Genomic DNA, 288,358 nt, shown 5'->3' on the forward strand with positions numbered 1-288,358 from the left:
GATAATAAAAATAAGTTGTTCAAAATTAAAGACAGTGGTTTTCTATTGGGAGCAGTATGGCTTTGGGTGGGGAAAAGAGATAGGAGATGTAACTCAAGAAGGGTGCCTAAAGGCTCCAAAGCTGTTAACAGCTGTTAGAACATCATTAATTTTTATATCTTACATATATATGCTATATATTGTCTTGTATATATGGAATGTAACAATATGAAAATGAAATTTTACAGGCAATATAAGAGCAATCCACTAAGTAATATGGGTGGCATGATTATTATTTTTTTAATAAAAACAAGCAAACAAAACCTTAAGGCTTCTTAAAACACACATATAGTTTCAGAAACTACATGTATCTCAGGTTTCTATTTAATGTGGATTCATGAATACAGAAAGGTTGTGGAACATGTTGTGAAAGGAAAATCAAAAACATGCAGTTGGTATTGCTAACAGAGCTCTCTAAAATGGAGCTGGGAGGCCAATGGGGAAGTAGGATTTAGCACGTCTCAGCCCAGTTGGAGTATTAATTTTTGACCACTTATTGCCTTAATGCAGGCAACCAAAATATCCACACAATATTGCAGAAAATCAAGATATTTATCACACTCCTACTGTAGATAACTAATGATAGCCTATCCCTTAAGAACAAATATTTCTTTCTTGCATCAAAGCCAATCATAATTTTTGAAAGACAACTTTAACAATTTTGTAGCATTTCCTTTTATAAGCCCCGGAATCTTTCTCTTCCCCAGACACTCTCAGTTTTACCCAAATCTGTGTCTCCCAAATTGCAATTCCTTAGACCTCAAATAATGCTCTTTGTTCTTTGCAGTCTAACAAGGATTTTAACCCTGAATGGAGTTTTAGGATGAGGTGGAGTGGAATTTAGTGATGGGAGATAAAGTTTGTTGCTGTTTTGCCTTTGTTTACATTTCGATTGTGTTATCTTCTTTGTGTAATAAATACTCCTCATACTACTGTTGCAATTTGGGGGGAAAAAACTTTAAGGGAGAAAATTACCCAAAAAGTGGGGGGAGGGGTACATTATGTAACTGGGAAAGTAAAAATGATACACATTTAGCTAAAGGTCTTTTGCACCCTTTAAATTCAGCTCAGAACTTTCCTCTTTCCACAGTCTTTATTGTATTTTCCCTCTTTTATCTTATATCAGTAAAGATTCTCACTTATCATTCATTGCATTTGACTGTGACAATCAATGTAAGTATTGGAATGATAGTAGTTTATTTGTTCCCTTCACTAGAGTTGGGATTCCAATGTTTTAAATCGTATTATTCCTAGTTTCTAGCATAGTCCCAGAGTCCCTGTAAGAATGCAATAAATGACGGAGGAACCTCTTATCATTCTCACTATTTTATTTTAATGAGGTACCAAAATAAACTATATGAACATAATAATTTTCATAAAAAGTCTAAAAACATGAAGAATCCTAAATCCAAGAATAATATCTCCTAAAAATGGACCATTGTGGACAAGGAAATATGAACTCAGTGCCCAGTTCAGAGGTAGTATTTTAATATGCACTGGAAGAAAGTTATCATCTTAGAAAAATAATTTAATACACGTTTGTTTTCAAAAGCTATGAACAAGGTATGGTAAGTTGCATCATTGTTTCAAGGATTTGTTGTGCACCTTATGAGAAGAATATACATCTTCATCCCATTGATGATAACTTGGACTCAAATACATTGCTGATGAAGTGTTAATTGGTACAACCATTTTGGAAGGTTGTTTAGCAGTATTTACTAAAGCTGAATATGTGTGTCAATAGAAATAGTCAATAACCAGTCTATAATAAGAATAGAAAATAGTTTTGTTTCAGCCAAACTGAAATCTATAGTCCAGTAAACAGAAGTAAATTGTACTCTGCCAGACTACAAAGTGATATTTACTTTCAAAGGCAAAGAACACAAAATTACACAAGTTGTTTGTGAAGAATTATGATTGGAGCTTGCGAGAAAAAAGGGCACTTGTTAAGCAAGGGTTGGATGGGGTCCAGAATGGTTACACAGTTATAAGGGGAGAACTTAAGATCATAAGGTGGCAACCGGCAGGCAGATGCTAGCAGATATTGTTTTGAGCATGGCTGGTGGTATCCTTGAGTCTGGCACAGTTCTGAAAATTTAAATTCTCAGTAATGTAGGAATGTGTCTGAAACTACACCCACAATGGCCACTCAGCCCGATTTTGGATGCCTGAGCCACAATTACTCCATTTTGATTTTTTAAATGTATTATTTTCTTTAACGGTTAAAGCAGATGTATGTTTGACAGGTCACAAACAAGCTGTTTAAGTTAGCATAAAGTTTAAGTCAAATTATGTATAAGCCAGAATGTCTTCCCCATACCTCAATTTGTGAAAATTTCTTCTATCATATACATATGCTATGACTTGGCATTTTATTACTAGGAATAGTGTCAACAGAAAATATATGCTCATTAAGAGTCAAGTATAAAAATAATTATAGGAAGATTATTGAAAATAGCCAAAACTGAAAACAACCTAAATTTCCTTCAACAGGAGAATGAATAAATAAATGTAGCAAAGTCATGCAAAGGAATACCTACAGATATTTGAATGAATTAAATATTTCAAGATGCAATGACATGAATGAATATAACTAATATGATATTGAGTAAAATCTAATCACGAGTTCATGCTGAATAGTTTCATCTTTATATTTATAAAATCCAAAAGCAGCCAGAAATAATTTACTTTCATAAAAATTAAAATATTTGCTACCTTTGGAGAGGTAGTGACTGGGAGGGATCATGGACCAAATTTTGGGAGCATTAAGACTATTTGATTTCTTTAACTGTTGCATGAGTGTTCACTTTGTGAAAATTCATCCTGTTGTTTGCTGATGACTTACAGTTATATTTTATTTCATTAAACTTTTTAGTATAAAATGTTTCTAAATACTGAAGTAAATAATCTGAGGATATATTTAACTATTTGGAACTTTTATAATAGCCCTGAGTAAAAATTATCAGTAACTTAGTGGACTTTCTATTTTCTGGACCACTCAACTATTCCACCCAGAAAGAACATCCTTAAATCTGACCAGTAATCAATGGAATACATTTGGACGTTAAAAAAGTTATACATGAAGAGAATACATTAATATGCATTATAAATTACATATATCAGCAATATTAAATATACTTCTCAGATATATTAATATCATTTCATTTAAAATGACAATTTCAGCCAACCTTTATGTGCTTACCACATGACAGATATTTTTCTAAAGTATTATCTCATTCAATTCAGAGTACAATTATTGATTTGTCAAAGTTATCTAACTTGTTAAAGATCACAAAGCTAGAACACACTGGAACTCAGAATTTAATTCAAGTGGTCTGAGTCTGTGCTAGGTTACTGTCAAACAGCAGAAAGGTTTTTTAACAGTTAAAAAACAAAGCTCATTTGTTTTCTTCCACATAAAAATAATAAACATAAATATACAGAATTATTTTACTTAAACATTTCTATAATGCAACATTTCAAAAGGTTTCAGAGTATAGTTGTGATTTGTGTTAACTGGAAAAAATTCTGTCCCTTTTGTAAGTTGAGGAAAGACAGAGAGTTTTTGAATGGGAAATGATCTTAAGTCCTCTTATACAAACTTTCACTCAAACTGGGATTTTATTCTATGACCTCCCTGATATTACTAGTTACTACTCAGGTTTCCAGTGCAAGGAACTGGACCTAGTCAGTTGTCCCCCACTACATATAATGTCTTCTTTGTATTCCAGTCATTTTTGGAAATTTTTAGATATTTTATAAAAAATTACTGGAAAAAAACAAATACTTTTTAAGATTTATTTATGAGCATTTTTTCTTATCTCTCCTACTTCTATGTATGTATTTGTCCTTACCTTATAAATGGGATACATGCCAATCTTTAAAGCACAGAAAAAGGTTAAAAACAAGACTCTGACAATAATCCATGTGTCAGGTTGTCCAGTCATTTGCCTTTGATCTTTGCTCATCTGTCCTATGCTCTTTGAGCCACTAATTAGCTGCCTCAGCTCCTAATATCTGCCTCATGCGTATCCTGGAAAGACAACTGGATACCTGGATTCCAATCCATAATTTCTACATGGCAGATCTTGAATAATTACACTGTGCTCATGCTCACTGTTTCTAGACAACATTTCCTCAGGTTGTATATTATAAAGGGTATGTTATGGTTTTTGTACACTTCATCATGAAGATTACGCTCTTTGGAAAGTGAACTTCAAATTCAGAGCACCTGAGGACAGTGTTCGATGCAGAGCCTGTCCAGTGCAGGGCAGTGTGGTTGGCTGCCTCCCTTCCTCACAGACAGAACTGACATTATGAGGAGTTCTGTTACACTGTTGCCTCACCAAATGTGCTGTCAGTGTTATATCCACATTTCCCTTGTTTATTTACCTCATTCTATTACCAGCTTTTAAGCCAGATCTATCCCAGCCCTTCCTAGATATTTGACTATTTATTAAGAACCAGAAGAAAATATGTTGTAATAAACTGTTTGAAATCTTTTCTTAAGTTATACTAGATAATAAATATTAAGATTTCTAATGGTTATTAATACTTCTTAGATATTCCTTCCACCTACACAGCATCTGTGAACTTGATAAGCTTGTTTTCTGGGCTTTCTCATGTCACTGATAATCAAGTTTACTGGGATGCAAATAAAACTCACTCACTGAGCATGAATGCTCAGCCTATCTACTGGTAATGTCACTTTTTTCTATTGTTAAACAAGAGACAAATGACCCAAATTGAATCATTTGTGCCAAGCCCACATCACCAAATCAAGGCTTAATATCTAACTCAATGACAGTTTCAACCTCTCCCTGAAATGGAATCTTAACCAAGTCAATCTGGAATTACCCGGTGAACACTAGTGAGGAAATCTGCCTGATAGACACTTGCTGTCCCCCAAAGGGGTTACTTTGCCACAAACTAGTCACTCTTTGCTAGTAGATCTTTGTCCCACCCTCTTCTGTCTATGAAAGTCTTTACTTTTGTACAGCTGTTAGGAAATCCTTTCTGTTTGATAGATGAGTTATGACCCAATTCATAAATTGTTTAATATAGCCAAAAAGATCTTTAAAATTGACTCAGTTAAATTTTTAACACCATTCATTCATTCATTCATTTAAGGTCAGTATACATTACTTGAAAGCCAATTATAATATCAGAGATTGTGTTGTGGGCTAGAAACAGAAAAGAAATAGAAGATAAATCTCATATCCCTAAGAAATCCATGAAAGAATGGGATACAAACAACTGAACAAAATATTACAATATTATAAATAAAGAGTAACTGAGAGAGTATCAGGAGGACATTCCTAGAGAACAGAGATTGCTCACAGTTTTCTCTTTCCAATGACGTAGTACTTAACACAGAGAAAGCACTAAATGCATATTTTATAAACAAACATGTGCTGTCCTTAATGATAAACAATGTCATTTGAATAGGATAGTTTCTTCTTCAACATCAACTTCAAATCCTTCACATTTTTTGAGCAATGACATGCAAATATTCCTACAAGCTCTGGTGAGGAGTATAGCAACCCTTTGCCAAAAACTGCTGTTAAAATATCATAAACTATGGTCCAGAAAACCAAATTCAGTTCTCAGCACCATCTGTGTGCTCAGGATATCTGCATTCGGTATTTTCCTATCTTTTCCAAACGCACAGTGTTTAATTGGAAAAAGACATAAAATACCACCTGTGCTCTGAGATCTTTACATTTCTATCTCATACTTCAAAATGATAATGTGTATATTCCAGGAAGTTCTTTTATTATTTTCATTCCTATGGAATGATTTCTTTATCCTTTGTATCAGTCAAGACTTTTAAAATAGAAGCAACATAAGCCAACTTTGGCTGATTTAACAATAAAATTAATTTATTAAAATGATAGTAGGTATGTTCCCAAATTGAAAGGACAGCTTCAGAACCATGCTTTGAAATGGACAGAGCAATGGAGGCCAGCCAGAACCACAGCCCAAATCATGCCACAAAAGCAGTAGATTCTAATGCTCGTACCAAGTTCCACTGAACGATTGACTCTGCTGTCATGTTCTGCCATTGCTGTCCCTCCAAGCTCAATATGTTGCTGCTTCCACCTACCACCAAAACACTCACTAGGTTGAACACTTTTGATTGGCCAAACCTAGGTCACGTGCCTAAATCCTTGTGGCAAGAGGCTGGGTAATATGCAGTATCTTCCACTCCCAAATGCTCATGACTAGAAGGATTCTTCAAACATGGAGAGAGATTCAGATGCTGTATGCTCCAAGGTGGGAGAAGTAAAAGAAAAATGTCTACTACCCACCTGTACTAAATAAAATATATAATAGAGCAAAAGGAGATTATAATTCTTGGCAAATAATCTCAGAACAAAACATGAAACACAACATTCTAGAACAAAAGCATTCTCCCTGTTTAGGCTAAGTATCAATAAAATTAGTGCTATGTGTAGCTGTGTCTCCAAAGGGCATTTCTACACATTATTAAAGGCATCTTTATGCATATAATGTATTTTCAAAACCATATAATTCTTTTTTAAAATTTTTTTCCTTTTAAAAAGATGAAAATTTATTAATTTTTTTTAAAATAAGTAATAAATTATTTCAAAGGACTATGTGACCTAAAGATCAAGAAATACTCCTCCCCACCTCCTTTCTCCCCCCCTTTTCTTTAAATTTTTTAATTGATACATAATCATTTTACATTGTTGTGTCAAATTCCAGTGTAGAGCACAATTTTTCAGCTATACATGAACATATATATATTCACTGTCACATTTTTTACTCTGTGAGCTACCATAAGATCTTGTATATATTTCCCTGTGCTATACAGTATAATCTTGTTTATCTATTCCACAATTTTGAAATCGCAGTCTATCCCTTCCAACCCCCCAGCACCCTTGGCAACTACAAGTTTGTATTCTATGTCTATGAGTCTGTTTCTGTTTTGTATTTATGTTTTGTTTTATTTTGTTTGTAGGTTTGTTATAGATTCCACAGATGAGCAATCTCATATGGTATTTTTCTTTCTCTTTCTGGCTTACTTCACTTAGAATGACATTCTCCAGGAGCATCCATGTTGTTGCAAATGGCGTTATGTTGTCAGTTTTTATGGCTGAATAGTATTCCATTGTATAAATATACCACCTCTTCTTTATCCAAACATCTGTTGATGGACATTGAGGCTGTTTCAATGCTTGGCTATTATAAATAGTGCTGTGATGAAAATTGGGGTGCAGGTGTCATTTTGGAGTAGGGTTCCTTCTGGATACAAGCCCAGGAGTGGGATTCCTGGGTCATATGGTTAAGTCTATTCCTAGCCTTTTGAGGAATCTTCATAAAGTTTTCCACAGTGGCTGCACCAAACTACATTCCCACCAGCAGTGTAGGAGGGTTCCCTTTTCTCCACAGTCTCTCCAGCATTTGTCATTTGTGGATTTTTGAATGATGGCCATTCTGACTGGTGTGAGGTGATACCTCATTGTAGTTTTGATTTGCATTTCTCTGATAATTAGTGACACTGAGCATTTTTTCATGTGCCTATTGATCATTTGTATGTCTTCCTTGGAGAATTGCTTGTTTAGATCTTCTGCCCATTTTTGGATTGGATTGTTTGTTTTTTTCTTATTAAGTCATATGAGCTTCTTATATATTCTGGAGATCAAGTCTTCATCGGTTTCATTTGCAAAAACTTTCTCCCATTCCACAGGTTGTCGTTTTGTTTTACTTATGGTTTCCTTTGCTGTGCAGAAGCTTGTAAGTTTCATTAGGTCCCATTTGTTTATTCTTGCTTTTATTTCTATTGCTTGGGTAGGAGAAAATTTTTGAGATGTATGTCAGATAATATTTTGCCTATATTCTCTTCTAGGAGGTTTATTGTATCTTGTCTTATGTTTAAGTCTTTGATCCATTTTGGGTTAATTTTTGTGTATGATGTAAGGGAGTGTTCTAGCTTCATTGCTTTACATGCTGCTGTCCAGTTTTCCCAACACCATTTGCTGAAGAGACTGTCTTTATTCCACTGTATATTCTCACTTCCTTTGTCAAAGTTTAGTTGACCAAAAATTTGTGGGTTCATTTCTGGGCTCTCTATTCTGTTCCATTGGTCTATGTGTCTGTTTTTGTACCAATACCATGCTGTCTTGATGACTGTAGCTCTATAGGATTTTCTGAAGTCTGGGAGGGTTATTCCTCCAGGCTCTTTCTTTCTCTTCAGTAATGCTTTAGCAATTCTAGGTCTGTGATGGTTCCATATAAATTTTATTATGATTTGTTGTAGTTCTTTGAAATATGTCCTGGGTAATTTGATAGGGTTTGCATTGAATCTGTAGATTGCCTTGGGCAGTGTGACCATTTTAACAATATTGATTCTTCCAATCCAAGAGCATGGAATATCTTTCCATTTTTTAAAGTCTTCTTTAATTTCCTTCATAAGTCTTTTATAGTTCTCCTTGTATAAGTTTTTCACCTCCTTGGTTAGATATATTCCTAGATATTTTATTTCTTTGGGTGCTATTTTAAAGAGGATTGTTTCTTTACTTTCTTTTTCTGTTGATTCATCATTAGTGTGAGAAATGCAACTGATTTTTGAATGTTAATCTTGTAACCTGCTACCTTGTTGAATTCTTTTATCTGCTCTAGTAGTATTTGTGTGGAACTTTTAGGATTATCTATATATAGTAACTGTCATCGGTGTATAGTAAAACTTTAACCACTCCTTTTCCAATTTGGATCCCTTTTATTCTCTCTCTTGCCTGATTGTTGTGGTTAGGGCTTCCAAGACTATGTTGAATAGGAGTGGTGATAGTGGGCAGCATTGTCTTATCCTAGATTTTAATGGGAAGCTTTTGAGTTTTCCACCATTGAGTACTATGCTGGCTGTAGGTTTGTCATATATAGCTTTTATGATGTTTTAGATATGTTCCCTCTATACGCACTTTGGTATCATAAATCAGTGTTGAATTTTATCAAATGCTTTTTCTGCATCTATTGAGATGATCATGTGGTTTTTGTCCTTTCTCTTGTTGATGTGATGTATTACATTGATTGATTTGCGTATGTTGAACCAGCCTTGTGTCCCTGGGATGAACCCCACTTGGTCATGATGTATAATCTTTTTTATGTGTTGTTGGATTCTATTTGCTAATATTTCGGTAAGGATTTTTGCATCCATGTTCATCAGTGATATTGGCCTATAATTTTCTTTCTCTGTAGTGTCTTTGCCTGGTTTTGGTATCAGGGTGATGATGGCTTCATAGAAAGAGTTTGGGAGTATCTCCTCCTTCTCAATCTTCTGAAAGCGTTTGAGAAGACTGGTATGAGTTCTTCTTTGTATGTTTGGTAGAATTCCCTGGTGAAGCTGTCCGGTCCTGGATTTTTATTTGCAGGGAGGTTTGTTATTGCTAATTCCATTTCATTTCTAGTGATCAATTTGTTCAAATTGTCAGTTTCTTCTTGCTTCAGTCTTGGTGGACTGTATGTTTCCAGAAACTTGTCCATCTCCTCTAGGTTATCCAGTTTGGTTCCATATAGTTTTTCATAATATTCTCTTATGATATTCTGTATTTCTATTTTATTTGTTGTAATTTCTCCATTTTCCTTTCTTATTTTGCTAATTTGTGCTCTCTCTATTTTCTTCTTTGTGAGTTTGGCCAGAGGTTTGTCGATTTTACTTACTTTTTCAAAAAAACAGCTTTTAGTTTGATTGATTTTTTCTATGTTTTTTTTTAATCTCTGTTTTATTTATTTCCTCCCAGGTCTTTATAATTTTCTTCCTTCTGCTGCCTTTTGGGGTTTTTTGCTCTTCTTTTTCTAATTCTTTTAGCTGGTGCATTAGATTGTTTACTTGAGAATGTTTTTCTTTTTTGAGGAAGGCCTGTATCACTATAAACTTCCCTTTTAGCATTATCTTTGCTGTGTCCCATAAATTTTGTGTGGCTATATTTTCATTTTCATTTGTCTTAAGGTATTTTTAAATTTCAGCTTTGATTTTATCTTGACCCATTAGTCTTTTAATAGCATGTTGTTTAATCTTGATGCATTCCTTTTTTTCTCTTTGTTTCCATGTAGTGGATTTCTAGTTTGATGGTATTGTGGTAAGTAAAGATGCTTGACATTATTTCTACCTTCTTAAAATTGTTGAGGTTTCTTTTGTGCCCAAGTACATGATCAATCCTAGAAAATGTTCCATATGCACTTGAAAAGAATGTATATCGTATTTTTGGGGGGTTTAATGTTTTGAAAATATCCACCAAGTCTAATTTTTCTATTGTATTATTTAATTTCTCTGTTACCTTATTTATTTTCTGTCTGGAAGATCTGTCTAGTGATGTTAATGTGATGTTAAGATCTCTGACTATGATTGTGTTCCCATCAATATCACCCTTTATCACTGTTAGTAATTGTTTTATGTACTTAGGTGCTCCTATTTTGATTGCATAAATTTTAACATGTGTGATATCCTCATCTTGTATTACTCCTTTAATCATTATAAAGTGTCCTTCTTTATCTTTCTTTATGGCCTTTGTTTTAAAGTGTATTTTGTCTGAAATCAGTACTGCTACACCTGCTTTTTTGGTTTTTCCATTTGCATGGAATATCCCTTTCCATCCTTTCACTCTCAATCTATGTGTCCTTCACCCTAAAGTGGGTCTCTTGTATACAGCATATGAAGGTTCTTGTGTTATTATCCAGTCTGCCACTCTATGTGTTTTGACTGGAGCATTTAATCCATTAACATTTACAGTAAATAATGATAGATGTGTGTTTATTACCATTTTGAACTTACCTTTGCAGTTGATTTGTTATTTCCTCCTTGTTCCTTTCTTCTTCCTTTTGTGATTTGTAATTGTTTTTGTATTATCATGGATTTTATTTGGTTTTTGTGACTCCCTTGTGTGTTTTTGGCTTCTGGCTACCCTGTTTTATAAGTCTATTAGCCCATTACTATAACTGTTTTTATTAAACTGATAGTAACATTATCTCAAACCAAACCTACTGAGAACAAAAAATTTTAAAAAGAAAGAGAAAAAATACTCTATATTTTCTTGCTTCCCTCTCCCACTCTTAATGAGTCAGATGTCTTCTTTTACAATATCATGCTTCTTTTATTTGTATTCATGAGTTATCTCCTTTCCAGTTATGAGTTTCTCATTTTTGTAGCATCCTGCTTCTTTCAGATTTAGAGTAGTCCTGTCAATATTTCCTTTAGCATGGGTTTAGTGTTGCTAAACTGTTTTAGTTTTTGCTTGTCTGTGAAGTTCTTTATCTCTCCTTCTATTCTAAAAGATAGCCTTGCTGGATAGAGTATCCTAGGCTGTGTGTTTTTTTTCAGTCAGGACTTTGATTATACCTTGCCACTCCCTTCTGGCCTGTAGTGTTTGTGTAGAGAAATCAGCTGAGAGCCTTATGGGGGCTCCCTTGTAACTCATTCTTTGTTTTTCCCTTGCTGCATTTAGGATCATTTCTTTATCTTTGACTCTGGCCATCTTAATTATGATATGTCTTGTTGTGGTTGTGTTTGGTTTCTTCCTGTTTGGAACCCTCTGAATTTCCTGTACTTGGATATCTGATTCCTTCTTTAAGTTTGGGAAGTTTTCAGTCATGATATCTTCCAATACCTTTTCAATCCCCTTTGTTCTTTCTTCTCCTTCTGGGACTCCTATTATGCATCGATTGGCATGCTTTATATTATCCCATAGGTCTTTTATTTTGTTTTCATTGGTTTTTATTTATTTTTCTCTCAGCTGTTCTGATTGGGTACTTTCTGTTGTCCTGTCTTCTAGGTCACTTATTACTTCCTCGACTCTATCTAGTCTGCTTTGCACAGCCTTTAGATCAGTTCTCATCTCAGCCAATGAGTTTACCAATTCCACTTGGCTCTTCTTTATAGCTCCAATTTCATTTTTGACATATTTTATATCTCTAAACACTATCTCTTTTAGTTCCTTCAGTACTTTGATCACACTTTTTTTGAAATCTTGATCTTGTAGGCTATCGATGTCTATTTCATTGATCATTCTTTCAGGGGATTTCTCTTGACCTTTTCATTGGGAATGGTTTCTCTGCTTCTTCCTCTTGCTCATATCTCTCTGGCACTGTGCCTTATGGAGTATCAGTTATCTATTGTGGTCCTTAAGGAGTTTATTTATCTATCTAATGCCTATGTAGAAATAAAACTTAAAAAAAGAGTGGGAGAGAGAGAGAGAAAGAGAATTTAAAAGAAGAGAGAAAAAAGGTTTGAAAACAGTGTATAAGCAACTATAGAAGGACAATTTGAATCAGACTATCAATTGAGTTGAGATATCTTTTAAAAAAGGAGAAAAGAGGGAAAAAATATTTGTAACCTGTGTATACTCAATAACAGGAGACCAAACCCAAGAGAAATAAAAATGAAATGATGTGGATTTTTAAAAATAATAATAATAAATATATTTTAAAAGAAAAATTTAACAGGGATTAAAACTGGGGACACATATAATTGTTTAAAAATTAAAAATTTTAAAGATAATGGAAAATAGAACAGGTAGAAACAGATTCAAAAACAAAGAGGGGGGATGTTCTCCTCAAGACTGTGTGCTCTTAATGAGAAGTCTTTCTATCTTTGCCCTGTTTTGGAAGCTCAGCTTGTTGTTTCCAGAGGCCTTCCCTTGGCACCCTCATCTGTGCTGCTCCCAGTGCCTGTCAGCAAGCAGATCTCGCTCCCTCCCAGCACATGGTCAGGTGCAGCTCTCCTTCACTGTGGGTGGGCAGGTCACTGCCCCTCCTAATGCCACAATCAGATGTTGCAGACTGGCCAGGTAAGAGGGCAGATCGCACCCCCTACCAACACTGCAGTCAGGTGCTGTATTCCCACCAGAAGGTGGGGGCCTACCCACCCTCTCCTGATGCAGGTTGCTCCACAGCTCTGTGCAGCTGCCCGCTCTGCCTCGGGTCAGTGCACCACAGGAGGGCTCGGAGAAGACTGCAGAGCAGCCCCTCCCCTGCTCTGGGCCCAAACTCAGCTCCTTGTTTGTCTTGGTGTGAATTCTCTGAGATGCTATGGCTGAAGGACCCTATCTGCCTTGGGCTGTAGACAAGTCTCCTTCTGGCCTTTGAGGCTGCTAAGCCCTTAGGTGCAGATTCAGGCTTTGCCCTTGCCCCCACCTGGGTGCTAAGTGCCAGAGGATATGGTAGCTGTGCCTGAGCCACGCATCTCTTCACCCAAAAACCTTCCACAGGTTTTCAGAGATGGGAGTATGCACCCTTCCCCCAGGGCACATTAGCCATGTGGTTTTATGGAGGGCCCAGGTTGTTCTGCCCTTTGAAACCACTCAACTATGGCATGCAGCCCCCTGCAGTCCCTTGGGGCTGCCTCAGTGCAGCCACTCCAGTCCTCGCCCACCTCGGGCAGCCTGTCCTGGCCCCTAGCTGCTGGCTTGCATCTCAGGCTGGGTGTTGCAGGGATCCTCTGTGCCCATTTAACTTAGTTCTGTTGTCAAGGGCTTCTCCGTACTGATCTGAGCCTCAGAGGTTCCCCCTCTGTCTGCTGGCCCAGCAAATTAGCGCTAGTCCTCCTTTACTGCTCCCTCCTCACGGGACCAGTCCTGCACTGTTTTGCCTTTTCTTCTTTCTTTTTTCCTTTTCTCTTACCAGATTTTTGGCGTCTTTGTCTTTTGAAGAGGACGATTTTTGTCGGAGTTCTGCAGGTTCTCTGAGTGGCTGAGTGGGTCTGTGGATGTGAGTCTTGGTGTATTTGTGGGAGAGCATCCTACTGCTCTGCTGTCTTGGCATCCTCCCAAAAAGGAACTTCTAAAACAAAAAACATAATAAATCTTAATAGATGGCTTTAGTAGTACAATAGACATAGTAGAAGAGCTGATTAATTATTCAAAGATAGTTCAGTGGGAAGTACCCTAACTGAAGAACAGAGGGAAAAAAAAAGACAGAAAAAGCAGAAAAGAATAAACAAAACAATTGGAACATGATGGAAAAATATATATTAAATATAAATATGTTTGTATGCATATGTATGTATATATGTGTGTGTGTATATATATATAAATATATATATATGCAGTGAGAGTCTTGAATTCAGAAGAGTGGTATTTAAAGAGATAAAGATCGATTTTTTTTAAGACTAATGAATGACATACAGTAATAGATTCAAAAAGTGCTACAAACCTCAAACAATGTAAATACCAAACTAAACCAAATCAAGTTAATCAAACAAACTAAAACTAGTCTAAAGAGCTACTGAGGGGAGGGGAAGAAGGTGCTGTACCTCAATTAAGCAACAATAAATCTAATATGTTCCCGCAATTAAGTGATACATTTAAAATGCTAAAAGTTTGCAATTATACATCATAAAAAACATTCTTTTCGAAAGTAAAGGTGACCTATAGTTTCCTCTAGATCAAGGAGCATTTATCCTTATCTCATTAAAGTTCATTTAAAGTCAATTTTTAACACCTTTACATTTCATGCTACATGGGATTTAAAAATACAGTTTTTAATGATACAATTTCTATAGCATTAAATAAAACAAACACCTAGAACTAGTGAAAATGCACGCTTATTGTATTTTAATGTGTACAAAACTGCTACACAGAATTCTACATAAGTTATTGAGAGGGGGTAAAAAGGGTTGCAAACAAAGTATGTTATAAACCATGTCTGCAGATTGGAAGAGTCAATATTGCAAAGCTTTTAATCCTCCCTGATTCTTTGTAAATTCATCAAAAACCCTTCAGGGTCCTAGAATTGTCAATTTGCAGTTACTGACAAGCTGATTCTAAAAATTTAACATGAAGGATTAAAAAGATCATCTTGAAAAAAAAAACAAAACTAAAGGGTTTTCATGAGTAGGTATATACATGTATTTACAAAGAAACCATTTAGACAGTGGTCTTGGGCCAAGAATACACAATAGACAACATTGTACCCAAGAATAAGGTGCAATAGAACAGAAGAGAGTCCAGAAACAAATGATATATGAAATCATTTGATTTGTAAAATGGTAGTACAGTGAGAAAGAATAGCCTTTTGAATAACTGGCTTTAAATATCAACCTATATTTTTCGTATCTATATACAATTAAATCACAGAGTAAGTAAAATTTCACATCTTATTCAAAAACCAATTCCTATTGTGCATTTAAACAAGAAGGGTAAAATAAACAAAGGTTTCAGAAAATAATAGTACATCTCCATAGTCTTAGAATAGTTTATGATATCTTTATTGGGACATAGTACAGAGCCATAAAACAAAATATGAAAGACAACTATATTTAATGAGGAATTCCTGTTTAAAATATAACATTTAAAGAATAGAAAGTCTAGGGAAAATATATGTAGAAACATTGTTAATAATTTCAACAGGCATACTTAAGAAAAGGATACAATTTTCAACCTCTGTCATGAAAAGATAAACAATACCTAAGTTTGGTATCCCACTATTGGCAGAAATGTAAATTTGCACAACCACTTTTGAAATCTTTTGAGCAATATTTACTAAAATAGAACATACATGAATAATCATAGCAATGCTATTTGCTTAAACCCAAAATCAAGAAAAACTCTTAATGTTCAACATTAAGAAGTTGGATAAATAACCTATGTTATATTTACCCAGTGACTTGCTAGAAACAATAAGAATTGAAAATTATGCTTAAACACAAAAGTGTAGGTGACTTTCTTAAGCATAATGTTGAATGGAATAAAGACAGTCTCTTCAGCAAATGGTGTTGGGAAAACTGGACAGCAGCATGTAAAACAATGAAGCTAGAACACTCCCTTACACCATATACAAAAATCAACTCAAAATGGATTAAAGACTTAAACATAAGACAAGATACAATAAACCTCCTAGAGGAAAACATAGGCAAAACATTATCTGACATACATTTCAAAAATTTTCTCCTAGAAGAAATAAAAGCAAGAATAAACAAATGGGACCTAATGAAACTTACAAGCTTCTGCACAGCAAAGGAAACCAGAAATAAAACAAGAAGAAAACCTATGGAATGGGAGAAAATTTTTGCAAGTGAAACCAACAAAGGCTTGATCTCCAGAATATGTAAGCAGCTCATACAACTCAATAAGAAAAAAATAAACAACCCAATACAAAAATGGGCAGAAGACCTAAACAAGCAATTCTCCAAGGAAGACATAAAATGATCAAAAAGCACATGAAAAAATGCTCAATATCACTAATTATCAGAGAAATGCAAATCAAAACTACAATGAGGTATCACCTCACACCAGTCAGAATGTCCGTCATTCAAAAATCCACAAATGACAAATGCTGGAGAGGCTGTGGAGAAAGGGGAACCCTCCTACACTGCTGGTGGGAATGCAGTTTGGTGCAGCCACTGTGGAAAACAGTATGGAGATTCCTCAAAAGACTAGGAATAGACTTACCATATGACCCAGGAATCCCACTCCTGGGCTTGTATCCAGAAGGAAATCTAATTCAGGATGACACCTGCACCCCAATGTTCATAGCAGCACTATTTACAATAGCCAAAACATGGAAACAGTCTAAATGTCCATCAACAGGTGACTGGATAAAGAAGAGGTGGTATATTTATACAATGGAATATTACTCAGCCATAAAAACCGACAACATAATGCCATTTGAAGCAACATGGATGCTCCTGGAGAATGTCATTCTAAGTGAAGTAAGCCAGAAAGAGAAAGAAAAATACCATATGAGATCGCTCATATGTGGAATCTAAAAAACAAAAACAAAAACAAACAAACAAACAAAAACAAAGTGTAAATACAGGACAGAAATAGACTCACGGACAGAGAATACAAACTTGTGGTTACCGGGGGGGGAGGGTGGGAAGGGATTGACTGGGATTTCAAAATTGTAGAATAGATAAAGAAGATTACACTGTATAGCACAGGGAAATATACACAAAATGTTATGATAACTCACAGAGAAAAAAATGTGACAATGAGTGAGTATATGTCCATGAATGACTGAAAAATTGTGCTGAACACTGGAATTTGACACAACATTGTAAAATGATTACAAATCAATAAAAAATGTTAAAAAAAAGCATAATGTTGAATGAAAATAAAATTCAATTATATAATTGCATACTATACAAACTGATGGTGATAGAAATCAGAAGGATAGATACTACCACAGAACTTCAAGGGTGTTACTAATGTTCTGTTTTTTTAATATTAGTGATTGCTACAGAGTGCACATTTTGGGAAAAATCATGAGTTCTTCACTTACGTGTATTTTCCTGTGTATATGTTGTGCTTCGATAACATTTATTTAAAACTGAATGGAATAATTCGTTAAATTACATTTATATTGTCAGTATAACAGCACAGATATTGGAACAAATTGAAAGCTCAATAAGTGGTCATTGTTATTATGATTATTTCTTTAAATTAGTATAAGGTAAAACACCTGTAGAATATACTATTAAATTATGTATTCAGTTTTCATAATTCTAAAATTTGAATAGAGATGTATTTTATTTTTATTTGTAAGACAAAGGCTTGGTCTTTGCTATGTGATCTCAATGTATGTTTTCCTCCTTTCCAAATTTGCCTTGTGTTGGATAATTTAGGGGCAATTGTTTATAGTTTATGGTTTATGGCTATGGTTATGGACCGTAAACAATTTAATCAGAGAGGAGTAGCTAATTAAATATGAGCACTCTGGGTTTGTTGTGATGAATCAAATTTGCAAAGCTCCTTTAGGTTTTCAAATGAAATGTTTCGTAACAGTTGGCTGCTAATATTAGTGAGATATTTTCTGCAGAGAAATATCAAAATTACATGATCACTTCAATTTTTAACAAGAAAATGCTCAATATAATCTCAAATAACTTGAAAATTGTGGAAAGTTCAAGCGAAGAGAAGCCTCAAGTGAAAAACAAATGTAATTTAAGTATTCCTTTGATTTGTCTATTTGGATGGAGTGTCTGTATATGTTTGGCATTCTGATGAATAAAAAGAGGGATATAGATTTTTAATTTGTTGGGAGATCATTTACTGACTCACTTTAATAAGTTATCTACCAATAAGGCAGCTGTTAGATACTCTCAAACCAATTACCTGCTAATTTGTTTCTAACTTAATGAAACTATGAAGTCTATCACAAGATCAAATAGTTTACTTTGTATATTTGTTAACAAAAGAGTTTAAGTAAAATTTAAATGAGAATAATCTTGGAGAGACTACAAAAGAGATTATTTGAACCCTCTAAGCTTTGATGCAGAATTGTCACATTTCTTGGATTCTTCTTCATTCTTCTTTTTAAATGAAGTATAGTTTATCTTTCAAAAGTGAAAGTCGTGCACATGTTAAAGATACTTTGAAAATTTGATAATAAAAATGAGGGAAAATGTCACATTTTATTACCCAATACAAGAGCAGTTAATAGTTCAGTATAATTTTTGCAATTGATTCTTGATATGCTTGTTAAGTCAAGATAATATGTCATATATAATTTTCAAACTGTTTCACTTAATATTATCATATTAATATTTTAATGTTGTATAACTTAGCTTAACATTTTAACGTATGAATAATATTCCATTATATGTTTGTAAAATAATATAATTCTCCAGTTGAAGTTGAGGTTATTTCTAATTCGGTGTACATTAAATACTATTGTGGATGCTAGTTATGTCTTTATTAAAGATTGTCAGAAATAAAGTAATCAGGTCAAAGTGTATTCAAAATTGAATATTTTATTTTTGATTAATCCCTTTAGAGGATTACTGAGCAAACTGATCATGAAAATATGACAGCATGTTGATTTTTGTATTTATATGTTTACCAAAGATTTTCAGATATTGTGTAAAAGGTATTCACTCCGATCCTTTATTCTACATATACACTTTGATCAAAAGCACATAATTTAAAAAATATTATTTATCCTAAACTATGATATGCATTCACTCTTAAAGTCAAGAACTAAATTTTTTGTAGTCACATTCAAGATACTTACTTATTTTGATAAAATAAGTAGGTAGATAGATAATAGAAATAGATAAGCATGAAGGAACAGATGAGTCAAATTGTATGCCATTTGGCATTTAGTTCAGTAGATCTATGGAAACACTGCCTGAGCATACCAGATGGAAAGACTTTATAAAGATTGGGTCATAAGATAGCTCACTGTTTGCACACAAACTGCAAATAACTATTACTGCTGTTTAGATGCGTATTAAAATTTTTATTAAGGTTGAGTTTATAATATTTGCATACAATATTTGTATGTGAAATCTTCTATATATAGGCTTTCTGTATGGAAAGGGGAAAAAGCAGAAGAGGCACTGGAGAATTTAAAACAAGAAACTGATTTGGTCAAATACACACAGCAGTGTGGGGGGAGTGAGAGAGTGAGGGTAGAATGTAAGCCATGGTTTATTATCATGGGATGATTTTTTGTTTCCAGCAGTGTATTTAAATTTTAACAAAATGTTCAAAGAGGAATAGAGAGATTCTTAAATGAACTGGGATATATACAACTGCTGCTCACTGCTGGGAGACCACTTATGCAGGAGAGGCTGACTTTTCACAATAACATTTGAGGTACTTATCAAATAAATACCTTGGTTTGGATTCAAGAAAAAATTATCTTAAAGTTTATTATACACAAGCAATGTTTAGTTCTATCCAAAATCTTAGGTGGGGTTTAACTACTGGCCAGAACCTGTTCCTCCTCAGACAGTGTTGGTGCTCCTTGCTGGCTTTGGGAGCAAATTAGGAAGCATGCCACACTGATTGGTACATTTCCATTCTTAATAATGGCTTGGCATCTGTGCTGCTACAATGTGACTGGGTAGAAAAAGCCTTCAATATTTTGTACAACTCCCCCATTAGGGTTTTAGGAGAGAGATTCAGCTAAATAATTATCAACTATCCAAATAAATCATCCCTCCATTTTTAACCTCTGCAGAGTTCTTCATTAGCAAGAAAGATGTGCCATCTTGCTTAATAATTATTTATAATGACAATGGTTAAGTTAAAAATTGAAGCAATGACATAATAGATCTGTGTCCTTATCTATAAATCTGAACTTGTTTTTAAAAAATTTTTTCCTGTATGGATACCACTAGGCTTTCATTCTATATTTTAATTTATTAAGTAAGAAATATATATGTGTTATGAAATAGCAGCATCTTTACAGTCAATAGCTTGTATTGACCATAATATTTATCAACATCAGACTTGCCATGTAGTAAGACTTAGCTTTGTGCATGCATACTGTCTTTCCTTGAAATAACAAATCAATTATAAAATTCTAGGAAAAGTTTTGCTTACCAAAGTAAAGCTATTGATAGACTGATGACTTTATTTATTTCTTTTTTTATTTCTTTATTTAGTCAAAAAAAGAGCAGTCCCATAATAAAGAGCGTAATGGTCTCTCTCTCTCTCTCTCTATATATATATATGTATATCTTTTTATACAGTGTATTAAGGCACCAATGAACAACAGTCAACAATTCAGAAATTCTTCTACCTGCTCATAAGGTTAACTCTCCTATAAAGAGTCTATTCAGATGGAAAAGATTTGACATATCCTAAATGATAAAACCTTTCATAAAGACAGCAAACATCAACTACTTTTGATCAATACTTGCTAGACCTATTATTTTTTTAAATAACTTCTAAATATTTATTTCAGAAGTTCTTTGAAATCCTGGGTAAAGAACACCAGATTCTTGTCCTTGAAAACATAATATTTCCACTATAAATTAAGAAATTAACATTGCTGTCTGACTCATGTAAATTTTTTTAACATGTTTGCCATCATAGAGTGTGGCCTTTGAAGGAATATTCATAAAGTTACATTTTTGAATCTGCAATTCTGAAAATCAGATTCATGTTTTTACTCACAACACTTCTGACACCAAATGGGAGGGTTTGTTTTTATATTTCCCCCACATCAACAAGTTCTCCAATTTTCCCAGCACCAACTGCATGTCTTACAATTCAATTCTATGCTACCTGGAGTTAACACAAACCCCACCGGTCAAGGACTCATGCCCCACCACCATTAGATGCCAATTACAAGTCCCAGGCCTCCCATATTTCTGATCTGTCAGTTATAAATTAGAGGTTCCCTTGGGTTTGATAATCTTCTATAACCACTCATGGAACTCAGTGAATTACTTTACTAGTAGTTATCAGTTTATTATAAAGGATAAAAATAAGTAGCCAGACAATGATACACATTGGGCACTCTCCAAAAAGGTCCTGGACATAGGAGCTTCTATCCCTCTGGATTTGGGGTGTAGCATCCTCTCAGCATGGTGATGCACCCATTAACCCAAAAGCTCTCCAAACCTCATAGTTCAGGGATTCTTACGGACATTTCATTATGTAGGTGAAACTGATTATACAATTGGCCACTAGTGATTGAACTCAATCTCCAGCTCCTCTCCTGCTTTGTAGGTTGTGGATGGAGCTGTAAATTCCAAACCTCTAATCATGCCTTGGTCTTTCTGGTGACCAGCTCCAATCCTGAAAATACCTGGGGGCCCTCAGCCACCAGTCACCTCATTAGCATGCAAGACACTCATCACTTTGAATATTCCAAGCACTTTAGAAAATGTATACCAGGAATCAGAGACAAAGACCAGATATGCATTTCTTATTATATCACATAAATTTTACCCGTGATGAGTTTAACAGCACAGAGTTACACTGTGAGGCTCTCTGAAAGGCAGTTTTTGGTCTTCTGTTTCCACACCTGCATTCTCTTCTTAACCATTTACCTTATAAATAATACACAGAGGAAAGACACTAAATGATGAATAAGGAGACCTAGATTTTAGTGCTGCCATCACTATCAAATAACTGAATGATTTTGGGTAACTCCCATTAAGCAGTGAAATTTCAGTCTCCTCATTTGGAACACACATTTAGAGAACTACATAATCTTCATGGTCCTTCAAAGTCCTAAGATTCTATTCTATATGATCCATCTGCTCCAGATGAGATATCTCCCAAGGGTGTCACAGGTTCCAAACAAAATATACTTAAAATAAAATTTGAGTCTTTTATGTCTATTATTAAAATAATACATGTTGTTCCTTTGTCCTATTATCACAAATATAGTAAAGATAACAAGCAAGTTTAATTTCAAAATAAATAGTAGCTTTTTCTTCTGTTCACTAGAATTTACTGCTTGTGTATTCAAGACCACATCGTGATTCAGGCAGGAGATTTCCCTCATAGAAAATTTAATATATAAATATTAAAAAGGAGTTAATAGCCAAAACAGTGAGTCTGATGGAGTCAGTTGGGTGTGAAAATAAACAGACCCAATTGCACTTTATGAACATGGAGGTGGAGACAGGGATGTAAGTCACAATGTTCAAAGATCATCAAAATTGTCAACCTAATTTAACAAAAGATGAACATTTAAAATGTGATGGGATCTTGTGAGATGAATAGAGTACAGATAAGGCATTATGGAACAAATGTAACCACAGAACCAGCCCCAAACTGTCCTTATCCTGATACTGAGTTACTTTTCAAAGACAACAGAACAAAATTGCAATTCCTGCAGCTGAAGCATTTGTAGGAAAAAATATTTTGACCTCAAACAACACTAGAATAAAAGTTTCCCCCTCCACAGAACCAAAGGGCTGGGACATGACTAGAACCTGAATACCAGAACCCTTCAGAAAGGTGTCTGAAAAGATCCAGTGCTGAATCCCCTTCACCACATCTTACCATAAATGGCCAAGATCCAAAGTCCTCTAATGAAGATCTGCCTTGCCAGCTCTTCCACATACTTCCTCTTCTAACTCATCTCCTTGCAGGTTGACTGTGCAAGCTTTTTCTTTTCTCAAAAGTGTATGCCATAGCACTGGCTTCTATGCATGGCAGGCAGAGATTCCTTTATTTGGTAACAATTTCTGGCAATAAGGAAGGGGCCAAATTTCTGAGACAGCCTCTGCAGCCCCCTGTGGGGTACAGGCTTTAGTCACTGACCCAAAGTGACTATCTGGTCTACTTCATTTTACTCTGATGCCTTTGCAAAAATGCTGCATCTTCGTGAAGAGTCATAGAAAGGACTTTTTGACAAGTGTAAGTTTCTGATAACTTTCAGATCATACCACTGAACTGTGTAAGAAAGTAAAGAATTCTAGTGGAAACCCTGATGGCTTCATAAAACTGTTAACAAAAGATCATGGTCAAGGATCAGATAGATAGGACTGAGTGGACTGATGAATATGGTTATAATTTTTATGTGTTTTATCTAAAATAGTCCTGGCTTTTAATCTGTGTTTTCCAGATATAAGAAAACCTTTACCTTAGCTAAATTAGGATTTACAGCAACTTAGTAAATTATATTTTTGTAAGCAGAATTGAAATGTTTATTTTTTCTTTTCACTTGATCCCTTCAGATTTCAGAAACTCTTAGTGAGTATTCTTAATACAGCAATGTAGTTATCTACATTAGTTCAATAAGGATCTGTTCTCCTTATAACAGGACATAATTGGAAACACTGGTTATTTACTATATCTATTACTGAAATATCCAATTTTAGAATATGCATAGAGTCAGATATGCCCAGATGGTTTCAAAATACTGAGGTGAACTTCATGGAGCCATAAAGCCCCTTTGAGAAAACAACCTGGTGCCTTGCTTGTAAGATTTCCATCAGCCTTATCGGGTGAATAATAAGAAAGGTCATTTCCAGAGAGGTGTAAGAATTTCAAGATATTTTTGGGACTTCAAAGAGAAAGGAATTCACCCAAATTTACAGATATTGTGAGCAGAATCAAATAGGAAACCTTCCGTGTGGCTTTCCTGGCTTTGAGACACATTTTAAAAGTTCAATCTGAGATCCCTTATGAAAAATTCCAGCAAAGCCAAGTTTAAAAGACTCTGTATGATCAATTACACACACACACACACACACACACACACACACACACACATATATATATAAAATCAGGCTGAAGTTATTGAAATCAGACTTATTTTGCAAACAAATTAGTTTTAATTTGGCTTCATTTGGTAGAAATGAAGATAATTTTAGAGAGGAAGATTTATATTTCTATAATATGCCTTTGTAGACATTAAATTCTAGCACTGTTAATTCTTTGAGGTTTTGTATTTACTGCCTAAGACTCACTTCCAGGATGACTCCTTGTTGCTATGTTGCAGTATTATAGAGTTTAATTGATTATTAAGAGAACATTCTAAGTTTGCTTCTGAAGCTTATCACAGTAATCTATCTGTGGATAAAAATCAGGTGCTCCATAACCTGTAATAAGAAGATCATGCACACTGGAAAAGGCATCATTCAAAGGACTTCCTCAGACCTAGATGGAAGGACCTTTCTCAGGTATTTTTAACTAGATCATGCACAGTGAACCCAAAGGAAATTGACTCTTGAATGTATAGTTCCCACTTAAGAAGGACCTCTATACTAGACTGTTCTGTAGTCCTCATTGTGGTCCTCAAGCTCACCTTAAAGCAATGCTCAAAGAGGAGAAGCAGTGCCCATGTCAGGATGAGAAGGGGACAACAGCAGTAGTAGACAGCTGACCCGAGAATCAATACCAGGCCTGTAAGACTCATCCTGCAAATTCAGTCATACTGTTTACTAAACATGTGTCTCCTTATCACAGTTGAAGCTTATTGTTTTACTTCTAGCTTAACTTTTGCTCTATTGTTCAGAATGGAAAGAAAATTCTCTAGTAAAGTTGTCACAGAGTATAACCACTCATGACATGTATCACTTCTTGTTTTAAGTCTACTGTTACAAGAACTTGTGCAATGTGTGTGCAACAATTTGATATAATTTATCAAATGTATAGCCTGTAAAATATTTCCCTGTCAGCATACCTATGTACTTGTTCTCTGTGTCTGATTAGTTTTCCCCAGCCTGGATAGCTAAGCAAATCTGTGTGTGTGTGTGTGTGTGTGTGTGTGTGTGTGTGTGTGTGTGTGTATAAATATAAAATATAAAAAATATATAAAATACATTTTCTTCTTAAAATGTATATTTTCAGAATTGTAATGCTTACATTTTAAAGTCTTAATACAATGGTTTTAGTTTAACAATACATTACAGAATAATGTGAAAAATGACTTTCATAGTAAACCATGAACATGGAATTAATACCTGCAGTATCAAAGTCACTGACTTGTCACATTTTCCAGCCACAGAATCCCAGCAAATGGTATTAACAATGCCTTTGGGTCTTAAAGCCTGACATGCAGGATGAATAAATTAAGAGAGAGGCACATTTTCATGAAAAATCAGATTTTAAAACCACATAGGATTTATTTTAAAGATCACAGTTGACAATAAAATATTTAGATCAGTCTAGTCTTTTCTTTTATAAAAAAAAAGTAGTGTAAGTTTTCATTTCATATACATACCTGGAGTGTTTAATTCCATTTTATAACTCAAACTTATTTTAAACACTAAAGAAAAACTGAGTAGAAGGGTGTGTGTGTCTCCTCCACCCTTTGTGGTATATCTAGCCTCATGAAATAAAACTAATACAGGAATCTGGCCCATTACATGCTGTATATATATATATACTCAGCGAGAGAGAGAGAGAGAGAGAGAGAAAGAGAGAGAGAAGACCTAGAATGAAGGGACATGATGCTAAACCCAAGGCAGACAGCAGCCAACCTGGCCTCCAGGGACAAATATTTTGATCAGTAGTGCTTTCTATTACAAAGTTTGCAATTAACAGGGAAAAAAGGGTAGAGGAAATTTTCACCTATGGAGGTATGGGGAAGTCATTGTGGCTAATATATAATTTAACCTAAATGTTATGCTAACCAAAACATCCTGTTTTGTGGCCTGTCAAATATACATTGTACATCTACTTTAATCATTAAGGAAAATAATGAACTTAATAATCATTATAGAGTAACTGTGGTTCAGGCATTTGAAAGAGTAGGGTGGCCATTTTTTATGTGGTTTCAGACATGTTCCTATGTTATTGAGAACTTTAATTTTCTGAACTGTGTGAGACTCAAAGTCACCACCAGCCATTCCCTAAACAGAATCTGCAAGCATTTGCCAGCTATAAAATTATGGTCTCGTGATCTCTTCTTAGAACACTGAAATCTTTCTCTTTAGGAATGGTAGCAAGAGAGCTCAAGCCATAGGTGCCTAGCAGAAGGAATTTCATTTCTAAGCAAGAATATGATGTTAGACAACAGTAGTCAACGCATCATGTTGTGATTTTATTAACCCCTCCTCAGAAGTAGAAAAAATTAGACAGCAGGCAACTTAGTTCTAACAAGTGTCCTCACAAGAACCTGGATTTGATCTTTTAGCAAATGTCTTCCCATGAAACCCATTGGGAATAAGGGAATATTAGAAAGATTGCTTAAACTGGGTATCATTGTTTTGTGCTTGCTAGGATTTCCATTCCTTCTTATCAAACTCTGTACTTACTGTTTGTCACATGTCCTCAGCCTTTGTTAGGTCGATGTCCCTTACCAATAGAAATTAGCCAGAACTGTTATCACCCCTTACCTCTCAAGATGGTGGAATTAACAACATAAAAAGGGCATTTGTAACTTCAGAACTAGTCCCAAACTGGTCTTATCCTCTTTCTACCAAGATACTGAGTTTTTTCAGAGACAGCAGAACAAAACCACAGTTAATGCATAGAAGAGAAGATTTTGACCTCAAACAACACCCAGACAGAAGTTTCCAGCACATGATCAGAACCTGAATATTGAAACCATTTCAGAAGTTAAGAGTCTGTTGTATAGGAAGATCTGTGCTGATGTCCCTTTATCATACCTTACTATAAATGGCTAAGTTTCAAAGCACTCCAATCAAAATCCACCCCACCAGTGATTCTGTATGCTCCCAGAGATCAGGGAGATAGATTTGAGCATCCCTCCTTTCTCTTTGCAAGTCAACATCACAACAAAGCTTTTCTGTTCTCAAAAGTCAGTGCCACGGTATTGGCTTCTATGCGTGTTGGGCAGCAAGCCCTTTGCTTGGTAACGCAAGTGGTAATTAAAAATCTAGGCTGGCAGGGGGTCTTCATTCAGGGGATCTTACAGGAGATCAGCTCACTCACGTAGTGCCCTAGGAGAGGTAATTCTGTGGCCAAAAATGGAAACCCTGCTGTTTGGTCCTATAATGGCAGATACAGGTCATTATATATTTGTCAAAACCCATATAGTTTATAACACCAAGGGTAAACTCTAATATACACTATGGACTGTGGGTGATAATAATGTGACAGCATGGGTCCATTGATTATAATATACCCCTCGGGGGCAGGATATTGATAGTGGAGCAGCTGAGCATATGCGGGCAAAGCAGGTACATAACTGTAACACAGGAGACCTAGCAACACAGTTGTTAAATTCCACAACCATGATCTTGGTCATGGATGTCTTGTCTGAATTAAGATTAAATTTAGAATATGAGTAGATCTTCAGATAAAGAGAGTATATTGAGAGGAAAAAGTTCACTGGGCTCTGCTGTCAGCAAGGAGAAAATAAGAGGCAATGTAAATGAGAAAATCTCACTAATCATTCACTCTTCTTGGGAAGAGAACTCAGAGGCATGAACTAATTATTGCCTGACAGCAATATATACCTTAGTGTGTAGCAAATAAAATTCAACATTTTAAATATAAAAATGATCGTTTAAAATATATCATATAATATGCTAGGATGTCAGTATACAAATAATTGGAAAATCACACATTTGTGCTTTTGTTTTGTTTTTGTTTTTCCATTGGGGTTGACTGAGAGACTTTTTAAAGTTCAGTTAGAAATGCATAACATTTATACTTTATTGGAAATGTGTTTCCCATTTTATGTTGCAAATTAGAACATGCATTTATTTCTCTAATTATTACTAAGTTATAAAAATCATTACTAAATTCATTGAAAGACATTATCTGGATTAGAGCCTATACTTATGTCTTTAAAACTCACTATAAAGTTTTAAAGTTTGAACCTCTCAAGGTTATGTATGTTTAACAGTGATAGTATATTTAGGGAAATCTTTAACTTTTAATCAGGCTAGCAATAAACCAAAAAAACTGTTTTAATATGTGTATTTATAGAGTAAGAATCCATCAAGCCACTAATGAAATAACTTTTTTAAGTGTTTGTGTTTTTGATTCCTTTTATGGAAAAGGAACCTGTGGCTCTTTTTACAAAAAAAGCAGGAGAAATGCATTATAATGATTTTTATATGGACACACTCTGCTTTCAGATGCTTGGATAGAACTCTCACTTTGACTGTACCACTCCTGGATAAGGATTTAAAAGCATCACTAGTCAATAAGGATTAAGGTTAAAGCCAAACAAAAAGACTATAACACCATGGTTCCATTGTAAAATGTAAAAAGCTGACAGTTTTTTGTACTCAGTTTGTACTGAGTCTCCCTAGACTTAACCTCTTTCAGTTAATTACATTATATCATAATTATTGTGTGCATAAATATACTTTATTAAAATTACTTTAGAGAATTTTATAAAAATTAAATATATACATTATTCTAAATGGTATAAGCTCAAAATTTATTACATAAAGCAAACATCCTTGACCCCTATTTAAAGAAGAAAACACTTTGACCTTTCAAATGTTTATTTCATTATTTACTTACACATTTTGAGACAACGTGTTCATCAGATGCTGATTTAGTTGAAAAATAATGAAGTTTCTGTTCTCCTTATTTGCTTGGGTTCCTTGAAAAGCCTCTTCTTTTTAAAATTCTAAGTAAATATCCCCTTTTGTATCTAAATTTTCACTCATATTCTGCTTTTTCTTTTTCTTAAAGAGAGCCTCTCAAATATTCTCTGATGATTAGTGATGTTGTGTATTTTTTCATGTGCATGTTGGCCATCTGTATGTCTTCTTTGGAAAAGTATTTGTTTGTTTCAGTCTTCTGCTTATTTTTACTCAGGCTGTTTTTCTGATGTTGAATTATAAGTGTTCCTTACATATTTTGGATATTAACCACTTACTAAATATACCACTTCCAAATATTTCTCTTATTCAGTAGGCTGCCTTCTCATTCTGTTGATTGTTGCCTTAACTATGTAAATGCTTTTTAGTTTGATGTAATCCAATTTATTTATTTTTTATTTTGTTCTCTTTACCTGAGAAGACCAATACAAAAATTTTTGCTGAGTCCAGTGTCAAAGAGCATACTACCTATGTTTTCTTCCAAGAGTTTTATGATTGCAGGTCTTACATTTTAGTCTTTAATCCATCTGGATTTTATTTTTGTATATTGGGGGAGAAAGTAATCCACTCTGATTATTATTTATGGAGCTGTCTAGTTTTCCCAATACTATTTATTGAAGAAAGTATTATATATTCTTGCCCGTTTCGTCATAAATTATTTGAGCATGTAAATGTGGGTCTATTTCTGAACTCTCTGTTCTCTTCTGTTGATCTGTGTCTGTTTTTGTGTCAATACCATACTGTTTTGATTACTGTAGCTTTAGAGTGTAGTTTGAAATTAGGGCGTGTGATACCTTCAGCTTTGTTTTTCTTTCTCATAATGTTGGCTATTTGGAGTCTTTTTGTTTGCATGTAAATTTTACAATTATTTGTTCTAATTCTTTGAAATATGTCTTTGGTATTTTGATAGAGATTTCATTGAATCTATAGATTCATGCCTTGAAGAGTATGGTCATCTTAACAATATTAATTTTCCTATTCATGAGTACAGTGTATCTTTCCATTTGTGCCATCTTTAATTTCTTTCATCAATGTCTTATAGTTTTTAAAGTACAAGACTTTTACCTCTTTGGTTAGATTTATTCCTTGGCATTTATTGTTTTTAATGCAATTGTAAATGAGAATGTTTTCTTAATTTTTCTTTCTGATAATTTGTTTTAAGTGTCTGTAAATGCACCATATTTCTGTCCAGTAATTTTGTAACTTGCAACTTTACTGAATTTATTTATTAGGTCTAATAAGTTTTGATGGTGTCATTAGGATTTTTCCATATATAGTATTATGTCATTTGCAAGCAGTAAAAGTTTACTTCTTTGTTTCCAATCTGGATTCCTTTTATTTATTTTTTATTTGTCTGATTGCTATGACCTCAGATATTACATTGAATAAAAGTAGTGAGAGTGGGAACCCTTGTGTTGTACTTGATCTTAAAGAAAAAGTTTTCAGCTTTTCAATATTAGTTATGATATTGGCTGTGGGTTTGTCATATATGACCTTTATTTTGTTGAGGTATGGTCCCTCTATACTCACTTTGTTGAGGATTTTTATCATTAAAGAATGTTGAATTTCGTCAAAAGTTTTACTGTGTCTATTGAGATGATCATAAAATTTTTATTCTTCAATGTGTTAATGTAGTATATCACATTGAGTGATTTGCAAATAGTGAACCATGTTTGTATATCTGGGAGAAATCAAACATGATTGTGGTGTAGGATTCTTTTAATGCATTGCTGAATTCAATTTCCTAATATTTAGTTGAGGATTTTTGCATCTATGTTCATCAGTGATATTAGTCTGTAATCTTTTTTTGTAGTTTCTTTGGTTGTGAGATCATGGTGATTCTGGACTCCTAGACTAAGTTTGGAAGCACTTTATCCCCTGCAACTTTTTTGAATAGTTTGAGAAGGATAGGTACTATCTCTTCTTCAAATGTTTAGTAGCATTTACCTTTTAAGCCATCTGGTCCTGCACTTTTGTTCACTGGGATTTAATTTTATTACTAATTTAATTTCATTACTAGTAACCAGTATAGTCATACTTGCTCTTTCTCTTTATTCAGTTTTGGGAGATTGTACCTTTCTAGGAATTTATTCATTTACTCTCAGAGAGAATTTTAAAATCCAGCAAGGAAAAAGTACTAGATACATATGAGGAAATTCCCATAAGATAATCAGCTGACCTTTCAGTGGAAGAGTCATAAGGCCACAAGGGAGTGGCACAACATATTCAAAGTTATGACAGAAAAATCTACTACCAAGAATAGTCTACCTGGTAAGTTTATTGTTTAGATTTGAATGAAAGATTAAGAGCTTTCTAGATAAGCAAAAGCTAAAAGAGTTCAACACCACTAAACCTGCTCAACAAGAAATGTTAAAGGGACTTTTCTAAGTGGAAAAGAAAACTTCACAACTAGAAATATGAAAGTTGTGAAAGGAAAAATCTCACTGGTAAAGGTACACATACAGTAAATGTAGTAGATCAGTCATTTTTAAAGCTAGTTAAGGTTAAAAGACAAAAGGAGTATGATCATTTATATTCAAGGAAAGTGGTTAAGGGATACACAAAACAGATGTAAAATATGACATTAAAAACATTAAATGTGGGAGGGGAGTAAAAATGTAAACTGGTTAGAATGTGTTGGAACTTTGAGATAATCAATTTAAAATTATGTATATATTTTTTCCCCATGGTGACCACAAACCAAAAACCTGTAATAGATACACATGAAAATGATATAAAATCACAAAGGAATGGAGCAAAAGAAGTGGCACTGAAGATAGTCATCAAATCACAAGGGAAGAGAGCAAAAAAGAAAGGAAAAAAAAAACTACAAAACAATCAGAACTGAATGAACAAAATGGTAATAAGTACATATCTATCAATAACTACTTTAAATGTAAATAGACTAAATGTTCCAATTAAATACATAGAATGGCTCAGTGGTTTAAAAAATTACTCATATCTATGCTGTTTATAAGAGACTTACTTCAGGTCTAAAGATACACTCACTATGCCTACCATTTCTTCTATGGCACGTGTATTAGACAGAATGGTCCTCCAAAAATTCATGCACAGCTGGAGCTCAGAAAATGACCTTATTTGGAAATAGGATCTTTGTAGGTGTAATTATTCAAGATGTGGTCATATAGGTCTTAATATGACTGGTGTCCAAAGAAGAAGAAGGACAGAGAGACACAGACACAAAGGAAGAAGACAGAGGAAGTCACAGGCCAAGAAAAACCTGGAGCTACCAGGAGAAGGAACAAACAAGGAAAAATCCTCCCCTAGAGTTTTCAGAGGAAGCTTGGTTTCACTAATATCTTGATTTTGGAATTCTAATCTCTGAAACTGTGAGTCAATACATTTCTGTATTTTAATCTTCTTTTAAATGTTATTTAGTTTTATATCCCCAGTGCCTCAAATACTGTTTTCCACATGGTCACACAATAAAATTTTAGGCAACTACAAATATATGTTGAATATATGTATTTATTTTCCTAAACACCAAAACATTTTATTTTACATGAAAATCAAGTGGAAATAATCTTAATAGTTTGTGTGCACACATCAAAGAGTAAATTTTTAAATTTTCTGTGTATTAAGCTTCTTAACATCTTTTTTTAGCCTTTCATGTTGTTACTTGTTAAATATAATTTTAACACAATGCACAACAAAATTTAAAATAATTATCCTTTTGCCATTTTTGTGCCTGTTCAATGGCGATGAGGAGTGCAGACGATCTGAGTGCCTCATTCATTTGCAGAAAATATTGTTCTCAATCTGTTTTGTATTTGCCAAACACCACTAACAAGCTGTAGTCCAGCTATAAGATTCTACAGCACTGACAATGTCATGACCAGTTTAACAACAGATAGCTAGATAAATGTGATTAACTAGTGGTCTCAATGTAACTATATTGTGGTGGGAAGTGTGGTGGCAAAGCAGATTATCATCATTACATAATGAGCTAGCCATCTTTATGTACATTGTTTCTACTTAAACAATATTCAACTTCAGTCAAATCTCTGCAATATTTAAAATACAGATCTGCAAAATCTTTTGCTTTATCGGGTTTCACTCACTCCTTCACCCAATAAATCCAAAAAGGTTTAAATAGGGAAGATTGAATATTGAGAGTGAACAATAAGAATCAACATATTCTTTATGCTAGTTAATGTTACTGATGCAATAGATTTGGAAATGGCAATGAATTGCACCTAATTAATTTTGGATCTTATGTTCTTTGAAAATAACCAGGAGTTTCTTCTCTAAGCAGACATTAGAAAAAAAGGTAAGTTGTAATTCATTTTATACTTACCTCTTTTGACGCTAGGACTCTGAAAGAAGACTAAATTATATTGATGTATTTACCTGTAAATGCCAAATGTAAGTAAAAATGCTCATACTAATTTTCATTATCCCTGGAAAATTTGGATATTCTTTGAATTTGAAATTCTTTGCTCATTTCAAATTCAATATATTTTGTTTAAAATTTGAATAAATCTTTAATTTCTCCAAATACAAAGTCAGATATATGCACGAAGACTATCTGCCTGAAGAAATAAGGAGGAATTAAGTCATATTCTGCAGTCTTTCTGTCATAACACTTTTGTTGCACATAGCTTACCTCCCCTTTGCAGTATTCCCTCCAATTCCTAACATCTAATTCTTCTGAAATAACTTTCAGTACTCCCAGGAAACTGTGCTTTCTCTCACTTTGTTCAAACTTTTCATTACATAGGACTTATTTTAACTTTCTGCAAAACCAGTGAAACCCTGACTTCTCCATGATATAAAAATATTTTAACTGTTTTTCTTTTTCCCTGGTGGACTGAAAGTTTCACGAAACCAGAGGCTATGTCTTACCCCTCCTTGTATGCTAAGCAAACTAGCTAAGTCCTGGTACAGAGTAAGCTCTTAAAGCACATTCATTGAATGTATGTATAAGCAAAGAACAATTAAAATACCCATCCCTTAGGCTAGCTGTGAACATTTAAACTTTTTTTTTCTCTAAGAGAATAGTTTCTGTGTTGAAAATTTATTTTATAAAGACGGGCAAGGCAAATCAGTAAATTTGGTCATAGTGGTTAGATGAACCGGTAATGCAGGTTAACTAGAGAACATTGCAAACATATCTAGACTTTTCAGTAGGAACTTGAGTCCATTTTCCCAATATCCCAACTGTAGACTTTGGAATAGGTCATATTTCTTCACATTCAGGTCAGCGTGAAGAAATGAGACACTCTCAGATTTGTGGTGTGCTATCCTTTTGCAAGAGCTCTTTCAAATAACATGGTATCCAGATCAAAGAACAAGAAAAGTCTTTTTGGGACTATGGCAAGATTAGCTCTCCTGTCAGCCATCACATTTTCATAACAATGAAAACTGTACTTTATGTATAGCCACAGATCACCCAGAAGCTGTGTAAGGACATAGAGGTAATAGGATAAAACAGTACTATAGTTTGAAAAAAAAATGTTGCAAGGTTAGTGTCACATGGCATTATTTGTTCCAGAGCTTTTCTACTCTCTTCAAGTCTTGATTACAGCCTTTCTCTCCTATACACAGGTGACGAATCTGCTTGTGGCTGACTGGATAATATTAGCACTATTTAATGTGCAGTCCCTCAATATGTCCTCTTTAGTTTAAAATGACTACTAGCTCCACTTTTAGCATTTATCCCATGGAACTATTTATAAAAGTAAGACATACTTATGAACATACTAATTGCAGTCTCCTAATAACTAAAATTAGAAATAACTTAAGTGTACATGAATTCTTAAGATAAAACTTATAGTATCTGTATATGGGGTCTTCTAGGTGGGCCTATTAAAAAGAGAAAGATGTATATACATGATTGACAAATCATGTTAAAGAAAGCAAATAAAGAACAGTATACACACACACACACACATATAAACTTATCTGTGTAAAATATAAATAAATTATGTAGGTTAAGTCATGCCCAGAAAAATGCAGAAGAACTGACACTTGCTTTTTATCAACAATAGTTCATATTTCATATGGAAGAAATTTATTTTCTCCTTTTCTAAATTTTGATTGTGTTCAACTGTCTAATATGTACTAAATTAAATTTGTAGTTACAAAAATAAGTAATTATAAAATAGTGTAGACTGATTCTTTCTTCTCTTTTCAGGCTTGACTCAGGGGAATTTTAAATTCATCATCCCTAACAAGGCGGGGCCTTCCACTGAGTCTTGTAATTTCATCCCATTTTAACTACTCCCAGAACCTCACTTCTTCAATTATTTCATCATGGAACTCCATTGGCAGAGTTCCACTGTGACTATCAACATCCTTAGGTTTCATGATAGGACTATTTGGCAAAATAAATCAAAGACACTACAAATGAATAAGTAAGTCACAAAATTTAAAAACATGTTTTTCTTTTTTTTTATGAGAACTTCCTCGATTTTTTTATTGACGTACCATCAGTTACAATGTGTCAATTTCTGTTGTACAGCACAATGTTTTAGTCATGCATATACATAAATATATTCAAAAACATGTTTTTTCTATTTTCTTCTCCAGCAAACTTCTAAAAGGAGTTATATCTACTTTATTAATCTGCTTTCTCATTTACCTGTTATTCCTTCCCTCATGACTTTATTCACCCCTTACAAATCATAATGCATTTTCTAATCATGTAATCCTGGGGTTGACAAACTATTCCTGCAAAGGACTACACAGTAAGTATGTTAGTTTTGGCCAGCCAAAATCTCTGCCACATCTAAACTCTGTCGTCATAGCACAAAAGCAGCCATAAACAATATATCAAAAATGAACAGGAGGTATTCCAATAAAACTTTATTCATAAATGCAGGCATCAGGCTGGATTTGCCCTGTGTAGGCTCCTCTTGTAACCTAATAACTAATTTTTCGTCATTGTTCATCTTTACTTTTCTGCAGCATTTGACATTTGCCTTCTCCCTTCTTGAAATTCTCTCTGGGTAGACACAATCTGGGGTCACCAAATATTCCATGGGCTCCTGTACATTTCCCAGGCATTCTGGCAGTTAAATTGAGAACACATGACTCCTTATATCCAGTTTGTTTGAGTGGAAGTGATCTGTATTCTTTCTTTCCTATTGTAATAGAAAAGAACAAATCTAACTCTGTATTAGCTCTGTTCCTTTGGCTTTGACCACTGTGCCCTGTTTTCTAGGCTTAATCTTGTCAGCTCTGAACTCATGTAAAGATAACAAGTTGCAGAATAGAGAATAACATTTGTTTTGTTGGAGGTTTCATAGAAGCACCATGAGCTGGCCCATGGATGGCTGCAAGAATAAAGAATTCCTACACCAAGAAGTTTGCAATAACAAACCACACTCCATCCCCCCCCCCTTTTTTTTTTTTGTATAAAAGGAGCCTATATTCTGACTGGAGGAGGATGTTTCTCCAAGACATTAGTCTGCCATCCTCTCGGTCTGATCGCTTTCTGAATAAAGTTGCTATTCCTTGACCCAACACCTCGTCTCCCGATTTATTGACCTGTTGTGCAGCGAGCAGAATGAGTTTGGTCTCAGTAACACTAACACAGTTAAGAGTTAGGATATGAATTTTCTATGATCTTCCTCTTGTTTGCCTGGAGAGAGGCATGGAAATCCAAGAGGCCAGAGCTGCAGAACACACACACCCAAGATTCCTGGGTGACAATAGAGGTAAGTTGCTAAGGCAAATGCTTACAACAGACTGCTACAAAGTGAAAAATAAACCTTCAGTTTGTTAAGAAACTGAGATATAAGAGTTTATAAGCCACACTGTGGGCAAACTTATCCCTGTTTATTGATTCTTTTTAACTTCCCTCAGATCATACTAATTCTTCCCTAAAAGGTGTCATAGATCTACTTCTTTTTATAAATTTGTTTCAATTGAACAATAAATGTTCAGAATATTTAGCTTGGAATTTAAAATCATGATGTCACTTTTTGTTTGTTTGTTTCTTTGTCTGTTTGGAGGTGGAGGAAATTAGGTTTAGTCTTATTTATTTATTAATTTTTTTAAATGGAGGTACTGGGGATTGAACCCAGGATCTTGTGCATGCTAGGCATGCACTCTACCACCGAGCTCTATCCACCCCCCTTAGTTTTTGATTACTGTGCAACAAATTACCACAGACTCAGCTACTGAAAACAACACATGTTTAATTATGTTGCAGTTTTCATGGGTCATGAGTCTAGGCATAAGGTAATGCAGTCTTCTCCTCAGGGTCACACAAGGCTGCAATCAAGATGTTGAACAGGGCTAGGTTCTCACAGGGAGCTTGGTTTGGGAAAAATTAGCTTCCAGATGCCCTCAGATTATTTGGGAAATTCAATTCTTTGTGAATATGGGACAAACATAAGGCCCTTATTTTCTTTCTGGTTGTCAGCAGTAGGTCATTCTCAGCTCCTGAGGGCCATCCTCATATCCTAGGCATGTGAACCTCTTACAACTTGACACCTTACTTCTTTGAAGCCAGAAAAAAACAAAACAAACAAACAAACAAAGAAAAACAACTCTCCCTTTTCAATAAGGGCTCATTTCCTCTTATAAGGACTTTTTCCTGATTAAGTCAGACCCACCCATGAGTTTCCCTTTGATTAACTTAAAGACAATTGATTTGAGACTTTGTTGCTATCTGTGAAATCCCTTAACTTTTGCCATACAAGGTAACCTAATCTAAGAAATATATCCATCATATTCACAATTTCTGCTCATACCCAAAGGGAGGGAACTATACAGGGTGTATACACCAGGAGAGGGGAGTTTGTGGGGACCATGTTAGAATTTTGGCTACCCCATTGTCCTAACCTACTTCCCAAGTATTATTTACTTTCACATCTTTCTCTTGGTTCCATGTAATCTAGCTAAAGTAAACTACTTGGGTTACTTGCAGTTTATTCTTTATTTTTCTCCCTGTTGTTGTTATACTAACAATTATTGATGGTTATGCTATATGTCAAATACTCATGCTCATCATGATTTTAATCCTTAAAATAACACAGAGATGTTACTTTTAACATTTCCATTTATATATAAAGAAACAAATTTCTATGCTTCAGTTCAAGATTAATTATAAGCCTCATAAATCTATTTACTAGTCCTCTATCTTTTTCTGTCTGCTAGGTTCTATCTGCTAGGTAGGTAATACCTACCTAACTTTAAAATAATTTTCCCCACCATTTAATTACGAGATTTTTCAAACATATGCCATAAGGAAAGTATTTTGTAGTAAAGACCAATAAATGTACCATCTCATATTTACCATTAACATTTTACTGCCCTTGCTTTATCATATATGTACCTATCCTCTATATGTACCCAATACTCTATCTACCCAACATTATATTGTTTTTGATGTTTTGAAGTAATTTATAGACATCAGTACACTTCCACCTAAATATTATAATGTGGACTCTATTAGCTCAATTTCAATATTTATTTTCAGATTTTTTTCTTTTGCTTACAGTGAAATACATAAATATTAAGTGTACATTTCCTGTGTTTTTAATGAATGCTTACATCTGTGAAACACAGATGCGTATCAAGATACAGGATATTACAATGACTCTGGAAACTTATGCATTTTCCCATTCAAACCCTATCCCCACCAGCAATCTTTAATTCTTCCCCACCATTAATCAATTTTGCCTAGTAAAGAACTTCATATCAGTGGAATCATATAGCATGTTCTCTTGTGTTTTGTCACATTATTGATGCTTTTGATACTGATTCTTTTTGTGTGTGAAACAGTAGTTTCCTCTTGCAGCTGAGTAGTATTGCATTAAACAAACATACTTCAATTTGTACATTCATTTTGTTATTGGTGGAAACTGTTTCCTTTCTGAAACAATCATGAATGAAATTATCAAGAATATTTGTGTAAAAGTCTTCATGTTAATATTTGTTTTCATTTTTCATGATTGAATACCTAGAAATGAAATTTCTGTGATGTATGCTGGGTGTATGTTCAATTTTATAAGAAACTAAGACATTGTCATAATGTTTCCAAAGTGGTTGCATTATCTTACATTTTCACCAACATATGGGAATTAAATTGCTCCACATCCTCAAGACAATTGTTATCATTAATCTTTTTTGTTTCAACCCTTTTGGTGGGTGGTAAATTTATTTTCCATTTCGCTGATGACTTATAATGTAGAAAATCTTTCGAAAAGTGTCTATTCAATTTTGCCTCTTTTTATTAAGTCATTTTTACTTTTGTTATTGATTTGTAAGAATATCTTAGATATTTTAGGTACCAGCCTTTGTGAATATATATACACATATATATACACACATTCTAGTATTTACTTAATTTGCTGTTGTAGTTATTGATTTCTGTGACTTATATAAGAAACACTTAGCTAACTGAAAGTCACAACTATACTATTCTGCATTTCTTCTACAGTGCTTTATAGTTTTAGTGTTTCTATATTGTCTTTATGAATATTTAATTATTCTGGCACCATTTCTTGAAAAACAATCATTTAACCCAATGGGATGCCTTGGTTCTTTTGTTCAAAAATAAATGACTATATTTATACCTTTGTGTCCTACTACATACACCTACTAGATTTGAAATTTTGTTATATTGATATCTCTATCTCTGTCTCTCTTTCTCTGTCTCTCTCAGAAACTTATTTTTTTTTATCATATAGTCTTGACTTTGGTACTTTTATTGTTAATTCTGAATTCAAGAAATGTAAGGCCTTTAAGCTTTTTTTCTTCTTTTAAGAGAGCCTTGTATATAGTTCCTTTGCAGTTCAATATATATCTTAGTCAACTCATCAAGTTTAATGAAAAGTCTTTTGGAGTTTTAGGATGACATTGAATTTATAGATCAAATTGGGCAGAAAAAAGACATTTTAATTATATTACATTTTCCAGTTAATAAAAATGGCACACCTCTTTCCTTATTTATATCTTGTTATGTTGGGGCCAATGATTGGGTTAATACATTGTAACAGACCCCAGCTGCTTGTGACTTTTAGGAAGAACAAATGTGCTTTGCTAACAGACACCTGTGTATCCACACTCCTATCTCCTTGCTGTAAAAAGCAGAGACAATGCCTTGCTTACATAGTTGAGGTTTTAGCTTAGGGCTGCTTCCACAATGGCAAAGCCATTGTGTGTCCCTTGCTATAAATGCAGGGCATGGCTTGTTTTAAGCATAGGTCCATAGTTCAAGGTTTACTCTGCTTGTTGCAGAGAGAAGACCCATTCCCTCAGCTATAAATGCTGGGCATACTTTCTGCTGTTTAGATACTCTATAACCCCCAAGACAAGGAACTGGCTGGTCTGGTGATCTGTTTTGTAATCAGCATCTTATATTCGAAGGATGTACCTTGGTTCCCTCTCCCCATGACTGCCCTAAGGGTAAATTAAGCCTTTGTACTCATTGTAGATTTTATGATCTCTACCCAATTCTGTTTTTCCTTAAACTCCTGCATTCCATGACACAATTGTTTGTCATCTTTTCTTTGATTGTACACAATAAATATGAAAGTGTTTGAGAGGCTCGGGGAGTTGATCTCTGACTTCCCCTCGCTCTCTCAACTTTCCACAGGGTCTTGAGTCTCGATGGGACTTCTGCTGGACAGATCCCACACTGTTAAACTCATCTCAGCTATTTATAGCTTTCGTTTTAGAGGTTTTCCCCAAATTTATTCCTAAATACTTTTGATGCTATTATGAATAAAATTGGTTTTTACATTTTATTTTCTATCGTTTGCTACTAGTACATAGAAATGTAACTGATTTTTTCTTACATTCTTACTGGCAATATGTGAGCATTCCGATTTCTCTGTATCCTTGCCAATATTTGTCATTTTGTCTTTTCTCATAGTCATCTAGTGAGTGTGAGGTGGTATCTAATTGTAGTTTTGACTTGCATTTTCCTGGTGATTAATGATATTCAGCATTGTTTCATATGCTTATTGACTGACCTCTTACACACTTTCTTTGAAGAAACACGTACTCAATATCCTTTGCCTGTTTTGGGACTTGATTACATATATTTTTTATTATTAAATAATAAAAGTTCTTTATTTTCTGGATACAGGTACTGTATGAGATTCATGATTTGCAAATATTTCTCTCATTCTTTCTTGGATTATCTTTCACTTTCTTAATTGTATAAATTGTAGTGCAGTAATTTTAATTTTGGTGAAGTCTAATTTTCCAATTTCTCTATTTTAAAATTCTGCTTATGGTATTAATGTTGTAGCTAAGAAACACTGCCAAGATTATGAAGATAGCCCATTGATATTTAACGTAATTATTTATATAGTTAGATTTAGATCTACCATTTTACTATTTTTTTGCCAGTCCCTTTTAGTTTCTCTTTTTTTGCTTTCCTTTTGGTTATTTAAATATTTTATTTTAAATTACCTACATTACCTATATTGAATTACTTATTGCTTCTTTAGCTCATGTGTTTTTTATCTCATGTATATTTTAAATGATTGCTTTCGAGATTACAATAAGTGTGCTTAAATTTTCAAACTACAGTTAATATTATAACACTTTGTTTAAAATGCTGACATCTCACCAACATATAGGTCTAATAAGCCACTAACTTCCCTCCCCATCACATATTTCATTGCATGATATTTCACTGCATGGCATCTAAGACACTTACTGTGTCCTATAATCCAGCTCTTAAAATCATGTAGTGGATTATTTTGTTGACCAGTTAAATGTTGAAATCCCCTGAGATCTGAACTGCATTTAAGACTTTGGTCTGTCACATGTGTTTGCAAAGTTTGTGTACTGCACAAAGGCACCTATCTAAGGGAGTGAGGGTAACTGAAATCCAGTCTACACTCTGCTCACTCAGCTCTGTGCTCTGGCATTGGGCTGCATTTGCCTAAAGGAAGGCACCAAAAAGTACTCCTTTTATCAAATTTGCCCCTCTTCTTTCAGGGAGCAGTCTTTTCAAATTGGGAAACTATGTTAGTAGAAAAATATTGCTAGATATTTATTTCCTTTTAATTTTTAAACGTTTTGCTATAGAATCTTCTCTCTCTGTCTTTTTTTTTGTTGTTGTTGTTCTCTCCTTTATTTAATCCCAAGATTAATCCCAAGATTGGTCATTTGTGCCGTCTGCCTGTCATGCGTGCTCTCTCTGTCTCTCTGTCCCTGTCTCTCTTGGTCTCCCCCTCTGTCACTTGCACTCACTCTCATTCTTTCTCTTAAGTCCATCAGTCTTGCTTGGCATTTATGAATTTATTAACATTTTGGAGAAAAACAAATTTGACCTCATTTTTCCTATCTACATTTTTTTTTTTTACTTCTTTTATTAACTTCATAGCCTCTCAGTGAGATCCTTCCACAGTAAAATTAGCTCGGCCTATTTTTCAGATGATCATATAAATAATTCAAACAGGAACTCTTTTTTTTTTTTGAGTGAAAGGGATCACTAATAAAGTATATTTATACTTACATACACATAAAATGGTTGTATTTAAAACTTAGTTTCTCTGTTTGGCTGGTAATATTGATTTTATCATATATTTCTTGGTCTTTATTTGTATGTATGTGTGTGCTTGTGCATGTCAAAATGCATATGTGTGTTAATGGCCTGTAAGTTTGTATTTCCTCCAGGTTTTCTCAAATCCTTGGAAAGACAGAGCAAGGATTAGATGGATATATAGATAGGTAAGTAGCAATGACCTATTAGTCATTTTATTTTATTTTCCAACTTTATAGATGAAAAGGACATTTCTTTGCTAGAATCATTTGCATTTTGTTGACTCCTTATGAGTTTGAACATTTTAATAAGTTTAGTGGCCATTTGCATTTCATCCTTTCATCATGTCTTTTTATAGGGAGAGGTACCAAATTTGGCTCTCATCCATTCTGTTTAACCATGATTTATTGACATAAAGATAAATATCTACTATTCAGTTCTTATAAAACAATACATTTTAAACCTAAATGATTATTTTTCCTACTAAGAAGAAAGATAACCAGCAAACATAGCAAGAAGTGTTTGCTCATCTCTTAACTGATTTTTTAATCAGAATTTTCTGTATCAAATAGAAAATGAAGAAGATGACCATGAGTTTAACATGAGGTTTCATCATTTAGTTTAAATGTTATTATCTTTTAAGCTCAGTATGCACACTTTCTGAAATATCAAAGTACCTTTTTTTTTCACCATTAATTTGAATTTTTAAGAGCTGATTAGCTCACTCTTGGTTTTATATTGATAGAAAATACCTTAAGTTCAATGTTATGGGAAGTAAAATTAGAAAGAAAAAATTTTTGGTTGAGATTTGTGTGTTATGCTTCTTAATGACTTGTTCATTCCAACAAATAATGACCCTATTCTCTTTGACAGAAATCCCTTAGAATGTTTCTCATATTGCATGAATAAATAGTGTTCATTCTTCATGTAGCATAGAATTACACTATGGTATAAATGAACTTATTGCAAATCATTTGTAACTGCTGCAAATTCCTGTCAGAACACTGTCAAGATGCATTTGGCAAATCTTCCCAGATAATTGGTAAACAGGAAAAGCTAATTACATTTGGGGCAATCAGAATGTGAATTCATGCAAATCTAATCAGAGAGTAAAATGCTCTCAGAGGCTTTATGAATCTTCAGGTGGTTTCTACTGAATTCCATGTTATACATGAAAAGACAAACACGGTGGACTTCAGACTACAACATATAACTTCAGAAAGAAAAAAAAAATGCTGATGAAACCAAAGGGCAGCAGTTGAAGTCAACTACAGGAAGCAGTTCTTGGCTGAAACACTGTATTTTCAAAAAGATGGATAACTTGCGAAGAAACTGCTCCTTATGTTTCAGAAGACAGTGAAGTTAACTGTGTGTGTGACTTTTTTTTTTAAGTACCCAAGAAATGACAGCATGCAAAAGGAGCATGGTATCCATGAAAATGCCAGTCAATTTGGAGACTGAAAAATTCTGAATAAAGTTGTGATCCCACAATAAAACTTTGTATTTGAACACTGACCTTTGAATAAGAGCATTTGAAGCCAAGTTCAATGTGAGAAATATATGAACCCAGGATGAATCACTTGCTTATCATCTACATTACACTTACCATCATCCATATTGTTTATCACCCATGTCCACTGCCCTACAAGTTTTATGCAGTTGAAACATTTTAGAACAAGAGTTCTTATTTGGAGTCATTGGGTGACTGTACAACTTTAGGTGATCCATAAACACCCTGGATGATTACATGAATTATATGTGTGTGTGTGTGTGTGTGTGTGTGTGTGTAAATGTGAATTTGTCTGTGTTCAAATACCCAGAGGGAGGACTAGTGGCTCGCAGCTTTTTCCAATGTTGTCATGATCACTAAAATGTTTAAGAAGTATATCTTGATTTAAAACTATTAATTTCTATTAATCTTGAAGGAAAACTGATAACTATAACAGCATTTTCCAAAGATTTCCACATACAATAGCTCTAGTAATTTCCCCACTTTTCCTGTAGAGATAGTCCCATTTGTATCAAATATCTCTAAGGTGATGTTAATAAATGGCAAACTCATTTTGTATTAAAGTATTCTGTTGCTCTAGGGAGGGGAGAGCTTATACAGAATCTCTTTCTGTATATGCATGTCTATTGGTCTGTGTGTGTGTGTGTGTGTGTGCGTGCATCTATTAGGAGTAGCCCCAGCTTGATCATTATGAGAGAGGAGAGGTTGTACTAACTATGAACATGGAAATTGAGTCTCTCAACAACAGTTAAGATCTGCTCTCTTCTCCCTTGTATCCACTGCCAGTCACTGCTGTCTCATTATCCGTCTCTCATTTTCTATATCATATATCAAGTGGAAATTTAAATATATACATATCAAAAATGATATTTGATACAGTTACCTGATTCTACATTATTGGAGTTTATTTTGTCAGGATAAAAGCCCTTCCTATGATATGTTTGTTTATGTTAGCTGTCGTATGCATGCTAGTCTTTCTAAGGTAGGTAATTAAGAGATATAAGAAAAATTACTTACTTTTAAATTTGAAAAATGTATTCATTTGAGATACTGTTTCTAAGATTTTTAGGAAATGCAAAAGTAACTTATTGTGATTAAATTAAAATAACCTTCTCTCTATACTTAAAAACAAACACTTCTGTACACTTCTGATTCTTAATATTTCACAAATATTGTTTGTACTTATGAATTTCTTAGACCCTGAGAACAGAAATCTAAGTAGGTTTTAGGTATTCTGATATAAATAAGTAATCATGTGTCTGAAGTAAAAAATGCCATACCCATGTTTCATATATTCAAGTTTATAGGGTTCCTCAGCTAATTAACATTTTGCCCTACAACTGCTTTTCCTTTGTGTTAAAGACATTTGTCAAATTTCCAGCAATATATTTTTTAAGTAATAGAAATTTGCCTAGTTTATATGATGGCTTCTATCATTCTCCAGTCATTGGTACCCAAAGAATTATCTACTATAATCTTTCAGGTTTGTTGCAGTTAGGAATAAACTTTACAGATGGATTTGGAGTTTCTGATTCCTTAAACTTATTTTGCAAAGTTATGTCACACTTTCACAAAGAGCAATGAATTGGCTGCATTTTACTCCATGGCATTTATTAAACTTGAATAGAAAAGCAACTGCTGTCTAATAGGCCCCTGCTATGGCTAGGTGACAGCGACACAGATTTAAACAACAACAACAGTATGATAAATGACTGTTAATAATAATAATATAAATTTTCTATGCAATTCACTTCATATACCAAGACTTTTCTGAACTTTTATACATATTAACTCATTTATTCCCCAGAATATCATTTTAGGTAGGTGCTATTATTAGACCCACTTTATAGATAAGAAACCTGAAATAGAAACAAGTTACATTATGCCCAAATTCATGCAACTGGAAACGGAGTAGCTAACAATTTAAACCCAGGTCCTCTTGATGGAGTATCTATTTTCTAATCACTGTGTTATGCTGACTCCAGGAAATTCACAGTGTCACAGAATCTCACATTATCCCAGAGACAGAAAAAATATTACCCTAAATTCAATGTGGTCTTGTAAGCTGAATGTCCTAATAAATGCAGAAGAAGAAAGGACAGCATCTTTGTGTGAGGTGAGTGTGAAAGCCTTTAAAAATTTTTGTTAGTCCCTGAAAAATAAGCTGGATTTCAAAAGACAACAGTAACAGTGAAAAGGAATAAGGATAACAAAAGCAAAAGTGGGAGGTTCAGACACTGATGAAATGTTAAATACTATTATAATCTTGAGGATGTTTCAATTATTCAAAGTAAAAAATAATACGTACATCCATATAATGAGCTAACACTCTTTCACAGATAGGTTTTAGGTTTCGTACATTTTTTTTGACTGTGTTGTTAATCTACATTTTTAAAATAAACTTTTAAAAGTTTTAGAACATTAAAAAAAAAAACTTGTGAAGATAGTACAGAGTTCCCATATAACCCACATCCAGTTTCCACTATTATCAGTATCTTATATTAGTATGTGCATTTGTTCCAATTAATGAAAACAATATTGATACATTATCATTAAAGTTCATCCTTTATTCATATCTTCTTAGTATTTATCTAATGTACTTTTTCAGTTCCAGGATCTGATCCAGGATATCACATTAAATTTTGTCATCATAAATTTTTTGGCTCCTCTTAGCTATGACAATTTCTCAGACTTTCCTTGATTTTGATTATCTTGACAGCTGGGAAAAGTATTGGTCAGGCATTTTGCAGAATGTCCTTCAACTGAGGTCTTCCAAAGTCTCTGCCATGATAAGCCTAGGCTTATGTGTCTGGGGGTGGAAAACTACAGAGGTAAAGTGCCATTTTCATCACATCATATCAAAGATACACTCTATCAATATGACTCTTAACTGTTGAAGTTAATCTTAATCACCTGGCTGAGGTAATGTTTGTCAGAGCTCTCCGCTATCAAGTTACTCTTTTTCCTATGCTGTACTTTTTGGAAGAGCACACTGCACTTTGGAAGGAAGTCACTGTGCGCCACCCACACCAAAGGTGAAGATTCATGCCTTATCCCCTTGACAGGGAAGGGTTTAAATAAAGTTGACATTCTTCTGCATGGGAGACTCATCTATTTTCTCTCATATATTAATTTATTCAATCATTTATTTATATCTGTGTTGACTCTCACTGGATATTTATTTTACACTTTGGGTTATAATCCAATACAACATTATGTATTTTATTATTCACACAGCCTCAGATTTGGCCATTGGGAGCTCTTGCAGTTGAATGCTGGTCGCTTTTGACATAGTCCCGTCATTGTGTTTTGTTTTTTTTTTCCCCTGGTTGTTGGTTTTGTTATTTTGTTTTGCTTTTGTTTGTTTGCTTGTTTGTTTATCACTTCCTTACTTTTGGATACTACAAGTTGCTCCAGATTCATCTTGTATATTTTCTGCCCTGGTCCTTGAATTGGCCACTTATTCTAATGAGCTTTGGTTAATTTTATTAGAGAATAGACTTAGAAATCAAGATCTGGGTACTAGATTAGGGTACAAGATCTGATCATTCCTACTGGGATGTCATGGCTTCTGTGTCCTCTCAGCTGACACAATAAGGAAATGTATGTGTATATAACAACTAATATATATAGTCATATCTATAAATATTTCTGTATACAACCATCTGTACTTATACTAAGCTAACATGACTTCCAATTGATACCTGCAATTCTGATCTATCATCACCTGATTTAGTTGAATCTCCTCCACTTGCTCATTTATAATGTCCTACTCCAAAAGTGAAAAACCCAGCTCCCACAATTCATAATTTATTTACATAATTATTTAACTCTACAGTACATGTATAGTGCTGTAAGAATTGTTAACTCTTAACTTCATGTGGAAAAACTTTATCAGCTAAAGTGCAGTGCTATGGACAGTTTCCTGTCTTGTTAGTTTTATACAGACTTTGCTCATTTCCGAAATCATCTAGGCTAACATTATTTTCCCCACTCCCTTTAAAAAAATTATTTCCTGAATTTGTAATACAATTCAACTGAGTCATCACAATTTCTATTCCATCCAGAAATTCTCTGGCCTCCAAAATGAGTTTTTAATTTGCATATATGGAGGTTCACTCTTTGTGGTATAAAGTTCTATGGATTTTCAACAAATACATAATGTCTTGTATCCACCTCTTCGGTGTCATACAGTCATTTTACAACCCTAAAAAAATCACCTGTGTTTTAGCTTTTCAACCCTCCCTCTCTCCCTAAGCCACTAGCAACATTACTATCTGCAGTGGGTTGAATGTTGCCATATTTGCAAAAAACAGTCTTTGCAAATGTAATTAATTTAAAAATGTAAAGGTTAGGTGAATACTTTAAAGATTAGGCTTGAATGACCTAAGTGGACACTAAATCCAATGAAAAATGCCTTGTAAGAAGCAAATAGCAGGAAGACACACAGTGAAGCAGAGAAAGCTATGTGACCACTGAGGCAGAGATTGGAGTGATATGTCCACCAGCCAGGGAGTATCTGGAGCCAGATGCATCCAGGTGTTAGAAGAGGCAAAGAACCGATTGTCACCTAGTGCCTTTGGAGGGAGTGGAGCCCTGACAAAACCTTTATCTCAGACTTAGGGTCTCTAGAACTCTGAAAGAATAAGTGCTCTATTGTATTAAGCTACCGAGTTTGTGATAATTTGTTATGGCATCCATAAGAAGCTAATACATACACCATTGCTGTAATTTTGCCTTTCCCAGAATGTCATATAGTTGGATTCAGGTATATAGTATGCAGCTTTTATAGACTGACTTCTTTCTTTAGAAATATGCATTTAAGATTCTTCATTGTCTTTTCATGGCTTGATAGTATCTTAAAGTTTTGCTGAATATAATTTTATTATATGGACATTCCACAGTTTGTTTATTCATTCACCTGTTCAGGTTAGTACTTTTTTTTCCAATTTTGAATAAAGCTGCCATAAACATTCACTTGCAGATTTTTGTGTGGACATAGGTTTTCAGATTAGCTGTGCAAATACCTGGGAATCTGCTGGATCATGTGGCAAGACTATAAAACTTCAAAAGTGAAAGTGGCATTTTGAATTCTCACTAGCAGTGAATGAGGGTCCCTGTTGTTCTGTATCTTTATGTATATTTGCTGTCATTAAATTTTTGGATTTTCACTGTTCTAACTTGTGTATGGTATTGTTGTTCTAATTTGAAAGTCCTTAGTAACAGATAATGTTAATCATCTTTTCTATGCTTATTTAAAAGCAGTATATCTTCTTGGTAAGATGTTTGTTCATATTTTTTGCAAGTTTAAGCTTTTTTCCTTATTGTGAGATTTTAGTAGTTCTTTGTATATTTTGGACAGAAGCCCTTTATTAAATCTGTTCTCACACATTTTCCTTTAGTATGTGGCTTGTCTTTTCACTCTCTTAACTGTGTTTTACAGAAGAAAATTTTTTAATTTTAATGTATTCCAGCTTATCAATTTTTTTCATCATTCATGACACTGGTGTTTTACATGTAAAAACCTATCACAAATTCCAAAGTCACATAATTTTTGTCCATGTTACCTTTTAGCTGTTTCATAGTTGTGGTCTATATTTAAATTTATTATCCATTTTAGTTAGTTTTTGTGAAAAGTGGAAGGTTTATATCTATGTTTGTTATCTATTTATCTATGTATTTTGCATATTGACATCCATTTATTCTAGGATGGAATTGATTTTCCATTTTCCACTGAAATGACTTTGTTCTCTTGTCAAATTTGACCATATTTCTGTGTCTATTTAGAGTTTCTCTTTTTTTGTTGTTCCTTTAATCTGTGTGCCTATTCTTTAACCAACTCCATGCTGTTTTAATTATACAGCTCTATCTCGAAACTTGAAATTGGGTAGTATGAGCCTTCTCACGTTGGTCTTCATCTTCTTCTTCAATACTGTGTTGTTTACTGAAGATCTTCTGCTTTTTCATATAAACTTTAGAATAAGTTTGTCAGTATCTACAAAATAGCTTATGATTTTGGCATTTTGTTATCTATAGATAGTCGAGACAAATTGTCATCTTAAAGATATTAAATGTTATATATTATTTATAAATAAAATACGGTCTCAGAGAAGCATATGGTATTTAGTGAGATCTCATTTTTAATAAATATCCGCACTTAGATTTGTGTCTTTTAACAGTCCAGCTCCCAAACAGAACTTTTAAAAAGTATCTTTTTACAAGCCTTTAATTATACCAGTTATCACACTATATTTTATTTTATTTTATTTATTTTATTTTAGATAGCTTACAGACTTTTCAAGTATATGGCTGTCTGTTTCATTTTTGTGTCTCCAACATTTATTCAAGTATGTCACACATATTGCAAATGTAAACTATATATTTTATTTTCCACTGCTATTCACCCTGCTCTGGATAACACATCCCCTGAATAACAAGTCTCAGGGAGGCACTCATTTCCCGCTACTGTCATTGATCACCATGCCACCCAAATCTGAGTGACAGTTGTGTTTCCTCAGAGGCACTGATCCACAGTGGGTGATCAATGTGTTAAAATAAATATAATAAAAAGGTCAATCAAATCTTTCTGCTTCTCTGCTTAAACCCTTCCCAAAGTCTCTTGTTGAAATTAAATTAAATCCAAATATGTACCATGGTTTATGAGGTCTTGTACAAACTGACTCTTTGATACCTCTCTGATTTCACAGGGATATCCTATTCCTCATCTTAATTGGGCTAGAGTCCTAGAAGCCCTCTTTCTGGTCTTTGAAATTGCTAAGCTCTACTCCAGTAGAGCTTTACATTATCTATTCCTTCCACCTGGTATTTTTCCCCTAACTGTGTGCAAAGGAGGTGCCTTGTTGTGCAGATCTCAGTCCAAATATCATTTCCTTAGCAAGCCCTACCTAACCACACTACCCGAAGCAACTGACCACCTTTTGGGTTCCCCACACCAGACATTCTGCTCTAGTGAATTTTAAAGTTATTTTGTCTTCATAGTACCTGTGATTATCTGAAATTTGCTTATTTCATTCTGTATTGTCCATAAAATCAACTTTAATTTAAGGTTCATAAGGCAAACATCTTGCCTGACATGTTCACCACTCAATAAATGTGTTTCAAGCAAACAAATTGGAAAATGACTAGTAAATACTAATTGTTTGTTGAATTTGAACACATTAGTTATTAATCTAATATTTTGAGGAATGTTAAATTGTATACTTATTTAATGATTAATGCATATTATGCTAAATTTATTAAGTATTTTATGCTTCAAGCTTTGTGTTAAGGCTGTTAGTAGATGCAACATAAATCCTTCTTTTTTTTTTTTTTTTTTTTTTTGTAATGGGCTTGTCTGGCTCTGCCTACTCTCTCAGATATTGGTACTATCTAATTTGGTCCATCACTCTCTTCCTTTCCACCCCAGCTTTAGGTGACCACATTGACAATTCCAACTACCCTTCTTCACCTGAACAAACCCTTATCTATGCTTTCACTTTATACTTTTCTCTCAAGCTTCAAGCTATAATATTCCTCTGCTTGCCAGATAGATTGTCCTGGGTATTTTATAGATATTTATAATTCAAAAATGTTGCCTTCAAACTGGCCCAACTTCTTTTCTACATTATTTTAAGTGAAAAGCCAGTATGTGTTTTGAAAGAGCAAACATACACACATAGTTTTTTTTTTTAATTTACATATTTTGCCTTTTTATTAAGGGAACAGAGCCTTCTTGAAATTTGAAGAGATGGTTCATTCACATCTCTAAATACTCAGCGTTCAGACTGCAAATTTTAATGACACTTGTGCTCAAACAGTTTTGGAATACTTTGTCATAACATGCTAACTGATTTTCAATTCAGCATGATGAAGTGCAATTTCACTTCACAATTTTCAGTGTGAAACCAATTTAAGGATAAATCTACACATGATGAAAATTTTACTGAAGGATTATGATTAGGTTCACTGCAAAAAGCGAGCAAACAAATGCCACTCCTTATGTTTATTTGGGATCTGTGGGAAGTTGTATCTTAAAATATATAGAGTTTGTTTCTGTTTTGTATTTATGTTTTGTTTGTTTGTTTGTTTTTAGATTCCACATATGAGTGATCTCATATGGTATTTTTCTTTCTCTTTCTGGCTTACTTTGCTTAGAATGACATTCTCCAGGAGCATCCATGTTGCTGCAAATGGTGTTATGTTGTCAGTTTTTATGGCTGAATAGTATTCCATTGTATAAATATACCACATCTTCTTTATCCAGTCATCTGTTGATGGACATTTAGGCTGTTTCTATGTCTTGGCTATTCTAAATACAGAACAGAAATAGATTCATAGACATAGAATACAAACTTGTTGTTGCCAAGGGGGCAGGGGGGTGGGAAGGGATAGACTGGGATTTCAAAATGTAGAATAGATAAACGAGATTATACTGTATAGCACAGGAAATATATACAAGATCTTATGGTAGCTCACATAGAAAAAAATGTGATAATGAATATACATATGTTCATATATAACTGAAAAATTGCACTCTACACCAGAATTTGACATAATATTGTAAAATGATTATAAATCAATAAAAATGTTTATATATATATATACATTTATATATATATATAAATCTAGAAAGTGAGATGTGACTCAACTTTCCTGGCCTCTTTCATGGTATTTAAAAATAACCTACCAGGATACTAGGCAATTTCATTGTGGTTAAAATGTGTAGCAAACCTAGATGATATGTTTTGGGGTTTTTTGGTCTGTTTTCATTTTTTGTATGCTTAAAAAGGAGCAATTCATAATAGAGTTCCCTCTATATAAATCTCAACTCATTTGGAAATAATCAAAAGAAAAGAGCAATTGGTTCTTTTGGACAAGTTCCTGAGCATCCATATATACCTGCATTAGTTCAACTAACAGTTTCAGAGCGTCTGCCAAGTGTCACAGCCTGGGAAACTTTTAATAATCTAGATTAATTCTCTTTATTCATCTAGATTGAAATCTGGAAATGATGTGAGTCTCTAAAGAGCCACTACAGTATGATATGGCATTTATTAAAATGACAATAACTATACTACACAGGGGATTTAAATTTCTTTGGAGAAAATATGAAAGCTTATCAAAAGTGATAATTGATCTGAGAGTGAAAGAATGAGTTAGCGTATTTTGGTGAAAACATGAAGAAAAATCACTTGAAGCAAAATGTTTAACAAGTGAAAAGGAATAGAGGCACTGGCTTGTCTTGGTGTAAATGGAATTTTCAGTAGTTTAGTGTTGTTGAGTTGCAAAGAATAAATGGATGGTGAAAATAAAGGAAACTAAGTGGCACTAAATCGTGGAACCCTTTGGTCATATGGAATATTTTGTATTTGCCTTTCAGGAAATGAGTAGCAACTATCTGAACAGAGATTGACACAGTTGGATTAAGTGTTGAAATATCAAACCGATAAAACTATAGGATGTTACTGGTAAAGATACAGAATGTTGTGAGAGTTTAAAAAAGAGTTGGAATCTGTAAGAGTTTACCACATTATTCAAAGTTAAAATATTACAAATTCAAATGTAAACTGTGTGAAAATAAATGAAGAACACTCAAATGAAAAGAGAAGCTATTTATTCAGAGCTTGCTATAGCAAGGGGGCCAGTCATTATCACATGCATTTGGCAGAAATTCAAAGATAAATAACAAATGGGAAAACTTCATAGTGAAAACATGAAAGGCTTCAGGTTTGCTCTTAATTAGAAGTTTTTGACATGGGGAAACTGTAGGCACGTTAACAAGAAATGAGGGATCCTATGTGATTGTATTGAAGACAACTGGCTTTCTCTGGTTGGTCCTGAATTGGATAAAAGGACAACATTAGGAAAGTTGACAAGTCTTGACCATCTTTGGCTGGTTGCTAGAAGCTTTAGTTTGGCTTCCTGAGCTGGCTGCCGTTGAAGGTGTCGTTTAGCTTTCTGGATTGGTTAATGCAGAGAAGTTGGTCAGAATTCTGTTGTTATGTATGGCCTGTCTACTGTTCTTTTTGTATATTCATCCTTTCAAGTGTGTAAATACAAATGTATACTGAATAATTGCTTGGCTTGACCACTGAATTTGAGGAAGGGCATCCAGAAGAGCAGGGGAACCAGTTAAAGAGTAAGGACAGATATTCATTCAATAATGCTTCTTGTCAAGCACTTGCCTGATATATGTTATATGCCCAACTTTTAATCCTTATCTTAAGTCTAAAGACTATTCCCAGCATCAGGGAAGTCATGGAAGTGATCCAGACGTCATTAGCTTCTGATCATACATGTAGATTCAGCATTTTAAAAAACATCTTATTTTTGAAAATAGAGTTCAACCATAATTTTTAGGCACTGTCTTCTGGAAATTAGTACTTAAAAATTAGGTTAAAGGTAACTTTAAAAAAAAAGTTTGAGGAGAGTTAAAAAGAAGCAAGGAAAATGATAAAATTCCTTTCTGTTTCTTTTCTTTCACTTTAAAAAAAAATCTTTGGACTTTTCAATAGCAGAGTTTGGGGAATATATAGTGCTCCATTCTTTGTAAAAGACCATTCCTCATTCCCTGAGCTCAAAGTGGAATTAGACTAGGCAAGAAAGAAAAATGAGCTAGATGCCCTTTGAAGAACAGATAGTCCTGTCTTCACTGTATGAATAATTGTTCACATTGCCAAAGGGACTTGCACATTATATAGGCTACAAGGGATATTGCCTAGATATGCTTACTAAATGATCTTAAAAATGAATTAACCTAGCCAGCTTTTGGAGAAAACTGTAAAAGTAGTGGGAGTTTGTTGTTGTTTTGTTTGTTTTGGGGGGTATTTAATACTCAAGGAGAGGTTTGGTCATCAATTTCTGAATGTATAACTGAGTTCCTTCCCACAGCTTAGTCAGTAAGTCAGCATATTTTGGAAAACCTACAATATACAGTGTATTAAGGCCAAGATCCAAAGAAGTAGAATGTAGAGTTCTTACCCTTGAGAAGCACAGAGCATGAAATAGGAGGTAGAGGCAGCCAACTGGGTAGAGAACATATTTATAAGAAACCATCAATCATAATACAAGAAAGAATAAGTATACTAATTAACCAGTACAGAAAATAGTTCTTGGATTTCATAGGCTATAGAGATAACATTAGACTTTGTGTTCAGCAAAATTATGGGAAAAGAAATAAAAATCATTTCTACATGTTTGGAAATCTAGACAGAAAATATTGGATTTCCTTTTCAAATACTTAATGGCATTACTTTGTTTTGTCCAGAATAGTTTGTTTTGGAAGTGAAAAAACATATTGAATGTTTTTTGAAGAAAGATATCTATTGAGTAATACTTCTGACAGAGCATTGTACTTGGCACATTATATATTCATTTTTAAAATCCTTACCACCATCCTGAAGAGTAGGTAAAAACAGGCATTTGTTCAAATGAGAAAACTGAATCTTGAGAACACGCCTCTCAGGTCCCTAAAATAGTGCTGATTTCTCTAAGTGTCTGCATAAGATCTCTTTTCCTTTATTGGAGAGAGATACATTTAGAGTATGTTTGACATTAGAAAAAGGTGAGTTCTTTTAGGGACCCAGTTTCACAATAAGTATGACAGGAGGGACGAGGCTGAAAGGGGGACCCTCCCACTCCACCCTGGAAAACTCACTTTATCTTTTTCTAACTCTCTGTCTCTCTTTATTGGGGGAGCTGGTTCTGGAGTAGAAACAAAGTTGGAAGCACACACACAAAAACCTACTAGTTGTGAACTTGCTGATTAAAAAAAATTGAAATGTGCAAAATCAGCTCTAAAGTATTCATTTATTGAAACAAAAATACACAGGAGCACCTCCTGGGTGCCATGTCCCACTCTACACACCAGGAATATCATAATGAAGAAGAAGTGATCCTGAGCAGCTTGCATTTTAGTAGGGAAAATGACCAATAAACATAAATAAATAAAATATAATTTGAGAATATAAAGTAAGATACATCAAGAGGTGAGGAAGGATACTTCCACATAGCAGTTGTCACAATATACTTTGTTTTTTCAATTCAGGCTTACTGACATGTAACTTGCATCAGTATTGTCTTCTGTTGTGGTACAGCTCCATGAAATTTAAGAAATGCAATCAGTTGTATAATGACAAACATGATTAAAATATACCAAATGTTACCCACCAAAATTATCCCATCCTCCTTTGTAGTCAGCCCTGTTCCGTACGCCAAGTCTCTGGCAACTGATGATCTTACACCTGTTTTTATACCTTGCATTTTCCAAGATATCATGTAAATGGAAACACTGTAGCTTTTTGAGTTAGGCCTCATTCCTTTGCATTTTTGGCATTTATTCATGTTGTGGCATTCATCAGTAGTTAGTTCCTTTTTTATTGTTGAAGACATTTTGCATTTTCCTAGCAGGGTATGGGATTTCCAGTTGTGTCACATCCTTCCCCAAATTTTGTACAACCTGTCTTTAAGTCATATTTTGATTTTAGCCTTTCTAGTAAATGAGTAGTAAAATCTCATTTGATTGCATTCCCTTAATGACTACTGATGCTGAACATTTTTCCATGTGCTTATTTTCTATCTCTGGCTATTCTTGGTGAAGAGTTTGTTCACATTTTTTTAATCAAATTGTTATTAGATATGAATACATTTGCCTTTATTTCTTTTGCTTTAGGAAACAGATCCAAAAAATATTGCTACAGATTATGTCAAAGAATGTTCAGTGTTCTCGTCTATGAGTTTAATGTTTCCAAGTGTTAACTTTAGGTCTCTATTCCATTTTGAGTTTATTTTTGTATATTATATGAGAAAACATTTTAATCTCACTCTCTGGCATATGGCTATCAGTTCCCCCAAATCATTTATTAAACAGACTGTCTTTTCTCCATTGTATATCCTTGTCTCCTTTGACATAGTTTAATTGATCAATGTGTGGGTTAATTTCTGGACTCTGTGTTCTGTTCCATAATATATATGCTTTTGTGCCAGTAACACAGTGTTTTGACTACTTTATAGAATATTTGAAGGTTTATAGAATATTCTGAAGTCCAGGAGTATGATACTTCCATCTTGTTTTTTTTCTCCAAGATTGGTTTGGCAATTCAGAGTCTTATGTGGTCCCATATAAAATTTAGGATTATTTGTTCTAGTTCTCTGAAAAATATTATGAGTATTTTAAATTTGTAGACAACTTTAGGTAATATGGACATTTTAACATTATTAATTATTTCAGTTCAAGAACATGGGATACCTTTTCAATTCTTTGTATCATTTTCAAATTCCTTCATCAATGTTTTGTAGTTCTCAGAGCATAGGTCTTTTACCCCCTTGGTTAAGTTTATTCCTGGATATTTGTTAGTATATAGAAAAGAGACATTTCTTACATTAATCTTGCATCCTGAAACTTTACTGAATTCATGTATAGTTTGTGTGTGTGTGTGTGTGTGTGTGTGTGTGTGTGTGTGTGTGTGAAGACTCGGGTTTTCTATATATAATATCACGTCATCTGTAAATAGTAACAGTATTATTTCTTCCCAATTTGGATGCCTTTTGTCATTGTTGTTGTTGTTGTCTGATTGATGGGGCTAGGACTTCCAATACTATATTAAACAGAAGTGGCTAGAGTGGGCATCCTTGTCTTTTTCCTGATTTTAGAGGAAAGGCTTTCAGCTTTTCACTGTTGAGTATGACTGGCCTTTATTATGTTGAGATATGTTCCTTCTACACCAAATTTTTTGAGAGTTTTTATCATGAATGCATGTTGAAATTTTTCTCCATCTATTGAAATAATAATGTGGTTTTTATCCTTCTTTTTATTAATGTGTTGTATCAAGTTGATTGATTTGCAAATACTGAGCCGTCCTTGCATCTCTGGAAGTATTGCACTTGATTATGGTGTACAACCTTTTTTAATATTGCTGAATTCAGTTTGCTAATATTTTTTGTTTGGGATCCCCTCTTTGCTTCCTGTACCTGGGTATCTGTTTCCTTCTTCAGATTTAGAAAGTTTTCAGCCATAATTTTGTCAAATACATTTTTGATTCCCTACCCTCTCTCTTCTCCTTCTGGGATCCCCTACAAAGCAACTATTAGTACATTTGAACTTGCCCCAGAGATTCCTTAAGCTGCTCTCATTTAGTAAAATTTGTTTTTCTTTTTGCTCTTCTGACCGAGTAGTTTCTATTAGTCTACCTTTAAGATCATTCATGCATTCTTCAGTATCACTTATTAATTCCTTGTAGTGTTTTTCATTTAAGCTGTTGCACTCTCCAGTTCTGATTGGTTCTTTTTTATATTTTCTAGTTCCTAATTAAAATTCTCACTGTACTCATCTATTCTTTTCCCTAATTCAGTTACGTTTTTAACTACTAATATATTGAATTCTTTATCTGATAAATTGTTTATATCGGTTTCTTTTTATTTCCCCTGGCATTTTCTCTTGCTCTTTCAATTGAGACAATTTTTCCTGTCTTCTCATTTTGCTTAACTTTCTCTATCTCTATGAAATTAGGTACCAGTTACCGGTTGCAGTCTTGAAGGGGTGCCTTGTGTGGGAGCATTCTTAAAGAGTCTGTGAGTGCCCGGTGGCTTTAATGGAAAAGCTCGGTTTGATATGAACACAAGTCACATCTTTCTTCACGGTATGCTGGCAACTATTAACAAGGTAGGAGATGTGACTGGAGATGAAGGGGTTATGGCCAGAGCCAGGAGTGAGCCAGGGCTCCCCTTATGCTCAGTGGCCATCACCATACCATTAGGGGCATAATAGTGTCCCAGATTACTGGAGCACAAGCCCTGAGGATTGGGTCTGTGCTTGCTCTATTCCCTTTAAGTTTGTGCTCTCTCCACTCCTAGCACCAGCACCCTCATCCCAGAGTGGAGCAGTTGTGGACCATGAAAGGGTGTTATGAACACTTGACATGGTTCTAGGAACATGGTTTGGTGGTCAAGCCAGGGTCCAAGACCCAGACTGGTTCTGATGCATTGCCTATATAAGCACCAGTAATGGCTGCCTCCACCTTGCTCAGATGCCACTTCAGGTCTCACTTGCCTCTCTTTCTCACAGCCAAGCTTTTAACTTAATGTAGAGTTGCATTGTGAAGCAAGTAAGGCTGGAGCCTTTGCTTAGCTCAGGCTGGGGTTTGCACAGGGGTGATGGTGTGAGATCAGCCAGCCACTGGAGCAGTTTTTAATCTGTTCTGTCCAGCCTGCTTTAGAAACACACAAGCATGCATGTACTGCTCATGAACTAAGTCCAGGCTTCTTGCAGTCCCACTGGCTCTCCAAACACCCCAAATGCCTCATCTTTCCTGTGTTGAATTTCAGCTCTGGGGCTCTCCCAATATGTGGACTGAACTACTTATTCCCCAGGGGGGATCTCCACCCATGTAATCTCTCTTTTCCTCTGAGTGCCCCATAAGGGGCACAGATCCAGACTTGATCATTTCTCTTCTCTTCTACCCGATTCTGTATGGATCTTTCTTAGAGCCATGGTTGTATAGGAGTCTTCCTGCCAGTCTCCAGTTAGTTTTCAGTGAGAATTTCTCTACATATAAATGTTTTTTGATGTTTTTGATGTGTTCATGGAGGAATGTGAGTTCCACATCCTCCTACAATACCATCTTCATCTTTCTGCCTATCTTTTATTTTCTTAACAGACTCTTTTGAAGATCTGCTTTTTAAAATTCTGATAAAGCTCAACAACATTTTTAAACTTTATATTTATTTCCTGTTAAATTTTCTAAAAAATGCCTGATTCAAAATTATAGAGATTCACTACATATTTTCTTCTAAATGTTTGTATTTTTAGATTTTACATCTTGGTCTGTAATCCAGTATGAATACTTTTATGTGTGGTGAGCAAAGCTAGATAGATTGAGGTTCTGTCTTTTTACCTATTTGGGTGTTTTTTTTTTTTTCATTTAAAATATTTTTATTGTCTTACTGCCCAACAATATGTGGTAAGACATTATTGTCCACTAAATCATCTTGGCACTTTCATTGAAATCAGTAATTCTATAACTTTGGGTCTCCTTCTGAACTCTTATTCTGTTTCATTGATCTATATATGCCTATATCACAGGTCAAAAAATAAGTTTTGATCAAATGCTCTGAGATTAATTATGAAAAGTGAATCTCTTGGCCAAATTAGTTCTCATGGATGCCCGTCACACTTTATTTTTTAGCAAGTGGTAAAACTGGATGGGTATGCCATAGTTTCTTAAAAAATGCATAAAGATGAAATTGATTAAACCTATTAAGTTGAGGTAACCTTGTTAAAAATAAAAAAAAACAAAACAAAAAACATAAAAATTGAATTTGAGAATCTACTCTAGATGAAATATAATTCTCGGAAATATAATGAACATACTCTTCTATACTCTCAACAAAATGACAACACTGAATGAAATAGTATTTATCTCAGGAAGGAATCATAAGAAAAATATAAAGATATCAAAAAAAGAGAAAGAGAATAAAATAAATTTGGAACTGGTAGGGATAAATAAATGATAAAGATATTTGCAAAACTGATAAAAGACTCTTATAAGACTATTTAAAGAATACCCAATTATCAATGATAAGAAGTCACATAATTCAGTAAAGGCGGGTAAACATTTAAAAAAAATAACTTGACCAGAGAAGATATACAGGTTGCAAATAAGCACATGAATAGATACTCAACATGATTACTCATTAGGAAAATGTAAATTTACAATATGAGGTATATACCAATTAGAAAGGCTAAATTTTAAAAGGCTTATCATACAAAATTTTGGGGTATAGGCAGAGATACTAAGTTTTATATACTGATGGTGAAACCATAAAATGGTACCAACACTTTGGAAAACATTTTAGCAAGTTTCTTAAGAAATTAGACATGCACTTACAACATGACAGAGCCATTCCACTCTAAGGTATTTATCCAAGATACATGAAAGTGTATCCCGGAAATGCTTAGAGCAGCTTTATTTGAGATAGCAAAATTTGGTAACAACCCAAATGTCAATTAACGAGTGAATGGAAAAACAGGCTCTGGTATATAGAAATAAGTGAGATGCCACTTGAAAATAAGGCATGAACAACTGGTAGACACTATACCATGGTTAAATCTTTAAATAATTATGCTGAGAGAATGAATCCAACCAAATAAATTACATGTTGTATTGTTTATTAATATAAAGACAAGAACATGTAAATTAATCTATCATGATAGAAAGCTGGATAATTGATCACTATAAAAGGTGAAAGACTGCAGGGAAAAGTGGGAAAAAAGGTTACAAAGAGACAAGGAACTTTTTATGAGAGTTGCATATGTTTATCATATTGATTATGGTGATAGTTTCCTAGGTGTAAACATATGTGAATGGTTGTCAAATTATACATTTTAAGTATGTGCACCATATTGTGTGCCAATTACACCTTAATAAATCTGTTACAAATAGTAAGCACAAATGACACACACACACATATTTGAAAGACTAACTTTGAAAGGAGAAATTGAAATTTCAAATTAAAAAATTAAAATAATACAAACTTTAGTAGAAAACAAATGATAAAAGGTATGAATAAGTAACTCACAGAAAAGGTATTGAAAGTGGCTAGTAGTATATTTATGAATAGATTCTCAGCTTCACTAATAATCAGCGAGATGAAATTTGATATGTCACTCATCAGACTGGCAAAAATTGGGAAAGGAAATAAAGACAAATAATAATAAAGATGTAGCCAAAGAGAGCTCTCTGCACTGCTGGTGGTAGTTTCAACGGATATGGCAATTTGGGAAAGCTGCTTGTAGTATTTATGGAAATTACAAACCATTAATTATTTGTATAATTAGTTATACATCCAGAATCTCAAATAGCCTAGAAAAGCTCTTTCACTAGTTCACTGGAAGAAACTAACTAGAATATTTAAAGTGACATATTTTGTGGTAGCAAAGACCAAAAACAGCTTAGGGATACATGAAAAGGGGAATGAAAAGTTATGTCTGATATATTCCTATGGTAGAATAGTCCGTATTGCTCAGAAAAAAAATAAAATAAAAAGAGATAAATCTCTTCCCAAAACATAATGTTAAGCAGAAAAATAAAAGTGTTTCTAAATAATCTACAGTAAAATATCATTTATATAATGAAATTAAAGTGCTCATAATGAAATATAATGTTTTTCAAGGATCTCTCTCTCACGCTCTCTTTCTCTTCAGTCTCTCTTTCTCACTCTCACTAATACTCCAAGAAGCAGAATCTGAGAAGGGATTGAAGGTGTATGGTATTTATTGGTGAAATATCTGTGAAAATTAAGAGAAGGGTATGCAGGAGTCTTCAGGGACAGCTGTCAGACTGTGACACAAATCTGTTCCTGTGAAAGGTGAGAGAGATGAAAAATGGTGCAAGACGTTTCTCCAAACATAGGCAGATGGGGAGTCACCACGCCAAAGGTGCTGCCATTAGAGAAATTCCACATCAAGTGGGAATGGTTCAGGTTTAATAGCCTTCTGTGTTCTGCCACTAGAAGGAAGAACCCTGGGGGAATCTGGCTTAGTGTGAGGACTATGATGGACTTAAAAGGGTGGCAGCAGGATGGAGGCAGCCTTGCTTCCTTCAACAGATTTTCCTGAAAGGACATCTTGGTGATGCTCTTGTATGCCACCACTCTGGTCAGTAATCTGAAAGACATAATTTAAGTACATAGATACCTATGCCTATTGGAAACTAAGAAAAGGAATAATAAAGAATTTGAAAAGTTTTGTGTTTATTAAAAAAAAATAGAATTCCGTGAACTGAAGAGCATGACCTACTCCATTTTGTAAACCTGAGCTTCATTCAAACCAAATCCCAGAACTTAGTTAAAAATAATGGTCTGTTACATCACTCTGTAGCAATGAAAATAATGAAATTATATTATATACAAAAATAAGTATAATCAAAACTTACAGGCTAGAACTAGGGAGGTTGTTAGTATCAACATCCTGTAAGAAAGTATAAGTATCCTCTCAATTCCTTCCAGTACCATCTCAATACTTTCAAATATTCCTTCTCAATCCTGAGAAGAGGATGTGAATATAAATATACATATATAATATATAAATATATATAGGTGTGTGTGTGTGTATATATATATATATATATATATATATATATATATATAAAGACTTAAGACTGAATTGTAGTGTTTGAGCTTCAATTACACAAAGAGGTTGAAACATTCATTTTTCCAAAGTAAAAAGTCCCTTATGTCACAAATACCATCAATATTTCTTTTACTGGCCTGTTAGAGATTTACACTTCTTTACAAACCTGGTATGATGAAAATGGTCAGGTTTTTTCACATATGGATACATGCTTAGGAGGGTAATTAAGAACTGAGATGGAGGCCAGAGGAAGGGGCAAAACAGATTCATTAGGGTTGCCTGTAGTCTAATAAAAAGTACCCAACTTGGTGAAACAAGCAGGAAACTGGTTAAGAATCCACAGACAAAATTTTATAATCAGTTGGCATATAACCCTTTGATTTCTAGGGACAGTCCCTGTTTATGCTTATGGCCCCACTGTAATTATGGGTAGTGTAGCCAGTCTGTCTAAATGTGTTTCAGTTTGAAGAGCAAGTTATATGTCATCTATCCTTCATTTTACAGGAGGAACTTGTTGGTGTTTATTAGAAATGGGGAGCTCTCTCTCACATGCATCTTTTGTGTCACGCATCAGTCTAGGGGTCCTAAGTATAACTGTTCTTTCTCTCTGCTTCTAGCCATATTATGAGTCAATACTAACTTTTATACCTGTCAGATTTCTTAAATAAGTCACAATAAGTGCTGGACTTGCTGAGGGAAAAGATTACTTCTCAAGGAAATCTGAAATCAAGCTGAATTTATTACATTGCAGACAAGCAGGAACTGTCTTTGTGGAACAAATCAAAAAGCTAATCTTTTGTAGACTTTCTGGGGAAGCACAACATTCAAGGACAGGCTGACTTTACAAACAAAAGTAACAGAGCAGAGAAAGCATGGCCTTCAGGGACTATCTAACATTCAGAAGTAATTATTTGAAGCAGAATTGTTAATAACTGATTGGTGCCGGTTAAATGAGCTCTGTGTTTATTTGCATAGGGCTTGGATGTAGGGCCAAATAATAGTATTTTTTCCACTTTATGTCTTAAATTTGAGAATACAATTTTTGTTTTTTTACCATAAGAAAAACTTAAAAATTTGGACTATGTTTAAGTTAAAAACACTTGTTCATTAGACTACATATTAGCACAAAGGCCACCCACAGAATAGTAAAGCATGTGTTCTAACACATATATGACACAGTTTTCATATGCAGCACCTACATATAAAACATACTAATCACTAAACAGACAATATGGATACGTTGATCCATTTCCTTGTGGTGACTTTGTGTTGTCAGACTTTTTAAAATTTTAAGAAGACATTCTGTTGAGTTTGTATTGGTATCATTGTTATTTTAATGAATATTTGTCAAATAATTCATGAGATTGAACAACTTTTCATAGCCTTATGATGCATTTGGATCTCATTTTGTTTTTCAAAGTGCCTGTCTAAATTGTAGTATAATCATAAAATTGAATATTACACAATACTGAATATAAATGGACTACAGCATAGGCAATGCCATGGATGAATATCACAAATGTAATATTTAATAGAGGAAACAAAAACATAATAACATGTACTTCAGGAAAGCATTTCTATAAAGTTAAAAAAACAGGCAGACATAACATTATTATGATTAGAAATTAGAGGCCTTGTAGTGAGTAATGATCTGTCAGAGGCAGAAGGGAGGTTTCTTGAGTGCTGGAAATGTTTTATTTCTTGACTTGGGTGGGTGGTAGTAAAAAAAATACTCACTTTTTGATCATTTATTTCACTTCACACTTAAAATAAATGCATGCTACTTTTCTCTGTCATGTGCATCAATAGAAAATAATAAAAGAAAAATAAGATAGTACAACACAGTTAAATCAATCTTTGACATAGTTTAGATCAATCTTGATTCTTAAATATTGGCTCTGGAAAGTGACTCCCAGTCTTGTTTACACTCCCCACCTTCCTCGCTTTGGAATACAAACATTTCATATGTGCTGAGGTGTTTGCCCTCCCTTTAACAGTCTCCTTCCCCTATGCCAGAAACTAGATCTCAGTCTGTGATATTCTGATGGGTAAGCTTATGAGAACTGCTGAGAGATTCTTTTCTATTTTCTTACCCCTATTTAATAAAATGTTGTCCATCTTCAATATTATCACCCTTCCTAGGCTTTGATCACTTGTTATCTATAATGCATATATATTTTCCCAAATGTCAACCTTCTATCTGGATTACCATGCATGGAATACCATGCCTACTGAATTCTCTTCTACTGACAAGACTTTTTCCAATTTCTGGGTTTATTCTCTCATTATGTGACATTACAGTGACTAGTTGTGACTGTTGGGTATATGCCCTTATCTGACTGACCTGAATGCATAACTATAAATCATAATAAATATTATTAATTAAGCACTTGTATTTGAAGAATGTGTTTGGTTGGAAAAAGACATGGCCTTTCAAGTCCTTTCAGACAGTTACTGGAAATTGGAAAGCATATTTGTCCACACAGTTAAAAATTATTTACCTGTAAATTTTGATAGTGTAATATGAAAGTAGATACACAATTCAAACTATATTAAAATAGATTATTAGAAATATAATTTGTCCCAGATACCTTAAATTAAGAGAATTTAAAGGGACGACTTCATGTGCGTAGTGCTGTGAATATTGATGTTCAGTGAAACCAACAATTGTGATAAACTGGTTTCACCTGTAGGGCAAGAGATACAATAAAATAAATTGTGTCAAGGAACCAGCAGGAGCTTAGGCTGTGGAAGAGGTGCTAGTCTTGATGGGGCCACTGCTTGCCAAAGACAATGCTAAGGAGAAAAAGGAGTAGAGGAGGAAATTCCCAACCTCTCTCTCTGGCCCTTTTCTGATCCACTGTTAGCGACTTTGACCAAACACCAGTAGAAGCCAGCTTGTGAGGGAATGCTGGTGATTTGTTTCACAGTGTTCAATATCCTTTTGCATAATGCAATGTAGAGAAGGATGAAAAATGTTGCTGAGAGACAAAGGTGGAAATGAAAAACAATGATGCATTCATTGTGTAACTCCTGCATTTTGTAATTATTAAGTCACTAGAAGATATATTTCCTTTGGTCAAAAATGTCAAGTTAGGTTTGAAATAATACAGATTGGAAATGAAAAAGAAATTATTCTGGAAGTTTAAGCTGATAAAAACAATTTTATGTTAACTCCATGCAATAAAGATTAAGTATCTGCTTACTGCATAGTTGACACTGTCCTAAGTGCTCTGCATATCATAATCCAGTTGTATATTATTCCTCATAAAATAACTATGGGATTAATACACAATTCTTAATCGTTCTATCAGAGGAGGAAAGTGAGTCACAGATAAGTTACAAAGCTTAAACTCTGCAGCCTGGCTTCAGAGTTGTGCACAGTATGATTAGACTAACTAAAATGGGGGTAAATAGCTTTGATCAAGCAATAATTTATTTTAACACTGTGAAGGGTGCCATATATTTCCAATAAAATAATATTTTAAAATGTACCTTCTTACACATTTTGTTTTTCTATAATCCTTTTTTTCCTTTTGTAATGTCCTTTCATCCTTTGAGATTAAGATATGAGTTTTCTCACTCACAGTGATGGGTATATTAGCCAAAGAACATGGTTCATAGTGTAGGGCAGAAGGGTACATTATTAGAGACATTAATTTAACAGAAAAGGGAAATACATATAAGTTCTGCAATGGGATATTGGGAAGGTTGGTTGTGCAGGAGTGGAATCTAAGAGCAAAAGAAAAGAACAAAGATGATACCTACTTGGAACACTCAAGACTACCAGGGAACAAATGTGCAGTTTAACTTCCATATTACTTTCAAAATAGTTGCTTGTTGTATTGCTCCACTCCACTCGCCCCCAAGGTAAATATTTACAGATTTGTACAGATCAATATTCTATGCCTTATTTCTACATTCAGGAAACCCAAATTAAACCTCAAAGTCTCTATTTATGATGCAAGGCAATAATTAATCATTTAGTATTTATGCTTTAAAAAAAGTTATTTGGCTTCATGTAGACAGAACAAAGAGCCATAATTGAATTAATGAAGACATTTTAACCACCTCCTACAGATAATTCAGTATTAATACCATGGCGGCGGGTGGGGAAGGAAAATAAGAAGCTCTTTAAAAATCCAAGCTGGTGGTTGCATAATCTAAAGCCTTATTGTATCTGGCAAATTATAGGTGAGGTTAAGGATAAAATTGTCTTAATCAGCAGAAAAGAAAGAAAAGTGACTTTTTAGTAACAGGTTCTCAATATTTTGAGGTATAGTAAAATAGGAAACGTTAAGCACCCCCTAGGTGTTACTAGGAAACTCACCGCAGACTGTCTGTCAATGTAATTGACATACAGAGAAAATAAAATCCGTTCTAATACAATGCTCTGAGTCAATGTTAATAAAACACGGCAGAGAAGTCCAGAGAGTTTTTAAAGTGTTCCTAATGCAAGCCCATTGAGAACTGAATGGTTCTTACAGTTCTTAATGCATAAGTCAGGGTATGAAAGAGGCTTTCCTGCAGGACTTTTAGACGGAATTAAGAATGCTGATTCCACTAAGAAGAAAGCATTATATGGACTGACATGGAAAAATGATCATGTTATATTGTTAAGGGAACAAAAAGCATGATTCTGATCCTTATTCAAAATAAGATTGAGTTAAAAAAGAAATAGTAATAACAACTTAGAGAAGCTCCAGTGTTTTCTTCAGCAGAAAGTTATGTAGATCGGAATGACATTAAATGTTGCCAATTCTCTCTTACGATGAAAAGCCAATTTTTGGAACTGTTCCTGTTTAGCCACTATTTTTGCAGTAGAGATAAGCATTTTCACTCATCTCTCCCTGCAAACATCAGGCTCCTGCCTTACAAGAAGCAGATACAAGCTCCTGGAATAAATAAAAACTTGCTTTTACTTTGTATTTCATACTCATTTAGATGAGGGGAAAAAATGGAAGAGAATCAGACACTGTACAACCCTTAAAGAACTACATGAATATAAGGTGGTGTAATCACTGGCATTCATTCTTGTCCTGTGCCCTGATTTTTCAGACTTTTATCTTAGGTGACCACAGGTTGTTGGCTTCTGGTCTTATCAGGCCATCAGATACGGTTTTTGGTACTCTTCTGGGACAATCTAGCTTCTGACTAGCCACTTGCTCTGACCATCCCTCAGTTTTCTGAGATTGCCAATATTGCTTCCACTGCCCTTTTCCTGGCTCGTCGTGTTCCTTCCACGCCCCTTGCCACCAGCTTCCCACACACACATATTTTGAAATCTACATTTTGAAATTCCATTTTGAATTCCATATTTTGAAATCTGAATCTCCAACCCAGACCTGACTTCTGAAGTTCAGACTGAATATATTAAACAATCTTCTAGTTTTCATTTTGTCATCTCATGAACACCACCAATTTTTATTATAAAATTATAATTTTATGATGAAGATTATAAGTTGTAGAGCTGAAATTTCTAGGGTTGAATCCTTACCACTTAACAGCTTTGTGATTTTGAAAAAAAATAATATTTCTGTGCTATTTTCTCACCCACAAGTAAGGTTAATTATAGTATCTCCTTCATCAGAGTATGGTAAGGATTAAGTAAATTAGTTTCTTTGAACAGTGCCAGCAGAGTTGGGACTCAATCTCAATTTTTGTTAACCATCATCCTTTACCTTTCAGTTGGCTGGAGTGCAGCTTTAAGAATATGATTCAAAGAAACTTTTATATGTTTTATTTCCTGAGATATTGTATATGTTAGTAACTGTATCTCTCTAATACCAGAGAGCTAAAGGAGAGTTTGGCTACTTGGACATTTTACAATGTTTTCCTGCCATTTTCTTTTGGGAAGAAAAAATGTGGAAAAGCAGAATGTGACAGATTCTAATGGTCTAACAGTCATCTTGCCTGTCTCCCTCTGTAGAATATGGGAAAAGCCAGATAATTACTTTCTAAATCTCGTTTGCATTATGGTACCAGATTCATGGCTCTGGTAAGTAAGTTACAAGAAAAAGTGCCTGAATCTTTTAGAAATATAACTCTTCTCTATTGAAAGGTGAGGGGCAGTTTAAGAGAGCACACCAATCAACTTGCAATCCTTCAGTGGTAGGCAGAATAGTGATCCACCAAAGATGGCCCTGCCCCAATCTCTGGAGCACATGAATGTGTTACTTTACTTGACAAAAGGGATTTTGCAGATGTAATTAAAGGTATGCCTTTGATATGAATTATCTAATCATAAGAGTCTTTAAAATCAGATGAACTTTCCTGGCTGTTGTCAGAGAAAAATGTGAAAATAGATGAAGGGTCCTTGAGGCATGATGTTAGAGGCATTCAACCTGCATTCCTGGTTGTGAAGATGGAAGAAGTGGCCATGAGCCAAGGAATGCAGGTGACCTCTAGAAGATGGAACAAATAAAAGGTCTCTCCCTAAGAACCTCCAGAAAAGAAAGCAGGCCAGCCAAAATCTGATTTTAGCATAGCTAAATCTATGTCATATTTCTTATCTACAGAATAATAGTTTGTGTTTAGACTACTAGATTTGTGATTATTTGTTATGGCATCAATAAGACACCAATATATGCCCCTCCTCCTTCCTACACGAGAATATGTACTTTATAGAAGTACATGAGAACATGATATTTGATGTCCACAACTATCCTGATGTCAAAATACTTGCAGGAATATGAAACTGATATCATGACTTTACTGAGAAAACCCTGAAAATGCTTACCTGAAGTTACTTTTCTCCTTATGGAACTTGTAAATATTTTTATAATTTAAGTTCTTTTCACTTTATTGTTTGATAGCTTACATTTCATTAATTTTCTTGGGAGGTTTTTTACATTCTTATTTCTCTTTTTTGATTGCTAACTTTTAATTTATATACAATACTTTTTTTATAAAAATTATGCATACATATTTATATATTTTGATCATCGTATACAGTTATATAAATGCTACCACAATTAAGCTGTGGAATAGTCCAATTGTTCTGAAAAGTTTGCACTAAAATCTCTTTCCCATCTCCAACCCCTTGCAATACTGATTTACTTTCTGTCACTACAGTTTTATATTTTCTACAACTTCATATAAGTTGATTCATGCACATAATCTTTTATATTTAACTACTTTCTGGTAGCATAATGTTTTTGAGACTTTTCATGTTATTCAGTCCATAAATATTTAATTTATTATTAAGTAGCATTCCATTGTAGAAATAAACCACAATTTGCTTATCCATTCACCAGTTGAAAGACGTTTATGTTTTTCCCAATTTATAGCAATAGCAAGTAGTGTGATGAACATTCACAGACACATCTTTGAATGGATACATTTTATTTCTGTTGGATGATAATTACTTGGTCATATGAAAAATGCATGATAAACTTCAAAGTACTTTCACACTTTTTTCCCAAAGTGATTGTGCCATTTGCATTCCCACTAACAATATATAAAATTCCAATCTCCCTACATCCTAGCCTATTTTTGATATTATCAGTTTCTTTTCACTTTAGCCATTATAGTATTACCGGCATCTCGTGTCATTTTAATTTGCATTTTCTTGATGTCTAGTGATTTTGAGCAACTTGATGTGTGCTCATTAATTATTTGTATATCTGCATATCTTCTTTTGTGAAGTGTGTGTTTAAATGTTTTTTGCATATATACTCTCTCAACCATAAGATATTCTTACATATTCTGCACAACTTTGTTTGGTATATGTTTTACCAAAAATTTTTCCTAGTCTATGGATCATCTTTTTATTTTCTTAACTATTTTTTAAGAGAGAAAATTGTTCAGTCTTAATAAAGTCCATTTCATCAGTTTTTCTTTCTGTTTGTACACTTTGGGTTTTGATGCCCACTAACATTGCCTAACTCAGAGTCACAGTATTTTCCTCCATGTCGTATCTTTAAAAATTTTAACTATTATTTTGAAATCAATTCAGATTCACAGAAAAGTTGCAAAATTACTGTTGAGTATATATTTCACCCATCTTCCCATCATATTAATATTTTACATGATCATGATACATGGACCTAAATTAAGAAATTAACATTGGTATGACACTGCTAACAATTTAAGGGCTTCATTTAGATTTTTGCCAGCTTTTCTACTAAATTTTAAGTTTTTATTTGTCTTTAACTAAGTCCTTTTTGTCTATTCTAGAATCTAACTCAGGCTTACATTTAGTTGCAATGACTCCTTAGTCTGCTCCACTCTTGACAATTTCTCAGTCTTTCTTGTTTTTCATAATTATTACCCTTTTAAAGACACTTAATCAAGTATTTTATAGAATGACCTTCAATTTGGGTTCGTCTGATAGTTTCTTATAATTAGAATGGGGCTGTGATTTTCTGGGGTTGGGGGTAAATCCACAGAGGTAAATAGTGTTCTCAGGACAACATGCTAGAGAGTCCTTTAATATCAGCATGATGGCTGGCGATGTTACTTTGTTAAACTTTATCTCTTGGTTAAGCTGGTATCTGATAAATTTCTCCAACTGTAAAGTTACAGTTTTTTTCTCTTTTAATACTATATTTTTTTGATTGCCATGTCATTTAATTTTTGGAAACTGTGCTTCCTTTAATTTCACTGAAAGTGCAAAGTACAAACTAAAATATTTTTCTTCTAGACACATTTTACATTTGAAAATTATTAGGCAGTATTTTTCAGGATGTTAGTGTTTTTTGAAATAAAAGTAAATTTATATACTTATACTATGTTACAATGTTCAAATAATCCATGGTTGCTATACTTTTAAAATAAAATTACTATTCCTTGTTTTGCATTTCATTTCAGCCTCAATTTAGTTGAAATTAGTTTAATGAAATTTCCTTTGTTAAATTCTCTTGTAAAGCTAGGAGTTCTCTTCTACTGTGAGTAACCAGTATGTAATGTAGCTATTTTCCAGCTCCAAGCTTTTTTTAAGTGCATACCTGAGCATGTCAAAATCACACTGTAAAAATATAAAAACACTTGTTTTTGTAGTTTAATTTGTATATTTTATTATAGTTCTACAAATTTCTCTTCCTATTTGATTTTTCTCACCAAGTCCCTTCTTTTCTAGATAAAGAATGTAAGTCATAGTCTATTCTAATATTTGACATTTACTTTTCTGCCCTAGTGGCTCTCAAATGTGAAAACAAAATATCAGACTCCATTGTTTGCAGATTATATATCGATGCATGATCTAGCAGCCAATATCCATTGATTTTCTATAAATTATGCTCTTACCCTCATTACTTAAGAACACTTTCTATTTGTAATGGAAATAATAATGACTAATATTTAGAGAGCACTTTCCAAGTGCCAGGCCATATTCTTTACACTTTTCACTTCTTTTCACAACCATCCAACAAGGTAGGTGTTATGATTTAGGCCATATTAAGGATGAGAATATGGAATCTCAGACAGGTTAAGTAGTTTGCCCAATGCACACTAGACAGTATACAATAGGAGAAGTATATGAATGCATTCAGTAATTTTTCCAGAACTGATGTTCTTAATTATTGTGTTATTTTCTGATTCAGTCCTGTATTATAGTATGCTGGGCATCAGAGAGTGTATATTTCAAATTGAAATAAATCTAATATGGAGTGCATTTATTATGGAGTTGTTGAGCTAAGAGGCATAGGGAGAAGGCTATAATAAAAAAGAAAGGTTTTTTTTGGTACACAGAGTTGCTCATTTAACTTAAAAATGCAGTCCTTAGAAAATGCAAATTTATGAACTTCCTTTGGTAGTCCTTATGTAATAAATCAAAGTAGTACAGTATTCCAAAGAGCAACCACATATATTAGAATCACTGGCTTAGGTGAGTCTTAAAGCCTTCCTTGGTTCTTTTTTCTCTGTTTATGTTTTAGGCATTGTGTTTAAGTTTCAATGAAAGGAAAATTGCAAATACAAGTCAAGATCTGTTTATAACCCAAATACTTGTAATTGTGCATCAGTGCATCTTTGACTTGCACTACACTATGCCATGCACTTGTCCCTGCGTATATTTCCAACTACAACAGTACTGTCTGTTTGAAGGAAGAGCTGAACACAGGACAGTAGAGAAATTCTCTAGCCCTTAGTACTGGCCATAGAAGATTGTTATACTAAAAATAAAAATAAAAGCATAGATTTGAGAAGTCTTAACAGTAAGAGAGGTTACATCCAGAGGAGGAAGAAACTCCTCTAGATAGCATTACAGAAAGGGGTAAGGTAGGAAAAGGGTAAGCCCAGATAGTAAAGTATTTAATAAAGAGTATGCTTGATATGCTGAAGTGGGGCTTAAAGAAAGTATTCAAGAGACTTCAGTGGTTGGAAATGGGGTCCCTGTAATAGCAGTTGAATCAGATCAGTGAAGCATATTTTTCAAATAAAAACTGGTATGAATGATGTTATCAGTATAATCTGTCAACAATTTTAGTTCTTAGGTGGTAAATCTATATTTTTTCAGTTGATTACTTGGGGCTATATTGAAAGAAGGTACAATAGGTGTGATTACTCCAGCACTGCTATTGACTGATCAGGTAACCTCCAGGCACCTTGTTTAGCCTCCTTAATTACTCAATTACTCTCCTGAAAAGTGGGTCAGATATAAACAATGTGTTGAAAATGGAATTAGGTAATATAAGTGTGAGAGAAGCATTTGATGCCCCATGAGATCCCATAGGATCAGTTCTGTTAGCATACTCATCTCTCAGCTTCTGTTAGTGCTGTCAAAAATGGTCCTCCCCTGTAAGAATTGTCCTTGGGCAGCTGAAGCCACCTATCTGGAAGATATCTGTGGTAAATGATGCTTTGGGCAGGGAGGAGGGTTAAAAGAGACCTGTTCTCTTGACTCAAGGTAAGAGAGACTCTAAGGTTCAGTTTACATTCTAGATTCTTGTGTGATTTCTTCCATTTTCTTTATCCCAATTTCCTTTATTTGTTTATCTGTATACCTGTGAGCATCCCTTTAAGGAAGCATGCAAAGGTATTCCCAACTGAGTGCTTCCGGGAACCTAACCTAGGAAAATGTGTAAAGTGCCTGGCAGAACACTTACAAAGAAAGAGAAGAGAAAGGTTAAATAACACAACCACAAGTGGAACTGAGCCCAGAATCCAAGTCAAGCCAAGTCTTTGGTTTCCTGATATCATGCCATTTCACTTATAGTATATATCACAAAGCTCTTGAATCAGAATCTAATTTGCATATATGGAGTTGGGGCAGAGATGCAGTTTCTCGCCTTTGTCCTTAAAAATGTGTATAAACTTTGTACAAGAAGACTGCTAAAGCTCCTCTTTAGAATGTGGCATATGTAAACAATTTGTAGAAGATACATTTAATACTATTTATTACTGGGGGCTTACTGTGGTCAACAACAACTATAACAGCAACAAATAGACATCAGACAGTAATTACTTACCTGGAAAATAATTTGGGAAAATTATTTGGGCTTAATATTATAGACTTCATTTGCACAAACATGTCAGCATGAGCTTGAAAGTAGCTGAAATAATGTTAAAAGCTATTAAGTTTTACTTTGAAGTGGAAAAAAAATCTATTAAAGTATGCATTTTGATAATGTATATCCTTCTAAAAACAATCAAGTAGAAAAGGAATAAAATGAAAAGTAGCACAAAGTGGTGAAAAGATCAACAAACATGGACTTAGAAAATATAGAATCAGATATTCTTAGACTTGCTTACCAGTCTGTATTTCAATTATTTACTGAATATCTTTAAATTGCAATAAAAATGATCTTCTTTTAAAATTAAAAAGGATGACAAATTGCCAAAAGAATTCTGAGAAAAAATAACAAAGCTATAAGCATAAACCTCCTAGACTTCAGAGAATACTACAAAGCTACAGTAACCAAAACAGCATGTTATTTACCCCAAAACAGACATATAGATCAATGGAACAGAAAAAAGAGCCCAGAAATAAAACACAAACACCTCTGTGAATGTTGGGAAAGCTGGACAGCCTCATGAAGGTCAATGAAATTAGAACACTCCCATACACCACATACAAAAATAAATTCAAAATGTTTTAAAGATCTAAATATAAGAACAACACCATAAAACTCCTAGAAGAGAACATAGCCAAAACATTCTCTGAGACAAACCATGCAATACTTTCTTAGATCAATCTCCCAAGGCAAAAGAAATAAAAGAAGAAAAACTAATGGAACCTAATTAAACTTATAGGCTTTTGCATAGCAAAGGAAACCATAAACAAAATGAAAAGACAATCTGCAGAGTGGGAAAGAATAATTGACAATGATGTGGCTGACAGAATTAATTTCCAAAATATACAAACAACTCCTACAACTTAACAGCAACAACAACAACAAAAAACCTCAATTAGAAAATGGGCCAAATATCTAAATAACTATTTCTCCAAAGAATACATATAGATGGCCAACAAGCACAACTCAGCATCACTAATTATTAGAGAAATGCAAATCAAAATCACTATAAGGTGTCACTTCACACTGGTCAGAATGGCTGGCATCAAACAGTCTACAAATAATAAATGCTGCAGAGGGTGTGGAGAAAAGGGAACCCTCCTATACTGTAGGAATGTAAATTGCTGCAGCCACTATGGAGAAGAGTATAGAGGTTCCTTAAAAAACTGAAAATGGAGTTACCATATGATCCATCAATCCTACTCCTGGGCATATATCCAGAAAAGATGAAAATTTTAATTGGAAAAGATATGTGTACCCCAAATGTTTATAGCAGCACTATTTACAATAGCCAGGACATGGAACCAACTTAAGTGTTCATCAAAAGATAAATGGATAAAGAAAATCTGGTGTGTACACACAAACACACACACACACACACACACACACACACACTTGAATATTATTCAGGCATATAACAACGTATTGCCATATGCAGCAACATGAATGGACCTAGAAAATACCATTCTAAGTGACATAGTCAGAGAAAAAATATATTATATAATATCACTTAGATGTGGAACCAAAAAAATAATACAAATGAATGTATATGCAAAACAGAAACAGACTAACAAACATAGGAAACAAACTTATGTTTACCAAAAGGGAAAGGGAGAGAAATATTAGGAGTATGGGATTAACTGATACACACTATCATCTATAGAAGAAATAAACAACAAGGATTTATTGTATAACACAGGGAACAACATTTAGTATCTTGCAATAACCTTGAACAGAACATCTGAAAAATATACAAATATAACTGAGTCACTTTACTGTATACCTGGTACTAACACAACATTGTAAATCAACTATACTTCAATAAAAGAATGGCAATGCCAAGTGTTGACAAGGGTGTATAGCAGCTAGAAATTTCATACATTTTATTTATTTCTACTTATGTGACTGCACAATGGTTCAGCCACTTTGTAAAACACTGTCAGTTCTTTATAAACTGGTTAAGCCTATATTTATCATACAACACAGCAACACTAGGTGTTTAAAAAAAAAACCTGAGAAAGCATACCCACGAAAAGACTTGTGCACAAATATTTGTAGCTCTTTATTCATAATAACACAAAATGGGGAACAATCTTCATGTTGATTTATTGATGAATGGATAAACAAATTGTAATATATGCATACAGTGGATACTATTTAACAATAAAAAAACCAATTACTGACACATGCAGCAACATAAAGGAATTGAAAACCATATTGAGCAAAAAAAAAAAAGCCAGAGTTAAAACTTATTTACTATATGATTCAACTTATATAAATTCTAGAAATGACAAAAGTAATATGCAGGGACAGAAAGCGAAGCAGTGTTTTCTTGGGTTGAGGATGAGGAAAGGTTGTCTGGGAAGGGACACAAGGAAATTTTGTAAGCGTTATATATCTTAATTTAGGAGTGGTTACATGGATATATAAATTTGTCAAAACTCACTAAACTGCATATTTAAAATGGTTGCAATTTTGTGTCTCAATAAATTTCATTCTCTCTGTTAATTATCATTTTGTCTTGGCAGAAGTCTAAAACAAGTTCTGTATCTGTGAGTTATGAAGCATCAATCAGAATTTAAGGAGATAGCTAATTGGTTGATTTCAGTTCTAGATGACTTAAGAAAAATCAACCTTTAATAAAAATTCATTTAATGAATATCTGTTAAAAGTTTTTATATTTTTTATTATAGTTTATTATCAAAGATGCTATAGATAGATGCTTTTAATGATGGCTAAGATAAAGTAACACTTGTCCTCTGCCCTGGGCATCTGTTTCACCTCCATCCTTCACCCCTAATGGTATATCATTCATAATAAAGTAAATCACTTAGGAGACAATATTTATTTATTTAATATGCCTAATTAAACTTTTCCTTGAGTGTGATCCCAGGAAAAATAATAAGTGTAATTTGACAGGTTGTAATAAAATGGATTTAGCCAATATAAAACATGAAGAAGTTAATGCTAACATGATTTTTGTGATATGGGTATAACATTTAACCTCAAGCTAGCACAATATGGGCTGCTGTGATATGTGAAGTCTTAGTTTGCGGATTCAGAAAGCATGGTCACGATTGTGTCACTTGCAAAATATGGTAATATAGTTATAAATGATAATATGCTATAAATAATTATTCAAATTAAATGATTCCTGACAGACAGATCATGAAAACCCCAAACAATACACAATTACTTGGAACTGTTTGGTGGATGTGGACAATGTTCTGATAAGCCTGGACTTAAAACGGCTTATGGTTATGTGCCTTTTCCACAATTTTTCTTCCCCAAGATGACACTCAATTATTATCCATTGAACTGTACCCTACACTAGAAGAAGTCAGATAGCTGGATAAATTTAATGCTAAGATTATGAGCCTTGACCCAAATCAAGTGTGCTCAATATAACATTGCTAGTATGGGATAAAGGAATATCTCTGTTCTTAAAGTACAACCCTGAAAGATGAAATGCCTCCTCAAAACAGAAGGTATCCAGTTTCAAATGAACCTGGAGATTTTCTGGAGTGATAGGACATGCAGTGTCAAAAAACCCCACTGCTTATGGTGCCCAATTACTAAACATAGAAATTAAATATTAGAATATGACAACTACAATTTCTCTGTTTAGGCTAAGGCATCAGAATAAACATAAATGATTCCAGTGTAATGATACATTTATTTACCAACTGAAACTGAATCATGACTAGCAGTTATGGAATGCTTACCAGGCACCTGTAGCAAATATTAACTCAATTTAATGCTCAAAGTAGCTCTATAGGTTAATTACTGAGTCCAAATTCATTCTGCTCACCACATGACAGGCCAATAAATCAGGAGATGAGGTGTTGGGGCAAGGAATAGCGACTTTATTTGGAAAGCCAGCAGACCGAGAAGATAGCAGACTAATGTTTTGGAGAACCATCTTACTCAAGTCCAAATTCAGGCTCCTTTTATACTAAAAAGGGGAGGGGATGTGGTTGGTTGCAAACTTCTTGATGTAGGAATTCTTTGTTCTTGCAGCTGTCCACATGGGTCAGATCACCATGCCCCTGTAAACCTCCAAAAAAACAAATGTTATTTTCCATTTTGCAACTTGTTACCTTTAAATAAGTGCAAAAATGTTAATAGCCTTAAAGGTCAAAGCCCTGAGAATACGCCTTCCTGTATATTTCAGGTTAAACGCAACATTGTTTTGTAAAAGGTGAAGAGCTAGCAAGACTAAGCCTAGAAAACAGGGCTCAGGGTTAAAGCCAAAGAAACAGATCTAATATGGAGTCAGTATAGATCTAGTAGACTATCAAGATTTATTTAATTGATTGTTCTTTCAGGGGATTTCTCTTATTCTTTTAATTGTGTGCTCCTTCATTTTACTTACATTTCTCTGGTTTTATGAATTTAGGAGTATCAGTTATCTATTGTGGCCTCAAAGTGTTGTGTTACTTTTAACTTGTTTGTTTTTATTTAAAATGGGAGCTTTCATGTGTGGATTGTGTGCATCTAATTGTTTTGTTGCAATGGCTGTTCTTAGTATGGATTTTTGCCATGTCTTTCTTCCATTAATGTTGGCTGTTAGCCCTTTAATTGGGGGTGTGGTTGGTGTAGTGGTGTTCAGAGGCTGCCCTGGTTGTTGTTGTTGAGCTTGGCCTCCTTTTTCATTCTGTGGTTGTCACAGCCTTGATGGTCTGAGAGCCTGGTCTGCTCTCCTATTGCTGAAATATAGGCTTCTAGACCTGCTTCTGAGCTGTGGTATGTAGTAGACAGGGTTGGAGTGCTTCAGCTGGGAAGAAGCATTGACACAAGATGTCCCCTGGAAAGTGCCCTCTGTGATGTTGTCTGTTAATTGTTATGTGAGCTTACAAAGTACTCTTTGTTGATATTGCCTTTGTCCCCGTCCTTAGCTGCAGGAATGTCAGCCACCTGCTTTGGTGTCCCCTGGGCTCTGAGCTCCAGGAACCACCAGTGTAGATCCATCAATGTCAGGTGTTAGAATACATGACAGCAAGTGTGCAGTCATGCACCTGAATCTTCAGTGTGTCACAGGGTCAGTGCAGATGCTAGCCATCCCCCACATAAAGTAAGGTATGCTGGTCTGCTGTAAATACCCATGCTCACCCCCGCCATGTGTCAGAACTCAGCTCACTGCCTGTTCATCTCAGAGGTGTGGGTCCACAAAGGGGCCAAAGAGAGCAAATCTGCCCTCTCTGTCTGAGGCTGTAAACAAATATCAGTCTTGCTTTTGAAGCTGCAGGCCACTGGGTGTGGATTCAACTTTCAGTCCTGCCTCCATGCAGCAGTGATTGCTATGACCAAGCCTCATCTCTTTTCTCATGAGAACATAGCAACATTGGAACCAAGTGAGAAAGAGGCTATGGCACAGTTGTGTTGTGCTCCTCCCCACGCACATACCAAAAGTGTTTTTATGGGGTCCCCAGGCTGTTCTGTTCTGCACACACCCCCAGCCAGAGATCACACTGTCCTCCAGTCTCCTGTGGCTGCCTCTGCGGTGAGCCCCTGCCCTCTGCCTGAGCTCCTCACCAATCTCCAGCAGCCAGTCCCACCTTATCCCTGCCAGCTTGCACCTAGAGCTGGGGATCTTAGGGACCACTCTGTGTCAGTTTCCCTTAGTTCTGTTTGCCAAGTGGCTGTCACTTTCTCCTCCAAGACTCCCTGCTGACCTCCTGGCAGAAGAGGGGGCATCCCAGTGTCAGGGTGCCTTTCTTCCTCTGTCTCTGCCTCTCCTTCCCCATAGGACCAATACTGCACCAATTTTTTTTCTTTTTTTCTTACCTTATTTTGTGAGAATCCTCCTGTATTTGGAAGTAAGAGGTACTCTGCCAGACTTTAGTAGGTGTTCTGTATAATTCAGTGGGTTTGTAGATGTAATTCTTGGTGTATTTGTGGGAGAGGGTGAGCTCTGAGTCTCTCTACTCCACCAGCTTGGCTCAGCCCCTTTGTTGTTTCTTAAAGCATAAATATTATACTGTTGGTGAAAATGCACTATATTTGAAATGGGCCCCATTTTTCTTTGGAGGAAAGAAAGTAAGTAGCAGTGGGTAAAAATGCATTTTGTGAACATTTAGACTAAATAATTCGACAGGTTTCCTGAAAGATGAGTATATGTGAATGTTGATGGGCACTAAGGAGAAATCCCAGCCCAACCCTCAACTTACTCACTTGAGGATCAAGTATATCTGAGCATGTCTAGAAGTCTGGTGTGATGGGCCTGAAAATAATCCATTCTGAGATAGGGAGCAAGACAGCCTCTGTAAGGAAAATAAATGTAGGAAAAACAGATTCTTAGACTATGTTGGACTTACAGAAATATTCTATTTATTGAAGACAGAAAGTAGTTTGGAATCTGTCTCTGAGATGGTTTTCTCCGATGTATGCCCTCTGAGTCCTTGGGAATTTAACCTGAAAAAAAAACCTTGAAAGTGCTTTTTTACTAAAGAGTAAGTACAGACATTAGGCATACTGGGCCATATAAGCTTGGTACCCATGCAATGGACAGTGATTCTCAGGTGGACAAGAGGGTCCTTCCCAGATCAGCAGGGAATACTGAATAATCAGACCATGTGGAGAGTGCAACAGACAGCAGAGGATGACTGGCATGACTGCAGCAGCTTGGCACAGAGGAATAATACTGGCTCCAAATAGGAAAAATATTCTTCTGTTGATATCCCTGTCACAGACAGGAGGTCAAATGTCTTTGTGTAGTATTCACAACAGTAGTCCATGTTATGTTTTCTACTTAAGCAGAGAATACTTACAGGCTTTAAAAACAAGACATACATGTGTTTTATATATTCCTCTATCATAACATTGATAACATTGTGCTCTAATTGTTGGTTTTTCATCACTAGACAGTAAATTCCTAAAGGATAAGGGCCAGATTTTGCATATCTTTATCACTCAGCACCTGACAGAACCAGCATTGAAATACATATTTGCATTGATTGAGAGAAATTAAATTTTGACTTTAACTCTCTGTTCTGTAACAAATCAGATTAATTATGTTACTTTGTTACCTGGTCATAGGAAAAATGGAACTCCCATGAAGTATTCATTGATGCTTGGTTTTAAGCTTGTATCTGTCTCCAGATTATAAAACTCACTAAACTTAGAGTTTATGTTTTTTCTTACAAATACAGAGCTGATGCCTAGAACACTGGATTGTTAACATATTTTTTATTGGGAAGTATACACAATTGAAAATTATAGCCCCCTCATTATTTCCCTAAACTAAGTAAAGTCATACAAAATTTGCCTTTCACTCTAGATGAAAGATGAAATGGATAATATAGCCATATGTCCTACTTGAATTCCTCCTTTGTTTCAGTTTCTGAGAAGAGAATATTCATTTACTTTTGGAATTAAAATATACAATGTAGAACACCAAATGAAATAAAGTGATGACTGTCTGCAGCTGATTCATTTTGAAATCTGTCACATTCACAGAAGATTCAATTCATAGACCACAGAAACATTCATATCAAGTCAACTATTCCTTGATAAGTACACTACCTGATGAAGAATAAGACTGTAAAATACAAACATTATTTTGTTTATTACTAGTGTAAGAGGATGATTTTTGCATATGTTCATGTGTGAGTGTGTGAAATCTGTTAGACTTGTCTTTGCCTGGATTTTCCTTTAGACATCAATAGAGATGTTATTTTGTGAAGAGATCTGATTAATTGATAGATTAATTTTATAACAAAACCTCATGTTGTTCACCATGATATTCATGCTCATTTACCTGATTAAAAACATTTAACTTTCTAAGCTAAAATTAGAAAATGAGATGTGATGGGAAAGTGTTACCTCTGCATCTTTTTCTCCATGAGGTGCATTCTGTGCAGCTTGTTTCTGAGGGCAATCGTCAGCTCTATATATCAGAGTTTCCTAATTTGTGAGTAGAACAGTTCTGTATTATTGGAAGTCTAGTTGGATTCAAAAATGGTTCTAATACAGCCTCTACAGAAAATATGCGCTTGTTTGTGAAACACTGTGTAATGACAGTTTTCTGTAATTATAAAATTGTTCCCAACTCTCTCCCAGTCTAGGAACTGTGTGTAATACAGAGAAATGATTAACTCAGTCAAATAAGCACTTTTTAAGGAAAAACATTGTTTTAAAATATCCAACTTGAGAATTTTTTCCTGAGAATATTTAAATGTCAGATATTACAAAAATGATTTCCTGTCTAAATAATTCTGTCTTTTATGATTCATTTATAGTACTCCCCTTTCCTAAACATAATAAATGGTGATCATAATACTGCAAGTTATGGATATGTGGACTTATATCAGTAACTGTCTCACTCTCGGTCTAATATAAGACATCAAATTCATAGTCTTGTATTTCCAATATGGCCACACTGTAGAGTTGCTTACAATTGGATATTTCTTTAAATCCTTCCTTCCAAATATATCACCTTTTTTAGCTCCATAGCTTTATTCATACAACTTCCTTACCCTTGATGTATCTTTAGTCTTCCTCTTTGTTATCCAATATTCGTGGAAGCATTGTTTACAATAGCCAAGACATGGGACACAATCACATGTGAGTCTACATTGTATTCACTTAAGGCAGCTATTTGCTAGCATGCCAATGACATTCTCAATATACTCTGAAAAAGGTAGTCTGGGTAAACCAGTTTCTGTGTATTTTACTTTAAATTGTGATAAATGCCAATATTTAAAACCTCACTAAGTTAAGTGTGGAGGATACTTGAGACTCTTTAAGCAGAGTGCATTCCTACCAAATAAATTAATAACTTAGTGAAAAAGTCTTATTCTTTTTCCACTCTTGTGTCAAATAAACAGAGACATTATTTTGAGAGTTTCATTAGATATAACTGAAAAGCAAAAAGAACAAGTTTTTAAGTACTTTTTCAGAATCTGCAACTTTGATAATAAATTACATAAATTAAAGGCCACCCATTATACCAGAAAATGAGTTTTTAAAGTATTTCTAGCAGTTTAAATGTCTTTATGATACTAAGCTCATTCACAAATAGCTTCATCTAATATATCATTGTTTAGTCATTAAGAAAACCTTGGATAAGGACAAAGATATCTAATAGCACCCCCAATTTTGGCTTTGAGATTTGTTTTTCTACAATAAATAGCAACATGTCATACAGCAATAAAGCAAATATAAAAGGCATAAAGAACATTTCTGTATAGCACTTCATGACACTTTGGAAAACCGTTGGTTTATCATGTAAATAATGATTCATGAGATTTGACCCTTAGAGTTTCATAAAAATAATTGATTTTCAACAGTTAGTTCTGAAGCATTCATTCATTAAAGAATTTGAGGCACGGGGCTTGAGTTTAGTGTTATACAAAAATATATTGTACAGGTATATGGAATAAATGGCAAACATTTACTACCTGACTTGATATAGAATAATTTTTGAAGGAGTCCTGAGGAAAAGGTTACTCTGCTTGATATTTAGGTGGTGTTTTTGAAGCATGAAAATGGCCAGTTCCCCATTTCACTGTCCCTGACTGTATTGACAATACCTGTACAATGTCAAGCTACTTGCGTTTAAGGAAAAAAGCCCTGCAACATCACTGTTTGATCCAAGGTGAAAGCAGTATTTACAAGGACATAAGTGCTAAAATGACCTGTATCTAATATTTCATCATAAGATAAAAGGTATTGATGAAAATCAGTTCTCTATGTTCTTTACAAGATGGCTTTTATTTTTGTAATAAATAATAGCTAGCATGTTACATGCAATAATTCTGCTTTAACGTAGTTGTTGAGCTCCAAATAGTTTGAGATCTATTTTTTTTTCTTTTTCATTCTTAAAGAGGGGTTGTGGTAGAGGTGGGGTGGTGGGGGGAGAAGTGTGATATTGAAAATTGTCAACCAGTTACCAGCTAAACATTTAGAAAGAGGTCTTCTCATTTCCAAGTGACAGGCTGCAAAATTTATCATTTATCTGTGCACTCTGAAGTAATGCAAAATTCCTCACAATGGGCTATCAGTAACTTGACTGACCTTGCTAGGATATTATGAGAAACTCTTTATCACACTTTGAAGGATACCAGAGTGCCATGCATTCTGAACCTGAACATTAAAAAGAGGTAAATGCATTTACATTACTCCTTTGATCTGGCAATACTTTAAAAACTAGAAATAACTTAACTACTTTTCCACAGAGATCCATCCAGACACTTACAAAGCTGTGGTTTTCAGCCAATGCCATTGTCAGCCTTCAATATTGAGCTTGAATTCTTGGTTTTTAGTCCCTGGTTGTAATTAAAATATCTGCAATCATTCTCTGACCACGCACTCACCAATTGCCATTTTCCTCTTCTTGCATTGCCTTCCTTTTCTTATAACAAATTCTGTGTGATTGAAAATGAAAAACAAAAGCAAAAGTGAAATAGAAGAAAATAGGGTAGGATAAACATTATCTACTTTGGTGCCTTTTCACAAAAATCACAGATCAATTCACTGAGACACACGAGTTGGACACTTTGCTTCAAATACTGAGCAAATATTATCTCATTATTTTGTCCCTCACATTTGAAGGTATTTAGTATAAAGGATGACATATGAAAATAAATTTAATTCAGTTCCTCATTCTAGGTATGTTGATAATTGCCCTGGTAAGAAAAATGATGTTTTATCTTAATTAGAATATTTTTAATCATGGCCTATGATTATTTCATTTCCCTTTAGGAAGTAGAAAAGAGCCTTTGTATTTATTGTCAAATCTTTTAAATTTTCTAAAGCTGTCATTTTAAGCATTTTAAGTTCATTGCATCAGATTATTTAGAGGACATGACATTGTAAGATCTACCTCCATATACTACTTTATGTGGTCCAGTGTGTTTAATTTTCATTTCAAGATTAAAAAAATGTGATTTCACCTCCTTCTCTTGATATTGCTATAAATCTCTAGTTTTGGTTGAAAAACATGCAAAAAATTTAACCTTAGGAAAAGGAGTATGATCTAGCATCTAATGAGGGGGCTGAAAAATAGAGTGATGAAAAAGTTTAAAGGTACTAAATCACATTTTAAGAATGATTATCATTAGAATAAGAGAAACTTCCCAACATCCTAAATGCAATCAGAAATCTCTGCATTTTAACTTCTTAGAAAACCATGGTAATTATTATAAATGACAAAATAGAGACAGAGTACTTATCAAGAAAAGTTACTTATTTTTTTTAGCTCAATTCTAAATGTTTTGTTTTGTACGACATGGTGTAACAGTTTTGTAGCCACTATGCATAAAATTCTATGTTTAAGTAGATATCTCAAGACTACTCATATATAACAATAAAAACAAAAATGTGTTACGGTAATAACAGTGTTAGTGTTAAATGCATTCTAGGTGTGCCAGTCTGTGTCAGTTTGCTACTGTCAGAGTTCAGATGTGCAATCGGGGAAGGTGGGGGTTGAAGTTCAGCTGTAGAAGTCTACAAGTAGAGTCATGTCTGTGAGGTGGAAGGTAGTGCAATGTTTTCCTCTGAGATATCTGTTTAGGATGAGGTAGGATTTTAAATGACAACTAGAGACAATAGACAGAAGACCAGGCAAGGATTAACATTTTTATTCAGTATTGCAACTAAGTAAATAGATGTTCATTTCAGGATTCCAGTCCATACAAATCAAGAAACCAAGAGAAAATAGACGCAAAAGATTGATTGGAATGTTTTGGGAGGTGAAATGGAGGAATGTATCATAAGTGAATGCCCAGGACCTGATTTCACAGTGTCATACGTGGACTTGAAAATGTAAGACTACATGAGTGTACAGAGCTTAGAGCAGCTAGAATTCATTTTCCATTTCCTAGTTTGACTACAGTTCATTCACTACCTGAATGAGACTGAGTCCAAGTGGAATTTCTTCAATAGGTGCAGCTCCTCATGTATGAGATGCTATTCAGAAGTATTTAATTCTTTGGAATATAACTGTTTATCAGAAATTCATCACTCAGGAGTCCATGTTTCACAGGTTATTTTACAGTCTGTACCCTGGTGGCCTATTGGCCAAATTCAATCTGCGGAAAGCTTTACTTGGAGTTTACAGTGCTTTAAACTATTTTGAAATCATTCTCATTTTAAAATCAGATAAATGTGTGGAAGTCAGCCTCTTGGTGAGAAATTGGTTATGGTGTACTCACATTTCTACACGATAAGAATTAATGTGTTTGAAGTTCATACTCTCTAGTTTGCCATGAGTCCCATCATTCTTACACCTACTCTGTTTTACACATTTATGTCAATTTATCTACCAGACACTTAGGTCTTTGGGTTTTTTAAAACAAGCTTGCAAATATCTGCTTCTGACTTCTTTTATTATTCTCTGGCTTTATTAAGCTGGAAATATCTTTTTCTTATTTGCTTGATTCTTCAAATTATAAGATTTGTCTGTTAGAGAAAGAATTTCCCTCTGGAAAACATTACAGACTATACGTACATGATCAAAAGTGATAGAGCATTATTTCAGTTAATTGCTTGGGTTTGAGTTCAAGCTTCAAAACATGCATGCCTTGGGACACTGGCATTTTCCTTAACTACACTAAGCTTCAGCTATTTCATCTATAAAATAAGAAAATTAGCATTATAGTATAATATTATGTATATACATGTATATATATATACATACATGAATATATGCATATATTTAAATACTGTTTTATAATATTATATAATCATCAGATAGTATAGATAATTATAGTACAATATGTTACAGAGTGATAATGCTAATGATGGGGTAGGTGCCAAGATGACAGAGTAGAGAAACTCACTTTCTCCCACAAATACACCAAGAATTACATCTACAGACCCATCGAATCACACAGAACACCTACTGAACTCTGGCAGAGTGTCTCTCACTTCAAAATACAGGATTTTCATAAAACCCAGTAAGAAGGAAAAAAAGAAGCAAAAAAATAGTGTCGACTGGTTCTGCAGGAAGGGAGTGGCAAAGGAAGAAAGGCACCCTCATGGTGGGATGCACCCCTTTCCAGTTGAGAGGTCAGGAGGGACAGAAGCAGAGCTTCCAAGGCTCAGAGGAGAAAGTGGCAGCCACTTGGCAGACAGAACATAGGGAAACTGACCCGGAGTGTCCCTGTGATTCCCCAGCCCAAATGTGCGCTGGCCAGGACAAGCCAGGACTGGCTGCTGGAGATCAGTGATGAGCCCGGGAGAGGGCTGGGGCCCACTGCACAGAGGCAGCCTCAGGGTAGGGAACCTTAATTCAAAAAGATACATGCACCCCAGTATTCATGGAAGCATTATCTACAATACCCAAGACATAGAAACAACCTAAATGTCCATTGACAGAAGACTAGATAAAGAAGCTGTGGTGTGGTCATACAATGGAATACTACTCAGTCATAAAAAGTAACAAAATAATGCCACTTGCAGCAACATGGATGGAACTGGCGATTGTCATTCTAAGTGAAGTAAGCTAGAAAGTGAAAGAAAATTACCATATGATATACTTATATGTGGAATCTAAAAAAAAAGACAAATAAAGCTATTTACAAAACAGAAACAGACTCACAGACATAGAAAGCAAACTTATGGTTTCCAGGGTGTGAAGGGATAAATTGGGAGTTGGGCATTTGCAGATACTAACTATTATATATAAAACAGGTATACCGTATAGCACAGGGAACTATGTTCAATATCTTGTAGTAACTTAAGGTGAAAAAGAATATGAAAACAAATATATGTATGTATATGTATGACTGAAACATTATGCTCTACACCAGAAATTAACACAACACTGTAATCTGACTATACTTCGACAAAAATACATACAAGAAAAAAGTAATGATAATGATAACCATACTATTTAACATGTCCTGAATACTTTTTTTTAATATGTCTAGCATTTCTCTCAGTGTTCTGTATCTGCTTCTTATCTATTCATGATGACAACTTTGTGAGTTTGGTATTATTATTGTCACTTTATTTACCAGTGAAGACTGTAAGACACCAGACTGACTCCAGAGGTGATAAAAAATATTAATGCTTGTAAATAATTTAACAAGTTACCTGAGATACAGTAAGTACTGATTTTCTAAAGGATGCAGTTTGTTTGATTTTTTTTTTACAATGAATTAGTTACACTTAGCATCTGTATAATGCCAAAATATCTGGATAAGACACTAGGAGAAAAATCCCTTCATAGCAATTCCCTCCTTTTACATTACTAGAAGGGAAGTACATCATCTTAGACCTAAGTCAGCATCAAGATTAAGAAATCCAGTTAATTAGGAGGGTTATTAAACTGCTTAGCCAATTAAATTTTATTGAGTGTTAACTACTGTGATATTTATTTCCATAGTAATCTGAGTTTGAAGCTATGTCTTCAGTGGCAAATATAAAGCCAATGTTTTTTTTTAAACAGTAAGAATGGGCCTGGGATCAGTAAAGTAAATCTGCAAAAATGTTCCCTCTTAGATTTGACAGAGTCTAGGGGCTCCAGCCTTTATCATACCCAAAGTGCAGGCAGTCAGTCCACCGTAATCCCTTGCTGAACTCCATTTGATAGTGATAGACACGACTGACATCTGGCTCAAGAAGGATGTCAGTTATGGGGTCATGGGGGAAGAGCCCTGCAAACCAATGGAAATGATTTCTGGGAAATCAAATCACACAAATTCTTGGTTAATCAAGTGGGACTCAGAACTACAGCTAATTAAAAAACTTCCTATATGAAAAGTTCTACTCCAAGAGCTCTTCATTTAAAAATGCTAGTTTGAAACTGTTTAAATTGAGGCCTTAGAAAACCTTTGACAAAAATCCTTGGTTGAGTATCTCCCTATGTGTGCAATGTGGAAAACCTTACATTGTGACTTCTTACTAAGCTAATTATGGAAATGATAATTTTAGAGACAGAGCACTTATTTATAAAAAGACAATCAGAGGACACTTCCCCCCAGTTAAATCTTGTGTTCTTACCATTACCTTACAGTGTTTGACATTATTTTATGACTTCTACCCTTAAGAACTAGACAAGGGAGTGAACAATGCAAGATCATAGACACACACACACACACACACAATCACAAGAATAATTTTGAAATTTTGAGCACATATTAAGTGCTAGGTGTCATGATGATGCATGCTTTATACATTTTAAATGTGATATTCATTTAAACCATCCTATGGGCTATATATAATGATCACCTCCATTTTATAGACACAGAAACTGAGACCTAAAAATGTTACATAACTTCCATTTCACTATGCAGTTGTTACATGGCACAGTCAAGAGTTAAATAAATGCTTGCCTACTGAATCTAGACCAGGTCCTCTCAGCCACTACCCACGCTGTTATAAATGTTCTCATTACATTATTTTATTTGAGTCACATCATTCAAAAGTCCACAAATGACAAATGCTCTAGAGACTGTGAAGAAATGGGAATCCTCCTACATTGCTGGTGGGAATGCAGTTTGGTGCAGCCACTGTGGACAACAGTATGGAGATTCCTCAAACGACTAGGAATAGACTTACCATATGACCCAGGAATCCCACTTCTGGGCATATATTCAGAAGGAATCCCATTTCAAAAAGACACCTGCACCCCAATGTTCATAGCAGCACTATTTATAATAGCCAAGACATTGAAACAGCCTAAATGTCCATCAACAGATGATTGGATAAAGAATATGTGGTATACTTATACAATGGAATACTATTCAGCCATAAAAACTGACAGCATAATGCCATTTGCAGCAACATGGATGCTCCAGGAAAATGTCATTCTAAGTGAAGTAAGCCAGAGAGAGAAAGAAAAATACCATATGAGATCACTTATATGTGGAATCTTAGGAAAAAAAAACAAATACAAAACAAAAACAGACTCATAGACATAGAATACAAACTGGTGGTTGCCAAGGGGGCAAGGGAGTGGGAAGGGACAGACTGGGATTTCAAAATGTAGAATGGATAAACAAGATTATACTGTATAGAACAGGGAAATATATACAAGATCTTATGGTAGCTCACAGCAAAAAAAATATGAGAATGAATATAGACATGTTCATGTATAACTGAAAAATTGTGCTGTACACTGGAATTTGACACAACATTGTAAAATGACTAAAACTCAATTAAAAATGTTAAAAAAACACAATTATCATATTTAGAAAGTTGTTGAAAAGTCCAGCAGAGTTAAATAACTTGTCTATTAGAAGCAGAGCTCCAAAGCCCCGACTGACTATATAAAGCCCATTCTCTGTTCTCAATACCACATTTCACAGTAATTGTAGAAAACTTCAATGCTGATCCATGACACTATTCAACATCTACCACAGGCAATAATAAGCCTCAAATGAATGGACTACTGAGAGCAAGAAGCACACATTCTGCACGAGAAAGTTCAAGGCAAAGGCTGAACGGAAAGTGCACCTTCGAGACATGGAAGAGCTAACATATTCTTAAAGGAGGGTATTTGATACCCCTTGCAGTAAACTCAGAATTCATAAAATATGTGCCTTGGGATAGAACATGGCATGTTCCATAGCCAACGATAATTTAAGGCTGAATCTTTTCCTTGAGAAGTGGTTTGCACAGTTTGGCAAGGTGTTGGGCATTTTAAAAGGCTCTTAGATGCTTAACATTTTAAGGCACAGTTCTGGAATCATGCCCAAGTAGAACCAAAGTCCAGGTTAGAAGGGCCACTTACTATAGTGCTATAGCACAAGGTGCTGAGAATTTTTAAACAAGGTCTTTTTGTTGTTGTTGTTTGTTTGTTTGTTTTTTTACCATCCTACATTATTGTTACATGCTCAACTCATGAAATGTCACCTGCCTCAGAATACTTTTATTCAAAAGAGATACTTAGGCAGCTCTCTCCCATGATGTATTTAGGGATTCTATTAGACCTTCTAAAAACAGTTTTCTATATCTGATTGAATTCCATCACCGCTAAAAAAGGCCATTTCTTTAAACTGCCAAGAGCCATTTTAAGATGCAATTTGCCTAGAGCCTTTTTACTACAATCCAAACAATATTGCTGTGACTGCAAAATCTAGATGATATAATGGATCAAATAACACTCTTTTTTTTTTTATTTTGCATTGTTTGTTGTCAACATTTACATCACGGTTTGTAATTTAATTCTGTGACTCTAGAAAGAACGATGATCTGATGCTATTCATTTGCCTTTAAATAAAATCACACTGATGAATATGTATTGGGAATTAGTTACTTTCCAAGTTTATGCAGCCCTTGTAGAATCCAACTGCTAACAATTAAGCTAGAAATACTGACAAGAAGAATTTTTAAAGATATAGCAAATTCTAGAGAAAATGACAGGGAGAGATGTGGAGCTCAGTTGACATAGCTAAATTATAATTTTCCTCCATATATAATATATGGAGGAAAAAGAAATAAAATAATCTACTCAGGCACATACCATCTGAGTTGAACAACACACCATAATTAGATGCCTCCTCTGAGCCAGGTACCAGTTTAGGGACAAGAATTTTGAAAATTCTGGGCCCACTGCCTGGGAGAAGCTTCTGGTTTGGGTCCTTTGAATTGCATTTGTCCTTACTAGGAAAGATCTGTAAAGTTACTTTCCATTACCAGCTTTATCATTTGATGGAAAAGGAAAACTTGGCACCTGATTCTGCCATGCCTGAATTCCATCTGGAGTTCCTTCTAGCTTTCTAAATTACTTGGCACCAAGCAAGGTTCCTCTGCCAGAAAGAGGAATGACTCAATATTTGAAACCAGGCACATCAGCAAAATCCACACTGAAACTTGAAATCACTTTGATGCAGATAAAGTTAGTCACCTGTACCTGGGAATCTGGGAGGAAATTACTTATTACAAAAGATAATACTCTTTAAAATGGAGAAAAATAGACAAGGATCTCTAAAGTAGCTTTAAAAATGAGAACTTTCATTGTAGGTGGTGTTGATGTGGTCCAGAAGATGACCTGAGTAGACTTAATCAATATATTTTTAAGTGATATTAGTAGAAGTCTTGGGAAAATTAAAATTACATTTCCAATATCATTTATTCTTAAATTAAGACTTAAATTTTTAGCATCTTATAGGACATACACACTAGGATATATATGTCTGTCTAGATAGATATACAGATAGATATACAGGTAGATATACAGATAGATAGATATATATCTTGATGTGTATATCCTATAATATAACTAAAAATAAATTGATTTTGGTCTGCTGGTATTTTAAACAGAAGGCAAGAAATGGGAAAACCACTGCTCTTTTACCTAATTAATTAATTAATCAATCTATTAATCTTTTATCCTCTCATCCACTCAGTTATATATATATTTTTTATTGAAAGCATAAAATACCTGAGAGTGTTGAAGATAATGAAACTAATGAAAACAATACTCTTTCACAGAACATACAAACTAGTAACAGAGAATAATGTGTAAATAATAATTTGTAATACAAATATCTGTGAATCTGCATTCTTTAAGACATGTCTATGTCGAGCAGGAAAATGAAATTGTCTTGTTGCATAACAGCCTATCTAAGGCCACTCCTGCATCAGGATTCAACATCTGCACACAAACCCTCACACGTCTACTTGCTCAGAGACACCAGCTTCAGCACCATCTTTAAACTAACTGCTATGGCAAGATAGTAAGGAATTGTTATTTCTTACTCTCATGGATTACAATATAATATATAATAAGATTTCAAACAAATTTTATATATATATATATATATATATAATTTGAGGAATACATAGGTTTAGTTGAGATTTTAAATTGCTTCCCATGAAGCTACAAGTATTTTACTATAGTTACTATATATTATGTTTGTTTATACACCATTAAAATTTTTCCTAACTCTGATTTCCTATTTCTTCTTATATCCTCTTGTAAAAATTGTATGTAAACAATAAGTGTGACTTTCAAAATGTTTTGTTCAACATTCTGTAGAATTGTATTTAAACAAAGAACATAGAGGGCAGTCTGTGTCTCCTGATTGATTTACGAACTAGAATCTGTATAACCAAATTGAATTGCATCTTATGGACCATTTCTCATTCCTTAAAGAAAATGATTCTGAGGGTGGTGTTTTTGGAAAGCAATGTTTTCATTGTTATTTTTATATTTACATACATAATACTGATTTTTTATAGAGAGTTCAATTTTTTACATAGAATTAAAACATATGTATAGATTCATGTAGCTACCATCACAATCAGGATACAGATAGTCTGTTCAACTCCTGAAAACACCCTCATGTAGTCTTTTGCAGCCAAACGTTTCTCCACTCATAACTCCTGCTTACTACTGGTCTGTGTCAATAATTACGGTTTTGTATTTTCCAGAATGTCATATAATTAGAACCATACTGTTCATAATTTGATGAGACTGAGTTCTTTCATCATCATAATGCCTTTGAGATCCATCCATGTTATTGTGTGAATTAATAGTTTGTTCCTTTTTATAGCTGCTACCAGAGGGTTTTTTTTAAATCTATTTTTGCAGAGAGGTATTTGGATAGTTGCTTGAGTGGGTCAACATAACAAAATACATGTTACAAATATTCATGCTCGTGCGTGTGTGTGTGTGTGTGTACAGATGTTTTTATTTCTCTAAGATAGATACCTACATGTAGGAATGCTACATGAAATGGTGAAGTTTAAGTTTAACTTTATAAAAGACTGCTGAACTACTTTTCCAGAGTGTGCCATTTTTCATTCTCACAAGCACTGTGTGAGGACTCTTGCTTGTACACACCATATCCAACACTTAGCACTTTACTTTTGTTTTCTATTCTATTAAGTGTGTACTTGCATTTCATTTGGTCTTAATTTGCACTGATAAGTTTAATTTTCATCAGTATTAAAGAACATTTTCTCTGTGAAATACAGTGTCAAGACAATGAAGAGACATGCTACAAACTTGAAGAAAATATTTGCAAATTATGTATTCAACAAAGGACTTGTAATTGGACTATTTAAAGAATATTCAGAATTAAATAAGAAAATAAACAACTCAATTAAAAATCCGTAATGGCTTGAACAGACAATTCATTGAAGAACATATATACTGATGGCAAATAAGCTCATGAAAAAGATGTTCAACTTCATTAACTATTAGATAAATGCAATGTAAAAACACAATGAGATGCTACTATACACATGTTAGGATGTTAGAAAATAAAAAAACCTGAAAATACCAAGTTCTGGTGAAGATGCTGAGGCTTTTTGGTTTTGATTTTTTATGTCCTGTTGCTGTTTTAACAATTGCCAAAACCTGCTTTTGCTAACAATATGCATAGTTGAGATGTTTGCCTAAATCTAGTATATGCTATTATGTGTGCATCTTAAATTTTATGTGTAGATATATGAAACTGTCATCTTCCCATCAATAGTATGAAATGTCCACATTAACAGCTCATTAATGTACTTATTTTTGTAGTATGTGTTAAGAAGGGAAATACCTATTACACACTTTATCTGCACACACAAATCTTAGAAGCAAAGCTATTAAATTTCCAAAAATATATTACTGATAATTGCACAAAATATGTCCATTCTTCGCTACATACACTGTCTCATATTTAGTCTGGAACATTCTTTGCAGGAGCAGCCTTCTGACCTTTTAACTCTCCTATTCCTTCCATCCCTGCCCTCCTCATATCCATTTTCCATATTTCAATAAGAGTCTGATCATACTATGTCATTACTCAGAGTCTTCAATAATTTTGCTTTGTACTTAGAATAAAATTAAGATTCTTCCCTTAAGAGAATGAGTTACAGTGTTGCAAACAACTCTAATATGTGAACTTCAAAATATATAATAGCCTAAATATGAGACCATTTTATTTCGTGCTCAGTTAATATCTAAAATGTTTGTTTTCAAGTGGAGAAGGGAGTCTTCTTCAAGTATTTGTTCAGTAACCCAGGCTTCTCAGTGTTGAATTCTGCCATCTTCTAATGTGCTAGATCCAAATTTGACATTATCATCAAGCACATGGGTTGAAATACAAGCAATAACTCCTGTTTTCCCTCAAATGGACCACACTTTGCCTGCCTGTTGGCACCGTAGCTTTGTTTCATCCTTGAGATAAGGGCATAAGGGCGCAAATGTTCAATAGTAGAGACACTTTCTGTGGTAACCCTAGCAGTCTCATCCACGTTGCCCATATTCAGGCTCTTCACTGTATTCCTTTACTTGTTTCCTTAAACAAGCATGTGAAACTCACAATAACTGGACTGATTGTATCTTAATCCCTGTTACTATTATACAAGGCAGTGAACATATCTTTCTTGCTTACTATTAAATCTTCAAAGTCCAGTATAGTGTCTGGCACATAGTAGGCTCCAAATGAATACACTTTAATGCTCTGATTGTTAAAGAAAACCTCCAAGATCCCTCTTCTTATCATCAGGCCCTTTGCCTTGTGGATGTTAGTAGTTTGTTCTTGGGGAAAATCCCTTCAGTGTACTGTATTATATGCATGATGTTCAGAATCAGTGAGTACAAATGGAAAAAAAATCAACATATAACAATGATTTTGAATACAAAATTGTTTTGAATTGAAGCTAGCTTTCCAGCTTATACTGACTTAATAAACAATAAGCATGCAAACGATGAAGAGAAGAAATGTAGTGAAAGACTGCTAAAGCCCTAAGGTGAGAATCTGTCTTGTAATCTTCAGGGTCTGTGGTAAAATTATGTAGAACTAACAAGCAGTAGTGGAGAGGGATATTTCAAAATACTAAGCCAAATCAAAAAAGGAGAGTACTAGAAACAGAACACATGTGAAGGCTAATGATAAATTTAATGTCAAAATAAATTGTAACAGTCTGACAGATAACCTGACTACTCCAGTTGAAAGACAAAAGCAACAATTAACTACAACAAGAACAATATTCTGTTTACATGATAAATATCTTAAATAAATAGATACAAAAAATGGAGAAAAGTTATTCACATAAACAACAGACAAAAGAAAGTTTATGTAGCCAAGTAATAGATAACTAGACTTCAAGACAAAACATTTGCAGTAACAAAAAAAAGGCAGTTCATATTGTTAGATGTTGAACTCATCAAGAATATCTAACATTTCTTAATTTCAAAAATATCAAAACCTCATTACATATACACACATATATATATGGATATATATACACACTTGCAGAACTGAAAAAAAATACAAATACAGGATAAAAATATACTATGGGAAATTTTTCATGTACTCAGCACTTGATAAAATGAACAGACAAATATATTATAGTTATTTAATGAAAACGAAGTTGATCTGATTCATATATACATACAATGATTGGCAACAGCAATTTAAACAGTCATTTCAAGCACACAAACAACATTTCTAAAAATTATCCATCTGCTGGGTCATAAGCCATGGTTCAACAAATTCCAAAGGCCTGACACTGTATAATGTAGTTCTCTGGTCATAGAGGAGTTAAATTATAAACAAAGAACAGGAAGACTCCAGTAGAGCCTCGTATCTTTGAGACTTAAATGCACCTTTAAGGATTGCTTTGATTTTCCCTGGAGAGCTCATGGTCTCAGTTGGCCTAATCAATACTTTAACATTTTTGACAAGGGTTAAGGATAAAACCAGATCATCAGCATAGAGCATAATCCTGTGAGGTAGATTTATTTTTTTCTTTATGGGAGCTGTTTTATTATCATTATTAAGGTCTCCAGGTGTAATCACCTTAGGCTCTGTCATCTCTTTTAAAAAAGTTCTCTTCTGCAATTAGTGAATGTTATCGTTATAACAACTTGAAAGTAAATCATGACACAATGCACAATCTCCCTTCTGTTAATTAAAAAACAAACCAGGTTCATGAAAACAGCTTCCCTCTGAAAGGAAAAAAAAAACTTCATCCAGTATTTACACTATTTATTTATTTATTTATTTATTCATTCATTCATTCATTCATTCATTCTTTTTAAATTGAAGTACCATCAGCTACAATGTGTCAATTTCTGGTGTACAGCAGAATGTCCCAGTCATGCATATACATATGTATATTCAATTTCATATTTTTTATTAAAGGTTATTATAAGATATTGAACATAATTCACTGTGCTAGATAGCAGAAACTTTTACAAATCTATTTTTATATATAGTGGCTAACATTTGTAAATATCAAACTCCCAAATTCATCCCTTCACACCCCCTTTCCCCAGTAATCATAAGATTGTTTACTATGCCTGCAAGTCTGTTTCTGCTTTGTAGATGAGTTCATAGTGTCTTTTGTTTATTTATTTATTTATTTATTTTAAATCCACATATGAGTGATATTATATTGTATTTTTCTTTCTCTTTCTGGCTTACTTCACTTAGAATGTTGATCTCCAGGCTCATTCCTGTTGCTGCAAATAGCATTATTTTATTATTTTTTATGGCTGAGTAGTGTTCTACTGTATAAATATTCCACAACTTCTTTATCTAGTCATCTACCAATGGACATTTAGGTTACTTCCATATGTTTGCTATTGTAAATAATGCTGCTATGAACACTGGGGTGCATGTATTTTTTTGAATTTAGGTTCCCTTCAGATATATGCCCAGGAGTGGGATTCCTGGATCATATAGTAAGTCTATTTTTAGTTTTTTGAGGAGTCTCTCTACTTTTTTTCATAATGGCTGCACCAAGCTACATCCCCACCAGCAGTGTAGGACAGTTCCTTTATCTCCACACCATCTCCAGCATTTGTCTTTCATGGACTTTTGAATGATGGTCATTCTGACTGGTGTGAGGTGATACTGCATTATAGTTTTAATTTGCATTTTTCTGATAATTAGTGATATTGAGCATTTTCTCATGTGCCTATTGGCCTTTTATACAAATGGCCAATTTGTATTCTTCATTGGAGATTTGTTTGTTTTGGTCTTATGCCCATTTTTGGATTGAGTTGTTTAGTATTTTTGTTGTTGTTGCTGTTGTTGTTGTTAAGTTGTATGAGTTGTTTAAACATTCTGGAAATTAAGCCTTTGTCAGTTGCATCATTTGCAAATATTTTCTTTCATTCCATAAGTTGTTGTTTTGTTTTGCTTATGATTTCCTTTGTTATGCAACAGCTTGTAAGTTGAATAAGTTCCCATTTGCTTATTTCTGCTCTTATTTCTATTGCCTGGGTAGACTTTCCTAGGAGAACATTGCTAAGATTTTTGTCAAAGAATGTTTTGTCTATGTTTTCTTCTAGGAGATTTATTATGCCTTGTCTTATATTTAAGTATTTAAGCCATTTTGAGTTTATTTTTGCTTATGGAGTGAGGGAGTGTTCTAACTTCATTGATTTACATGGTGCTATCCGGTTTTCCCAACACCACTTGCTGAAGAGACAGTTTTCTCCATTGTATATTCTTGCCTTCTTTGTCAAAGATTAATTGACCATAGGTCTGTGGGTTTATTTCTGGGCTCTCTATTCTGTTTCATTGATCCATATGTCTGTTTTGATGCCAGTATCATGCCATTTTGATTACTGTAGCTCTGTAGTATTATACTACAGAGTTAGATTTATTTAATTAAAAATAACTCTAACAACTTGACTAAAAATTTGTTTAATGTAAATAATCTGTTTTAGCATCAATATATTTCACAGTAAAATGAAGATAATGAGCTTTTACTCAGAAAGTGATGACAATGCTTACTAAACACTTAGAAGTGTTTCTGGAGCATATTAACCACCTTATATTCTTCAGTTCCTATTAATTTTATCATTATTGTTGTATCATCATCATCAGAAGTTCATCTTCTAAGGGGAAAATAAGGTCATACTTCAGTTAAACATTACAATCAAATGGCTTAAGTCCCCATCTTACCTGTAACCAGCAGAATGTTTTTACCTTCAATTTTCTCATAATAATCCAAGATTTCCTTAAGGTGTTTTATTTTTCCTAATGGGTTCATTTATTTGCTACTGTCTTATCATTAGACTCTTTATCATCAATATTTTTAATGACACAGGGAGTATAAATCCCCATATTCCTCTGATATTATGTTAATGACATTTTATGTCAAAAATATTACATTTATGTGTTTACTTCTGGGCTTCTACAAGAGGGCTGTCAGTGCAAGTTCTATTATTTATTGACTCAGAACTAGGTCCACTTGACTACCTGAATTTTTGTAGGAGTTGACGTAGTGGCCATATTTCTTTCTACCCCAAAGTTATCTTGCTACCCTTCCCTGACATTAGGTCTTGATTCATCTTACAATCTTTCAAACTAACAAAGAAATGATTGATATCTTGATCTTCTCACCCAGAATACTGTGAGTATGTAACTTTCTGACTTTATAATGAGTTAAATAATTGATGATTCTTCTTGTTAAAAACACATATGGTCAGGCCCCTGAATAGAATCTTCAGGCACCTGCAAATCTGTAATTATAACATAAATCTCTCTTTTAGAATACTTTAACTGTTTCCTAGTAAGATTCTCTCTTCTGACTTACTCCATTTTTACCTATTGACTAAACTTCAATAAGAGTTATTACTGTATATATCTATATCTAAGAGTTACTATGTATATATCTGTATATATATTCCACTCAACTATTTAACAATCTGTCTGCTGCTTCAACCAAATAAACTCCAGATGTCTTAGTGTGACAAAGTTTTTGACAATATCTAACTCCTATTTCTTCCTGCCAAAAAACTCTCCATTCTGTCTGTCAGAATCACTCATTAATATTCTAATAGGTCACAAATTTTCACATTTATTGAAAAGTGATTCTACTTAAAAAATACCCTTCCTCTATTTGCATAAGCAATTCTTGTTTATTTATTACAATCTACCTCAAATTTCATCTTTTCTGTATAATTTTATTAGACTCACTCTTTTGTTCTCATTGAAACAAACAAGAATTGCAACATTTTTATATTGAACTGCCATTATTTATGTGTAGATGATTCCAGGTTAACAATCCAAACTATGTAACCCACGTAAATTCTATCTTGCTAAGGAAAGTTTTTCCACCCATCTCCCTGAAATTTGATCTACATAAATCACTAATTGCATTTATTGAAGAGTCCAGGGTGAGATGTGTTGGGTAATGGCTGTTTCCTAGGATTAAGAATTGAGAAGTAATAAAATATTGACTAAGTCTTAATCTCTAGGAAGTGTTCCTGTAAAAGGTATACATTCCAAAGGAAGCACATGGAAATAAGGTTAAAAATAAGAAAGTGGAATCATTCCAATAATCTCTAGATTTATGTCTCCAGAGAACTTATGTCAAATTACTAAAGAATGGAGAAATATAATGAACTGAATAAAGGTACAAAAATAAAGCACTGTAGGAAACTGAGAGTGTGATTCTGCCCTACTTACCAGTCTAATAATAAAACTCAACATAATTAGGAGGAAGGTATGTATTCCACATTTCAACTTGGCAACTAGAGAAGATTGCTTACAGCAGTGTCAATGTGGGTACCATTGAGAGGGGATGACAGCTGCAGAAATTGCTGCAAGAGAATTGATGATAATACGAGAAGCAGAAACCATGTGACCAGGAAGTCTTGGCACTGAAACTGGAGAATCATCACATAAAGTAGAAGAAAATATTGTTTATGATTCACAGGGGCCTACGTGAGCTACTGCATAAGTGAGAATAAGTGATGTTGTGGCAGGTTAAGGGTATGGTAACTATATCCCTAATCTTTACTATTGTCACAAATTCCATCCGGTTTAGCAATTGCCCTAGATTTTTCATTTTTAATTGAATATTATTACTATTAATTGCTTTCAAATAAGCTGATATTGGTAAAAGTCAGCCCATCATTAACAGAGCTAGTGACAAACACAAGAAATACATGCCAAGAAAGAGAGATTTGGCAGACTGGATGTAAGACACATTAATTAATGAACATTCTTGCCATGTAGTTTTTAGCATGTCTGATATTAAGCTATGACACTACAAAATATTTCCGCAACTTTTAATTCATATTTTAGTTTTGAATAATTTTTATTTTGCAGTAAATTCAAAAAATAGGCTAAAAAATATAGTCCATTTTTTATGAAAGAGTAAGTACTGAATTTCTATTTGAATAATGTATACAATGATTAACTAACAATATACACAAACTACTTTTTAATATTTATCATTTTCATGGACTTCACAGGATATCAATCATAGACCATAAAAAGAAGAAGTAGGGGAGGTTGAGCCGAGATGGCAGAGTAGAGAGACACACAGCTCATCCTCTCCCACAATTACACCAAGAATTACATCTACAAACCCATTTGTAGAACACCTACTGACCTCTGGCAGAGTGTCTCTCATTTCAAAATACAGGAGGATTCTCCCAAAATCTGGTAAGAAAAAAAAAGTAGACAGAAAAAATTAGTGCAGGTCTGGTCCTATGGGGAGGAAGTGGCATAGGAAGAAAGGAATCCTCACACTGGGATGCCTCCTCTCCAGCCGGGAGGTCAGCAGAGACAGAAACAGAGATTCTGAGGCATGGAGGACAAAGTGGCAACTGCTTGGCAGACAGAACTTAGGGAAACTGACACAGAGGATCATTGTGATCCTCAGCCCTAGAGGTGAGCCTGCAGGGATGAGCCAAGACTGGCTGCTGGAGATCATGAAGAGCCCAGGCAGAGGGCTGCAGTCTAAGGCACAGAGGCAGACTCAGGGGACTGAAGGCAGTGTGAACTCTGGTTGGGAGTGTGTGGGGATCAGAACAGCCTGGGACACCCCAATAGAAAAATACCACTGAGTTGTGTGGGGGAGGGGCAAAAGGCAGTCACACCATAGCTGTTTTCTCCACTTGGTTCCATTATTGATGTGCTCTCAGGAGAAGAGAGATGGGGCTTGGTCATAGCCAACATTGCTGTGCAGAAGTGGGGCTGAAAGCTGAATCCATGCAACTTCACAGGCAGGACTGAGGTTTGTTTACAGACCGAGGCAAAGAGTGGATTTTCTCTCTCTGGACCTTTTGTGGATCCATGCCTCTGGGATGAAACGGCAGTGAGCAGAGTTCTGACTCACAGTGGAGACAAGTATGGATATCTACAACAAGCTGGTGTACCACACTGTATGTGGAGGCAGGGCTGCTGTCTGCACCAAAATTGTGTCACGCCACATATTCAGGTGTGTGACTGCATGCTTGCATGTCCTAGTACCTAACTTTGGTGGATCTACACTGGTGGTTCCTGGGGCTCAGAACCTGGGAGACACCAGAGCAGATGGCCAACATTTTGCAGCTAAGGTGGGGACAAAGAGAGTGTCAAAAAAGAGTACTTTGTAAACCTGCATAGCAAGTAACAGACAGCACCACAGAAGGCATTTCTCAGTGGACATCTCCTGCCTACTCTCCTTCCCAGTTGAAGTGCTCCTACTATGTCTACCACACACCACAGAAATGGTGCTAAAAGCCTCTATTCCAACAACAGAGGAGCAGACCAGTCCTCTGTCAAGGCTGTGACAAGTACAGAACAAAAAAAGAGACTGGAATCAACAACAACAATCAGGGCAGGTTCTGATCACCATGACACCAACCACAACACAATCAAAAAGATAACAGCCAGCACTCATGGAAGAATGACATGGCAACCAACAATATTAAGAGCAGCCCTCACAACAAAACTATCAGATGCACACAGTCTACACAGGAACACTCCCACTTTAAATAAAAACAAGCAAAAAACAAAATAACCCTTCAAGACCACAGTAGATAACTGATACTCCTAGATCCACACAGCCAGAGAAATATAAGTAAAATGAAGGAGCAGAAGAACTACTCCCAATTAAAAGAAAAAGAGTAATCCCCTGAAAAAATGATCAATGATATAGACCTTGATAGTCTACTAGATCATGACTTAAAAAAGGGAATGGTCAATGCAATGAAGGCATTAAAAAAGACTATCACTAGAGACGAAGAATGCTTTCAAAAGGAAATTTATACTATAAAGAGGAACCAATGAAAAACAGAAAATACAATTGCTAAGATAAGAGCCAAGATAAAGGCAGTCAGAAACAGCCTAGGTAATGCAGAGGAATAAATAAGTGACTTAGAAGACAGGATAACAGAAGTCACCCAATCAGAACAGCAGACAGAAGAGCAAGTAAAACCAAATGAAAGCAATATAAGGGACCTATTGAATAATATAAAGCATGCCAACCTACACATAATAGGGGTCCCAGAAAGAGAAGAAAGAGAAAAGGGAATTGAAAAGGTATTTGAAAAAATCATGATTGAAAATGTTCCAAACCTAAAGAAGGAAACAGATATCAAAGTATAGGAGGCACAGAGGGTCCCAAACAAGAAGAACCCAAACAGACGTACACCAATACATAGTGTAATTAAGATGGTCAAATTTAAAGACAAAGAAAAGTTTCTAAAAGCAGCGAGAGAAAAACAAAAAGTTAATTACAAGGGAACCCCATAAGACTTTCAGCTGATTTCTCTGCACAAACACTGCTGGCCAGAAGAGAGTGGCAAGATATATTAAAAGCAGAAAGAAAAAATGGCATCATGGAGACTGAACAACCTGCTACTAAAAAAAAAAATGAAATCAAAGAAGAAATTGAAAAATATTTTGAGAGAAATGACAATGAAAACACAACCATGCAAAATCTATAGGACACAGCAAAAGCAGTCCTAAGAGAGAAGTTCATAGTAATACAGGCCTTCCTCAAAAAAGAACAATCTCAAATAAGCAATCTAACCTATCACCTAAAAGAATTAGAAATAAAAGAACAAAACCCCTAGTTAGTAGAAGGAAAGAAATAATAAAGATCAGGGAGGAAATAAATAATACAGAGATTTTTTTTAAAAATAGGAAAAAAAGATCAAAGACCTGGTTTTATGAAACAGTAAACAAAATGGACAAACCTCTGTCCAGGTCCACCAAGAATAAAAGAGAGAGCACACAAATAAACAAAATATGAAATGAAAATAGAGAGATTACAACCAACACCACAGAAATACAAAAAATCATAAGAGAATACTATTAGCAATTATATGGCAATAAATTAGACAGCCTAGAAAAAATGGGCAACTTTCTAGAAACATACAGTCCACCAAAACAGAAACAAGAAGAAATAGATAATTTGAATAGACCAATCCTTAGAAATGAAATAGAATTAGCAATAAAAATCCTCCCTGCAAACAAAAGTACAGGACCAGATGGCTTCAATGGTGAATTCTATCAAACATACAAAGAAGAGCTCCTACAAGTCCTTCTCAAACTCTTCCAAAAGATTGAAAAGGAGAGAATACTCCCAAACTCATTCAATGAAGCCATGATCACCCTGATACTAAAACCCGGCAAAGACACTGCCAAAAAAGAAAATTACAGGCCAATGTTACTGATGAACTTAGACTCAAAAATCCTCAACAAAATACTAGCAAATGGAATCCAACAGCACATAAAAAAGATCATACACCATAATCAAGTTGGGTTCATCCCAGGAATACAAGGATGGTTCAACATATGCAAATCAAACAACATGATACATATGTTTATGTAAATTTGTATAAATTAAATATTTTATATACAATTAAAACTCTATTTTGCAACAGTGAAAAGAATACCTTTTAATGCAAGTAGAAATGAGCTAGAGTTGTTAAAAAAACTAATAGGTAAATGCAATGGTAGTTTAAGTTAAAGCAGTGGAAATGCCAAAGCAGGATGTTATTCAGTGATATTTCTAATTCTAAATATATACACCAGCATTGTAAACTGAGTACATGTGGAGAGTCATGGATTGTTATAAGTTTTTTAACCTGGTGATGGCTTTAAAAGGTTGCATATTACCCAAGTTTTCAGAAACCAGAATATGGTTTTGAAGAATGATGAAGGACAGTTTGATGTAGGATATGTGAACTTTTAGTAGTGGGATTTTTAAAATGAGTAAATGTCTGGGTGTTATATTTGTAGAGTCCCTTTTCCATCACTTCAGGGCTCATCTTAGTGACTGGGCAGAAAAAAATTCTGCATTCCTAGCACAATAGTAGATCTCTTGGACAAAAGCGTGCTGCTTAAAACATATTTTCTCATTTGCTTATTTATGCTTGCTTCATCAAAATACACAATTAATTACACAACACTGAATTTACCAAAATGCTTGATTTATTTAAATCCCTAGTCAATGGCAAAATACAATGTGTAAAAATCATATTTTGAGTACCAATTATCATTCATTAAACAATTTAATTGTACTATGCCTTAATCCTCATCAAACAATATTGAATTGGTAATGTTTATATCTTCAGGGCATAGATTAAGAAACTGATGCTCACAGACATCAAAAAACTGGCCCAAGATTTATAGGAAATATTAGATCAAGAGTTTGAGCCCATGTCTTGAAACTCCAGAGTATTTGATTTTATGTTCTACACTTGACTTAAAATAATTTCCATCCCTAAAATGTGGTTCTTTATATTAAACCCAAATTCATTGATACATTACAGTGAATCTCAAATATTAGAGACTTTATTGTTTAGGAAAATAATCCACTTCCAGCTGTAATGGAAAGATTTTTAGATATAACAATGATCCTTCTAAGAAAAAAAAAGTTTACAATTGGTAGAGGATCTGATGAAAGAAACCAAATATTTAAATAAAATGAGAGATACTATATGATCATGGCTAGGAAGACTCAATATTGTTAAGATATCAGTTCTCTCCAACTTGATCTATAAATCATTATAATCCCAGTCAAAAGCTCAGCAAGTCACTGTGTGATTCTAAAATTTATATAGGAAGCCAAAAGATTCAGAATTGCCAACAATGTATCAAAAAGAATAAAGTAAAAAGCTGACACTACATGACCTAAAGCTACAGTAATCAAGACAATGTAAGATTGGTGAAAAAAAGGACAAACAGGCCAAATAAACAGGATGGAGAACCCAGAAATATATCCACTCAAATAAACTCAATTGATCTTTGACACAGGAGCAAATGCAATTAGAAAGAATAGTCTTTCAACAAATGATGCTGGGACGACTAGATGTCTACATGTAAAATAAAACAAAATAAAATAAATCTATATATAGACCTGACACTTTTTACAAGAATTAATTCAAAATGAGTCATAGATATAATTGTAGAATACTAAACTAAACAATTCCTAGGATGTAATGTAGGAGTGAATCTAGGTAATGAAATCAGCAATGACTTAGATAAAACAACAAAAGCATGATCCGTGAATGAAAAAAAAAATCACTTTGTGAAATTCATCATGGTCTATACTTGTGATTTCTTAAATTTTATGTATGATGTTATGATCAAATAAAATGTTTACAAAGATATATTTAAATATAAAATGTACAAGGACTTTAGGGTAGTAGCTTTCTCTAGGGAGGGCAAGGACATCATAAATTGGTCATAAGGTTTTAAATGTGTCCGTAGTATTTTGTTTAAAATTTGACTCATAGGGCAAAAAATGACATGTTCAATCTGAATATTATGTAAACTAATAGTTACTGTTAATTATTTCCTGACTTTTTGTTATAACTTTAATAATATAAAAACAACTAATAAATAGAATGGAAAGCATTGAGGAATATCTATTATTTAGAATGCTTGGTAAAAATGCATTCCTGAAACCAGCCTCAGAAACTATGCATTCCCTATTGCCAGAATGTCTGGGTTAAAACTCAGGAATCTTCATATTTAATGATTACACAGATATTGAAACTCTTTTATAGAATTTTTGCCTTTATTCTTACATAGAAATTAAAAGGAATTCTAGCCACAGATAAGTTTTTGGACCAACAGACCCTTAAGTATCCCTTCATACTCAGAATTTCTGTAATTGTCTTATTTGTCCTAGGCTAGATTTGTGATAAAGAAGAGGGGAGGAAAGAATTTGCAGGCAGCTGAATGCTTGAAGGGGTAGGTCATTCTGTTGGGGAGAGAGAAATTCAGAAGACACCAGTGATGTCAAAGACAAAAAGATCTTTTTCAAGAGGATAATTTGTGTTAGGGAAGTGCTTGGTTACTTAGGGGTTTTCCCAAAGGTGTTACACAAATGCAAATTTTCTTATTCCTAAATTGTCTCCTTCTACCATTATTTTCTCTCGTCTTTCTCTTCTGAGACCACCATTAATGCAGGTCACATTACTAAATAGAGAAATGAAGGAATAGAGCTAAAACACTGCTGTCTCCTTGGGTAAAGAGTATATCACTCAGAGTACACAAAAGCTTTAAGATTTTTTTTCCCTCCACATCTCCACCTTCACTCCCAGGACTCATATATATCCGTGTTCTTCAAAAAGTCACCTTTGTGGAATTGATTATTTGATTGTTCCCAGTTAGACTGGTGTTGGTGTGAAAAGCAAGCAAATATATTTCAAACAAGCGGAGATTTGTGCTGATAGCCAGGTGCCTAAGGATTGATATTATTCTGATCATCTTTAATACTGAAACTCTGTGGTCAAGGTCCTTTTATTTTTAATCCTGAAAGTATTTTAATAATCATGCAGGCTGAAAGATACACACAATAGATTTAATTGTAATTCTTCTATCATGTACAGACTTATTACCTGGTAAATTGCAAAGGGAACTTCATCACAAGTCTAAAAAGCCCCTATTGGTAAATTTTGGTTATGCAGTTATATTTGAGTATAGATCCCTTTAGAACCAAATTTACATAATATTGGAATGAAGAGAGTATGTCTTTTCTAATTTAGTCTTGTCGACTGAAATAAATACACAGCCTAAAAGTTAAGAGTTATGTTTTATTTGGTGGGAGGACTCCAGCCGGGATGACAGCCTCTCAGATGGCTCTGAGGGACTGCTCTGAAGAGGTAGCAGAGGAGCTAGGATATATAGGAGCTTTAAAAAAAAGACCAGGTGGTTGGAACAATAAAAGATTGCTTGTTATCTAAAGAAAACCAGGCATCTCAAGTTAAAGAATTTAGTGCTTTTCTATGTATGGGAGGAAGCAAACATTTGGGCTCACTGAATTCATTCCTTTGACAGCACCTAGCTATCTGGGGCCAGTATCCTGTCCTTTCTTATTCTGAGTCCCCTCAGGGTGCACCATTGTAAGTGGCTGCAGAGGCTGGGCTGCAGGCCCGTCCCCACTAGAGGGTGGTGGCAGCCGCTGATGACTTGGTTTCAGCATTCTTTGTTTACTGATACGGCTTGCAGCATTTTCACTCATATTGCAGTATTTTCATTCACAGTCTGAAGTGGATCACGAGAGGGCAGTATATTCACAGCTAACTTTATAGAAGCAGGGCCACCTGTAGGGAATGGCTTAAGAAACTCATTCTAATTCAACTCTCTTGTTTCCTTATAAATTGTGAAGTATCATTTCAATGTATAAATTATTTAATTTATTCATTCATGTATTCAATAAATATTTATTAAGCTTATACCATGTTTCAGGAACTGTGAAAACCAAGGAGGATACAACAGTGGACAGAACAGACAGGTTCTTTTTGCTTATAGATTACATAAACATCACAAAGAGAATAATCATACATGTATAATTAAAACTGTAATAATCTGCCTATGGAATATAATGCAAGGAAATGAGGAGAACTTAGATTTTATTCTAGCTCTGTCACTAGCTAAAAATCTGTATCAAAAAATTGAAAAGAACATCTACTTGAATAAACTAATTTAAAAAATTGTCTTGAATGTGTCTTATGTGTTGGTAACTGCTGTAGCTATTGGGGTTACAGTAGTGAAAACGCCCCTGACACAGAGTGTCATATTCCACTGGGGAACATTCATCTTATAAAATTTAGCAGGTAAGTAATGAAAATTTAAATAACAATAAACCCTATAAAGAATATTAAAGTAGGGCAAGAGTATAGAGAGCTATGTGGGAATAGATTATTTTACACGAAGGGATCAGAGATGGTCTCTTGGTTCCCACAGTCCTCAGAAAGGAAATTTATTTCTACAGTAACTATCTCTGTGTTAACACAGCAATTACTTTTTTGTCTGTTTAGTCTTCTACCACATAGTTAACCAAATGTCAACATTAACTTGTAATTCTTAAACTAATGAGAATAACTACTGTTTTCCTGACTGACACCTGACTGAGTAAAGAGAAAGCTCCCAGTGGTCTTCTTCCTTTTCTTTCCCCACCAACATGAACAAATCTTACTCCTTCATTGGGGATTTTTGCCTCTGAGCATTCTACTCTCAGCTGGAATGCCACTGCCTGAGAGAGGACTTTCTTAATGACCCAATATAAAGTATCTCTCAGCCCTATCTCCCAGTTTAAACTGCATTTCCCTTTGTTTTAGTTTTCTAATTTCTCCTATGAATTCCAAAAGTTTTTATTTCACGTGCATGTTTATCTGTCCCTGCATAAGAGCAGCAAGCCTTGTTACCTGCAGCATTTCCAGTTCCTAACATTGTGCTTGGTATTTAGTGGGTAATCAACAAATACTTGTGGAATGATAAGTGAGTGTTATGACTAATAACAGTAGTTTATAGAAGAAAATTAGTCAATAGTCTTTAGAGAGCAGGAAGCCCTTAAGCTGGGCTTTGAAAATTAAAAGAACAAAAAAAAGAAAAGAAAAAGAAAGAATAGGAAAAAAACCCATAAAGACTATGTAATAAAAAAATAGATCAGGCAAAATGTATCTGAAAGTAATACTATTTGCCCCAAAGTATGAACGTTAAACAGAACAGAGTAATTTATGTTGCCAAAAAATAAACTCATCATTTCATTGGCAGAACAGAGCAGTTTCATTTCTTGCTCATGGAACATTATCCAGAACAAGTTAATGGGAAATTGTCAGGGAGACCATGCTCTACAAAGTCACTCTGGAATCCAAGTGACATAAGAGTCCTCTATCTTGTATCTGGGGACTTTCTCTTCAAGATGGAGCAAAAGAAAACGGATTTACACAATTATCTGAAATAGCTAAAATAATAAGACACAATACACATGACAATGTTTTTCAGACATTGAACATCAGGCAGCACAGGACAGTGATTTCTGAGGTAGCATAAGCAGACAAAGTAAGGTCAACTCCTTGTCCCAAACTTCAGCCTAGATAGAGTTTACAAGTCATAGTTTAAAATGGGGGAAACCAGGAGGAGCCTGCTGTTCTTAATCTGTTGGGAAAAGTTTGCTGAGAGTCTGGGGAAATAAAGACAGCTATAGTTTTTGTGGAGGAATACCAGAGAAGAGAAAGTAACACAAGAGAGCTTTGGATATCTGCCTGTTCAAATCTTTAACCAAGTACTAATCAGAACATGCATACAGGTAACCAAGACTAGAGAAAGAGTCACCTGAAACAGAAAGAAGAAACACATCTCAGAGCTCATACATAGCTGGTAAACGTTTGTTTTCCCACAACTCCTTATGTAAAAACTCACAGTTCAAGAAACCTGTATTAAAATGTTTTGGAAAAAATCAAATAACTTTGTAGGTCTACTAAGCAGGAAGAATTTTGCTATCTATTTTAGTCTTATAGTCTGTCATTTCTGGGTGCTAGCAATGTCCTAATTTACAGATGAAAAATCTGATGCTCAGAGGATAAGTAGTGTACCAAGATCATAGAATTAGAAAAAATAGTATATTAAGATAATACAATTAGAAAATTTTCAGCAATGAGTTTTTAGTGTCTAGGGGCAGGGAATCCCATGACATTTTTTTGTTGGTGTTGGTGATTTTGTTTGTTTGTTTTCCAAACAGAAAAGTCAAACTGCTAATGAACAACAGATTTTCTTCATGTTTTTTTTCTCTTTTTTAAAATTTTAATGTCAAATTTCAGCTGACATTTTACATATTTTTTTAAAAAATAGAGACTTTTTATAGGACAACTGAATCAAATATACTTTTAATAAGTCTCAGCCTCTTATAATTCACAGGAAGTGTGAATGATTAGAATATATAATTGCAGACAGAAAGTCACAATCAATAAGTATTAAATTGTTATTATACTACATTGTACTTATGTACATTGTAATTATAGCAAACTAGGAATTATTTTAGTAATGCCCCCAAAAGTAACATATACAAAGGGCTTTTTGATATTCAGGCAACAAGAGTGGAAAGATCATTATCAAAGATAGTATCTTTAAGTCAATGGCCTAAAAAGTACTATTTTCAATATTATATGAATGTAACTTAACAACCAAGTATCTTGCATGTTGAATCAGTCAATTGTCTCATTATAGCATTGTTTGAAATAATGTAATTTTGCTCAAAAAGTCTCTCCCATAAATTTAGGAAATGTGATTGATTTTTATCACCTGGAAGATAATATTTACCTGAACACCTTAAAGGAGAGAAAGGATAGAAATATGAAAAAGTCTTTGCACTGATTTTTGAATCATACTATTCATATTACTTTCAAAAACAAAAAAACAAGTGTATCTTCATTTATTCATCAACAAATGTTATTTTATACATGCTGGACATGATGCAAAGCCCTGAGGATACATAAGTTTCAGTCTTTATTTTTGAGGATTTTCTTGTGTGGTTGTGGAGGCAGACTGACAAATCACAAGAAGCACAAGTTAAATTATATTTACTTAGTGAACATATTCTGTTTGAGGCTATAATTATATATACACACCGCTATATATTTGTCCATACCCAGAGGGTGTGCAACACCTTGAGGTAAACTAGGGACTTTGAGTGATTGTAATGTATCAATATAGTCTCATCAATTGTAACAAATGTACCACTCTGGTGGGGGTTGTTGATAAGTAGAAGGCTATATGTGTGGGGGCCAGGGATATATGGAAAATCTGTGTACTTTCCTCTCAATTTTGCTGTGAACCTAAAACTTCTTTTTACAAAATAATATTAAAAAGAACATACTTAGAGAAGCACTTTATGTTCAAACACACATTGTGGATATAGTCTCTTTGCCCCTAGAGATTCATGTCCCACTCTCTCCTTCCAACTCTTTTCCTGGGAGGCTAACTTTGTGGACTACGTCAATGAGAGTCTCTAGCTAGAGATGGGAGGGCAGAAAGCAACTGAAGTCCATGCATTTACTCTCCCAGTGTCCTTTCTGCTGAGTTGTTGCAGAGCTACTGCTGTGGTCTATTCTATATTGCTACTGTCTAATGGATTTAGTAATGGTCCATGGTTCCTTTAAGCCTCAGGATGGAAAAGGTAACTCACTAATGCTAACGCTAGGGCATTGTACTGTACCATTTTAGTTTCCCTAAATCTTATCCACTTCATTAAAAGTGGTTGCTTTACTAAATTCTCTTCAATTATTGAGTGTCAGTATGCAATCTGTTCCCTACTACAACCCTTTTTATTATATAGTCATGTACAAACTGACTTGGACAAATATGTAAGATACATGAATGAGGACCTAGCAACTTCTGGGGAATCAGAGATTCTAAAAGCCCTCTAGAATCTATGAAAGAAAGAATCCTGAAAACTTGAGAGTAACTTAGTTTTGCACAAGCCCCAAATGCATCAAATTGCATAGCTTGTTGGAGAGTCATTGTAAAAGTTAAGGCTGGTTGCTAATGCATTTGAAATATAAAGGGCACTTCCATTGTTAAAGTAAGCATGCGTGGTATAAATCTGCAAGATTTTGTTACAGATATTCTTGAGCATCATCTTGCAATTGCTTTTCCAAAATAAAATCAATTTCAAGATGAGAATTCAATAGTTGTACCAAAATTTCATGTTGAAATGTCCTTATTCTTTGCCATCTTTGTTCAAATGTTTGCCAAGAGTGATGTCAATTAGATAAAAATCAGAAACACAATTTGCCAATTTTTATTTCTTCCTCTCCATGAAAAAGGTTTCTATCATCACTTTCATGACAGCAGAAAACAAAAAAATCTTGTAATAATAATTTACAAGACACATTATCATGTTCTGAATTTTTGGAAATAAATCCTAAAAATGAAGCGTATAGAGCAAGCTATCTTCCAGTAAATTAGATATGTGTAAATACAAATTAACCTAAAATATAAATTAGAAGGTGCTTATTGTGGTTACACCATCTGACATAGGCTAGTTCTGGACAGAGGTTCATAGAATTGGCTTCCACAGTTAGCTCCAGAAGGGCATTAATTCTGGCCCAGTGGGGAAAGAGAGGAACTATGACAATACTAATCCTGGAAGTGGTTTTAATTGACATATTTAGCCACACAAGGCACACTTGGTGTCATTTAATATTAAGGAGTAAGACAGATGGTAAAATATTTTTTGGAGGTCATGAGGGCTAGGTCCAATCCAGGGGAAAATATTATTTTATTAGGAAGTAAGCAGACTTCCCCAATCATGGCCAGTAGGCTGAAGTGAAGAGTAAGACATGGCTCCTTGCTGTCCAATGTTGGGGGAAGTAGAGGGTAGTATGGATTCTGGGCTAGACAGTAGACAAGAAAAATACTCAGGCCCAAGGAAGAAAGGTAGTAAAATTCCAGTGTATGGTTGGTCTACTGAGATGAAGAACACGAAGATAGAAAGTAGTAAATATTAATTCAATTTCGAAGTTTATGCTCTTCTCCAGGAACAAGACCTGAATAGCAGGAGCTTGGATTTGATAGTTACCAAAGAATGGGATGGAAAACTGGTGTCTGGGTAAATTAGAGGTAAGACTCGCAGGACTGTGGAAAATGAGGCAGGGATTACAAAAGGATTCTATGAAAACACACTTTGCTTCTGTTGAATTGGGTCCAAGAACTGAGATAATCCACGTTCCCAATTAGGGACATGGCATAGGACAGCACACACCACTGGGAAAGAGATAAGCTCATGTATTTGCAGACAAGTATACTTAATCATTTTGATGGGAAAGCTTTTCTAATGTTTGTCACAGCTGGAGGGTATTAAGTTTTATTTACATGCTATCATAATGCAATGATTTAGAGTCGATTAGAAAAGAGAGATTAACAAAAATGTCCAATAAGTAAATCTATGATGGTAACAAAGAATTTCCTTTCCAAGAAGTACTTCTGTGTATTTTGTATCTAGGTGCTTTTGCCCTACATTTTGGTCTCCTTATTCTAGGCACAGTGTGATGACTAAAAATTACTTCCAGAACAAACAAATGTTTCTTTTTAAGGACATGTGAAAGATTTCTATTAGTGAAATATGTCAACAGAAAGAATTAAGTGAAAGACTGACTCTGAAATAAATTATGTGACACACAGATATACAAACTACTTTTCTAAATATAAGCAGATACACTCAAATTAAATGGCAAATGACAGTTATTAACAAATCATAAATCTTACACAATGTGAATGTAATTTCTTTTTGGCAAAGGCTTCTAGGTCCCCGTGGCTGAAGGAAAATCTCTGTTCTGATCGTCTAGAGATGTTTCCAGATCTGTAGAGTGGGACAATTATATTATTTCCTGATATGTTTCTATGCAGGTAAAATTATAATAAGGAATACAAAAAGAGTATCATAACCCATAGGAAATGAGAAATGAATATTAGCTGTTACTATCACACATATTAGCAATATAGTGTGTCCAACACCTAGCACATTTATTATTGTTTATTCTGTGTATATTACATATTTTATGGCTAAGTAGCAATGGAGATAATAATCTGAGAAGTAACTATGTCAACACACATAATAAGATAATTTCATTGAAATCATGAACACTTGATACAACTAAAGTTGTATTTTTGATTTAATTTTATTTTTTATTCAAAGTGTAGTTGATTCTCAACATTAGTTTCAGGTGTACAGCAGTGATGCAGTTATACACACATATATATATTTTTTCAGATTATTTTTCATTATACCTTGCTGCAAGATATTGAATATAGTTTCCTGTGCTTGTTATAGTAGGTCCTTGTTGCTAAAGTTCTATTGATAGACAATAAAATGTTATATTTCTGAGCACTTATGTGCTGAATACATTTAAAGGATTTCACATCTATTCTTATTACATTTAATTTGCACACTAAAATGTGAGGCAGACACTGTTACTATACCATTTTTTATACCTTAGGAAGTTGAATTGTAAGTCAATAAGGTAATTAGGCCAAAATCACTGAGCTAGTTTGAAATAGAATTTCTACTTGAATCATAGCATACTGGTCCAAAGCACATGATCTTAACAATGGGGGCAAGAATAATTTTCTAAATAATATTTAAGTGCACATATGTTCTTTCACAGGCTAGACAGAACTTTCTTCTTTTTTTAATTGAATGCCAGAAAGGTGCCAAGATTCTGTAGTCCCCCACCCTCTTTGCCCATCATCCCTACTTTCCCATGGATAATTCATGAGACTTTCAACTAGAAGTGAACACTTTCTTGTGTTCAGACTTGTTAGTAACAATCATATTAGCAGAACTTCCTCACAATCACTTTTCTAGGATAATAAACAGTGCATTCTTCATCCAATTAAACTCAGTATTTAATAAACTAGACATTTTTCAACTCTGCTTAGAGAAGACATTTTTTCTCTTGTAAATGTAAGCTCAAGAATAACAAATTTCATTTTTGTTTTTTTTTCCTTTTATTATGAAAAGTTTATTTTTGTTTCTGTTTTAATTGTAAATTATGTTACCTCAGTCTGTAATCAAGGACTAGGTCATATGTCTAAGCTTATCTCATGAGAACAAACTTGCATAGTTGGTAACTTGTCACTAAGTTGATTAATAAAATATATCTTGCCCAATTCTACAGTAAGCTAAAGAAATAGTTATGAAAATACAGTGATTGTTGTTCAAGAATAGCAGTGCTTTAAATATGGTTATTTATGAATATGATATGGTAGGCAGCCATTAAGGTGACTCCCAGTGATTCCCAGTTCCTGTTATATATATTCTTGTGGAATAAAAAAAATATTGAACTCGGGGTCCAAATGGCATTGGTATTGCTAGTTCATAACATAAGTGTGAAGATAATCCATTAGCCATCGGATGGGATAGAACTAATTAAATTAGAATATGAATTGAAATTTTGAAGATGTATAATAAGATATAGTGATTGCAATGAAAAATTTTATTTATAGAGTTGATAGCTAAAAGCACAGAAATATCAGAGTAATATTATAATTACGCAGTATTCAATCATTTTACTCTCGTCTTTATTTTTAATTTTTTCATTTTTTATTGAAGTATAGTTGATGTACAATGTTGTTTTAATTTTTGGTGTATAGCATATTGATTCAGGTATGCATATATATATTATTTTATCAGAATTTTTATTATAGATTATTACAAGATATTGAATGTACTTCCCCATGCTATATCAGGACCTTGCTTATTTATTTTATATATAGTAGCTTGTATCAGCTAATTCAAAACTCTCAATTTATCTCTCCCCTTTTTTTGCATTTAGTAACCATTTGTTTGTTTTCTATGTATAATTCTCTTCCAGTTTTGTAAATAAGTCCATTTGTATCATTTTTTAGATTCCACATATAAGCAATATATTTGTATATTATAATACAATATATTTGTATTGTATGACTTACTTCACTTAGTATGATAATCACTAGGTCCATACATACTGCTGCAAATGGCACTCATTCTTTTTCATGGCTGAGTAGTATTCCACCACACACACACACGCGCGCACACACACACACACGCGCACACACACACACACACATACTGCCTCTTTATCCATTTTTCTGTCAATGCACATTTAGTTTGCTTCCATGTCTTGGCCATTGTAAATAGTGCTGCTATGAACATTGGAGTGCATGTATCTTTTCAAATTAGAGTTTTTGTCTTTTCCAGGTATGTACCCAAGGGTGGGAATGCTGGATCATATGATAAATCTATTTTTAGTTTTTTATGGAATCTCCATACTATTTTCCATAGTGGCTGCACCAAATTAAATTCTCACTGACAGTATAGGAGAGTTCCCTTTCCTCCACACTCTTTTCCAGGATTTATTATTTGTGGACTTTTTCATGATGGTCATTCTGTCTCCTGTTCTATGTGCACCTGAAAATAATGTATATTCTATTTTGGGGGGGATGTAATGTCTTGAAAATATCAATTAAGTCTAACTGTTCTATTGTGTCATTAGGATCTTTGTCACCTTATTGATTTTCTATCTAGAAGATCTATCCGTTGATGTTAGTGGAGAATACTATTGCTATATTCTCATCAATTTCTTCCTTTATGTCTGTTAATATTTGTTTTATGTTTTTGGGTGCTCCTCTATTGGGTACATATATGTCAATGAGTGTAATATTCTCTTCTTGTATTGATCCTTTTATCATTATGCAATGTCCTTCTTTATCTTTCAATATGGCCGTTGTGTAAAAGTCCATTTTGTCTGATGTGAATATTGCTACCTCCTTTTCTCATTTCCATTATGTGAAATATCTTTTTCCATCTCCTCATTCTCAATCTTTGTGAGTCCTACACCCTAAAGTGGGTTTCTTGTAGGCAGCATATTGAAGTCTCTTGTTTCATATCCAATCTGCCAGTTCACATTTTTTGACTGGAGCACTTAGACCATTGAAATTTAAGGTAATTATTAATAGATTTGTATTTATTGCCCTTTTGAACCTTGTTTTTGAGTCAATTTTGTATTTCTTCTTTGTTTCTTTCTTTTTCTTTTTGTTTTTCCTTGTGTAATTTGATCAATTTTATTTTGTATTATGCTTGAGTTCTCTCTTTTTTTGGTTTTTGTGACTGCATTGTATGTTTTTGACTTGTGGTTATCCTGTTTTTCAAGTATGTTAGCCCATTAATATATCTAATTGCTTTAGACTGATCATCATAGAAGTTCAAACACATTCTAAAAACATTTCCAAGGTTTTCTTACTCCCCTCCTCCACGTTTTATGATTTTGATATCCCCTTTTTCATCTTCATGTTTATTGTTTTGCTATTCATTGTATTTAACACCATATTTTCAACTATGACTTTCTCTTTTCTATAGATTTTTGCTTCTAGTCTATTTAGAGAAGACTTTTCAATGTTTATTTAAGGATAGGTTTAGAGCTGCTGTATTCTTCTGGTTTTTGCTTGTTTGAGAAATTCTTTATCTCTCCTGTTCTAAATGATAATCTTGCTGGGTAGAGCATCTTACGTTGCAAGTTTTCCCCTTTCATGACTCTGAATATATCTTGATATTCCCTCTGCGCTGCACATTTTTGTAGAGAAAACACCTTATAGCTTTATGGCTGTTCCCTTGTAAGTAACTCTTTTTCTCTTGCTGCCCTTATAATCTCATCTTCAATAGCCTTTTTAATTGTAATGTGTCTTGGTGTAGTTCTATTTGTGTTTATTTTGTTTGGCACCATCTTGGCTTCCTGTTTCTGGACGTCTGTTTCCTTCATTAGGTTTGGGAAGATTTCAGTCAAATTTCTTTAAATATGTTTTTGATTCCATTTTCTCTTTCTTCTTCTGGGACCCCTATTATGGATAGTTTGGCATGCTTTATATTACCCACAAAAATCTTATATTGCTTTTATTTTTTTAAGCTTTCTGTCTGCTGTTCTAATTGAGCAATTTTGCTAATTCTGTCTTCCAGATCACTTATTCATTCTTCTGCATCATTCTGTTTGTTATTTATTGCCTTTAGCTCAGCTATCATCTTGGCAAGGAAGTTTTCTAATTTCCCTTGTTCCTCTTTATAGTTTCTAGTTCCTTGTTGCAGTGATCTACATTTCTATCAAAAGCCTTTCTTAATTCCTTCAGTATTTTTATTATCCCCTTTTTTAACCCAAGTTCTCATAGACTAGAGTTGTCAGTTTAATTGTTCTTTCAGGAAATTTCTCTTGTTCTTTTAATTGGGAGTAGTTCCTCTGCTTCTTCATTTTACCTAGATTTCTCCGATTATGAATTTAGGAGTAACCGTTATCCACTGTAGTCTTGAAGAGCTAGTTTTATGTGGGAGTGTTCCTGTGTAGGCTGTGTGCATCCAATATTTTTATTGCAAGGAATGTTTTAGTCAGGTGTCTGCCACATCCTTCCTCCATGCGTGCAGGCTACTATCCCCCTGAAGGGGGTGTGACTGTGGTGACCAGAGTCTGTGCTGGATGCTGAGCAGGGCCTCCTCTTTGCTCTGTGGTCGTGCTTTGTCTGCTTTCCAGTTGTAGTAGAGCCCCCAGATCCATTTCTGAGCTGCAGTGTGAGGTTGGAGCCCTTCCACTGGAAGAGGAGCTGCTGAAGTTTCCCTCTGCAGGAGTTGTCTACTGAGATGTACACTCTTTGGTGTTGTCTGTCACCCATTGTGCAGGCTCACAAAGTACACTGTTGTTGATGCTGTGTTCAGCCCCACCTCAGCCTTGGAAATGTAGGCTGTCTGAAGATCCCTCAGGAGCTGTCCTCACAAAGTCACAAGGGCAAATTCATTAAAGTTAGTCACCAGCACCCAGTGTAGTCAGATGCAGTCGTGCACCTGGACCGCCATGGGAGCTAAGGTGTCAGCACATACCCCAGCCTTGCTTCTGCCTGTGTGTGCCTGCTGTTAACACCAGACCTGCCCTAGCCACACACAGTAATTATCTCTGATGTCTCACAGATGCTGAGCTTACAAAGGCATTAGCTGGGTAAATCTTCCAAAGCTGCCTGGGACAAGGCTCAGATTTCAGTTCCACCTCCACCTGGGGGGACCTCACCAGTGCTTGCCTGCTCCCAGGGCTCTTAGAGTCAGAGTCACACCAGCTGCAGGCTTGCTGAGAAGGAGGCTGCTAGGGCAAGGCCCTGCCCCTCCCCTCTTGGACGTGTGTTACAATGGGGTTTCTATGGTGCAGCCATGCCTCTGTGAGCATGCTGAGAAAGAGGCTTCTATGGTAGGATCCCACACCCCCACCTTAGCATGCATTAACAGTATATAGGGAAGTTAAGCCATTGCACACACTCCCATTTGTGGCCTGTACCACACTCCAGTCCCTTCAGGCTGTCGCTGAGGTGCCAACCCCAGTCTTCTCTCTGGGTCTGTCCTCGAAGCCCCAGTTTTAGCACTCAGCTGCCGTGCACCAACAGGTGTGCATCTTGGGCTGGGGAGTGTGGAGAGATGACAAGGATCTTCTGTGCTGGTCTCTCTCTGTTCTGCCTGCCACAAACCAGCAGCTGCACTCTCCTGTAAGCTTCAGGAACTCCCTTTCTGTCTGGGCTGATCTCTCCACTGGTGAAGGCACTTCCTAGGGTGAAAGAACCTTTCCCTTTTCACAGCTCCCTCCAAGGAGTGCCAGTTCCTTCCCAATTCTTTGTTTTGTTGTCCTGTCTGGTTACATGGAGATCTTTCTTATAACTTTGAATGTATGAGAACTTCTGTCAGAGTTCAGTAGGTATTCTGTGAGAATCATATAGATTTATTTTTGATATATATGTGGGAGGAGATGAGCTCTGCATCCTTCTATCCAGACATCTTAATCTGACTCTTTACTTCTATTTTTTTTTAAGATACCCTAAGTGCTGATGCAATATGAAGCACACCTGGATATATATGTCCTGCTGAGATAGATTTTTGTAAAAAGTAGTACTTATCAGGGTTTATTCATGCAGTACAAAGACAAATTCAAGCACATACACAATCAATCACAAACACTAAAATCAACATACAAATGGGGGCAGCTGTTAAGTATCTACAGGGAATAATCAATTGCACCTCAACTAGAAATAAATTTATTTGCATTCCTATGGACAAGCATAATCTGTAGTACTATCAGTTTTCTACAATTTATAGTTACAGAGTGACATGAAGACTGATAGGTAAAGATAAACCAATTTGTAGATGTGCTACAAAAGACATCTAATCATCTTCCTTGCTCATTTCAAACTCTTTTTCTTTTATTCATAGAGAATAATGAGAAGAATACCATGACATACTTCTCATTTAGCACCATCAAAATATCCCTCTGTTAGCAGCAACACAGAAAAGTTAATTGTTTCACTCTTTTATATGTACTACAGTATATGTTACATGGTATGCATACTTAAGGCACAAATATATTTTATTACTGTATGTGTAGATATGCCATTTACTTCCTTTGTAGTAATCATTACAAAGCATTAAAGGACCTATTCATCACTATTTAGTGTGCTTTGGAGATTTTGACATCCTTATCCTTCACTCAGACTAATTGTCACATCAGGCTAAATGTCACCAGAATCTGAGAAAACTACTTCTTAGTCATATTGTTCCTTCTTAATTGTACTTCATTCATTTTCTCACTCTTCTTTGCTCCTGCCATTATGCTTTTTCTCCCAGTCTAAACCTGACAGATTATGGATAGTACTGGTAAGTGGTGATATGCTTCCAGCTTATTACCGGTTTATTGGAGCTCTCTCTTTTAGGAGCAGTATTGCCATAAATTTGCCTATCAGTAATAATGCTCAGTTATAAAATGTTCACCCTTTATATGCAATGGATATCTTTGCACAATGTACAGTGGATATCTCCATCCACCATAACTGACTTCAAAGTTTGGACCTCGACACAGGTATTCCTAGTTTATTTGGTTGCATATCAGTATTTCTCCTCTATTCAGAAATATAGTATTTACTTTCCCTTTAAATAAAAAGATTGCAAATAAGCAATGACAAACTATTTCTACAACCCCCATCATGGTAAATGAACCAGAGGGCCAGAAGTAATAAATAATTTATCATGTTAGTTTTTGGCTTGGTCTCCATAATACTAGGCAATTTCCCTGGCTTGCCAGATGGAAATAATTCAACATTGTGTTAATGAGATAAACACCAGGGAAAGAAAACTTTTTTTTAAAGAAAAGAGAATATAGGAGAAAATGAAAATTAGGACAATTATGTGTTTTTCTGAAATAGGGTGATAAATGCAGGAATCACTGTCAATTAGCCTGAAGTGAAGGGAGATTTAAAATACCGACACGTATCAAAAAGACATATGCAAATCTGACATCTTGTTGAGAAAGTTTCCTGGAGAAACGTTTTCTTCCTTTGGGAGACATACTTTCCCCAAATCATGTATTCCATGGTATATTTGGCTATTGAATTGAATGCAACCAGTTCAATTGCTATGAACATCATGTCTAGGTTTAAATATCCTTTTCTTAGCAGCTGTGTCATTAAATATTTTTACAAGAGTAGGGTGGCAAAAAGTGCTCAATTAAAATACTCTGCATATTCAGATCAACATCTCTTGTTAAAAAGGATTTTTCCAATCCCCCTCAGGAAATGGGAAAGAAGGCAATCAAGTTTTACAGCAACCACATTGGAGAGCAGTGAAGTGAGAGCTGAGAGACAAATTGCTCTTTCCTACCCAAGGTATAGGAGTGTAATTTAAATATATCACCTTCCCCGCTCCCACACAAACTCAACAGAGGTAGCCTAAGAAGTATAAGGACAGAAGAGTACCATAAATAACCACATTTTGGAGAAAAAAGAAGAGTGGCAGTTCCCTCAAAGCCTAAGATAGAGCCCAAGTCTAGGATATAGGTCTTTTTTTAAAAAGTCTTTAATTGCCACAGTATGAAAACACATTTGTACCCAGCAAATCAAGGGAATTAAAAGAATTTTTTTTATGAGAACCCTTGAGGGAGAGAGAAAATGATAGGGAGGGATATGGTACACAGATGAGGATTTTGTGGTTAATAGAAGGAATCGGATGATAAACTTCAGCTGCATTTGCTCTCTCTTCTGTTTTGCTTAAGTGAGAAGAGTAAGCTAATTTTAATAGGTTTGTATTTTCTATTTGTAACATGAGACATTTAAAGGAGTCATTTCTTCCCTGGGCCAATCTGACCCTCTGTTTTTGGAAAGCCTGTAGTACTAGAATAGAATTCTCAAGTCACTCAAATGCACTTGCATCTGAAATGTGATCAAGGATGGAGAAATATGCACATGCATTTATGAGTTGGGAGAAAAGGGGGTAGGAGAGACAAAAATGTTTCTAAGGAGGGAGAGGATAGAACTATTCCATGTCCAGTGAATGCCATGAATATGGAAAAGAATGCAGAATAAAGAAATATATGATAATTTTATTCAGAAAAGTAAGCAAAAAGAGTATGCGTGTTTGGATTAATCAATGTCAAATCAATTACAGTTTTCTCCTATATTGAGATTTGCATGGTAGGATATTGGAGAATTGATATTCATTTTATCTTGAAATATGATACATTATCATTAAATAAAATATGACTCCACAGATTCACCTAGTTGTTAAGAACAAAGTAAATTATTTGACATCATGATTTGATATTTTTCTCTTGAAAATTAACTTCAATTTGCTTTATATTTTCTTTAGCTTTCTATTGTACAGTGACTCACAGTGCCTGAAAATTAGTTTGTGCTGGAGCCCTGCAAAACTGAAGCTAAATTTGTAGTAACTCTAGATCACAAAGAGAGATTCTTTACATAGGATTGCCCACTGTGAATTTTTATTAACTTGGAGGAGATGCTGGTTTTGACAGTCTCCTTTTCACCAAACAATTTCTGCAACCTGACTACAAATGCATATCCCTCTGAAACTATGCCCCATTGGCTGTACTGCCACTGACAAATAAAGCACTTTAGGAAGTACAGACATTTTCTAACTCTTTGCCTGAAGGCATCAGAGCCAGCAGCAGATTGTAATCCATCGAATGACTGCATGGGAATATCCTGGCCATTTTAAAGCTTGCCAACTGATGCAGAGCTCTGGCTCCTCCCTGGGAAGTCAGAGTTCTGTGGCCAGCCAGATGGGGTCTTTAAGAATCTCAGAGTTCAATAGGAACCTGGAGGGGGAAGCAACTTTTGCTTTATCTTAAAATATTCTGTAATCTGTTTTAAACAAATTGCTCTTTAATAATTGTACTTTTAAAGTAAAGCTATGCTTCGCTTTATCAACCTGTTTGCTTTTTATTTTTCTCTTTTCCACTTATTTTCAGTTTTCTGTAAGTTTACTCATTTTAAAGTTAGTGTTACAATACAATATTTCACCTTGCTCATTTCACTTCAATTTGTGTCTTAGTTATATATCATGATTTACTAAAATCATCTTCCACGAAATGGAATTTATGTTGCCTCTAATTTTTTACTATTAATAAAGAATGCTTTAGATGAACACCTTTCTGACTATAAATACTTACTTCTTAAGTTGAATATAAAGGACCACATGGCATTGATAAAATTGACAAATTGCTTTTTAAAAATGTTCACTGGTTGATAGTTGTAATATATGATTTTATCAAGTTCAAGACAAAGACAAGTTTTCCTATACCTAGACCCTCTCAAAGACTCCTTCCAACAATATTATTTCCTGATGGATAAATGTTCTACCTGTCAAATTACTGTTATGTCATAGCCTGTTAGAAAATTACATAATATATTTGGCACACAGTAGGATGTCAAAAATTTTAAGTAAAATTAATTTGCTTCCTACTCATAAATATATAAAATCCTCCTTAACTGTAACACCATTAGTATAGTTTTTTATTTTAACTCAGAAATTAAAAATGAATTAATTACTTCTCATTGGGATTAACATTTATATATGTCAAATCTCAGGAACAAAACCTTCCACTCTCTGACTATTCCCTAGTTTTAAGGAAAATGATGACTATATTACAAACTTTGCTATTGTTCAGGAGAAACTCTGATGCGGAAATCTGATAGATTTAATCCTAGAAATAGCAGAAAAGGACAAGAAGACACTAATTCTATGGTCTTGTTATCAACTGCTATGAAGCAACAGAGGAAGCTGAAAATAATCAAAGATAAGAGGGCTTCTGATCCATTTATAAAGGCAATATAATTTATATACCTGTTTGTGCAATAAAATTTTCAGTGCATATGCAGCACAAGCTACCCTGGTGCATGAAAAAGAGCTTATGCTTTCCAGGCAATGTCTGTAAAATGAAAACAGCAAAAACAACTAGTGATTCTGTCTGGGGGAGTCGGGGGTGGGAAACAAGCCCATCAGATCAGATCTGTAGCTGTATAAACAAAACCTTTGGCTTTAATGGTCCACTCTGTGCTTTGTTCTTCACCTGTCTATTTTGGCAACAGGTTGAAGTACTCTGGAACGTTTCACTTGTTTCTTACTATTTGCAGACATGGTTTCCCTCACAAATCGTAAGTGATGGGATGTGCTTAATAAAGTGATAATCAAAGGTCTAATTTATTGAGAAAGGACAAAATAGATTTTGTTTCTGTTTATTTTTCATTATAGAAGGACTGTTATTTTTCTACCACTGTTACTTTTTTATGTACATCTAAGTATAAATATAAATAGATAGATACTTAGAGATAGAGATATGTTCATGGCTCTGTATTTTATTACCTGCTATACTTCATTAGGTCACTTTTACTCCCACAAGGAAGGTAGATGTGTTCTTTCCCATTGTCCAAAAGGCTGGAGGAATAATTTTCCAACACCAAAAGGTCTTCAAAGCCAATAGGCCAGCATTTCCAGTCAGGTAGGTAATTATAACCAGCAGTAACTGGGCTCTCCAAACTGAAGGTTGCAGATCCTGTGGTACAAAAATTATTTGCAGCTGTGGACAATTAACAGACAGTAGACTAGGGAAAAATACAGCCCTCTTCTGCACAATTCCACTGCCAGAGCTACTTTGACAGCTATATAATTACATGGACCATAAATTACACTTAGTAATCACCTTGTTTATAGTTTCATTCCCTGTAAATGAGTAGCATAATGAAATGAGATTTCATAACCACCAGATGCATAGTGAGGTGCTCACTAGACTCTGGCGATGGCTAAGAGGCAAATCCTGCCCAAGGAGAGAGATTTTGGTGGGCTGCTGTTGGCTGGTCACAGGATTGGCAAGTGAGCCAGTGCTCTGAGCCTGGGGCTACCAATGACATTAAGCAGCTTCAGGATGGAAGCTATATGATGTACCAACAGCTGTGTGAAATGGCATCCTCTTTGAAGGGAAATTTGTGCTTTTTTAATTTCATGTACAACAGCCGCATTTACTGACATTTGCCTGTTACCTGATGAGTGCATGTGGAGATTTCTCAAGAGTCCATCTTAAAAGTAATGACAGTGGGCAAGTGTTCCATAAAGAAAGTATTTACTTCAGTATGAGTAAGTGAGTGGTCTATTTTTATAACATGGGGATATAGTAAATGAACAAGAAATATAACCACATTTCTCAAGGTCATTTTTTTTCTCCATATGGAAATATTTTTTGAAAATCCTTTGCACCATATTCAGATACCTTGCAAGAGAAATAAGAATGTAAGTAATAAAAATGCTACTCATCTTTGTTCTGAAGTTTTCACAGGTAACCCACCTTCTGATACTACTCCCCACTCTTTTGTAATAAATTAATGACAAATCACGGTTTTTAGAATCAATAGCATTCATCTAAGAATTATACATTTTTTTATGGGAAAGAAGAACAAATGATAATTTCCATCTTAAATTCCAAAGCCCAGACAAATTAGTTGCAAAGGATTTATTAGAATTTAAGTCATTACTGAAACAAGAATTATTTAAGGATAAATATGAATTACCTGCCACTGCTTCTAAGAGCTGAGAGTGATTAAAAAAAAAAAAAGCATGAAACTAGAAGCTCTAATTACCTGCCCAAGTGTGAGTTGGTTACACAGTAACTACTTTAATTACCATCTGATTAAAATTAATTCTAGCTGGGAAGGGAGAAAGTGGAATAAGGAAACTACAGTCTGAAGGTTATTGTTCCAAGTGCCACCAAATGCAAACAAGTAAAAGAGAGAATATCTGATTGCAGGACATGTACTGTGATTGACTATGTGAAATGTGAAACATGTTTTTAGATACTTGTTGTTTTTGACATATACTTTCTTATTTTCTGAACTTTTGTACACATTGCATCCTTCATCTTTTCACCAGAGGTATCTAGATATGGCAATATTTTCCTCAGGTAGAAGCATTCCTGTTGAAATAAAATCATTCCAAGGTATGAGAGACATTCCTGGGACTTTGACCCCAATTCTCAATGGCTATTTCTTCAGTGACAAACTTAGAATATAAAGAACAGCAACTAATTTATTTTACCATATTTCCAGTGTAATATTTGCAGTGAGTTTATCAAAGACAGAGAACAGTGTAACTTCTTTGAAAATCATGACAAATTCACCAAAAGCTGAGGTTTATGTGTAAAGGTGTGTGTGTGAGTGTGTATGTTTACTCAAACCACCGAACTTGATGGAGGCATCAGGCAAAACAGGGAATAACATCAACAGGTCAAATAGTTTAGTTCCTGGTTAACATTAAGAGTTTAAAAACTATGTATCCTTTATGTAGATAGGTATTTTCAATTCACTTGCCATTGATAGGATTTGAAATTTGATTTGGTTTTACATTGAAAATGGTGGATTTACAGTCAAATATCTGTGCTCAATTATCTGTCACTCTTCTGATAAAAGCGAGAATTTCTAAGAATGCTGTCAAGAATCAGAATATTAGTTAAGAAACAGAATAAATTAACCAATTAAAACAAGGCTTGAAATTGCAACTTTCCTTGTCATTGTTGCTCTAAATGGCATGAGATCTAAATGAGAAATATCTTAAACAGTACAGGTAATATCACTACGACGATGCAGCCAAAATTGTAAGTTGTTAACTAAATTTTGGGAGCTGAAAAAAATTCATGAGTAAATCAAACTTCACAGAACCCATCTTATACAACTAAAGAAATAAACAAAAAGAAGTAAAATAACAAAAATAAGCTAGCAGTATTCAGCTGTGAAAGGTGCAAATTCTGTATCAAAAATCTTGCAAAATATGCTCTGGTAATAAAGGAATAAACCAATAAAAATTGAAAGTAGGCAATAAGAATCCACAGAAATTTCATCCTCTTCAATCCAAAGCCATTCCCCCCATCAGCAGCCCCCACCAGTCACAACAGACAATAGCATTGTGGGGAGAAGAAGTGAAGGATTAAAATGAACTTTACATTACCAACATAGAAAACAAATTTATGATTACCAAAGAGGAAAGGGGGAGTGATAAATTAGGAGCTTGGGACTAGGAGATACACACTACTATGTATAAAATAGATATACAACAAGGTCATGCTGTATAGCACAAGACTATATTCAATATCTTATAGTAAACTATAATGGAAAAGAATCTGATAAAATAATTATATCTATATGTATCTATATATATCTGAATTACTTTGCTGTACACCAAAAAATAAAACAACATTGGAAATCAACTACACTTCAATAATAAATAAATAAATACATAAATAAATAAATACATAAAATGAACTTTACAAATTTAGGGTGTGTCCTTGATAATTATAATCTGAAAGGAACGGGTGGTGAGGTGGTAGTGGACCAGATGCGAAGGGAATAGAACTAGAAAATGAGGGAAAAGAAATAGAATATATTTCTTTGTTAAAGTGACATTTTGCTAGAAACTGACATCATTAATAGAATTTGTCATTTAGTTTCCATCTGACAAGGAGAAAAGCTATAATACTAATTATCACAATTAAATAGTTAATGATTTTGTAGTTTTGATTTGCATTTCCCTGATAATTAGTGATACTGAGCATTTTTTTCATGTACTTATTGACCATTTGTATGTCTTCATTGGAGAATTGCTTGTTTAGATCTTCTACACACTTTTGGACTGGGTTCTTTTTTTTTCTTATTAAGTTGTATGAGCTCTTTATATATTCTGGAAATTAAGCCCTTGTCAGGCTCATCTTTTGCAAATATTTTCTCCCATTTTGTAGGTTGTCTTTTTGTTTTGCTTATTGTTTCCTTTGCTGCATAAAAGTTTATAAGTTTAATTAAGTCCCATTTGTCTATTTATCCTTTTTTCTATTGCTTGGGTAGATTGCATCACCTCACACCAATCAGAATGGACATCATTCAACAGTGCAAAATCAATAAAAGCTGGAGAGGCTGTGAAGAAAAGGGAACCCTCTTACACTGTTGGTGGGAATGTAGTTTGGTGCAGCCATTATGGACAACAGTATGGAGATTCTTCAAAAGACTAATAATAGACTTAGCATATGATCCAACAAGCCCACTCCTGGACATATATCCAGAGTGAAACTTAATTCAAAAAGATACTTGCACCCCAATGTTCATAGCAACATTGTTTACAATAGCCAAGACATGGAAACAACCTAAATGTCCATGGACATATGACTGGATCAAGAAATTGTGGTTGTGGTATATTTATACAATGGAATATTAATTAGCCATAAAAGTAATAAAATAATACCATCTGCAGCAACATGGATGGATCTGGAGTTCATCATTCTAAGTGAAGTAAGCCAGAAAGAGAAAGAAAAATACCATATTATATCACTTACATATGGAATTTAAAAAAAGACAAATGAAATTATATAAAAAACAGACATAGTTACCAGTTCAGAGGAGAGAGTGGGAAGGAGTAAATTGGGATTTTGAGATTTGCAGATACTAGCTAATATATATATATATATATATATATATATAAATAGATAAACAACAAGTTTATACCATATAGTACAGGGAACTGTATTCAATATCTTGTAGTAACTTATGGTTAAAAAACATATGAAAACAAATATAGGTTATGTTCCTATATGACTGAAGTATTGTGCTGTATACCAGAAATTGACACATTGTATAAACTGACTATACTTTGATAAAAATAAATATAAAAATAGTTAATGATTAATAAAAAACCAATTTAAATCCTAGAAGAAATATGTTGCCAAAGGGAGAATACAGTGTCCCAAGTGGAGGCCATCTGCTCACTGTGAATAAGAGTGAGCAGGAGGTAGCAGAAGTACTCTTTTATTTCTTTTTGCACTGGCTTGGAATGAGAAGGGAATTAATGCTAGGTGAACTTAAATATTAGAATCATATTAAGCCAGGATAATAGTTATATGGCATTTCTATGCTAATCAAAGCTCTCCTACCCCCAGTACCTACAGTATTCCATGTAACTCCAGCAAGGCAGCGTGAAATTTAATACATGAGAGGGCAGTGAAAACATCCACTGACTATAAAACCCTTTACTGACACCCAGCACCCACCTCAAGAGCTAACAGAAAATCAGAACATTGGATACATAACAGAACCTGTAACTTTTGTTCTTTAATCTGAAACTCTGAAGGGAAAACCCAAATGCAGAGGTCATCTAATGTTTGAAGTGAGCCAAAAAAATAACACATTCACAAAACACTTAACCAAATGCAAGATCCAAATGGATCAGCATACTTAATTAGCAGAGAATCTAGACAAATATGACAGGACAACAATACAAAAATACTAGAGCAAATAATAGAAAGGAAAGAAAGATGGAAATGATGGAATAAAAAGGAAAAAAATAGGAGGAAAAATTAGCTCTGCAAAAAATTATAGGTAATAGAAGAAAAATGTTCAACAATACCTTTGTACAGGAATTAGAGAAAACACAAAATATGTGAAACATATTTAACAATGAAATGTTAAGATAACAAAATAAGTGATAGTAAATTGCTGAAAAAGCAACTTGCTCATAGTAAACTATACCAGAGCAAATCAATACACTAAAAATTAGAATAGAAAACATATGGTAGAAGATCACATCAGTGACAAAGAGAACAGGCATTAAAATATTACCAACAGGTGAAGGTCGAAATCTAGCATTCCTAATGGACCTTCATTGACACCTGAAGTTAGTCTAGTCCTTGTTACTACTGAGCAAAAGGAGTTCTGGCTCCTTTCATGGTCCCACAGACACTATGGGGAGAGTTGCCTCAATACTCCAGGGCAACAGTGAAAGTCCTGATTCTTCACTGGGTTTTCTCTTACACCACAGCAGTGGGGAAGTTGAGGAACACTTTACTACTTTTGGGTAGAAATCTAGGATCCGTAAGTTGTTTCCACTGACACCAAGGAGTGATGGCCTTTTTACTGGCCAGTAAGGATGTAAATTCCAGCTCTCTATGTGGTTGTCTGTAACAGCATCCCAGTGGGGATATGGGAAATCCTCATGACATTCTAGGAATAGTGCAAGTCTAAGCTTTCCCACTTGGCCTTTGCTGGCATGGGTTAGGGGTGGGTCTGTAGTTTTTTTTTTAAATTATTATTATTTATCTGTTTGCTTGTATGTGTGTGTGTTTGTATGTGTATGGTGATTGCCTGGAATAGAGAAGTTTTGTCTAAAAGTTTTCTATTTTATGAGGCTGCCACTTTCCTGATCCTTTGGTTAGAAAGAACAAGTTTTGTTAGACCTCTCTTTTCTGTACCTGTGGATGTTTCCAGTTACATGACTTCTTTAGCTCCAAGTCTGGGGTACAGGAGGAAAAAATGAAACTCAGGGAAATCATACTGTGTTGTTTCTTGGGTCTGAAGTCCCTAGATAGGCTTCCTTGTTCTCTCCATCTTCTAGGATCTTCTTATATTTGTTTTCTACATAATGTTGATGGTTTTTAGCTGTTCTTACTGGAAGGGACAGGGAAGAGTACATATATTCCATCTTTCTGAAAGCAGAAATCTGAACATATTTCTGAAAAATTGAAAGTGGATGGAAGAGTGGTAATTGACTAGATTAGTAGAGGAAGCCAGCTCTCAAGTGCCTGTAGAGGTCTCTAACAAAAGTAAAAATATCTGGTACTGACAAAGGTGCAAAGAGCCCTTGTAAATCTCATACATTGATGGTGGGAATGCAAAATGATATAGATGCTTCGGACAAGTTTTGACAGTTCCCTGAAAGTTAAACATATACTTATCACATTACCTAACAATACTATTGCTGAATCATCTTGTTCAAGAATAACAAAAAAGTATTTACAAACAAAACAAACAAAAATATCTATGTGAATATGAAAGTTCACTTGTTCACAACAACAACAACAAAGACAACTCAGATGTCCACAAACTAATAATAAATGGTTTATAAAATTATGATACATCCAGAAATAGAATCGTGCTCAGTGTAAGAAGTGAACTTCCATTAATTTAACAGCATGAATGAATCTAAAAAGTATTATGTTATTGATTGATGCAATACACAAAAGATTGCCTAAAAGTTGATTCCATTTATATAACATTCTGGAAAAGGCAAAAATACAAAAAAATGAAATCAGATCAGTGGATAGGAAAGACTGACAACAAAGAGACATGAGTAAACTTTTTGCAATGATTGGCAATATCCTACATGTTGACTGTGGTAGTAGTTACATAATTTATCATCTGTCAAAACTCATAGAACTCTGGATTGTAAAAGTATAAATTTAAATGAGTGTAATCTACAATTCAATGAATTTAACTTGAAAATAATGAAGTTAGAACTGGACAAAAAATCCTTAATAGAAGATTTAACACTAAAATAGAACAAAATATTTTAAAAATTAAAGAAGTTAAGACAAATTGATAGAGTGGTCTTTTATGTTCTGGGACCAAGTTCCAACATGTATGTTGGGGAGAGAGAGGTAGAGGTGGGGTTTCCCCAGCTCAACAAGCCATGTTCAGGACACCAGATGGGTGTCCTAGAATTCAACTCAATTCTCACATTGTCTACCCAGAGACAGTGTCAGATCACACAGGTTAAGGGTTCAGTTCAAAAAGACTCCCCCGTCTCAGTTGCCAATCACAAGTTGTAGGTCCCCAGGTTATCCATAACTTCTGTCCAATTTGGCTACAAATTGGAGGTCCGCATGACTCCTCCCTCAAATTTTATTAATTTGCTAGAACATTTCACAGAACTTAGGAAAACAGTTTACTTATCTTTACTGGTTTATTACAAAAGAATACAGATGAACAGCCAGATAGAAGAAATATGTAGGACAAGATATGTGTGGAGGAACATAAAGTTTTCATGTCCTCTCCAGTTTCTCCAATCTCCCAGCACTTCCATGTGTTTCCCAATGAAGAAGGTCTCTGAATCTCTTATTGTATTTTTATGGAGGCTTCATTACATAGGCATGATTGATTAAATCATTGGTCATTGGCAGTTGATTCAAACTCCAGCCCCTCTCCCCTTCCTGGAGGTCAGAGAGTGGAGTTGAAAGTTCTAGTTCTTTAAGCACATGGTTGATGAAATCCAAAATTTACCTCATTAACCTAACAAAAGTCACCTTTAGTGCTCTTATTACTTATGAAATTCCAACGAGTTCAGGAGTTCTTTGCCAGAAACAGGATGAAGACAAAAATACATATAGTTCTTCTTATGAATCACAATCTCACAGATGGACATAGGAGAGAAAAGAAAATTAAAGATTTAATGCAGTCAAAATTCACTAAACAGTAATTTCAGAACTACAAAGAGGATTAAACACAGGGGATGAATTTAAGAAAGATAAAAAATCACAATTCCCAGAACTGAATTATGAGTTTCCATATTGAAAATTATCACTGCAAAAAATAGTAAATGAGAAAGAAACCACATCATAGTGAAATTTTAGAACAAAAGGAAAAAAGAGAATGCCTAAAGTCTTCCATGTGTGAACAAGTTGTGTAACCAGTAGTCTGAGGACCTAACTCCATACAACAGTGGGCTGGCAGCAGACCCAAATCCTCTGGGCCTTGTCACCAGCTACCCCAAGAAATGTCACAACCAACCAATAGGCTCAGGGAAAGGTCCTGCCCACCAGCAGGCTGGCACTAGCCTCAAACTTCTTTGGGCCCAATGGCAAGGCATCCCCAAGGCTCAGCCCTGCCCATCAGTAGGTTGACATCATCCCTTGGCCTCACTGGGCCCACAGCCAGACATGCTAGGACCTAGCCTCACACACCATTGGGGTAGCACTAGTTCAGGGCCCCGTCAGACATAACCTCACCCAACAGCAAGATGACACCATATCTGAGACTCCTTGGACTTCATGACCAGCTATACAAAGATCTGTCCCTGACAACCAGCACAACTACAGCCTCTGCAGGAGGCAGGGCCTGGCAACTAACAATCCTGGGGCCAGACCAACTTCCAGTGCATTTGCAGTCAACCTTGTCACAACTGAAGGGTCCACACAGGAGGACATTCCTAGAGCATATATTTCTGGTGACCAGCTGGGAGTATGCTGCTGAGTGTGCTTATCTCCTATGCAGGGCCACTTCTTCAAGGTGGGGAGACATATCTGAAGTAATACATAGATAGAAAAACAGAAAAATAAGCAGAAGAAGGAGACAGAGGACTATGATACAGATGAAGGATAAGATAAAACCCTAGAAAAGAACTAAGTGAAGAGGTTATAAGTAATGTAACCAAAAGAAAGTTCAAGGTAATGATTATAAAGATGCTTAATGAACTCAGGAGAAGAATGGATGAACACAATGAGAAGATTAATAAAGAGTTAGAAAACACAAAAGAAGACAAAACAAGGCTGAATACAATAATTGAAATAATAAGTACTCTAGAAGGAATTGACAGTAGATTGAATGATACAGAGGAATGTATCAGTGGACCCGAAGACAGAGTAATGAAAATCACCCAAAACAAAATAAAAAAGAGAAAAGAGAATTTGAAAAACTGAGGATAGTTTAAGACATCTCTGAGACAACATCAAGAGTACTAGCATTGGCATAATAGAGGTTCCAGAAGAAGAGTCAGATAAAACACTTGAAAAAATAATAGTTTAAAACTGCCTGAAACTGAGAAAGGAAATAGACAGGTACAGAAACACAGAAAATTTCAAACCAGATGAACCCAAAGAGATTCACACCAAGGCAATTATAATTAAAGTGAACAAAATGAAATATAAAAATAGAATCTTAACCAATTCCATGCTGTCTTGATTAATGAAGCTCTATAGTATTGTCTGAAGTCTGGGAGAGTTATTCCTCCAGCTCTTTCTTTTTCTTCAGTAATGCTTTGGCAATTCTAGGTCTTTTGTGGTTCCATATAAATTTTATTATGATTTGTTCTAGTTCTATGAAATATGTCCTTGGTAATTTGATAGGGATTGCATTAAATCTGTAGATTGCCTTGGGCAGTGTGACCATTTTAAAAATATTGATTCTTCCAATCCAGAAGCATGGGATATCTTTCCATTTTTTAAAGTCTTCTTTAATTTCCTTCAACAATGGTTTATAGTTTTCTGTGTACAATTCTTTCACCTCCTTGGTTTGATTTATTCCTAGGTATTTTATTGCTTTGGGTGCTATTTTAAAGGGGATTGTTTCTTTACTTTCTTTTTCTGTTGATTCATTGTTAGTGTAAAGAAATGCAACTGATTTTTGAACATTAATCTTATAACCTACTAGATTGCTGAATTCTTCAATCAGCTCTAGTTTTTGTGTGGACCTTTTAGGGTTTTCTATATATAGTAACATGTCATCAGCATATAGTGAAATTTTACCCCTTCCTTTCCAATTTGGATCCCTTTTATTTCGCTCTCTTGCCTGATTGCTGTGGCTAGGACTTCCAAGACTATGTTGAATAGGAGTGGTGATAGTGGGCATCCTTGTCTTGTCCAAGAATTTAGTGGGAAGCTTTTGAGTTTTTTACTGTTGAGTCCTATGCTGGCTGTAGGTTTGTCATATATAGCTTTTATTATGTTGAGAAATGTTCCCTCTATATCCACTTTGGTGAGAGTTTTTATCATAAATGTGTGTTGAATTTTATCAAATGCTTTGACATATAGACCAATGGAACAGAATAGAGAGCCCAGAAATGAACCCACAAACTTTTGGTCAACTCATCTTCCACAAAGGAGGCAAGAATATACAATGGAATAAAGACAGTCTCTTCTGCAAATGGTGTTGGGAAAACTGGACAGCAGCGTGTAAAGCAATGAAGCTAGAACACTCCCTTACACCACATACAAAACTAAACTCAAAATGGATCAAAGACTTAAACATAAGACAAGATACAATAAATCTCCTAGAAGAAAATACAGGCAAAACATTACCTGGCATACATGTCAAAAATGTTCTCCTAGGACAGTCTACCCAAGCAATAGAAATAAAAGCAAGAATAAACAGATGCGACCTAATGAAACTTATGAGCTTCTGCACAGCAAAGAAAACCATAAGTGAAACAAAATGACAACCTGCGGAATGGGAGAAAATTTTTGCAAATGAAACCAACAAAGGCTTGATCTCCAGAATATATAAGCAGCTCATATGACTTAATAAGAAAAAACAAACAACCCAATCCAAAAATGTACAGAAGACCTAAACAAGCAATTCTCCAAGGAAGACATACAAATGATCAATAGGCTTATGAAAAAATGCTCAATATCATTAACTATCAGATAAATGCAAATCAAAACTACAATGAGGTATCACCTCACATCAGTCAGAATGGCCATCATTCAAAAATCCACAAATGACAAATGCTGGAGAGACTGTGGAGAAAAGGGAACCCTCCTACACTGCTGGTGGGAATGCAGTTTGGTGCAGCCACTGTGGAAAACATGGAGATTATTCAAAAGACTAGGAATAGACTTACCATATGACCCAGGAATCACACTTTTGGGCAATATCCAGAAGGAACCCTACTTCAAAAAGACATCTGCACCCCAATGTTCATATCAGCACTATTTACAATAGCCAAGACATGGAAACAGCCTCAATGTCCATCAACAGATGACTAGATAAGGAAGAAGTGGTATATTTATACAATGGAATACTATTCAGCCATAAAAACTGATAACTTAATGAGATTTGCAGCAACATGGATGCTCCAAGAGAATGTCATTCTAAGTGAAGTAAGCCAGAAAGAAAAAGAAAAATATCATATGAGATCACTCATATGTGGAACCTAAAAATACCAAAATATAAATATAAAATAGAAACAGACTCATAGATATAGAATACAAACTTGTGGTTGCCAAGGGGGCAGGGGGTGGGAAGGAACAGATTGGGATTTCAAAATGTAGAACAGATAATCAAGATTATACTGTATAGCACAGGGAATTATATACAAGATCTTATGGTAGCTCACAGGGAAAAAATGTGACAATGAATATATATATTTTCATGTATTACTGAAAAATTGTGCACTACACTGGAATTTGACACAACATTGTAAAATGACTCTAACTCAATATAAAAATTAAAAAAAATAGAACTTAAAAGCAGCAATGGGAAAGGAGCTGGTTACATATAAGTAACTCCTATATAAGACTTAGTTGACTTTTCAGCAGAAATTTTGCAGGCCAGAAGGTAGTGAAAAAATGCATTTAAAGTAATGAAAGGGGGAAAAAACAAACACAAGGATACTGTACACTGTAAAGCTGTCATTCAAATTTGAAGAAGTAAGAACTTTTACAGACAAGCAAAACCTAAAAGAGTTCAACACCACTCAAACCACTTGAAAACCATTTTAAAGGGAATTCTCTTATCAGAAAAAATTACAAATAGAAATATAACAATTATGAAAGAAAAATCTCATTGGCAAATGAGGCAAATATACAATAAAGGTAGTAGATTGTCCACTTATAAAGCAATTAGGAAGATTAAAAAACAAAAGTAGTAAAATCATTTATGTTCATAATAAATAGTTAAGGGGTACATCAAAGAAAAAGATGTAAAATATGATGTAAAAAACATTAAAAGTGGGGATGGGTGTAAAGAATGCAGGATTGTTAGAATGTGTTTAAACTTAAGAGATCGTCAACTTAAATAATCAAAATTCTGTGATCAGATGGCTTCACAGGTTAATTCTACAAAACATTTAAAGAAGAATTAACACTTATAATTCTCAAATTATTCCCCCAAATTGAATAGAACATAATACTCTCAAAGTCATTCTAGAATATCATCATCACCCTGATACCAAAACTAGACAAAGTCACCACAAAAAAGAAAATTACAGGCTAATGCCCCTGATGAACATAAATGCAAACATCCTCAAAAAAATACTAGTAAACAGAATTCAGTGGTACATTAAAGGGATCATTCACACCATGATCAAGTGGGATTTATCCCAGAGATGCAAGCCTGGTTTATCTCCATAAATCAGTGTAATATATCACATTAACACACTGAAGAATACAAATTATATCATCTGAATAGAAGCAGAAAAAAAAAGACTTTCAACAAAATTCAATATCAATTTATGATAAAAATCCTTAACAAAATGTATATAGAGGAACTATATCGCAACATAATAAAAGCCATATGTGACAAATCTACAGCCATTATCATACTCAAAAATGAAAAATAGAAAGCTTTTTCCTCTAAGTTCAAGAAAAGGATTCCCACTCTTACCACTTTTAAAACATAGGGATGGAAATCCTACCCAAATAAATCAGATGAGAAAAAGAAATAGAAGGTATTCAATTGTAAAGAAAGAAGTAAAACTGTCACCAACTGCAGGTTACATGATACTATGTATAGAAAAGCCAAAAGATGCCAAAAAAAAATTAGAACCCATGAATGAATTTAATAAAGTTGCAGGATACAAAATTAATATACAGAAACCTGTTGTGTTTCTATTTACTAATAATGAACTATCATATTTACAATAGAATGAAAAAGAATAAAATACCTGGGAATAAATCTAACCAAAAAGCTAAAAGACCTGTACTAAGAAAAAACTATAAGACATTGACTAAAGAAACTGAAGATGTCAAGATCAAGTGGAAAGATAACATGCTTATGGATTGAAAAAATTAAAATTGTTAAAATAATCATACTACCCAAGGAAATCTGTAGATTCATTGCCACACTTATCAAAATACTAATGGCTTTTTTCACAGAACTATAAAAAAAAATTCAGAAGTTTGTATGAAAACACAAACTACCTAAATAGCCAAAGCAATCTTGAGAAAGAAGAACAAAGCTGAAAGTATCATGTTTCCTGATTTTAAAGTATATTACAAAACCACATGAAACAAAACAATATGATACTGGCACAAAAATGGGCATTAGATCAATGGAACAGAATAGAGAACCCAGAAATAACCCACACTTACATGGTCAATTAATCTACAACAAAGGAAGCAAGAACTTACAATGGGGAAAAGACAACTTCTTGAATAAATGGTGTTGAGAAACCAGACATCAACATTAAAAAGAATTAGACTGGATTACTCTCTTACATCATATACAAAAATAAACTCAAAGTGGTTTAAAGACATAATTGTAAGTCCTAAAATCATAAAACTTCTAGAAGAAAAGAGGCAGCATGCTCTTTGACATGGATATTTGTAGTATGTTATTTTTATAATCTGACTTCTCAGGCAAATAAAATAAATAGATGGGATTACATCAACCTAAAATATTTTGTATAGTAAGGGAAACTATAAGCAAAACACAAAGGCAGCCCATTGAATAAGAAGACATTTGCAAAGGCTATATCTTATAATGGGTTAATATCCAAAATATAAAAATAATTTATACATCTCAATATCAAAAACAAACAGCCTGATTTAAAAAATGGGTAGAGGACCTGAAGAGACAATTTTCCAAAGAAAACATACAGATGGCCAACAGATACATAAATAAATATTCAACACCACAAATCATCAGGGAAATGCAAATGAAACCACAATGAAATATCACCTCAGACCTATCTAAAAGGTTATGCTCAGAAAGACAACAATAACAAGTGCGACAAGGATGTGGAAGAAATAGAAACTTCATCCCTTGTGCACTATTGGTGGGAATGTAAATTGGGGCAGTCTCTGTGGAAAACAGTATGGAGGTCCCTCAAAAATAAAAATAGAACTACTATATGAACTTGTATATTTTTCCAAAGAAAGCAAAAACACTACTTCAGAAACATATATGCATCCTTAAGTATATTGCAGCATTATTTACAATAGTCGAGCTATAAAGGCAATCTAAGTATTCATCTATAGATGAATGGATACACACACACACACACATATATAGTCCTTATATATGTATGTGTACAAACATACACACACACACACACCACACATACATTGGAATATTACTCAGCCATAAAAGGAATGAAATCTTGCCATTTGCAACCCAGAGGGTATCATGCTAAGTATGTAAATCAGACAGACAATACTGCATGACTTCACCTATATGTGGTATCTAAAAAATCAAAATGTAGGTACAAACATGACAAAACTAAAACAGATTCATAGATACAAGGAATAACCAGGTGGTTTCCAGAGTGCAAGGCGATGGGGTGATGTGTAAAATTAGTGAGGGAGATTAAGAGGTACAAATTTCCAGTTACAAAATAAATGAGTCATAAGGATGAAGTGTACAGCATGGTGCATATAGAATATGCACACATATATATGTACCATATCTTCTTTATCCGTTCATCTGTTGATGAACACTTAGGTTGCTTCCATATCTTGGCAATTGTAAAAAAATTCTGTTATGAACATTGGAGTGCATGTGTCTTTTTTAATTAGTGGGTTTTTTTGATGTAGAAATTTCTTATACTAAATTTCTTAACCAAGTGCGTGCTTTTTTCCAGAACTATATATTTATACAATTGTTTCCCAGTCTATATTTTGTTTATTCAAAATATATATGCATACACACAGGTATAGATATAGACAGGAATACTTACAAATACAATAAAACTACATAATACTAAAATTACAGACAAAATGATCAAATGAATCATGAAGAGTTTACCTATGTAAAAGGAAAAGTATATGAGATATGTGGGGGTGTAATATGTTTTTAAAAAGGAATTGGATTTTATTCTCAAAGCAATAATAAGCTGTTGAAATGGAGCAGATGGCTGCCATGGTTAGATTTATGTGCTTTTGTGATCACCCTGGTTTCCCCTTAGTAATTGTTTATAGTGGGAAAAAGACGTAAACAGACATTGTTTTGGAGGCACTGCAGTCCTCCAGGCAAGAAATGTTTACTCATACTGGGTTGGTAGAATTGGAGGTGGTACTAAGAGGAGTCCATTTTGCAGAAAGAACTGACATGACTACTTAATAAACTGCACATGAGATAGGCTAAGCCACCTCCAAATGAGTACAAAGCCCCCCTCTGCTGCCTTTTCACTTGTGATGAACTGCTGCCTGTATACTCATCACCTTATTTCCAGTGGCAGATCAATAATCTTATTTCCGTTCAAGCTCTTCCTTTTTAATGTGTCATGCCTAAAATAACAGTCATACAAACTAGGCAAAGCCTTTTAAGAAGCCTGTGTACTTCTTTTCTCAGCATAATTTGAAGGCAAGAATGATCAGGAAACACATGACAGACTCAGTCAAAGTTGTGTGTCCTTTCTCATTTTTAAATACCTTTCTGTGTTTTGGGCAAGGGTGATAATTCAGTAACACTTGAGCAATAAAGCATGGTGTCCATGTTTGTGTTAGTAAACTCGTAAAAGGTTGACAAACACGGATGACTGTCCAAGCTAGGACATTAAATCCAGTTTGATCCTCCCTGGTTAAGAAACTTCAAAATTTGCAAGTACAGATTCCAACTTCCCATCCCTCAAAAGATTTTTATGATACTATTTGTAAATTCTTGATGTAAATCCTTTTATAATTGTTCTGATATTGCTTATCATAGTCCCAGCTAAACTGAGTATTAAAATAATCCCTTAGCAGATGACAATGAGGGGTAAAGTTAGTCTGGAAGTTCTTTCAGCAAAAAATGGCTCTAGATAAATTGTTGAGGAAAGATTTGGGGTGAAAGTAGACAGCATGTCTGATTTTTAAATTTATAAATACTTCTTAGAAATTCTAAAGTCTAATCTTCAGTATTCTACTACCAGTTGACTAGTAACACAATTTGTACATCATAATCATAGACAGCTCATAAATTCAGCGAAAATAAGCAAATAGCCTAAACAAATAAAATTATGTATTTGGTTTTCAGGGCTAAAAAAAGGCAGTAGAAGATTGATTAATCAAACATCCAACTCTGAAAGAATGGCATTTGTCTCTCTTTCATTGAGTTGTATGGGGTCAAGTCTCTTAAAGCATCATCCTCCAATAATAACTGTAATAAACTGTTTCTGGGTAACTAGTTTTCTCCAGTAATATAAAAAAAATATCTGGTTACCTTTCAATTAATCTTCACCAATTCTAAAGAGCTCACATTTCCCTGAAGTTCTATTTCTACAGTCCACTCTTCTATACATGTGTTGGTAATGCTTTTTAAAACACCTGGAACTCTTTCTAATTGAAGTACAAAGAAAAATGGGAATGTCTGAATATTAATGGGTCAGAATAACTGTGATTTATCACAAGATCTAAGACAAAGAATCAAGGGAAGGAACTAGGCCAGCTGTGGAAAGCTCAGAAGCAAGAACTAATCTTCCTCCTCTCTTTAAAGTTGTGTGTGTGTGTGTGTGTGTGTGTGTGTGTGATGATTTAGATCAAGTAACTCCCAGGCTCTGAGTTCCAGTTTTTTTAAGGAAGAGAATCTGACTGACCCAGATCAAAGCCATAGATCCATTAGCTACACCCAAGAATAAGATCAGGATGGTGCAGAAATGGCTCCAGAAAAATTCCCTTTTTGTCTTTAGAACTTGTCTCACAGAGAGGAAATGGCTGAGGTGGAGGGCCATTCAAAGTGGTGTCTCCCATAGATAAGCACTGTTTTAAGAGTTTTGCTTATGTTATAGCATTTAATCTTCATTATCAAATTATTTCACAGTAGAAGAAACTGGGCTACTAGTGTTCAATAATCTGCTCAGAGAAAGTGGTAAAGCCACCACTTAAACCCCACTGTATTTGACTCCCAAGTGCTAATGACAAGTTTTAAAAATAATTCTTAGTGCAGAGAAGTATTTTCAAAGATCACTAAAGTAATATGATTACTCATGTTGGCTGAATTACTATATCCGTAATTGTGTAAGAAATTACTGCTTGAAGTTTTTGAAATGGGAAACAGAAAATTTCCAAAACATCCACAGGAAAGAGGGAACTGTTAAATCAACAAATGTGTCTATATACAATTAAGTGAGTTTAAAAATCTTGTTCCATATTAGTTTAAAAATTACATCATCAATTTAAAAAGTAATATTTATTTCCAACAAGTTTAAAAGACTTCATATTTGTTGAAATAAAAGTAAGAATTATTTACACGGACATCTTAGGAACAAGAGTCCCTGTATTGGAGTATGGTTAGCTATATATTTTACTGTTTCTAAAAATGCCTGGATCTTTGGGTAGTTTGAGGGCATTTTTGTCCTTTGCATCTTCATAATCATTTCATATTTGTGAAAGGAAACAAAGAGAGAGGTAGACAGACTGATGAGGGTAGAAGTAGTGAGTAAGAACAAGAAGAGAGAGAACAAATGGTTTTCCTTTATTTCTTCTATATTATCTTTTGGTTTATTTAAAATTCATCCAGACCACTTTAAAGAGGTTGAATTTGGTCCCTCCTGGTAGTTCAGCCTAACTGTTCCCATGAGAGTAGACTGAATTTCAGTTAACTTGATTTTCTCTCTCAAATTGGGATGATAGTGTGCTTGTAAGATATCTCTGAGGCCCAACTGGAATTCTATTTCTATGGAGATTAGATTGGAATCTGTAACCAAGAGTAATAAAGCAAAATGCTAATGCATTTCTTCTTTCAAGGAGTGGTATAGGGCATTTTCCTACACTAGCTGTAAAAATGTTATTTCAGGAACTTTCAAGTTTATTGTGTTTTGCATAACATTTTGAGGACAAACTATTTATTTGATTCACTGTTTTCATTAGTGCCCCAGTCATTAAAAACTCATGTTATTTTCCCCTTGAGTTTATTTGTCCTTTTTTGCCCCTTTTAAAAAATGTGTTACTTTTTTTCTATATTCATGTATAGTGTGCAAACCTCGGCAAAAAGCCAAATGAGAATATGAGAAATCAGCTGGAATAATTGTTAACTTTTTTTTTTAATGATTGGCTTTCTTAAAGAAATTTCTTTTGCTGTCAACCCTCCATTCCCTCTTGAGGTTTGGTGTTAAATCAAATTTCCAATAAGTGGGGAAAATATTAAGATGAGATTGTTCTACAACTAACTATATTTAGCTGTTTTGTGTAAATGGGGGAGTTTTGAACAAAAATGTTTCTGGTCACTTTGATATATGGATCCTTATAGAGAGAGTACATGCAGTTTTGTCAAGTAATTTTTCCAAGTTTTGACAATGGTTTTTGATGTTCCATTTTTGCACTATTCCTAGTTCTCTATTTTCAGTTCTTTAACGTGAAAATGAGTTTACATAGCTCCTGCATTTATCAAGCTTCCTCTCAGCACTTGAAGGAGGTGCTATTATCTCCATTTTACAGATAATGAAAATAATGTTTAGAAAAATGTGAGTTGATCAGGATCATATGTCCAGTGAGATACAGAGAAGGGGAATGACAATAAGCTAAGGACGTTATTATATAGTGAAACATAAGGGATTTGTCTAAATTAAAGTAAAAGAAAAGAAAAGAAAAGAAAAGAAAAAGAATGAATGAAAATAATTAAGAGTATCAGGAAATAATTTTTTAAAAGTAAAAAAGATTCAAAACCCAACAGATGAGCTGGTTTAAAGTTGAAAAATGAGTGTTGTATCAGGAACAGAGTGACTAAAGTCAAGCCACATTAGAAAGTGGGAGAGATCACAGATTAATAAGATACACCTGAAATGCCTCGAGGCAAAGAAAGTCTATTAGAAGCCAGGTATCAGGTGCCTGAATATTTGTCCCAAATTTCCTTTTGCTGCATCTTATGACTCTTACTTTTACAATGTAAATTATAGATTATTTATTCAACTAAAAATACCAATTAATTCATATTTTCATATTTTGTATATTTTGAATTACTAAAGTAATTTATGATTACTGTAGGAAAAATGAAAAAATAACAAACTGTAAAGTAAAATAAAGTGTCTCATTATTTCATTCCTATGTATAAGGCATGTATACATGGTTATAGAGATAGAGCAAATTTACAGCTTAATGGCATAAGCAAAATAAATACATAGTTTCAAACAAGATAATTTTTCATTTAAGCAGTGAAAATATAATTAACGAGTAATTTGCTGCTTCAAAAATTACTAGAAAGTCTTGTTCATACATGTATGCTCAAGCATACTTTTACTCTCATACGTATTTTTATATGAAAAATAAATTATAGTCACTCTATCTTTACTGCATTTCACAACCACTTTCCCCTAAAACTATTAGAGGTTCATTGCCATCATCTGAGAATTGATAAATATGCTGAGGTTTATGTGTATTTAGTTGTATATGTGCAAAGTCTACATAAGGTAAAATAACTAGAAATTTTATCTTATTTTTTTCTTAAATGCAAATGATCTTCTATTCCTTGTTTGAGGTTCTGTTTATGCTTTTATGTTTACCTTGTGAGCCACCCCATAATGTGCTCTTTTAGGTATACACCTGGACTCTGAAGTAGTAACTTCAATATGCTAGTTGATAAAAGATTGTGACGTCGCTATCCTTGAGATACATACATTTAACAGAAATTTCTGAAGATAACCTTTAAAAAGCAATTGCATGTGTCAATAATGCTGAAATTCCATATTCTGTGACAAAGAGAATGGGAAATTTTGTCAGTCACGAAGAATTCTAGTTGATCCTTGAATTATACTTTACAATTTTTATATATAGCATTTATCTTTCAAGACAACTCTAGTGAGTGACTTGTACTGAGGCATTCAAGTTACTCTAAACTATCCTAAAAAAAAATAAAGGTTTAAAAATCTCTTGAGTTCCACCCTACGGTACCTTTACAAAGCTTTATCTTAAGAAATTTAATAGATTATTTATTATCATAGAGTGTTACATTTGGAGGAAGAACCTAAAAGTTTTGCAACTCAGTCAATACATTGCTTGTTGAATCCTTCCACATTACTGTGAAGAATTTGTTCAGCCTTCTCTTGAACATTTCCCAGCTCTCAGAGAAGCACATTTTATTTTAGATATCTCAGCTCTACATTCTCCCCTTATTATTCCCATAATCATCTTGCAACATTTAGAACATCTCAAAATTCTTCCAAGTTCTTGAAAGATACGTATGGAACCTATAAAAACCTTCTCAATTTAATAGCTTATAGTTTGTTCCTCATCCAGCCTTCCATTGTTGATCACACTTTGCTTTGTTAATATCTTGTTTTAGGTTTTATATACAGAGCCTTAGGTAAACCATACTATCCTGGGTTTATTAGACAGAGTTTCAGAGCTAAAATATTAGCGGATTGTAATATGTTCTCCTTTTTAGGTATCAGTATAGGGGGAACTAGTTAAAATGAACCTGTGTCTAGAAGACCTGTGAATAGTAAAAATATCAGTGAGAAATCTATATGACATATCTGGATTAAAGGAGTTGTGTCTAAATTTCAGCTTGCCCACGTATTGTCTAGGTATTATCTTTAGCACATTCTTACCTTCTCCAAGCCTTAGTTTGTTGACTAGCAAACAGGTAAAAATAGAATTTGCATTAGGCTTTTTTTTTAAGATAGCATATATGAAAGCCCCTGAAAAAGCATGTGACATATAGTTATAGCTCAATAAATGTTACCTGACTCCAAATCACAAAAGAACATTAAGTCAACATTTTGGTCATGGTGACCTTTCAACATCCTACAAAAATTGTGCCAGGTGGCAGCTGCTACCTTCTGGTCATAAATAAGATGAGTCTCGTCATAAATAGGACTGGTCATAAACAGAGGGTATGTTATCCATGCCTTGTCTGATTTCACCACCTGCTATCATTTGGTATAAATGCTTGAGAAATGTGATTTTTCTCTTTTGGGTATACTTTTCACTGATGCCAACTTTCTCACCAAGTTCCAGGTTTAAAGGGAATACCTCCTCACCAGAACTATGATGTTGGAAAATGCTGACTGGCTGAACAGTTAAATATTCAGTTACCATTTAATTCTAATCAATGTAAAATTCACATTAACATCTAATTAAGCCATTATGTTTAGTGCTGCACAATACATACTTTATCATCTTGGATACTTTAACATACTTTTATCTTTGAGGCAAATAAGCTCATTAAATATTGCTATTTGCTGAACAGGTTATAAGAACTTTATGGTGCAGAGTAACATCATTAACCTCTTTATAAAGTTTTTCAAAAACTGAATACTTTATCAATGGGGGATTACTCTATGGAAAAAGTTTCTTTTGAAAAAATTATTTACCTGAGTACAAATTTTGGGTGGACTTATGCCTAGATCACTATGCTGTAAAGAATTCATCTCAAAGGAACAATCTCTAGATATTCTAAATTAAGGAACAAGCTATTTATTCAAGTGGGAGTGAATATCTGTTTAGAATAAGGACTTACTTTTCATCTAGATCATTGATGCTGTATAGATGTTGACATTTTAAACCAATATTTTATTATCCAGATACATTGATTTCATTGCACAACTCTTGGCAACTTATAAGCAGATTCATTTTTACTTTAATAGAATGTAAATTTTAGGCTCTGCTTCAATATCAACACTGTGCTTGCGGGGTATGGAACTTTGTATTTGTGACATAGACCCTGAACTTCAATGTCATTATATGTAAAATGAAAAAGAGATAGTAGTGTATATATGTTGCACAGACTGAAGACTTAGAGATAAATTAAAAATATAAATCTATTTATGTGTATATTTTAAATATATATACATATACACATATATACATGTGTATATGTATATATTTATATAATTTTAAATATATATTATATGTAGTAATCATTAAATCGAAGTTTTACTTGTTGTTTGCTTATAGAATTAGTATTGATAACAGGATTAAATATGCTCTAAAATAGTTACTAAGTTCTATTGTAAGTTTCCCTTTCTACAAGTTTCTTTCACATTTGGCTCTTTTATCATGTGAAATTCTATAGTTCATTCACTTGGGATAACAGATATATTTCTCCATCCTAGGGAAAAAGAAAGGAGGAAACTAGACAGTAATTGTTAGTGACCTGCACCTGAATAGTAATAATAATAATAATAATAATAAGAAGAAGAAGAAGAAGAAGAAGAAGAAGAAGAAGAAGAAGAAGAAGAAGAAGAAGAAGAAGAAGAAGAAGAACTATCACATTTTAAACTATACTTCAATAAAATTTTTAAAAATTAGAAAACTTAAAAATAATAATAACATTTTAATATTTTATTACACTAAATAGGTAGAGGTTTAAAATAAAATATACTTCCAAATAGAGAATGAATTGAATTTAGGTATTCAAATCATGGGGCAACATCAAAATTTGGAAAAATGTGGAAATCTGTTGACTTTCCCCAACATTTAGTTGTCAAGTTCCAACAAAACAGAGCCTTGATCTAGCATTACTTCCCCTGCCTGACCACGTGAGGATGTGCCCAGGGTGAAGGCAGGCCAGGCCTTTTTGTGCAATGGATGAAACTCAGAGGTAAGGAAAGTGAAAACTGGCTTTGGCTCCCCTCCCAGCGGTGGTGCTGCAGTCCTATCTACCTCACACAGCAACTCAGATATGAATCTGGGGGCTTCTATTCCAATAACTTGGGAGCAGACCCAGCCCCAGACAACCACAGAGTACAGAGGAGGCCCTACTCAGCATCCAGGGCAGCCTTTAGTCACCATACAAATCACACCCCCCATCAAGTGGAAAAGAGCCAGCCCACAGAGAAGAAACATGTGTCAGACATCTGATACCCTAAAAGTAGTCATTGAAGTGAAAATATTAGATGCACACATGCTACACAAGGATGCTCCTACATAAAAACAGCCATTCAATACCATAATAGATAACTATTACGCCTAAATACAAAAAGTCGAAGAAATACAGGTAAATTAAAGAAGCAGAGGAAACCCTTCCAATTAAAAGAACAAGGTAAATCCCCTTAAAGAATAAACAACGAAACAGCCTTATCCAGTCTACCAGAACTTGAGTTCAAAAAGGAGATAATAAAAAAAATACTGGAGGGATTAAGAGAGACCACTGACAGAATGCAGATTACTGTAAAAAGAAACAAGAAACTATAAAGAGGAAACAAAATCAGAATACTCAAAAACAAGAAAACTTTCAAATACACAATCTAACCTATCACCTAAAAGAATTAAAAAAAAAAAAAGAACGAACACAACCTAAAATTCACAGAAGGAAAGAAATAATAAACATCAGGAAGGAAATAAATGAAAAAGAGATTTAAAAACTAACAGAAAAAAAATCAATAAAACCAAGATCTGGATTTTTGATAGTAAACAAAATTAACAAACCTCTGGCTAGTCTCATCAAGAAGAAAAGAGGAAGGATTCAAATAAACAAAATAAGAAATAAAAGAGGAGTAATTATAACCCACACCACAGAAATACAAAAAAAAAAAGTAAGAGATGACTATGAATATTTGTATGCCAACAAATTCGACAATGTATAAGAAATGGAGAAGCTTCTGGAAACATACAGTCCACCAAACTGAATCAATAAGAAATTGATTATTTGAACAGATAGATTACTAGAAGTGAAATAAAATCTGTAAACAAAACAAAACAAAACAAACAAACAAACAAAAACCTCCCGGCAAACACATGTCCAGTATTGGATGGCTTCACTGGGGAAATGAACCAAACACAAAAAACAGTTTATACTGTTCATTCTCAAAATCTTTCAAAAGATTGAAGATGAAGGAACTCTCCCAAAATCATTCTATGAAGCCACCATTACCCTGACACCAAAACCAGAAAAAGACACAACTGGAAAAGAAAATTACAGGCAAATATCTTTGATGAATATAGATGCAAAATTTCTCAACAAAATATTAGCAGACTAAATCCAACAGCACATTAAAAAAGATTATATACTGTAATCAAGTTACATTCAGCCCAGGGTCACAAGAATGTTTCAACACATATAAATCAATCAATGTGATACACCACATCAATAAAAGAAAATACAAAAACCACATGATTATCTCAATAGATGCAGGAAAAGCATTTGATATTCACCTCCATTCATGAAAAAAACTCTTATCAAAGTAGGTACCAAGAGAACATATCTCAACATATTGATGACAAAACCACAGTCAACATAATACTTAACAGTGAGAAGATAGGAGCTTTCCCACTAAAATCTAGAACAAGACAAGGATGCCCACTCTCATCACTTCTGTTCAACATGGTATTGGAATCCTAGTCATAGCAATCAGATAATAAAAATGATGTAAAATATACCCAAAGTGGAAGAGAAGAGGTAAAATTGCCACCATATGCAGGTGATATGATATTATACATAGAAAACCCTAGAGATTCCATGCAAAAACTACTAGAGCTGATAAACAAATTCAACAAGGTAGCAGGATACAAGATTAACATACAGAAAGCTGTTGTATTTATTTACACTAACAATGAAATATCAAAAAAAGGAAAGTAAAAAACAATCCCTTTTAAAATTGCATTAAAAAATACTTAGGAATACCTGTCCATGAAGCGAAAGACTTACATGCTATGAACTACAAAATATTGGTTAAGAAAATTAAAGATGCTTTAAGGAAAGGGAAAAATATAACATGCTCTTGGACTGGAAGAATTCATATTGTTAAAATGGCCATACTACTCAAAGCAACTATAGATTTAATGTGATCCTTCTCAAATTACCCAGAAAATGTTTCACAGAACTAGTACATATAATCCTAAAATTTACATAGAATCACAAAAGATGCAGAATTGCTGAAGCAATATTGAAGAAAAGAATGAAGCTGGAGGCATAACATTTCTAGGCTTCAGACAATACTAAATACTACAGTAATTAAAACAGCATGGTATTAGCACCAAAAAAACAGACATATGGAACATAAATAGACCAGAAATAAGCCCACACACCTATGATTAATTAATTTTTGACAATGGAGGTTAGAATATACAATAGAGAAAAGACAGTCTCTTCAGCAGGTTTTGTTTGGAAAACTTGACAGGTGCATGTAAATCAGTGAAGTTAGAACACTCGTTCACCTCATACAGAAAAATAAATCTAAAATGGCTTAATAACTTAAATATAATAGAAGACACTATAAACCTCCTAGAGAAACATAGGCAAAATATTCTGTGACATAAATTGTAACAATGTTTTCCTAGGTCAGTCTCCCAAGGCAACAGAAATAAAAGCAAAAATAAACAAATTGTAGCTAATCAAGTTCAATAGCTTCTGTACAGTAAAGAAAGCCATAAACAAAATGAAAGGGCAACCTATAGAATGGGAGAAAATATTTTCAAATGAGGCTAAAACAGGGGCTTTGTTTTCAGAATATACAAACAGCTCATACATCTCAATAAAAACAATATCAACAAACAACCCAGTAAAAGAATGGACAGAACTAAACAGGCATTTCTCTAATGAAGACATATAAGATGATCAATGGGCACATGAAAAGAAGCTCAATATCACTAATTATCAGAGAAATGCAAATCAAAACTAAAATGAGGGATCACCTCACACCAGTCAGAATGTTCATTAAAAAATCCACAAATGATAAATACTGGAGAGGATGTGGAGAAAAGGGAACTCTCCTACATTGTTGGTGAAAATGTTTTGTGCAGCCACATGGTAAACAGAATGGAGAATCCTTAAAAAAACCTAAAAGTAGAGTTAGCATATGATCCATCAATTCTACTTCTGAGCATATATCCAGAGAAAACTCTAATTTTAATGAGTACATGTACTCCAATGCTCACAGCAGCACTATTCACAATAGCCAAGACATGGAAGCAACATAAGTGTTTACCAAAAGATATATATAACGGAATACTACTCAGCCATAAAAAAAATAATGAAATAGTGCCATATGCAGCAACATGGATGGACCTAGAAATTATCATACAAAGTCAAGTAAATCAGATGGAGAAAGACAAATATCACCTATCATATCTGGAATCTAAAATATGATAAAAATTAATTTATTTACAAAACAGATTTGATTGCTTTGGTCCCCTGTGCAAGATGAGTTGGGCATCAACATTTAGGTGTATATGCTCAGCACAAAAGACCAAGGGATTAATTTATGATTATAAAAGATAAAATGAAGGGAATTGGATAAGAGAGTAGATACTAATAGTTCTCATCACAAGGAGAATTTTGTTTTATTTTTTTTATCTGTATGAGATAATGGATGTAAGATAAACCTATTGTGGTAATCATTTTACAACATTTACAACATTTTACAACAACCATTTTACAATCATTTACAACAAAATCAGTCCTTCATGCTGTACACCTTAAATTTATATGGTTGATTATTTCTCTATAAAACTTGGGTGGGGGAGGAAATGGAGTGTTAGGCAGAGTTCTCAGGGCATAAGCATATTCTTAAGAACAAAGATAAGGTAGTAAGGGTTAGGAGAAACTTCAATTTGAAGACAAGCTCCCTTTCTCTTTCACTTGCTAGAATTATAATGGACAGACTGGGCATTCAACAAACATCTGTTTACTAAAGTAGAGAAGTAAGCACAGTGCTAAAATTTGGAAAAGAAAGCCATTTTATGAGCCTCAGAAAATGCCAAATAGGACATGATAACAATTACTGTACATAGTGGAGTTAGGAGACAGAAAAATGACATGCGAAAGTGCAATGAAAATTATAAGACTCCCAGGGCTCTTTCTAGGCACGCTGGCTACTGGGCTAATGACTGAAAGACTATTTTGAGATACCAGGAAATAACAGCGCTCAGACTGAATATCTACTTCATGCTTGAGTCAGGACCACCTCATGAATTTATCAAATCTGAGTAATCAGTAGAAAATGCTACTGACTTTTCCTAAAAAAAAGATTCTTATTAAGGGTTTGACAGGAACTATTGCATATTAGAGCAAGTTACTAAATTAAATAAGGGAAAACCTTGAGTACCGTCGAGCAACTTTCACAGTATGATACCCATATATGTCACAAAATGAAAAAAAATTAAATTATGGTGCCATAAGTAAAACAGATAGAGTAATTGGACCCAAGTAATCAAAGAGTTGTTTCTATTCATTATTTGGCCTTATAATGAGCCACTCTTACCTGTTTATATAAATGTCTAACACATTTTTGTTGAAAATTGGACAAAGTTGCTAATACATTACAGGCATTCTTCAGAAATGTTGTGGGTTGAGTTCCAGACTACCATGATAATGTGAATAGTGCAATAAATGAATTGTACAAATTTTTTGGTTTCCCAGTGCATATAAAAGTTATGCTTATATTATACTGTAGTCTATTAAGTGTGCAAAAGAATTACATTAAAAAGGTGTACATATCTTAATTTAAAAATACTTTATTGCTAAAAGGTGCAACCATCATCTGAACCTTCTATGAGTCATAATCTTTTTGTTGATTGAGAGTCTTGCCTTGATGTCTATGGCTGATGACTGATCAGGGAAGTGATTTCTAAATTGGGGTGGCTGTGGCAATTTCTAAAATAAGACATCAATGAAGTTTGCCACATCAAGTGACGTTTCTTTTCACAAATGACTTCTCTGTACCATGTACAGTTTGGTAACATTTTACCCACTGTAGAACTTCTCTTCAAAGTTGGAGTCAGTTCTCTCAAAGCCTGCTGCTGCTTTATCAACTAAGTCTATGTAATACTTTAAATTTTAGTTGTCATTTTGACAATGCTCACAGCATATTTACTAAGAATAGATTCCATCTCAAGAAACCACATTCTTTACTCCTCTATAAGCCACATATCACCTACTAAAGTTTTTCATGAGATTGCAACAATTCAGCCACACCTCCAGGCTCCACTTCTATTTCCCTTGCTATGTCCACCACACTTGAAGTTACCTTCTCAACTAAAGTCTTGAACCCCTCAAAATCATCCATGAAGGTTGGAGTCAGCTTCTTCCAAACCTCTGTTAATGTTGATATTTTGGTCTCTTCCCATAAATCATCAATGTTTTTAATGTCATCTAGAAGGGTGAATCCTTTCCAGAAAGTTTTCAATTTACTTTCCAGAGATCTATCACAGGAATTCCAATCTATGACAGCTATAGTGTTATGAAATCTATTTTTCAAAGAATAAGTCTTGAAATTTGAAATTACTTCTTGATCCATGGGCTGCAGAAAGAATGTTGTGTTCGCAGGCATGAAAACAACATTAATCTTGTTGTACATCTTTATCAGAGCTCTTGGGTGACCAGGTACATTGTCAGTGAACAGTGACATTTTGAAAGGATTTTTCTGTCTTTTCTGAGTAGAAAGTTTCAACAGTACACTTAAAATATTCAGTAAACCATGTTGCAAATAAATGTGTTGTCAACCAATCTTTGTTGTTTTACTTATAGAGCACACAGAGTAGATTTGGTATAATTCTTAAAGACCCTAGGATTTTAAGAATGGTAAATAAGCATTAGCTTCAACATAAATTTGCTAACTGCATTAACCCCTATCAAAAGAGTCAGCCTGCACTTTGAGACTTTGAAGGCTCATTGACTTCTCTCTAGCTATGAATGTCCTCGATGGCATCTTATTCACATGGAAGGCTGTTTGTTCTACACTGAAAGTTTGTTGTCTGTTGTAGTCATCTTCATTAATGATCTTAGTTAGATCTTTTGCATAAGGTGATGCAGCTTCCACATCAGCCCTGGCTGCTTCCCCTTACACTTTCATGTTATAGATAATACTTCTTTCCTTAAATCTCTTCTAGCTTTGAACTTTTCTTCTGCAGTTTTCTCACCTTCATAGAAATGAAGAGAGTTAGGGCCTTGCTCTGGATTAGGCTTTGGCTTAAGAGAATATTGAGGCTGGTTTGATCTTCTATCCAGACCAATAAAACTTTTTTCCATATCAGCAATAAGATTGTTTCCCTTTCTTATCATTTGTGAGTTCACTAAAGCGGCAATTTTAATTTCCTTAAAAACTTTTCTTTTGAATTCACAACAACTGTAGCAAGAGGCCTAGTTTTCAGCCTATCTTGGCTTTTGAACATGCTTTCCTCACTAAGCTTAATCCTTTCTAGTTTTTTGTTTGTTTAAAGTAAGAGATGTGTGAGTCTTCCTTTCAAACACACACAACATTTATGGATTGGATACATTGTCCAAGTAGACACAGTTTGTGGTGCTCCCAAACAATTATAATAGTAACATTAAAGATCACCGATCACCGAACATCACAAAAATATGAAATATTGTGAGAATTATCAAAATATGACACAGAGACATAAAGTAAGCAAATGTTAGAAAAATGGCTCTGATAGAATTGCTTGACACAAGGTTGCCATAAAACTTTAATTTGTTAAAAAAAAATCACAGTAGCTATGAAGCACAATAAAATGAAGCGCAATAAAATGAGGTATGCCTCTAGAGTGGTTCTTGATTCTGTTGTAGTCTGTGGATTCTTGGTTTTGTAATAGTAGGCAGTTAACATATCTGGTTCAAATTGCAAACTGTCTTTTCCTTGATATGCAGCTGCTGATAAATTTATTCTGTTCTTGAACTTTTTAATCTGGGTTCCCTGTGGATCTTCTCTGTGCCAGGGATCTAAGCAGGGGTTCACCCTGCTGCCTGTACTGAGCACGGTTGGGGAATACGCTCAGGGAAGGAAAACATCAGACTTTCATATCTGGTACCTGTAACTCCTTCTGTCTTTAGGAGACATTTCTGATTTCTACCTACTTTTCTGCCATGCCTCTTGGTCCCCTTGTACACATTATTTTAACTTGTCAGACAGGAATTTGGGCATTTTGTGCTCAAATGTAGGTCTCATTTGTGGTATAATTGTGCTGCCAGGGTTTCCCTTTTACATTTTCAATTGTCTCCTGGTTCTGACTACTTCATTTCAATTATCTGTGCCCAAAATAGGCTGTAAGTTTTGCCTTCCATAGTTTTTCACAGCTATGACCATGGAGGTTGGGCTAGACTGTTGGATTAGCAAGTGACAAATTCACAATTCTTATCCTTTGTGGTTGCAATGTTTTAAGACTAAACTCTCCTTTGATTTCTGTCAGCGATTGAATGCATTCCTATCTTTCAAGAAATTATTTATTTTAAAATATTTACTTTTTGTATTTGTTATCTGCCAGGGTTTGTGCAGTGGTGCACTTTCTTCCTCCTCCATTATGAGAAGAAATCTCTGTCTTATAAATTCTTATGTTTGTTTCTTCTATCAATCACTGAATAGAATGCACTAAAATTTAGTCTCTCTGTTTTTTTTTATTCTGTCAGAATTTGCTTTATTTATTCATAGGTTATTTTGTTAAAGTTTCTAGTCTACAATATCCTCTCAGTGAAATTGTAGATAATTTTTAATTTTCTTTCACCCAGAGCCAATATATATTCAAATATAATGATTCATCCCATTGATTTAAGGGTGACAATTCCATTTTGCTGTGTTGTACCTTTTTGAAAATTTTAATATTAGGCAAAAATCGCACATTCAAATCCATGTATGGTGCTAGCTCAAGATGTATTGATTTACACTGTCTAAGGTTTGTCTAAGGCTTGAATTTTGTAATTGTTGCTCTTAATTATCCTTTAATTCTTAGCCTTTGGCCATATATGGTATATTTATAATATGAAACTTTAAATTTTATATAGAATTTTTTCTGAAAATCTCAAATATTTCATTAAAATATACTTTATCCTCCACCTCCTATCATTCCTCACTAGAAAGAACTATCCTATATTATATTTAAATTTATTTTATGTTAAGTATTTATTAAGCCTGCATCATTTATCTAGTATAGCAGATCACTGTAATTTGCTATTGTCCTCTAACCTGTGAAAGTGGTGAATTCACTTGCTAATTAGTGAGTTAATTATAGCTAGTCATGTTATTTTGAAACCTCATACATAATCTAGTATATTTTATTTATCATGTAAAAGGCAAGAATAAGCCCTGCTGATAGAAAAATTTTTTTTTGTTATTGTTGTTAGCTTATCCTTGTTATGAAGATTGTTTATCTCTCTTCCACAAGAACAAGACGTAGCAGCCTTGTAATCAGGCTAAACTTTCTTTATTTTTAACCTACAACTTGCGCATGATGGCTTATTGAATGCAAATACAAAGATAATGAAGTAATTATTGCTAAAACTTATAAGATCCTTACAACAATGTGACAAAGTTATAGAGACAAATTTTATCTCCCAACATAAAGTAACTGTCATATCCTTATCTCTTGAATAGTGTTAATAAAATCACTATACTGCCACAAATTTTCTGATATATAAGGTGTGTTAGTAAATTACATTTTACAGAGAAAAAAGTGTATAAGTGATTCATCAGTCATATGTATTTGCATATTTCTCATTAGAATACCAGCTACATTAAGTTAAATAGTGCCCCCTCCACAAATCAATTTTCATCAGAAACTGAGTGTTACTTTCTTTGGAAATAGATTCTTTGCAAATGTAATCATACTATTATGAGGTCATATTGGATTAGGGTGAACCTTAATCAAATATAACTGATGTCCTCATAAGAAGAAGGAAATTTGAGCACAATGCACAGAGGAGAAGGTCATGTAAAAGTGAAGGCACAAATTGCAGTAATGCATCTACATACAAGCCCAGAAATGACAAGGCTAGCTGACAAATCCAGAAGATGGAATGGGCTGGGAAGCATTTAACTACAGCCACTGGAGGAAGGACTGCCTTGCCAGCACCTTGATTTTAGACTTCTACATCCTAGAACTGTGAAAGTATAAATCTCTGTTGTTATAAGGCACTTAGTTTGTTATAACTAGTTATGGCAACCCTAGGAAATGAATATACTCAGTATAAAACATACTATAGTCCCAAGTACAGTGCTTTAGATAGTTCCAACCAGACTTTATCTACGATAAGACAGAAGACTTTAAATTGGAAATCTCTTGAGTCATGATGTCTATATACAATAATCAAAATGCATTTCTTATGGTTTTTTACACTTAAACCAATTTTTTGATTCAAATTAACCCAGCTATGCTTGGTCTGGTCCACCTTCCTAATTTTGTGCTAATTTTCTTTTTTAATTATTTTTATTTATTTATTTTTAAATTTAAGTACATTCAATTACAATGTGACAATTACTGGTGTATAAGACAATGTCCCAGTCATGCATATAAACACATTCATTCATTTTCATTTCTTTCTTATTAAAGGTTATTACAAGATATTGAACATAGTTTCCTGTGCTATACAGAAGAAACATTTTTAAAAATCTATTTTTATATAGTGGCTAACACTTGTAAATCTCAAACTCCCAAATTTATTCCTTCCCAACTCCTTTCCCCAGTAACCATAAGCTTGTCTACTAAATCTGTGAGTCTGTTTCTGTTTTGTAGGTGAATTCATAGTCTTCTTTTATTTTTTAGATTCCATATATGAGTGATATCATGTGATACTTTTCTTTTTAGGGCTTACTTCACTTAGAATGATGATCCCTAGGTCCATACATGTTGCTCTAAATGGCATTAGAACTAGAATGGTACAGAACTAGAACAAACCATAATGAAACTTTTTTGGAACCACCAAAGACCTAGAATTGCCAAAGCATTACTGATGAAAAAGAAAGAGGCTGGAGGAATAATTCTCCCAAACTTCAGACAATACTATAGATCTACAGTAATCAACACAGCATGGTATTGGTACAAAAACAGACATATGGACCAATGGATCAGAATAGAGAGCCCAGAAATGAACCCACAAACTTTTGGTCAACTCATCTTCCACAAAGGAGGCAAGAATATACAATGGAATAAAGACAGTCTCTTCAGCAAATGGTGTTGGGAAAACTGGGCAGCAGCATGTAAATCAATGAAGCTAGAACACTCCCTTACACCATACATAAAAATAAACTCAAAATGGATCAAAGACTTAAACATAAGACAAGATACAATAAACCTCCTAGAAGAAAATATAGGCAAAACATTATCTGACATACATCTCAAAAATGTTCTCCTAGGGCAGTCTATCCAAGCAATAGGAAAAAAAAGCAAGAATAAATAAATGGGACCTAATTAAATTTACAAGCTTCTGCACAGCAAAGGAAACCATAAGTAAAACAAAATGACAACTTGCGGAATGGGAGAAAATTTTTGCAAATGATGAAACTGACAAAGGCTTGATCTCCAGAATACATAAGCAGCTCATATGACATAATAATAATAATAAAAAAAAATCCCAATCCAAAAATGGGCAGAAGGCCGAAAGAAGCAATTCTCCAAGGAAGAAATACAAATGATCAATAGGCACACAAAGAGATGCTCAATATCACTAATTATCAGAGAAATGCAAATCAAAACTACAATGAGGTATCACCTCACACCAATCAGAATGGCCATCATTCAAAAATCCACAAATGACAGATGCTGGATAGGCTGTGGAGAAAAGGGAATCCTCCTACACTGCTGGTAGGAATGCAGTTTGGTGTAGCCACTGTGGTAAACAGTATGGCAATTCCTCAAAAGACTAGGAATAGACTTACCATATGACCCAGGAATTCCAGAAGGAACCATACTTCAAAAAGACATCTGCACCCCAATGTTCATAGAAGCACTAGTTACAATAGCCAAGACATAGAAACAGCCTAAATGTCCATTAACAGATGACTGAATAAAGAAGAAGTGATATATTTATACAATGGAATACTATTCAGCTATAAAAATGACAACATACCACCATTTGCAGCAACATGGATGTTCCTGGAGAACGTCATTCTAAGTGAAATAAGCCAGAAAGAGAGAGAAAAATACCATATGAGATCACTCATATGTGGAATCTAAGGGAAAAAAAAAAAGAACATAAATACAAAACAGGAACAGACTCATAGGCATAGAATACAAACTTGTGGTTGCCAAGGGGGAGAGGCATGGGAAGGGACAGACTGGGATTACAAAATTTGTAGATACTGACAGTCATATGCAGAATAGATAAACAAGATTATGCTGTATAGCACAGGGAAATATATACAAGATCTTGTGGTAGCTCACAGTGAAAAAAATGTGAATGAATATATGTATGTTCATGTATAACTGAAAAATTGTGCTTTACACTGGAATTTGACACAACATTGTAAAATGACTATTACTCAATAAAAAAAGTTAAAAATAAATAAAGGTTATTACAAGATATTGAACATAGTTCCCTATGCTATACAGAAGAAACTTTAAAAAAATCTATTTTTATATAGTGGCTAACATTTGTAAATCTCAAACTCCCAAATTTATTCCTTCCCAGCTCCTTTCCCCAGTAACCATAAGATTGTCTACTAAGTCTGTGAGTCTGTTTCTCTTTTGTAGATGAGTACATAGCGCCTTTTTTTTTTTTTCAGATTCCACATATGAGTGATATCATGTGGTACTTTTCTTTTTCTGGCTTACTTCACTTAGGATGACAATCCCTAGGTCCATACATGCTGCTCCAAATAGCATTATTTTATACGTTTTATGACAGAGTAATATTCTACTGTATAAATATACCATAACTTCTTTATCCAGTCATCTGTCAATGGACATTTAGTTTGCTTCTATGTCTTGGCTATTGCAAATAGTGCTGCTATAAACATTTGGCTGCATGTATCTTTTCACATTAGAGATCCATCCAGATATATACCCAGGTATGGGATTGCTGGATCATATAGTATGTCTATTTTTCACTTTTTAGAGGAATTTCCATAATGGCTGCACCAAACTGCATTCCCACTAGCAGTGTAAGAGGATTCCCTTTTCCCCACACCCTCTCCAGCATTTATCATTAATGGATTTTTGAATGATGGCCATTCTGACTGGTGTCAGTTGATACTTTATTGTAGTTTTGATTTGCATTTCTCTGATAATTAGTGACATTGAGCTTTTGTTTTTTCATATGCTTATTGGCCATTTGTATATCTTCACTAAAGAATTTCTTGTTTAGGTCATCAGCCCAGTTTTGGATCGGGTTGATTGTTTGTTTGTTTGTTTTGTTATTAAGTTCTATGGACTGTTTATATATACTGGAAATTAAGCCTTTGTCAGTCATATTATTTGCAAATATTTTCTACCATTCTGTAAGTTGTCGTTTTGTTTTATTTATGATTTCCTTTGCTCTGCAAAAGCTTATGAGCTTAATTAGGTCCCATTTGTTTAATTTTGCTTTTATTTCTATTGCTTGGGTAGACTGCCCTAGGAGAACATTGCTAAGATTTATGTCAGAGAATGTCTTGCATGTTTTCTTCTAGGAGACTTATTGTGTTGTCTTATATTTAATAATTTAAGCCATTTTGAGTTTATTTTTATGTATAGAATGAGGAAGTGTTCTAACTTCATTGACTTACATGCTACTGCCCACTTTTCTCAACACCACTTGCTGAAGATAATGTCTTTTCTCCATTGTATATTCTTGCCTCCTTTGTCAAAGAATAATTGACCATAGGTCTGTGGAATTATTTCTGGGCTCTCTATTCTGTTCCATTGATACACATCTGTTTTTATGCCAATACCATCCTGTTTTGATTACTGTAGCTCTGTAATGTTGTCTGAAGACTGGGAGGTTTATTTCTCCAGATTCATTGTTTTTCTTCAATATTCCTTTGGCAATTCTGGTTCTTTTGTGATGTCATATAAATCTTAGGATCATTTGTTCCAGTTCCGTTAAAAAAATGTCTTGGATAATTTGATAGGGATTGCATTAAAACTGTAGATTGTCTTGGGCAGTATGGCCAATTTAACAATATTGATTCTTCCAATCCCAAGAGCATGAAATATATTTCCATATCTTTAAGTTTTCTTTTATTTCCTTCATAAATGTTCTGTAGTTCTCCATGTATAAGTCTTTCATCTCCTTGGTCAGATTTATTCTTAAGTATTTTATTGTTTTGGATGCAATTTTAAAAGGGATTGTTACTTTTCTTCCTTTTCCTGTTGGTTCATTGTTAATGTAAAGAAATGCAACATATTTTTGTATGTTAATCTTGTATCGGGCTATCCTACCAGATTCTTATATTAGCTCTATCAGTTTTTTGTGGAGTTTTTTTGGTTTTCTACATATAGTATCATGTCATCTGCATATAGTGACAGTTTTACCTCTTCTTTTCCAATTTGGACACTTTTAATTTATTTTTCTTGCCTGATTGTTGTAGCTAGGACTTCCAAGACTGTGCTGAATAAAAGTGTTGAGAGTGGGTAACCTTGTCTTGTTCCAGATTTTAGTGGGAAGGCTTTCAGTTATTCACCACTGAGTACTATGCTGGCTGTAGGTTTGTCATGAATAGCTTTTATTATGTTGAGATCTGTTCCCTCTATACCCACTTTGGTAAGATTTTTTTTTTTGTCATAAATGTGTGTTGAATTTTATCAAATGCTTTTTATGCAACTGTTGAGATGATCATGTGGTTTATGTTATTTCTTTTGTGGATGTGGTGTATCACATTGATTGGTTTGCATATGTTTAGCCATCCCTGTGTCCCTGAGATGAATCCAACTTGATCATGGTGTATGATCTTTTTTATGTGCTGTTGGATTCTGTTTGTTAATATTTTGTTGAGGATATTTGAATCTATGTTCATCAGTGATATTGGCCTGCAATTTTTTTTTTTTTTGATAATAGCTTTGTCTCGTTTGGTATCAGGGTGATGGTGGCTTCATAGAATGAGTTTGGGAGTATTCCCTCCTTTTCAGTCTTTAGGAAGAGTTTGCAAAGGGTCAGTATGAGTTCTTCTTTGTATGTTTGATAGAATTCCCCAGTGAAGCAATCTGGTCCTGGACTTTTGTTTGCAGGGAGGTTTATTATTGCTGATTCTATTTCACATCTAGTGATTGGTCTGTTAAAATGATCTATTTCTTCTTGATTCAGTTTTGGTGGGCTGTATGTTTCTAAAAACTTGTCCATTTCTTTTTGGTTATCCAATTTGTTTCCATTGAGTTGTTCATAATATTCTCTCATGATGTTTTTTATTTCTGTGATATTGGTTATAATTTCTCCATTTTCCTTTCTTATTTAATATGTGTTCTCTCTCTTTTCTTCTTGATGTGTCTGGCCAGATGCTTGTCAATTTTGTTTATTCTTTCAAAAAAACAACTCTTGGTTTGATTGATTTTTAAAATTTTTTTGATCTCTATTTTGTTTATTTCTTCACTGATCTTTATTATGGCCTTTCTTCTGCTGACTTTTGGTTTTATTTGTTCTTCTTTATCTAAATCTTTTAGCTGGTAGCTTAGGTTGTTTATTTGAGATTGTTATTCTTTTTTGAAGAAGACTTGTATTGCTATGAACTTCCCTCTTAGGACTGTTTTTCTGCATTCCATAGATTTTTTTTGTCATTGTGTTTTTATTGTCATTTGTCTCAAAGTACTTTTTTAATTAGTTCTTTGATTTCATCATTGGCCCATTGGTTCTTTATTAGCACATTGTTTAATCTCCATGCGGTCACTTTTTCTCCTTTGTTTTTCTGTGTTTGAGTTCTAGTTTCATGGCATTGTAATTAGGAAAGATGCTTGAAATAATTTCTATCCTCTTACATTTGTTGAGGCTTCTTTTGTGCCCGAGTACATGATCTATCCTAGAGAATGTTCTATGTGCACTTGAAAATAATGTATATTCTATTTTGCGGTGATAATATCAACCAAGTCCAACTGTTCTATTGTGTCATTTACTTTCTCCATTACCTTGATTTTCTGTCTTGAAGATCTCTTCAGTGATGTTAATAGGGTGTTAAAGTCTCCTACTATGATTATAATCCCATCGTTTTCTCCCTTTATATCTGTTAGCATTTGCTTTATGTATTTAGGTGCTCCTATATTGGGTGCATATATGTTAATGAATTTAATAACCTCATCTTGTATTGCTCCTTTAATCATTATATAGTGTCCTTCTTTACCTTTCTTTATGGCCTTTGTTTTAAAGTCTATTTTGTCTGAAATCAATATTGTTCCTCCTGCTTTCTTATCATTTCCATTTGCATGAAATATCTTTTTCCATCCTCTCACTTTCAATCTATGTGTGTCCTTTTCCCAAAGATGAGTCTCTTGTATACAGCTCATTCTAGGTTCTTGTTTTATTATCGAAACTGCTAATCTGTTTGTTCTAATTAAGGCATTTAATCTATTGGCATTTGGTAATTATTGTTAGATGTTTGTTTATTGCCATTTTGAACTTAGTTTTCCAGTTGATTTGGTATTTCTCCTTTGTTCCTTTCTTTTTATTTCTCATTTTGTGGTTTGATAATTTTCTTTTGTATTATTTCAGTTTCTTTTAGGTTTTTGTGACTCTGTTGTATGTTTTTGACTTGCAGTTACCCTGTTTTTTAAGTATATTAACCCATTACTCTATCTGTTTTCTTTAGACTGATGGTCATGTAGGCTCAGGCACATCCTAAAAATAACAAAAACAACAAAAAAAAACCACAAAAGAAAACAATCTATATTTTCCTGCTCCCCTCTCCCACCTTTAATGATTTTGATGTCCTCTTTTACATCTTCATGTCTATTCTGTTGCAACTCATTGTAGTTACCACCTTTCCAGTTATGGTTTTCTCCTTTCTATAGCATCCTTCTTCTTTACTATTCAGATATTCCTTTCAATATTTCTTTTAACAGAGGTTTAGTATTGCTGAATTCTTTTAGTTTTCACCTCTCTGAAATTTTTATTTCTTCTTCTCTAAAGGATAATCTCACTGGATAGAGTATCCTAGGTTGTGGCCTTTTCTCATACGGACTTTGGATATATTTTGCCTCTCCCTTTGGGCCAGCAGTGTTTGTGTAGAGAAATCAGCTGAAATCCTTATGGGGATTCCCTCATAATTAACTCTTTGTTTTTCTCTTGTTGCCTTTAGAATCATTTCTTTATCTTTAACTTTGGCCATCTGAATTATAATATGTCTTGGTGTAGGTTTATTGAGTTCTTTTTGTTGGGGCCCCTATGTGCTTTCTGTGTCTGGGTATATGATTCTTTCTTTAGGATTGAGAATTTTTCCATTATGATTTATTCAAATATCTTTTCAATCCCCTTTGCTGTTTCTTCTCCTTCTGGGACCCCTATTATGCATAGGTTTCTGTGCTTTATATTATCCCATGAGTCCCTTATATTGCTTTCATTGGTATTTACTTGCTTTTCTCTCTGCTGTTCTGATTGGATGACTTCTGTTATTCCATCTTCCAAGTCACTTATTCATTCTTCTGTATTATCTAGTTTGCTTTCAAAAGCCTTTAGCTTGATTCTTATCTCTGCCATTCAGTTTTCTGTTTTTAATTGGCTCCTCTTTAGAGTTTCAATTACCTTTCTAAAGTATTTGTCATAATCTCTTCCAGTTCCTTCAGTGCTTTGATCACTCCTATTAGACTATCGAGGTCTATTTCATTGATCACTCTTTCAGGGGTTTTCTCTTGTTCTTTCAATTAATACTGGTTCTCCTCTTCTTCTTTTACTTACATCTCTCTGGCACTATAGATTATGTAGCATCAGTTATCTAATGTGATCTTAAAAATGTTTCTTTAAAGAGGTTGCAGAAATAAAACTAAAAAAAAAAAGATAATAATAATAAAATAAAATAAATTAATTAAAAAAGTTAAAAAGCTTAAATGAAGAAAAATAAATTAAAAACAAGTTAAAATAAATTAAAATAAAAATAAAAAGTAAAAAAAATTTAAATTTTAGAAAAATTTAAAAAGAAAGAAAGAAAAATTAAATTTAAATTTAAAAAGAAAGAAGAAATAATTAAAAAGTAACAAAATAAACATAAAACAAATTTAAAAATTAAAAAAGAGAATTTAAAAAATTAAAAAGGTAAACAGGAAAAATATTAAAAATTTAAAAAAATAAAAATTAGGAAAAGGAAAATATGTTTTGTGTAGACTGTGCACCCCTAATAATTTTGTCATGAGGTCTATTTTAAATATGGATGGTTGCCAAGACTTACTTCCATTTGCGTTGGGTATTATCCCTTTAATTGGTGGTATGGCTTGTCTTGTGGTGACCAGAGCATGCCCTGGCTGTTGAGTGGGACCTCCTTTTTGTTCTGTGGTTGTCATAGCCCTGACATGGGCTGGGTCTATTCCCCTTTTGTTGGAGTGGAGGCTTCCAGAACCCTTTCTGAGCTGTGGTATATAGTAGGCAGTGTTGGAGTGATATATGTATGCTTTGTTGATTCTGTCCTTGTCTCCACTTTAGCTGGGGGAATGTCAGTGTGTTGCTCTGGGTTTCCTCAGGTTCTCTGCCTTCAGAGCTACCAGTACACTTACACTGATTGCTGGGTCACATACCTGGATTGTGGTGCACTATTGGATTAGCACCTTTCTCAGCACCAAATGCTGCTCCTGCACTTGACATGCTGCCTGAATTCTGCTGGATTATTCCAGAGGCCCTTGGGTTGCACTCCGGGTCAGTTCAGCTCTCAGTGCTGTGTCCATGCCTGGTAGGCGGGCTCACAGAAAATGGGCACACCAGCCCTTGCCCCCACTGTGTGGCAGAATTTCACTCCTTCCTCATTTGTCTTAGAGGCACAAGTCCACAAAGGCACCCTTGGAGCAGAATTGTCCCCTCTGCCTGAGGCTGAGGGGACAAATCTCAGCCTTGCCTTTGATGTTGCAGAGCATTTGGGTATGAATTCAGGTTTCAATCCCACCTCTTCTTGGGAGCTGTGCACCAGCAAATGTTGTGGCTATGGCTGACCCCTGTCTCTCTTCTGAGAACACATCAGCAATGGCGCCATGGGTCTGTGGAGACAAAAGCTAAGGCAAACCTCCCTCCATTACCCACCAGCAGTGTTGCTTTCTATCTCTTTTCTTTTTTCTTTTTCTTTTTTTTTTATGGAGGATCCAGGCTGTTCTGTTCTGTATACGCTCCCAACCATGGAGCACAGTATACTCCAGTCCTCTAGGCTGCCTCTGCAAAGTTGGCCCTAGTCCTCTGTCCAGCTGGGGCAGCTGGTCCCATCCCATCCCCACAGGTTCATGTCTAGGGCTGGGGGTAGCAGGGGCACTTTGTGCCTGTTTCACTTAGCTCTGTTGGTCAAGGGCTGCTCTACACAGACTGAAGCCTCAGAGGTTCCCCTTCTGTCCCCACTGACCTCTCTATTCAAGAGAGAGAGACCCAGCCTAGGAGTGCTATTCCTCCTTTGCCACTCCCTCCCATGGGACCAGTCCTGCACTAATTTCCTTTTTCTTCTTCTTTTTTTTCCCTCCTGCCAGATTTGTGATGAATTTTGTCTTTTGAAGAAGGTTATGTTCTATCAAAGTTCAGCAAGTGTTCTAAGTGAATAGGTGGTTCCATGGATAGCTCTCTTAGTGTATTTGTGAGGGAGGGCAGTTAAGAGTATCCTTCTACTCCATCATCTTGGCCACTCTCCCAATTTTCTTATTTGGTATAAATTTCTACTTATTACACATCTATCTCTGCTTTCCCAACACCAAAATCAGTGGTTATCAAACTAAATGTAGAAAAAAAAATCACATGAATATAATTTTGTTTTAATAAAGATTCAGGGCCTCACTGCAAACATATTGAAACAGAATTTCTGGGTGTAGGATTCCAGAATCTGAGATTCTGTTGTAGATGGTCTTTATTCTCCACTCTGAGAAAAATTAATTTGAACCAGTGTTTCTTAAGATTTAATGCATTTATTAATTACCTCAGGGTTATAATAAATTATGGATTCTAACTTAATACAGGTAAGATTGGGTGGGCCTGAGAATCTGTATTTTAACAAGACTCTAAGGGCATTAAAGGCTGTGGATGTGTGAACTACATTGTGAGTATCAAGGACTTAGAAACAATGCCCAGTTCATAGCAGTGCTCAGTAAGTTAGTATTAATCGAAAGAGCACCCATATCACTGTGCCTACACTAGCCTTAAGGTGTTTTCCAGCTTCTATATTACAGTATAAATCTCTTGTGCATGCTTAATTCTCTTATCAACTCTATCCTGCATGAAAAAAGTATCCTATTTATATTTGTGTCTTCCTCAAAGCACCTAGCATAATGACTGAGAAATGGAATACTTTATCGTGAATGAATGTATAAGCTAAAGAAGAAAAAATTCTAACCAACTGATGGGAGTCAGGACAAGCTGCCCCCAAATATGCTACTCTGGCGCATTGATTATTTTGAATTAAAGTTACTTAAGAAGTAGCTGGTGCAAGAGAGATACTTTCACCCGCCTTTGTCCAACTGAAAATAAATAAACCTCCATATGAATGACACCGTCCTTGAATCAAGGGGTAGAAAAGCATCCTTACCATCAGAGATAAGGAGCTCAGGGCTAAGAAGCTGTGTATGTAAATAAATTTTGTTACTTCTTTACTAATTTACTACTACCCTAAGCCAAAACTTCTTTGTCTTATTAATTCTTCAGAAATTTATTATTTCTTAGTCCAAAAGATATGGAAGCTGCCTGCTTTGGTCACTTCTTTGAATCTCATTTGTATGGATTAAATTCATTTTTACTTCTGTTGATTTGTTTTAGGTCAATTTATTTATTAGACTAGACAAAAAAACCTAGACGAGAGAAAAGGAAATGTTTTCCTGTCCTACATAATCAGTAAACAAACCAAAAAGGACAGATTAAACTACCATGGGTCCATTGGGACCACATTTCTAAATGGTAACTGGCAAATATATATTGTACATATCAGATAAGACAAAAATATTTCAACTATTTCTAAGAACCAAGATCATTTAGGAACACTGGCTAAATCAAATATCCAATAGCTTTTATGTTTTTAATTACCCCTTCAGCTACCGTTCCTCATCCTACAGCTTCATGATAATTAATAGATTTCTTGCAGTTTTGAATTGAAAGTATCAGCCAAAGACTAACATTTTTATCTTTAAAAATCAGAAAATTGAGTCCCACAAAGGTTGCATTATTTGCCCAAGATTCAACAGCGAGTTGGTAAGACAAATATTATTAACAATCCTGATGTGCTCAATTGATGTCTGATGTCTAAAAGTAGGACAGGAAATCTGTTAACACAGAACTTCGTGGCAGGTTCCCAGATAAGCCTGTTTTACAGTGAATACCAGTCAAAATCAATAGGCCCATTACTCTGTCACCATTGAGATAATGGCTTATGGCTGATGGTCTCTATTAGACAAAAATATATAAAGAAATATATATAGTTTCAGAGTAAGTAGAACATGGAAATTCCAGGTATAGTGCTGTGAAGTTTTTTGGATTTTTTCTTTGTCCTTTTTTTTTTTTTAAATTGTGAAGACTTTCTAGTTACTTCATCTTTTTGGCAGATTTCCTGTTCCTAATTGGGATTACAATATGATGATCAGTAGAGCATCATAGAACCTTTTAAAACTGAAATGGATATGGCAGACAGGAAGGAGTATGAGTTTTGGACTCAGATAGGACTGGTATCTAACCTGCATTCCTCAATTACTAGCTGTTTTGAAATCCTAAACTATTACTATTAAAATGTAATAATTTCGATATCTACAGGCTAAAAAATGTTTAAAATCATGATATTTCTGGACTGAGTTTTCAGTTAATAGGCAATTTTAATTAGTCCTCTACCCAGGTTTGCCCTAACCATTGAACTACTTTTGTTCTTTACTGCTGGAAGAAACCCTACACTTTTGGTAGCCCATGACATTGTGATGGGCTCATTTTTTCCCTCAATCTGTGTTTTTCTTTCTTTTCTTTATTTGCATTTCTTCCTTGAATAGTTAAACTTCCTCTTTCCTACTTTTAAAATAAACTTTAAAAATTAATGTCCTTCTGATCCAAAGAATTCAATTTCACCCTCCTCACCACCTTCATCATTTTTCAGCAAGACAACCACTGCTGTTACCATTTCCAAGCATGTCATATTGCCCTTCTCTAGCTAGAATAACACCATCAGACCCTTACTGATTTCCTTATGCAGATTTTGCAAAGAAAATATTGGTGATCTCTCTCCCTACTTCTAATCACTCTTTTATTCCTCAACCAAATTCCACCTAGCTGGATTGAAACATTTAATCTAAAACATTTAGACAGTTTTCAACTCTGAACTTAGTTCATTTCTTTGCCACATCAGACACTGTCTTTAAAATCTATCTTCCTTGGCTTTCATGATTCTAGACTTTCCTATTAAATAGTTATATTCCAGGGAGGGGAATCAAACTTTTATTTATCTATTTTTAATGGAGATACTGGGGATTGAACCCAGGACCTTGTGCATGCTAGAAATGCGCTCTATCACTGAGCCATACCTTCCCCGTAAAGAGTTCTTATTAAAACTTTTCAGTGTTTCTTCTGGCCACTTCAGTTGGCTTGATTTTCTCTGCCCTACCCTGAAATATTGATATTCTGTAGATTTCAATGATTGGTCCTCTGCTTTTCTCATTCTACACACTGTCCCTGAAAAATAATATGCATTCCATGGAATGAAAGTGAAGGACAGAGTCAAGTCCTATTGATTTATTTTCCTAAGTAGTTACCTAACTTAGTGCTTCTTAAGCTTTAGCAGGTATCATAATTACCTGCAGAGTTTAGAAAAATTCCAATACCTAGTACCCAACTCAGATTAATCAGTGCAGAGCTTCTGTTGATGGGACCTGAGGACCAGTATATTTTCACCACCTCTCTTTATATGTGTCTAAAGCAATATTCTCTTCTCTCTCATTACCCTCTTTTGTTCTTTATTATCTCTCAATTACTACAGTAGTGCATTTATTAAACCTTGTCTTTTCTCCCATTTGTCCCAACATCTTGGGGACAGCTACCAGTCAGATTTACCTCAAAGATTTCTCAAAACTACCTATTTTTTTATTCTATTCTTTAGAAGTATTACAGTTCTTTACATAATTACTAAGGGCTTTAATGATCCAACCTCTGCCCTTTTTCTCCTGATTCATAATTGTTGCCTGAGATTTTCCACACTCTTCAGGGTATATCTTATTTGCATATATTTACTTATCTTATTTCTTCTCTATACTTCTCTTCCCAGAGATCCAATGGTTCCCTGTTGGGAGAAGCACCCATGCATCCAGTCTTTCAATGACTGCTACTTGGCCACATAAGAATAAGCATTGAGACAGGAACACCTACTTACCACCTACATACACCTGTGTTGGACTTGTCACATTGTGTGGGAATATGTTTCCATTACATGCTCAATGAGACTTCCTTTGTTCTGTGTAAGCATATATACCAGTGGCCCTCAGGCATGTTCCATCCCCAGCTTCCAGTATGTCAAACTCTAGGGGTGGAGTTGGTATCCTTCTGTAGCAGAAAAAGGGTGCATGTAGGCAAATTACCTTGTATTGGCTGCCTGGAGAGCCATGCTGCCCACTATTAAAGCTGATCTTTCTGGTTCTTCTCTATGTAAGTAAAGAGTTGTTTAATCAGCTTGACTACATTTTCTTGGTGACTCCAGTAACAAGATACAATGGACAGAAGTGTTTGGACTTCTATTTTTGGTGGCCAGCATAGTGATGATCTTTACTATCCTCCATGTAGTCATATTCTTCTCCTGGGATTGGTAACTGGTGCCTAGTTTTTTTCTCCCCTGGGACTGACAGCCAGTGCACAGTGTTCTGCTCAACACACTCTCTCAGCATCAACTGACTTACTGAATCTTACCAAGGAGTTAAGACATCTCCTCTGAGAAGCCTTCCCTAGCTTGCCTTTATTTTATCCTAGATTAGGTCCCCTCCACAGTGCTCATTTCTATAGTTGAACTTGCCTCATTATGTTACAATAATTTATATATGCATCTGTTTCTCTTACCAGAACTTCTTGAGATTGAGGCTTGGAGATTTATTCTTTTGTGATTCTTCAACATTTGGTTAAGTGCTTTAGTGTTTAGTACTTATTAAATATCTAATTGAATTCTCTAATCAATTAATTTACCACTTGTCTCTCTTTTATGATTCTATAAGAATATTTTATCTGCACTTACTTGGTGCCTAAAGCTGTCAGTGAATAAATAAGTTATACTGTTGAGGTGTCATTCTTCTCTTTCCCAAAAGCCTTTCTCAGGCCCTTCACATACTCCAAGTTCACTGTTTTTCACCTCATCCTGTGCATTGTCTTCCTCTTATTATACATATTTAAGTAAAGCCATCTTTTCTGGCTTGTGTTAAATTCATAAATAATATAACTTATGTACACATTTAATTTAAAATTTCATATTAATATCTTATTTAAATTATAAAGAATAAACAAAAAGAATTAAATTTATAATAAAATATATTTTAATAAGTAAAATCATACAGAATGCTTCACCAGAAGTCACAATGAAGTAAAGGTACAAACACATCTATGTAGATTCACCAATAATGTGGTATCTGCAAATGCCAACTAATAGTATTATCTTTGTGAAACAGAACAACAAACATCATTATTACCACCATCGCTATATGTTTTAGAAATTGGGGAAAATTTTTATGAAGGATTCAATGTAACTATTCGACTTACACTTTCAATACTTTACTGCAAAGACCATTATATAGTAAAATCATGGACAATCTGAGTTTATATTTAGAATTAGATTGTAAACTCAAGTAAACTCTTTCTGAATGTGCAGCAGGGCATTTAAAAATGAGGAAAGCAATAGGACAAATCCACATACCACAGCATTTAGCATCCCTATTCCATCCATTAAATGACATTATTAACCCACAATCATTGGGAAACAAAATTTATAAAATGTCCCCAAATTTTCAGATTTCTCCCTTGGCAGTAAAAAGTTCTCTGTCTATATTCTTTCCTGCCCCTACTCAACCCATTCTGATCTCTGCCCTTACTTTACATCAATTTCCTATCTCCCTTAATATTTCTCTCCATGCTTACTGTGAGGGAGGCAGCTTTATGATGGTAGTGATGAAGGAGGGTTAACACAATGGCCACATTTAGGCTAACAGATTGCTTATTCTATGCTTATCCTTAAAACAGTCAATTGATCTGACTGACCAGTTGCTACTCACAGCACCAGGCCTGTAGTTAAAATGAAGCCATTAGTATTACTGTTTCTGCTTTAAACCAGTAACTGAAAATAACCATCATACTTGGTTTCTGAGTTGTTTTCCAGGGAGAGAGTCGCATAACTGTAATCTTACAAAATGGCCTGAATTACCAAGAAGAACATGTCTTGGGTACTTATAAGATAAAGAGATCGAAAGAGCGACAACTACTATCCTCTATAGACTTGGTCACCTGGAGACACCATGAGGCCACTCTCAGTCTTATGAGAAGAAAACAATTCTGTTGATTGTTATCAATGCTTTATTGTTTAAGTTATGGCTATATAATCACCCTGCCCCATACCCAAGATGGGTTCATAGTTTTGAAGGCCTCTGAGAGCCCCTTTGCCCAGCAAATCAATAGATCTGTCTCTTTTCTTCTAAGCTCCAGGACCCTGTCTCCGAGTTATTTGGCTCATCAGGAATGAGGGCTGATTTTTTGGCAACAGTAAAAGCTGAGGGAAATGTGTGGGGATTTTTTTCTGCCCCACCCTTCACACAAAGATCTATTATTAAGAAAGTTCAGAATATTACCAAGTCTACTTGAAGCTTTGAGTTGTACCAATTTGGGAATGGGTTTGGAAATTTTAGACCCTTTTCTTCCATTAACAACCTAATATTGTATAATCAGCAGTTAAGAGTTTTTGATGGCAAATAATTGTAAAGATAAACATATGCAGAACTAACAAATACTTTAAAAAACGATAGTCTCCTAGTAATCATATAAAATCATGGAAAGACACACTAAATGCTTATAATTTTTAGGTGGAGTTAACTCTAGAGCTTTATTTATGCTAAAAAGTGGTTCTGAGTAGTATAAGTCTAAGTAAAGAATATTGTGGAATTTGTCTTAACCTTTTTATCTGTGATTTTGTAGTAGAGCTCTCTGGAGGGTTTAGCTGCAATTAATTCTACTCTCTTGCCATGACCCATTTTCAGCTGAAAGCTAGTCTCTCGTAGGCTTACCTGAGAAATAGAAGCCTAAAAGCCTTCCAAATCTCTGCTAAAACCCTACATATTTCTCAGCAGTGAGGTTAAAGAATGACCTCACTTCAAAAAGTCCAAGTTCTAATTTCTCCCATGTAATAAGTTAATCACTCCTCTTGTAATAAAGTCTATTTTAAGCTTTTTCAAGGTGCTTTACACATTCTCTCAGAATTGTCTTGTTTGTTTTTATTTTCTCCCGTGATTATGTTAAATCAGCCTTAGATTATAGCAGAGCCCTTCAACATTTCACAAAGCATTTACCCAATTCTGAGTCTTCATCTAAACAAGGGTTCCTAGAAAACTGCATTTCTGCAGAGGAACAGTTCAAAGAGCAGGGATAAATGGTAGTGGATATAATAAGCAGAACAGTGAATGACAAAAAAAAAAAAGGCAGAGTGCTCAAATAGCTTTGTAGCTTTTCTTCTGGTAAATAAGCTTGAAAAGAAATTAATCAAGTTCTTTACCATCAAAATTCCCTGATAGCAACAAGATATGTATTGATTCAAAGATTTAAATGCAAACCCTTATTTTCGGTGGTGCTTAAGAAAAGCTGTTCAAACTATAACACAATCTGTGATAGTTTGATCAATACGAGTTTAGCTGCACAAAGTGTCGATTTTGTACACAAAGGGGTCAATTCAGAGGCTTCTAAACAATTTTTCCTACAACCAATTATTTCACTCTGCTACTTCAAGAGCGATCAATGTGCAGACACATGCCATCTGTTTTGCTGAAGCTTCAGCTAGAAGAAAATACACCTACAATGGGATTTAAACTAAGATGAAATACAACAATCACGGACACTGACAAGCATTAGTCACTTGGAAAAAAATATTGATCACATGCCACCTATGAACAGATGCTTGACCACAGCAATCTGGACATACAGATGGACTGAAAGACAAACTGGCTTTGGAGAGTACATAATACAGTACAAGAGACATAGGAAACTACTGGTTCATGGGACTACTGGGAAATACACCTTTAAAGAGCCCAAATTAATTATAAAAATGCTAAAAGCATAAAAAATGAGGATTAAATGAGAATAATATGCAGGTAATCCTGGAAAGATTTATGGGAAATAATGGGGTACAACTGCTTTTGTGAGACATATCATAGGTCAAAGGGCTGAAGTAACTAGATTATGTACATTCAATAAATTTACTTAGCGTATTTTGGTCAACAATAACTAGATTTCTATTATGTATGAGAATATAGGTACTTGGGAATACAGAGATAAGTAAACACTGGTCGTTCTCTGGGAGTTCATGGTCTGGTCTGGGAGGTAATCATAGTACAAGAAATGGAGACAAGATTTCTCGGAACTCTATTATGCTATTCACAAATTAGTTAATATTGAGAACTCCAGTCTTTGATCAACAGACTTTAGCTTTAGAGTTCTCTAAGGGACTTACAATTTCCAAAACCATTGCTTAAAGCTGAAGTTCAGTCCTATCAATGTTTCTGCTGTCTAATCTTTTCTTGACTTTTATAGTCCCTCCAGAATTTAATTATATTGGGATACTTGAGGAATCATATGACTTTCTGTATGCTTGTATGTATGTATGTATTTTTCTGTAGGACATACATATAAGAGTCAACTACATGGACAAAATGCTGTATTATTACAAACAGTATGATCAAAGTTGATATGGTTTTATAGGTATAATTTTAAAATTATTTTAACAGTGTTCAACTTTAAAAAATAGAAAAGAATGTGTACCTTTCTAAAAAATCCTCCCCAAAATTTTTTTATTGTAAAAGCAACAAATATATATATATATACACATATATATTTAAATGCAGAGGTATATCTAGAGCAAATCTTTTAAATTTATGAGCCAATTTATATACTTTTTTAACTATATCAACTTACTATTGTCTTTGATGTCCCTTATTTTTTATATCAAGCCTACTTATTTCTTAGGCCAATACATACAAAGTGCCAGCTCTAATACCTGGGTAAATGTGGGGATCTCAAATTATTCCCAGGCTTACCACTGGCTGATGGGTCTCAATGTAATTTATCTGCCCAGGTCCTGTTATCCACTTTTTTCCCTGAGGCAGTTCTGAGATCTATCAGAGCTTCCAGAAATCATTTTTCCCCTTATTCCTTGTATTATTTTTCTATTATTGCAAAATTATTAAAAATTTAGTGGCCTAAAACAATACAGATAGAGTATCTGAGTTTTCTGTGTCAAAGATCTGGTTTAACTGAGTCCTCTAGTCAGGGCTATCCAAAGTGTGGGGAGATTCCTTATTAAGTCTTATGAGCTGCTTATATATTCTGGAGATCAAGTCTTTGTCGGTTTCATTTGCAAAAATTTTCTCCCATTCCGTAGGTTGTCTTTTAGTTTTACTTATGATTTCCTTTTCTGTGCAGAAGCATGTAAGTTTCATTAGGTCCCATTTGTTTATTCTTGCTTTTATATCTATTGCTTGGGTAGGCCGCCCTAGGAGAACATTTTTGTGATGTATGCCAGATAATGTTTTGCCTATATTTTCTTCTAGGAAGCTTATTGTATCTTGTCTTATGTTTAAATCTTTGATCCATTTTGAGTTGATTTTTGTGTATGGTGTAAGGGAGTGTTCTAGCTTCACTGATTTACATGCTGCTGTCCAGTTTTCCCAACAGCATTTGCTGAAGAGACTGTCTTTATTCCATTGTATATTCTTGCCTCTTTTGTCAAAGACTAGTTGACCAAAATTATGTTCATGCTGTATACTGGAATTTGACACAACATTGTAAAATGATTATAACTCAATTTTAAAATGTCAAAAATAAATAAATAAATAAATAAATAAATACAACTAAGTGTGGGGGGAGACTACTGCTGTCAGCTGAAGCCCTCGGTCCTCTTCCCACCTCATTCCAGTTTCTGGCATGATTTAATTCCTTGCAGTAGTTCAGCTGATATCCCTGTTTTCTTGTTGGCTGGGGGTCACTCTTAAGTTGTAGAGGCCACTCTCAGCTCCTAATTGACCCTCTCACACTTTGTCAGCCTACTACAAGCTAACAGGAAAATCCCTATCCAACCTGCTGCTAACAAGGAATATTATACAACAACATAATCTGGGAGTGACTTTCATATTACACTTGTCATATAAGCCAACCTAATCAAAGGAGCCACTATCCTATCGTACTCCAGGAGAAGAGATTATACATCAGGGGGCATAATTCTTGGAATCAGCTTAGAATTTTGCCTGCCACTCCCCAGCAATATTAGCTTCTTCCACCTGACATTGGTTTAGACTTCATGCTCCTATCTTCTTCCTTTTGTCAACATCCATAATTAGATCTATAAATAAACTCAGAATGAAATTTAGGAGAGAGTGGGTTTTGGTATTTTGTTTTATCAATAAATATTTATTTTCCTGTTTGTCAAACTCTGTGAAAATCAATGTTATATAAGTTATCCTCAGCCTTGTAAGACATACCTTATTTCTTTCACTTCGTTGGTGAGGGGAGAGAATTCTAGAGTGTTTAAATGGTATGTTTGGGTCATGGAGTTTTTAAGTGGCCCACTGGAGTTTTGAATTCAGACCCTCTGATTTTTTAAACCTGTGTTGTTTCTACCACATCACTATTTTGATAGTTTTCTCAATGATGTTGTTGAGGACAAGGGCAAGTAGTGAAACAAGAGAGCTTTGGGCTCTCGTAGGCTCAACAGATCACAGATGTAGAGTTTTGTCCTTTTTGCCTTCCAAATTATCTTAGACTGGGTGGTTTATAAACTACAGAATTTCATTTTTCACAGTTTTGGAGGCTGAAAGTCTAAGATCAGGATGCCACCATGTTTGGGTTCTGGTGAGACCCTTCTTCTGGGTTGCAAACTGCTGACTTCTCATTGTATCTTCATATGGTGGAAGGTGTGAGAGATTTCTTTGGGGTCTTTTTTATAAAGACACCAATCTCATTCATAAGGGCTGTGCTTTCATGATCTGATCATCGACAAAGACCCCATCTCCAAGCACCACATTGAGGATTAGTATTCAACATTAAATTTTGGAGGATACACTCAGTCCATAGCAGGTAGAAATATATACTATCAGGGGAACTGTCTTTAAAATAAATAAAATCTATTTTAGGTTTCTGGTAGAAACCATTTGAACCAAATTTGTTAGGGTACTTCTATGCCTATTTTAGGGAGAATTATCAGGAATAAGTAATAATTTTTAACAAATATATTGAGGTATCAGTTTTGATAACCATGTATATTATTTTGTATTTAATTTTAATAATATTAAAACTTTGTTTCCATTGCTAGTTTTTTTTTTGTGTGTGGTCACAGTGTTAACATTACCATTAGTATTTACTTTTTTGAGATCTTGCCTGGTACATATTTGTCTATGTTCTTTCTAGAAAGTTCCTGCATTGTATAGTTTGGCAGTGTGTCATAATTTTTCCTTTATCTGAGTGTGAGATTTTCTAATTTTATTAAAGAAATTAAACTCTTTCATATTTACTAGCTGTCCTGTAAAGTGTTTTATAATATAAGAATTCACAGGCAGAGGGCAGCAGAAGTTAGGTATGCAAGTTTCTAAGACCCTTGCAGAAAGATGTGCTTGGATGAGAGTGCAGCCAGAGACATTGTGGGACACTGGTCCTCAAAGTTCAGCCTGGAACTCCAGGAGTCCTTGAGACCCTTCCTATAGGTCTACAAAACCAAAACTACTTTCAAAATAATACAAAAAATACTTGACTTTTACATTTCTTTTCCTTATGAATACACAGTGGAGTTTTCCAGAGGTTAGAAAGCATACATAAAACAATCCAAAAAGGCAATTAAAATATTATTTTTTTCTACATCAATGTTTGTAATGAGGAATAATTTTTCCATATCTTTCAATGAAACAATAGATCTAATAGACAAAATGAAGAAGCAGATACAAAAATTGGGCTATTTTCTATCAAATAAGATATAAACAACATTTGTAAAACTCTAAAACATAACACCATTCTTCTCAAGTTTCTTTTCTTTTTTCTTTTGGTTTGGCCAATAAGTTACTTTTTTATTAAGATAAATCATTGACGTTAAAATGTAGTTGGCTTATTATTGTTATTTAAAATAAATTTATAGAAGTATTTTTATAGTTCTCAGTTTTATTTTTAATATGAAAAATGTCAAAAGATAAAACCTTCATAAACGGCCCTTTAGGATCTTCATTTTTTTAAAACTTTAAAGGAGTTCTGAGACCATGTTTGAGAATGCTGTACTAGCAGAGGAAGCTACCTTCCTGTTGCTAAATTTTTATAGCTGAATTATGAGGATGGCCTTGTCCAGCAGAAATAGACTTTGGCTCAGGTTTCAGGAAGCCTGACCATAGGTATAGCTACCCAACACCAAGAGAATTTGAGGCTGGCATTATGCTGGTTGCCCCCACTAGCTCCTGCTGGGGGTTGTGAGGATGTTGAAAATATGTGCTGTTCTTCTCACCACCACCCTTTATCCAACTGGAAGAAGAGATGAGTGAGTTTGGGTAAGGAGGGCTAAAAGTTCCCTTTGTTCTCGTAGCAAGGAAGGAGCATGCAAAATCACTAATTTAACCACCTTGGCTATAGATATATTGATATTAAGAATAATTTTGTCCCATCTAAATATTTTATTGTTTTCTTTTTCTGATGCTTTATTGTTTCTTTTCTGCCCCAAGTTGGATTGACATCTGTTTATTTTAATTGAAGTATAGTCAGTTTACAATGTTTTGCTGATCTCTGGTGTACAACATAATGTTTCAGTCATACATGAACATACATATATTTGTTTTCATATTATTTCTCATTGCAAGTTGCTAAAAGGTGATGAATACAATTCCCTGTGCTATACAGTAGAAACTTGTTGTTTATTTTATATATAGTAGTTAGTATCTGCAAATCTTGGAATCTCAATTTATCCCTTCCCATCCCTTTCCCCCTTTCTATGACTGTGAGTCTGTTTCTGTTTTGTAAATAAGTTCACTTGTGTCTTTTTTTTTTAAGAGTTCACATATGAAGGATATCGTATGGTAGTTTTCTTTCTCTTTCTGGCTTACTTCACTTAGAATGACGTTCTCTAGGTACATCCATGTTGCTGAATATGGCATTGTTTTATTCCTTTTTATGGCTGAGTAGTATTCTATTGTAAAAATATACCACAAATTCTTTATCTAATCATCAGTTGATTGACATTTAGGTTGCTTCCATATTTTGGCTATTTTAAATAGTGCTGCTATGAAAATTACAGTGCATGTATCTTTTTGAATTAGAGTTCTCTCCGGGTATATGCTCAGCAGTGGGAATGCTGAATCATATGGTAAGTCTATTTTTAGTTTTGGAGGAATCTCCATACTGTTGTTCATAATGGCTGCACCAAACTACATTTCCAACAACAGTGTAGGTGGCTCCATTTTCTCTACAGCCTCTCCAGCATTTTTTGTTTGTGGACTTTTTAATCATGGCCATTTTAACTGGTGTGAGGTAAAACCTCACTGTAGTTTTTATTTGCATTTCTCTGATAATTAGTGATATTGAGTATTTTTTTACATGCCTATTGTCCATTTGTGTGTCTTCATTGGAGAATTGCTTGTTTAGGTCTTTTGTTCATTTTTGGATTGGGTTGTTTGGTTTTTTAAGTTATTAAGTTTTATGAGCTATTTATATATTCTGGAAATTAAACTCTTGTCATTCACATTTTTGCAAATATTTTCTCCCATTCTGTAGGTTGTCATTTTGTTTTGTTTGTGGTTTTCTTTTCTGTAGAAAAGCTTATAAGTTTAATTAGGTCTCATTTGTTTAATTTTGCTCTTATTTCCATTGCCTGAGTAGAATACTGCTATTTGTGTCAGAAAAGTTATGCCTATGTTTTCTCCTGAGAGGTTTATCATATATTATCTTATGTTTAAGTCTTTAAGCCATTTTGAGTTTATTTTTGTGTATGATGTGAGGAAGTGTTCTAATTTCACTGATTTACATGCTGTCCAGTTTTCCCAATACCACTTGCTAAAGAGACTGTTTTTCTCCATTGTACATTACTGCCTCATCTATCAAAGATAAAGTGATCATAAATATGTATATAGAAAACTCTAAGGGCTCCACACAAAAACTACTAGAAGTGATAAAAGAATTTGGCAAGTATACACAATTAACATACAGAAAAATCAGTTACATTTCTTTACACTAACAATGAAATATCAGAAAGGGAAAGTAAAGAAACAATCCCTTTTAAAATTGCATCCAAAAAAAAAAATATTTAGGAATAAACCTGACCAGGGAGATGAAATACTTATATGCAGAGAACTACAAAACATAGATAAAGGAAATTAAAGATGATTTAAAGAAATGTAAAGGTATCCCATGCTCTTGGACTGGAAGAAATAATATTGTTAAAATGTCTGTACTACCCACTGCATTCTACAGATTTAATGTGATCCTTATCAATTTACCCTGGACTTTTTTCACAGAACTAGAATAAATAATTCTAAAAAAAAATGAAACGATGAAAGACCTAGAATTACTAAAGCAATAATAAAGACCAAAGCTGGAGAAATAACCCCCATCAGACTTCAGATAATACTACAGAGCTACAGTAATTAGAACAGTGTGGTACTGGCACAAAAACAAACATTTGGATCAATAGAATAGCATAGAGACATTTTTTCTTCAATAATTGTTCTGAAGTGTTTGTTATGCATCCTATTTCTAATAATTTTTTTATATTTATACAGGTTTTAAAATGTACAATCATATTTTCTATCTGTGTCAAAAATAATATACCATCATCAATAATTATCCTCCAATTAACATAATATCCTTTGAAAATTTTCAGTTGCTCCCTCATCTTCCAAAGTTTTATTTTATAAAGTCTCCTTAAGTGATTTTTCAGATTATTTCACATTTACCTTAATTTTTTACAGATTATTTCTTAAGAAGTTCACTAACACTTAATAGCTGCCATATGGATAATTATTTATACCTACCTATAGTATTACTGTTTTTCTGCTCTGTAATTTTTTCTACATATTACTTTTTTCCAAATTTTTATAATTAGTTTTAACTAGAGTATATTTTCAATAAATTATTTCATTCAGAGTTCACAGATGACAATATTTTAAAAGGTTTCTGTACCAAAATATATCTTTACATTTTCCTGCAGGTATCTGAAAGATAGTTCTTAAAGGGAGAAGAAAATAGAAGTTTATCTGGGAAGGAGTAGAATTTTTCAATGTAGTCTACCCCTTTCTATATGCTTTGCTCTTTATTAAAGATATAAATTACTTCCAAACACTATCATCTTATCGGCCCACAGTGGCAAGTCTTGAAATTCATCCCTTGAGCTATGCCAGTTTTTTTAAAAGAAAGGAAAATAAAACAAACAAACAAGAAACAAAAATCCCAAATGTGTTCTTAGTTTTAGCCTGGAAGTAAATGTTAGAAGTAGCTGCTCTAAGATGTGCGGCAGTCCCTTCATTCATTGTTATTTTACGGAACATAGAATATCAGTGATGAAATATATTATTTTTCATGAGCAACTACAAACAAATAGTGGCTAATTAAAGTGTGTCATTCCGTGATTGTAAGACACTTCCAAATTATTAAATAAATATTAACATGTAGAAAACTGTAAAGTTAAGAACTGATTAAATATAATTCCCTGTTTGACTGTTCACAATCCTCTCTTCTCTACCCCTGGCTTTTGCTCTAAGGTATTTCGGTTGATCTATTCCTGAGAGTTTCTGGGAAAAAAGCACTATTGTTTCTGAAGACCTCCTTCTCCTCTATTTCTTCCCTTAGTTCTCTTGAATTTCACAGATAATATGATTCCAGTTTCTTTTTAACTTCCCAAAGTCCTAACTAATGTGATTGTGGCAACTTTCCTAGTCTACCTGTGAGAGTGTAAATTTGTTTTTGTATATATTCTCATATTGCAATTTGGCATATTTTACTGACCTATTTTGAACAATAACCAAACTTTTTCAATATATTGTCTCTAATATTCTGATTTCAATTGTATATAACTGTACTTCTCTTCCCAATCACATCTTTTCTTCACACAGTACATTAGGCAATGAGCAAACATTGATTTTCAGCTCAGAGAGATAACATTTTGTTCCTATAAGCAACATTTTATTTTAAATAGTTAGTTAAATTCCTCAGCCAGAATCACAGGTTTTCAGAACTGACTCTAAAACAGTCATATTTTAATTTAAAACTTAGTATCAGCAAAAAAGCAAGGAAGTAACTCAAAACTTCCTGCCTCAAACATACCATAGCAACCAGCAACATTCCTCTCTATTCAATTCAGAATATAAGTAATATGGATCAAAATGTGTTTTAAATTTTTTTTTCAAACTTTGCATTTGTCTTAGGACTATTGGTTCAGAACCCCTGGAAACAGGATGCTCAGCTATTCATTCTTAACATCACAGATGATGTCCAAACCTGACCTTAGGGATTCACAAACATCAAACTATTCTAAGCAGGCATTCTTTCCTTTAGAAGTAGTATTGTGTAACATTTCAAATATTTCAGTAGTTATCTTTTTTATAATATGTACTTATTTGTTTATTTATATTGTTTCTAAGTTACAAAAAAGTTATTCCTCATAGAAAAACCTATGCAGTCTAAGATTAACTCCTTTAGGAAATTCAGTGGAGGGAGAAATATAGATGGCAATATAAAATCTAACCAAGAATTAATTTAGTACAAAGAGTACATTCTATTTTTTTTTTTGGAAAGTGAGGAATAGACCACAAATGTAGATATTGAAAAAGTTAAAATGATTAGTTTTATTTACTAACATAATTAGTCTTAATGAATGTAATCATTGAGTGAAAAGCTTTGGTTGGTATCTCTGTTTTCCCTCTTACTACCCAAAACCTTGGACATGTTTCTAAACCTGCTCAAGCTTTTGTTTTCTTATCCTAAAATTCTTGATGATAATGGCATTTTACTTACAGGTTTTTCATGAACTTTAAGTAATGAATGTGAAGACTTTAATAGTTTCTGACACATAATTAAAGCTCCATAAATAATAGCTATTACTAATGTTACTCAGTTTGAGATAAAGATGTGGAGATGAGCAGCACTTGGACACTTTTGTTTAATATAAAAGTAGTAAGCTAATTTTAGGAGAGATATATTGCTTAATTCTTAAACTTTAGGTCTAATCTGCTATTATGGATCCGACCAAGTTTTACAATTAGAGTATTATAGTATTATAGTATTATGAGTATTATAACTCAAAGTACAAATTTATTTGAATTGCTGTTCACAATATCAAAAAATGCAACTGCTTTAAAAAAATCCATGGAAAGAGCACAATAAAAACAAATTAATAGTTGACATTATGTTCTCTGACCTTCTTTGATAATATTAAAAAAATAATATTTAAAACGACACTAATATGTATTATCACAATTTTGGAAATCTTTATAAAATATTGTTGTTATATCAATTATGTAAAATATAATTTTTATGTAATTGACTTCTAGTTTACAATGACATAAATGACTTGAATTCAGGTAGTAGAGGGGCATGAAAGGGAACATAGAACAAGTTTAGGAAAGTATAGAAAGTTTCCATTATCAATTGAATCACTGGGAAAAGATGAATAGAAAACAGATGCATAATAGAGACATTAGTGAAGCATGTGAAAATAAACTTGGAGGTTTTTTAAAATTTAATTATGGTAAAATATGTAAAAATTTTTACCATCTTAACCATTTTAGCATAGAGTCAGTGGTGTTAAAAGCATTAACAATGTCATAATACCAATTTTACCATACATCTTCAGAACTCTTTTTATCTTATAAAACTGAAACTCTACCCATTCTCATTCTTCCTTTCCTTCCAGCCTCTGGTAACCACCATTCTATTTTGCATGATTTTGGCTACTCTAAGTATCTCTTTTAAGTGGAATCATACAGTAATTGTCTTTTTGTAACTGGTTTATTTCACTTAGCATAATATCCTCAAGATTCAACCATGTTGTAGCATGTGACAAAACTTCTTTGTAAGACTAAGTAATACTTCACTGCATGCCTTTACCATATTTTGCTTATTCATTCATCCTTTGTCTGATAGACACTTAGGTTGCCTCCACATTTAGCTATGGTGAATAATGCTGCAATAAACATGGGTGTACAAATATCTCTCAGAGTCTGTATTTTCAAATCTTTTGAGTATATAATCATAAATTGAATTACTGAATCATAAGGTAATTCTATTTTAATTTTCTTAGGAACTGCCGTACTATTTTCCACAATGGGTATATCATTTTACATTCTTAACATTATAACACAAATGTTTCAATTTCTTCATATCCTCACCAACACTTGGTATTTTCTGCCTTTTTTTTTTTTAATAGTAGTCATCCTAATTGGTTTGAGGTAGTATCTCATTGTAGTTTTGACTTGTATTTCCTTAATGTTTAGTGATGTTGAGCATCTTTTCATGTGCTTATTGGCCAAATGTATATCTTCTTTGGAGAAATAGCCATTCAAGACTTTTGCCCATTTTTGTAGGGGGCTCTGTATTTATTTGTTGTTGAGTTTTAGTAGTTGCTTATATATTTTGGATACTAATCCTTTGCCAGATATATGGCTTGCAAGTCTTTTATCTCATATTGTAGGTTGACTTGACATTCTGTTGAATAGTGATAATGTCCTTTGATGGACAATTTTTGTTTTTAATTTTCAAAAGTTCAAATTGTTTTCTTTCATTGTTGGTGCTCATCGTGCCACACTCAAGAAACTTTTGCCAAATGATGTTGTGAACTTATGTCCTATATTTTTCTCTAAGAGTTTTTCAGTTTTAAGTCTCATACTTAGAATTTTGATCCATTTTTAGTTAATTTTTTGTATATGGTATAGGAGGGATCCAAGTTTACTCATCTGCAAGTGGATGTCCAGGTTTTTCAGCACCATTTGTTGAAAAGATTGTCCTTTATCCATTGAATGGCCTTGGCTTCCTTGTCAAAAATCATGTGACCATGTAAGTTAAGGCTTATTTCTGGGTTCTCTTTTCTATTCTTTTGGTCTATTTGAGGTCCCCTGAGATCCCATATGTATTTCAGAAAAAAAATTCTTATTTCTTTAAAATATATTGAGATTTTGATGTGGATTGCATTTAATCCTAGATCACTTTGTGTAGTATTGACAGCATTAATTCCTCCAATCTATGCACATGGAATATGTGTCCATTTTTACATCTTCTAAAATTTCAGCAATGTTTTGTAGTTTTTTACTGCACAAGTCTTTCATCTTCTTGGTAAAGTTATTTCCTAAGTATTTTATTCATTTTTGATGCTACTGTAAATAAAATTTTTTCTTAATTTCTTTTTTTGAACTCTTCATTGTTAATATATCAAAATGCCATGAATTTTTGTGTATTGACTTTTTATCTTGCTACTTTGCTGAATTAACTTATTAGTTCTAATAATTTTTCTGTGTGTGTGTAATCTTTAGGGTGTCCTACTTATATCATCTGCGAACAGAAATCATTTTACTTCTTCTCTTCCAATTTGGTTGATTTTAATTTATTTTTCTTACCAAAATGCTATGGTTAGAACTCAAATACTATGTTGAATACAAGTAACAAAGTCAGTCATCCTTTCCTTGTTCTTGACCTTAGAGGGAAAACTTTATCTTTCACCACTGAATATAATGTTCACTGAAGGTTTTACGTATATGAATTTTATTATATTGAGACAGTTTTGTTCTGTTCCTACTTTGTTGAGTTTTGAAGCCAGCCATGAAAAACAAATATTGAATTTTGTTAAAAACATTTTTTTTGCATCAGTTGAGATTATCATTTTTTTCTTCTTTTATTCTATTACTGTAGTATATTACATTGGTCATTTCTCATATGTTGAACAGTCCTGCATTTCAGAAAAAAAAATCAGTTTGCTATGTTTTATAGTCCTTTATGCAATCCTTTTAAAGTTTAATATAATCCTTTTAATATGCAATATTTTAATATGTTTTATAATCATTTTAATCATCTTAAATAAATTTGCTAGTATCTTGAGGATTTTTACATCAGTATTCACAAGGAACATTGATCTGTAGTGTTCTTTCCCTATAATATCTTTGTCTGGCTTTGATTTCAGGATAATACCTTCAAAGAATAAGTTAGGAAATGTTTTTTCTCTTTCATTTTTGGGAAAATTTTGATAAGGGTTGTGTCAGTTCTTTTATAAATGGTTGGTAAAATTCACTATTGAAGTCGTCAGATCCAAGACTTTGTCAGGAGATTTGAGATTTCTGATTTCTGTTCCAATCATCTTCTTTTCTAGTTCCTTAAGTCATAAGTTTAGGTCATTGATTTGCGATTGTTCTAGTTTTTAATGTAAACATTTATTGCTACAAATTCCCCTCTTAGTACTGCTTTCACTGTATTTCATAAATTTTGTTATGCTGTGTTTTCATTTTCACTGGTCTTTATTTTCTAATAACCTTTGTAATTTCTTCTATGATCTGTTAGTTGTGTAAGTATAAAAAATTGTGAATTTTCTAGTCGTATTCGTATTATTGATTCCTTACTTTATCTCATTGTGGTCAGAGAAAATGTCTTGTATGATATCCATCTTTTAAAATCTATTGAAACTTAATTTGTGAGCTAACATATGGCCTATTTTGAAAAATGTCCTGTGTGTACTTGGGAAGAATGTATATTTTTTTTGTTATTGAGTAGAATGTTCTGCATAAGACTCTAAGATTTAGTTGGTTTATTGTGTTGTTTAAGTTCTCTATCTCCTTACTTATCTCCTGCCCGGTTGTTCTATCTATTATTGAGAGTAGTGTATTGAAATCACCAAATTTTTTTTTAATACAACTTTCTATGTCTCACTTTAATTCTATCAGTTTTTGCTTTATATATTTTGGTAATCTCAATAGGGGTTTAGATGTTTATAAATGTTGTATCTTCTTGCTATATTATCGTACCTTGATTAATACATAATATCCTTCTTTGTCTTGTATGACCTTTTCTAATTTAGTTCATTTGTCTGATATTAGTGCAGCCATCTATGCTTTCTTTTGTTTACTATTTGCATAGAATTTTTTTTCATCCTTCCACTTTCAACCTCTTTGTGTCTTTGAATCTCTTGTAGATTACATATAGTTGAATCATGTATTTTTTTAATCCATTCTACTAATCTTACTGACAAGGAGGGACTTATTTCTCTCATTTTGATATTTGTTTTCCATATGTCTTACAATTTTTCTTAGGTCTCTCATTTCCTGCATTACTGTCTTCTTTTGATCCTTTGGAGTGAAATGTTTACAATTCTTTCTCATTTTCTCTTGTGTATGTTCTGTAGCAGTTTTCACTTTTCATTTTAGGTACCATGAGGATTACATTTAACCTTTTAAAGTTATAATACTCTGAAATGAATTATTAGAGCTTAAGTTCAAAAACATACACAAAGTCTGCTCCTTTACAGTTCTATCCCATCCTTTTCAGGTAAAATGTCACAAAATGACATTTTTATACATTGTGGCCCAAAATATAGGCCAATAATTCTTTTAAATGTATTAGTCTCATAAAATATGTAGAAAACAAAATGTAGAGTTACAAACCAAAGTTACAATAACAATACCATTTAAACTGATAATTAAAAAATATATTAGACTCTTTAATCATGTAGAAAATAAAATATGGATTTATAAACCATTGTTGCAATACAGTTAGCTTCATACTTGCCCATATATTTACCTTTACTGGAATCTTTATTCATATGACTTCAAGTTAATATCTAGTGTTCCTTTATTTTAACCTGCTTCTGCATTTTCCCTTAGCATTTCTTGCAGGGCAAATCTAATGGCAATGAATTCCCTTAGTGATCTGGGAATGTCTTAATTTCCCCCTCACTTTTGAAGAACAATTTTGCCAGATATAAGATTCTTAATTGCTGGGATTTTTGTTCTTATATCACTTTGTATACTTTGGCTTTCTGACCTCCAAAGTTTTTAATAAGAAATTGGCTCATAATATTGATAATCATGTGTATGTGATGAGTCACTTTTCTCTTAGTGCTTTAGAAATTTTTTCTTTGTCTTTGTCCTTTGAATGTTTAATCATAATGTGTTTCAGTGTGGATCTCTTCAAGTTCATCTTAATTGGAATTTGTTGAACTTTTTGGATGTTTATATTCATGTTTTCATCAAATTTGGGAGGTTATCAGACATTATATCTTTAAATATCCTCTCTGTCCCTTTTGCTCTCATTTCTTCTGGGACTCCCACAATGCATATGTTTGTCCATTTGAAGATCTCTCACAAGTCCCTTAGATTTTGTTCACTTTTCCTCAATCTTATTCTTTTTGTATCTCAGACTTCATTATTTCCAATGTCCTGTCTTTAATTTCATTGATTCTTTACCTTTCTTGCTGAAATCTGTCTTGGAGTAGGTCTGGTAAATTTTTTTATATCAGTCACTGTATATTTCAGCTCTATAATTTTTTTCTTTGGTTTATTGTAGGTTTTATATCTCTTTATTGATATTTATATTTTGTTCATACTTTTTTTTTTACTTTCTCCACATCTTCCCTTAGTTCTGTAAACATCATTAAGAGAGATGTTTTAAAAGTCTTTACCTACCATCAAGTGTTTTTCAAAAACAGTTTTTGTTAGTTTATAATTTTGCTTTGAATGGTCACACTTTCCTATTTCTTTGTATTCCTGTAATGTTTTTTGAAAACTGGACTTTGAATCCAATAATGTAGTAACTCTAGAAATCAAATTCTTTCCCTTCCCTAGGCTTCACTATTTTTTTTTCCAAATTTTTTCTGTTGTTGTTGTAGACTGTCTCCGTGCCAAGGATCAGCCTGAGCTGTAAACCTAAGGTCTTCTCATGAGTTTTCTGAACACATGACTTTTCCTGTGCATGTGCAATGAATTTCCAACTTCCTTTGTATATATAATTGGTTTTGAATATTCTAGTTTTTAATATATTTTTCCAAAAATTATAAAAAGAGAAAAATAAAAAGGGTATAAAAGAATGCCAGCCCTTTAAGTTCCTTGGATGCCATGTTAGCCAGAGAGGGAGGGGCTTGCAGCAGTGGAGAACTGTGCAACAATGATTACCCATCTCTTAGTCTTTGCCTCTTAGATTGGAAGTAACAATCAGTGACCAGAGCACAGATTCTCAGTATTTGAAGGACAGAGTCATTTTTGCCTACCGTAGTTCATGTAAGCTATATGCAAGCTGTTCTAGGAACACATGCACAGGTGACTCCCATGGTGCTAAGAGGTAGGATATGGGTAGCTGCTACTGTGATGAGTTTAAATTGACTGAAATTAAGTGCAATTTACTGTCCAAGCCTTCCTCTAGAAGTTGTAAGCTTTCAATAGACTCCAGATTTCTAAGATAGTTATATCAGACAGATTCTGACAGTACTATTGTTATCTAGGTAGGGAGACAGATTCCTGGTATTTTCTACTTTGTCATCTTCCCAGAATCTTCAGTAACCCTGGAGTTTTTGTCAACTGCTAGTTGTCTGGTTTGGAAGGTATTTCTTGCCTAGATTACAGAACCTTTTGATATTTAATGTGTTTTTCTTTTTCTTTATTTTCTTCTTCTTTTTTTTTTTAATTTAGAGCTTGTGAAATCCAAGTATTTGTGACAAAATGTGGTTTTGGTTGGTAGCAAAGTATTCCTTAATAGAACTCACATTAAAGGGCTAAATACTCCCTATAGGACAAAAATTTGGAAGGAACTGCCAAATCATTTTGATTTCTATATAGTAAATTTGTCCTTGTTTAGGACATTAATGACATTTTCTTAGGTTTTCTTCCCACAATAACCCCACTGAATTCAGTACTCTTTATTCTTCTTTACTCAATGCCATATATTAATGACAGTGATGAGGAAAGTGCATTGCTTTTGGAATTGGTAGTATAGCTAAGTGTGGATTATGCACATAAGAATTCAAGTCATCTATTATAGATTTTAGGTTAATAAAATTACTATACTAAATTCTATAAGGCTAGATTAAAGAATAATCTCAATCTCAGACCAAGATTATTTTATATGATAATACCTACCATATTCTTACTTAATAAATGCTATGTGAATAAATGCTACTTGAATTTTGTAGACAGATATACTTAGATATAGATATAGATATAGATATAGATATAGATATAGATATATCAAGTCTGATAGATATACTTTACCATTAAGTGTTCCAGATGCTTTATTAGATTTTGGAGAAAAATCAAAGATGATCTATATATGGTCCTTATTTTAGAGAAGTTCACATCTTTTGTAGCCACAAAACCGTCTCATTATCTAAATGTCCTGTTTCAATAGCTTTACGTATGTATTTTCTCACATACTGCCTTCCCCACCTTTGTCTATCTGTCTCTTTCTTTCTCTCTCTCTCTCTCTCACACACACATACACACATAAACACATGCATGCACACATACACACAGGTTTGATTCATAACCTTACAAAATATTGGGAAAATATCTCCATAAAACATAAACCATAGTAATACATTGATTTTCTGAGTTATCAGCTTCTTTGTACATTGAATATCATTAAATTTACTGGTACTTGTTTGAGATGATATATTTTAATGGAAACTACCAATTTTATAACTGACTTTACTACCTTCTTTCTGCTTGATAGCTATTGGAAAAGAAATGTTTCTCATGCTTGACCTGACAGATAAATTAGTGTCCCAAATTCATTCTACATGCAACTATATCATTATTTTACCCAGAACTATAATCTAGCCTAAGCAAAGAAACTGTACAATTTTTTTGGTCAGAGACTATAGATGGAAAATGATCTCTTACTGTCAGAATTATCACTTCTGGGATCCCTTTCTTGGTTTTATTCCAGGGACAAATGCAAGATTATAGCTGGCTGTCCAACACTGGTGAGAAGAATGTAAAACAATGACAGTCTTTTGAAGCTTCCACTGGGTGGGACTCATCTGTCCTTACTTGTATAGTATTCCTGTAATAAAATAAATAAGTACATGAGTAAATTTATTTTTAAAAGATATATTTTTGGTTATAAATATTCTTTGTCTCATTTAAGTTTTATTTAAGCTGATTTTGCTCCTTTTGCTTTCTATAAATCCATAGGAACACTGGGCCAGAAAGTTTAGTGAACATAAAATCACTAAGGTGATTTGTGAAAAATGCTTGTGAATCAGTCTCACCCAATGAGTTTCTGATTACTAAATTTGGCATAAGGTCAATGTTTCTGTTGTAGTTGAACTGAATTTTGCAATTCTGTAAAAAGGAATAATTCACATACTGTGATCTGCACTTGTAGCTGCTGTTTTACATGTAGTTGCAATAAATGTTAAAGAAAAATTATTCATGACACATTAAAGAATAGGAAGGCATACTTTATTTAAGACCATTGCATCAAAGTAGAATGTGCTACAATGGGGTTTTGCAGTGGAAGAGAGAGATTGGAATGAACTCCAGATACAATAGGGTTCGTGCTAAAAATGATTTCTTCATAAATTACATGGCAGGGGGAAAGGATGAAAAACTCAATCAGATGTCAAAGGTGATTAGATACGGAGGATGAAAGATTCTAACTAAACTGACTTAGATTCTTGCTAAAATTGAACAAAACAGAGATGAACACAAAAGCTCAAAAGTCAGGGCCTAGTTGAGAAGAGATAATACAGGAACCTGAGGAGAGTTTGGCCAAGAAGAGAATCTTTGTTATAAGCAGCAAGCAGTTAGAAAGAAAGCTTAATTCTGCTATCATCATTGTTATAGAGCCTGAAACTAGTTAAATTAGTCTTTTTATTATAGAAACACATCATTTTATGTTCTATATAAATAATCTCTATAACCTCATTTATCAAATAGGTTTCTATAATACAGAAGGAGAGTTGAGAGTAACTGGTATAACACAATTGTTGGTAGAATGTTTAGAATAATGTTACCAGTTATTATAGGATTAAGATTAAATTGTAATTGAGACAGTGGATCTCAAATATGGCCCAAAATTGAAGTCACCTGGAGAGCTTAAAACATATTGATGCCGAAATTGCATAAGATTTTAATTTAATTGGTCTGGGGTACAGATTGTGTATCACATTATTTTTAATGTCCCAGATTATACTAACATAGATAAACTTGGAAGTACTGCTTGAAACTAACACTCTATCCAAGCCAAAAAAATTATCAACAATAGATATTGATCATATTCAGTGAATGTTCACTATTGTTTTAATCTGTTAACTACTTCCTAGATTATACAAGTGTGCTTCTGTTTGTTTGTTTTGCTCAGCATTAACAAACTGTCAGTAAATTCAGCTAACAATTTATTTTGTTTCTTTTCTATGTGTTCAACTTCTAGTAAGAATGAAATAAGATTGACCAAAGAAGTAGACATATTTCTCTTTGTTCTTTTATAACTGGAGAATAAGATTAAAGACTGAGAAGTAGAATTCTGACTTTTGGGGTAAACCAATGGTTTTCAATTTCTAAGCTCCTAAATAAGAGACTTCTGAATAGAGACTAGGAAAATGACATTTTTCTCTTGCTTCTTTCAGTTAACGCAGCTTTCAAAATTTGATGGTTAGGAGATAGTTATCTTTGTAATATTAAAAAAAAACTTAGATATAGCAAACTTAGGTATAACTAAAGTTTTGCATGCCATGAAACAAAGTAGATTGTGAAGGTTGCATTTTTAAACTAAAGAGGTTCATTCAGGAATTTTGTGATCTCTTATTGCAAATGGTGTTGGGAAAACTGGACAGCAGCATGTAAATCAATGAAGCTAGAACACTCCCTTACACCATACATAAAAATAAACTCAAAATGGATCAAAGACTTAAATATAAGACAAGATACAATAAACCTCTTAGAAGAAAACATGAGCAAAACATTATCAGACATACATCTCAAAAATGTTCTCCTAGAACAGTCTACCCAAGCAATAGAAATAAAAGCAAGAATAAACAAATGGAACCTAATGAAACTTACAAGCTTCTGCACAGCAACGGAAACCATAACTAAAACAAAATGACAACCTACGGAATGGGAGAATATTTTTGCAAAGGATGAAACCGACAAAAGCTTAATCTCCAGAATACATAAGCAGCTCATACAACTTAATAAGGAAAAAACAAACAACTTAATCCAAAAATGGACAGAAGACCTAAACAAGCAATTCTCCAAGGAAGAAAACAAATGTGGTCTCTTATTGAAAGCAATAATTTGCAGCAAACTGAAATCTTCCCAAACTTATTGTTTTCTTTTGTCATTATCTTTATTTATATCTCAATCCTTCATTGTGCTATTCATTTCTGTATCTAAACTTCATGGAAATTCCTTCCATCATTTACATAAAAGTACATGAAATACTCAATTAAATATTTCCAAAATTGCATACATCTTCAATCAACTATTGAGCACGTAATTCAGCTTGAAAGGGGAAATAATCTCAGTTAATCATTGATGTAGGAGGTCAGATTCTTTGTCTCTTTTCCATTGTGTGTAGACCTGCTGACTTCTTCTCTTTATGTGGATGCTGTCTTGCCTGTATGGTCTGCCTGCAAACCTGCTAAGGGGAAGCCTGAGAGTAGAGTCAGTTATTGTTTAACTACCTAAGTCTTCATTCTTACTCCTTTTAATCTAGGAAAGAAATCAAAATGTTAGGCAAGGCATTATGTACATTCAGTAGAATAGAAATCAGGTATTAGGTTAGATGTTACCTAGTGATCTCATTTTTTTTTTTTACAATTAAGATCTGAGGAAAATATAGATGAACAATATGAAAAAGGATAAGAGACCTGTTTACAATAAGTTTGTCTCCATAAATCCCCTAGGACTTCAAAGCTAAAAAATTACTTATTCTCTTTGTGCCTCAATTGCCTCAACCATTAAATGAGGATAGCCATGGATTTATAGTGAGGATTGATTGATTAATATGGAAAGATACCTTGTGACCTATTACCAATATTTTTATGATATATGTAACAAACTGGTTTTTCATAGCTCTTAGAAAAGAAATGCCTTGTCTGTATAGATGGCTCATAATAAAAATAGGGGAAAAGTAATCTAGGTTTGATAGCCTAAAAGCTGACAAATGTTGGCTGCATATGATTAAATACTGTAAATCACCTCTAATTTGCAAAATATTTGCTCAGCAGAAAGCATTTAATTAAAATTCAAAGGTAGCTTTAAGACTTTTACATTTGGGAAAATTAAAAGGAAACATTTTTTCTTTTTTTTTCTTTTTTTCCTTTTTATTTTCACTCCCCAGGAGAATCAGAACTGCAGCCAGGACCTACCAATACTTCCAACTTTTTATCAATTTTCTGTAGATAAAAAGTGCTATCAAAGGTGGTAAGTTCATGGGTCAAGCTCATCTCATCAATCAACCTCACTGAATTCAGGCAAGGTCTTCTCATCCTGACCTCACCCAGATGGTGACTTGTTTTAATAGGGATTTCCTAGCACTAAGCTCTCTTTTAAAGCAATTGATACATTTCCTAATCTAGAAAAGGAAAAGTGTCTTTGAATCTAAATGTGCTATTTAACTTACAAAAATAAAACCCAACAAATTAATGAAATTATAGGAACTTAACATTTAGTATGTAAAGATGTACAAGACACTGTGGACTTCATCATAATAGAAGAAAGCCAGAACAAATATACAACAAATTTAATATAATCAGTTAAGTTCAATGTTTATTAGTAATGAATAAGGGAGAAAGTATTTTGTATTTAGTAGGCAGGGATGACATCCATAATTTGTTTATTTGATGGTGTGGTAGGATGATGAAAATACCTTCTGAGATACTGGCAATGTTTGAGAAAATGACTACTCTAAACACTTGGTTCTTCAGTGGCTATGATAAGCTAAACCCCCACGCTTACTTATGATGGCCAGGTAGCATTAACAAGAAATAAATATTTTTAAACTACTAAGAAATTGAGGTGGTTTGTTAATGCAGTATTACCTAACCCAGTGATTCTCAAATATTTATGTGTGTATGAATCATCTGGGAACTTTGTAAAAATACAGATATTGATTCAGTAGATCTGAGAGGAAAATCTGTATTCCCAAAGAAAACTCCCAGGTGATGTTGATGCTACTGGTCTAAGAACCAACCTACGTTATCTGTTTGTTACACTGACAATAACGGGATTTTAACCCAACATTTTTATTCTAAGTTCAGGGCTTAATTCCCAGTTGATAAATGGTTTATCACATTGACTTTTGACTTGGAGGAAGTAATCTTCAAGTGGAAATAAGATGAATATGGTGTGTCATAACTAGAAGTTTAAAAGTGAAATAGAAAAAATAAAAATAATAAAATAGAATGGAAAATTATTGGTGTTTTTACAGGAAATAAGATTAAGATATATATCTTAAGTACTTTAATCTCTATTCCAAAGGCTATTATGTATTCTATTATATATATATTATTTATATTTATATTTACACATTTATATTTATATATATATATTCTAAGTTGCTTTGAAAAATGTGGTGTAATCACAAATATTTTAAGGGAAGAGGGTATAGCTCAGTGGTAGAGTGCATGCTTAGCATGCACCAAGTCCTGGGTTCAATCCCCAGTACCTCCATTCAAAAATAAATAAATACAGCTAGTTACCTCCCCCCCAGAAAAACACAAAAGAAATGTGTTAAATCCAATAAATCATTAGATTTGTTAGCATTCAGGAATGTCTAGAAATGATAAAATAATTATTGTTCAATTTTCTTGAATATATAACTGGACACATTCCCTAAGTTCCTTTGGAGTTAGGTGTGCCAGTGTAATTGGGTTCTAGTCATTGGTCTGTGCAGTGAAGGGAGACATTTTTATCCCTGATCAATCTATATTATCAAATGGGAACTTCTAGGCTATTACTCCTTCTTTAAGCTGGGTAATGATCTCTAGAGCAGTTTTGGAAAATACATTTTGAAGATGACAATGTCCATAATCTTACCAATAATGAGGAACCAAAAATAAACTGTTATGTTGGGGGCCAACTTGTTACAGCAGTCACTACTCTAGTTTAAACAATTTGCATTAACATTTTAAATGAAAATCTATAATGATATAACTGCTCTCAGCTTCTGAAAGTTTCCCATTGCTTTAGAATTAAAGTACTTATGCTGGATCACAATGTCCTGAAGCCTCTGGCTACAGTGCAGACCTTATTCTATGCCTTTCCTTCAGCTCTGCTCATCTGGGCTCCAGTCACGTTAACAGACTTGCTATTCTTTAACACACTAAGAACGTTCCCTTTCCAAAAATTTTTGCATGCTATTTTGTCTGCCTGGAAAACTATTCCCCCACATATTTGCATGGCACATTGTTGTGCATTTATATGACTTCTACCCAGAGGTTTCTCTCATGCCAAGAAGTGCAACAGAGTCAATGACCAAAGGAACGATTCTCAATCTCAAGACATTCTTCAGGAACATTATTTTGGGAGTTATTTTATAGGTTTCTCAGAAAATCCCAAGAGAATCAATACCCTGTTGCTTACAGTGGCATCTTTAATAATACCTTCTTAATTCTTTTCTGCCCACATTTTCCTCACTAGCTCATGCATGCAATATACCATTGTAAGGGAGCAAAATTTAACACCTTAAATTGTGTCTCTTTGACATAGGATCAATTTAAACTGATTATTTTTAAGAAACAGAAGACTCAGAAAGTGTTTCTTGTTACTGCCCCTTTAACTGCCTGAAAGAATTTAGATAAAGGGCCTCTTCCTGGAATAGGGCTATTACTAGAAATATCTGCAAATATGGGCAATATGGGACAGAGGGGAACTCTGCAGGGCCTGGAGATTAGAGTCTACTCTGTGTCTTTGTCTCTGTATGGCCCAAAAAACATTTTTAACCAAACATTTGTTTTGCCATCTCCAAGTAAATTGTCTTCTCACCTTTGAATTCCTAAACCACGACCCTAGCAACCTCTTTTAAGCTAGAGATGAAACTTAAGGTGAGGGCTTTGGCCATTCTGGTGAATAACTCAGTTTTCCAGGTTCCATGTCATGTATATACATGTTTTTAAACTTTTCATTTTCTTCTGTTAATTTCTCTCATGTCAATTTAGTTTTTAGACCAGTCAGAAGAACCTAAAAGGGTAAAGGAAATTTCTTCCTCCCTGACACCATCTACACCTAAGTTCTTTTTTCAAGATCTCTCTCAGGAGAACCCAAACTAAGATACTCTCCACCACCTCCCATGTCAGCAGTCTCTAAGAGCCATTCTTTGTACACACTGTGACTTACACTTTGGTAATATGCAATTACATCACATCAATAAGAGAAAGGCAGAAAGGACAAAAACCACATGGTCATCTCTATAGATGCAGAAAAAGCATTTGATAAAATTCAACACTCGTTTATGATAAAAACACTCACCAAAGTGGATATAGAGGAAACATATTTCAACATAATAAAAGCTATATATGACAAACCCTACAGCCAGCATAGTACTCAATGGTGAAAAACTCAAAAGCTTCCCACTAAAATCTGGGACAAGACAAGGCTGCCCACTATCACCACTCCTATTCAACATAGTCCTGGAAATCCTAGCCACAGTGATCACACAAGAGAGAGAAATAAAAGGGATCCAAATTGGAAAAGAAGAGGTAAAAGTGTCACTATATGCTGATGACATGTTATTATATATAGAAAACCCTAAAAGGTCCACATAAAAACTACTAGAGCTTATTGAAAAATTCAACAGGGTAGCAGGTTACAAGATTAATGTTCAAAAATCAGTTGCATTTCTTTACACTAATGATGAATCAACAGGAAAAGAAAATAAAGAAACAATCCCCTTTAAAATAGCACCCAAAGTAATAAAATACCTAGGAATAAATCTAACCAAGGAGGTGAAAGAATTATTCATGGAGAACTATAAACCACTGATGAAGGAAATTAAAGAAGACTTTAAAAAATGGAAAGATATCCCATGCTCCTGAATTGGAAGAATCACTATTGTTAAAATGGTCACACTGCCCAAGGAAGTCTACAGATTTAATGAAATTCCTATCAAATTATCCAGGACATATTTTACAGAACTATAACAAATCATAATAAAATTTATATGGAACTAAAAAAGACCTAGGATTGTGAAAGAATTACTGAAGAAAAAGAAAGAGGCTGGAGGAATAACTCCCCCAGACTTCAGACAATACTATAGAGCTACAGTGATCAAGACAGCATGGTATTGGTACCAAAACAGACATATAGACCAATGGAACAGAATAGAGAGCCCAGAAATGAACCCACAAACTTTTGGTCAACTCATCTTCGACAAAGGAGGCAAGAATATACAGTGGAATAAAGACAGTCTCTTCAGCAAATGGTGCTGGGAAAACTGGACAGCAGCATGTAAAGCAATGAAGCTAGATTGGAGAGCAGCATGTAAATCAATGAAGCTAGAACACTCCCTTACACCATACATAAAAATAAACTCAAAATGGATCAAAAACTTAAACATAAGACAAAATACAATAAACCTCCTAGAAGAAAACATAGGCAAAACATTATCTGACATACATCTCAAAAATGTTCTCCTAGGGCAGTCTACCCAAGCAATAGAAATAAAAGCAAGAATAAACAAATGGAACCTAATGAAACTTACAAGCTTCTGCACAGCAAAGAAAACCATAAGTAAAACAAAAACACAACCTATGGAATGGGAGAAAATTTTTACAAATGAAACCAACAAAGGCTTGATCTCCAGAATATATATGCAGCTCATATGACTTAATAAGAAAAAAGCAAACAACTCAGTCCAAAATGGGCAGAAGTCCTAAACAAGCAGTTCTCCAAGGAAGACATACAAATGACCAATAGGCACATGAAAAAATGCTCAATATCACGAGAAATGCAAATCAAAACTACAATGAGGTATCCCCTCACACCAGTCAGAATGACCATCATTCAAAAATCCACAAATGACATACGCTGGAGAGGCTGTGGAGAAAAGGGAACCCTCCTACACTTTTGGTAGGAATGAAAGTTGGTACAGCCACTGTGGGAAACAGTATGGAGATTCCTCAAAAGACTAGAAATAGACTTACCATATGACCCAGGAATCCCGCTCCTGGGCATCTATCCAGAAGGGACCTTACTTCAAAATGACACCTGCACCCCAATGTTCATAGCAGCACTATTTACAGTAGCCAAGACACGGAAACAGACTAAATGTCCATCAACAGATGACTGGATAAAGAAGAAGTAGTACATTTATACAATGGAATACTATTCAGCCATAAAAACTGACAACATAATGCCATTTGTAGCAACATGGATGCTCCTGGAGAATGTCATTCTAAGAGAAGTAAGCCAGAAAGAGAAAGAAAAATACCATATGGATCACTCATATGTGGAATCAAGAAAAAAAAATAAGTACAAAACAGAAACAGACCAATAGAAATAGAATACAAACTTGTGATTTCCAAGGGAGCAGGCGGTGGGAAGGGACAGACTGGGATTTCAAAATGTAGAACAGATAAACAAGATTACACTGTATAGCATAGGGAAATTTAAACAAGTTCTTATGGTAGCTCACAGAGAAATAATTGTGATGATGAATATATATATATGTTCATGTATAACTGAAAAATTGTGCTGTACACTGGAATTTGACACAACGTTGTAAAATGATTGTAACTCAATAAAAAATGCTAAACAACTAAGAATAAAAAATAAATAAAAACCCATACATCAAATTATACCCAGAAAAAAATATTCAAAATTACCAACAAACAGTCCAAGTGCTAGGATCCTGTAATCCACAAGATTGAAACTTTATTTTCAGTGATCATAGCAGTCGTTCTTAACATTCTCATTAGAAATGTTTCCCCCAAAATCATTCTTTATAGTTATTTTAAGATAAGAGTGGGTGGAATGGAGTGTTACTGATTTTGTAATCAATGTCTTAAGGTGAAATAAAAAAGAAAAAGAAAATGGATGATGTTGATTGTGATAATAATTTGATTATATGTGCTGTTACACCCTTCAACAAATCATATGGTTAATTTATATGTGTTATAAACCATTTTATTCTAGCCAGCCAAAATTTACCTGCTTTTCAATATGTGACAGAATGAAGTTTTAAATATTTTTGAAACCAAAACAACAGCATAAAATCTGTGAGCATTTATTGGTTCCATTACTGGGGATGTTCTACATATGAATTTAGACACCTGCTTTTTCTCAGTGCTTCTTTTACAACCCTCCCACCCTCCTACCCTCTCCCAGTTTAGACCTTTGTGCTTCTCCTTGCTCAGATGTAATCATTAGAAAAAAAGTTTTGTTTTCTTTTCTAAAACAAATGACCTTCCTTTTATTTTTATATTTTTTCTACACAGTTTTTTTTAAAACTATCACAGGCTTAATAAAACCTTTAAGTAAATAAGCATTAGGGGAATTGGAAATATTCACCTCATTTTTCTAAACATATAAAGCAAAGCTGTTTGGTTTTCCTAGGGTTATCAGTCACAGATCAGGCAGTTTCACTGGTCACCTTGACTGCATGAACATCTGGCTTTAGGACAATGGAATATATCTACTGAAGTAAATTAGTCAGAGATACTAAGATTACTATTTCATCCAGTTACTATAATTGTATCTTGGTGCCATTAAAACATGTGGTATTATATCATCAAGAAAATATATCTGGATAGATGTAGGAGAATGTCACATCCATGGATTACAGACCAAATTGAACTGAAGTACTTTCAGTTGTTATTTACACTTGTTCACATATGAAAAGAAGCATGTTGCCAGCAATAACTGGGACTGGAGGGCTTTATTGTTTTCATTCGGGAAGAACATGACATTGTTTTACCTCCCCAATGTGGTTTACAGCAAACAACGAAAAGAATATGAATGAAAACATTACAAAATTCTGCTTTAATATGGTTTTAAGTGGTCCAGGTCAATAACATGTTATAATTTTCCTTGCTTTTCAGAACTACATTACCACTGAGTCAGTATTAGTGGTGATGAATAATCCAGTTTCTTGGTTAGCTTTTTGATAGTGCCCTAAATCAAATTTCAGAAATATCTTCATTTTATAGATGAAGAAACTGAGCCTACATTTATTCATTCATTCATCACATATATATTTATTAAATGCTTAGTGTTTGTAAATGCAGCCACTATGGCTATTGCAGTGGGGATAAAACATCCACCTACTTGCATGGAACATTCATTTGTAAACAAATATACAAAAACAGAGTGTCACACATCATTCCCTTATACAAAGAGTTAAGTCACAAGCCATTGCAGTCTCCAACATAGTGCACCCTGAGAGGAATTCAGGGTGAACAAAAAAAGGATGAAACATTCTGTTCTTCTGATATAAGGATCCTTAGAGAGTTAAACTACATATCTAATGAAGGATTTCACTGACCATAGATTCTTGCTTCTTCCAGTATGTAGACAACCTCTAAAATCTTGTAATAACTTATAATGCAAAAGAATCTGAAAACTATATATGTATGTGTGCGTATTATATATATATATACACACACCTGAAATTAACACAATATTTTAAATCAACTATTCTTCAATAAAAATAACAATAAAAGAAATAAGAAAAAAGAACTAAAACCATTAACTTGAGATATTTGTTCTTTGTGATTAGTAGCACTCTTTTAATGTTTGATTACATGCATCTCCCAGCCAAAAAATATTGTATGTATACTGAACCCTCCCTTACTTCTTTGGAAGAGTTCCTCAGGGCTATCTGAGAGGTTGTCTCCCAGGATATAGTCTTAGTAAGGTCCTGGATAAAACTGAAACTAACTACTTTTACTTTGTTTTTTGTTTTTTGCTTTTTGTTTTTCTTTCTTTTTTTTTTTCAGTCAACACCTTCTATGATGCAGTGGCGGCACCTGCAACAGTTAAAGAAAGATATATGAAGTATCACTTTAGATAGAGATTGATGCCTTGAAAAAGTAAAGAGAATAGTAATATAATGGAAGGATAAGGGGAGGCATTAGGAAGATGTGAGATAACAGATAATGTGTCTTAGTCCCTGCCCTCAGTTCCTGGCACAGAGTTTCTGAAACCCTTGTAATTTCTTAAGTTATAAGAGCACTGGGGGCATCTCTTGTTCTGATGTTGATTTTTGACCTCTGTTCCTGACATATAAAGTTCCTGAAATCCTTATAATTTGCTGGGAGATAGAAGTGTGTTTGTTCTAATGAGGTGACTCTAGGTGGGTTCCTGGATGACTCCCAAATGAGGACTGGTAACTGGAAAGGCCAAACCATGATTAGAAGCTTAGAATTTTCAGCCCTGCCCTCCATCCCCTTGAGAAGGGAGAAAGGCTGAAAATGTAGTTAATGACTGATTATGTCTACAAGCTGAAGCCTCCAGAAAATCCCAAAAGTATAGGGTTTAGGTGTCTTCCTGGTTGGTGAACATGTAGAGGCGCCTGGAGAGTAGCATCCTGGAGAGGGTATGAAAGCTCTCTATTTCTTTCACATACCTTTCCTTATGCATCTCTTGTAGATGCTTATTTGTGCCCTTTATCACATCCTTTATTAAACTGGTAAACATAAGTGTTTCCCTGAGGTCTGTGAGCTACTCTAGTAAATTCATTGAAAGTAAGAAGAGGATCATGGAGAACTTCAATTTGTAAGCAAATAGAACACAAGTTGTAGGTAACCTGGAGATGTAGTACTTGAGATTGGCATCTGAGGTAGGGTGGGAGCAGTCTTGTGGAACTAAGTACTTAACCTGTAGGAAGTGACATTAAGTCCAAGCAGATAGTGTCAGAATTGAATTAAATTGTAGAACACCCAGCTGGTGTCATGGAGAACTGCCTGGTGTAGGGAAAAACCCTACCCATTGGTGAAACAGAGTTAAGTGTTTTCTGTGGGTAGTAAAGGAGACACACAGGAAAGAAATGCACAGTGAGAAAAAATTTTTACTTACATAGAATGGAAAATTTGATTTTTTTTTCTTTTACAAAAGGGATAGACAAGGAAGATTTCCCTGAAGAGGAGACTTTGAATTCTGAATGAAAGACCAGAAGAAAAAATAAAGCAAGGAAGATCTTGAAAATTTGAGAACTGATTGCTGAGTGAATCTGCTGTTAAAGTAGGTAGAAAAATAAATCAAGATAAAAAAATAGGTATAAGTAGTGTTCTTCTTTTTTGCTTGCCTTAATTTTTCTACTGTCCATGTCTAAACACTTCCTTGTTTCAAGAGCCAAACTAAATGGAATTACAAGATGCCTCTTAAATCCTCCATACTTCCACTCTTTCCTAGAATTAATTACTGCAGATAGGAGTTTTTGTGAGCATTTCTCTGTGAATGTATAAATACACATACACATACCCCGTTCTAAATATTTTCAACAAACTAGATCAATATTTACATATTGTTCTTGAACTTTTTAGCTAAAATGTCCATTAGTCTTACAGACGTGTATCTCAGTACAACTAGGTCCACCCTAGTTCTCTTAATAATAACATAATCTAATATGTAGCCTAAATATATTAAAATTAAATATTTAAATATGATTAGCATTTGAGTTATTTTCAATGTTAACTATTTTAAATGATGCTGCAATTGATATTCTTGAATATATAGCAGGGAATATATATCAGGGATATATTAACTTCTATGTGCAAGCATTTCTGAAGAATAGAGTAGTAAAAATGAAATTTATGGATAAAAGGAAATGTGATTTTTTTATTTGGGTAGAATATCATTTTATTATATCAATTCACTTTCTTCAAAATGAATATTTTATTAAATAACATACATGCAGGATTATACATAAATCATAGGGGAAAATCACAATAAATACTCATAAAATGAATACAAATTTATCTGCAACAGCCAGGTCGAAAACAGAACCTTACCAACATGCCAGAAGTCTCCCTGTGCCCTTTCTCTTTGACTACCCTCCCTCAAGGTAAACACTGTTTTGACTCTAATGTAACAGTGTTCCTAATTTTTGTTTTATATAAATCTTCTACAAAATCTTTGATTTTCTTGGACTCTTTTGCTGGGCATTATGTTGTGAGATTTTCTGTCTTATATAAATGTGGTTGCCACGAGGACTTACTTTGCACCCTATCCAAAACAGTAACTTTACCCTTATTGTTTTAATTTTTTTCCTTGAAAAGTAATATTGCTGATCATATTTCATTTTTACTGTCTTTGAATATTATTTTCTGTAAAGTATCAAAAATATGTCCCTTCTTTAGTATTGTTACACATTTTAATAAAATAATAAATTGAAGAAGTTATTTACATGTTCTAGATATTTCACTTTACACAGTATGCAGATTTCTCCACTCACTCTATGGCTTGGATTTCCACTCTCTTAATGTGTCTTTTGATAAACAGAAGTCCTAATTTTAATGTGATATTATTTATTAGGTATTATTTTATGCAGTGATTTTTTGTGTTGTAGGCTTTAAAGATACTTTCTTATACTTTCTTCTAGAATATTAATGTGTGTATGTGTGTTTTACACTTAGTTGTATGGCCCATCTACAACTGACATTTAATTATGGAGTGAGCTAAGTGTCAGACCTTATTGCTCTCCATAAGAATGCCCAATTGATCCAGTTCCTTTACTGAAAGATGTCTCATAGACCATCAAAATGAAGATTCATCTTTGTTCTCAACTGAGAGGTGACTGTCTTCAAATTAAAATAGAAATCTACAGTAAAAAGTTTTGTGATCAATAAGCTGAGGACAACTTTGTGTAAAGTGCATTGCTGTTTAATCCATTTGACATAAAAAAAAATTTATAAAATTCAATAGGCCACATAAGATAAGTTGTATTTAACAATTTACTAGCTCATAAGATTAGTCCATTAAACACAAAAAGAGGCAGGTTCAAAGGAATACTACTCACAAACTGTGTTCTAAGAGTTGTCATTAGGATTACAGGCTGCAGTGGACACAAGCTATGTAGTTTCTGAAATTGTAGACCAGAATAAAACCCTTCTTGGATCAAGGAAAATAATTCTTAAACAGACTTATAAATTTTTTTAATAATGAAAGGAATATAACTGTTAAAATAAAGTGTGCTTTATAAGAATTTTTTTCTTCCTAATTGAATTTTATGCATAAATATTTGCTAACCTCTTGTGGCAGTGTAAGTGGGATTTTCATATAAGGGCTTCCTTGACTATTGAGTAACAAAAGTAAGATACATTTTTTTCTAGTTGTGTTAAGCCTTTTTTTGTTGCTAGAATAGAGAGTGTTTAAGACCATAGCTTCGAAAAGAAAAAAAAATAATTAAAAACAAATTAATCATAGGAATTTGAGGGTTTCATTCTGAGAAAGGTTAAGAATGTTACTTGCTATTATCAGTCTACATTATACTGTCAGTGTGGGATTAATTTGCATAAATGTTTATTCTTTCTGGTTACCTAAAACATGACTTTGAATGTCTAAATTCTTTATATTGATGATGAAAGCAAAGAATAGGTCTATCCATAAAAGCAACATAATTATTAAGGATTACTGAATTCTTACTCTGAGGGGGAAAAATGTGTGTATATATCCATTACTCTAAGAATGCTCTAAATAACTGTATCATGAAATTTACATATGTGGGAGCCCATGATTGGGTTAACAAATTGTAGCAGACCCCAACTGCTTCTGGGCTGGTGGTCTGCTTTAACATATCTACAAGAATGTATATTATTCCCCTCTCCCCATGACTTCCTTAAAGGTAAACTTTAGGCCCCCAAATAAATGAGTCTTGGGCTAGAATGATAAGCAAGTTATAAAAAACTGCAGACTCAGAGGTGAAAAGGCAGGTTAGCCAATGACGGGTACGACCCCCTGAGGGGGCAACCTGAGACAGGCACAGCCGCCTGAGTCCAAGAAAAAATGTTAAAGCAGCTACTTCTCAGACATTTTGCCCTGATAAGCTGTAAGGCTCGCTGATGTCAACACAAATATGACTTGCTAAAACCTAGAGGGCCTCCTGACTTGAGCCAGACCCTACAATCTAAATCCCACCCTGTCTTTCCCTAAGTTCCTGCATTCCATCACACAATGGTCAGTGATTTCTCCTTGATTGTAGACAACAAATGTGGGAGCAACTGAGAGGTTTGGGGAGTTGGCTCCCGACTCCCTCTCGCTCTCTTGACTTTTTCCACAGAGTCTTGAGTAATTCATTCCATTTCGGTGGGACTTCTGCTGGCCAGAACCCATGACTGGTGATGAACCCACATACATATATATTTCATGCATAATTATACATCACATCATACATATTAAGTAGATCTCTGATGTCAACTTTTGCTTCCTATTTCCTGTCTGTGATGACATTCTAACACAAGTGTCCATGATACTGGACTTTAATGACCCTACAAGGAATTCTCTTCCTCCCAAGTATTCTGTTCATCTTTTATGTTCTTGGTGGTATGTTTCCCCATATTGCTTTGCTTTCTCACAACAGGGCACTTATTAATACCTACACAGTTTTTGGTTTTGCATATGTAGAAGCCCCATTTTTACTCCTCACTGTAAATTTGTTTCAAAATGTGCCATGTGCTTCAAAATGCACACCCTTCTCTTTTGTCACTTAGGAGAATGGCTAGGAGATGTACTGCTCTCTGACTCTAGTTGGAATGATCTACATCTGTGTTTTTGAAATTATATTTAGCAATCCACATGGGGTGGGAACTATTTTGGAGACAAGAGGGTCTTCCTCCTTAGGCCCCAAATAATGACGGATGCTTAAGAAATTCCTGTCAGCCCTAGCTCTGTGGCATTAATGAATATATATTTATGCCAATATTATATTGATGCTATAGGCATCTAGTAGAATTTCACATTTTGAATTTAGTAAAAATATAATTGTTTCAAAGCATAAATACAAAACAGAAATAGACTCATAGACATAGAATACAAACTTGTGGTTGCCAAGGGGGTGGAAGGTGGGAAGGGATAGACAGGATTTCAAAATTGTAGAATAGATAAACAAGATTATACTGTAGAGCACAGGGAAATATACACAAGATCTTATGGTAGCTCACAGTGAAAAAATTTCTCAATGAATATATATATGTTCATGTATGACTGAAAAATTGTGCTTTACACTGGAATTTGATACAACATTGTAAAATGATTATAAATCCATAAAAAATTAAAAAAAATAATTGTTTCCATTTCACTATACAAATTAGCTTCATGTCAATTGATAAGATATACCTCACAGTTCTTTAATTCAGCAAATATTACCTAGTGTTAAGGTCTGTGATTATACATCCCTTGATATAAACAAGAGCTGTCTTCATTTCATCATTTTCAGCCACCAAAAGAATGGATTAACTTTTGCTAGCAGTGTTTATTTCTTTACTTCTATCTGGAAGGCATTATGTGGTTGAGTGATCATGGACTTTGAAATCAGACCAAAATGTCTGTCCTTCTCACCTTCATTCAATACTAGCTTGGTGACTTTGTAAAAATCACTAAATCTCCCTTGTCTTTATTATTCTTAACATTGCCTGACTAATACACAACCTTAGATTATACATGGAGGTTAAATGAGAACATGTACATTGACAAGCAGAGTTCCTAATACATAGAAAGGAGCCAAAGTATTTCTTTTGTGTTTTGCTTTTTCTCTGAATATGACATAAACATATATATTTATGTTAACTTGGGACATATTTCCACTAAAGAAATTAAAAGGTTTCATTGGAGATAATAGCATGATTATCTAGCATTCAGTGTTAGGAGGACAATTTGACACATAATTATACAGAACAAAATCTACGTCTATGCATGGGCCTCACTGCTTTTTTTTCGTGTGGCCATGAAGTAAAACATTATTAAAGTGAAAATTGTGCACTTTTAGCCACCTCAATATTTTCTAAGTCAAAACTATCACCAATTCTTATCAGAGAACATTAAGTGTCATAAACAAAAAAGGTATAGGAAATTAATAGGGATTTACTAAAATAGCAGCTTAAACATATTCTCCAACCTCTCCCCCCAACACATATGCACATACACACACATTTGCACGACATCCCTTTTAAATACCCACTAAAAATAAAGAAGAATTCAAAGGAAAGATCCACTGCAGGTATCTGGCTATTTGAGCTATTCTCCTTTAAGGTAGTATTAAATGTCTGAAAGAGATTGGGCAATGTAAGATTGCAAGATTTTCCATTTGCTTGTATTAACTCAAATGCTTTTTAGTATTGTTTCTATAACCTTGCCACCTGCCAAATATAAACTTCCCCTTAACAGCAACACCAGTGTTCGAGGTCTTATCCTGTATTCTCATTAGCTTATTATCTTTATTCTTAGGCATATCTTGCTTCAAAATTCCCTTTTAGAACAAAATGTACAGATAAGTGGGCTGGACTGGATAGTCTCCATTTACCTCTCTTCGTCGACTCACTTTTCCAACCTAACTGCAACTTGGATTAGGCTAATGGGAAATGTGGCAGAAAATTCAAGTGAGCAAAGGAGAGAGAGACCAGGGTATTTATTTGCCTGTTCCCTTCCTGGTGTCCTGAGAGGTGGCAGTTACCTAGGCCTGACACCTGAGGTCCAGTCCTTGAGAGCAGTGTCATTGGTAAACCTATGGCCCTTTCTAGTCTAGAGATGATGACGGCATCCAGTTATTGCTGATCTCTCAGTGGTGCTCCATCCCTTAACCCTGAACACATTTTTCATTATTGCCCCTTCATGAAACTCTGCATTGAGTGAATTCTGGGTTTCTTGCTGCTGTCCTGATTTATACAATCAACATTGACAATCTGTTATAAATAAAAAGCCATGCTAGATATTCAGACATATTTCATTTCATTTAATTACTTTAGCAACACTTAAGAATATGCAATAATATATCTATTATAGAGGTGAGAAAACTTGGTTCCCATAGCGTGCACATATACAAGCCTAAGTTTTAAACCAGTTTTATCTGCCACTAAAATTTTTCTCTGAATCAAACTGCTTATTAAGTAAAATTGACATATACAGATTCAGAAATAAATACAAATGACTCTTGATAAACATACAACTTAACTTACATTTTCTTGAGCATAATAGGTGAGTTTGGACTTTCATCCTTTACCCCAAGACTGCTTCATAAATAAGTGTAAAATTTCTTGCTCCCCACACCAGGAAAGTTTACTTCATTCTACTGTAACCTTTCAGAGACATTTAATAGTTATGATCTTGTCACTTTTTTTACTCCCTACATTATTACAAACTGCTTTTTTCCTATCACAATGTTCTCCGACAACTTTTGCATCACGCACGTTCTTGGCGAATTTCTACCTCTCATTCGCTCACTCTTCCTTTCTGTCTAGTATACAGTAGTATATATCTTATCTTGGATGGAAGTGAGCCTTCTCTAGGATGGGATATCATTCCCTTATGATTGATAATAGTGTCACAAAGAATATTCAGGCTGATGTGCTGTGATCTTCCTTTAATTACATAGAGCCACTCCTATAATAACTCCACCAAGACATGTCAGAACACACTGCAGATACAGCTGTCTAATCTCTTACACCATGTCCCTATCCTGTATCGAGCAGAAAATTTTTATTTAATTGCTCATAAAGGCCATGGACATCTTTGATCAGAACACCCATAATCACTGTAAGTGTTGCAGATGATTTTTACCAGGAGGTGGAAATCACTGCAGGCCATCTTAGGGGCTGCCTATGACATTAGTCATTTATTTATTTTTTTCTTTACTTATAGTGAGAGGATGAAAGGAAGGAAGGAAGAGGGGAAGGAGAGGAAAATCTGTAATTTATTCTGTTTATATTATGTGTAAGAATTTTAGCATACATTAATCTCCCTGATGCTTAAAAGAGCAACAACAGTACAACAAGACTCAGAAAAAAAAAATGATTATTTTCCCAAAATTATTCAGTTGGTTCATGAGGGACTTACACACAAAATCAGAGGTTTTGAATTAAAATCCCGATGCTTTTTTTCAAATGCAAGAGACAAATCCTCAAGTGCTCACAAAAATGAAGTTTGATCTCTACTATTAGCAGATGCAGCTGTACAATTTTTTATAGAGTGTTATAGGGATGAATAATACAATTTTGTCTTATAATCCAGGAAAAAAGTAAAGGTAATTATTGAAATGATTGTTCTTGATAGGTCATATTTCTGACATATTTATCTCTAAGTAGTAGCTCGATAATCTATATGAAATTTTTATATTATCATCTACTATATTGGTATGGAAATCATCTTCCTAATGGAATATTTAAGTGAAGTCTTAGGTTAGACTTCAAAGCTTTTATTAATGTTAAGTGCAGAATTAAATATAAAATGAAGTGTATATTTCATAGATCATTCATATTTTGGAGAACGTCTCAACCTTTCTAGATTGTTATAAAGGAAATTACGATTTCATTTTTGAGATTCTTATTCAATGTCTTACTATCTCCAATATTTGAGTTTGACTACAGTCAGTGAAGTTTAGTCATGTGTTTCCTATTACACCCTATACTTTTAAAAGTGCTAAACCCACAAGCTGGTACATTGTGGCACCCAACTCTTAGTTATTTAATTCTGTTGGAATTAAGTAGACCTTTATATTTTAAATCTATCACGTTTGAATCAAGAAACGGTTATCACTAAATGACTATATCCCTTGCAATGAAGTGAGCTATGTCATGCTTTTTAGAGCAAATGTGTAAACTTTGTAGATGGTTACCATCCTTACCTTAGTGAACTACTGTTGATTCCTACTGACCAACTTACATTTAAATTTTAAAAGCCAGAAATAATGATATATTTTTAGATTCTGATGTATTTTACTTTCAAGTTCATTCTTCCATACTTATCAATTCTGCCTTTCCCTATATTTTATGTATTTTTGTTCTGCTTTATGTGTCTTTTGTTCTACTTTGTTAAATGTTTGAAATCTTCTCATTCTGCCCTTAAAATGCCTCTTGAACTTGAGTTGGTTCCCTGGACAGTTGACAAGCCCTTTGATGCCAACAATGTGTTTATTTTTTCTCTTAACTTGAACTTAAGTCTCTTCATTCTAACTCTTTGTTTTACCTCCCAAGTAAGGTAATTATTCTCCTTGACAGAAAAGTCAGATGCAAATTGGGAGCTAAAAATCGTCTATTTTCACCTACCTTTACCACTACACCATCTGTTCCAAGCAGCCCAACTAGTTTAGCTTAAGTTTTATGAATAAAAAGCCAAATCTGTTTTTGCTTATAATTTTTGCAACTTACTTGGTGCTCCATTTAGCTATATTTATATTCATTAAATGTGTAGTCTTTCATCATTGTTTTATTCATTTTTAAAATTATGTTCCTAATCAACATACTCTAATAGTTAAAATTTTGCTAATACTGGAGCACATATAATATAAATTCAAAGTACTTTCACTTGGCCCACACCCAACCTAAGGACTTTCCTCGAGGACAACCAAGGTTGACAGTTCATTACCTGTTCATTTAGACCTTTCTCTTTGTACATTTTATGATTATAATGCACATATATATTATATATATGTGTGTGTATTTATACACACACATAAATATACATGTGATTGCATAAAATATATAGACATATGTACATGAAGTATGTGCTTCACAGATAGAGACAATGTACATATGTCTTATATACATATTTTTCAGCAAACTGACTTTAATATTTGACAATATATCAAATTTTTCCATACTAGTAGTGATCTTCTTCATTCTGTTTTAGAGATTGATCTCTATAGTCCATGTACCATAATTTACTTTAATGTGTTCTAATCAAGTAATTATTAATTTTTAAACTATCTTTTTTAAATAACAGCTGTTAGCTATGCTTGGGCATAAGTGAGTTGGGCTATCAGAAGTCTTGAGAGATGAGAAGAGTACTAAGAGAAACCCCATGAGCACTCTGGCTCACACTGAAGCCCAGACAGTGGCTGCTTACCACTTGGAGATGAGAAGGAAACCTGAGAGAGATTTCCAGAAGCACAGACACCAAGGGCCTGCTGACATCTGAGGGTAAAAACAGAGAACTAAGATAACCTAAACAAGCACTTAGACCCTTCCACTGAATACCAGACAGCAGGCATCTGTGGCTGGCATTGGGGAGGAAACTGAAGGAGATGCCCATGAGGCACTAGAGAGTGGGGTAGGCTGATGTCTGAGATCAGGCCAGGACAGCAGATATAAACTATCCTGGTGATACAGTCTAATCCCTGCTAAAGTGACAACTCTGATCCACTCTAGGTTGATATGGAACCTGTGGTGAATCTGCCATCAGCAACAATATCCCAAGCCCAGTTCAATCATAGACTACATTGAACTAGATCCCTTATTCATTGCTTGACAGAAGAAGAGGTACATTCTTTTGGGATGTAAATGTTGTTTACCATAGCCTCTACTGCTCTTTTATACACAATAACTGACACTGCATCAAAGATTAGGAGACATAAGAAAAAGTAAAAAAAATGTGACACGTAACCAAGAGAGAACATAGACAATAGAACCAGATCCAGAAATGGTCCAGATACTTAAATTAGCAGACAAATACTTCCTAATAACTATGATCTAGAAATTCTGTGCCTCATTTATCCAAGGGAAAAGCACAGGTGCATAAAAAAGAATTACATATGGATATTTATAGCAGTTCTATTTATAATAGTCCCAAGTTGAAAACAATCTATATATCCAAATATCCAAATTGTCATATATCATATATCCATGCAATAGAATATTATCTAGCAATGAAAAAGAAATAACTGCTGATGTGTGCACTATCATATACTGAACAAAAGGACCCAGACATAAAAAAAAACTTGCAATTCCATTTATATGAAATTCTAGACTTTTCAAAACATATCTACAGTGAAAGAAGGTAGATCAGTGATTGCCTGGAGATTGGGATTGGGAAAATGAATGACTACAGAGGAGCATGAAGGGCCTTGTTGGGCTAATATAAATATTTTATAGTTGATTATAGTACAGGTGTCTTGAGTATATGTATTTACAAAATGCATATAACTGTAAAACTAAAATTCACTCATTGTGTGTTAAATATATCTTAATAAAGTTACTTTAAGTTAAAAAAGTATTTTTGTAAAATAAATAAGTCAGTCATATACTAGGAGAGAATATTATCAATACATACATTAGGCAAAAGTCATGTGTCCATAATATATAAAAACTCTTCCAACTTAAAATGACAGAAAAATAAACAAAATAACAAGCAAAAATTTGAACAAGCACTTCAAAAAATAAGGTATACACATAACAATAAACTAATGAAAAGAGTATTCATAATCATTACTAATTTGGAGAATGAAACTTAAAATAACAAAAAGATACCACCGTATAATCATTAGAATAGTCAAGGAAAAGAATGCATCATCAACAAAGAAAAGAATGTCAACACCAAATGTTGGAGAAATTATAGAACAACCAGAACTCTGACAGTGTAAAATGGTACAACTACTTTGGAAACTGTTTAGCAGTTTTTTAAAAAGTTATGCATGAATCTTCTCCATGGCCCAGGTACTCCGTTCCTAGAGATTGATCCAAGAGAAAGGAATACATGTCCACAAAACTCTGTAAAGAAGTGTCCACAGCAGCTTTATTTATGAGCACCAAATATTGAAAGTGACCTTAGAGTCCATCAAAAAGAGAATGTTAAACATACAACAGAATAGTCAGTAATAAAAAGGAAATTAAATGATTATCTATACACACACACATAGCAAAGATAAATCTCAAAAGCATGCTGAGTGCAGAATTCATGCACAAAAATATTCACATAAAGTTTAGAACAGGCAAAACCTTTGGAGTTGGAAATCAGATCAGTGGTTGCTTTGAGAATGGAGGAATAGTTCTAACTGTCAGAAGGTGTAAAAATGATGGAAATACTATATTCTTCATTGTGGTATGGGATAGATGATTTGTATGTGTCTGTGAAGCTGATTAAATTATACTCTTAATTAAGTTTCATTAATTAAATTAAATTTAAGTAAATTTTTAAAAATGGCATTTGCAGCAGCATGGATGGAACTGGAGATCATCATTCTAAATGAAGTAAGCCAGAGAAAGAAAAATATCATGTGCTTTCACTCATATGTGGAATTGAAAAAAAAAAGACACAAATGAACTATATTACAAAACAGAAACAGACTCACAGACATAGAAAACAAACTTATGGTTACCAGTGAGTAAAGAGGGAGGGAAGGGATAAATTGGGAGTACAAGATTTTCAAATACTAACTACTATATATAAAATAGATACGTAAAAAGTTCCTGCTGTATAGCACAGGGGTCTATATTCAATATCTTGTAGTAACCTATAATGAAAAATAATAGGAAAATGAATAAATGTATGTATATCTATATGACTGAAACAGTTATTTATGTACACCATAAATTGACATAACTTTGTAAATTAACTATTCTACAATTTTTAAAAAAGATAAAAAGAATGTATTTCAAACTGCTCAATAGGGAATAGAATTGGTCAAGCCATGGAGGAATTTTGTATGAGCAAAAGGATCAAATCCAGGGTGAGCTCTTGACTGCAGATATGGGCGATACAACCACTGGAGAAGCACATGTTGCAACCAGTCCTCCCTCACCTGGTGATCTACAAACTGGGAGGCAACCCCTAGAACAGTCCATACAGGAAGACTTTGTTCTAAGGAACAATTTCTGTGCCATTATATTGTTTCAGAGACCTAGATAAAATCTCCAAGCCCATGATTTACCTTAGACCCATGCTTGACATAATGTAAGAGTTACTTGTACAATTGCCATATAAATGTAAAAATTTTCTTAGCCTAAACTGGTTTGGATATTATGAAACTATTGGAAATCCCTTTGCATAGATAAGAGGCAAGGCTAAACTTTATAGTTAAACACATTTGGGGGTGGGGAGTAAATTTAGCAAGCCCAACTGCCTTTTCCCCTTAAGTTAACACCCCAATCTTTTCTCGATAGATTTTTTTCCACATCATGAGTGAGAAGAAGCATCTAGGAAAGGTGAATTTAAGGAAGAAAGGAAATTTATCCCTAATGTCCATAGAAGAGCTTCTCATACCAGACCTTCTCAGGGCAGGTTTTCTTCTATGTGAAAAAAATCTCAGACTCATCTTTCTATACCAGAAAATAAAAAAAAGATAGAGAACATCAAAGGGAGAAAAATCTAAGGAAAATAATTCCGTATAATAACTAGATATTTTATTTACTTCATCTTGTTGAGAGTCCCATTCTACAGCTCTATAGTTTATGATTTAATACACACATACATTTTCCTTGATTCTGACACAATATTGGCAAAAGAACAAAAAGGGAAAGGGAGTTTTTTATCTATTCTGGTCCTCTTTTTGGCCTGAGTGTATACCCATCAGTATAAGACATGGCTGAAAACCACTGCAACAGGCAACTAGGTTGAAATTCATCAGGCATCATTATTACCTTATAAGCTGCTTTAGTCTTTTCTTCAAATGAGTGGAATAAATCTTATATGTTGAGGACTAGATCTTCAAATATGTAAGGACAAAATAAGAAAACAGAGAGGAAACTGGTATTTATTGAGCCCTTCTGTATCCTGGAAACTCTACTAAGTGATTTACTACTGACACTCCACTCTGGTGAATGCTTCGTATGTTTCCTCCCTCACCCTGTCAGACTAAGTTGGCTTCTTGTGAATGGATGTGAAAACCATGGAGATATGTGTTGAACTATAGGAGAAGTTTATTAATGCCATCACAATAGCATTTTAATATGCTCAAAGTGTTAAGTCGCATGTTAATGGACATGTGATAGATATCAATGAGAAATTCTATATTAGTAGACAGCCCAAGAGTACAAACTATCGATAAATTAGAAAATAACAAAAGATTTACTTATTTTAGGTGCAAATATTTACCACCAGGTTACTGCCTTTGCCCATGTAACTGACCTAGTGGCAGAGGATAAAACATGGTTTCTTTCTCCAGCAGGAGCAGAGGTGGGACATGATAATCTCTGTTTCAGCAATTACCAGTGTTAGCTGAGGCAACCAATCACCTTTACTGCTTCTGATGAAGATCACTATACATCATTATATATTATTATATTCTCCAAACTTGTAATCTTTGAAACCATATACTTCAAATTAGAATTTCACACAAACTACTATTCCTATTTTAAAAATTGAGGAGGAATGCAAAGATTAAATATTACATCACATATTCCTCTACCTCAATCATTTTATAAGATGCATATATAATTTTTATAAGTAGAAAAACATGAACACTTTCAAGTTACTAAGCTATTGTCTCATAAAAGGATAGACACATAAAGAAATACAATTAGTGTATTAATATGCTTCATGCTAATGATTTGCTTATATTGATTCAGATGTAGCTAAGATTTATGAACCTTACAAAACACAAAACCTACTTAACAAAAAGTAGTAGAGTATCACATTAGAATTGTTAACAAGCTTTAGGAAAGTACCATGTACCTCATCAACACATTTCACATATATTATTTTTCTTACAAAATTATAGAGAGGAAGAAGAAAACATATGAAAGTTCAGCCCCCTCTTTGATGGTTTTAGCTTTAAATGCCAGGCCTTCAAGACTCAAGATACAAATTTTTCACTTTATGAAATGACATCTGTAGATGTATAATAATAAAATTCTGATTGAAGTTTCTCTTATAATATATGCTTCATCTCCTGGCCAACAAAATCAAATACCACATTATAATATAAAATATACTTAGCTTAATGTATATAGATTTGCTTTGTTTAATGTTCACATGATGCACATGAACTGCATGGGTAATTTATTCTCAGTTTACAGTGAGGCATAGAGCTCCCAGGCTGAATTTTTGGTTAAATATTCAGTAAATGTGTGTAAAATGTTGATGTGAATATGATTTAAATGGGGTGTAAATTTGGAGGAGGTAAGGAAATATTCTTCAAAGTGGTGTTGAGGTAATAAACAAAGTCAGGGTACAAAGGGAATATCTTTTATGTAACCCCTGGGTAAAATGACAAGACTGTAAATCATAAGCTTTTTGTGTGTCAATCATTGCTGATGTTACTGTAAAACCCATGCATGTACAAATGTACTGCATGTATGCACAGGCATGTGCACAAACATGAAGGAAAAAAATTAATAACTAAGAAATTCCAATTCAAATGCATATATCCTTAGATTACTAGAATACCTATGGGAGGGTGGTATCAGCAAGATAGAGAGTAAGAAGCCCCCAAACCCTCTTCCTTCACAACCACACTAATTTAGCAAAAAATCAAGGGAAAATTCCCTTTGTAAGAAATTCAGAAAATAACCAAGTGGCTTTTGCACCTGGGGGGAATGTAAAATCAGATTTTCCAAAGCCAGTAGGGAGATTCAGGGTACTCTCTTACTGGATTCTTTGCTCCCAGCACAATGCCATATGACTAAGAATAGAACTCTTAGCTCCTAACTTCACCCAGGGAAGGGCAAGAGTTGGTTTGTGGATCAGTGTCCCAACTTTTCTGAAGAGGCTTCTGTCTTGCCAGTCTTGAATCCCTGACCGAGTCTAACCTCCCACTGGAAACTAGAGACAGCACCTTGGCTTGGTACATATAGATCCTCACCTTTGCTCAGTACATAATAAACAGATGAGAAAAAATCTCAGCTCTCAGCTCCTTCATGTGGAGGAAACAATTTGATCCATAAGTCCAGAGGTCCATCTTCTCTGGAGCTGAAAACAATTAACATCTGACTCACCAGTACTGGAACTATGACAAGTCTGGCATCCAGAGGAAAAAAGCAATGCGGCTGGGGATGGTAGATGAATCTATGAAGCCTCCCCCTGCTTAGCATAGAGAAAGCAGATTTAAAAATCCCAGACATTGCTTGGAGAGGAAAAGAGTTGATATGTGCATCCATCACCCCACTTCTCCATGGCTGCACAAATAACTGGCAGCTCTACCAGTCCTGAAGCTCTGATGGATCCAGCAGAGTCTAGCTGCCTGGAAGAGAACAGATTTGATTATTTGGATTGGTAGATTTAATTGATTCTCCCCTCCTACTTGTCATGGAACAAACAGATGAACCATCTCAGCTCTCAGTTTCCTGTAGGAAAGGAAGGAGTTAATCCATCTGTTCAATGCCTCAGCTTCTCTGGGGCAGCTGAAATAACTGACATTTGACTCACCAGTCTTGGAGCTCTGATGGGTCTACTGCAGTCTAGCAACCTGGGGAGGAACAGCTATTGGTAATTTGGACTGAAAGATACCATAGTGCTCCATCCCTCCAGCTCAGCACAGAGAAAGTGGAAAAAAGCCACAAAATCCCTGATGAACATAGATGCAAAATCTTCTATAAAATGTTAGCAAACTAAATCCAACAGTATCTTAAAAGGCTCATACACCATGATCAAGTGGGATTTATCCCTGGGATGAAAGGAATGCAAGGATGGTTCAACATATAAAATTAATTAATATGATACACAATATTAACAGAATAAAGAATAAATTTACATAAAAGTCAAGTGATGCAGAAAAAATGATAAAATTCAATAAATTCTCCTGAGAAAAAATCTCAGCACACTGGACTAGAAGGAAATTTCCTCAACATAATACAGACCATAAAAGAAAAACCCACAGCTAATATCATACTTAATGGTGAAAAACTAAAAGCTTTTTATCTAAGATCAGAAACAAGGCAAGGATGTCTAATTTCAATACTTCTATCCAGCATAACTGGAACTCCTATTCAGGAAAGAAAAAATAAATAAATAAAAGACATCCAAACTGGAAAATTGTTCCTGTTTGCAAATGACAAAAGATTTCATTAAAAACTCAGAAATAATTAATAAATTTGGTAATGTTTCTGAATACAAAATCAAAGTACAAAAAGCAGTTGTATTTCTAGACACTAATAAAATAACTATCAGAAAAGAAAATTATAAAAAATCTCATGTACAATGAAACCAACAAGTTTAAGATACTGAGGAATAAATTTAACTGAGGAAGTGAAAGACTTATGTACTGAAAATCACAAAATATTGATGAAAGAAATTGAAGAAGACATAAAAAATGGAAAGAAGCCCTGTGTTCATGGATCAGAAAATTTAATATTATTAAAATATCCATACTACCCAAAGTGATCTATGGATTCTATGCAATCCTTACCAAAATCTCAACAGCATTTTTACAGAATTAAAAAAAAATAATTCTACAATTTATATAAAACTGAAAAAGATCACATATAGCTAAATCAAGCTTGAGAAAGAAGGACAAAGCTGGAGGCATCATACCATGGATTTTAAAATATACTATGAAGGGATAATCATCAATATTGTGTTCTGCTGACATAAAGACAGACATATAAGCCAATGTAACATAATAGACAAGCCAAAAGAAAATCTATGTATACAAGTTTAACTGTTTAACAAGGGTGCCAAGAATACAAAATAGGGAAAGGATAGTCTTTTCAACAATGATGTTGGAAAAACAGGATATCACATATAAAATAATGAAATTGGACCCTTACCTTACACCATACACAAAAGTCAACTCAAAATGTATTAAGAACTTAAAAGTAAAACCAAAATCAACTCAAAATGTGTTAAGGGCTTAAAAGTAAGACCCATGAAATTCCTAGAAAAACATATAGGAGAAGGGCATCATGATGTTAGTCTTGGCAATGATTTCATTGATATGACACTGAAAGCACAGACAACAACAACAACAACAATAAACAAGTGCTGCCACATCAAACAAAGACCTCTGCACAGCAAAATAAACAATCAACACAGTGAAAAATCAACCTACGGAGTGAGAATAAATATTTGCAAGTTTTGTGTCTGTTAAAAAGTTAATATCTAAAATATACAAAGAACTCCTGCAACTCAATAGTAACAAATCTAAAAACCCAATTTAAAAAAAAAATGAGTTAAGGACTTGAATAGACATTTCTCAAAAGAAGACATACAAATGACCAACTGTTACATGCAAAGGTGCTCAATGTTACTAATCACCAGATAACTGCAAGTCAAAAGCACAATATCACCTCACATTAGTTAGAATGGCTTTTATGAAAAGAACAAAGCAAGAAATAAGATAAATCTGAGCCTTGTAGTACACTGTCGGTGAGAATGCAAAATGATACAGCTATCATGGAAAAAAAGAATAAAAATTCTCCAAAAATTAAAAATAAAAATACCATGTGATCCAACAATTACACTTCTGGGCATTTATACAAAAGATTTGAAATTTAAATATTGAAGTGACATTAGCAGTACCATGTTTATTACAGCACTATTCACAATAGCCAAGATGTGGAAACAATCTAAATGTTTATCAACATAAATGGATTAAAAAAAGTGGTATATTTAGACAATGGAATACTATTCAACCCTTAAAAAAATTATATTCTTCAATTTGTGATAACATGGATCAATATTAAGGACATTATGCTAAGTGAAATAAGTCAAAATAGGCATAAATACAAATACTGCATGATTCCACTTACACAAGATATCTAAGATAGCCAAATTCCAAAGAACCAGAAAGTAGATAGGTAGTTGCTAGCAGCTGGATAGGGGAGGGGAGTTGCTAATCACAGCATAAAGTTTTAGGTAAGCGAGATGAGTAAACACTAGATATTTGTTGTACAACATTGTACCTATGGTCACAATAATGTAATGCATCTTTAAAAATTATTAATAGGGGAGAGCTCATGTCAAGTGTTCTTAACTCAATTAAATAACAAAATAAAAAAATAAAATAAAATAAAAATATAGATTTTAATTTATAGAATCTTTTTAAAGTTTATATAACTTCCTCTCATTTATCTCCCAAATTTTAAGATTATGTTTTATTATGTGTTCTAGTAAATATAGCCCTTTAGATTGGTTTTATTAAAGTCTAAAGCTAATGAATCTGACTAGTTGGGTACCTGAAAACATATCTTTTAGTCTGGAGTAGGCTATTTGTAAAGTATAAAGCAGATTTCATGCCACTGAACATCTGTTTTGGAATGGTGACTTACACTTTCCATGAAGAAGAAACCGAATATGTCTAATCCTAGGTGTAGTATGGTGTTAATAAATGGCCAAGTATTTCAAAAGTCATTTCCCTGGACTGTGTTGGAGCAGTTATTGATCAAGTACATAACAGCAGAACTCTGCAAAAATATCAGAAACCTCCAACTTCCATTTTCCTCTCCAAATGCCTTTGTGGCTACCATATCTTCATGCTGTCTATTCATCCATGCCTAGTATCTCTTTCAAATGCTTCTGAAAACTCATTATTTCCCTAAAGAGAAAGGTTGTATACCTTATTCTGTTTCCTAAACTTTAGCTTTACTATGAATTGAAATTATGTCAATCTGCAAAATATCAATCCTGAAAATAAGTGTGCAATGTTTTGTAATGATCTTAAATAATTTTTTCCAAGTCACTTCTCCAACTTTATTACACAATCTTTAGTATAAAATCTATGCTATTTTTAGATCTTTCCTTTGAATTTTCTTTTCAAGCATAGGAACATACAAAGAGTTGAGACTCAATAAGTTTTATTGAAAAATCAAGAAAAATGGATAAAGCTAAGTTTCTGCAAACAATGGGTTTTAAGAAAACTAATGATGAATATTTTGAATGTTTATTACATGGTGGAATCTTGCTTCAAATTTTTGATATAATGCATTTATTCAATTCTCACAACAATTGAGTTAATTTCTATTATTAGTCCTATTTTAGAGATATGCTATAAGAGACACAAATAATTTAAATGACTTATTCCCAGGCCTACAGCTAGTAAGAAATGGAGGTGGCATTTGAATCCAGAGAGATTGTTTCTAGAGTTTGTGTGTCATGAACACTGGTTTCCTACATTTCCTGTGTGAAGAATCATGGAACTATTGCAACATGCATTTCACATGCTGTGATGGAGGTAGTGTTATGAACGAAAACTATATAATTCAAAGAGCTGTATTCCAGTGCTGTTTTCTACCACCTGCTCACTTTACCCCACCCATTCTCAACATCCATCTCTATAAAATCAGAAATTTATACTATATGGCTTTTAAAGTTTCTTCCTGTTCTAAATATTATAGTCTATAATAAAAATGATAAATATGCTAACAGCGAAAACAAACATGTTGGTATTTACTAATTTGTATTAGAGTCAGGCACTATGCTAATTGTTTTTTCACATCTATTTCCTTTTAACATACAAATGATCCTTTTTTTTAAATACAATTATATCACCTCCACATTTTCAGAGGAAGAAACTGAGGCTCAGAAAATAAGATAACTTTCCCAAGATCAGAGGACTTTCTAATGGCTGAGCTGAAATTAAAAATCATATTTTTCTATCTGTGCTCATTCCTACAAGACATTTTTTCTCATGTATATTATATACTATATATTTTAATTATCAACATTTTGTGCTTCTGTATGAACAAATCAGTCTTTATTAAAATTTTTCTTCTTTGAAATAAATGTACTTTCATTTAAATTGAATATATGCTATGGGTTTTGCCTATTCACATATTGTTCAGGGCAACACACACTAGTTTGCCAACAGTAAATCCATTTTGAAGTCCTTAAATTGTCCTTTTCCTCTTTCTCTTCTTCCCACTTCTTTTTAAGATTGTTTTAACATTAAAACAAAACAAAAAGACTCCTAAATTGATCAGGGTTACTGTTTTTCTCCATATACTTCAGTTCATAAAAGAATATGTATGTTTTCACAAAATGCATGTAATATGTGAAATATAGGTTATAATTCTTTATATATTATATATAGGAATATTTTATTCCATAAAATATTAATAAACAGAAGTTAAATAGAACTGGGAAACTAGAATAGGGAGCTCTCATGCCCTGAGATGATAGCAGAATCCAACATGATGAAAAAAGATCTTTCTTGGTGACAACTCAGCCAATGAGAAGCCATAAACCTTTTATTTACTACAGCGCTAACTAGCTACTTTTCCTTTCTATAAAAGCTTATTTTGTTTGTTTCTTTTCCCTGCCTTACAATGCAGGGATTTATGTATGTTTTGCCATGATTGTGGACTTGGAATTGCAATTTTTTGCTGATTCTAAATAAACTAGTTTTTGCTGATGAAATAACTTGCAGTCTATTTATTTTAGGTCAACATTTTGTTGGCCTGTATAGATTCCAGAGAAGACCCCTGGTGACTGTGGGACTGGTGAGCAAACAGATATGGTGCCCACACTGAGCCCATTGCTGCTCACCAGTTTTCTTGCCAACCTTGGAATTTGAAGGTATATCCTTCTCTTGGATCTGAGATTCTGCCATCTTTGTGTTTTGAAGCTTTCCAGGCTTTATTTGGGATCTATTATAAGATTTTATCCTTTCTGGTTAAGGTCTTGTTCTTTATGTGAGTACTTGTTTGACACTTTGGTCTGATTTTGAAATCAGACTGCTTTATTGGAACTGGTTAGCCTTTAATCTTTTTCCTTGAAACAGGGGCTGTTTCTCCTGAAACTAATCTTTTTCTTTGAAACAGGGGCTGTTTCTCCTGAAACTAATTAATCATTGGCCTGTTTCTTAAGGGCCAGGAGCTATTCCATGAAAACTGTCCATGCATGCTTCTGATCATTCCTACGGGACAGAGGCTGTTCTATGGAAATTGGGCTAAGAAGCCTTCATCCCAGCTCCTCCAGGATCAAGCTGTTCCTTTAGAACCGGATGGTGTTAAACCTGCAGGCTGTTTGAGTTGCAAGCTGTCTGATACTAGAACTGTTGAAGCTGAGCTACAGGGAATTTAAGCTGTTTAGACTGTTTAAAAAATTATTTTACACTAGAGAAGAACATCTGAGAAATAGTACCCCATTTATTTAAACATTTTGAGGGCTTCCCCCCTAAAGGGATGCTGATCAATTTTATGTTTAAAAAATATGACCCTTCCTTTTGTGGATTTCTAACTAAATGGATTGAACTGACCAAAGTCAATTTAGAATATCAATGGCCATTAAGAATTTTGTAATTTCCAATCTTAATTTTCTTAATCCAAATTGGGTAACCATAGCTCTAAAATTTCCAGAACTAAATGGAATGACTATTTCAATTGGTATTTTGAGACTTCCAAATGTTATCAGGAGTCTAAAATTACCCCTCTGCAAAATTCAAGTTTAAGATTAAACTGAGACAAACAAACAGTTAAAAAATGATACAGTGGTTTCTGAAGCCTCATACTCCTCTTCCTTGGTTCCTTTGTCTCAGGAAGCACATCCAGTACTATCTTTTCCCTCCCTTTCTATAGCTTTAGTTTCCCCATTCTAATTCTCTTCATGAACTTCACCTTTTCTCTGAAATTCTTCTCACCTCCCTTTCTTCTAAACTTATCAGAATGTGTCCCTTTAAAATGAAGCCTTCTGAGGATCCAGAGGCAAAAACTTAATTTCTTATATTCCCTTGACTAAGCCTGAACCATGAGACATAGTGAAAGTTCTTCCCAGACCTTCCCAAAGTAACTGAAGATCCTTACCAATTTGCTGAGGAGCTTAATGTAGTCATTCAAACATGTCAACTTGGTTTCTCTGGCTTCTATCAGCTAGTTTATATAGTTGTCATTGAATGCCAGACCCAGCATTGGATGAAAATCACTAATTGGGAAAATACTGAAATGTATCTAGAATTAAATCTGGGAAACGAGCCTTCTAATTTTTTTTTATAGTGTTAGGCTTGAGCACTCTTTAGTAAATTCACTCAGCAACTTCTAGGACTTTTCCAAAGTCTGTTGATTGGAACAAAATTCAAGCTTGCACACAAAAATCTGATGAATCTATGACAATCAATCTCAGATCATTTTTAAAGAAAATTCTGCTCTTTCTTCAGAGTTGATGCCACCTAGGAAATTTTAACTCTCTATCAATGGACTGAAACAGGACCTTTCTCTTCTAGTAAAAAGGGACAGTATGGAATGGAAATCTGCCCACTCCAGATTTAGTTAACCTGACAAAATAGCTCTCTTTTACTTGAAATGATCCATCTAAAAGAAAGACTACTAAAAGCCTTAATCATCAAATCCAGAAAATAAAGAACCCTGAATAAAACCAAAAAACCCTTCTGGTTTCTGCAAAGAGCCTGGAGAGTGGAAAAGAGATTGTTACAAATTTAAGAGCTTCAGTCACTTTCTGCTCTCAGACCAATCTTTCCAATGTCCTCCCAATTCTCAGTAACCAGGCTCTGAGGAACTACAGGGTCTCTTTTCAATTCTCCTTGTTAATCAGCATGGAAAAACATTTCTCCAGATTGAGTATAGATCTTTCCCAGCTCTAAATGAACCTGGAGACATATTTTCAGTACTCAACCCTAGCACGATAAAACAACCACTGTCTCAAAATACCAAAATAGCTAAAATAGTGGGAAATCCTAATGTATGTCAAGATATTCCTGTCTCTGAAATTATTATGTTTTGTTTAAGCCCTTTGAGACATACACACCCTTTTTCTTCTTAGCTCCTCACCCTCTATCCACTTATTAGGTCAAAACTGCTTAAAATACCATGCCAACATTTCTTTCTCCCAAAATGGAAAAATAATTCTATCATTTAAGAGTAGTTATCAAAGTAACCAACAAGGTGAATTAAGTGACCCTTCAAGATATTTTATTTTCTTCATCTCTGATGGTTCTAGAACTGATTCTGGGGGGGGGGGGAATGATTATTTGTCCCTACTGAATCAACTGCCACCCTTCTAATGGGAAATAAGTGCATTCTTTATGAAGATTTAAATATATTCTTCCAGTCCTCAGAATTCATCAGTATCCTATAAATAGAGGCACTTTAAGGCATAAAGCCCATAATAGAATATTACAAAGCCCAAGACATTATTATCCCCTTTTACTAATCTTTGTAATACTCTAATTTTAATGGTGATAAAAACTAAGGGCCAGGGATGAAGGTTTGTCCAGGATCTCTGAGCATAAACTGTACTGTTACCCCTTGACACCCTGTTGTTTCTAACCTTCTTACATTTCTAACATCCATTTCCACTGGAAGCAAATTTTGTACTGTAATTGACTGGTGCTGCCCTTTCTTTAGTATTCCAGTTGCTGAAGCTTTACAACAATCAGCAACAACTCAGCCAATGAAAAGTCATGGGTTCTCCTTACTACAGCTTTCCCAACTTTCTTTTCCCCTCTCTGAAAAAGTTCTCCTTCCTTTGCTGTATGGGGACTTACACATGGTTTCAGACCCTGAACTTCAAGTCTTTGCTGATCTTGCATAAACTCTGTTGCTGGAGAAGTAATTGACAGTCTATTTAAGTTAACAATTCTAATGTTGAAGTTTATTGGTAGAGTAGGGGATCTTCAAGAAGAACTGGAATCAAGTTTTATATCTGATTTTTCTGGCTTCAGTAACTGACTTCAGCTTGGTCCCTGAATTCTAGATAATGCATTCTCTCAATTTGGGAGTTTTCTCCAGCACCACTGTATGCTTACTCTGGTGGCAGAGTCATATATGTTGTTTCCTGCTAGCACTGCTCTTACATGCACCATTTGCTATAGGGTAAAAGGCATCCAATGGAACTTTGTGATTAGCTAGATTAAACTTGGTCATTGGTTTAGAAATAGTAGCATAAGGGCTAATTTTTTTTTTTATAACAGGAACCTAATCTATCATTCTGACTTCCTCAGTAGTGATTTACTCTGGTCATTTTAGAATGTTCTGGTATGCTTTATGGAAGCTTTTCAGAACTAGTAGTAGAGCCAGGTCAGTTCACAGTTTTTTATCCTATCCCAGTCACCTCCTCAGCTGTGTTAGCTAGATGTCCTTCTTCTCCAGTACAATAACCAAATGAAATCTTTTATGGGTTGTACTTCATTCAACTCAAAATTACTGGTTACCTCATGCTTTTATAGTTAAAACTAAGAGTTTAACCCCCTCTTATATCATACTTAAGTAGAAAGAGAATTGGATTATAAAAGAGCATTTAGATGTGGAAACCACATAGGAGTTGGAAAACTAGGAAATAGAGAACCACAAGGATCAATCATAAGGCCATTTTTTTTTCTGTTTTATATGTTAATAACCTGGAAGAAGGAACATACCACAAATTAGCAAGAGTTGCTGAGAGGGCAAAACAGAGGTGAGAAATTTTGAAGATAGAGCACAAGTAACAATATATAAGGAGGTAATGCAATATGGAATGAAGTAGACATGAAATCCCTGCTTAGCAGTGTAACTAACATAAAGGACTATGAGGTAATGAAGTCAGAGACCCAAATAAGGGAATTTTAATAAAAAAGTTTAATAGTGGCATGCTACATCACACAGGTGGTGGGAACATGGAGAAGGAGGACCTAGGACAGCTGTAGTAAATATATATTAAAACTTTGGATTCAGAATTGAAATAAAATTAACTAGAATTTGAAGTGGTCTCTGGGGAGGAATCTGGTTGTAAAGTTTGTAAGTGATATGGCTAAATCATCAAAGTGTAAGTACGAAGCTTCAGTTAGGCTGAGACAAGGGAAGCTAGCTGCTTCTGGATAAAATTAATGGAAAATGCACTGCTCACAGTAACCTCTGTGTTTGGATTTGCCTGAATACATAGAAAAGAAGTAAAAGCACCCACCACATAGGATAGAGAATTGAAGTCTTAGTTGTGTTTTTTCCTTAATCACTGAAGCTTAGGAAGCAACAGTTAAATGAGATGACTTTCTTCACATTCTGAAGAGAGGATCAAGTAATTGACCACAGTGCTTCTCAGTTTTTAACACGGATATTACTTTTCTGAGAATGTTATAAATCTGCAGAATCTGTACAAGTAGTTGGAGTTAGGGAGAGAGCACTACCTCCTGTACCCCAAATACTTCACAGGAAACTTCAATGCTGTTATTCCAAAGACCATGATTTAGATAACAAAGTGTTTATATATAAATAATACACAGGTTTCAACTTTGAACTATCCGTGAAAAGTCACATTGTAAGATAATTTCTAAAATACATCATAGCTCAGTACTTTTTGGAACATTTTTTTATGAACTGAAGATCTCTGCATTACTGTAACATTCATTTAAATAAAATCCAAACAATGCTATTTTAATACATAAAAATTAGAATTTTATTGTTTATGCTAAGTTTAAGGTAAATGTGATAAATCAAGAGGAAATGTATACATCCCTAGGGGATGATGGAACTAAATTTTATTTTCTATAACAACTGTTAATTAAATAATATGTTGCATAATATATATAAAATATTCAACACTATTAGCCATCAAGGAAAAAAAACACAATAAACTATCATGGCATAGTTATTCAAATAGATAAAATAATAAAGAAAGAATATACTAAGTGTTAAAAAAGATACAGAGAAATTGAAATTCTCACACATAGATGACAGGAATGTAAATTGATACAACAACTTTGGAAAATGGTTTGGTAATTTCTTAAAAAGTCAACATATACTGACTGTTTGACCAGTACTTATCTAAGAGAAATGACAATATAAGTCTAGATAAAGACTCATACAAAAAATGTCATGACAGCCTAATTTGTAATAACCCCCAACTGCAAACAACACAAATGCCTATCAATAAGTAAATGGGGGGAGAAAAGCAAGATGGTGGAGTAGAAGGACACTTGTAGTTCACCCTCTCCCACAAATACACCAAAACTCACATCTACGGACCTACTCAGGTGCTAACCAGAGCACCTGCTGAACTCTGACAGAACATCACCCTCTTCAAAATACAAAGATGCCAAGAATCTGGTAGTAAAAAAGGAAAACAGAAAGAAGAAAAAGCAAAGCAGCATGGGACCAATCCCATGGGAAGGGAACAGCAAATGAGGACTGGTGCTCATTTGCTGAGTCTCCCCTCTCCAATGGAGAGGCTGGTGGGATGGAGGGGGAGACTCTGAGGCTCAGATCTGCCCTGAGCATCTCTTGAATAACAGAACTGAGTTAAACAGGCACAAAGAGTCCCCATGACACCCAGCTTGAGATGTGAGCCAGCAGCTGGGGCCAGTACAGGCTGCCTGAGCCAGGTGGAAGACTGGGGCGGCTGCACTGAGGCAGCCCCAGGGGACTGCAAGGTGCTGCACAATGTGACTGCAAGGAGATATGGAGCAGAACAACCTCGGTCCACCATAAATTGTGAAAAAAGCAAAGCAAAATGGCTGATGTGCCCTGGGGGGAGGGGTGCTGTACCCTTTGTCTCCTCAGACCTGCGCCTTCATTACTGGTGCTTCTCACAAGAAGAGAGGTGGGGCGCAGCCACAGCCACCATCTCCTCCTGTGTGCAGTGCCCAGGAGCGGGGGGGGGGGCGAGCCCTGAATCTGCATCCAGGGGCTCCACCACCTCCTGGGCAGGACTGAGACTTGTTTACAGCCTGAAGCAGATAGGATATTTCTACCCTGGCACCTCAGAGAACTTGTGCCTCCAAGACAAACAAGGAGCTGAGATTTGGCACATAGCAGGGGCTGGGTAGTTCTGTGGTCTTCCCCTGAGCCCACCTTCAGGGTGCCAACCCAAGGTGCAGTGGGCAGCTGCACACAGCAGCCAAGCGACTGGCACCAGGAGAGGGCAGGCAGTCACCTGCCCTCCTTGCAGGACTCAGCACTTGACCATGGTGCTGGGAGGGGGCGAGATCAGCCCACCTGCCTCGCCCAAGTGCAGCATCTGACTGCTGCATCAGGAGGGGGAGTGACCCGCCCACCCACCGGGTAAGAGCTCAGCACTTGACACAGCATTTGGAGGGGACGCAATCTGCTAACTGACAGCCACTGGGAGCAGCACAGATGAGGGAGCCAACTGAGGGCCTCTGGAAACAGCAAGCTGAGTTCGTGAAACAGGGCAAAGACACAAAGACCTCTCAATAAAATCATTAAGAGCACACCATCTCCAGGAGAACTAGATAACTGATACTCCTTAAGCCACAGTGCCACAGAGATATGAGCAATATGAAGAAGCAGAGGAACCACTCCCAATTAAAAGATCAAGAGAAATCCCCTGAAAGCATGATCAAGGAAATTAACAATGATAGCCTATTAGATCAAGAATTCAAAAAAGGAATGACCAAAGTACCAAAGGAACTAAAAGCAATAGTTTTTAGAGATATAAAATATGTCAAAAATGAAATGGAATTTATAAAGAACCAAGTAGAATTAGTAAACTCATTTGCTGAGATGAGAGCTGACCTAAAGGCTGTACAAAGCAGGCTAGATAATGCAGAGGAATGAATAAGTGACCTAGAAGATAGGACAACAGAAAGCACCCAATCAGAACAGCTGAGAGAAAAACAAATAGAAAACAATGAAAACAATATAAGAGACCTATGGGATAATATAAAGCGTGCCATTCTACACATAATAGGGATTCCAGAAGGGGAAGAAAGAACAAAGGGGATTGAAAAGGTATTTGAAGAAATCATGACTGAAAACTTCCCAAACCTAAAAGAATCAGATATCCAAGCACAGGAGGCTCAGAGGGTCCCACACAGGAAGAACCCAAACAGACCCACACCCAGACATATCATCATCAAGATGGCCAGAGTCAAGAATAAAGAAATGATCCTAAAGGCAGCAAGAGAAAAACAAAGAGTGAGTTACAAGGGAACCCCCATAAGGCTTTCAGCTGATTTCTCTACACAAACACTACAGGCCAGAAGGGAGTGGCAAGATATATTCAAAGTCTTGAATGAAAAAAAGATGCAGCCTAGGATACTCTATCCAGCAAGGCTATCCTTTGGAAGAGAAGGAGAGATAAAGAACTTCACAGACAAGCAAAAACTAAAAGAGTTTAGCAACACTAAACCCATGCTAAAAGAAATATTGACAGGTCTACTCTAAATAGAAAAGAAGCAGGATGCTACAAAAATGAGAAACTCATAACTGGAAAGGTGATAACTGCCATGAATTACAAAAAGAATAAACACAAAATTGTAAAAGAAGACATCTAAATCATTAAGAGTGGGAGAGGGAAACAAGGGAAGCCACTGTGGAAAACAGTATGGAGATTCCTCAAAAGACTAGGGATAGACTTACCATATGACCCAGGAATCCCACTCCTGGGCATATATCCAGAAGGAACCCTACTTCAAAATGATACCTGCACCCCAATATTCATAGCAGCAGTATTTACAATAGCCAAGACATGGAAACAGCCTGAATGTCCATCAACAGATGACTGGATAAAAAGAAGTGGTATATGTATACAATGAAATACTATCAGCCATAAAACCCGACAACATAATGCCATTTGCAGCAACATGATGCTCCTGGAGAATGTCATTTGAAGTGAAGTAAGCCAGAAAGAGAAAGAAAAGTACCATATGAGATCACTCATATGTGGAATCTAAAAAATAAAATAAAAAAGATAAATACAAAACAGAAACAGACTCATAGACATAGAGTACAAGCTTGTGGTTGCTGGGGGGTATGGGAAGGAACAGACTGGGAATTTAAAAATGCAGAGTAGATAAACAAGATTGTACTGTATAGCACAGGGAAATATATTCAGGATCATGTGGTAGCTCAGAGAAAAAAAATGTGACAATGAATATGTATAAGTTCATGTATAGCTGAAAAATTGTGCTCTACACTGGAATTTGACACAACATTGTAAAATGACTATACTCAATAAAAAATGTTAAAGTTCAAAAGAAATAAATAAATGGGTCCAGATAATATTATATGCATGCTACTCAGCAATAAAATTAATTAATTAAAACGCATGTAATTACATGAACAAATATCAAAAGTATTATATGGAATGAAAGAAGCCAGACATGAAAATAGTCCATGTTGTTTGTTTTCATTTATATAAATGTCTGAAAAGTACGAACCAATTTATAATAAACGAAAGAAGATTAGTTGCTGGCTAGGGTTGGAATTAGGGTATGATGTGCAGCAAGGGAGCCAGAGAAAGTATTTGCGGGTGATGGAAATGTTTAGTATCTTGATTGTGGTTGTGTTTTGTGACTTTGTCAAAGTGAATAAAATTTTACACTTTAAATATATACTTTTTTTTGTAGGTAAAGTATACATCAATAAATTAAGTTTTGCTCTGGGCTATGATAATTACCAAAGTGAATAAAGAATAAAACCGCAGAGAGGGGGAGAAAAACTGTAAAAAGTACCAGAGTAACTCACAGGTAGTGTAGGCAGGAAATTAAAATATCAGATTTTCTGTTGGTGAACTGAACATACTGTTCTTATTATAGGTAATAAACATTGGACTACCTAAAGCCATCTAAAAGTGCATGTAAATGAAACTTAGAGCTACAGCACTGCATCTTTTTAGTTGGGACTGTAACATAACCCTAGTCTTGCCATTTAAATGATACAAAATATTTTAATGAGCTGATTTGGGAACAAAATAGCTAGAGTGGAATAGTGTTTGTGAGGTACTGTCAGACAAGGGGGGCTGAAGTGGGATTCGAGGAGGTGAGTGGCCCAACCGGAAAAATGTGCAAGGAGCTGCCATACCGTGAAACAGACTGCACAAGGAGCCGACATGAAGCAACATAGCACTTTACTGCAGTACAAGCAGGTGGCAAGTGTGGTCGGCGGCAGCGGCGTTGGCGCCCAGCACTTTCTTCTAGTTTAACAAGATAACGCCCCAGCGTGTTGCACTTGTCTGGCTTTTATCTATTTTCTACCCACACATGCACAGTGTTCATTTCTTTGTTCATGAGGTTTACATAATACCACTAGTGCATGCATACTTTTACTTTCTTTGTTTTAAGACTTATGTAACTGGCACATGCATACAATCATTATTTACCTTATACTACAAGTATGTTGCTGTGACCTTGGCCATGGGCTTCATGGCCTATTCATCCAAGGTCATTGTCAGATACTAAGCTCAGTGCAGTAAGGGCAAACTTCCCATCAGATTCAATACTAACATAATATTTTTTTGATGGCCAACCCCAAAGTGTTTTGTACAATTTCTTTTATTTAATTTTCACAACAACCACACAAAGGGTTTTACTGATGAAGGATTTTATAGAAGTGACTTGCTTGTCCCAGCTTACGTCCTTGATAATGACTAAATGCATGATTTAAATTTAGGTGGTGTGAACCACTGTACTGTAATAATAAAACTGAAGTCTAGAGAAGACAACTTCTTGTAAAACTTGTAAGACTGACAGCTTCTCTTCTTGACAAGCAGATATTACCTAAATAAAATATACATCAGCAGCAGAACCAGGCTATTTGGATCAGAAATTCAGCATTTGTTTGTAAAATGGTGCACATTTTAGATACAACCAATATGTGATTATTTTTGCCATCCAGCATAAAAATTGAAAATAGTCATATTTCTCAAAATAGTTTACTAATTCAATTATTCCTCCAGAAGTCAGAATATCTTACTTCTTGTACCAATGCTTGCTTCTTCCTCTATGAACAGAGGAGGAGAAATTGCTTTACTGATTTCAGGTTAGGATTAGCCTTGATAATAGTGTAGCATAAATTGTTAGAACTCATTAAATATTCATGTGATCCTTCAAATGATCTGTGGTTCATATGGTCATTTTGATCGTGTGAGTAGATTCTGGCCCAGGGCATGCTGGTGGAAACAATGTAAGCCTTTTTCTAGGCTTGGTATTTTATTTTTAAATTTTTTTTCTAATTTATTTTTTTACTGGATATTTTTTTTAATTTTATTTTATTGAATTATAGTCAGTTTACAATGTTATATCAATTTCCAGTGGAGAGCACAATTTTTCAGTCATACATGAACATACATATATTCATTGTCACATTCTTTTTCACCGTGAGCTGTCACAAGATTTTGTATGTATTTCCCTGTGCTATAAAGTATAAACTTGCTTATCTATTCTATATATACCTGTAAGTATCTACAAATTTTGAACTCCCAGTGTCTCCCTTCCCACCCCTCATCCCCCTGGCAACCACAAGTTTGTATTCTATGTCTATGAGTCTGTTTTTGTTTTATATTTGAGTTCATTTGTCTTCTTATTTTTTTTCTTTTTTGATTACACATATGAATGATCTCATATGGTATTTTTCTTTCTCTTTCTGGCTTACTTCACTTATGCTTGACCTTTTAAATCATTCTGTGTACACTTTCAGCCCTTCATTCTCCTGAAGCAATGATATTAAGTGTCGTGAGCTAAAAATACTAAATAAATAAGATGGAGGAAATCTACATACACCTATTAAACTTTATGTGATCAGAAAAAATTTGTATGAATCCAAGCATAGTCTGGACTATCCTGATTAATATATATCTTCATATAACCTCTGTTACCTTCAAACCTGTTTTTCTAATATCAACATACAAGACATCCTTTGATAAAATGAGCTTGAAAAGTTACTAAAGGGAAAAGATAGTGATGAGGTCTCTACAATGTTTTTTTAAATTTCAAATTAATTTAATAGATATTTATCAATTACCTAGTTGTAAACCACCCGAATAATGGCTGCTAATAATAGCTAGTAAAACCTTGTATTTATTAAGGGTTTCCAACTTATGTAAGCACTTTACATACTTAACTCATCAATACTTTAAATGATCTATGCTTCCCAGCATTTTGATACCAGACAGCAACAATATAGAGCAAATATTTTAGAGTCAGATCAACATGGGTTTGTATCTCAGTTTGGCCACATAGTAAGTATGTGAGATTTTTACAGCAATAATTCCCAAAGTATCCTTGACCTTGAAGATTGTCTGCTTCCATGTTGACTCTGGGCTTGGCCTTTTGAATAAAAATTATTTTGTGATTTTATAAGTGTCTAGGATATTCCAGATACATTTTGGGTATTGTTTCCAATGCATGCATTTAATAAACATAAATCTTTATGAATATATCCAGACTGGGTATTTCCATAAGTGATTTATCTATTCATTTGTGATATAGCTTTGCAGCAGTTACACACAAAACCACAATGGCTATCTATAAATATATGATTGTGTGATATACATTCCATGCTATGCTTAATTTTATACGCACGAAATTGTTTGAGTCCCAAGCAGTTTGGGTCATGAAGCATTTTAGTGTTCATTCCATCTATATTTTGAGTATTTCTTACACTGTCACCTTCAATGATGCCAGTGGAGTCCTCCCTAGGCTCCAAAGGAAGCAGATAGTATTATCTTTATAAATTATGACAATTTCTTATTTCCTTTAACTTATCTATATTTTTTGTTCTATTAACTTTAGGAATTTTGCTCTTTTTCATGTCTGGATATATATTTTAAATTATGCACTATAGCAACATCTTAATTTGCCTTATTTTTTCCTAAAATAAATTCACTGTATTTTTAATTTTCAAAAACATGTATCAGTAATTCCCTCTCCATCTGTAGTTCTTGGTTATGCAAGTGAAGGAAAGTTACAAGTGATACAATTTAGGACAATCTGCTTTTATTCATTACTGCATAAGAGATGGCAGTTGGAGATTTCATATAACTGACTCTCTTTTTGCATCCTAATCATGCTAGACATCTGGTTTCCAAAAACTGAAATAAGACCCATCACCAGGACTTTCCCTTCTGGATTATATAAGAATGTAGACATCATTGGTAATAAATTTACTCTGACAGCTGCTAAAAAATTTACCAAGCTTGACAACACACTCTGAAAGCAAAAGAGAAAATAAAAACCTTGGTTGATTATTTACCCAAAACATTTATCTTTTTGAGAAGGAGAAAGGGAAATAAAAAACACATTTAAGTGCCTGTATAAGAACGTATTAAGATGCTATTTGTCTGTCACTTTGTGGTCTGTCTTGTAAGGTTTGTTTTAGTGGCATCGCATTTTTCATGAGAAGAAGGATAAATGACTTGAAAAGCATGCCCTGAATTTGGAATAAAAAGTCAGCCCCTGCTAGTTCTTTTTAAGGAAAAATAAAAATAAAAATTTTCCCATAGAGACAGACAGAGCTGAAGCAACGCCTTTGATAACAATGTTTACAGTCAATCTGGTCAGGGTAATACCATCAGCAGAAGTGAAATTCTAAGCAGCATTCTAATGTTCTGAAAAGATTAGTTCTCACAGTTACTTAAACAGATGTGAATCTGGCTCACTTGTCCTCCTAATGCTTCCCTGTGGTTAATGATGTTCCAAAGGTATCAAGAAATGGAAATAAATAGCAGGCCTGGTAGCTGCCTGGAGCTGCCTTAAGTGCAGGGCCTGCTGGGTATCAATTGTTTGCTTGGTGGTTTTCAAGGTACAGTGGTGCATTGATTTGTTTAAACACTGCAGTGCATTAGTGCTTCCTGTCTCCTCCCAAGCTTTCAGACTCAGCTCATTCAGAAAAAGATGACTTACTTTATTACAAAGAGAACAGGTGCTATTCAGTGACTTGAAATTGGACTGACTAGACTGTATTGATTCTTACCAAGCTATGTCTCAGAAGCACTTTTGAACTGACAGTGTGGAACCCCTCACTATTAGGGGAGACGATGAGAAGAAAGGATTTGATAAAACAAAACAAAACAAAACAGCACCAAAACAGAGCATTTACACAGGACAATTGTCCAATTTTCTATTTCTCTTGGAAATAACTTTCCCAAATTAGCAGCCCTAGGAATTTTCAACTTTTTATCCTCTATCCCCGCACCTCCCTACTTCTTTCACTTTCTCCTTTCATTGCTCTCTCTCTTCTTAGACCCTTTCCTCTCCCCTCTTCTCCTCCTCTATTTTTAACTTAGTAATACCTTTTCAGCTAACCTGGTACCCCATCTTTCAAAACATATAACTTAACACATGATGACATACTTGAGGACAACAAATAGCTTATAAGAACATCAAGGAGCTCCGGGGACAGGCAGTAGTAATGAACGTAAACTGCCATGCAGTAGCGGCATGTCGGATATTTCAGCTGGGGAAACTTTGCCTTCTGACACAGCCTAAAACAGGAATTCATCTGTCTCGCCCCTTTAAGGTAAGTATTTTGGGAAAAGAAAATGCTTTCTTCCCCTATGTTTACTTCAGAGTCTCCTCTTTGGTGTCTTTTATAGCTTCTTCCCCATCTCTTCTTCGGCACAAACTTTTCTCTCTTTCACTGTCAGATTTATTTTTATTTCTCTTAAACTAAAAACAAGGAAGACTGTAGAAAATCAAATGCAGTGGTTATAAGTTTCATAAGCCTCAAATCCAAAGTGTAAAAATTTAATTTTTATATATTAATATTTTGTAAATATATGTATAAATGTAGAAAAGTCAAACTATTTTTTTATTTAACTGAGTCCCCGATTTGTATGATAGGAAAACAATCTTATCATTACCTGGTAAATAGTTCAGTGTGATGGTTTACCATCAATTTGGATTTAAACTCAACAAATTTAAGCTTTTCTTTCTTTTTTTTTCCTGCTCCCTTGATACGCTTTCTCAGTTATAAGAAGGCTTCCATAAAATATGGTATCTGATCTTTGGGATTCTGGTGCTGTCTGGTCTTCAATAGCCTGCTTCTATCTCCACTGGTATCTGCAGAGACAATGAGAAATTCCCCATGATGATGTTCTCTGAGCCAGGTTCAACTACCTTTGGTCTCTAGCTCATAAGGTACCACACTGACAGCTATAGCTGGGCATTCCATTAGGACTTCAAGACCCATCACTTACTTCAGTCCATGCAGCTGGGCAGAAAGTCCTTCCTTAAAAGGGGATCAGGTTGGTTTGTCTCTGTGTCTACCACAGAGGAACTGATGGAAACCACGATGTAGTAGGAAAATATGGTCAGCTGCAGACTAAATCCCCATTGTCCAAAGGAAAAGCACTAAAAGTAAGTAAGGAATAAGGACACATGAACTTTAATGAGGACACATGAACTTTAATTTCACCTTTGAATGAAATGCAAAAATATGTGTCATTGAAACAATTGATACAATTAACTGAGAGTGTTGTTCCAGTAAAAGGGAAATAAGTGGGAAGTTATTTAAGGATTAGTCAGTTCAAGTAAGTTCCCGCTATTTGAAGAGTGTTTCATTGGTCTTCATTCTCTTTCACTGGCATTCTGAAAATAGTTCAATAAAGAATTTACTTTCTCATAATATGTGATATAGATAACACTACCTACTTACTTATTTGAACCACGGAAACCTGTATTCAAATACAGCTCTGCCCTACACAGTCTGACTGCATGGGCTTGGATTCTTTGTTTAACCTCTCAGAATTAATTTTCTTGTTTCTAAAGGAAGCACAATCATAGGTACCTCATGGCCCTTTTATGAAGATCAAATGAAATATTATAAGGCCTGAGAAGCAACCTCAATAGAGTAAGTACTGAAGTCCATGTGCTATACCTCCCTCCTCTGGAGAGTAAGATTTAATTGTTTGCATTAAGACCTTGAATCCAATTGTTTAATTTATGGTGAATTATAGATGTGTACCATTCTGGCTTGAATGGCCTATATATGTGATAAAAATAACCTCATCTACAAGCACTTAAGAAGACCCAGCTCTGTGTGGAAACATGCTGCCTATCAAAGCTATGTTCCTTCTTGTGTCTGCAAGACTAGACCTTGACCCATACTCCTGACTCTTTTCCTATACATCATAGAACCAAATTTGCAATTTATACTAAACAAGAATTCTAACAGAGCTAAATGCTTCTTGCATGCCCTAAATTAGAATATGCTGTGCCAGGGTTAGGTCCAGGGCTTCTCATTGTGGTGAGGTTGAAAGAAGCACTGTAGCCCTGAGTAAGTGTGATGACTGCAATATTAAGTCAGAAATAAAAATATGGTTGTGGTATATTTATGCAATGGAATATTTACTCAGCCATAAAATATGTTGTCACTCATATATGGAATCTAAAAAAAAACACAAATGAATTTATGTATAAAACAGAAACAGACTCACAGATATAGTATACCAAATAGTGGTTGCCAGGAGGGAGGAGGGTGGGAAGGGATAAACTGGGAGTTCAAGATTTGCAGAGACTGACTGGTATATATAAAATAGATAAACACGTTTATACTGTAAGCACAGGAAAATATATTTAATGTATTATAGTAGCTTATGGTGTAAAAGAATATGAAAATGAATATATGTCTATCCATGTATAACATTGTGCTGTACATCAGAAATTGACACAACATTGTAAACTGACTCTACCTCAAAAAACAGAAATAAATATATGATTAGTTATGCAATGTTTGTATCACTACTCCACTTGTACCCTTTATTCCTTGAGAATGAAGGACTAGGTTTTTATATTTCCTTTTTTAATGTGCTTTAGCTTATGCAAGGGGTATAATTACCAATGCTTGTTGATTCTGTACCTTTATCAAAATAGGATGCAAAAGAAGAACCTGCAATGGGCTTTTTTCTTTCCCCCTGATTTCTGTTATTTTTGTCTTTGGAGAATAATGACTAGGCTAACATAGAATGTAACGAACAGGAGGCTGATTGGGGAAAGTCTCACAACTGACTTCCAATAGAGCTACAGAATTCCCAAAGGCAGGCTTGAGTCTTGAGGCAATATGTAATAAAGACATTTACTTAGATTAATTACCCTGCCAATCTAAACAAGTGGGATCTGAACTGAATAATTCAGTTTAAGACAGGATATCTTATTAATTTCTCATATATAGAGTTCAAGTTAATTACCAATAGGGTTACCAAGAAAGGTACAGAAGAGTAATAATAAATGGATAAGTAGACTTCATAGCACCACAGTAGCTGACTCAATATTTGGATCATTGATTAAAATTCTTCAGAAGACTTTGCTTCCTTAAGTAAAATTTCTATTACATAGTTTAATAGATATCATTGGACTTTGAATTAAAATGCTAACAGTTCAAAAACTGGTAAGATCACAAAATAATAGGACATTTTGAAAAAGTTTTCCTGAGCTTAATTTCCTTATTTAGTGTCTACCTTATCCCCTGACACAGTAGGCATTCATTCTTTTCTAAACTATAAACCATTGATGAAGGAAATTAAAGAAGACTTTAAAAAAAATGGAAAGATATCCCATGCTCTTGGATTGGAAGAATCAGTATTGTTAAAATGGTCACACTGCCCAAGGCAATCTACAGATTTAGTGCAATCCCTATCCAATTACTCAGGACATATTTCACAGAACTAGAACAAATCATAATAAAATTTATATGGAACCATCAAAGACCTAGAATTGCCAAAGAATTGCTGAAGAGAAAGAAAGAGGCTGGAGGAATAACTCTCCCAGACTTTAGACAATACTACAGAGCTATAGTAATCGAAACAGCATAGTATTGGTTCAAAAACACACGGACCAATGGAACAGAATAGAGAGCCCAAAGTGAACCCACAAACTTTCGGTTAACTAATCTTTGACAAAGGAAGCAAGAATATACAACGGAATAAAAGACAGTCTCTTGAGCAAATGGTGTTGGGAAAACTGGACAGCAGCATGTAAAGCAATGAAGCTAGAACACTCCCTCACACCATACACAAAAATAAACTCAAAATGGATCAAAGACTTAAACATAAGACAAGATACAATAAACCTCCTAGAGGAAAACATAGGCAAAACATTATCTGACATACATTTCAAAAATTTTCTCCTAGAAGAAATAAAAGCAAGAATAAACATTTGGGACCTAATGAAACTTACAAGCTTCTGCAGAGCAAAGGAAACCAGAAATAAAACAAGAAGAAAACCTACGGAATAGGAGAAAATTTTTGCAAGTGAAACCAACAAAGGCTTGATCTTCAGAATATATAAGCAGCTCATACAACTCAATAAGAAAAAAATAAACAACCCAATCCAAAAATGGGCAAAAGACCTAAACAAGCAACTCTCCAAGGAAGACATACAAATGATCAAAAAGCACATGAAAAAATGTTCAATATCACTAATTATCAGAGAAATGCAAATCAAAACTACAATGAGGTATCACCTCACACCAGTCAGAATGGCCATCATTCAAAAATCCAAAAATGACAAATGCTGGAGAGGCTGTGGAGAAAGGGGAACCCTCCTACACTGCTGTTGGGAATGCAGTTTGGTGCAGCCACTATGGAAAACAGTGTGGAGATTCCTCAAAAGACTAGGAATAGACTTACCATACGACCCAGGAATCCCACTCCTGGGCTTGTACCCAGAAGGAAATCTACTTCAGGATGACACCTGCACCCAAATGTTCATAGCAGCACTATTTACAATAGCCAAAACATGGGAACAACCTAAATGTCCATCAACAGGTGACTGGATAAAGAAGAGGTGGTATATTTATACAATGGAATACTACTCAGCCATAAAACCTGACTAAATAATGTCCTTTGCAGCAACATGGATGCTCCTGGAGAATGTCATTCTAAGTGAAGTAAGCCAGAAAGAGAAAGAAAAATAACATATGAGATCACTTATATGTGGAATCTAAAAAATTAAATAAATAAACAAAACATAAATACAAAACAGAAACAGACTCATAGACATAGAATACAAACTTGTTGTTGCTAAGAGGGCAGGGGATGGGAAGGGATAGACTGCGATTTTAAAATGTAGAATAGATAAACAATATTATACTGTATAGCACAGGGAAATATATACAAGATCTTATGATATCTCACAGAGAAAAAATGTGATGAATATATGTATGTTCATGTATAAATGAAAAATTGTGCTGAACACTGGAATTTGACACAACATTGTAAAATGATTATAAATCAATAAAAAATGTTTTAAAAAAGTATTCATTCTTTTCTAAATTGTCCTCTTTATATGGTTTATTTATCACCATACACATCTGGTTCTGCACTATGTTCTCTGAGGGAGCAGCCTAAAGGAGATTAAAAATGTATTTATGAAATGATACTTAAATTCACAAAATAAACAAATGGTTTATAAGTACAGTGATTATAATTAAACATTTATTAAAAGTAATTTCTAACAAACCATAATTTGTTGCAAAACTAATACTGCAAACAAAACCAAATAATCACAATTTGGGGAAGGGACTCTGAGAAGGTTTCAGAGTAGAGATTAATATAAACTGAATTTTGTGTTCAGTTTGAGTTTTTTGTTTTTGTTTTTTGTTTTGTTTTGTTTTATTTGGCAGTGGATATGATAGAGAATGTTGATAAATCTGATTTCATGACTGATAAAATTATGAGGCAGTGAGTAAACTCTACCTGGCAGAAGAGACTCAAAATCAGGGAGAAAATGTTGCACAAAACCAATAATATTTAATGATAGAGGATATGGAGTATGAAGATTTAAAAGTATATTTAATCTGATAAATCATAAATGAGAGTCCCAAAGGCTTTACTCCAAAGAGCTACAGGTTATGCCAGCTGGAATGTAGGCCCATCCCAGTATCCCCGCTCTGAAAAGATTAGCTCACCAATCCACTCATCCACAGTACTGGGCTCTGGAAAAATGTGTATATGATAAACTGTGAGCATCCTTTGACAACTCCATTTTTCTCCACACTTTTGGCAAAATATTCAAAATGAATACTTCATCTGAATAGAGCAGAAATAGGTTGCATGTCAGATCTCCTCATCTCTCCAAGGAATTTAGAAATAGGTGTTAATAATATCTTATCAGTCTTCATTGGGCAACTGAACTGAGACTATGGGAAGTCAGGGCTTAGAGCTACCCTTTTGAGCTGCATGCATGTGCAAAGAGAATTTATATTCTTTGGAAAGAAGGCAGAGGAGGGGATGAGGAGAGAGAAGGAGACAGACAGAGAAGAGACAGAGACAGAGACAAAGATATTTAAAGAGAAAGGAGAGAAAAAAGAGAAGGAGAAAGAGAGAATATATAACAGACACAGAGAGGAAACAGATGAGAAATCATAGTTTTCTGGAGAGAATGAAAGAATAAATTCAGTTCCTGCCATATCTCCAGTCTCTGCTCTAAATCAATCTTTCTTAAACCCTTCTTCTAATTTTTACCTTTGGTCACGTTGTTAATAGCTTTTCATTCTTACGTTACACTATTTTCCCCCTCCTGTTTATTTATTTTACCTAGAATAGGATCCTTTATTTGGAACCAAAAAAATCTGTTTGAGATAGAAGTGCTAATATTGTGCAGATTGGATGAAAATAGGGATGGATAAGGAAAATTATAATCAACTAGAAGATATTTCCTAGGGAGGAAATGAGGTAATCTGGAAGTCATTTGGGATAGAAAGTAGGGACCAATGCAAGAAATATTATAAAGGAATGTTCAACAAGAATAAGAGGATAATTATATATGAAACAGTGTGGAAAATAGTCAAAAGTCACAAATGTAATTAAACAAAATCTTATTAAGTATATGCTACATACAATATCATACTGCTGAAGGATTAGATGACTAACAGGTATAGGGAAGCCAGGTCATAAGCTAAAATATGTGATTTTGGAAGAACAGTAGTGAGTTTTATTGAAGTTTTTATTAAAGTTTAAACTAAGTGAAGGTGAGGATTATGGATGTGATATTCATCACTGGAAAAATGCTTAGTGCTTTCATATTTGCTCAGTAAAATTATTTTGAATAATTGCAATGTATTTTGGATGACAGCAGAACACTTAGGGGATATAATGAGCAGGAAAGAGTTAATGTATTTCATCTTTATTTGCTGTATAAGCATTACATTGATGCTAGAAGAAGACAAGATTAATTAAACATGGTAAACTTTGAGAGTGGGATCTTGCTACCCATGAAAGAAAGGATCAAAGCTGAGGGTAGAGATATGAGATTGGCCATGTGATGGCTATAGGAGTAGCCATTAAAACTTTCAAATGAGAAGTTTTGGCAAGGAGGGGGGGATTCCAGTTCAGTGCTATTAGAATTTTTGTTCAATAAATTCTTTATTAACTTACTCTCCACCAAAACCATAATAGGTGTGAAAAAATTGAAGTCCAGCTAATTAAATATCTAAACAGGAATTGCCACCAACCACATTGCTATTTTGTAATCTGACATCTAATGCATAGGACTTTGATGTAAGCAGCTTTCCCTTTTTGCAGGGTCTAGGCTCAGTACTCATTCCACATCAGTGAGCATTTGTAGAGGTGACAATGTTAAATACTATTAATAATGTCTAGGGATCTCTATCAAAGGTGTGGCTAGCCTTATAAAAGATCCAAAATACCAACAAGATGACATTGAATGAAAAATATGGTGTGTGTCCTATTCCACTGAGGATGCCATATATCATGGTAAATGCATGAGTATAGTGAGGGGAAACTGTGGCATCAATGGGGAAATCATATTGAGCAACAAGAATAAGGGGCTAGTTAAACAATAAAAGAGGAAAATGAGCTAGAAGAGTTCTAATTATGGTGGAAAAATAGAGAAGAGTGGGTTAAGAAGCCATTCAGATCAAAGGATTTTAATAGTGAAGTCATGCTTGGATTCAGCATGAATGTAGTACCTGATCTGTTGAGTAAGTAAGGCATAATGGGACTGTATATGACCAAACAGGTGATGTTTATCCATAAAAATCCACCAGGTCACTCTAAAGATGGATCTATTTTGATATATTTAATAATTTATGTCAAATACATAATATATGCAAGATATTGTTCTGTGGGACTGTGGGGAATTAACAGCGAACCTAACAGGAACCCTGTCTTCAAAGTTGAAATAAGCAAAGGTTATGAAAGAGGCACACTCAAAGTAGCTTGGAACATCCAGAAGAAATTTCTGGGAAGATTTTACCTGAACAGTCTTACCTAAACTAAACATCCTTAAAAAATAGAAAAGCCTCTGTTCTACTATCACTAAAGAAAAATGCAGTTAGTATGAATGAGGGTTCTAACATCATTCCTACACACAAGAAAGAGGAAAGGAAAGAATGTATAGGGGGTCAGAAAACAGTGCTGTAGAAATTTAAAACTCCATTAAAAAAAGCTAAGAAAAGTATGTGGGAGGCAATTAGTCTTCAGATTTCCTAGCTGATTCATAGAAAAACCATGATTAGCGTTGGCTAGAAGATGTCATGGCATTCGGGGTGCTGATGTGGGCTCTGCCATGCCCCTCCTAGGCACAGCCTGAACTTAGAAGCTATCAAGGAGATGTCTCCACATTAGAAGTAGTCCACATTGCTGCTGATTACTGCTGATATCTCCCAGCTCCCACAGGGCTTGCTCTGCTGTGGCCACAAAGCTCAGCTGCTGGCAAGGGGCAAATTGCTTTCAATAGAAGGCACCAGATGTGATGTGGTTTGTTTGCTGCTGTGACGGCAACTCAAGCAAATTTCCTCTGAGAGAGGCTTTATCCTAAACTTTAAAGTTAGGCAAATGATTAATGTGCCAGCTTAAGCCAAAGAAAGTCCAAGCATTCTGCTCTAGAGAAGATTAAGCCAGTGGGAGATCCATACAATGAGATGTAGAGGAAACCAAAAGAAAAAACTTAAAATAATATCTTTTTAAAAGAAAAAAGAAATCAGAGAGGTTTAATAAATGTATGTGACATCTTAATGGATTGTAAACATTCAAACTAGAAGAGGGAATGGTGCAAAGAAGAAAATAAATTAGATAGTCCTTACCACTGAGCAATATTTACCAACATATTACAATGCAGACTAGGCTGGCAAACTGGCTGAATTCCTTTGAGGTCTGCCCAGAGTGTGAAGGAGGGGAAAGGGGAAAGGAAGAATACCTGAGCTGCAAGGGACGAGAGAGAAAAAGTAAACTTTTAAAGTTTGATTTTCTAGCCCCTGAATTGTAATAAGCAAACATTGCAAAAGAGTCAGAGAAGAGTATATACTAGAGATGCAGATGAAAAACAGATGAACTAATGCCTGAATATCTAAACCTCCAACTCACTGACCTCAGTCTCTGGGGCTCTGGAAGAAGAAGTAGGCTCCCTTTTCACCTTGCTTGATCCATTGTCTTGATCCATTTAACCCTGGAGAAAGGAGAGAAAGGGTTTCATCTCTGTATTTGAACTCTCCACTCTCCTGGTACAGCTTCTGCTTTTTTTTTTTTAATCTATTTTTACTGATTTTTCTGGCAACTGCACAAGTATGACAAATAACCATATGGCAGAGTGGGTTTACAATTTTCTGTCCTATTCATTCCAAGGTCAGAACACATTCACTGAAACTTAAAAATATATATTAAAAAAGTATCTTAAAAATCCTCCTCTTTCTCTCCCTTTTCCCTTCTGTCTCTGTCTAGAGGATTGGCTCCAGCAGGTGTTAGATGACACACAACCAAAAGATGACTTTTGGATGAAAATATTAGGATATGTCCATGACCTGCCAGTGTTAGTTTAACTCGCTATAAAATCATCACATCAACCAGCATTGTATCAGTGTCCACAATTTCTAGGCATTTGGTTTTATAGAGTGTTGTAGGAATTGAAAGATGACTAAAACACAGTCAGTTCTTCAGGCTGGTATAGTGAGAAGAACACAGGGCTGAAATCAGAAGACAGTTCACTTGATTCTGGCATTATAGTTAGGACTGCCTCCTCTCCACATTCTCTTCTTTGAAATAATACTCTGCCAGCTGTCTACAGTGACATGATGGGACTAGCTGGGCAGGCTTCTATTCTGTGACACCAGCCACCCACTGACCACAGGTTCCTGGCTCAGGGATGAGGAGATCAGATTTTACCTCTAAAATGTAAATTTAGAATGTTAGGCCTTAGAGTGCTAGGCTTAGGGACAGAGTCATTGCTATGATGAAACAGAGCTAAGGACAAAGTGAAGTTGAAAAGCACAGAAACTAAAACTGTAGCAGAGAAAGACAGTGTACAGAGAAATGAATGCAGCAAATAAACAGAGAGCAGCAAAGATATGAAACAACAACTAAAGAGAGACAGGCAGAGGGTAAATGGGGAGCAGGAGACAGAGACTTTTTGTGGGAGGGAGAGAAGTGACTAAAGAGTGTCTTATTAGGATGATCCCTTGTCATATTTCTTGCAACGTATTCTGTGACATTCTTCAGAATCTCACTATAGTGACCCTTGTTTTGACTTCAACTTTTACGTTTTTGTCCTTTGGAACCAAAAAAGACATTAATTACAGCAAATTTTGACTGGTGTGTGACCTGGAATGGGTCATCTTACCATGCTTCTCAGCGCTATACCTTGCTTAAGGTACGATGGTGATATTATTGCCTCTTAGTGACAGAACATGTACATGTGAAAATGCTCCTCAAATGCTTGGCACTTATCTGCTGTGTAAAAGTCTCTGAATTTTAATCTGAATCCCTAGTCAATGCATTAGTGATAGGAAGTATCAGGAATACCTCCACTAGCCAGGAAGAGTGTAGAGATCAGGGCTTTCTGGGGAAGATAAAATGGCAAACAAAGTTTTCCATGGAAGCAGGGGAGGAAAGAAGGTGAATCAGAAATGGTACTAGAGTTTGAAAAGACACATGCACCCCAATGTTCACAGCAGCACTATATACAATAGCCAAGACATGGAAACAACCTAAATGTCCATCAACAGAGGACTGGATAAAGAAGTTGTGGTGTATTTATACATGCAATATATAAATATATGGAATACTACTCAGCCAGAAAACATAATAAAATAATGCCATTTCCAGCAACATGGATGGGTCTGGAGAGCATCATTTTAAGTGAAATAAGCCAGAAAGAGAAAGAAAAATACCATATGACCTCACCCATATGTGGAATCTAAAAAAAAAAAAAAAAGACACTAATTATCTACAAAACAGAAACAGACTCACAGGCATAGTAAAAAACGTACGGTTACTGGGGTGAAATTGGGTGGGAAGGGATAAGTTGGGAGTTCAGGATATGCAGATATTAACTATTATATATAAAATAGACTAAAAAAACAAATTTCTTCTGTATAGCACAGGGAACTATATTCAGTATCTTGTAGTAACCTGTAATAAAAAAGAATATGAAAACGAATATATGTATATGTATGACTGAAACGTTATGCTGTACAACATAAATTGACACAATGTAACTAACTATACTTCAATACAAAGAAAAAAAAAGAAAAGGAAAGAAAAGAAATGATACTGACTTGGTGTGGAACATTTTGTCTATAGAATGGAACAACAGATGAAAAGGAAATTGAAATTTTACCAGTGCTTTCCTGACCACATTCATGGATTTTAATTTCAAATTGATTTTGATTTTATTCCAAGCCTATTCAGTTAAAAGAAAATGGGGTGAGGGAGGAGTAGAAAGTACACTATTAACAGAAAATTCCTCAGTCTTTTAAATTCATATCATCCAAGTGGAAATTCTATAGTGTTTTACTTTCTAAAATTTGTGTTTAAAAAGAATTGAAATTTTTCCAAATATACATTTTTACACTATTGAGTATATTTTTAATATCATATTATTCCAGTTGATTAGTATAAGAATACTAGTTATTTCTCCCTCCCTTAATCCTTCCCTCCATTTCAGAATTAGCCATATTTGAAATGCTACCCTCATGGGCAATGTATACCTTAAGCCAGTTACATATTATTTATTTATTTATTTATTTATTTATTTATTTATTTATTTATTTATTTATTATTTATTTATTTATTTATTAGTGGTGGTACTTGGGGATACAACCCAGGACCTCTTGCATGCTAAGCACGCACTCTACCACTGAGCTATACCCTCTCTCCTCCAGTTATGTATAATTCTAATACCTAAAGTAGATTTTTCTGAGACTTTGTGTAGCACAGTGCCTGGTACATAGTAAGAATTCAATAAATACTGAATAAATCAATAAATAATATTCCTTATCAAGGTTTTATTAACAAGGTTCACCCCATGAATTCTGGTCTGTGTAGAATAAGACTGAGGCAAAGGAGAAAGAGTAGGAGAAGGAAAAGTCATCTTTGTATTTTCTTTAAAGAGGAAATTGGACAATGTTCCAATCATAAGAACACACTGCTCTTTGAATACTATCAGGTTATTCCTACATCTTTAATTCTCCCCACCTTGTGACCTGCAACCCTCTTCACATCCTTTTGATTTTGAGGTCACTGGCCTTAATGAAAGAAATACCATCATTATTTGATCTTAAAAAAATAGATGAAAAATTAGAAGACAGGCTAACGTTTTCATCTGGTTATGAAAATGATGCATGTTCACTGCAGATACAATGGACACTAAAGCCCAGGTATACAGAGATAAAAGTATGAAAGCATTAATTTATAAAAGGGAAAAATCAAGGCAAAGACAGCATGTATTTTACATCAGCCCTTTGATGGCAACACAAACTACTATAAATCAATGGACACATTTATGTGTGAGGGTAATCATCCAGGCCTTAAATTTTGTAGCCCCAGGCCCTCTTATGGCTTAATATTACTGTCCTGTTAGTTAAGTATGGGTGCTGGTAGGATGTGTACACTATGAATTTGACTGTGCTTTAGATTAGTAGGGTTTTGAATGGTTCTGTCATCAATAGTCTGTTTCCTGGAGTTTTCTCTTCCTTACACATACAGAATCCCCACCGCCACACACACACACACACACACACACACACACACACGTAAAGGCTGATTGGAGATTAAAATACTGCCTTTCATGGAGTCTCCCTTAATTTCTCTTCATCAAACCAAACACATAAACCTATTTTAATTGTGTGAACCCTGTGAGGAAATAAATAGGATGACCAAAATAATATTCAGAGAGAAAACTGAAAACTCACCAAGTACATATGATATTATTTCTTGATCTTTTCCCTAGATGTAACTCATGAATACCTTATAATATGAAATAAAATGTTGGGTGGGCTAGTGCTTTCCATTATTTTTTTCCTGAATCCAGGTATCGCAGTTCCCTTCTTCTGGAATTGCCCTAAAAAGGCATGCCCTAAGGTAGGTGTCTAAGCATGCCAAGTGTTTGCACTCACAGGAAAAGGGAAAAGAACAAATTACTCCCTCTGCAATTACACCAGGCCGGTCTGTTGACACACAAGGGAATGAAATGTTTATACTCTAAGAGGTAGAGGGAGCCCCTGCACCATCCTCAAAACTACAGGCCCTCAGATCATTGAATGCCTAGTCCTAGAATATCTGCAGAGATAAATAAAGAATAAGGCAAAGAAAACATAGCAGGCAGCAGTAAATAGCTGTATTTACAGCATTATGTCATAATGGAAACATCAATCCTGTTTCTGGGGAGACTACTGAAAAGTCCTAACCATAATGTTGTCCTCTCCTCGACTGCCAGATTGGCTTATAACTTACACTTTCAAAAAGCTAGAAGCTAAATTCTCAGTACCATATGGAGTACAACCTGAAGATGAAATTGTAAACAATTGCCAAGGCTCATTTAACACAGAAATAGATATAGCCAGGCATCAAACCATCAATTCCAAGATTGGTTTCTGAGCAGTTCTCAGAAGTGATAGGTGAGGTTGAGGAATACTCCAGCACCTAGCCTGGTATTGGGCACATAGTTAATAATTATAGTATCTATGTCTGTGTGTATTTATTTATGGATTTAAAATGTGATATATCATAATTAATTCAGAATATGGCCATTTGTGCAACAAAAAATTCTGGAACAAAAACTATATTTTAGAGAACCTTCTTATATTTCTTGTGTATGAAAAATAATTTCTGATAAACTTTAATGTTGTTCGTGTTTAGAAATACAGTCCATTCTAAGCACAAATTTTTAATCTAATAGCCAGACCCATCACAAGTTAACACTGTAGTGTGGACAGTAATTATAATAAGCAGTCTCTGATGACTTTATCTAAATATCCTGTTTTTAAAAAATCTCCAATGTATTTGCCTCTTCTTCACACAGGATCTCTTTCTATCTCCAAAATTTCAACTACTCCACATGTAAGGTGGTTCCAGATGGATCTAACTTTAAATTTCACATAAGTCAGCATTGTAGTTTTATCTTTTCTCCCTCCTCCACACTCACCCCAAATCTGTACTTTCTTTAGTCTCTACACTAAGAATTCAGTAAATAGTAGCTAACTTTGAACACCCTCCCCCCTCCCAGAATTCGAAAGATTCAATCACTTAAGTTAGAAATGTCAAATTCATGTTTGTCTATTCTTGTGTAGACTTATTCTACTAGTCCCCAAGTCCTATACTTTCTACCTTTTAAACACCTCTTTGATATATTCCCCACTCTCTACATCTTCTACCTGTGCTTTCTTTTTGTTCCATACTGCTTTATAGTGTTTCATATTTCATCATTCCTCATAGTCCATCTACTAAAATGACAAAAAAATTTCTATTCTTCTATGTGGATTCATTTGCGCCACTCACAAGCTTAATGAAACCCCAATGGTTTCCAGTTTTCTGTTACATGAACTCCTTAGAATAGCATTCATCCCCTTCATAGATAAATGTCAGTGCCTACTAGAATGTAAGTTCCGTGAGAATGAGCATTTTTTCACTATTGTTCACTTCTGTATTTCCAGTGCTTAGAAAGAATGCCTTGTATATAACACAGTCCTCGGTATCAATAACTATTTGCTAAATGAATGCATACTTCCAGCCTCCCCTCCTCCCCCCAGGTCCCTAATGTTGATTGTTCTTCACATGTTCCACTGTTACCTACCTTTTATTCCCCAAGAGTTTTCAGCTCACCTTCAAATTCCAAGTTTAAATATTATCCATTTATGTGGCATTCCCTCCACCTTTCTCGGTAAACATTTATACAAATTTTCTGCTCCCCAGATAGTCTGTGTTCACATCTATTGTTCTACATGAACATTTTACTTTCAGTATTTCTGTATATCTTCAAGCATTGTCTTGCACACCTATTCACCCTTAAATGTTAATCAAAATTTAGACACATAACAGTAATTTAATAAATATTTGGTAAATGTAGGAATAAATGCAAATGTTTTCAGGGGTTTATAAGAAATAAATATTTTTTAATTAACCAAACTATAAAAATGTATATATGGTTATTTAAGGGAAAACACAAAACATATTTAAAATACATTTATAATAAATACGTTAATTTTTCTCCCCAAATCTTTACTTATTTCAACCACTGAATGCCCTCTAACAAACCTGGGCAAAGGTAGAATGCAGTGTTAACATGTAAGAAAAATGCTAGGAAAATAAATAACAAATAATTCTATATAGGCTTTATTCCAAAAGCTATTTTGGAAATGGATCATGTAGTGTTTGAAGATACTTCTCAAAGTAAGATAAGAAGGAAGGGAGGGATAAAGGGAGAAAGAAAAAATAATAGTTATGTTGTCAAATAATTCTACTGAATATAATTTAATCTAAGATGTACTAGAGATGGCACATGTACTGCTAGGGGGAGAAAAACTGTATACCTTTGTATACTGCCTTCTATCTTGAGAAATGTTCTCTGGCATAAGTAGTACATTGTTGTAAATGGCACTTTATAGATCTAGCTTTGCTCTGAAATGCAGAATAAATGGGGGAAAGAAAACTAACAATCCACAATTAGTTAAAAAAGAAAGTGGTGAGGAGAGTATAGACCCAAAATTTTCCACACACATGTGTACACACTTACCTGCACTGGATTCAGAATGCATTGGCTACTTTATCACTATTTCATTCTACTGATAGGATAAAAGGGCTTAAAATTCCTCCCCCTAACTCTTTATAAAGGATCAAAAAATATCCAGAAAAACATGTTCCAACCAGTTTCTTATATCTGCCCTTTCATAATAGCTTTTGTTGGATGCATTAAACAGGTGCAGTGGGTTTTCTGTTTGACAACGTGGGTTGTTGGTCAATTGTGACCAATTAACTGGGAGTTGATTATGCTTGGATACTATTATAATAATAATAATCAGTCATTGAAAATGACAGTCTTCTCTACCCATAGATAATTGGGTAAGCCAAGTATATTGGGAATGGTAATGTAGGCCCCAAACAAGGATATCAATTCAAGAGCTACTTGATATCAAATTTATATTATTTCTTTACTCTGGATACTTTTTCCACTTCTTTCTTGTGCCCTTTTCTTATTCTATCTGCACATCATTCTTTTGACTGTACTTACTGCGTATAATAACAACAGTTATATATATAAGAACAATTATAGTCCTTGAACTTTCCTCTCTCTCTTTTATGGAAGATTGGCAATGAATCAGTATATCTTTCCCAATTGTCTTTAACTGGTGTTCCTTGACTGATCACAGAAAGTTCCTGAAACCCAAGCAGTACTAAATGTGTCAGTGAATTCCAGAGGAGAAATCTATATCCTTGTTGTCTTTATAACACTCCAGTCTTGGGCACGTGACTTGCTAAACATCTTCCTAAATTGAGCATTAGCAAATCAAAAATCAGATTACTTTAGCTAATGGGGATAAGTAGGGGGAGTGGGAAGCAATGTGATCCCTTCAGGCACTGGAAAAAAAATTATCTCAGATTGCTTGATGACTACCATGCTTCCCCTTTCCTTCTACATCAGACTTAAAACCCCTGCTAATTTTTCTAAATGGTGTCTGGATGCTTTTTTCTCTCTGTGTTCTTTCTATTTTGAAATACCCCCTACTAGACATTTAAATTAATTTTGCTAAACTGGGAAGAAGTCAGTATCTCTTTCTGGGACAACAGAATTTTTCCTCTAAATCCCCAGAAATATTTTGAGAGAATGATTATCTCTGTAATAGATTCCCGTGGTGTGTGTTATTCTTAGATTGTCACAGATGTTTGCTGCTAATAGGATTTTGTGTTCCATGCCAAATATTCTTATTTCACTGTTGCTTTTTTTAACCATAAAATTAGGACTAACATATTTAGCTTATATTTTCAAGAAATTAATATTTCCCAAAGGAGAATCTTGGGAAAATATTCTGGCGAATAAAATAATTTATTTCCTAAGTGTCTCATTGCACATAAAAAATGATGCCACTTTATTAAACTTCAAAATAAAATAACTTATAATTGACCAAAATGAAGCATTTAGTTTAAATTAGAAAAAGGCTTAATTGTATAAAGTGAAAGTATCAGTTCCATTATCAAAAATTTTCTAATAACTGCCATCATTAGCTGTTGTGAAGTTAATTTGCTCACATGGTAGGTAAAGAATAGAGAACTGAGATAGTCATCAACAAAGCAAAAGCATGTATTAGAAGATGGCAGGGCGTTTTCTAAAATAACCAATGTTAGTCTATGGAATTATTTATAAGTTTTACAGCTATACCCACTTAAGAAATCAATATACACTTCAAGAAAACTCTTGTCATTCATCTAACCCTTTAAACTTAGAATACTTAGATCATCTCCCCTTGCTAGTAAAAATACAATATAATCTTATTTTTTCCAGTTTAAAGTTATTATAAGAATTTAAGGGGAATGAATACCATTATGAACTATCTATTCCAACTTCCTCTGTTGGACTTTGTGATCAAAGACAATGTTAATAATAATAAAACCTTTTATTTTCTAGCACTTCATGGCTCAGAAATAATTTTCATGTAGATTATCTCTTTCATTTCTTAAACAGCTTCAAAAAGTTGATGATAATTTACACCATTTTACGAAATGAAAAATAAAAGACTACATGAGAAGACAGAGTTCAGATTATTAGACATGATATCTAGGAAACTTTTAAATAACACATGCACACACAGGACAAAAACTTACCCATACAGCTAGAGGTTGCTTTAATCTACTCAAGAAAGTAACTTTTTCCCTCCTTTTTTGTATCTATATGAGATTATGGATGTTTAACTTATTGTAGTAATCATTTCACAATATGTGTAAAATAATCATTATACTGTACACCTTAAGCTTATTTAGGACCATAAGTCAATTATATCTCAATTATATTTGAAAAAATGAAAACATTTTATAAAATAATATAATCATTTTATATGAAAAATACAGACTGCTGATTTCAACTGTTGGCCAATAGAGAAAAACTGATCATAGATCTGACTTCCTACAGAAAACAACTATAATATTGAACAAAATATATTAAGAAAGAGTATCTATCCGCTTTGAACAATAGGTAGCATGAGAAGATGATCCTTTAAAGAAGAAAAATAAGTGAGATTAGCTTATCAACAATCAAAATTGCCTTAGCTTTCTGCTTTGAGCAGGAAAAGTGGGCCAGAAGTAGAGTAGTAGTTTGGTAAGCTAAGGAGATATAAGAATTTTTAGAAGTTTCTTCTAAAGAATAAGTTTATTTTATATAAAACAGGGAACTGTGTTCAATATCTTGTAATAATCTTTAATGAAACAGAGTATGTAAATGAATATATGTATGTATATGCATGACTGGGACATTGTTCTGTACACCAGAAACTGACACATTATAACTGATTGTACTTCAATTAAAAAAAAAAAGGAAATGCTGGGGATGGTGGTTGGTGTGAAAGAAATTTAGTTTATATTGAGATAATTAATTTAAATAGACTTTATATTCTGTATTTCTTTCTTTCTTCCTCAAAAATATCACATGGGTAAATAATTTAGTCTTAATTGGGGAGTTTAAGAAAGATTTGTTTGGAAATGTTTTATCAGTGGAGAAAAAGTAATAAGCCAAGTAAAATGAAAAATAAAAATAAATAAGTGAATGAGTAATAAACCTAATTACCTCTCCCCCACCAAAAATAAATAAATAAATAAAATGGAGAGAAAATTAAGAAATCATTTTTAAAAATAAAAAGCACAAATTGCAAAATAAACAAAAATAAGAGTGAAAGACAAAAATAGGAAGAAATAACAGGACAATAAATACAAATAGTAACAAATATGGTATTATTAATCCAACTACATCAGTAATCACTTTGAAAGTCAATGATCTTAATCCACCAATTAAAAGATAAAGATTGTCACAGTGGATCTAAAAGCAAAACCCAACTAACTATATGTTGTTTACAAGAAATTTGCTTTAAATAAAAGACATATAGCTTAAAAATAAACAGATGAGGAAAAACATGCCATGCTAATACAGGTCAAAAGAAATCAAGAGTAAGTATATTCATTTCAGACAACACATTGAAAGCAAGGAAACTTATCAGGGATAAGGAGGGGGATTACCAAATGAAAAAGTGGTCAGGTTTTCAAGAAGACATTACAATCCTCAATGTGAATTCATCTACAGAAAAGCATCAAATTAACTGAGGCAAATACTAACAGAATTGCAAGAAGAAACAGATATGTCCACTATCATAGTTGGAAACATCAACATCCCTATAACAGAACTGGACAGATCTAACAGGCAGAAAATTAATAACATAGTTGAATTCAATAACACCATCAATCAACTAGATATAATTGACATGTATAGACTACTTTATCCCAAAACAGCGAAATACACATTTCACTCAAGTTCACATGGGTTATTCCCCAAGGTAAACCACATTCTTTGCCATAAAATACACCTTAACAAATTATTAAGAGGAGAAATCAGAGTATCTGCTCTCAAACCATAGTGGAACTAAATTAGAAATCAGTAACAGAAAGATAACTGGAAAATCCCAAAGCACACAGAGATTATTAATAAACATCATTCTAAATAACATATTGGTCAAAAAAGAAATCTCAAGAATTTTTTAAAAAGTATTTTGAACTATGTGAAAATGAAAGCACAACTTATCAAAATTTGTGCAAAGCAGCAAAAATTAGATCTCAGGGGGAAATTAATAGCACTGAATGCATATATTAGAAAAAGAAAAACTAAAATCAATAATCTGAATTTCCACATTAGAAAATTAGAAAAACAAGAACAAATTAAATTTAAAAAAGAAGAGAAATAATAAGGATTAGAGCATAAATAAAATTGGACATATGAATTCAACAAAACAAAAAGATGATTCTTTCATGAACAGATCAGTTGCCAATAATGAAATTGAATTGGCAATTTAATAAAAATCCTGACAAACAAAAGTCCAAGAAGTCTTCACAGGTGAATTCCATCAAATATTTAAATAATAGTTAATGCCTATCTTTCCCCAACTATTACAAAAAAAATTGAGAAAGAAATGCTTCTGAACTTATACTATGATCCCAGCATCATCCTGATATCAAAACCAAAGACACCACAAAAAAGAAAATAGACATCCATATTATTGATGAACATAGACATCAGCAAAATATTAGCAAACTGAATTCAACAATACATTAAAGAAATTATAGACCATTAACTAGTGGGAATTATCTCAGGGATACAAGGAAAGTTCAGTATCTGTAAATAAATTGTGACACATTATATTAACAAACTGAAAAATACAAATATTATCTCAATAGATGAAGAAAAACCTTTTGACAAAATTCAACATCCATTTATGATAAAACTCTCAACATAATCAACATGGAAGGAACATACTTCAACATAATAAAAACTATATATGCCAAATTTACAGCCAACAACGTATTCCATAGAGAAAAGCTGAAAGCATTTCTCTAAGATTAAAAACAAGACAAGGATGCTCTGACTACTTTTATTCAACATAGAAATGGAGATCCTAGCTACAATAAACAATATAAATAAATAAAAGGAACACAAATTTTAAAGGAAGAACTAAAACTGTCACTATTTGCAAATGGCATGATGCTACATATTATTTCTAAAGATGCCACAAAAAAGTATAAGTAACAAATAAATTCATTACAGTTACACGTTACTAACCAAGGAGGTAAAAGACCTATACTCAGAAAACCATATGACATTGATGAAAGAAATTGAACACAGTAGAATAAGTTGAAAGCTACAGTTTGCTCACAGATTGGAAGAATTAAAATTGTTAATGTGAGCATATAATCCCAAGCAATCTACAGGTTCAATGCAATTCCTGTGAAAATATGACATTCTGGGAAAGGTAAAACTATGGAAACAATATAAACATGAGTGGCTGCCAGAAGTTAGAGGAGCAAGAGAGATGAACAACCAAAGCACAGGATTTTTAGTGTAGTGAAATACTCTATATGATATTACAATATTGGATACATTTCATTATACATTTGTCCAAACCCATAGAATGTACAACACCAAAAGTGAACTCTAACACAAACTATGGACTTTGGGTGATTATAATGTGTCTGTGCAGGTTTGCCAGTCATAACAAATGTTTCCCTTAAGTGGGGGCTTTGAAAATTGTGAAAGTTATGTATATGTGGGACAGGCAATAATGGAAAATCTTTGTAACTTTCTCTTAATTTTGCTGTGAACCTAAAACTTCTCTATGTAAACAAAGTCTTTAAGAACATAAATTTAAAACTACGAATATTATCTTAAGGAAATCCAACTGAGAGATATTCTACGAAATAGCTCCCAGCATTCTACAAAAGTATTAAGAATATAAAAAAACTGAGGAGTTATCCCAAATTTAAAAAAAAAACAAAACACTAAGGATACATGCTAACTAAATTCAATGAGTGATCCTGGATTTAATCCTAGTCCAGAAAAGAACATTATTAAGACAAATTGATAAAATCTAAACAAGATCTCAAGACTAGTTATTAGCATTGGAGTAATTTGAGGGTTTTGAACTGTTCAGTAGTTCTGTAAAACATTGTCATTTGAAGAAAGAGGCTGGATGAAGTTTAAATAAAATTATTTGTTATATTTTAAAACTTTTGTGTACATCTCAAATTACTCCAAAATAAGAATATAATTTTTTTTTAAAAAATCAATGATGCCTACATCTCCAACCTTAGAGATTCAGATTTAATTGGTCACTGATGGGATTTGGTTCTTTGTTTAACATACATTCCCCAGGTGATTATAATCTAACCATAGATGTTCTCAAATATTCCTATTCCTTTGAAAGTCATTTGAAGACACAGTCAATTGCTAATTCCTCACTGGACCTCTCAGTGCTTTCCACATACTAGGCATGCAAAATACCTTATATAATCATTCCACAATGATTGTTACACAAATTTCTTGTGGGAACAAAAACCTTTGTGTATATATTGAGACCGAGTAAGAACAATTTCATCAAAACAATTTTTACATAGGGTCTAGAGTTTAAAATATGACTCTGAAAAAAAATTCTTGTATTGACAAAGAAGTTTATTTTCTAACCAATTCCTCAGTGATCTGGTTCTACTAACCATCTAATCTTAGCATTTCTTAAATTACTTTATTCTGAAAAAACTACAAAATTGCATGTAACAAAATATTTTTGTCCATGTAACACTTGGCTTACCTGACTATCTCTTGATCAAGCCTATGGAATTTTATTTTCTCAATATTTACTTTTATATAACTAATAGAACTATGATATATCACTAACTATATTTCTTTATTCAGAATTTAGGCAGAAGCCAGTCAAAAGTTCAACTTTATTTTGCTTCTAAAACACAAGAATTAGTTTGCTAGTCAAGAATAATACACATTTTTTCCCCAAGTTTGTGGTTGGAAAAACATTTCTAACTCCTTGGGAAAATATTACCGTCACCTTATAGCCATCCTTTTATATACAGTGTAATTATACTGTTTAGACAGAAGTCTTTGCCTTTTAAGGGGGCACTAAGTAGTATGGATTCAGTTTTAAATATATTAATAAAAACAGTATTTTTTTAGGCCTCTGGTATGTGTGTATGTGATGAAGAAAAATATGCAACTTCTTTTAAAATGTTTTCTCACTCTGGTTGGTCAACCCTATTTCCATCTTGCTGTGGCAGAATGGTGTAATAAAGAAATAAAGAAATTACATCCCTCCCTCTGCCTCACAATTCAAGTGAAAAGAGGGAGCCATTTGTATTTAGTATAGTTTGTTTTATCTCTTATTTATTAGTTTGTTGTTATCTCAAGTGTGCTAAGCTAAGAGAAGAGAACCAAATGTTTCTTAATAATAAATAAAAAGCTTATTATATCCCAAAGTCAGTAAACTAAGGAATTAACAAGGCAATTATTTTGCTTAATCTGAGACCTTACTGTCTTTCCTAGAGGAAAATCAGTATTGATTACGTTGCTGGGGAAAATAATTTATTTGATGAAATACAAAAGAAAGGTAGAATTGGAGTTGGATCATCTCCAAGCAGTCTTGTGAGAATAGATTTTAGCATTATAATTTGTCCATCCTTCCAGGAATCATCTTCATCATGGAAAAAAACATATAAGGAGGACTTGAGAACTTACAATATTTCCTCTTTGAGGAGAAAAGAAGTAGTTCCTGAAATAGAGGTGCAACTACTGATTTGAAAGACTTGAAGAGGTACACAAAGAACAAGAGTAGACTGAACTGAGGATGAAGTTTCAAACAGAAAAGAGTGAGATCTTCCCCTGAGACTGGCATTTCTGATAAAGCTTCAGCTTGTGAACTTAGAATCAAATAAAGTATTATTTTAAATTTTACACCCTCTTAAATAAGTTTGCATCCTAAAATCTCTCAATCCTTTAGTGAGAAAATTTTTAATCCTGTATTATAATTCTATGTATAATTCTAAGTTTTAGATAGAGTGAACTGATAATGCATAGTAACCTGAGGAAAGAAAATGCAAAGATGGTCAGACTGGATGACAGCAATAAGCCAATGGGATTCAATGGGAATGTATGAATACAGGAAGTTTGAAAGGATAGGATGAAAATTTACATCCAGGTGAATGCTAGTAAAAAGAAACTTAGTGTGGTTATATTCATAAATATAAAATGTAGGCTTTAGTTTACAGTTAAGGAAAATGAAATCCTCAATATATATTACTTGATCTCTGCTTCTGATTTCTTCCATTTTTAAGGATCCTTGTAATTATATTAGGCCCATATCCAATAGATAGATCATTTGGATAAATCTATTAGATAAAATATCTCAATTACTAGAGACACATAGCATCATTTCAAAATGTAAATAGTAAAATTCATGAAGAAAATATAGCAATTTTAAAATGATATGCACCTAATAGTATAGCCTCAAAAGAGAAAAAGTAAAAAAAAAATGGAAGTTATTAATAGAAAGTAGACAAACACTGAATTAAAGTAAAAGATTTTTAAAAGACATCTCTTTCAGGAATTGGTGGAATAGAAAAAGTTTCAGTAAGGATATAGCATATTTGAACAACATGATTAACCTGCCACAATGGGAACATATACAACACTGAAAAAATAACTGAAAAATATAGATTATTTTTTTTAAAAAATGGAACACTTTCTTTTTTTAATTTATTTTTATTTAAGTATAATCAGTTTATAATGTGTCAATTTCTCATGTACAACATAATACTTCAGTCATATAGGAACATACATATATTAATTTTCATATTTTTACACCAAAATTTACTACAATGTATTGAATATTGTTCCCTATGATATACATTATAAACTTGCTTATCTATTATATATATATATATAGGTTATTATCTGCAAATCTCAAACTTCCAATTTATCCATTCCACCTGTTTCCCCCACCCTATAACCAAAAGTTTGCTTTCTATGTCTGTGAGTCTGTTTTTGTTTTATAAATAAGTTCATTTGTCTTTTTTTTTTTTAGATTCCACATATAAGTGGAATAATAGGAGAACATTGCTGAGATTTATGTCAGATAATGTTTTGCCTGTGTTTTCTTCCAAAAGGTTTATAGTGTCCTGTCTTATATTGAAGTCTTTAAGCCATTTTGAGCTTATTTTTGTGTATGGTATAAGGGGATATTCAAACTTCATTGATTTGCATGCAGCTGTCCAGTTTTCCCAATACCGTTTGCTGAAGATACTGTCTTTATTCCACTGCATGTTCTTGCCTCCTTTGTCAAAGATTAGTTAACCAAATTCTTTGAGTTTATTTCTAGGCTATCTATTCTGTTCCATTGATCCGTATGTCTGTTTTTGCACCAATGCCATGCTGTTTTGGTTTCTGTAGCTCTGAAATATTGTCTGAAGTCTGGGAGGGTTATTTCTCCAGCTTCATTCTTTTTCTTCAGTAATGCTTTGGCAATTCTGGGTCTTTTGTGATTCCATATAAATTTTAGGATAACTTGTTCTAATTCTGTGAAAAATGTCCCAGGTAATTTGATAGGGATCACATTAAATCTGTAGATTGCTTTGGGTAGCATGGCCATTTTAACAATATTAAATCTTCCAAGAACATGGGATATCTTTCCATTTCTTTAAATCATCTTTTATTTTGTTAGTCAAAGTTTTGTAGTTCTTCATGTATAAGTCTTTTGCCTCCTTGTTCAGACTGATTCTTAAGTATTTTATTGTTTTAGATGGAATTTTAAAAGCGATTGTTTCTTTTCTTTCTTTTCCTGTTGATTCATTGTTAGTGTAAAAAAATGCAACTAAGTTTTGTATGTCAATCTTGTAACCTGCTACTTTGCTGGATTCATACATTAGCTCTAGCAGTTTGTTTTTTTTTTTGTGTGTGTGTGTGGAGTTTTTTTGGGTTTTCTACATATAGTATCATGTCATCTGCATATAGTGACAATTTTACCTCTTCTTTTCCAACTTGGATCCTTTTTATTTATTTTTCTTGCCTGATTATTATGGCTAGGACTTCCAAGACTATGGTGAATAGAAATGGTGAGAGGAGGCAACCTTGTCTTGTTCTATATTTTAGTGGGAAGGTTTTCAGTTATTCACCACTGAGTACCATGCTGGCTGTAGGTTTATCATAAATAGCTTTTATTATGTTGAGATTATGTTCCCTCTATACCCAGTTTTTATCATAAATGGGTGTTGAATTTTATCAATTGCTTTTCTGCATTTATTGAAATGATCATGTGATTTTTGTCCTTTCTTTGTTGATATAGTGTATCATGTTGGTTGATTTGCATATGTTGAACCATCCTGTGTCCCTAGGATGAATCCAACTTGATCATGGTGTATGATCTTCATTATGCTTTCTTGGATTCTGTTTTGCTAATATTTTGTTGATGATTTTTGTATTTATGTTCATCAGTCACATTGGCCTTTAGCTTTCTTTTTTGGTAGAGTCTTTGATTTTGGTATCAGGGTGATGGTGGCTTCATAGAATGAGTTTGGGAGTATTCCCTCTTCTTCAATCTTTTGGAAGTATTTAAGAAGGATTAGTGAAAGCTCTTTTTTATGTGTTTGATAGAATTCCCCAGTGAAGCCATCTGGTCCTGGACTTTTGTTTGTAGAGAAGTTTCTAATTACTGATTAAATTTCACTTCTTGTGATTGGTCTATTCAAATGATCTGTTTCTTCTTGATTCAGACACGTTGGACTATATGTTTCTAGAAACTTGTCATTTTCTTCTAATTTGTCCAATTGATTGCCATATAGTTGTTCATAGTATTCTTTTATGATTTTTTTCTTTTTCTGTGCTGTTGATTGTAATCTCTCCATTTTCCTTTCTTATTTTGATTATTTGTGTGCTTTCTCTTTTCTTCTTGGTGAGCCTGGTCAGAAGTTCATCAATTTTGCTTACTCTTTCAAAAAACCAGCTCTTGGTTTCATTGATTTTTCCATTTTTTTAATCTCTATTTTATTTATTCCCTCCCTGATCTTTATTATTTCTTTCCTTTTACTGACTTTGTTTTGTTTGTTCTTCCATTTCTAATTCCTTTAGGAAGTAGGTAAGGTTGTTTATTTGAGATTGTTCTTTTTTGAGGAAGGCCTGTTTCACTATGAACCTCCCTCTTAGCTTTTGCTGCATGTCATAGATTTTGTGCAGTTGTGTTTTCATTGTCATTTGTCTCAAGGTATTTTTTTAATTTCTTCTTTGATTTCATCATTGACCCTTTGGTTTCTTAGTAGCATGTTGTTTAGTCTCCATGCTCTCATTTATTAAAATTTGTTTTTCTGTGGTTTGTTTTTAATTTCATGCCATTGTTTTCAGAGAAGATGCTTAGAATAAGTTTTATCCTCTTAAATTTGTTGAGGCTCCTTTTGTGCCTGAGTATGTGGCCTATCTGAGAGAATGGTCTATGAGCACTTGAAGAGAATGTATATTCTATTTTGGGGGGTGTAATGTCCTAAAAATGTCTACCATGTCCAACTGCTCTATTATGTTATTCAGCATCTTTATGCCTTGTTGAGTTTCTGTCAGGAAGACATGTCCCATGATATTAGTGGGGTGTTAAAATCTCCTAGTATTATTACTTTTCCTTTAGTTTATCCCCTTACGTCTGTTAGTATTTCTTTTATATATTAGGTGCTCCTATATTGGCTGCATATATGTTAATGAGTGTAATATTCTCATCTTGTATTGCTCCTCTGATCATTATATAGTGTCCTTCTTTATTTTTCAGTATGGCCTTTATTTTAAATTTTATTATGTCTGATATGAGTATTGTCATTCCCACTTTCTCATTTCCATTTGCATGAAATATATTTTCCATCTTCTCACTTTCAATCTATGTGTGTACTTCACTGTAAAGTGGGTCTCTTGTATGCAACATACTGTAAGCTTTGTTCTGTTATTCAATCTGTCACTCCATGTCTTTTAATTGGAGCATTTACTTTATTGACATTTAGAGTAATTATTGATAGATGTGTGTTTATTGCCATTTTGAACTTTGTTTTCCAGTTGATTTGGTATTTCTTCTTTTTTCCTTTTTGTTTTAATTTTTGTGGTTTGATAATTTTCTTTTGTATTATCTTGTTTTCTATTTGTGCATGTGTGTATGTGTGTGTGTGTCTATTGTATGCTTTAGATTTGTGGTTACCCTGTTTTTAAAGTATGTTAACCCCATATTATGTCTCTTTGCTTTAGACTGATAGTCATGTAGGCTCAAACACATCCTAAAAAGAATGAAGAAAAAGAAAAAAAAAAGAAGAGAGAAAAATATACATATTTTCTTGCTTCACTCTTCTACGTTCTAGGATTTTGATATTCTTTATTTTTACTTTTTTTTAACATCTTTATGTTTATTCTTTTGCAATTCAGTATAGTTATCATATTTCCAATTATTCTCTCATTTTTTAGCTTCCTGTTTCTTTTCTAATTAGAGTAGACCTTTCAATATTTCTTTTAGCATAAGTTTAGTATTGCTGAATTCTTTTAGTTTTTGCTTGTCTGTGAAATTATTTATCTCATCTTCTACTCTGAAAGATAGTCTTGCTGGATAAAGTATCCTAGGTTGCAGTCTTTCCTTATTCAGGACTTTGAATATATTTTGCCACTCCTTTCTGGCCAGCAGTATTTGTGTAGAGAAGTCATCTAAAAGCATTATGGGTTTTCCCTCATAACTAACTCTTTGTTTTTCACTTGCTGCCTTTAGAATCATTTCTTCATCTTTAACTTTGGCCATCTTAATTATACTATGTCTTGGTGTAAGTATATTTGGATTCTTCTTGTTTGGGACCCTCTGTGTCTCCTGTATTTGGATATCTGTTTCCTTCTTTAGGTTTGGAAAGTTTTCACCCATGATTTCTTCAAATACCTTTTCAACCCCCTTTTCTCTTTTCTTCTCTTTCTGGGATCCCTAGGATGCATAGGCTGCCATGCTTTATATTACCCATAGGTCCCTTATATTGCTTTCATTTGTTTTTACTTGCTTTTCTGTCTACTATTCTGATTAGGTGACTTCTGTTATCCTTTCTTCTAAGTCTCTTATTCATTCCTCTGCAGTATCTAGTCTCCTTTTGACTGCCTTTGGCTCCATTCTTATCTCGGCAATTGAGTTTTCTGTTTTTAATTGGCCCTTCTTTATAGTTTTAATTTCTTTTTTTAAGTATTTTCTGTCTCTATTCAGTCTCCTTTAGTCTTTGATCATTCCTTTTCTAAAGTTATGACCTGTTAACTAGCTAGGTCTATTTCATTGATCATTCTTTCAGGGGATTTTTTAATTAGGAGTAGTTACTCTGATTCTTCATTTTTCTTATACTTCACTGTCCCTATGGATTTAAGAATATCAGTAATCTACTGTGAGCTGTTTTATTTTTTATTTGTTTGTTTTTATTAAAGTAAGAGCTTTCTTGTGTAGACTGTGTGAATCTAATATTTTTGTTGTAATGGCTGTTCTTAGTATGGATGTTTGACACATCTTTCTTCCATGAGCGCTGGCTGTTATCCCTTTGATTGGGGGTGTGGTTAGTGTTGGGGTTTTCAGAGTCTGCCCTGGCTGTTGTTGAGCTGGGCCTCCTGTTTTGTTCTGTAGTTGTCATAGCCTTGACAGAAGCCTGGTTTGCTACCCTGTTGCTGGAATAGAGGTTCTAGATCCATTTCTAAGATGTGGTGTGTAGTAAGCAGGGTTGAAGTGCATTACCTGTGAAGAAGAGAAAGCAGGAGATGTCCACTGGGAAGTGCCCTATTTAGTGTTGTCTGTCACTTGTTATGCAGGCTTACAAAGTCCTCTTTGTTGAGGCTGCCTTTGTCTCTGCCTTAGCTGTGGGAATGTTGGACACCTGCTCTGGTGTCTCCCAGGTTTTGAGCCCTGGGAACCACCAGTGCAGATTAGCCAATATTCTAGGACTTTCCATAGCAAGCATGAAGTCACACACCTGAATCTGTGGTGCACCACAGGGTCATTTCAGACCCCAACCCCACTTCTGCATATGGTAAGGTGCACCAGCCTGTTGTAAATACCCATAATCTCCTGCTGTGAGTCAGAACTCTGTTCACTGCCTGTTCAACCCAGATGTGTGGGTCCACAAAGGGTCCAGAGAGCAAATCAGCCCTCTCTGCCTGGGGCTGTAAACAAATATCAGTCCTGCCTGTATAGTTGAAGGGCCACTGGGTATAGAGGAGGAGGAGGATGCCTCCATGCAGCAGTGATGGCCATGGCCAAACCCCACCTTTCATGAGGACACACCAACAATGGAGCCAAGCAGAGAAAGTGGTTATAGCATGGTTGCATTGTGTCCCCCATCATACACACCAATCATGGTGCTTTTTTATGGGGGTCCTATGCTGTTTTGATCCATACACACCCCAAGCCAGAGCTCACACTGCCTTCCAGTCCCCTGAGGCTACCTCTGTGCAGTGACCCCAAACCTTCTACCTGGGCTCCTCACTGATCTTCAGCAGCCAGTCTCAGTTCATCCCTGGTTGCTTGAGTCTAGGGACAGGGTTTGCAGGGACCCTCCATCGATGTTTCCCTTAGTTTCTGTCTGTCAAAGGTTGTCACTTTCTCTCTGAGCCTCAGAACTCTGCTTCTGTTCCTGCTGACCTCACAGCTGGAGAGGGGACATCCCAGCCTGAGGGTGACTTTTTTTCTATGCCAATCCCTCCCCACAGGACAGGTCCTGTACCGATTTTTTCTTTTTCCAGATGCTGGGAAGGGAACAAGCTTTTTCCCTTAGAGCCTTCAGAAACCACTGAAGCACTGTGGACACATTTCTTTTGGTCTAGTGGGACCTGTGTAAGGCTCTGATTTCCAGAACTGTAAAATAATATTTGTGTTGTTTTAAAATACATTTGTAGCAATTTATTTCAGCAATGATAGAAAATGAATTTTAAAAATTAGAAGAAAGAGAATGATAAAGAATAGAACTGAAATCAATTAAAAAACTAACAAATGCAAAATAATGATGATCTACAAATTTTGTTCTGTGAAAAGATAAACAAGAGGGCTTATAAGTAAGATCTTTGCAGGAAAGTGCCCTCAGTAGGAAACATGTTTTCTTGTTACCTTAGCAAAGCTATATTGTAACTAACTTTAAACCAGGTACCCCCATGCTCCAGTCAACAGCACACCTTTCAAATCTTTTGTTCATATAATACCCTGCTTAGTCTGTTGGTTCTCTCTGTAGATCAAAGAAGTAGAAATGAAGGATAATAATGAATGACCAGATCTCTTCTCTCAATTTGCCTTCAGTAATCTCATGAACAAATTGTGTGAACAAGGCAGCATCCAAAGAAAAACCATAAGGTGACAAACCTGTAGGACGAGCCTAGACACAGTGGGGGATGGCAACAACTCTGACTTCCTATCTCAGTGATGAACTGAGATTACTTCATTTTTTCTCTTTAAAGTTTTCATGATCAAGCAGAATCTTTAGAGTTGTTTTCTTGTGGACACCGAGTCCACCTTCTCCCCAGATTGCAGGGACTCCCTTTAAAAGCAACTTTTCTTTCTACCAATATCTGCCTCTCTCAAGTATTGATTTTTGAGCAGTGAATAGCTGGACTTGAGTTTAGTAACAAGATGGAACAAATAAACAATGTTAGAAATGAGAAAGGGACCATCAGAACAAATAATACAAATGTTAAAAATAATAGTTTACATGAATACATTTACATGAAAATGTAGACAAAATGGGTTCTTAGAAAAAATATAATTTACCAAAATTGATTTAAAATGGAATAAACATCTTGAATAATCCTTTAGTAAATAAAATCAATCAAAGGAAGTGAAAATATCTTCCCTTAAAGAAAATTCCATGCATATGGATTACAAGTGGCCTCTAAAGAACACTCAAAGAAGACACTATACCAGTTATAGAAAAAAAAAAATCTCCCAAAGAATATATTTGACCAGCAGTTCATGAATTACAGTTTAATCTCACTTATGAACATAAATGCAAAAATCCAAATTATAAAATCAAATTCAGCAATATATAATGAGAAGCATGCCCTTTGAGCAAATTTAGTTTATTCAGAATTGAAAGGTTGAATTACTATTACAAATTAGACCAAGTAGTCTCACTTTAAGTTTATGAATGAATCCCCCCTTCTTTTATTATGTATGAGCCATGAGATTTGTGTGTGTGTGGCGGTGGGGGGGATTTATTCTACCCTCAAATCCAGAAAAATACTTTGCTTGGCACAAAATGAGAAGGGTAGTTTTAATGCCCTGGCTACAGTTGAGAGATGGATAAACAGACCAAGCTGAAGCCAATAGTCCAATTTGTGCACGGCGTTCCAGAGGCAATAGTGATATATTTGCAGAAAGAACCAAATGATTTAAATTGATTCAATCAAATCAGAGTGCAAATTAGCACTTCTATTTGATGTTTGAGAGGAAAGGCACTATCTTTTTGAACTTCGATGAGAAACAGTCACTGAATCTCAAGCAAACATCTTGTTACCATGGGAAGAGTTAAAGATATCACTAATTCCAGGGCAGACAAGTGGAGAGAAAAAAAAAATAACACAAAACATCAGTGCAGCACTGAAAACTGAGCTTCTGGTATAAAACAAACAAAAGTCTGCTCTACCTCTGCTCTTTCAATAGTTTTATGAAATAATACATATTCTCTTGTAATATAGGTTTTTATTAAATTTTGATACTTAACACAGACTGTATAATTTATAAATAAATGAATTGTTCTATAGGTAAATTATTATTTTGATAGTGAAATTAATGGAGATTGATAAGGATGAATCTCAGTATGAACACTAACAGAAAGCTGGTGAGGAAGTTGAGTCTTGAATAAATTTTAATAACAATTGAATTTGTTTTCCTCTGCACGCAGCCAAGGTAAAAGCAAGATCTATATAAACAAAGAAATGTATCCTTCACTTCCATCAGCAGCAGCAATTTTTCTTAGTCATAAAAATACTATTTAAAATTTTAACACTACAATGAAAGTAAAAATGTTATTAAATCCTCACATTTGAGTTTATTTGAAAGTTCTTTACAGAGATTTTTCCACAAGGTATAGAATAATTTATACTTTAAAATAAAAGCTCCCTCACTCCTTTAATTTCATATATTTTTCTAAGAGTTACTTTAATTGCAACACATTTTCATAAAAGTTTGTGTTACAGAACTTAAAAATAGCTTTAAACTCCATCTAAAGTACAGTTTAAACCCCAAGTTTAGAAATAAAAATAATTGTTCGTAAATATTTCCCATTATGTTGACTATGTTTTTACTAAACTTAGGAGTGTAATATTAGCATTAAACAAAACAAAACAAAACAAAAAACCTTCATGTTACTCTAGAGAAGTCTGAACACCAGTAAAGTGGCCCCTTCTCAGAGAAAACTGCATAAAGAAAATATATTTCCACACAAGTTCAAAAATGCTCTCCAAAAATAGTATTCTTAATCCTAAACATTTCAGAAATGTTTGGTTTGTGAACAAGTTGTGTAAAAAAGTAAAATATATATCATTGTTTCATTATTCTCAGTCCTGGAGTCTAATGATCATTAGCTATTTAAATGCCCATTAGAAACCTAGCTTTTTGGTATAGGTGGAGTCAAAGCATATTCATTAGCTATAGACTGGGTTAAAACTTTAAAAAATAAAAGTTTTGCAGTGAGATCACCTACTCTTGGTTGTGTGTTGACATTTGCGGTGGTTCTAATGGTTATAGCAAGTAGAGAAAAATAGTTTTTTTCCACAGCGGACAAAATGCTATTTTTAGTCAATGTATTGATATTATTGACCCATTTGCTTTTTGTTGATTCACCTGACTGTGGTTAGATGATTATTTGGTACCATATAACAGAGTAAATTCAGCTAGTCCCAAGGGAACAAAAACAACAAAAATGTGGTCTCATTTGAAGCGGGGCTTGAGTTAACCAACTGAGTTAAAGAGGATATTCCAGTCTCAGTTAAACTTTTGAACAACTGATACTCTGGTCAACATCTTGACTGTAAAGTAACCTCATGAGATACATCAAGCCAGAACTGCTCAGCCAGGCTGCTTCCAAATACCTAGCCCACAAAAAGTCTCTGAGAAAATAAATAGATATTGTCTTAAGCAATTTAGTTGGGGATAATTTGTTTCACAGCAATATATAATTAATACATTATGCTCATCATAAAAGCACTCCACAAAAAAAAGATTCAAAATATTCAGTTTCTTCACTTAATGTTGAGGAAACTGAGGCCCAAACAAAATTAGTGACATATAGTTCTCTAGAATCTCACTTAAGTGAATATTATCTTTCTAATTGCAAATAAAAAGAAAAGAAATCTAATATTGTATAAACCATGGATAATCTTTAGCAAGAATCACAGTAACACATTTTACACAGGCAAGCTCTTTTGCTTTCAGTATACCTAATACTGTGTTTAACAGTTTTCCCTGGAACTGTTTAACCCATCAAAATGGCACTTAAAAATACAAGCCCTTAGGTGAAGAATATAAAGGTACCCCATAGTTTCTTTCCTTGGTTCAAATAAAACTTTTTATAAAATAATATTCTCTGTTCCTTTTGAATATTTACAAAAATATGCATGTGACTTAGAACAATACCAAGTCCAGAACCCACAGTTAAACTGATTCATTGTAATGAGAAGAAGACTTAAAGTATTCATTCTCCTGACTCCAATTCCAATGTGTGTGAAGTGGAGGTGGGAAATTCTCCCACACCAGCAACAAGCAATGCTCCAGAAAACCAGCTGGATGTCCTACAATTCAGTTCAATTCTAGCACTGTCTACCCAGAGGTAGCATCATATCCCAGAGGGAAAATGTTCAGTCCCTAGAAGACTGCCCCTCCTGTTACTTCAGACATCAGTTGGACCCAAGTTGTTATCTGTGCTGCTGAACAGTTACAGACTGAAGGATCTGATGACCCCCTCTTCAGGTACTATTAATTTTCTAGAGCAGCTAACAGAACACAGAGAAACATTTTACTTACTAAATTATCTGTTTATTTAAAAGAATATAGCAGGAACAGCCTGTTATGGGGAAAGATGCATATGGGAAAAGGGCTTGGAGCTTCCATGCCCTCTCTATGTAAACCACTCTCCCAATACCTCCTGTTTACCAACCAAGAAACACTCCAAAACCCATCTTCTAGGGGTTTTATGGAGGCCTTATTACATACTCATGACTATTTAAGTCATTGGCAAGTGGCAGTTGATTCAACCTGCCACTTCTCTCCCCTCCCTGGAGGAAAGCGAGTTAGACTGAAAGTTGCAAAACTCTAATCACATGATTGGCTATCCCTGGAAACCAGCCTTCATTCCTAGGTGTGGTCTAAACTTCCCATCATTAACATACCAGAAGACATTTGTTGCTCTCATCACTTAATGAAATTCCAAAGGTTTTGGAAGCTATGAGCCGGGAAACTTGGGTCAAGAAAAAATATAAATGAGAAATATGTTTTGGTCATTTGAATGAATAAATACATATATCTTATGTAAAAATTAAACAGAAACCTCAATTAAAATAGGGAAAGGGGGGACAAAAAACTCTAATGCCCCTAATGATACGAGAGCCCAACAGGAAAAAGAAAATAATTCCTCTTCCTGCCTTGCAAGAACTTATCCAACAAAAAGCCACTATACTTAGGACTCTCAATTCCTTCAATGGATTCTTTGTTTACTATAGCCCTCCCAACTCCCTTTCCCCTCTAAAAAAAGAAGAGTTCTCCTCTCCTTCTTGGGTAGGACTTGCACATGGCTCACCATGGGTTGCAGACCTCAAATTGCAATTATTGCCTGATTCTGAGTAAACCAATTTTTGCTAGAGAAAAAAACTGGCAGTTTATTTGTTTTAGGTCAACATTTACAAATCACAATATCACAAAGACACTCAGGGATTAAAGTCAGCTTTTGTGCTAGAGTCAGAAATGAGTGGGAATCAAGCAGGGAGATGAGGTGAACATTATTTTAGCAAAGTTTTCTAGGAATTGGGTTCTGTCTTGATAAAAATAAAAAAAATAGCATGTCTCTTTATCACATGTTGCTATATCATAAGGATTATTATAACAATAAAAAAAAAAACCTGCTTTGTACCACAAGTAGCTCCTGAAATCCATGTTGTTAGGGTTACTTCAAGAATAAAGACAGTTTTCAATGAAATTTAAACAATGAATCTTCACAAGTAATGTTAAATTATTAATGCTTCACCTTTCTTGGTAATTATTTCATTTTTGTTTTAAATGTTTACAAAAATATTAATACAATTCCCTATACTATTTATTTTTATGTGCTGTCATGTTATCTATGATAAGCTGGAAACTATTATACTAGAGAAGCCTTGCAACACACACAGAAATACAGCCTCCTACCCTGACTCTAGTTTGTAGGTTCACATGAACCTAAACACCATCATTTCCACAAGAATTTGTTATAATGTAGATTTGCAGCCACCAATGGAATTAAAATAATTTCTTGTGAACTAGCTGAACTTAAAAGGTGTTTTATCACTTATGGACACTTATGTTCCTAGGTATTAGCTATGCCTTAGTTTGTTTTACATGAACTTTTTGCAATAAAGGTAATGCATTAATTAGCCTTATGAATAGATAACAGATTTTTGTCATTAGATATATTACCTTAAGGAGTGTTTTGTTTTGTTTGTCTGATTTGGAGAAGTGGGAAAGGGATGCAGTTTACCAAATGAGTAAGCTCAATCCTCTATATAAGTGGAGTAATTGTCTCTATGTTGAAAAATATCCTTATGAAAAATGAGACCAAAATACTCTTGGTTTCATAAAAATAAGTAAGCAAACTGCCATAAAATAAGAACTGTACGGGAAGTCAACTTGAAATTTTAAAAACAGAGAGGATATCCATTATTCAAATTGCTGTCATGAAGCAAGGATAAATTTTATTTTTCTGTAAATATAATTTCTGAAAGATAGCTAAAACTTCCCTCTTCAAATGAAAAAATAAAACTCTATTCCCAGAGCTTTGGCATAGAGAAGTCTCACATTATTATACTGTCTGTGCTTTCCAAATCTTGTATATCAATTGATAGAATAAAATTGAATATAATTATCTTTTTTCTTGATAAAAATTCAGTATTGATTTTGTTCTTAAAATTCCATTGACAGTAATGGAAATTCTGATCCAAAGCAACAATATCCCAACATCTGAGGTAATCTGGACATATCTTCATCCTTAGCTGAAGACACCTAAATAAAATAATCAATACATAGTTGAATATTATTCACCAAATGATTCAGCAGAATTCAAAAAAAAATCAAAATCATTAAGCCAGAAAAAAATTAAATCAGGTGTCAAGTAATGAAGCTGAAATAAGGCATGAGTTTATGGGTGTGAAGAGGGTCATATGTCGATGAGAAAATTAAACCGGAAGTCCACACATGGAATAGTACAAAACTTTCTCAGAAAAAAAAATGCTTAAAAATATAGCTTATTTTAAGCTTCTGAAAATTGTTCTAAGAGCATACAACAAGTGAAAAAAAAATTTTATTCAAGAAAATCTAGTAAATCTCAGTAAGACCAGTGAGTATGTGGTTCTTGAGCCATGGCTCATTCACATTCCATGAAACACAGGTATGTGTTAGAGAAGCTCTAGCCTGGGTGCTCAAACTCCAGGAAAAGTACAGCAAAAAAGACAAGAATTTTATTCCTCTCCCCAAATCCTAGTCTAAGGTTATAGTTTCATTCTGGGAGAAAACAGCTGCCATTGACACCATCATGTTTTATTAGTAAAAAGTAAGACATACATAAATTACCCTAATTATGACAAGAGCTGAAAGTCAAATGTCCATAGAAGAACAAGCAGTCAAGTATAATAAGAAAAACTCTTAACAAATAGAGAAATGGTAGACTAGGTGGCCAAATATCACAGTTATCATGAAACTATGTTAATTAAAATTATTTGGGAGTGACAGAAAAATAGACAATGACGTCCATGTAGCAAGATAAAGGATTAAAAAATAAATTCAAATACATAGATATATGTACAAGTTGATAAAGATGGTGCTTCAAATAAGAGGTTTACTTTTTAATCACTTTCGAACAACTGAGATTTATAGGACAATAGAAAATAAAGAAGGCAATTCATACTAAAAGATAGACAAGTGGATTATAAATTTATAAACTCAGATGCATCACAATTAGAAAAATTAAAAAACAAAAAATTATAACCTATAGACAACTATCAAAATACTTGATAGCATACATATAGGTGAAAGAATGACATATTGGCAGAATTACAAACTGATGAAATCTCTCTGAATGGCAATAAGGTAATGTAAGTCGTATAGAAAATTGAAAAGTACATCTACTATTTTGCTTGAGTATTCTACATCCATATTTTATTATATGTTGTATTCAAGTATGTGAAAGGTAATCTAGCATAAGAGCTAGGAAAATGCTTTTGCATCCAGGCTACCCTCTGACTCCAGCTCTGGCATTTACCATATGTGTGAACTTCAGATTTAAGTTTTTTCTTTATTTTACACGTGTGAAATGGAAATAACAAAGAGTACCTCCTTCACAGGACTGAACAATAATTTAATTATATAATACATTTCTGAAGAGCATTTGGTGTAGAGTAAGTGCTACATAAGTACTTGCCATCACTAAAGGTATGCAAAGAAATGCATACAATGAGATTAATTACAGCATCTTAATAAAGAAAAGACGCTTTCTCTTGGAAATATCTTCACTTGGGTATAAAGAAGCTGGAAAGTTTCAAGACTTTCTAAATAAACTCTTAGGTTCACAATAGTGTGTTAATGATTGGGTATGCCAAATGAGCATAAATTCAAATTTTATTTACACATTTGACAATCTTTTTTTTTCCCTTTACAATGAGTTTGTATCAAATCTCATTTGCAAATCAAAGTGAGTATGTTTTGTCTAAATAAGAACAAGTTCCTCAGGGTGAGTTGGATTCTTTTTATCATCTTATAAACATGGTTATACAACCATACAAAAACTTACTAGATATATATTTAACATTCTGAAGAGAAACTAATAATAAAAGTTATAAGTATTTTTACATACTGGATGGTAAAGGCAAATTGAGAAGGATTATCTTTTCTACTACTTAGATATAAATACTATATAATTTGACACATTTAAAAAAGTATATTCTGGAGATTACCTTAGAAACTATTTGAAACTTAAGTAACATATGAGTTGGGACATTTTTTGTTAATAACCTCAAAGCTAAAAATTCCATTCTTATCTTAAGTTAACCAACTTAAAATAATATTTCCTCTTTTACTGACAAAACTGTAACAGTCAAATTATTTTCAAGAATATTGCTTTGGAAATCACATGGTTTATTACTTCATTATTGTTAATAAAACTTTTTATTTTGACATAAATATAGATTCACATGCAATTTTAAGAGATACTAGAGAAATTGTGTGCACCTTTTACCTAGTTTCTCAAATGCTATTATCTTGTAAAACTATGGTGCAATATCGTAAGTAGGATACTGGCACTGATACAGTCAAGATACAGAACATTTCCATCGCCACAAGGATCCCTTATTTCACCCTTGAATAGCGGCATCCACTATCCTTTTGCTTCCACCCCCTCCTTAGCTCCTCGCAACCACAAGAATGTACTCCATTTTTATAATATTGTCATTTCAGGAATGGAGAAGAATAAATGCAATCATACCATATGTAAATTTTATAACTGACTTTTTTTTACTCATAATAATTTCCTAAAGAATCCCCAAAGTTGTTTGTGTTTCTTTTTTTTTTTTTGAATTGGCTGAGTATTTTTCTGTGATATGTATTTAGCAAAGTTTTTTTTTTTTAATTCACCTACTGAAAACATCTGGGTTGTTCCTAGTTTTGAGCTATTATAAATAAAGTTGCCATGAACATTTGTATACAGGTTTTTGTATGAACACAGATCTTTATTTTTGGGGGTGGATAAATGCCCAGGAATGAAATTGCTGGATTGTATGGTAAATGTATGTTTAGTGTTTTTTTGAAGAAACTGATACTCCTGATTGGCTTGGTAAATCTTCTTGGAACTGAATTATACTATGAGTCTTTGCCTGTCCAATTTGTCTTTCCTCTTTCACACTTGTCAGATTTGCATCATGAACTGAAGGATCTCTTGGCATTCTCTGTCTCCTTCACTTTATCTTTCTAGAAATTTCCCCATAAGTCTCTTGCACGACTAATCCTATTTTTGTGCCTACTTCTCAAAGGACACAATGTAATTCAAAATTCCTGAAAATAATTGTGTTTTTGTAAAAAATTGATCAGTGGACTAAGACACATTAAACAATAAAAATAAAAATATTGCGGGGATTTAAAGCAACCTTATGAATGTTGTGGAGAACTGTCTTAACTTTGAGGAAAACTGCTTTAAAGAGCCCAGAAAACACTGGAACGATATACCTTGCTAAATTTTCCTTAGTATATTAGCATTTATAATAGAATATTCAGATTTTACTGTGGTTTTAAATATGTCTCAAATCCTTTGACTTCTGCTCATTAAAATGTAGGGTCTAATCCCTCTCCCGTTGAACACTGGGTGGCTTTAATGACTTGTTTTTAAATAAAGACAATAAGGCAGAAATTCCTAGGACACAGAAAGCAATACCACTTCTTCCTGGTTCTTTCACTCTTGGGATACGTGTCCTAAGCCTGCATATATGAAATCCTTCTATCCTGTAGCCACTATGCTGGAAAAACCATGCGGAGAGATCACACAGAGGGATATCTCAGAAGACTCAGCTCCCTCAATCCCAAATGTTTGTGTATTCACAGCCCAAACACCAGACACTTGATTCTAGCTTCTACCTTTCAAGTCATCCCAGGTGATGCCAAGTGGATTAGAAAAAAAGCTTTCTCCACCAGGGCTTCCCTTATTCCTGAGAAGAAAAAGTGGTATTGTTTTAAGCTACTAAGTTTAGAGGGTGGTTTGTCATGCCATAAGAAATTTCTGAAATTAGGATTTCTAGATGTCATTTTTTTATACTTTAATGCTGAAATAATCTGGCCCCCTTTCTAGCCCCATATAGACACATGATTTTATTTAGTTTTTGGGTTTATTTTAGTTTAAAGAATGTGATAAGTGTATTTTTTTTATGTAATATTCAAGCACTAGAAGGAAACCAGTGAAAAGATAATAGGTGTTGCCTGAGAAAAGGACTTAATGAATTCACCAATTTGTAGAAATTAGTAAGTCAGGACCCAATTTTATTTCATATAATTCTTGACAAGCAGTATATAGGAAACTTTGATATTCAGTTCAAACATACTGCAGTCAAAAACACTTGAAGATCTGCATTATCTCACTAGGAGATCATAAGGCTCTAACCTAAAGAAAATATCACACAGGAACCAAGTTCCATTACTGATCAATCACACAATTATCAACCCTCTACAAATCTATAAACAGAACATTTGCTTTTATCAGCTTTTTTGAGCAAAACAATGTTTAAAAGCAAATAGAAAGAAAAAAATATTAATAATGTCACTCTCTGGGCAGGTTCAAATATATCCAATTTTTTCTCCTTTTATAAAAATGACAACTACTATGTTTGATCAGACAAAAAACTTAGTAAATGTGAGCTTAACTAAGTTTTTATCCCACACATTTAAAATATTTATTTACCTATTCAAATAAAAATAGTTATATATCCATTTTTAAATATAATGATTGATTACTGAAAGTAATATGATGACACAAGGAAGGTATAACTGAAATGTAATTGCTGACCTTAAGTATTCTCATGAAATGAGATGAATATGGGAGCAGTAAACTTAAATTTTTAAATTTGTTTTACTTTCTGGGACCTTCTTAGTAGAAATAAAAATATTAATGTTCTCAACTCAGAATAACTGGATCATAACTCCCATTTCATATCCCATTAAATACTGGCAAATGATACCCTACAAGGCAGCCCACCCACATGAAATAGTAAGAATTAATCTGTAAAATGACTTATATTGGAAACACACAATAATGCGAACGTTAAATTGATTTGGAAATTTAAGTTCTGTGTAAATCTGAACATGCCTTAATGCACATTTAACTTAACCTTTGTCTAATAATTACCTAACACCATTTTAATTTTTTCTTATACATAAGTTTGAAGTGAGAGAATCAATATTGAGATTCAAAGAAGGTTGTTGCTGATGTGATGGTTTTTATTTCTGTGGTCTCCACAGTTTGGATCTCTCTTCTCCTACCCTTTTTCCCTCTTTTCATTCTTACTCTTCTTCATCAGTTAGTTACTTAGTATGTTTTGTGTATCTTCTTTTTGCCTTTTATGGGCTCAAGAGCTGTGAGCTATACATATTCTCAAGGAAGTATGTAGTATTCTCAAGGTGCAGCTATAACCCATGAGTAAATAGGTATCTTAATAAAAATGCAAGAGGATATCAGAAGAAAGAAATCAATGAAATTAGAATTAGAGAATATCGAATGAAAGATATAAGCCTTAAGGTTTAAGTGGAATAAGACAAAAGAAAAGGAGAAGAAAATAAATCAGTCGGAGTCTGAAGCAGTGGGGACAGAATTACAGAGACAATAATTAGCAATTATGCTCCACATAAGAAAATCTCATGGAAGAGATGAGACTTGAATGAGCCTTTTAATGATGGATACGCAATTAGAAAAGGGTAAGATAATTTTTTTACTGAATGTCCATTCAAAATGCTTGTTATACTGAAATTGAATTAGGCTAAGGAAAGAAGATAGTCTAAGCATAAAAATATGAGACAATGGTGTGGAAGGACTGAGAAACTGAGTCAGATGGTAAGTTTGGGAAAAAATACAGGAATCTTGGCAGCCACGCCAAAATGTATGGAGTTGGGGTAAATGATAATAAAGAAATACTATTGTCATTTACATGTCTTAGTATAAATTCATTGTTATAGATATTTCTTAATGTCAAAGCCAGAAAAAGCAGTGGAAAAAAAAAAAACAGTGATTCCTCAAATAGAGCTTCTCCCTAGAGCCAGCAAACACATTTGAATTCCTGTGTTGAGGCCTGTGTAAGGTATCAGAGAATTGGGGGTCAGATCTTATAAGACATGATAAAAGTATACTCATTAGAAATGTCATTTCCCTCATCATACAGAACAGAGAGATATCACCTGAGAATTATAAGATGAAATCCCAGTGGGAAACATTTTTTGAGAGTTATATTTTTCATGAATCAAGTGCTAATGTGCTCAAAGATATGGATAATAATTTAAGTGGAATCTTTGAACAATAGATCAACCTCTTGGCTATGCAAAAGCAGAAATCATCCAAGGAAATTACCCAAACTATTTTATTCAGCAATATTCTAAATGTGTGACCCTTTAAAATATCAACTGTCCTCCATTCCCCAAAGCAGACATGCTGTCTATTATGTAATAGGTGGATGCTTTCTCAGTCTAAAGTAGCACTGTTTCAGTCTGTAGGTGAAACAGAAAGCTTTGGCATGCTATTTTAGCTTTGTCAGAAAAGCTCAGGTGTCAATTGGCTGATACTTATTGGAACAGTCACAAAACTCTTCATGCTCCAATGGCATAAGTGGCAATTTGCTAAGGTTTCAGCAACAACCCTTTTCCAATTACATTGTTTAGCAAGACTTGTTTTCCTCCATCACAGCCTTATCTCTGTAAACACTATCATGGCCAATGAATTTGTATTGGTTGACCTATAATCAATTAACCTATGTTGTATTACTCAAAGTGGCGAGGTAAATCTTAGAGAAACATTTTAATGCAGGAGACAAACTTACCCTGGCAGACAAATTTACTTCCTTTAAAAATGGCTGAGACTTTTAGCCACATCTTGAAGTGCCCTCTAAAACACATGAACATTTCAGGAGGGCTTGGTCAGCATTTCTTTTGGGATAAACAATCAATATTACCAAAGGAATATAATTTATTTGTTAATTCATTAAGTGAATGACTGAATAAGCATATATATTATAGTTTACAAACTAGTGACCAATGAGCTAGACTCAGCCCAAAAACATATATTTGATCACCTACTAATGTTTAAATAAATGGGTCCCCCAAATATTCAAGTAGGAAAATTTCACCTAAGGCTCTGGATTTCAAGCAACCTTAGAAAAATCAGAAGATCTGGGGACAGTCTGCATTTCTGGATAGCAATAAGTAGCTGGAGCTCAGTATTGGCTATCTCCTCCTTGAAGGCCCTTGTAAGCACTCATACTTGCCCCATATCCTCTCTCTTCCCAAATCCCATTAAATTTACAGCTGGCATTCTTCAACTAAGTTTTTAACTATATTATCTGTCCAATGTTGAATATGTAGGCTTTAAAGAGTTTTGCTAGAATAGAATACCTCTTTCAGATGGGAAAATATATAATCTTTTATGGAGAAGAAGCAATGTGTTACATTATGTGCCTGGGATATAGGTGATAGTTACTGAATAGACTGAGTTTCTTCTGAAGATTCTATTCTTGAGGGGAAGGAAGGAGGAATTCAATCAATTTTTGTTACACAACTTTAAACAACTTGTGATCCAAAAGGACAGATTCTTGTCAGTCAGAATCCTACTATGTCATCCAGTTCCCATAGAATACATAAGGAAACATACAGATCCAAGCTAGACAACAAGATCATATTTCCCAGCCATTTGACATAGATTTTTAAAGCTCTTGATTATTTGCATGTGATAAGAACTACGCATTCAGTTTTTGTGAGGCAGCAGTATTTCACAAATTAAATCAAATAGCAAGAAAGTCTTCAGAACTATAAGAACAACAGAAATAGTGGATTCTTGGAGGTAAATAGAATTGAGAAATAAAATTCTTTAAGCCTTTTGAGTTGCTACCCACTCCTTGGATTCCAAAAGATTCCCATGCATTCTTAGAAGTCCTCCTTTTGCTTATCTAGCTTAATCTCCATTACCTGAAACCAACACCATCTTAACAGTAACAATGGAAAAAGGGAAAAATTTGTTACACTGACGCCCTGTCGGATAAGACAATTTTGACATTCTTCATCATCTATCAAACCTAAGGTGCAAGGAGAATAATACGAATGCACCCACTTTAGTTAAATTGTTTGCCTAAAATCCCCTTGGCGTTCTAAAATCAAGTTACATTCTGTGCTATACATATTTCTGGTTTTAAGCATATACAGTTGTAGTTTTATTATTGCTGTGTTATTCTGCTGTATTGTTTTTTTTCCTAGTTTGAATGCTATCTATTTTAAATTTAAATATAGCAAATTGAAGCCATAAATTGATATTTATTTTATTAGAATTCCAGTAACAGATGAAATGACATTGAATATTTCCAAGGTGGTTTTTAAAATCTCCTACTGAGGAAGTATTTTGAAACAGTCTTTTTTTCATAATAGTAAAAACAAAACAAAACAAAACAAGACTTCCTTATTAATGAATTATTTTGCATATAACATCTATGCAGTCCTGATAAGGGAACAGTAAATATTAAGATAGGATAACGCAGTAAACAGAAATGATATTCAACTCCAGTGACTATTTATTTATCCCAATCTTCAAATGTTTTAGTATAAGGTATCAGGTGGAACCATTTCTCAAAATCCATGGTGTCTTTTTTGTTTGTTAACCTCAGATAAATCTTACCTTTTAACAAATCAATGTATAAATGTAAGGGGTGGAGAGTAATTTAATTGATTTAACAATAAATCAGCATATGTGTAGAAAACACAAAATATGAATAAATAGATGGTAAAGTGATTTTTTTTACAATGTTTTAATGAATGTTTCATGAAAAATGATTTCTTACCAGGTCAATGTTCACCATGCCTAGAGGTAGTTATAAGCAAGTTATGCCCTCACCACATGCCTCTAGGTCATATTAAAGTGAGAAAGAAAAGAACTTTCCTTTTCATACAGAACCACTAATGTTTACAACATTGTTTTAAGGTAGTAGGAAAAGGTACTATCTTTTTTTTTTTTTGTATGTGATAAACTCTTACATTGAACACAAAGAAAAATATGACTTTCTTCATAGAAAATCCATTCTTCACGCTTTCACTAAAAAAAAAAGAAGGGTTAAAGAGATAGTCAAAACATATTCATCTTAAGGTTGTCAAATTATTATTTTTCCCCAGCTTTATTGAGGTATGTTCACAATGAAAATTGTATGTATTTAAGGTGTTCAACTTGATGATTTTATATATGGATACATTGTGAAAGAGGTCCCCACAATAAGATAATTAACATTATCAATGACCTCAAATAGTCAACATTTTCTTTTTTTTTTTTTTTACATTTTTTATTGATTCATAATCATTTTACAGTGTTGTGTCAAATTCCAGTGTTCAGCACAATTTTTCATTCATTCATGGACATATACACACTCATTGTCACATTTTTTTCTCTGTGATTTATCATAACATTTTGTGTATATTTCCCTGTGCTATACAGTGTAATCTTGTTTATTTATTCTACAATTTTGAAATCCCAGTCTATCCCTTCCCACCCTCTACTCCGCCCGCCCGCCCCCCCCCCCCCCCCGGTAACCACAAGTCTGTATTCAACATTTTCTTTTTTCTTTTTCTTTTTTTTTAATGTGGTTATAAGCCTGTGGATATATCCTCTTAGCAAATTTCAAGTATACACTGCACTGTAATTAACTATAGTCACTTCGTCATACATTGATACAGAGAGTGAGGTGGAAAGAACAATTCTGGCTGCCATCTAGAAAGAGAAGGGGAGGAAAACTGCAGGACAGGCATTGAGAAAACCAGTCAGTATAGTTAAGGCTCAGAGACTGTGAAAGGCAGAGGAGGGTGTAATGTTATCACATTTTGAATGCCAGTTTTATTAAAGATTTAGGAAGGTTATTTGGAGGCTAAAGCTTTCACTCTTACTCAATATGAGGCATTTTCCCATGGAAGGATTTGAAAGAGGAAAATGCCTTAAGTAAGGCTTTGCTTCAAGATTACCTTGCTACAGGGCAAAATATGCATGGCTCCAGGGGCATATCAAGACTTTGAAGGGCCCTGGCACTTTTTTTCTTCATGGTCTCTATTTTTATAAACACATATTTTAAAATTATATTGACATAAATGCAAAAATATTAGCATTACATATAAAAACATCATTTATTAGTAATTGATTTTTTATTTCTGATTTTAAAAGAAATTTAAAAATTTCATGGGACCCCAAAATTATATGGGCCCTAAATACTGTGCTTAATGAGCTTAATAGATAAGTTGGCCTTATCTGGTCCACAAGAGTAATTACACCATTTAGGAACTGTGTAGTTGGAAGATAAAGATATCATCCCATTTGGTGACAGAGAGAATAATTAAAGTAAATGGGGCCAAGGAAAAGAGTTAAAAGCTAATGTTCAGGGAAAATTAACAGGATATGGAAGTTATTTGGAAATAGAAGTGAAAGATGAAAAGAAAATCTCTAGGTTTTCCCAACCAATCCTAAGGAACATTGTGTAATAAATGAGGTTTCCCACTGTAGGTGAGCAAAAATTGCCACCCCAAAGTGTGTCTCTTTGACATGAGGATTAATTGAAACTTATTATTCTTAAGAAACAAAAGGTTCAGAGAGTTTTTGTTTTTACCTTCCAGTTTTCTCCCTAAAAATTTTAGATAAAGGGCCTGTTTCCAGAATAGAACTAACACTAGAGATATCTGTAGAGAATGTGGGCTAGATGTGGTGGGGGAAACTCCAGGCAGGGCCTGCACATCAGAGCCCACCTGTGTCTCATTGTCTCTTCATGGCCCAATAAACATTTGTTTACCAAACATTTGCATTTCTAACTTCATGTGAATTACTTTCCTCCCCTTTGAAGTCCTAAACGTCTTCCAACATCCTATTTTGTCTTTAGCTAAAGATAGTACTTAAGGTGAGGGGTTTGGCAAATTTGGCAAGTTACTTCTGAGACCATGTAATATCAAATAATAATTAGTATTGTTGTTACAAAAAAACCAAAGAGCCATTTAGGGTCTTAAGAATTGGACAGAAAAGCAAAGATATAGACACAAACAAAAAAAAAAAAAAAATGAAAGAAGCCAGTGGAAAAAAAACCAAATATATGTAACTGCATCGCTTTGCTGTACACATGAAATTAACATTGTAAATCAACTACACCACAATAAAAAGTAAGAATTAAAAAGAAGTAGAATTATGTCCACTGTAAAAAGTAAAAAATCGTGAGTACAACCTAATGCATAGAAATTTAGGCTAGAAAACCAGAGGCTGGGTGGGGAAGTGGGGAGAGGAAAAATTAGATGAAGAGAGTCAAAAGGTACAAACTTACAGTTATAAGATAGAATAGGTACTAGAGATGTAATGCACAATGTGATAAAAATAACTAACACTATGATATTATATATATGAAAGTTAAGAGAATAAATCCAAGGAGTTCTTATCACAAGGAAAAAAAATTTTTCTATTTTTTTTAATGTTGTATCTATATGAAATAATGGATTTTCATTAAACCTATTGTGGTAATCATTCCATGATATATGTTAAGTCAAATCATTATGTTGTACACCTTCAACTGGAAGAAAAATAAAGAAAAAAATATGAATTGTATCTGACTTCTCAGAAATTGTACAAGCAAGAAGAGAGAGGAGTGAAATGTTTATATTGATAAGAGAAAAAGAAAAAAAAAAAGAAGAAAAACCTACCAACCTAGAAATTATGTGAAATTATGTTGTGTGACACAATGGGGCAGCGTATAGGTAAGCCAGTGACATGTAGATTGGTAAAAGAATTTATCAGAAATTAACTATAAGAATAGAAAGGAGTTAAAAAAAAAGAAATTAAAAAAAAGAATAGAAAGGAGTTATTAGAGTATGCTGTCATAGACAACAGTGGCCACACAGACAAGGGATGACTGTGTGAGCACAAGGATGCAAGTACAGGGACTTTTACTGGGGGGAGGAGTTGGTCATCAAAATGGGTTGGTGGCTGTATGATTAGCTCATGCATAAGCTCTTATTGGTTGTAAGTAAGGTAAGAAGTTTGGGATCAAGGAAAGGTGGTGGGGTTTATGACTCTGAGAAGGTGGGCTGAAACAAGTCACCTTGATTAAGCATTACCTAGGGCTATCAGTCTGTTAGGGAAAACGTCTAGCAAAGAATGTACTTTATCTTTTGAAGAATCACTGGCAGATATCTGAGATCCCAGGAATGGGGGTGGTTGGACTTTGAAGGACATCAGTTGGCCCTGCATTCTCTTTCAAAATTGAAAAAGAAATAAAGACTTTATTTTATAAACAAAAACTGAGGGACTTTGTTGCCAGTTGACCTGCCTTGCTAGAAATGTTAAAAAAAAAAAAAAATTCTTTAGAGAAAAGGAAAATTATAACAGTCAGAAACCACATCTACATAAAGAAAAGAAGAATGAAAGTAGTCATTAAGGGAATTAATGCATAATTAAAACCATAATGAGATACCAGTATAAACTTAGTAGAATGATTAAAATGAAAAAGAATGGCCATACTTAGTGTTGACAAGGACCTGGAGCAACTGGGACTTTCATGCTTCTAGCAAGGTAAATTGGTATAACCAGCTTGCAAAATATTTTGGCAGTTTCTTAAAAAGTTAAAGATGCCATTCCACCACTAGGTTTTTAAGCAAGACAAATGGAAAAAAAATAATTGGTACAAAAGTTTGTACATAAATACTCAAGCAGCATTATTTGTAATAGACAAAAATGGAATTAATCTAAATGTTTGTCAACACATGTATAAAAAAACAAATTGCCATAAACACATACAATTTAAGAAAGAAACAAAAAGAAGATTAATTATTGATACATGTAGCAACATGTATGAATCTCAAAATAACTATGGTGAATGAAATAAGTTAGAAGCCAGATAGCAAAAAAAAAAAAAAAAGATGTTCTATATGATTTCATATATATAAAATCCATAAAGTCTGAACCAATCTATAATGATTGATAACAGACCTATGATTTTCTGTGTATGGGGGTCCTCCCTGGTACAAATTCTTTCCCTGTCTCCAGTTTCTTGTTTATAAGAAATAGGCTTCATTCACCTGCCTTAACCTTCCCTGAGTTCCAAAGGGCAGATTCAAACAGTTGCTAATCAGAGAAGGAAGGGAATGTAGAGACAAAGGAGGAGGAGTCAAGAAACAATCCTACAGCCTTGGAGTAGCGTGGTCCTGGTTCCTCCTCAGGCAATACACATAACAATATCTTTGAGTTCCTCTGCAGGACCTCCATCCCAGGTGGAGGATAATAGCTTCAGGCTGAATACAAGATTCCTGGAATACCACTCTGTAATCTTACTCCTGACCAATCAGAAGAAATCACACAGCCTGCAGCCCTCACCCCAAATTTTGTCTATAAGATCTTTTTCCTGGAGACTATCAGATAGTTTGGGTATTTCAAGCACAAGCAGCTCTCCTCCTTACTTGGCCCTGTAATAAACCTTTCTCTGCTCCAATCTCAGATGTTTTGGTTTATTTGGTCTCAGTGTGTATCAGGCTCACAAACTTGTGTTCAGTAACATACAGAGTAGAATGGAAAAGGTTAATGATACCAAATGCAAATTTTTGTGCCTGATGTACAGAGAGGCCAAACAAACTAAAACATCAGAGTCTGGAACAGAGAAAGGTTTTTTTTTTTTTTTTTTTTAATGAAACTCAAGTTCAGCTATTCACCATTCAAAAGCCAACAGATGAGAGGCAAGTGTCAATAAAAAGGAAGTGTGCTTTAATCAGAAAAGCTGGAAATCTGGGGAGAAGGTGGACTCATGTCCCAAGAATAACTCTGACTATTGTGCTCAGTCATGACAGTTTTTAAAGGAAAAGGATGGAGGAAGAATCTCCCTGAATCACTGAAGCAGGAGGTTGGGTTCTGCATTATTCTCCATTGCATACAGTCTGGCTGACTCTCTCTTCATATTGTGAATGAAAATACTACAAAGTGAATGAAAATACTGCAACCATATCAGTAAACAAAAAATGCTGAAACCAAGTCATCAGTGGCTGCCACCACCCCCCATTGAGGACAGGCCTGCAGCCCAGCCTCTGCAGCCGCTCACAATGGTGCACTCTGAACAGACTCAGAATAAGAAAGGACAGGATACTGGCCCTAGATAGCTAGGTGCTGTCAAAGGAATGAATTCAGTGAGCCCAAATGTTTGCTTCCTCCTATACATAGAAAAGCACTCAATTCTTTAACTTAAGATGCCTGGCTTTCTTTAGATAACAAGCAATCTTTTATTGTTCCAACTACCTGGTCTTTGTTGTAAAGCTCCTATATATATCCTAGCTCCTCCCCTACGTCTTTAGAGCAGTCCCTCAGAGCGATCTGAGAGGCTGTCATCCCGGCTTGAGTCCTCCCGCCAAATAAAACATAACTCTTAAGTTTTAGGCTGCACATTTATTTCAGTAGACAATATGTTATCTTCCCCATGCAATCTGCCTTCAGGATTGCAAAGGGAGCTGTTGGCTTTAGAGAGTGAGTCATTCTCTAAGTACCTAATTCTTCATCTTACTTCTTTTAAAGTAGGAAAATACTCTACCAGTTAGGCAAGGTAGGGTGTGATTCCAGAGAGTCAAGAGTTGGTTTAAATTGCCTAGTGATCTCATTCCTATAATTAATTTTTTTTCAAGGTTACAGGGGAAC

The sequence above is a fragment of the Vicugna pacos genome, chromosome 16 (assembly GCF_048564905.1).
Source record: "Vicugna pacos chromosome 16, VicPac4, whole genome shotgun sequence".
Lineage (NCBI taxonomy): Eukaryota > Metazoa > Chordata > Mammalia > Artiodactyla > Camelidae > Vicugna > Vicugna pacos.